General features: G+C 56.4%; 15 protein-coding genes across 21 annotated transcripts; 8 read left to right on the forward strand and 7 right to left on the reverse strand.

Moving 5' to 3' along the window:
• Nucleotides 1–38,296: 38,296 nt before the first annotated feature.
• Nucleotides 38,297–161,646, forward strand: SKAP1 (src kinase associated phosphoprotein 1). The gene is made up of 13 exons (XM_080359849.1): nt 38,297–38,393; nt 43,610–43,715; nt 51,216–51,241; nt 61,483–61,599; nt 138,290–138,370; nt 139,221–139,304; nt 140,597–140,721; nt 141,440–141,503; nt 141,814–141,975; nt 145,069–145,131; nt 149,921–150,033; nt 161,257–161,372; nt 161,518–161,646. Exons 1-12 carry the CDS (start codon nt 38,360–38,362, stop codon nt 161,356–161,358), a joined length of 1,077 nt encoding a protein of 358 aa, XP_080215975.1. The 5' UTR covers nt 38,297–38,359; the 3' UTR covers nt 161,359–161,372; nt 161,518–161,646.
• Nucleotides 161,647–163,551: 1,905 nt separating this feature from the next.
• On the reverse strand, nt 163,552–168,635 carry SNX11 (sorting nexin 11). 2 transcript variants are annotated; one of them, XM_080359930.1, is made up of 7 exons: nt 168,561–168,635; nt 165,978–166,026; nt 165,739–165,825; nt 165,328–165,428; nt 165,009–165,107; nt 164,614–164,823; nt 163,552–164,529 (listed from the first exon to the last, which is right to left on the reverse strand). In XM_080359930.1, exons 2-7 carry the CDS (start codon nt 165,996–165,998, stop codon nt 164,388–164,390), a joined length of 660 nt encoding a protein of 219 aa, XP_080216056.1. In that variant the 5' UTR covers nt 165,999–166,026; nt 168,561–168,635; the 3' UTR covers nt 163,552–164,387. The 2 variants fall into 2 exon arrangements, with proteins under 2 accessions (XP_080216056.1, XP_080216055.1); XM_080359929.1 differs by lacking the exon at nt 168,561–168,635 and having other exon boundaries at nt 165,978–166,169.
• A 262-nt stretch (nt 168,636–168,897) lies between these two features.
• CBX1 (chromobox 1) lies at nt 168,898–175,212 on the forward strand. Of its 2 annotated transcripts, none has more exons than XM_080360003.1 (5): nt 168,898–169,033; nt 172,915–173,087; nt 173,470–173,647; nt 174,301–174,395; nt 174,874–175,212. In XM_080360003.1, the coding sequence occupies exons 2-5, from the start codon at nt 172,948–172,950 to the stop codon at nt 175,016–175,018; spliced, it is 558 nt and encodes a 185-aa protein (XP_080216129.1). In that variant the 5' UTR covers nt 168,898–169,033; nt 172,915–172,947; the 3' UTR covers nt 175,019–175,212. The 2 variants fall into 2 exon arrangements, with proteins under 2 accessions (XP_080216129.1, XP_080216128.1); XM_080360002.1 differs by having other exon boundaries at nt 168,912–169,033; nt 172,912–173,087.
• A 2,823-nt stretch (nt 175,213–178,035) lies between these two features.
• Nucleotides 178,036–187,674, reverse strand: NFE2L1 (NFE2 like bZIP transcription factor 1). The gene is given in 8 exon segments (XM_080359681.1): nt 178,036–180,945; nt 181,194–181,355; nt 181,647–181,736; nt 182,133–182,348; nt 185,863–186,104; nt 186,107–186,373; nt 186,792–187,301; nt 187,645–187,674. Coding segments are annotated over 6 exon segments (2,295 nt in total). The 5' UTR covers nt 186,372–186,373; nt 186,792–187,301; nt 187,645–187,674; the 3' UTR covers nt 178,036–179,625.
• Nucleotides 187,675–189,033: 1,359 nt separating this feature from the next.
• On the forward strand, nt 189,034–192,686 carry COPZ2 (COPI coat complex subunit zeta 2; the record flags this gene model as incomplete). The annotated part of the gene is made up of 8 exons (XM_080359731.1): nt 189,034–189,420; nt 191,142–191,210; nt 191,419–191,500; nt 191,602–191,693; nt 191,822–191,877; nt 192,079–192,156; nt 192,459–192,510; nt 192,591–192,686. The coding sequence occupies 8 exons, from the start codon at nt 189,034–189,036 to the stop codon at nt 192,684–192,686; spliced, it is 912 nt and encodes a 303-aa protein (XP_080215857.1).
• A 6,176-nt stretch (nt 192,687–198,862) lies between these two features.
• On the reverse strand, nt 198,863–202,684 carry CDK5RAP3 (CDK5 regulatory subunit associated protein 3). Its single transcript, XM_080359783.1, has 14 exons — nt 202,648–202,684; nt 202,510–202,567; nt 202,084–202,215; nt 201,793–201,893; nt 201,663–201,711; nt 201,260–201,438; nt 200,912–201,048; nt 200,684–200,828; nt 200,478–200,594; nt 200,305–200,377; nt 199,647–199,735; nt 199,346–199,551; nt 199,046–199,217; nt 198,863–198,970 (listed from the first exon to the last, which is right to left on the reverse strand). Exons 1-14 carry the CDS (start codon nt 202,651–202,653, stop codon nt 198,905–198,907), a joined length of 1,530 nt encoding a protein of 509 aa, XP_080215909.1. The 5' UTR covers nt 202,654–202,684; the 3' UTR covers nt 198,863–198,904.
• Nucleotides 202,685–204,387: 1,703 nt separating this feature from the next.
• PRR15L (proline rich 15 like) lies at nt 204,388–204,681 on the forward strand (the record flags this gene model as incomplete). Its single annotated transcript, XM_080360037.1, has 1 exon — nt 204,388–204,681. One exon carries the CDS (start codon nt 204,388–204,390, stop codon nt 204,679–204,681), a length of 294 nt encoding a protein of 97 aa, XP_080216163.1.
• Nucleotides 204,682–205,675: 994 nt separating this feature from the next.
• PNPO (pyridoxamine 5'-phosphate oxidase) lies at nt 205,676–208,198 on the reverse strand. Of its 2 annotated transcripts, none has more exons than XM_080359623.1 (7): nt 208,108–208,198; nt 207,661–207,785; nt 207,486–207,585; nt 207,270–207,323; nt 206,603–206,731; nt 206,438–206,508; nt 205,676–206,358 (listed from the first exon to the last, which is right to left on the reverse strand). In XM_080359623.1, exons 1-7 carry the CDS (start codon nt 208,150–208,152, stop codon nt 206,193–206,195), a joined length of 690 nt encoding a protein of 229 aa, XP_080215749.1. In that variant the 5' UTR covers nt 208,153–208,198; the 3' UTR covers nt 205,676–206,192. The 2 variants fall into 2 exon arrangements, with proteins under 2 accessions (XP_080215749.1, XP_080215750.1); XM_080359624.1 differs by having other exon boundaries at nt 208,114–208,197.
• A 417-nt stretch (nt 208,199–208,615) lies between these two features.
• SP2 (Sp2 transcription factor) lies at nt 208,616–216,797 on the reverse strand. Of its 4 annotated transcripts, XM_080359852.1 has the most exons (8): nt 216,365–216,714; nt 215,761–215,891; nt 214,672–214,747; nt 213,399–214,319; nt 212,597–212,891; nt 210,582–210,756; nt 210,310–210,503; nt 208,616–209,372 (listed from the first exon to the last, which is right to left on the reverse strand). In XM_080359852.1, exons 3-8 carry the CDS (start codon nt 214,732–214,734, stop codon nt 209,272–209,274), a joined length of 1,749 nt encoding a protein of 582 aa, XP_080215978.1. In that variant the 5' UTR covers nt 214,735–214,747; nt 215,761–215,891; nt 216,365–216,714; the 3' UTR covers nt 208,616–209,271. The 4 variants fall into 4 exon arrangements, with proteins under 4 accessions (XP_080215978.1, XP_080215977.1, XP_080215976.1 ...); XM_080359851.1 differs by lacking the exons at nt 215,761–215,891; nt 216,365–216,714 and adding an exon at nt 216,729–216,797; XM_080359850.1 differs by lacking the exon at nt 215,761–215,891 and having other exon boundaries at nt 216,365–216,713.
• Nucleotides 216,798–227,753: 10,956 nt separating this feature from the next.
• On the forward strand, nt 227,754–228,845 carry SP6 (Sp6 transcription factor; the record flags this gene model as incomplete). The annotated part of the gene is made up of 1 exon (XM_080359876.1): nt 227,754–228,845. One exon carries the CDS (start codon nt 227,754–227,756, stop codon nt 228,843–228,845), a length of 1,092 nt encoding a protein of 363 aa, XP_080216002.1.
• A 3,922-nt stretch (nt 228,846–232,767) lies between these two features.
• SCRN2 (secernin 2) lies at nt 232,768–234,581 on the forward strand (the record flags this gene model as incomplete). Its single annotated transcript, XM_080359894.1, has 7 exons — nt 232,768–232,938; nt 233,024–233,205; nt 233,286–233,485; nt 233,565–233,780; nt 233,900–234,065; nt 234,143–234,320; nt 234,423–234,581. 7 exons carry the CDS (start codon nt 232,768–232,770, stop codon nt 234,579–234,581), a joined length of 1,272 nt encoding a protein of 423 aa, XP_080216020.1.
• Nucleotides 234,582–234,796: 215 nt separating this feature from the next.
• Nucleotides 234,797–236,833, reverse strand: LRRC46 (leucine rich repeat containing 46; the record flags this gene model as incomplete). The annotated part of the gene is made up of 8 exons (XM_080359732.1): nt 234,797–235,155; nt 235,257–235,405; nt 235,686–235,755; nt 235,869–235,978; nt 236,074–236,120; nt 236,366–236,474; nt 236,565–236,637; nt 236,725–236,833. The coding sequence occupies 8 exons, from the start codon at nt 236,831–236,833 to the stop codon at nt 234,797–234,799; spliced, it is 1,026 nt and encodes a 341-aa protein (XP_080215858.1).
• A 361-nt stretch (nt 236,834–237,194) lies between these two features.
• On the forward strand, nt 237,195–239,178 carry MRPL10 (mitochondrial ribosomal protein L10). The gene is made up of 5 exons (XM_080359919.1): nt 237,195–237,289; nt 237,443–237,612; nt 237,940–238,104; nt 238,212–238,356; nt 238,602–239,178. Exons 1-5 carry the CDS (start codon nt 237,253–237,255, stop codon nt 238,850–238,852), a joined length of 768 nt encoding a protein of 255 aa, XP_080216045.1. The 5' UTR covers nt 237,195–237,252; the 3' UTR covers nt 238,853–239,178.
• A 1,569-nt stretch (nt 239,179–240,747) lies between these two features.
• OSBPL7 (oxysterol binding protein like 7) lies at nt 240,748–246,630 on the forward strand (the record flags this gene model as incomplete). Its single annotated transcript, XM_080359733.1, has 22 exons — nt 240,748–240,840; nt 241,031–241,153; nt 241,295–241,348; nt 241,453–241,566; nt 241,653–241,760; nt 241,854–241,974; nt 242,059–242,162; nt 242,250–242,342; nt 242,453–242,582; nt 242,688–242,812; nt 243,002–243,082; nt 243,158–243,289; nt 243,773–243,863; nt 243,937–244,214; nt 244,507–244,644; nt 244,720–244,783; nt 244,856–244,934; nt 245,016–245,160; nt 245,765–245,906; nt 245,993–246,119; nt 246,196–246,318; nt 246,516–246,630. 22 exons carry the CDS (start codon nt 240,748–240,750, stop codon nt 246,622–246,624), a joined length of 2,574 nt encoding a protein of 857 aa, XP_080215859.1. The 3' UTR covers nt 246,625–246,630.
• Nucleotides 246,631–247,443: 813 nt separating this feature from the next.
• Nucleotides 247,444–255,414, reverse strand: TBX21 (T-box transcription factor 21; the record flags this gene model as incomplete). The annotated part of the gene is made up of 6 exons (XM_080360004.1): nt 247,444–248,083; nt 248,183–248,244; nt 248,962–249,120; nt 249,192–249,313; nt 249,397–249,551; nt 254,957–255,414. 6 exons carry the CDS (start codon nt 255,412–255,414, stop codon nt 247,444–247,446), a joined length of 1,596 nt encoding a protein of 531 aa, XP_080216130.1.
• Nucleotides 255,415–265,234: the final 9,820 nt, after the last annotated feature.

A 265,234-nucleotide genomic window follows, 5' to 3' on the forward strand; every position in this document is an offset into this window, starting at 1 on the left:
TTGACATTAATACATTTTTAGGTGTCACTAAAATCCCTGGAGAACCGGTGGGAAGAGCTGCAGCTGTGGGAAGTGCTGGGTAAGAGCAGCAGCCCTCAGAATCCCACTGAGCGAGAGACCTTGCACACCCCCAGCCCTTCCGCATCCCTGGGGACTAGTTATACACAATGTATTTCACTTATATTTGTATTAAATGTGTAGTATATTTGTTTTTCAGGACTGATGCTGCATAGGTCACCTGGATTTAAGTCAGGGACCTTCGATCTGCTGTCTCATGTCTGACCCCAGCTATAATGCTCCTGGCTCACTGCACTCGAAGGGCCACCCCACGGTGCTGTCCCCTTGCTCACCCCTCTGCCCCTCAGCCATTCACTTCCACCAACACAGATATTTCAGCACCGATTGGCTTCAGGGTTTCTTTAGCCTCTCAGGCAGGTGAAATGAGGTCTGGGGCAAAGGGCTCGGGTGGAAGGAACAATTGCAGAAGTGAGTGTACAAAATGTTTCCTTGCTCTTTGGAGGCCTCACCTATCCTTTCAGTTTACACCGGTCTGACAGCTCCATTTCAATCCCAGCCTTCACATGGACTTGTTCAATATTTACTCAGGCTGATGGGTTTGCTCAGAACTTGCCTCCGTCAGCCTTACTCTGTCGGGTTCCCTTCCCCTCGGGCCCAGGTTCACACAAAGTTCAGCCTGAAATGAATTCACCCAAAGATGGGCCCAGCTTGGCCTGAGGAGCAGAGCTGGGGTCAAGCCTGGGTCTCTGCACCCCAGCCAGCCCTGGCGAAGGGCAGCGCTCAGTGCTCCCGGCCAGGAGCCTGCTTTGAAAAATTATTTGGGGTTAAAAAAGAAAAAGCATTGGGCAGGGAGGACACAGCAAGAAAGGCAGGAGCTGCTTTTCAGTGCAGAGAGCACAGGTCAGCCCTTCCGGGAGGGTGGAGAGTTCATGGCCGTTTACTCTGCCCAGGGGGCCTGTGTGACAAGGTACAATCCTGCAAACTCGGTACAACCATCAAAACTGCGGCGGGAGGCAGAAAGTGATATATATATTTATAAAATGTATTAATATCAAGTATAAAATGCACACATATTAAATAATATAGAAATCGATATTTTTCTATATAAAAGTATATCTGATGGCAAGGGATTAACACCTAAAACGAGCAGAATCAAGACCGATTTGTTTTTGCCTAAAGCCATGACAGAGGAGATGGCTTTAGGTAACAGTAAACTGAAATCTGCCTCAGCAACAGTAACAAAAGGGTTTTCTGAAAGCTTTTTGTCAGAAGAGCAAACCAAAATTTGACGCAAAACAGAAATATTGCAAAGATGCTTATTGCAAAACGTGTTCCCATTAAAAAGAAAAAAGACAGAACCACGAGGCAAGTCCAAAGTGGCTCCAAAGGAAATAACATGGGGTTGATACCCAGGACAGCTCTGGAGCCGACACTGGGGGTGACTGAGGGAACACAGGGTGGTGGGGACGGTCGCAGGGACCTGAGATGACTCAGGGATATGGTGGGAGCTGAATCAGCCTCTGTCTGGGGTGCTGGGTCTCTGGTAAAGTGACTTTCATTTTGGGCACCCGCTGTCTGTCTGGGGCTTGGCAAAAAGTCTGTGAGTCTGTGAGCCTACAGCCCTTCCACACAGGATTGCCGAACAACTGGGCGCCAAGTGTCCCTTAAAGCCAGACACGAGGAAGGCGAGCACCATTTTAGTGGCCATAAAGCTAATCCGATGAGATTTAATGGATTTGTTAATAGCTATAAAATTTTGGAGGTTATCACAGTCCCTGTTGATTGAACAACCTGGCGAGGTGGCAAAACACAGGAATAAAAGAAAAAGGGGAGGGTAGGGAACCTCCCACGATTCTCCCCATCTTTCCCCCAGAATTTAGCTCAGTGGAAATATCACCTCGTGGAAATCTTACCTCAGTCTGTCTTCATTTAATTTCTTTCTTCATCCATCAGCTCTGTCCGAACCATTTTCTTTGCATTTTGCTGTCCCAGTTCAGCAGTTGGTGCCAGGAGTCCCCAGTCGCTTTTTGTCCCACGTCTTTACACACTTGTCACTTCAGCCAGGCAGGGGCTACAGGAGGGAAGAGCAAGAACCCAGCGTTACCGATAGCGAACAGCACCCACTCACTTCAGCCAGAGCAGCTGGCACTGCAGAAAGCGGCCAACTAAACCATCTCTTGTCTGGAAACCAAGTCTCTCTAACTTATGCCAGGAGTTCAAAGAGTCCCTGTTCTTGCCAAGCTAAAAGATCAAAACCACCACCAAAAAGCCTTTTCCAAAGAATTTCCATAATTTAGGTGAGAATAATTTCCCTCAAACAAAAAAGTCGCTTTTAACCTCAGTTATACTATTAAGTCTTGGACAAAGGAAGGATTTTTTTTTGTAGTTACTATTACAAAATATTTCTCTGTATGAGTTACTCTGAACATAAAACATCTGAAAATGTTGGCGTTGCTGGCGTGAAAAGGAGCAATACTTGAAAGCCAGTTCTCAGTTTGAATCCCTTTTTCTTCATGAGTATGTCAAATGGGCCCAGATTTACTGTGCTTCAGCATCCCACACAGCACGGAAACACTGGGCCTAACTCCTTTATTACAGAAAAGGATATGAGAAAAATGCCCTCTCAATGACACTTTAATTGTGTTTCCTACGGAAGGACTCGAGATAGTTCACATTTAAATGCCGATTGACAGAGTGAAGAAAATACAGCTCCTTCTAGCAGCCGCAGATTTTTTAAGGCTCTCATATTTCAAAGGCGACGCTGAGTCTTCTTGATAAACCACTCCAGCGTGTGCAAACAAAGTGGTTTTGGAGCAAGGCTGTGGAAGGCAGAGCTCCCCGCAAGGGACCCGCTGAGGAGCTGCGGGAGCCGGGTCCCCCTTTCCCTTCCCTTCCCTTCCCTTCCCTTCCCTTCCCTTCCCTTCCCTTCCCTTCCCTTCCCTTCCCTTCCCTTCCCTTCCCTTCCCTTCCCTTCCCTTCCCTTCCCTTCCCTTCCCTTCCCTTCCCTTCCCTTCCCTTCCCTTCCCTTCCCCTCCCTTCCCTTCCCTTCCCTTCCCTTCCCCATGTCGGAACACCGAGAGAGGGGGAAAGGGGCAAGTCCTTCCCTTAGCATCACTGATACCCATTTCCATAGTGGTTTCCAAAGGATCAATCATTTCCCCATCCCGGGGGAAGCGGATGAGTTTACTGTCTTCCAGATCCTTTTTTTCCCAGCCACTCTCCCCTTTAATGTATTATCCCCCCTGAGCTGAATGGTAAAAAATTGTTATTTTCATGCATTAGAAAGAGTCTTAAATTGTTCTTCAATAAAAGATCAAAAGTCACGGCAGCATTTGTCTACCATAATTATTTTTGGAGTGGATCTTGTAAAGAAAAAGAAGTTTATGAGAATCATTCTCCACTTTCCCTTTGTCCATTTGCTCCGTGAAAGCTCTCTTCTCTTTATTATTAATGGATTTGGCGAAGGTTTTCCTGCAGTTTGGAGGAATATGCTAGCAAATGAAAGCATCTCATTGATGGATGAGGAGCTGGGCTTTAAATCAGTCCCTACTGATACAAATTATTTTAATATGCCCCTTTTATGATTTATTTCAAATTTATGAAGTAGCGAGCTATGTTGTAAGACTTGATTATGGAGGCTGGTTGCCTACAGAGTTACAGAGTCTTCTAGGGGAGCTTTTTTTGAATGGCTTGTTACCATTTCAGTACATTCTCAAGTGCGTATCAAGGAAAAGGAAATCTTTCCCCTTGCCCCATACCCTGTCTCTCCTCCACGAGAGGAAATGGACAGTGCTGCGAAAATCCACAGGTATTTTAGTGCGCTTAATATTGTTTCTGCTGCTCCACCCAAAAAACCCCACAGATAACACAATCCAAATACAAACCCTTGTTTTTTTCTCAAGCTAACGAGGGGAAGGAGGCAGGGAAAGGCTGAGATAAGGATTTGTGTTGTGTGCAGCGTTTCCTGGGAGGGTGTGAAGGGGACGGGCACCAGAGGCACCAGGGCTGGCTGGGCTGTCCCCAGTGCCTTTGCCATTTGCTGTGTGTCCTGCAGCTGGAACAGCTGGCAGGGCGGTGACATTGCTCAGGTGAGCTGGACCAGACCCCTCACTGCTCTGAGGCCATTCCCGGCCGCTGGAGTGGGCTGGGCTGGCTGTGTGCAGGGAGGTTTGGGCAGCGCCGAGGGCAGGAACCGCAGCTCACAGGCAGTGCCAGCCCCAGCGCGCCCCCCCTGCAGCCCTCCAGTGACAGGCACAACAGGGGGGTTATTAAGGACCTGAATTTTTGCAATGTCTTTGACCTGCTGTGTTAAGCGCTGTCCGGTCACACATGAAATACAGCAAGAGCCCTGTTTTTACTGGCCTGCACTTTTCTGTCATCATCAGCACTGGATATAAATCAAGTGCACAGTCTTGGCTATGAAAGGTATGACTGGAACCTCATCTGGCTTGCTTAACCGTCTCTGTGCCAGGGCCTGGGTACCCTGTTGCGCTGGACTGTGGTTCAGATGAAGCACATTATAGTCACTGTTTTTGGTGGTCACCATCTCTCAGTGAGGAGAAACATAGAAGTGGATAAGTCACCAAACTAATGCATTTGATGCATGCAAAGTATCTGCTCAGCATCTGAGTGCTTCTTGGGGTCTGTCTCTGCAAGATCGGAGTATTTTAGATCATTATCAACATCTTTTCAGCAGCTTAACAGTCTAAATGTTGTTCCTTCTGAAGACCTTTGTGCCACCTCAAAACTCAATTAATAATATTGGCCTTGTAGGAGCTACTTGAACACAAAACCAACACGGCGATCAGAGGTCAACAGCGTCAAGCGCAAACTGCTGGTGTTTCTGGCAGTGAATTCAGAGCTGCGTGTCCCCTCATGGTTTCCTCTTTCTTGTTCACTAAATGCAGAGTTTGGGAGGTGCCTGAGGGGAACGAGCCCCTGTGTGCACTCAGCAGGTGGGAATGGGGGGAAGCCTCACTCTGCCCAGGCTCGGGGAATGGGATCCAGTGTCAGTGGTTCACTTCATCTCCAGTCTGTGCTTGGCAGCATCACTTGCCATGAGTTTTGCTTATTTGTTTGTTTCTTTATTTTTTTACAGCAAAACTGCACTTCTGCTTGGCCTTAGATCTGCTGAACTCATTTTATGCAACATCAGAGGAAGGTTATTCTCAATATCTCCCAGCTTGGTGAAAGTCAAGCAGCAGCATGAGCTTCCCTCACTTTCCCACTCTCAGATATGTCCGACATTGCTACATTTCTACTTTTTGGCTCAATCTTCTGAGGTGTGGCCACATTACTGTGTAAAGGGGGTGGGGAGAAGCATTCCAAGGACATTTACTCACTGGCTTATTTAAAACATCAAAAACATGGGTTTTTTTTTAGTCTGTTCATCTCCTGTAAGAGCAAATGGGCAGAGATAGTTGCAAAACTTCTCCTGATATTACTGTCAAAGGATTTTAATAAAAAATAATGTTACACATGCAAAGTGTCCCAGCAAGATAAAAATTCTCCTTGATCTGCTGATAGGAGGGAATCCAGGAGAGTGGCAGATCAAAGGGAGAACAAAGGCCAAACCTCCGAATAACAAAGGCAGTTACGGCTTCTCCAGCACTCCGCAAAGTTACATCTCCTTCCTATGTTCTTTGGGACAAAAGATTTCCTACAGTAAATAATTTCCAGAAATGCAGTGTTTCAAGTGGCACAATAATCCAAGGAACTTGGGGAAAAGGAGAGGGATTGCATTTCAAAATGTTTCTTAGAGTCTCCACATCTTTCAATTTCTTATCAGTTTTGAAATACAAGGCACGAAGTCTCTAGCACCATTGGGACCAAAAGGTTATCAGCATGTAAATACCTGAACTGGAAAGACATGTTTGAGAAAGAACAGATAACATTTTAAACATACTTATAGCCTGCATCCTTCCAGCTTTTACCCCATTTTCACCTGAACTTTCACAGGTAAAGGTGCACTTTTAATAACCCGGCAGATAAAAAAAGGGTTTATCTCGGATTAAGAGCAATAGAACCAGCACTGTGACCACTTCTATTATTTACTTTTTGTTAGAAAGTGACAGCCAGCTCTTTCTTTTAATAAAGAGTTTTTAAACCTGCATCTGGGAATGTGGAAGCACTGAGCCAATGGTACCAGGGCAACCCACGTAACAGGGTTTCACTGTATCTCTGACAAACAAGGACATTCAGGCAGAAGATGTGAATGTGGTTTTCTCTTTCCTGCACAGGGGCAAAAACAGAAAGAAAATCCAGGATTCAGACCAATGCAAAACTGGGCACCATAGTAATTTATTTTTTCCAGTCAGCTTCATTGTATGTCTCATAAATCTCCTGTTTAAAACAGATTACAAGTTAGTGTTTTATCTCTGGTATGTGCTACCCCATGTTTTCCCCACTCAGAGCGTATTAGCCTCACACAGGTGGGGAGAAAGCAAAATAAACATTATCAAACAAGGGCATCAAATATTTAGTGTAGAGGTTTCTGAGTGCTTCAGGATGAGTGGGACTGTTTAGATATCAGATGTTCTCCTGCCAGGTCAAACGAACCACTGCTGAGTAATGGCGAAGTTCCCCCAGCCACCTTTGGCCACCAGTGCATTATCACCCCTGCCCTTTAACTTTCCGTCCAGGGTAAGAATCGCTTTCTTAATCCAGCATCTCAGCCTAGAGCTGTTTCACCCGAGACAGGAGATTGTTTACAGAAGGTGCCGGCTCCCTCCCCTCCACCTGGTTTGTGTCTGGCCCACACTGTTAGGGCTGAGGGCAATACATCATTTCTCCCGGCCGGTTTCCCGGCTGCCGCGGTGCTGTGCTGGCTGATAAGCTGCTCTGCCGGGCTGGGTGAGCAGCACACGAGCTGTGCTCTGCCTGATACCCCCGTGCGCAGAGCGCTGCAGGACACAGGCTGCAGCTGCCAGGGGCCAACAGCAGTTTATGCAGAAGGGTCAAGTGGTTCTTGTGTTCAAGGGACCAGGAGATATTAAATAGGGGGCGCTTTTTTTTTTTTCTTTAGAAGTTTTTTTTTTAAATTAAGAGAGAATGGTGGGAAATATTCATGTCTTGAGGCTGATTGAAATGCTGGTGCAGCCCTTCTAGAGGGTGTCCTTTGCTTTTTCAAGGCTTAGGGTTTCAAAAGCAAATGGGTAAGCATGTGGCTCCAGTTTTTAATATGGACACTGTTAGAAGCAATCCAAGTAAGAAACACCATCCCTATCTGATAATACAGAAAAGAGGGGAGAGAGGGGAAATGTTCAGAGTTTTGTAAAGTTTATGGACCTTCATGCTGAGGGGTATAAACTAACCTCTAATGGGTGGGTGTGAGGCAGAAAGTGTCCTAGTGGGGAGGTGATTTGCTAATTGCATTTGCAGAGGTTTCTTGTACCTCCCAGTACAGCAGCTGGTGCTGTGTGTCCTGGAGAGACTGTAAATCCTGCACATCACTTCAGACAAGATCTTTGCTCATCCACCATTGTGAAAACATCGAACATGCAGGTCACATAGAAAGGATAAGGGAACAGAGAACCAGGCTCAGTGACTTTAAAATGGTCTATTTTAAATCACACACGCCTGCTTCTCTCATCATATTGATTTCCCTTTTCTCAACAAGTGCTCTTGGCTGCTGAGAAGCTGGCTGAGGCTTCGAAACCTCTGAGTAACTAATACAGTGTGTCAGTTTGTGTCATTTCGTAGAGAGAAAAATGGCAAATCAGGAAAGCAAGCCCAGACCGTTTGCTTAGCTTGAAAAAAAGAAGCTGTGTCAGTAGGATGACAAACATGGGCATCTTTCTATCCCAAAAACGCATGCTCATCTTGTTCATAAAGACTGACCAGCAGATTTCAGCAGAGGGACTCATCTCTGCTAAATTCGGATGGTCGCGGTGTGCATGTTTTCATGCAGTGCAGCCACCCAGACTGTGGAGCTGCTGGAGGGCAACAGGCGCTTTGCCTGTGTGGTTCAGGCGGACTCTGGCTCAGGAAATGAGCTGAGCCTCCCAAGTGCCCACTGCCCTGGAGTTGTTCTGCACAAAGCACAAAGTGCCAGCTCAGAGACACACACCTACCCTGGGTGCGATGACTCACCTGCAGTACTATTCATATTCCTCCCTGTATGATGTACCAGTCTGCCTAAGGCAATATTTTAAAAGTTGCTCATAAGGCTTTAAATATTCTGTTTTTTCCTGCATAGAGTTTTGGATGAAAAGGGAGACTTTCCCTTAGAGTTGGGTTGGTTTTCTGTCCACCACCAAAGCATTTGTAAGGAGGAGCAGCATCTCCCAGCAAAAGGCAGCTCCAGATCTGGGTGTGTGCCTCTGGAAGTCTCCCCCTTTCCACACGAGCATCACAGCATGCTGACAACATGGAGAATTTGTTTTCTGAACACCTGATTTTGCAGACAAGATGCAGATAAACAGCAACAGCTCCTCTTAATGAACACAGCAGCATCTCCAGATAAACTGTCACCACTTATGTCGTGCCCAGCTTCACTATCACCAGAGGAGGAAACGCCTTTAAGCTTGTAAAAACACATTCCCCTCTTCCCAAAGCTAGAAACCATGGGAGTAGTTCTCTACAATGATTTTTGAACAAAGTAGAGATGAAGAGGCTGCTTCCACCTAATCTACCGATGTGCGAACAGAATGCACAATGCTGTGAATTATTACAGTTTCTGGAAGTGTAGGTTGGCTCTGAGATCGGCCAAGCAGTTTCCAGTTCCTGGCGTGCAACCCCTGGCACTCCTGGACATCAGACTGTACGTCAGCGGGTGGTGTTGGAAGTTTACTGTTGTGAGTATCTGCAAAGAGAACCGTTGTGCCCCAAGTGAGTCAGACATTTTAAAATCAATCCACAGAAGTCAGAGAGCAGCGTATGTAAAAATGGGCTTGAACCACTGCCTCGGTGCCAGAAAGGACAGGAGAGGGTTGAAAGTATCGTGCATCTCACATCCTCCTGCTTCATAATCTCAGCGCTTGACGCTGCTGCTGTTGCAGCTGTTGCTTCAGCACAGATCAAAGGGGAAGAAGAAAATCCCAAACCTGGTCTTTGGGTGATGGAGTTGTGCTGTCCTGCAAACCAGGAAACATTCTGGACTAAACACCTTTTTGCTCTTCTGTACGTGAACATAAGGTCCTGACTCAGGATAACAGCTTCTAGATGGAATCACCGCCCTCAGGAGCAGTCAGGATAACCAGGACTCTGGAGACAGAGCCTGTGGCTGTCACGGGGCTATTGGTGAAAGAATTTGACATTTATAGCAGACTTATACAGATAAGTTAATATCAGGAATGTTGGGCTACAAACAAGAAAGCTAAGCTAGCTGTATTTATAATCCTCATCTGCCTGGGGAGACCAGTAGCCTGATTTTCATTCCTGCTAAGATCCCTTTACATAAGTTGCTTTCACACATACTTTAGAGACCCTTTTTTCCAAACCAGAGAATTGTAAAGGCAGTTCAATGTAAATGAGAATCAGGCCATCAGTACGAACACTCTCCATGTCTGCAAATGTTTGCCAAGCTTCAGTCCCCCTATAACATCTGCTGAGGAGAAAAAATTCGTGAGCCTCAGCAGTTAAGGGTTTGGGGTTTTTTAAAAGCCACATCAAGGTCCTGTTGAGCTTTGTGGTGGCTGTTAAGCTTATTGCCAATGAGTGCATTTCTTTGGACAACATCACAAGGAAATGTGAAATGGAGCAGAGATTAAAGCACGGGTGGATTTTGAAAAATGTAGAGCCTGGTTTAATGCAACCAGGTGGAGATTGTCCAGTGCTCGGAGCTTTTCTAGGCCCCTTTGTTAAACATCTCAGTCTTTCCACTTCTTTGAAAAGAAACTTTTCCTCATTATTCTCTGTGGTTTACAAGAGGTCGGTGGAGCTAGGCCAATATATCCCAGTTCACAATCTAGCTAATTTAAGTGCGGTTGTCTCAGCAATGTTGTGACACGCACCTGAGATTCATGCAGTTTTATGGCCTCTGAAGATCCGTCTAAAAGCTACGAATACCTTTGTTAGTCATTTGTCTCCTCTTTACATGATTTCCTACTCATTCTGTTTCTTCCTTTTGTCTCTGCTTCATTTATGTTGGTCTGTGGCCAGAACTCCTGGCTCTTCCATTCATGGCTAAATTTAGATGCCCAGAAAAACACACTTGAAAGAGAAGGAACATGCTGCACAGCCACGGCATGTTTCCCACCCATCTAGAAAGAAACCTGGTGTCATCCTCTGCTGTAAGAATAATGTTTAGTCTGTAATTCAGTTCCAAAACGAAAGAACAACTCCATCTCTTCAGATTGTACAACCTTAGAATCTGGGATCCTAAATTTCAACCACCACAGATTTTGTCAGTGCTTTTCTAAGAATCCAAAGGCCTCAGTCATGTTTTGTACCGTACCCCACCCTCGCACACGGACAAAATGTGGTTCCAGGGCTGGCAGGAGGTGGGAGAACAGCCCAGAGCCTTGCCAAGCGAGTCCACTGTGGGAGTTCAAGTGCTGCTCAGTTCTGGCTGCAGAGGCTGCGGGGCTGTCAGCAGCCTGGCGGCAGGAATCTCGCCCGGCTCTGCACAAAGGGGACGTTGGGTCCTTGGCACTAACAGCCCTGGGAGCCCTGCAGGAATCACAGCAACTCAGCCAATGACAAAGAACACCAGCGACTCTCTGGGTGTGCTGACTGAGACAGCGAAAAGAGGCATTACATGAAATGAGAAAAATGTCCGTTGTGGCAGCTGAGGATGTGTTGGTCCGTCTGCTGTGTGGCTCTGTCCTTTGCTAATTCGCAGTGAGAGCGAGTTCTAGCGGCTTTGATTTAGAAACTGCAGTGGGGCAATCGGCTGGGGTTTTGAACACCCTGAGTCTTTCAAGGATGAAGTCATTTCCCCGCCTCTCTCCCCAAATGCGGTTATTTCTCTGGAGGATTTTTCCCTTTGGTTATACCATCTTTCCAAAGTTGGGACTAAAAAAAAAAGCAAGGAAAAAAAGCAGGAGACATTTCAGAGGTGAAACTGGCCAGCTGGCAGTTGATTTATGAAGTGCTGAAAAGCATCTTCGGAGCTGTCATTTATCTTAAAGCTCTCAGCCTAAATAAACAAGGAGCCCCCCTTCCTAATTATAGTTACAGTAGAAACAACCCCAAGGCATAAGAGCTGGCACTGGACAGCAGCACCCTGAGCCATCCAGCCCACAGATGCACCCTTGTGGATCACCCAGCAGCCTGACCCTTCTCTCCCTCGCCTTCCAAAGGGAAACCAAATCTAAAGCAACAGGGAAACCAAATCAAAAGCAACAGAGCCATCTCAGTCCTGCTGAGGAACTGCAGATCCACAGCATGCTGACAAGGAAAACTTGCCCCGTCACTACTATCAGACGCTACTCAAACCGAAAAGTGCTCCCCATGACTTTGTTTTTAATATTGACGGATGCTGCATTTTTTCCTGGGTTTCGCTCCATTTACCAGGGAGGGTATCTTACCCTCCTGGTTCAGCTAAGGAAGGAAAATAAGTCTTCTGTAATTGCTGGTAGTCCTGTAGGGTTTGGGCTCTGGTTTAGCTTTCCATCACACTGAAGTCTGCACTGAAGGGCAGAAAACAACGCATTAGTGAAGCTACATTGGGAGTAAAAATATTTGACAGCATGACTTCAGCCTCTTCGAGCAGCTGCATATGTCTCTGTTCCTGCTCAGTTCGAAGGCATTCTTATCCCTGTCTCTCAGATCTGCTTTCATGGAGAGCAAGAGCAGCCTTTTCTCCCCCCTATCTTTCTCTACACCCAACATCCCACCCTGTAATCTCAGTTTCTCCAAACTGCATGAGATTAAACACTTTTGTCTATCAGCATTGCTAAGACCCTCCATACCTTTGATCAATTTATAGCCCTTCTTTGTACCTTCTCCAGAATTTGTAAATCAGATAAATCCTCATATCTAACAGATAAGTGAGTGAGTCCAGATGCACCAGGCTCACCCAGAAAGCACAGGAGATAATGTTGGGGATTCCACATGCACGAAATCTGGATCCTTGTCTAGTGGAAGATACCAGTGTTTTGGGACTTGTTAACTGTTGTTTTTTAAACACAGCGTCCTGTATCAGATTATTTTTGACCAAAAGATACAATTGCATATCTGATGGAAAAATAAAGGGAAGAGGAGAAAAGAGACAGACATGAGAATGAGGAATGGGAGGTATTTTGTGGAGATAGCATGAATTGAAGTTGTCACTCTTCTGAGAGGGATTTATTGCACAACTTGCTTCAGAATGCATGGAACTCTGTAAATACTGAATTGCACCTGCTCATTGGGGGTGCAAAAATGTGAAAGATAGAGAGAAAGGAAAGGGAAGGGAAAAGAAAAAGAAAGCAATGAAGACTAATAGGGAAAATTCTATTCTGCAAAGTCATTCTGGACTTTTTTGATTGCTTCCGTCTGTTACTGTTTTTGCACCAATTCAGCCTACCTATTACTGCTTACAGGAACAGAAAGAACTGCATCTCTTCACCCAGAAGAAACAGAAGGAGGGAATTATCCTGGGCTCAATTGAGACTGCAGCCAGCAGAAATCTGTGTCTGTTTTTTCCTCCAGCTGCGAGCCATCTGTAGTTATCCCTATTTTTTTTTTATCTGTAATAAACTGATAGCTCCAAGGGGTGAGCACACTGCAAGGCAGAGAAACAGATTTCCAGGTTGCCATCAAGAAGTGGTTCAAACGGCTCCAATGAGAAAGGAGGAAGCTGCTCCTCACAGCCATCACACCAAGTCAGCCGGCAATGAGGCAGCGACTCGTCATCTCCTGGCGGCATCTGAGCTGTGGGGAGGGACAGGAAAATAGGCTGCGTGGACCTGGGCTCTAAAGCTCGTGGGAAGGGGAAAGTCCCAGCTCAGCTTGCAGCCAGGTTCTCGTTCATGCAGTGCAAAGGGACTGGAGACGTCAGGTGGAGCCAACTGTCCCGCAGTCCCGTGCGCCAGCAGATAGTCTGAGGTCAGCTCTTTGGGAGTGCCCTGCAGATCTCGCAGGCTGAGGAAAGCTGGCCTAGCAGATGGTGGGCTGCACAGAAAGCATGCGAGTCACAGCTGCTCTCAAGCCCATCCTTCAGTCCCAGAAGAGATGAAGCCACTTCTGCCTCACCTTATCACCAAATACCTTGTAAAAATGGAGAATGCTGAGGCTGCAAGTCCCCCTTTGCACTACACCTCGCATTGCCACAGTCCGCTGTGCAGCACGCTGATCCAGCGGCAATTTAAATCTGCATCACGCAGGTGTAAACCAGGCTACTTCAGCTTTGCTTTGGTACCTGGAAGCAACGACACGGAGAGGGATGCGACACTGCTCCAAGGGGTGGCCATCCTCCAATACGGGCACTATTTTTCAAGGGAATGCCAAACATTTCTGAACCCGAAACCCCAACAGTTTCCCTTGAGATCAAATGGTTGCTGAGCATTTGCAGGAGGCTGAGTCAGTAACTTTGTGAAATCACTAACGTCAAGTGCTCCTGTGTTGACAGGCAGAGGAACAGCGGTTTATGGTCTTCCTTGTTCACCAAAAGAAAGCTTATCTCTGATCCTATAGGCACTCTGAACAAATGCAAGGCCTTTCTGGGGGAGATGTGTGTGTTGTGTTAATTGCATATTTTACTGAGATGAAAGGTCTCAGCATCTCTCAGAAACTTCCTCTGCTTCCTTTTGTTCTCTAGAAGCCTCATTTTTCCCTCCTAATATTTATTCATGAGGATTTTTGCTTTCAGAAGCTTTAGAGCAGCTGCTCCTGGTCTGATGGAATTCACTCAGCAGCAGAGATATCTTTTCATCTGTTCAGCGCAGCCAGCTTTGCCATCGACAAGCATCTGCTTCTCTGGACAGGACTCCAGCTTCAGCACCATTAATATGCATTTTATGGAGTGCAATGGAACACATGTGCAATCTGCAGGCAAAAGCGCCGCACAGTTTTGCACATATGCACACCTGCGTGCACAGGGCATCTTGTCAAGCCAAGATCTTGGTCTTCATGAGATTGACAGGGATTCATGAACCGCAGTGACGTGATTTGGTATATCTATGCATATATCCTGATATCCATATTTGGACTTTTGACTTTTTTGGTATGCGTTACAACTGGCCAAGTTTATCTTTGGTGTCACTCTGAAGTTCAGATTTTTAAAGTCATTAGTCTGGTTGTGAGTTGACTTTTGATGACTCAATCCCAGAGAATGGAAACAGGCTTCAGTTTCATCATGGCAAAGCAAAAAGTGTAAGTTTCTGGTAACCTGTAAGTTTCTTACAAGAAGGGACAGACTAGAAGTTCTATTGTCATGCCAGTATTAGTAATGCAATAGGAGAAGATTTCACCTTCTGTGCTGTTGTGCTCATTTCAGCACATACCGCTGAATTCATCTATACATTGCAGATGTACAGCTCATTTTGAACACACAAAACATCTGGTCTCATGGGCACATCTGGCAGCTGGAGGACCAACCACCTGCTATGCAAAGTGGCAGCTGCATGTGGGGAATGGGGATGTACAGCTCAAAGGGGAGCAAGTGCACACGTAACCTGAGGATGGACTCAGGGGCAGTATGTGCCATCGAAAACCTCACGGCTCGCTGGAGTTGGAAGCACAGCTCCTGAGCTCAAGTACGCATCACTGTTGTAATTTCCCCACACATCAGATCTCCTAATTGAAAGCAGCCAAAGTTAGAACATTCAGAGCTAGCAAATAAAGCAGGGAAAGGGAAAGGGAAAGGGAAAGGGAAAGGGAAAGGGAAAGGGAAAGGGAAAGGGAAAGGGAAAGGAAAAATACAAGGTAAAAAAAAAGAAAAAGAAAAAAACCCAAGGGTAAGACTGAAACATATGGAACAGGTTCTGCTCTGGGGCAGAGTTAATTCACAGAGCTGAGTGAAACTGTTGTAATTGCTTCATCCTCCTCCCACATTCCCCATTAACTTCAAAAGAGGAACCTCTAGGTAATAACTGGAGTGGGATGACTGTATCAGTTGCACCTTTCAGAAACACAGCCCCCTGATGTCTCTGTGATTAAGTTTCCTCTCAGCTACTAAAGCGAAATAAAATCTCCCCGGCCTCCCCAGCCCCGGAAATTTTGAGATCCTCAGGTGAGTCACACTGTGGAAGTCTGAATCACTACTTAATTGCTTCATTATTTCATTAGAGAATTTCAGTGGAGTTTGGAGAACTAGGCTGGGGGGTCCCCAGACCCCTGCCAGCATGGAGATATCCCCTCGGGAAACCTAGAGCTCTGCAACAACCACCTCCAGAAGGAAAGCTGTGGAGCTGCGGGGCTCACACTGGGGCAACAGCCAGAGGCGCTGCCTCGCCTGCCAGCCCGTCCATCTGGATGTGTCAGAGAGCACTGGGGAGCCACCGAGCCAGAGACAGATGCCGTGAACAGGGAGCAATGTTTCACTGGTCTGTCAACATGTCATTAGGCTCTCACGAGGGAATATAGAGCAGAGGGGTGTGGGAAGGAGGGGGGACATGGCCAGGGGAGGCAGAACGAGAGAGAAAGAGGGGCAGAGAAAATGACAGAGTATTGGAGAGATGGAGAGGTTGGTGCCAATGCCATGTAAATCACTGCCAAGGGGAGAGCTCCATCAAACACGAGGCCAGTACTATAAATCAGACCATAATTAGGTGCAAAGAGAAAGCTTTAACATCCTCATCAAATTGATTAATACATCTCGTGGCTCAGGACAGATGTAGATGGTGTTTATGAACAACTGCAAAGCAGCCAAGGCTGTGTCTGGGGCAGGAGGAAGAGGGGCTGGAGGGAGCAGTGGTGGCTTTGAACACACCAGGTCTCCTTTGTCACCACAATCTCCTGGGCAAGGGCTGAGGGTGTCCCTGCCGCTCCGCTCACTCGCCTGTGAGCCTGGTGGAAATGCAGTAGTTAATGCTCGCACAGCATGAGAGCAATGAAAAGCCTTTATTTTAGGGGATGCTAAGGAGCATCTTCTCATTGATTTTGGTGCAATTTAGTTTAGATCATTAATACGGTTACAGGTAGTCTTGGTTGAAGAGAATTAAGAGCAAGCTGCTGGCTACAAGAAATCAGAGAGAAGAAAGGACAGAAGATGAGACATCTGAACTCTCCTCACATTCGACTCAGAAAATCTATCACTGAGTTGTTGGTGCTCATATATGTTCATAATCACAACCAAACAAAGATAAGATGGACAGCAGGTGGATGCAAATAGATGGGAGAGCCTGAGGAAATGGTGAGACAATGCTGGTCAGGGCAGTCAGGCCACAATGTCAGCGTGCTCGCTGCCCAATGCTGTCAAACGAGCGTGCAGAGCGCACAGGTGAGGTGGGCAAAAGTGCGCGGTGCAAACCATTCGTCACGCAGCCCTACAACTTAGTGTTATTCGTCACTTCTAGGTGTGTGTGCAGCACAGCGCCTGGCCAGGGCAACTGAGCATGGGGCAGGAGGAACAGCTCTGTGGAGGGAAAGTTGCAACAGAACCTCAAATCTGCAGCTTTTCTGCTCATTTGGCTGCAATAAATACTGCAATGTCCAGCTCTTGCAGACTGCTTTGGGTCACTTTGGCTAGAAAACCTTTCATAAAGGAGGTCAGCATTACTCTTGCCTTTTTAGCAAGTGGAGAGACTGAGGCACAGAGAAAGAAAGTGACTTGCTTGCCCACTGTCCGCCAGCAGGTCAGGGACAGAAGCTGGAGCAGGGCCCGACTCTTTGGAGCCCCCTTCCCGCTCCCCTTTCCCCCCAGCCCATACTGCCTGGTGTTCAGAGACTATTCTGGGGTGCTGAGACCCCTCAGCTTTCACTCTGCCTTGCCAGCAGGGATCCCCTGCTCCTGCTGGGACGGCCAGGGGAAAGGCTGGGATTTGCGGGTGAAGTGTCTATGCTAGAGTGACAAGATACTTAACCCCTCAGCCCTGAAAAGTTACAGACGTGATGTGTTGTGCATGTGTCAGCAAATAATTCAGAGGTGAAGGGGTTACAAGAAACCCAGCTCCCCCAGATCCCTCCCTTTGAGAAGATACAGGGTGACTTGATTCCTGTTCCAAAACACTGCTGGCCTTAAGCCCCATAACAAGCTGCAGTGGCTGTTTCATAGGATATACTAAAACATTTTAAAACCCCTGAAAGCAAACTTCCATAGAAATAGCACGAGCCTTATTAACTGTCAAGAAGCACCCAGGAAAAGAACTCTTTATAGACAGGTTTTACCCACCACCAGTTCTGAGGACCTTTAACCTCTCTGTATTAATCCTGGCAGACAAAGACCTTGCCCATGCGTCATTACGGCAGAAGGATGAGGCCCCGATAGACACAACTTCAGGCTCCAAAAGTCGCTCCCCGTGCTCCCCAAAAGCCCACAGACTGCAGGGATCCCCGCAGCAGCCACCAGCCCCAAGGGCTGAGCCACCAAAGGGACTTTGTCATCCTCTGTCTGCCTTGGAGAAGAGTTTGGGAGAGAAATACAAGTCTTAGCAATTATTCCACCTCGTACTGCCACCCACACAATGGTATGAGCAAGAGAAATACTGAAAACACTTGGCTTTTAAACTTAAGAAGTCTTCAGATTAAGAAGATGCTGCTCCATTTGGAGCTCGCTTGCTCATTCTCTGCTTTTCTGCTGGAATTAAGTATTCTCAAAACACAGGAAACACTAAAAAAGCAAAATATCCTTTTCAGCTGAGAAATCTCTCCCATCCACTCAGGCTCCCTGCCCGCACTGAAGGATAAACATCTAATCCTTAGTTAGAGCAGTCATCCTCGCTGCAGAAAATAAATGCTTCCAAGGAGGAATAAATCAATGGAAATTAGCAAAGCTCAGAGTAAAAAATCCATGGCCTGCCAGTGTGATACCCGAGACAACATTTTTTTGCATGATTTAATGTCGTATAATTACAGATATCAGTTCCCATTTTTTAATTGATTCTTTCCTTCCACTTATTAAAGTTTCTTAAAGCTGAACCTGCTCTTCTCGTAGTCAGTGGCAAAAGGCTTTTAATGTAACAAGGGCAGAATCTGTCCACACTGTATACTGGACAGGGATAGTTTTTCCTCCTGTATTTCCCAGTGCTCGTTGTAGCAGAGACACTTTCTAATGGGGGTTCTTAGGTACTACTGTGATACATTCAAATGGCTATACTTTTTTAACATGTACATGTGCACTTAATGAAAAACAGCCTGTAAACATTATGGCCTGGTTCCTTTCATGCTTGGGGAAATATTGAACAACTCTTTATAGTCTGTAGAATTGCATTGGTAAAATAAGAGAATCAAACCTTAAGGTGTCAGGTACACTGTTGGCTGACTGCAGGATTCACTATCCTTTGCCATGGGAGTTTTGCTTGAAATTAGGTCTAAATGAGAAATTTAGGACTTAACTCTATGTGTATTCATACAGGATGATATAAAATCTACTTTTCAGGAATCAGATCTGGTTTTCTCACTTTTATCCCGATTTTACTTGAGTTACTTTTGATTTCCAATTTGTGAAGATAAAAAAGATCTGGGATTTAGAAACAACCTCCTTGAAGTGCAGCTTTGAAGTTGCTGCTGAATAAACTCTCCCACAGAGCAGACACTGAAGCTTCGTTTCTGTCTCAGTTGTTGTATCGAATTGGACATTGAAGCTTATGACATTTCCCAGGTAAACTGACTTTGCCACTAACAGTTTTCAAACTTCATAATGAACAAAATCATGTGTCTGTTCCCCTATCCCTCAACTCTGACTTCACTACAGAGTTTTCAGTGAAATTACTCCTTGTTTACACCACATGAAGTTACAGGCAGGATGAAAGAATTGCTTAGAAGAAGAGAGGGAGTGTTTGGATGTGAATCACGGGAGGGAATCTGCTGTCTCCCATCGGCCTGTCCTGCAGAGCTCTGGGTGCAGCTGGTGGGCAGCTCTTGAGCTGCTGGGGATCAGCATCACTTCGCTGGCTCCAGCAGAACTTCAGTCCCTCATCTGAAGGCTGTACCTGCTCTGAGACCACAGCACAGCAGACTCTGCCAATGCCTTCAAGTTCCAGAGGCACAAATCGTCCTCAGAAAGCCCAAAAGGTGACTAGCAATGTCCTGTTTGCCCAAGACACAACTCCTGAGAAATACAGGAGTTTAAACGTTCAAAAAGTGGGTGAAAAGATTCCTCTGGTGCTTTGGAGAGTAAAGTCCAGCAAGCAAGGGCCCCACTGTGGACTGTGCCCCAGCTGGAGTGACAGCACAACAGACAAGCCACTTTGTGTATCCTTCAGCCCTGTCACCGAACACTTTATTGATGAGTAAGGGCCATTCTTAAGGCCTCTGCTCCAGCCCCTTCCTCTGGCTCAGGCCCCATTGTGGGTCCAGCCCAGGGAACAGTTCACGAACCCTGATAAGCAAAAAGGAAAAAAAAAGAGCCTGTTTGTAGTATAGGGAGAAGCTATTGCCAGTGGTTTACTCGAGGAAGGCAAATGTGCATCATGTACAACGAGCCAGAGACATGACCTTCAAGATCAAAGTACATGTTCAGCGATGGAACAGTTCTGGTATCTGTAAATATTTACGTGATCGAAACAGAAAACTTGGTCCTGCAAAGTGCTACCAGTCCTCAGTTTTTGTCTGAACCCCTGCTCCTGAATTCAACACTATTCAGTATTTTTATTAATAATTCAGGCAATGGAACAGAGTGTATGTGCAGATGATTTCAAGATGGGGAAGCGGGACAGAGCTGCAAGCTCTTCAGAGAGGAGGGTTGAGTTCAGAAAGGGCAATAATCTGAAAGGAGCAAGATAATAAAAATGAGTGCTAAATTCCAAACTTGTGAAGGAATAATCAACCACACAAATGTGAGCTGGGAAATAAGTGCCAAGAAAGCAGTTTCGCAGGAAAAGATCTGCGATGATCATTGAGCCAAAACTGAAGAGGCATGAACAGAATGAAGCTGGCCTGCGTAAAAGGGATGTCAGATTTAAGATACACAAAAACCCCTAACAAGGGCCTCATCTGGCCCAGTTTTGGACACCACAAGAGAAGAGTCTAGAGGGAGAGTAACAAAATAATTTCAGATCTAGAAAACATGACCTACATGAAGAGACCAGAAGTAGTGGCTGCGTGTAGAGAGGGGACTGGGGGGAGATTTATCCATCTTCAAGCATGTTAAAAGCTGCCACAAAAAGGAAGGTAATAAACCATGCTCCATGTTCACTGGGAGTTTGACAAGGGGTAATGAGTTTAAACTGCACCAAGGGAGGTTTGGATTAGGCATTAGGGAAAACTTTCTGCAGTAAGGATGGTGCAGCACAAGCATGTTCTGCCTGAGAGGGCCGTGGGATCCTCATCACCAGACATTTTGAAACCTAAGAAAAGTTAAATGTCTGACTGACATAACTGGTCCCACTTTTGAAGGAGAGATTGGCTGATATGGCTCTATCTTCCATGTTTCCACAACTGTGTCTTCCGACTGCCCTTAAAATACAGAAATGAAAATGTACCTAAGCACAAACAAAGCAACATAAACTCTGCCTGTTGTAAAAGCAGACAATACCGAGGCACTGAATTTTCCAGTGAAACTTTCAACAGTCATTTGCTTAATGTTTCTCTCACGCCCAGGTAATAAAAGCAGAGCAATTCCTTCAGCAGCTCCAAAGCAGGCACCCTCACCCATGTGGTGCTCTCTTCAGTTTCCCCCTACTACCAAATCTCATTGACTTAAACAATAATAAATCAAAGAGAACGGCTGCAGCTCATACAACACAGGCAAAATCACAAGCCTCTAACCTTCACCTTCAAGATTTCCCTACAAGGGTTTCAACATCTGGAGCCCATTCAGCTTGAAGTGATGACAATTTCCAATAAGCGTTAATGGCGGATCCTGCCCAGTCTATACTCTACGACTATAACTCAGTCTGTCTGTCCATCTGTCAGGGTTTATGACAGCCAGAGCTCACACACACAGGAACAAACTACAGCTACAGATTTCTTAATGAGCACATAATGAAGTCAACCTGCTTCATTTTTTTCAGCTCTGCTGATCATTTCCACCAAGCAGACTTTGCTCCACCAGCTCTTGGTGCCAGGAGCGCATCAGGCTGTGGATGAGCTGGTGGGAGCAAAAAGCCATAAATGGGAATCTTTGGAACGCGAGGCTCTCGTGCTTTTCCACAGACAGCTCCCAAGCCCATGGAAACCACCAGGATGACTTTTGCTTCTTTTGGATCAGTCCCACAAGAAGGGGAACAAATGAAATTCCCCCAAAAGTGCAGGCAGAGCTGGCAACAGCACTCACCAAACAGCGCTGCTCCCTGTTGCTGCGTCTCGTGCTGCCTGACCCGTGAAGTCCCTCATCGCCTTCTCTGTGCTGGGTCCAGAGGGAAATTTCGGCATAGGGCAAGCTGCCCATGGCTCCTCTCTCCTCAGGCTGTGGCCATGTTGTTCCTGTGCTGCAGGGACCCTCTAGAATCCCAGGGCCTGGCCACGGCGGGTGCCACAGTCGGCATCACCTCAGGGCTGGCGTTTCCTCGGAGCCTTCGTGGCCTCAGAGTCTGCGTCACCTCAGAGTCTGCAGCTCCTCAGAGTTTGTGTCTCCTCAGAGTTTGTGTCTCCTCAGAGTTGTTGTCACCTCAGAGTCTGTGTCACCTCAGAGGCTGCATCACCTCAGAGTTTGTGTCTCCTCAGAGCCCGTCACCTCACAGCCTGGATCATGTCACAGCCTGGATCACCTCATGGCCTGGATCTCCTCACAGCGTGGAACCCCTCACACCCTTGATCCCCTCAGTCTGGATCCCCTCACAGACTGGATCCCCTCAGCCTGGATCCCCTCACAGCCTTGATCCCCTCACAGCCTGGATCTCCTCACGGACTGGATCCCCTCACAGCCTGGATCCCCTCAGCCTGGATCCCCTCACAGCCTGGATCCCCTCACAGCCTGGATCTCCTCACAGACTGGATCCCCTCACAGACTGGATCCCCTCACGGACTGGATCTCCCCACAGACTGGATCCCCTCACAGACTGGATCCCCTCACAGCCTAGATCTCCTCACAGTCTGGATCTCCTCATGGACCGGATCTCCTCATGGCTTGGATCTAATCACAGCCTGGATCTCCTCATGGACTGGATCTCCTCACGGACTGGATCTCCTCACAGCCTGGATCTCCTCACGGACTGGATCTCCTCACGGACTGGATCTCCTCACAGCCTGGATCTACTCACAGACTGGATCTCCTCACGGACTGGATCTCACGGACTGGATCTCCTCACGGCTTGGATCTAATCACAGCCTGGATCTCCTCACTTGATCACCTCACGGACTGGATCTCCTCACAGCCTGGATCCCCTCACGGACTGGATCTCCTCACGGACTGGATCTCCTCACGGCTTGGATCTAATCACAGCCTGGATCCCCTCACAGCCTGGATCCCCTCACAGCCTGCGCGGCTCAGGAAAGCTCTACAGCAGAGGAGAGAGTTTCCACCATCCTCGGAGCCTTCACCCTTCTTCTTTGGGGAAGTTTTCACCCAGGTTTTGTTTGGAGTTTGAATGTGATCCCGTTCATTCAACACACCACCCACTCAGCCTGATCTGTGCCTGTCAGACTAACCGGGAAAGTTTACTCTGATCTTGGCGGTCTAGGACTAAAATAGCGGGCACTAAATCTGTTCTGATTGGGCTTAAAACCATTTAAAAGTTCCCTGGCAGACTGAGAATCTGTCAAATTATTTTCTCCAAGAAAAAAAATAAAGAACATAGGGTTCCAACTGCAAATTTATACTTTGTTTTGGTGAAGATAGTTTTTTTTTTCCGTTTATTAAATAAAATTAAAAGAAATCTGAAAACTGAAAGAAATAACTCCCTCTGGATGGGAAGTCCTGAGGGTAGGACTGGGAAATGCCGCCAGCAGCCGCAGTTTGCAAGAGCTGCTGCCATAGAACTGGCTGTAACCTGAGGGACAAAACCCAGAGAGCCCCCCTGTTCCTGCAGTGGATCTGTGTAACGCTTCTCTCATTCCATTCTCTTTTTATTCTGATTGCAGACAGAAGAGGTCTGGAGCATCCTGCGGGAATCCCTCTGCCCACCTAACCAGGTAGGGAAGGCTGCTCATCTGCCCTAAGCCTGGCTGGCAGGTGCAGCAGAGCAAGGCTTTCTGCTTCCCAATTTAACTCACAGCACCTGAGCTGAGGAGTTCAATGGGAGTTTCTTTCCTGCCCAGTTAAGATGACAAATTGGTACATGAGTGTTTAATGAAAGATGCTGGAAATGTCCGTGAAGATCAGAAAAATCACCTCTTGGAATTGACAGGCAGGCCATCTGCATTCCTGCGTTCCTATTAATTCCCTAACAATAAACGACAGGAGAGCCTAGAGGGTTAAAAGCTTAATTCAATCTCCTAGATTCCTTCCAGGGGCCTGTCTGCATATAGAATGAGAAAAGCATTTATAAAACTGTTATTTGCACACTAGATTTTTCATATGGCTCCACGCACCAGGTATCAATCACGCCCCTCTCAGCCGTGGTGTCACCATGCATCACACAGCCCGCGGAGACTGATGATGCGCCGCCTGTGACATCTGCCACACAGATTGATGACATCACACCCACCGCACGCCACGTGACCGTTGCCGCGGCTCACATGGCCACGTTTGACCTGATTCAAGGTTTAATAACACCCTTCCCAAACTCTGATACTGAATCTGGGCCATTTTATTTACTCAATTATAAACGAACTGACTCACATTTTGGGGAAGTTCAGAGCCAGCTTAGGATTTTATTTCACTGTCTTCACACTGATCATTGTTTCAGGGTAATTTCCATCGGTAAAATGGCAATCCTCTTAGTCACGTGCTCTACAATCTCTATATGGATCAGGTCTTGATGGGAGCTTAATTAAAACAACAGTCAAGTTCATTCTGTTGCACACTGAGCTTTGAGGAAGCCTCAGACACAGATTTTCTTCATGCTTCAGTGAAAGATGACAGTGTCTGTTCTCTTTGTTGCGTGTTTATCTGTTCTACTGAAATAGTAAATTCACAGGAAGCTGAATTGCTAAAAATGCCTTGTACTGCCCATTCAGCTCTCCTTTCCTTGCTGTATTACACACAGACGCATGCACACATCTCTGCCTCTGGGAACACTTAGACCTGGTCCTACTTACAGGCTACAGTTCCCAATAAGAACCGAGCTCTAATTTTAATATGAGAAATGACTTTTTCACTTTCTTCTACCATTGCTTATCAGTTTTACTTTCCCACAGCTTGGACCAATGGCCATTAAAGTCAGTGTGATCCCTCCATAGGCTCCTGCGGGTGCTGGTATATGGTCAGAAAATACCCATGAACTTTCAAAGTTCAGGTGGTTGTTCCCCTAATTACATGATGATCTTATGAAGGGAGCTTTTATCTGTGTGTGAAAGCTATTCTTCAGTGAAGTAAGGTGCAAATGTGAAGCCTGGCTGGGATAATTCATGTACAGACAAGCCCTTATGCGGTGGCATTAATTTCTGAGAAGGAGTGTTACAAGCATTGATCCTGCAGGCTCTTCTTGGACAGAGGAGAGAAGATTAATACTAAACCATCTTGCCTCCCAGGGCTGGCCTTTAAAAAAGCACTTGCTGGTAGCATTAGGGATAAATACTTAAACCATGGTAAAACCTTTTATCCATTGCTTTATTAGTCAAACTGTCCCTCATGAGCAGGGAGCTTCAGCAGAAACCTGAGCACTTGGTTACTTGGGGAAAGATGGATGGAAGGAATCTGCATACTTTAAATATTCAGCCGGCTGTAACGTGGTAGAGCTGCTGCTCGGGAGGCTGGTTTGTGCTCCGACTCAGTTTGCTGACTGCAATTTTACTAGTGTTACAATACAAGAAACAGGGATGGGGCTGTTCCTCTAAATAGAGAGTCCCCATACGTTTCTGCCCTTCTGAAACTCCCAGTTATGTTTTGTTCTGTGTGTGCATGTGTGTATGTGTGTTCAGGCTGCTTTCACTGCAGGAATCAGAAAAGGTACTGCAAACCCAGAGGAGCGAGCTCTTATCTCGAGCGAAGGTTGTGTGAGGGTGAGGATAGCTGGTTTGTAGCTCTACAGCTTTTCAGCACTTCAAGTGCTGCTCCTGAGTAAGTTTTCTCAGCTGCTCTGCCACTGCAGCTCATTCACTGAAGGTTTAGAGAACCCTGAGCTGCTGTTTCTCCAGCAAGTTGAGGTAACACACAGCTGTGCGTTTGAAAGCAAGCCTGGGAGGTGAGCACTGGCCTGAGGGCTGCCTCCCCACATTCAGTCCCTTTTCCTAAAGTGCAATCTCAGATAGTTTCTAAGCTGTGATTGGCATATGGGAATACAGAAATCAGCTTCATAAAGCCCCGTGCTAACTAACACTTCCCACTGGTGAGGAAGATGGATGATATCCCGTAGTGTTAACATGTGGAAAGTGCTAATATTTCACTTGATTGTTCAGTCTGTAGGAAGGTGAGACATAGGCCCAGAGCTTCCCACTCATGGGCATCTTGAATAAAGCTTTTCTTAAATTATTTCCATTGGAACTAATTCTCCTGCCCCTTTTGTCAGTGGCCCATCCATCTCTTGTTGCAGCTCTGCACACTTAGGGCAAAAATGTTGGCTTGGAAGCAGATTCATAATTATAGAGAGAGAAAGAAGAAAGATCTGAAAGGAGAGAAGTTATATCAGAAAATAAGGATGACGTGAAAGCAAAGGAAGGGCAGCTTTATGTAAATTCTGGGTGAGAAGTAAGGCCAGGTGACTAAGACTAATTCTTGAGGGAATGAAGAGACAGAAAATGCAAGGGAACTGGTGTCGGCAGGATTGGAATGAACATTGCCAGCTGGCAAGAGGCTGAGGATACGGTTTGGCTCTAGCAGGGTTGACACACACACCTTTCTCTGCACAGCTCTGGGAAAGCAGCTTTGGCTCACACTATCTTTGGTATTTTAGCACTGTTGGTCTCACGCAGCTCTGTGAGGGATCTGTTTCTGACCCTGAACATCCACTGCCTTTCCATTATCAGCCTTCTCCCACAGCCGTTCCAGTTCATCTCAATCTTGATTCCCAACGCAGTTGTCATTGCAAGACTTGGGTTCCCCCGGGCTCCGCAGACGATGCCAAGCACAGTGAATTGTGCTGAACAGAGCAGCAAGTTCTGCTTATTTTTTATGATTTGGACAAATGTCTGCTAGAGATTGGTGACCACAACAGCTGTTTTTGGAGCCAGCACTGCTCAGAACAGCACCTCTCCTAAACCTTCTCTAGGCTGTAGGGATCTCACTTGATGCTTCATGGGATTTATTCACCATCCTTTCCAGGTACAAAAATAGGAAGGTGGCAGTAGGAGGGAAATAAAAGGGGAAATCAGTTCTGAAGCGGTTAATTTTACTGGCTCCAAAATTGATAAGCAGTGGTACGTCAGCCTGAAATGAACTTGCCTTGTTCACTGGGGTTCTAAGACAGCGGAACTCAATCAGCAACGGGCCACATGGTTCAAAGCCGCAATTCATCCCACCGCGCCTCTGAAAAATGGGAGGTGACAGTTCATTTTGCCAGTGACAGTCTGTCGGTCTCGCTCACTGCTTCTCCCGTCGATTGCACTGCTGAGGTGAAGTGTGAGCTCCGAGACACCCTTGCTTTATATTCCACTCAGCTGAACAGGACAATCTGAGGATCAAAGGTGGAAAAAACCTCCCCTAGCCCAACCCTATCCACTTCTATTTCTCCCTCCTTACTTTCAAAAGGCTTTTACAAGCCAGATCTCAATAGCCCAGGAGAGCCCTACTCCTCCTGCTGGTTTCACCTCACTCTTGGGTTAACAGTTGTCCCAAGCATGTGTGCCTCTCACCACCGACACCGAGGTGTGCACAGAGCAATCCGCATGACAGGCAATGCAGGACTGCTGCTCTGAAATACTGAACCTGCTGCACACAACGAGACAGGATAACATTCCAGGTGCTGGGTTCTCTGAGACGCACGGGATCCTGGCAGAATTTCCATTCCCTGTTCATGCGCGATGAGGAGGCAGATGAAGCAAAAAAGATAATAGAGATGACAGGCAGAGAGATTTCTGGTCCTGAGCTTTGTCTTTAGCAACCGATTAGTTCCTCTTGAAGAGCACTTGCAGGAATGTACTCAGCAAATTCCCTCCTGAGCACAGTGATGGCACTTTGGAAGGACTGGCACTGCATGAAGGAATAAGGAATGGGCTGGTACCTGCTGCTGGTGCAAGGGAAGCATGAAATGCCGCTTAGGACACTTGCTCACATGCTGAAAATCTTGCATGCTTTCAGAGCATTCTCTCAGCCAAAGATCCAAAGGCATGATTTCCAGGACTCCGTGCATGCTACGTTAGCTGCCCAGTCAAATATGGGTTTGACTACATGTGAAAGCTAATCTGAAATTAAAGGCTATAAAGCTAGAGCGGAATGGCAATTTTGGATGAACTCTGAATGAACAAGTCCTTTAGTTCTCCTTCCCCAGTAGCTGTCAAACCTGCTGCTGTTGTGTTGCTCTGTGGATCTGAGGGCATCCAGGGACTGATCTGAATGCATGTGGCTCCTGCTAGAGAGAAGCTTTTAACTGCTCTTCACTGCAAATGCACAAATACACAGGAGAGAAAGCAGTAATTGCTATTTGACTTCCAAAGTCATCTGTGCAAACTGTTGACTTAGAAAATGGAGAACTCCAATACTATTACAGGCCGAGCTTAAAATATTCTTGGCTTAACTTAATAAGAGAGGAGAAGCCTGTAATTAAAGCTTATTAAACACTGTGCATCACTAAAACAGTTTGACACATGCAGCTGCTTTTATCTTTGAAGATGGGAACTATTCAGTTCTTATGCATCTTAGAAGCAGATAAACTGAGGCTTGCAATGCAAGACAGATATATAGCCAGAAAAAGAAAGATAAGGAAATAAGTAAAGCTGAGAACTGTTGGAAATACTTAACCTGTGGCACAGTCAGTAAATAGCCAGTTTCTGTATATGTCATAAATAGCCAGAAATTCTGTGTCTCATGGAATATAACCTCAGCCCAGACCCTATGAACACTCAGCATAAGCCCTTGTAAATCTTCAGTACACTCAGGCAAGTCCCACAAAGCTCCTCAGCAGCACATTTCATAAGAAACGCTCCTGCCCTGCTGAAGAGTTCCCTGACTCAGACAGCAGCGGGGACGCTGTTCTCCTGTATTGCTCTTGGCATGTCTGCGCTGTGGACACAGGCACATTACACTGCGATACCCGTGTATCAGACGGAGGAGGAATGAGCCACCTGATAGATGTGGAGTGGAGGGGACCAAGCTGCGCCTCCAACCTTCCCCCTGCACAGGCAGCCAGCGTGGGACGGGGACAGAAACGAGAGAAGGTGGCAGGCAGCTGAAATGATAGGAATGGACTTTTGCAAATCCCAGCTGGAATTGCTCTGTCGCTGCTTAAAAATTAAGGTGAGATGGCAGGTGTGCAGGAGGACCAGCAATAGGCAGTGCCATCCTGGAGATAACAGGTTGTCTGTCAATGTGAGCAGCTTATGTACATGTTGGACCACAGAGCTCCCACTAACGGAGAAATTAAAGCTGTCTCCACACAGCAGTCCCAGTGCTCTGATTACATTTACAGAGGTTGTGACCTGCATCCTGTCACCATGGAAACCTCTCCTGCTGCCGATGTACAGCCAGGTTGTTTCTGTGGGTGGCTGATATTTAAAGGTAGAGGCGATGGCGCTGTAATATCAAAAGCAAGGGCACCAAGTTTACAAGCAGCCGAGTGGCAAAATTCATTTCACTCCCTTTGGCACCTTGTAATCTCGACTGGCAATTCTGAGAGATGCTGAGAAGAAAGAAGAAGAGGATGAGAACAAGAAAAGAGGGAAGAGGGGGAAGAAAGAAAATTCACTTATCCTTATAAAGCAATTTTCCTGTATAGAGAAGGGAATTTGTGTATTAAACTCATTATGAAACAGCACTTTTCTGGATCCCTCAAAATAGCTTTCCTCTTCCATTCACCCCTCCCAAAACAGGCTTTGCACCCAGCCCATGTCTCTCCCACGGCAAATATACTCTTTGTCCCAGTCTGTCTTGATGCAAGATGATATTTTGTCTTCTATGTCTCTGTCTTCTGTATATTTGGAACTGAATGTACCCTTGGTACAATCCCCTGCCATCCTGTGAGCTCAGGGATGTTGCTGTGCAGATGGGTGGGGTCCTCGGTCCCTGGCTGTGTGACAAACGAGACTTCCTGCAGCACCGGGCTCTGTGTCTCTGCCGTTCCACCTTCTCGTTAGCTAACTTGCTGTGTGTGCAGCGCACATGGATGGGAGCGGAATCTGCAGCGTGTTGCTGTGCGAGGGGAGTCCCCAGCGGCACTGTTATAATGCAAACACCAGCACAGAACGAGCATGAGCAGCAGGACTCGGGCCAGGACGATGCTCAGCACGGAGATGGCTGACAGTGGAGCTGACTACGATGTCAGCTTCTCACACAGGCGACAGACACTACCTGACAGGCAACTACTTAGCTTCCAATTTTCTCTGGTATAAAACTATTCTGTTAAGCAATGGAAGGCAGTGCAATGAAGGTAAATAAAACTGACACAGGACCCAGGCGCTGCTCTCTCGCTGCTCCTCGCGCAGACGTGATTCTCTGATCATTTGTTGGAAGACAGAGGAGAGCTGGGAGCTGGGGACTCGCTGGTGGGGGCAGGATGAAAGAAGATAAACTACAGGAGAAGAGCACTTGTGGTGATAAGGGCAGGTGGCTGGGAACCAGAGCAGTGCCCCACAGAATGGGAAGTTTGTAGCTAAAGCATTCACTAGGAGCTGAGTTGCTTCAGTTCCAGGTTCCTCCGTGGTTGTCTGTGTGATTCCAGGTGGGTCAGATTGAGCTTCCTCTCCCTGAACATCAGTTCTGCAAGTTCACATTGTGGGTAGTTGTCCTCCATAGACAGCAGGGAGCAAGAGCTGGAGATGTACATCTTAACATATATGGTACATAGAAAAGAACCATCATGGTTACCATTGAATCAGCATGAGGGAGTGTCACGGATTTACCTAGCCAGAAGGCTGGGATAAAATGTGAGCAAGAAACAGAGTGATCCATACAGGGCACTCTGTGGTATGAGGAGGCAGGAGCGCTGGCAGGGAGCTGGACAGGATGGGACCAGCGTGTGCAGCTGAATTTTCCACTAAACTTTCATCCCTTCACCTCTTAAGGTCCTAACTCTTTGTTTCCCCCTCTTGTCGGCTGCTTCACCCATTGACTGTAAACTCTCGGGGGTATCTCTGAGCCCCGCTTCCCTGTCTCAGCAGAAACCTGCACTATGAAAAGATTCAACAAAGCTATCATAGTACAAAGAATAAGAGTTTGCATACCAGCTCCGGAGCCCCTGGAGCCCAGCTCAGTGTCACAGATCCATTGTTCAGGCACCACAAGAGTGATCGCTGTGAGTTCTGCAGACAGAGGATGCAGAGCCATGACTAAGAGATCAGTTGGTTCAGGAGGAGGTGAGAAAGAAAAGGCATCAGCTGGAATCCCAGATCAGCTTGCTCTGGGTTGGATATGTGACCTTTGTAATGCTTTGATTTGAAATTGTAAACCCTTGTAATCCTGGTGGATTACAGCTCCATAGCCTTTAATATGTGCATCCCCCAAAGCCATGCAAATGCAGAGCAGGAGAGAATGGGACAGCACATCCCTACCCATGAAGGGCACTTCTCCACTGCCCTCTCTTTCACCTTGAATGATCGCCCTTTGCTCTGGGGTAGAAGTGGAGAAACAGAGAGTGGAGGTTAAAAGCAGGGGGTTGCAGAAGTTTAGAGAAGCACAATGCAAAGTAGCAGATAATTACACCAGAGCAGATAAGAGAAAAGTAGAGAAGGAAAGGAGATTTTCAGACTTAGTGGGATAATTGGGCACTTAACTGGCTAAAGATCTGTGGTGTGAATAACCACTCCAAAAGGCACACACCATTGTTTATACTAATCAGTGACTCAACAGAAAGGCCAAACTTTTCACCCAAGTTGCCACCATCCCTTTTTGAGCTGAAACAGGGGCAGCAGAGAGGGACGGGCACTGCCTGGAGCTGCGTGGAGGTGAGAAGGGGATGAAGGAGAGGAAGCCCTGCTCTAGGAGTGATGCGCTGAAGCCGCTTTTAGGATACTCAGGTTTGATTCCAAGCTCTTCTGCAGACTTTGCCCCAGTCCCTGGAGCAGGCTGGGTCCAGGCAATGAGCTATAATGTTTATCTGGGTGGTCCTGCTGCAGCAGAGGCTGCTGCTTCTCTGGTCTGGTTGCTACATTCCCATGGGGAACTCCGTTACCTTTCCTGAGGTCTGCTGTGTAATTTCACCCACAAACACTTAGCAGGACGCAGGTCAGATCTGCAGGACTGCCAGATGGCTGGAGCCACGGCATGGAGAACATGTTTGTGCACTGGAAATGTTCTGAAATCCACGCATGAAGAGCGTAAGAGCATTAGGGCTGTTAGTTCCAACATGTCTTTGGGGTTTCACCTTCAGAGCAGCTCTGTCGTGTCTGAATGCGTCCTTGCATAAGAGTGTTTACAGCATCTGGCAGAAGGGGGCAACATAATAACAGTTGCACATATGTTTGGGGCATTTTTCAAGCCGAATTTTCTTGCATCTGCAAGTTCTATCCTTTAATATCATACTGAATGAACTGTAGTAACACTTTGCATTTATAAACTGTAGCATCATTCTTTGGAAGATCTCAAAGCAGTTTACAAACACTCATTGATTGCTTGACAAGCATGAAACGGAAGGGTAACTGTTTTACAAAGTGACGGGAATGATAGAATAAGCTCTTGAATTTAGGGAATACTTCTGCCTTCCAGTTCTTTTAGCAGATAAGATCGCCGACTAATGGTAGTCATTTTTGTGTTTAATTAATAATGTAATGCTTCCAATATCCAAGCTCGCAGATAATGGGCTTGTAATACAGCCTAACATGCCTCCCTTATCATTAAGTTTAACTGTCACACTAAATACCAGATTGTCATGCAGCCTTGTCAGTTTTTCTTTCTTTCTCGTGAGTGTGGAACAAGAGCAGCTGTGGGGAAGGAGAGGCTGGAGAGCTGAGATGATGCAGTGTGGCACTAAAAAACCCTTGAGGGACAAAAATCACGGCTTATTCACCATCCCAGCTCTGAAGGAACAGCAAGGCAGGGAACACTCGCAGCCAGCCCCTGCTGTTGTGTCCATCACATTGCAGGGCTGCTTCTCACACTGACTGGATTTATTTTTGCTATTTCTTAAATGCAAAAAGGAATGATTTTTTTTCTTCCAAGAAAAATGTTTATTACCTGGAATGGAACGTGTTTCAACTTACAAATATTGTTACGCTGCACATTACGTTGGACATAAACCCAGTACTCCATGTGATGGTTTACAAGGGCCCCGCGTTCCCCTTTTCCACCCTCGGCTGTTTCTCCAGCTTGTGCTGTGGCCCCTGAGGACAAACTCTCTTTGCCAAAAGGGGCTGAGCCGCACAGGGATGCAGCCTGACAACCAACCCTGGTCACAGAGCCGGGAACATCCAAGTTCCTGCTTCCGTGCAGCAGAACAGCCGGAGTCCCCAGGCAAAAGGCTTCGGATGAATATTTTGGTCTTAAGTCAAACTAGTTTGCTTTTTAAATTTCTACCAAAATAATCAGTTTCTTCAGGAAATGATTTCTGACCGAACCTATCGCTGTGCTGCTTGCGGTGCTGAGTTCCATTCCCCAGGCCTCTGGCTCTCATTTTTCTTCATGAAGATTTATAGTAATTTCTCCCATATCACTGATTTCTTCATAAGAGAAAAGATCACTTCAGGGACCTACTTCTGTCTCCAGCTACCCTGTTTAACACCTTCAAATATTCCTATTTATGAACTAACATCTGGGTCAGTCTACATAGCATAGTTTGAAAGCCATTAAGACAGATGCCTGCATTTCATTAAGCGGGATTTGATAAGGTGGGTAGGGTTACAGGGCAAGATTACTATGGGAATTCAGTGAGTTTAAACCTTCACTCCAGTTAATAAAATCAAACAATACATCATAAAAGTGTCTGGAAATTGGCTCAATAATTGAAATAGAACTGTATGATGGATGGAGATTTATGGATGTTAATGCAAAAGCAGGGCTGCATTAGAACATCACATCTGAGTCTCTTCTGAATCCAGACCCTTGAGCCCAAATCTGTCTTTTGTGCTGGTTTCAGGTAGGAGATTAGAACGGCTGGTCCAGTTTTAATCTGAAACATCACTGAACTGTGCATGACAATCTCAGGACCATCAAGGGTGATAATGTGACTGGTGTTCACACAGAGGTCTCTGAACTGGTTTTATACTGGGCTGTGGCCCACCACCTTCCACAGCCGCCTAGACACACTGTGTTATTATTGTCCTGAATAGTCATATCAGGGTTCAATTGAGCCACCAGCCACCCAACAGTTTTTCATCTCTCATCTTCACTGTGAACGGAAAGATTCAAGGAGTTCTCATGCCACGTCCTTTGTGTCCACCAAGACTCTTCATCAGGAGTGTTCTCTCCTTCCTCAATCCTCTCCTTTCCCAATCCTCTCTTTCCCAGGACATATGGACTTTTGTCCTAAATCTGTGCTGTCTCTCCAGAGCAGCCGGGGAGCTCTCCCTCCTCTATGGATCTATGGACTATGGATCCCCCTCAGCTCCATCCTTCTCCTCAGCCTCGATGGCAGCCCTTGGTCCTCGCTCTTCATAGGAAGTGTCCCCTCTGCAGCCTTAATGAAGTGTGTGGCAGTCCTCCTCATTAAGACTCAGTGTTGTCAATACAAGAGTCATTAAAGTAGTTTGATGAGGATTGGGAGAAAGAGAAGAGGTGCTACAGCGCATCTACAGGGCAAAGGGCAGCTCCATCACACATTGTAACCCAACAGCGAAGGATCAATATCACCTTCGCATTAAACTGCAGCCCATCCGTCAGCCCGAGGAGCAGCAGCCTCCACAGGAGCTCAGCTCACCGCTCACTTCTGGCTTCCTATCATTCCAACCCTTCCCTATACAAGTGTCCCTCCCTTCCTGCTGCTGGCCAGCTTTAGAAATGCTGTCTCAGAGCTGTGTCCTTCTTAGGACCCCAGTGGTGTTACCCATTCCCCATGTCTAGCTGCAGGATCTCAAGCTTGCTGAGAAGGTGCTGGGGGGAGATGCCTCCTCTGTGTTGTCACCTTGTGACATGTTGAGACTTGGAGCCTCCTCCCTCCATCCCTCCCGGCCCACAGCTGCTCCCACTCTGCCCTCCCGCTCCTGGGCGCAGGCACAGGGCTCTGTTGGGACAACCCAACACCAGGTCAGGCACCAACATGCTGGGTTATTTTCCCTGGGTCTTCTCTTGAGATGTTCTTGTGTTTCTCTTTTGTACTTCACCTCATCCGGTGAGAGCACAAACTCTTTCAGGAGTTCATGTGTGCTAGTGGAACATTTTGGTGGGGTCCTACTGTGACTAATGTGTTGGCATGATGAAATACAGTTACTATAGGTTCACAGTTCCTCTAATAAATGCAGCTCAACACACCTGCTTGCTTCTGAGAAGCCTTCACAGCAGAGCAAATGCAGCATGTCTGGAAGGTAAATGAATGCAGAGTCTGGTAGTTTAAGCCAGGAGCAAGGTCCAGTCATTTAGTGTTGCTTTGGGACCAGATCTGTTTACCATAACTCAGAGCTGCTGTCATATTTTTGTTTCTCTTTGGCTTCAGAAACTGATGAACAGTAACCTGCAAGCCCTTGTGAAGCAGAGGTGCAGAATCGAATTATGAAGACAACAGAAGACCACATAGCTTTAAAAAAGGAAAGAGGTTTCAGGAGGATTTTAACCAACCTTTAAGTGAATGACTTAGTCACACAAAAAGATACACGAGCTGTTGGACAATGGAAATGACATAAGCGTGTAAACTCTGGGATTAGAGCAGAGCATTAGCATGGCGTAGCTGATTAGTAAACCAGGAGACATTATTCAAGCAGTCAGGTGCATTACCAGATTGGAAAGTTGCCTTTTTTCTGAGTTGTTGGTCACTGTCAGAGGCAGCAAATGACACCCAGTGGTCCAACAATTTGCCCTGGAATGGCAGGAGCTGTGATACAGAAATGGATGGACTAGCATGTGCTCTGAAAAAGCGAGAATTAGAGGCTGCTCTGAATTGGCAGGAGCTACAGTACCGGGAAGGGAGGACAAAAGGGCAAGTCAGTGCGCTATCCAGGGCTATCGAGCAAGATGAATAAAGGGGCTGGAAATGTACTTTCGATGCTGCAGCCCCAGACTAGGTGAACAAATCACCTGATCCAGTTTAATGAAGCCTATGATCCACCACCTCCTTTGTGCAATGGGTGTCCCAGGGTCAGCGTGTGCCCGCACGAGCATGCACACATCCTTATCTTATCTAATTACTAGAAGTTTCAGATTAATTTTAGTGCAGCTGCTTGAAAGGGCTGTTATCAGCCAGGGCTTTGTGGTTTAACCTTGTTACCCTTTTGTTGTTAACCTTTCGGAATGGCAGCCGGGGGAAGGTTGAGATCCTGATGTGCAGGAGGAGCAGGGAGGGGGAACACGGGGACTGGTGAGTCTGCGCCCCCCGTTTTGTACGTTGGGCCCCAGGCTGTGTGACAATCAGCTGGCTGCTCACCCCCCTGACAGCCCGGTACCAGCCACATCGAGCAGCCAGCGCCGGGACACGGCTCCTGCCAACCTCTCCAGATCCTTTGATATTTCCGACAGCGCAGCGAAGGGCTCTGACTCTCACATTTTACCTTGCATCGCTCAGCTCCTCTAAGGCTGCTCTGCTTTGTTTCCATAGCTACACCCAATCGCATCTGGCTTCCTGTGAAATTGGATTTCAAAGCAAGACAAGCCTTCAAAGGAATTTGTCCATTTAACAGAATATCATTAGGAGAGAGCCTGTCTGCTGAACTTGGGACCTAAAATGATTAAGGTGGGGCTTTTATCATGTAGGGAGGCAGCTCTGCATCTAGAGCCCATAAAGCTTGATGCTACACACCAATGATGCAGTGGAAGGTGCCAGTCCCTGCCAGGGTCCTCCATCTCCTACTAAACTAAATTTGTAACCTATTCACATATTCAAAAATGAAAGTGGAAAGGAAAAAGGCAAGAAAAAAATGGTTATTTGCCTGGGAATCAGTCTGCAGCTGCATGGGTTGAGTGGGAGGCTTGGCTCCATGCTAAGGCTTCGGGTAGTAGCACCTATGTCCCCATGGCAGCTGAGGCTCTGTGCCTCAGTATTCCTCCGTAAAATGGATTTAATAACAACAACAGCTGCTGCACAGTCTACCTGGTCTTAACAAAATCTTCCTGTGGGGCCTGAGGGGACGTTCAAGGTGCTGGGCCCTGTCTCCAGCTGGCAGAACCACAGGATGATGTGTGGTGCAGGCACAGCCCAGGTGAAACGGTGCCACCCTCCACATGGGGTCTGTTTGCAGTGCTCTACCATGACCTCAGGATCTACAGCAAAAGACCAACCATCACAACTGCAATACATCTCAGAACTGGAGCAGAAAAGATCTAGAGCTTTACTGGTGCTGTAAACACTGCACCAGCAGGAAACTCGTTTGATGAAATCCCCATATGCTCTTATGCAGTGATCACACCCAAGGCAGCAAAGGAAAGCAAACCCGCACAAAACACTTGCAAAACAAGTCACTGCTAGTTTGACAAGAGGAAAACTTTTTTCCAGACCCTAAATATGATACATCGGTTTAGTTATTGGGCAAGATTCACTGACCAGGTATCTTTTAGTTCACTCTTTACCACACTGTCCTTTCAGACTACTATGTGAGCTACAGAAATGCAGAGAACGTGTGAGATGACCCTTTTCTTTGCAGCTGCATGAACACTACTTCTTTCGAGATATGCATTGATCAGATTTTATTGATCTTCCTGGCATATCTGAAGGCAGTTTCTTCCATCTAGGGGACCCAGTTCATTCCTTTATAAAGTAATTTTTAAAGTTAGTCTCAGCGAGCAGCAGCTGCTTTTTATTTGTAGTCAACTGACTAGGATTTCTACACATAAGTGTTTAAATATTTATCCCTAAACACCTCTAGGTGAGAACACATATACAGATCCATCTACTGTACACATCCACCTCCACGCACTACCATTTCTTGCATACAATCAGAACCACTCAAATGTGTCAGGAGCTGCAGGCAGTCAATAGAGATTCATGGTTTGCTCCCATAGGAGACCCAGTTTTCTGACTCCTGACTCACTAAACCCTGTCTGAGTGGGAGCTATGATGGGCACGACTGCCGCCGTGTGTGTGCACGTCCTGCATAAGACCCTCTGGCCTCTGCCCCTGTACTGTCCTTTGTGTCATCTCCAACATCTGCTGTGTTGGGAAAATATAACTAAAGATCACATGGCAGGCACAAAATACTAGAAAAGCAAAAGCGGTGAGCACATTTGGAATAACCTTTTCTATGTTCTATAATGAGAAGTATTTGATACCAGGATACTGCAAAGTAAGGACTGGATCCTCTACAGTTAACCTATGGGAAATCTTGAACTGGTCTTTGGAATCGTTGATGAGCTTCAGATAAAGACGACTGTCTTTGGATTTGTCAGTACTGAGCCTAAAATTTGGGAATGCAAGAATGAAAAATAGTTGTGGTATCCTCATAGTCAGCTTGAGTTAATTCATTTATATAGGAGAGGAGCAGATGCGGGGCTGTGGGTTAATCTAATGCAATGCCATTTTTGTTTTGTAGAGTGCCGTTTACATTTATTGCCTGTCATAAAGAAAGTTAAAGCGCACGGCCCTGTTATTTGTCTGGGCAAGCCATAGAAATATGGACGGCTATTAGAATCTAAGCCCCTTCCTATGCAGGATGCAGGAAGAGGGGAAGTTTTATTGCAGAACGTTCAAGCACCGCTCTCTTCCCCTGCACATCGGAGGCAGCCTGCCTTGGCCTGGAACAGACCCAGTCCCCGGCTCCTGTTGTGCTGGGAACAGGCACCAGAGGTTCAATCAGTGGCCTCACAGAGCTCATGGCTCTGCCCACAGGTGCACTGAATTGCATGTTAACAAAGGAGATGCACAACTAAGTGCCACCTGGCTACAAATCCAGCACAGGTGTGTGGGTTCTGCTGTTGCTGGGGTGGATGTGGCACTTTGCAGCTTGTTGGCTGGAGCTCAGGAGTGTGGAGGAGCTCGGTGTCGGGAGCTGGGCATCCCGCCGCTTGCATGAGGAGGGGTGAGTTGGGCAGGATGAGGCATCTGAGCAGAGCCCAGCAGTTCCTGCTGCCTCCCTAGAGTGTCCCCGCCCCTGCTTCCTTTCTCACTGTCCCTGCCCCGGGGGACGGGAGCAGCAGCAGGAGGCTTGATCCTGTGCAAAGGAGGTGGCAGGTGTCATGATCCCAGAGGAGATCCAGAGACTCCTGGAAGGTAACCACAAAATCCTCCTTCCTCCCCTTCTGCTCAATGGGGGAAAGCTGCTGTAGTTGCAGGGGAAGAAACCGAAAGGCTCTTTGTATCTCCCTCTACTGAGCCAGAGAGGCGAGAGGAAGGATGTGGGAGCTGCTTCTTGTCTAAGGCTGGTTTTGGGGTCCTCAGGTTGACCTGGTGAGAGAGCAGCAGAAGTGAGTCCCTGCCTGGGTCAGGGTGGGAAGCTCTGCTGCTCCAGGCTCTGAGGTGAAGGGAGTGTGTGCAGGGTTGAGGGGTGTCCTTTGGCCCGGCCCAAAACTATCCCACTGTGTGGAACTGCTGGTGAGCACGGCTGGGGGCGATGGGGTGGGGACAAGGGGTCGCAGGAGCTGGTGTGCTGCAGTGAGCCCTGGGCAGTCATTTGTGGTGTCTCTGGGCTTCAGATGTTGTGCAAGTGTTGTATGTCGCACTCGGGGTGCAGTGAACAAACCTGCTGTGTGGGGGTGCAGCCTCAGGAAAGCTTCACCCCCCCTGAAAATGGGGGTGCAGCTGGGAGCAGTGCTGGTTGCAAAGCCCACTTGTGCTTGAGAACGGGAACGTGATCTTCTGAGGTCTCGGTACCTCCGAGAGCGAGCAGGGCGCTGCAGTGCACTGGGAGATGGCAGGAGGCTTCTGAAGCTGCTTTTTGTGAATTTTTCACAATCTTAAACTGCAACACCTCCAGTCATTGGAGTGGTGGGCGAGCCAAGCAGAAATGATCTAAACTCTTCTATCAAAATATGCTTCACAAACATAACTGGGTTCTGTACAGACCTTTGCAATCATTGCAGCCCCGTGGTGTGGGAAGGCAAGCTCTGGCCGGAGAAGGGCCATGCGGAGGTGCCCGTGCTGTGCTCTCTCTCAGCGTTGCAGGCTGTGCTGTGGTGTCCCCACCACGTCCTGTGCAGGTGTGGGTGCTGGGAAGGACCGTTAGCATCTCCGCTCACCACGGGCGCTTGTGCTGGGGCTGGGTGACCTTTAGTTTCCTGTTGTGACAGCTCCTGGCAGCGCCGAGCACCGTCCCTTCCCTCTGAGACACGGGATGGCTGCCCGTCCGGGGCTCCGCAGCCCCCGAGCCCGTCAGAGCTCTCTTCCAAATGCTTTGTGTCTTCCCCCAGATGTAGGTGTAAATTTTCTCCTCTGTTTTTTAATCATGGGGCCTTCAGTGAAGTTCACCCTTTCACATTTTTGATGTGCAGCACTTTATTGTTCGGTGCTGACACTTTTGTAAACAACTCATTTCTGCACCTGCCACCTTCCTTTAAGTTGGATTATTTTCTTGTTAGCTGACTGTTTTTAATTGAAGGCTTCAGATCTCCTTCGAAAGCACAGCCTTTGTTTGCTGACAAGTACAGCAGGCTATGAATGGAGATTAATTGCATGTCACATACCTCTGTATCAAACTTGCTGTGTCTTAACAATCTGTGCAGTGTTGAGGCCTTCCCATGGCTGAGGAGCTTTCTAGCTATGCAGGCTGGAGATGAAGGAGCTTAAGCTATTGCGGTGTTTGCAAACTGCATTACTATAAGGATTCTTACATTTAAAAAAGAATTACCAATAGAGGAGGAAATGTGTACTGATGTACAGGCGATAACTTCTGCTTCCTTGCGTGAGGTCTGGTCTGTAGTGCAGGACAGTGTACATGCAGTCAAAGGCTTGCTGGGAACAGTCGTGTCATTATCACATTAGACATCTCTGAGATTGCAGTGGTTTAAAACCAACACAATGTAGCTATTCTGTCTACATTGCAATCCTGCAACACTTACAAATGCTTGTTATTTTCTGTTTATGAGTAGAAGTGGTTGCAACAATTATATTACTTTTAAGTTCCACTTTGCAAATAAGCAATGCAAGTTTCATTGACACGATGTTGTCAGTTAATTGCACAGAGTTTCACTTTTGGCTCAGCCAGGTCCCTTTTAGAAGTACTTTTGCTTAAGGGTATTTCATGTTTGTTCAGCACAAATTTCTTCTGAAGGCTGAAACAGTTGTTCTATAAAATGTGATACATCTCTGACAAACCCAGGGCTTCTGGTTTTGTTTGAAGAAGCAAAGGCAGCCTGGCAGTGTGATTACCTTCCCTTTCCTGCCTCGCTCCATCCTCCGCTTTCAGGTGCTGGCTCTGGAAAGCCCTTGTTGCTGCAGTTTGGGCAGCAGGAGGGGATGGAGCAGGTGCCACCCATGGAGCCTATGCCGGCACCTGCACAGCCCAACCGAAACCAAACAGTAAACCGCTCTGTTTGTGAGAGCTGCTAAGCCATGGTCAGCATTGACGCAGCATCACGAGTAGCTCCAGAATCTAAATATCAGGGAACTGGGGTTGAGACCTGGAAGATGTTCTCAGTTCCCCCGTTGCACAGGGGATGATGTCCCGTTCAGTGTGTTGCAGGAGGATGGATGACAATTGCTTCAGGTCTCAAGGTTTTTTTCTGACTCAGCCCTGCAAAAGCAGGAAGGCTCCTCTGAAAAATGTTGTTTCACAATTAACCCATCCATTCTTGAGCTTGCAGAAAAGTCAAGAAACGCTGTGTGTGATCGTTCACAGCTTTTATTTTGGCAAGCAGGACAGGGGATGACACAACTGGCTTTCCAAACCCGGGGCTGCCTTGAGACGCATCTCGTACATATTAATGTAGTCTCACAGAAGCTCAAGGTATCTGTATTCTGTGTCGATAGGTGTCCTTAACTTTTTCAAGCTCACTTTTGCAGGCGGCTGGGTGATGGAGTGCGGGAGGGTTGGTTGGCTGGTTGGCTCAGCATTATCTTGCATGGCTGTAGCGCAGTGATTCTGTGGGGCCGGTTCCTCTGTGCACAGTGTGGGATTCCTGCTGGCAGCTTCTGATGTCAGAGAAGAGAGGAAAAAAGTGAATGTGTGTGTGCGCGGAGAGAATACACATGGCACCTTAATACCTTTCAGCTCTGCTTGTTGAGTGCTGATTAACTCCTGGAATTTAGTGCTGCCATTAAAAGGTTATTTACTACCCGGACTTCAGTGGCTGTGACATAATTCTCATGATGCTGTGCATCTCCTGCAGGATTAAAGTGGATAACTGCAATTGCCTCTACAAACTCCCCTGAAACACTTGATGAAATCTCAACTCTTTTTTTTTCCCTGCTCTTACCTTTTTAGCAGCAGGAAATGAAAAGGAGAGTCCTGTAAACTTTCAGAGTGGATCACAGAGAGCAATCTATAAACATCAAGAATATAATGTTACCGACAAGCAGTAAAACTAACATTAGGGTGATTTACTCTAGAGCTGCTTACATATTGCTCTTCCTGATCCACTCGTAGAGTTTATGGTTAGGCTTTCTTTTTCATTTCCTGGTGCTATAAACATCGGGGCTGGCTCTGCGAGCAGCTCTGCCTGCTCTGCAGAACTGACCCTCGTTCTGCTATAACTTATCCAGCAGCTGATCTGTGCTGACATCCCAGTAAGTAAATACCATATTAGAGCTAATTGCATACTCATGGAGCTAATCTATGCTTAAAAACACCAGAAGGATGCAACTGGTATTTGCACAAGTTCTGGGAGCAGTTTTGTTTCTCTTGCTTGTTCTTTCAGTGGGGAAAAGCAGCCTGGATGGCATTTCTCTTGCTGACCCATTTCTACTGTGTTGGTTTTATGCTGGTTTGTATATAATAAATTGTCCCCTTAGCCTCATCTGTTCTTAGGCAGTAAGCTCCTTGGAGCAAGATTTGTGCTCAGATATATGTACTTGGATGCTTCCTATGGAATTTGAGAGTGGTGTAAGCCACAGCATCGTCATAAACTGGTTTTGTAGCTTAGATGTACAATTAAAACTGAGGAGAGGTGTACTGAAAATGAAACTTAGTTTAGGATTACAGGATTGGCCTGGGATTTCAAAAGCTTCACTCAGCTGCTCTGGTAAAGCCTTCATGGTAGCCCAGGCAGGCCAGCTAGGGCTGAATTCCTGTTAACAGCAGTAAGTTGATATGAGCAGGTATTTTGGCCTGACACCTCTGTGCTCCTGGAGCTCCCAAACCACTGCTGGGTGTGGGTCTGGAGCAACACTCAGCCCTCGGCTGCGCTCCCCTCCAGCTCCTTCGAGATGCTCTTCACTTTAAGCAGTTTTGGTTGATTTTCTTCACCCTCAAGCTCTAAGTCTTTCTCGAATGTGTCGTGAACAGGCAACAAAAAGAAATGAGGGCTCATGATTTTAACAGGAAAAGGTGTTAATTTCTCTTGTGGCATTTTGATCTTGAGCTGTGCTTGCAAGCGGAGGAGCTGTGCAGGTTCCTGGGGGCAGTTATACAGCGCTGGCTTCTGGACCCGCAGCTGGAGCAGAAGGAGCTCAAAGTCTTGCAAGCAGGATATTAAACTGCCATTAGTGCCACAGTATGGGGTGCGAGTTAAAGGTTGGAGAGGCCTGTGGATGTCCAACACCACAGCACGGAAGCCAGTCTCAGTGAGGGGAAATGCGCAGCAAAGCTGCTCAAGTACAAGATTCATATCCTCCTATACAGTGCACGTGTGACTGGAACTGGTTTGTTTTCTATGAGGTTTGGTTTTGAGGTTTCTGGTAAAGAACATAAATATTGACGCAAATAGAAGACAATCCTTTAATCTCGCAGTCCAGGTTAAATTTCTGCAGGTTTCTGCCTGGGGTGCAGCATGTTGGTGGTGACCCTGCAGAGCCTGCGTGTGACACACGGGGTGTGGGCTGGTGGTTCGGTGCTTGTCCTCTACCAGGAGGTGAAAACCACATGTTGGGGCCTCCTTCAAGTGTCAGAGGGTACCTTGTGCTGGCATTTAAGAAGTGCTTTGCATCCTCCTCCAAATGGGATGACCTCTTCTGTGTCCTTATTTAATGCCAAAAGCCTTTCACAGAGGCAGATTTTTAGGGTTTGGGGTGGCGTGGAGTTGCACTTCAGACCAATGGATTTATCCATGTTTCACCTTCCTCTTCCCTTTTTCTGTTTGGTGGTTTCTTTGCAGTTGCTTGTTTGCCTTATACCAACTGGAGGGGAGTTCTGCAATCACATGTAATATTTAGATCCTCTTCTACCCGCAATCAGTTCAATGTCTTAACTTCTCCAAATGAAGTCATCAGACTGACTTGTGCTTCCAGATCAGACTGCTTGGTATGGCACCTCCAGGGCCTCCCCATGTGCAGCCAGGGCCAGGTTCCTTAGCCAAGAACAGATTTGTTTTAACCAATAATTCTCTCTTTCCCAGATGCTGAAATTTATCTGGCGGATGGACTGCAGAATGAAACCTTGAGTGCGAAAGCCAGGGAGCAGAGGGATGCGATTCTCTTCGGCTTTCGGCAAGTCAGAGCCAGGTTTGTGTTTGCGTTCTTTTCTAATTAAAGTGTTTCAGAACAGTGTCATGACTTGGGATACCATGCATTGTATTACACTAGCTGACCAGTGCTTTGGAAGCTAATGGACATTGAGGGCTTGGTATAATGTGCAGGTGCGCTGCACATCGGCTTGTGCGTTCTCCTGTTTAACCAGTTATGTGGCTGTCTGCAAGGCTGTCATTATTTGTGTTTGGAATTCTTGTGTTGCAAAGTAAGAAAAATGATTCCTTGGGCTGTGTCTGTGCAGCTCTGTGCATACAGGTCTCTGATTCTGCCCTGTTCTTCTTGCTCTCTTGTGCTAGAGAGAACGTTGTGGAAAAAATCCACCACTTGATCCTTAGGCAGGTGGGTAAATCAATACAGTGAGCAAAGATTCACGCTGCTGGCTTGCTGTTGAAAGTATCTATTTCATGAGTGGCTTCTGGAGTTGGATAGAGTAAAAAGCAATGAAGAGAACCTCCCGAGTTAACACTCAGGCCTGAACTGGATTCCAAACTCTCATGTCCTTGGGACTGTTCATAAGAACATGAGCTACATGGTCTGGATATGTGAGTGAAAGAAATAAAGGTGGTTCTGTTGTGCTAGGGGAAAATCGAGGAACACAAACAGAAAAAAGGTTGCTGGAGGCTTAAATGAAACTTTGAGCCTAAGCTGGATTATAGTTTTGGCTAGAAACCTGATCCAGGGCTTGCTGTTAATGCTCTAGTTATCAGATATGAGTTGTGTCACTTGAAGTTAAGACCTAACAATAAAACTCAGGGTGGCTGGCTGATCTAAGCATCCAGTTTAAATAAAACTGCTGTCGAGTCCTGAGAAGCAGAGAATTTTATCCTTCGGAAGGGCACAGCCAGACTCTATTCCCTGCAGTCCCACTGAAGAACTTTGCAAGATGCCCTGCTGTATCTTAATCGATCTTTCCTGCTGGCTAATTAAGCATCAGTTTTACTCAGCAGCTCGGGACTCCATAATTATCAGCCTGGGTTGCCCTGAATAATTGAAACGAGCTGAATGCAGAAGATGGAAGCCTTTGGAAAACGGGGCTGGAGCGCATGTAGTGGAGGAACGGGGGGTGTGTAGCAGGGCCCTGTGATATTGCAGAAGAAAGGACCTGATGACGTGTTTGTAACAGATTGCTGTGGTGTCTCTGAAAAAATCCCGCTCATTGGCAGGAATTACTCTGGGATGGAAAGAGTTAAGTAAGTAGAATTCTGAACCTGAAGTATTCAGACATCAACTCAAGCTTTTTTTTTCAACTGTCCTGAGAATATGCAACTTTAAAAGTGATAGCCCTTTATCTTCATATAATGCATTTTTAATGAATTAAAACCAGCATGGAACTCCGTGAATGTGTGAGTCAAACTTGGAAGCACGGCTTGTTGGTGCTGGTGAGCTGCTGGAGCACTGGGAGACGCTGCTCGGACCCCAGGGCTGTGGGTGGCTTTGGTGACTTGGGCCTTTAAGGGTCTCGGGGTGAATGTTGCTGCTGTCACGAGAACCCAACCTTGACTCTTTCTCAGCCTAAAAACACAATCTGGGACAAAGATTTCAATACAAAGTGATCTCAGACAAGAAGGAAATGGGGTGAAGCAGCCTCTGCATCGGGGCTGTTACGTTCCTCATGGATGCTCTGGTTTGCCTGTGGGTCTCAGTCCTGTTGCTTATTGAAATAAATTGCAGGTACTTCAGGAGGGGAAAGTGAGGCCCTGGAGCAAAGCCTCAGAGCACTGCTGATTTCCTGCGTGTGTTTTATTGCTCAGTGGCATTTGGAAAGGGTGAGCAGAACAGAGGATACAGATGTCCTTGTTCTGACCTGCGCCATTAAGGCAATGATTTGTGGTGGGGGATTACTGTAACGATGACTGTATCTTTTTATTTGAAAGGATCTGAGCGGGTCTTGCTCTTGGGGATGAGGCGCAGGTTTGTCTCTTCGGGAGCTTCCTGTGGTTTTGTGGCGGGTGTTCAGGAAACGATCAGCCATGGTCCTCGGAGGCGCCTCCTCCCCAAGCAGCCCCGCGTTCCACCTCTGCGGGTGACGCGCAGCGCGCCGTGTAGGGTTTCGTTATTCAGGTTCATAACAGACATAAGTAAACTGCTCAACTACTGGGGAGAGACACATGTGTCTCCGAAAGGGACGAGCTTCATCCAGTATGATTATCCTGAGCCAGGCTCAATAACTGCTTGTGTAACTTGGCTGTCAGGTCTTTATATCGCTGCTCTCCCCATGGCCTCATAATGTCTCCCCCCAGGAGGTTTGCTGATGACTGTAATGTGAACAAGTGGTTGGGCTTTATGTCTCCACGTGCTACCTGGGAGGATATATTGTTCCTGTCTCTGTTGAGCAGTGTGGTAGGTAGGGACTGGCCTGTGTTTGCAGGGTGTATTTTTTCCCAGGCAGTTGGGGTGTTTTTGAGGAGCTGTGTTGGGGTGTTGCAGGCGGTGGCTGTGGGGAGGTGTCACTGTATGCTTGACTTATGAACCCCTGGACCATTTTACTTTCAGAATTCATTTGGTTATTTAAAGTGCACTGTTGTGTTGGAACAGTTATTTTTTTTCCCTCCCTACTAAGACCCTATGCCACTTTCTAATATCTTGTATATAAATCCTGGCCTGGCAATTCTTTCCTGCTCATCTCTTTGGTCTTGTTGCTAACCTTTTTTAATGCTTTCCCTGATTGCTCCGCATAGTGCTCAGCACAGCGAGCCCCGGAAGGTGCTGGGTCCCCAGGAACATCCGTGTGAGGGATGAGGGTCTCACAGTGTGGTAGCTCATATAGTTCCTGTGTCCTGACCGTGGGCTGGGGACTCTTTTCTAGTCCTGAGCAGGATGTGTATTTGTGATGCTTAAAAAGCAGCTCTTGTCTGGGGGAGGATGTGGTGCCGGGGGAGAGTTTTGCTTGACTCCCCAAAGTCCCAAAGGTTGTCGGCGGCTTCTGTTTCAGGTCCCTTGGTGCCAAGGGTTTGGCTGCAGTAGCTCCCGACACCCGGGGGAACAGGACCCACTCAGGAACACAAGCCCATTCTTGTCCTTTGGCAAGAGCAGTAGCCAACAAAAAGTCTCCTTGCTGTTAAATGACCTCACCTCAGCATTTCGACATTTCTAGAGCAGTGAGAATGGCAGGGGGTGAGATGGGGAGAATGGGATTTATTTAAAAATATGGAGATAAATCGTTCCTCCCTCTCCTTGGAGTCAGCTAGTCATTTAAACTCCCTGTTGGAAGGCAAGTTCGCATTGATGGAAACAAATTCTTGGTATTTTTTTCCCCCTGAGGTGAAATGTAATAGCGCTACAAGGAGAGCGAGGCAGACCTGTTGTATATCAAAGCAGAAATGAAAAGAAAAGGGCTTAATTATTATCAAGTTTCTCACATGCACCCAAAAGAGGGTGGGTTGACCCCAAATGGAAGCGTGTGACACCCTCCAGTTTGGGCGTCAAATCCCATTGAGCTGCTCCAGTGAGAGGTTCATGCACGCTCTCACAAACCAGTGAGCTACTGGATTTACTGGTTTATGGGTGTAGCTGAACTGTAGGCAGCTCAACACCAGGAGAACTTTGCCTAATAATTGGGTCGAACTTGATCCTTTCTGTGGCAAGGTATTAGAATAGGATTGTGAAAGATTCACTAATGGAAATGCATTCAAAATCGTGTGTAAAGCAGTGCGTTTGGCCTGTTTTAATAAACTTCTAACCATATTAACTACATTTATTGCTTCAATTTTCAACCTTATTTTAAAGTTTTAAGACTGAAATGAAAGAAAATGCAATTTCAGGGTAATTTTGCTTCATTAGTGTAAATGCACTGCCTGTAATTCCTACCAATATTAAACTCATTATGCTGAATAACGTGCGATACCAAGATAAAAAGGAATTTAAGAATGACCTGATGGGCAGATAATTGAGCTGAGCACATTAATGCCAGGGCTGGACTGTAGCTCCAGCACATTGTCCTTAATTAGGCAAAGTGCTGTTCTCCTCCTCGTTCTTCAGAGGGCTGGAATTTATTTGCTCAGCAAGGAAATGATCTTGCTGAGCGGGATTTCATTCACACTTACTTTGGCCATTAAATACAGATTCGTTCTGCAAAAAATAAAAGCAAGTCCCTGTCACTTCAGAGGTATCGAGTGGGTTTTTGATTTGTATTTTCTGCCCTAGAAGTGAGCTCCCCAAGCTGTTTTATCCTCTGGGTGGGGGACATTGGGGTGTGTGCTGGTACAAATTGGGGCACCAATTGGATTCAGCCGTTATATCCTACCTGCGTCCCTACCTGTGCTGGCCGTGGCTGTTCCCCTGCCAGTAATGCAGTTTGGTGCCTTCTGGCTTGGCCTCCTTTCAGTAATTTGCATCATTTTCCATTCCAGCTGATGAAATTACCTCTGTTTCCCCATCCATTTCCTGGTGAATGCATTGTTAATCTGAAACCTGAGGACTGTAAATGATTGAAACTGTGTAACCAGAGTCTTTGCATAGCTGCTGCTGCTGCTTCTGGAACATTTAACCGAGAAATGCATTTGAAGTGGTTTCTAACCAGCTCTGCTAATGGTGAGCTCCCCAATCCCATTTTAGTATTACTTTTTCCTGCTTGAAATCTTGTACAGCATTGATTTTTCAAACATTTTTTTGAAAACATTAAAAACCAACAAATACTGTGCACCAAACAAATTACACTGTCTTGAAATATCCAATTTAATAACATCTGTGGTGATATTAGCATTCTTAATTGGACAGGAAAATACAGGAAATTTGATTGAAACCTGACTTTATTTTATGGTTCCTGCTGAAATGGAGTCTGAGAGGAAAGTGGGGTTTAAGATTTTATAGACATTAGAGCTGCAAAGGGACCATTATAACCATCCAGTTTGGCCCTCTGTATAATTCGGACCGTAAGATTCCAGACAGTGGTTCTTGTTCTCAGCCCCAGATGGGTCTGGTTTGACCCCTCCAGCAAACCCGAACGGGTGTGTTTATCACGGGTAACGTTTTACTGGATTTCTGTGTGTTGATGGGATGCGACATCACCATTTCCAGCAAAGCTGTTTGCTTGTTGCGAGTGCGGAACCTCAAAGGCCAAATGCAGCCATGAGAAACACTTGTGTTTTCAGCAGAACAAACCTGTTGCTTCTTCCTGCCTGGCCCAGAATCCGCACCCAGGAGGCGAGAGAGGTGGGTGGTTCGTCACAAACCACGAGGGAGAAATACTTGTAGTATGTATTTAGTTGAAGCATTGGCAGGGTACCCCTTGGCTTTGGCTCTGTAGTGGAAATCTGATATTTTTGGGTTAGTTCCTCACTTTACATATTGGATCCAAATTCTCAGTGGATTCCTTTGTGAGCTCATTTGGCTGAAATTAGTGAATTGACAAGTGTTTTCCTCATGTCCCTCCTCTCTCTCAAGGCCTGATGGAGATGGGACCTTCCTATTTGGCTGAAAACTCTGCTGTGTTTTGCCTTAACCGACGCTGTTCTTGGTGGATCCCACCCGTAGCTATGGGTTCAGGGTAAACTCCTACAAAGCTGAAGAACGAAGCGTGTAACTGCCTGTTACCCGCGGATAGGGTGTGTTAAAGGTGTAACACGCTTGTCAGTTGGTCCTGTCTTAACTGGGAAGCAAAATCATAATTGGCCTCAAGCTGCGCACTTTGGAGAATGGCCCCACGTGGCTCGTGTGCTGCTGTTCCGCTCTGTGCAGAAACAGGCGCCGCTCTCACCTGGATGTGCTTGAACCAGCCCCTTTGCTCCCCAGGCTGTTGCAATAGAAATGGGCATTTTGCCTAAATAATTGCATTGCTTGGGTAATGCAGGGACAACAACAAAAACCTCGGGTCAGCTCTGAAAATCATGGAAATCGAAGTTGGTGAGTAGCTAAAGCTGAAGTTACCTGCAGGACGGGCTGGGGGAACAGATGCCAAAAGTCTCGTTTCTGCTCATCCTGACTTAGACACCTCCAAAACATCAGGAAGAAAAAAAACTCTGTAAGTGAACATACTGAAAATACCGCAGCGGTGTCTGTGGGTGCCTTTTAAGCTCTCAAGATACGTAATTTATTCAAGATTTTCCTGCAGTCAGTGGCAGATGAAGGAATTAGATCATTACTCTTTTATCTTCCGTAGGAACAAGACCATCTTCCTCCCACTCCCGATTAAATTTTAAACTAACTTTCATTCTCTGTTTAAGCCTTTCCAGAGTGAAAATGATCAAAGCATGAGATTAAAGACACATCCTGATCTGATGAGATTAGAATTTTTAACTGTTTCCTTATGCTTTAAAAAAAACCCCAAAGCAGCTTTTTGATATTTCCCTCCCCCTTTAAATTTGATCAGAGCGAGGCGAACATGGGCTTGCTGGTCCAGTAGGAAATGGAACTCAATTTTACATTTTTTTAAACCATTTTACTGTATTAAAAATGACAGAGGTTAGAAACAAAGCTCTTATACTTTTATTGAACTGGAATGAGAAGTGACAGAAAATCATTTTGGTCCTAGTGCAGTAAATGTTATCACTAAAACATGTTCAGGGGAGATTAGGACGGTCTCTCAAGCACAAGAGACAAAAGTTCACAAAACAAGGAGTGATTTTTCTGTCCTTGTCTTGCAGTCTGTTCAGGAGACAAAAGTATTTCAGCTCTGGGGGTGCTGGACTTGGGGTGAGAGGAACTCAGGTCTTGCAGAGCCCAGGGAGGGAGATTCTCAAATCAAGCCTTGAATAACGTTTGAATTCTCCAAGGAAGCGTTAAGTAATAGTTAATGCTGGTTGGAAACAAAAGGATGGAGCTGCTCTGCTGGTCCCTCTGCCCTTGGGCTGCTGGTGTCGCTTCTCTGGGCTTCAGAGATAAGACGTGGCTGCCACAGGACGGGAAGGGGCTGGTGGTGACAACGGGGACGGCCGCCCCAGCAGCCCCGCGGCTCCTCCCGTTTCCCACAGCTGGGATCTGTCACCGAGCCCCTTCACCCAGCAAAGTTTCCTCTATCTGCACACACATTCTATTTTCTTTGTCCAAAGCAAGCAAGTCAAATAAATATTATGCCCTTAATCGGAATTCTGTTGTTGTTTTCTAATTAATCTGTGTCAGTAGCTTGAATGTTTGTGTTAAATCATTTTCTTTGTGAAAGCTTTTAATGAGGAATCAAATTGATTGGATTTTTACGTACTGGATTCTTGCCACTAGTGCCTATAGACCAACCCGCTGTCGCACGTCTTGCCTGTGAACGGGTCACTTTGTGGCTTATCCCCAATCTTGGATCTGCTTCTAAAACTCACCAGTGCTGTTCCCTTATTGACTCATGTCAACCCAAGATGTGCTCGAAGTGCGGGACTCCTCGTTCTTCTTGGGGCTTCTTGCACTAAATGCATAGTGACCGTTCGTTGGGTTCCTGGCGGCAGTTCTGACACGATTCTCCCAGCTGTAACTTATTCATCAGGGTGGAATAAATCATGAAGAAAATAATGTATGCTCATGCCTGTCTCTTTGTTTGTTTTGCTCTTTTAGGTACCACTTGGAGTGTGTGTCCCGAGGTGAGTACGAGCTGGGGAAGAAGGGGCGAGTTCTTCCTGTGCTGAGCCCAGGGAGCAGGGAGGGTTGGATGTGTCTGGTGGTTTTGATGCTAAGTCAACAAGGAGAAGAACTTAGACTGAATATATAGTTGTGAGTGGAGGTTCTTAGGGTTGGAAAAGGGTAAAGTTGTGGTGAGGGCCATAGCAGGAGCTGGGGTTAGTGTTCTGAATAGCAGAAACCCTTTTCTACTTACCCTAGAGAGCAAATAATACAAAACCGTCTGGTGCTGATGTAAATGTATTATCTTGGATTAGCCCAGGAAATTTTCCTGCAAAACTTCTGTCTGCAGAAAAAGCTTAAAGTCCAGAAAGGGCCGAATGTTCCCATGGGCTGTTGGTAGGAGTGGACTGCTGGGGAACCTGCCGCAAGTTTCCTCCAGTCTCATTGCTGCACGTTAACCCGGACTTGAAACTGGATCAACCTCCAGGTGTAGACAAATGGCCAGGCTGTAAACTCCTCAGGACCGTGACCATCTCTCATTGTGTCTGTTAACAAGCTGGGAGATTCTGATTGTGACTTTGATCTTCATTTCTCCAATAATACGGGTGATGATTTAAACTTTCCAGGGTGCCTGCGGGTCACAAGCCATGTCAGTGGGTACTTCTGCATATTTGGGCAATTGATCTTTGCTCAGAGCTGACCCGGGGCTCCTTTGGCTCTGTGGGATTGCTGGAGCTCAGCTCCCATTCCTCACTGCAGGCAAGGCCTGGTCTTCAGTGGCTTTGGCCCTTTTCCTTCAATAATGGTTGCGATACATGAGCACAGGCTGAAGGATCTGCCGGTGTTCAAACAAGACGGGAGCTGGGGCTGTAATAAAAACCCTTGTGAGTGTTCCAACTCAGCTAATCCTTCATTTACTCCAGGAATAAATTCCAGTATGTTCCTCCTCGATCAGGCCCCACTTCCAGCACAGACATGGCAGAAATGCAGCAGCAGCGCAATTCCCACTAGAACAGTGTTATCGCATTTTAATATGAGCCTCGGTGCAGCCTCGGTGCTTCTAATTGCTTTCAAACCATTGTTTTCATGCGTTTGGTTGATGAACCCAGCATCTGGCATCATTTGAGAAAGTACAACAGACAGCTGTGTTCAAAATTAAAAGAAAAAGAGAGTGAGAGAGGAGCAGAACACATAAAAGGGCTTAAAATTAGGGTTTTTTTTGTTAATTTTGGAAGTTCATACAATATAAAGGGTGGAGGAGGGATGCTTCTGTTCTTCTCAAATAGTCTTTATTCTTGTATGGAGATGGAAGCCTGGGTAACATTAGGAAGATCCATTTGTAGAACCGTGTATAGATACGTGAATGAAGTGCCTTGCTCAAACGCCTGCTTGGAATTACTGTACAAGCGTTTGGGTCTTCAGGTATGTCCATATGTACAAATGTGCTCCTAAGTCACTTTGAGAACTAATACTATTCAGAAAAGAAATTTAGTAAGAAAGCAGGACAAGTTGGGAATGAAAACATGGGCTTGACCATTGCCTGGAGAGCCTCAGCCCCGGGGACGGTCCTGTGCTGCGGGTGGAAGGGTAATGGGGAGAACTTGGTGCATGCCAGGTGAAAAAGAACTGGGGAACCACACTGTGGGGCTTGGTTTTATACAAAAAAACCAACCTCATGTGCCTGGACATGTTGGTAAGAGCACTGCAAACCCCAGCGAGAATGAGCTGCACCCCAGTGCATTGATAACAGGCTGTGGCCGAGGAAAAGGGGGTTTCTTGGCAGTAAACAGCTTTTCTGGAGGGGATTAGCAGGACTTGGGGGCACGTCTGCTGGAGGCTGGGAAGCTCCTCAACTCAGAGCTGCGCGGGAACCCCCGAAAGCCAAAACCTCGGGGATTCCAGCTGGCCCAACCTCTTGGTTTCCACTAGTGCCTGGAATTAATACAAGGGATTTGATATCTCCCAGCAAGCAGAAATGTATGTGAAACAGGAGCACAGGTCTCACCTTGAGGGTGAGTTGAATATTCCAGTGCAGTTTTGGGAAGGTGTAACTGAAACAGGAATTCAGGTATTGCCTTGAGGTGGGTTGGAAATACTCGTGTGGTTTTGGGAAGGTGGAAGCGAACGGAGCAGCAGCCGCAGGCTGAGCTGCTGGACCCGGTTCACCCACACGCAGTGATGGTGATGGCTGGAGGCTGTTCCTGCAGAGCCTTTTTGCCTTGTTCCTTAGGTGCTCTTTGAACAGAGCCCCGGAGTGACTCATATTTCCCTTTGGAGGAGGCCTGGCTGCCTTTGCGAAACATTTTATACACTTAATATATTTTATACATGCATGCCATTGCTGTCTTGCAGCAACCTCCCCTTTGTGGAAAGAGAGCCGAGGAAAGTTGGCAAAGAAAATCTGGAGAGGACCTGAGTCAGTCTCAGCCCATCCCCACGTTCCTTTCCACTGTTTCTGCCTCTGAATTCAGCACAGGGGAAACATTCTGCAGCAGCTTTGGTTGGGAGAGCCGGCTGCTTGGAGGACGGTGGGGAACGCAGCCATGGGAGGAGGAAGGGTTAAAGAAGATGCATGTATAGCTAGATAAGAGTTGTGGGTCAGGCTGGAAGTTTGGCTTTGCTGGAATATTTTTCCTATGTGCTGCGTGTTTTCTGCATAGCTCGTCAAAATATGCATAAGTAGTCAAAATGTGAGAGTGAGGATTGTTGTTCCTGTTTGTTAAATTTAGGAAAACCGAGGCTCAAGAAATGTGTTGAAGGTAGCAGAGCATCTACCGGTGTGCCCAGGAACTGGATCCAGATTTGGTGCTTTTCCCAGCTCTGTGCTCAGCCCCAAAAAATGGCACCTCCTGAAGCAGGAGGAATAAATCCAGATGTACAGCAGGGTGAGGGCCAAGCTGGGCTAAAACACAACTTAAAAACCGGGAGCCTTCATGTTCTGTAAAAGGATTAAGTAACAATGCGGAAAGTCTTAGTGGGCCCCTTATCTGCTGGTGCGCACTGTTGGGACGGAGCGTGGGTGCGGGTGCAGACACCCCAGGGGCACCAGCACCCTGGGCCGGCGGTTGTGGCTGTGCACAGCGTGGGTATGGACCCAGGAACACCTCTAGTTTTCTGTTGTTAAATGGCATCATACAATGGCCTGGAGCATTAGATTTCTGAAGGAGCTTTTCTATGTCAAGTCCCAAATCTATTGAACTGAAGCGGAGCTGGATGGGAGACGGAACTGTGCGTTTCCCCAACCCGCTGCTCCCTGCTATTGCATATTTGCTTCGTGTAGTTATGACAAGTACAAGTAGCAAATCATTAAAGCAGCAAAGCCACCATCTTTACTGTAAAGATCCCCTTTGAAGCTGAGGCAGAGTGTTCCTGAATTAATGGAGTGCACAGTGATTTTACTAAGTTGTATTTATAAAAACCCCTCTTTGCGTTCATGCCAAGAGTCTCCAGCTCAGTGGTAAGCAGGGTTCAGACACAGAAACCTAGCCTAGATTTATGATGTGTTTGAAAATGCAAGGGAAAAAATATCGAATTGACAATATTTGTAACATACTGTTAAAATATCTGTTCTAGCGCCATGCGTGGAATTCCTTCGCTTTATAAACACGAGCGCCAGCTACAACCCTGGAAATGTCATAACACCTAAAGACAGAAAGAAAACAAGAAAACTTTTGTTAGGATGCCTTGTAAAGTCCAAGAAGTGTTTGGGTGGTGTGTGGAACAGAGAGTTAATTAATGAAAAATAAAATATACACAAAGGCATATGTTCTTGAGCTTAAAAAACAGCAAAGCTGTAACATCAACACTTGTGACAGGTCCCTTTATCAGCAGTGGAGCTTTGCTTCCTGCGCTTCTCTGTGGGTGTTGTGTTCTGGGTGCACTAATCTGTGCAGAGACACAGTATGTTTTGCACTGCAATCCCTCCCGTTCCGTAGCTTTGCAGACTGAGCAGCCGCACAGCTTTGCATTTACACAGATTTATCAATTATTCTGCTACCTGAGGTATTATGCAAGAATTTTGGAGGCAAGTAACAATTATAGGAGCAAACAGAACACTCTGTTTGGGAAAGTGTCATAGGTAGGAGGCAAACGTCTGCGCTCCGACTGTATGGAGGTGGATTTGCGTTGTTATTTACATATATACACAGAAAAGTCAAGATGTATGTGTAACTTTGAAACTGCTGCTGTTGCATTTTGAGTGTTCAAAGCGGAAAGCAGCCTCCCTGCCTTATTGTGAAGCTTTAAAATCTTTTAAATACTGGGAGTCCAAGGCTTTTTAAAATTTGGTTCACTGTTATCAGTCTTTACTTGGAGTCGGGAAATGGAGAACCTGCAGGATTTATAATAGCACTGAAAGACCAGATAACAACAACTAGCAGCTCGGGTGGGTTATCCTGCAGTCAATGTCAAAATACCATGGCGTTGATTGAGAAGAATTAACTTGATGAGGAGGGCTTTTGAACTGTCTTAAAACCAGCCCATTGATTTAAAACTTGTTCCGAACTTGAGGGAATTTTCCTGGTTTGGATCACCAGGTGCTTCTCGGAAATCCTGACTTTGTTAATCAAAGTGTACGAGTTACAGAGTCACCCACGGTCCTTTGAAACCCATCCCAATTGGAGCACCTTGGGGCAGAGCTTGTCCCCTTGGGTCCCACCTCAGCGTCCCCTGTTGTGTCCTGTGCCTCCCTCCCCAGGGCAGCCCTGAGCACACCAGACTCTTCAGAATAAAGCAATGCACCATAAAAAGGGAGGTATAAAAATGTCAGTAAAGATGCTAAATATACAGCAGTTTGGGGAGCCCCAGTAAGTTAAATATTAATGAGTTCTATTGCTCTCACTTTGGTCAGTTAATAAAATACTCTAATTATTAGATTGTCTAAATTGCCTGATGTGCAGCTTTGGAGATAGACAGCCTTCTCAAATGAACCCACTGTGTTTTCTGGACTTGTTCGTGTAATAGGAATGTGCTGCAGCTTTCTTTTTATAAAGAAATCTCTGGGGTTATTGTAATGTGCACAGATGAACAGGCAGCCCCAGCATTGCTCTGTGCTCATGCACAACACAAGAACGTTCAAGAAATTGCCCTGCTGGGGATTGAGCACCAGAGTGTTGCCATCGACCATCGCCTGGGCTTTCTCACAGCCGTAACAGACCCTCTGCTCCACAGACATGGGGGAAAGGATGTGAATTCTCTAGTTTGGCCATTAAGATGTTTTGGAGCCCTTAGGAAAAGGAGTGTCCTGGTGTCACCCTGGGGGCCTCACCGGGGAGAGGAAATCGGGCCCCTCAGCACCCACAGCCCCGCTCAGGGACCCCGATGGGTCAAATCTGGAATCCTGAGTCCCTCTCCCAGCTCTCCACACAGGGATTCTGCATTGCTTTGGTCTGCAGAGCAGTAACCCCATCTGAATTTTCTCCGAAACAGTGATTCTGCCCTTTAGTCAGGCTCCATCCTGCCACCCAACTGTAAAACCATCCTTTGCATTATCGTAATGCTTAATGGGCATCTCCCCCAGTCCCTGGAGTGCCCGTCGCTCTGCTGAACGCTCCTGTCTTTGCATTCACTTATGTTCTGTTAACAGTGAGAACTGCTGCAGATACGGGCAAGACAGCCTCCTTGTGTCTTGTCGCTGGAACATGCTTGCTGAACTCAGCTCCCTCCTGCCTCAGCACTGCTTAGTCCTGGTTCTCTTGGAAGGGTTTTGGCTAAGAAAATACCCTGGAGGTACTGTCACTGCAATGGATGGGACTTAAAACTATTTGGCCTGTAGTCTCCTCTGTGGTACCAATGATGCTGATGTCTGGCTTCCCAGACACTGTTGTGTTGTGTTCCTAGCAGAGCTGGTGCCTCAGTAGATGAACCAAAATGCAGATTAGTGGTCTTCCTCTGCCTCAGTGTCCCATCCTTTAAATGAGGACCTTTTCAGAGAGGCTCGGGAGGAATAATTTATTAGTGGACAGAAATACAAACTGTTAGTAGCTTTAGGCTGGTTTTGCTCCCATTGGATGGGCTTTGTATTTCACTGACGTGTTACGGGGTCATAAAAGAAAGAATAAATCTTGTTTACTTGTTTACATCCCGTGGGAATCTTGTGCTGCGCTGGGTTTCAGGCTTGTTCTGAGTGAGGCTGAAATGTGCTGGGAGCCCCATCAGGGGCAGAATGTGGGACCCGCTGCTGAAAAGGCACCAAGGACTGCGAGAGGAGATGGGGGGAGAAGGGAAATGGGAGAGGGCAACTCAGCTGGAAGGACATGGGGCTGGACAACACCGAGTGGTGGGAGAGATGCAGCATCACCTCACCAGTTGCTTCATGCCCCCACAGCTTTGGGGGGTTATTTGGGACCCCCCCCCCAGGTCATTGGCTATTTGGATTGGTGAGGCGCTTTGCTATCTGCCAGAAGTCGTCTTTCGGGCAAGGCTTGCAAGTTGAAAACCCCTTGATGGTGATTTGTGGGGTGGCCTTGCTGGTGTGCGAGCAGGAGCAGGTCCTGCAGCCCCGGCCCCCGTTCCCTGCAGCTGCAGGTCCTGCACCGCAGCCGATGCTGCGCGCTGCAGCCCGACCTGCTGGGCACAGGGGATCACTGCAGCACACCGGCCTCTGCGCAACAGCTTCCCGCTTCCTAGTTGCTTTTTAACGTAAGTGGCGTTTTTAGTGGACCATTAATTTGCTTTACTACACGCAATTAGCAAAAACTGGATACTGAGTGAACAAAATTAGGCTTGGACTGGATTCCCTTGTCAGCCAGCCAAGAACTGTTTGGGTCGACGTTTCTAAAACAACGATAAATCGTCTCCTCCTGTGGACCAGGAGCTCCCTCGCTTTGCTTTGGCCCCGTTGCCGTCAGGCAGCCCCGTCCCGCTGGTAAAGGCAGCAGAGCCAGCGGCGGGTCCTGCTCTCACCGTGGCCTCAGCAGCCAGGAACACAGTTATTTTCCTTCTGTGTATCACCTCCACGTCCAAGAAAACATTCATTAAGTGGGATAAACACTTTGAGATCTGCAGATAATAATTTCCTCTTGTAGTTTGTTAATAACACCAGTGCTGTTTGTACAGCCTGCGGAGGACAGACGGACATGTGTGCGTATCAAACTGATGTGCGGCAGAAAACATGGGATTTTCAGGCAAATATATTGTTATTACCCAGGCACGAACACTCCAGGAAAGTCAATAGGCTGTACAAAGAAGCTGCAGAAAATCTGCATCCACCAAAACCTCAGCTATTCACATATTAATCACAGGGGCTAACCACACAGATCCAAATGGGCGCTTAGGAGCCCATGAAGCCTTTAAGGCATTCAAAAAAGAAACATCATACATTTTCTAGCACATAAATGTGTTTAAAAAGGTATATAATTTATAATAGCAATGTTGACAGAGCTTTAACTACATTACTAAAGCTAAACTATAATATATTTACATGTGAGCAGTACTTACTGTGTGGGTGCGTCTCTGTTGATGTGTTTCCATGTGATTCTCCATAATTTCAGGCAGTGATTGTAGTGAGGGATATTAAACCATAGTATTGATAATACTTTTACAGCTCTGCTTTGGGAAATGCATTACTGCTAAATTAGTCCCTGAAAATCGAGAGATATTAACACTGTCGAGCATGAAGGCAGATGGGATTTGGATCAGAGACCTTTATTTGTAGTATGATTCTGAGGAGTCATTACTTTAAAGCAGGAACTTTGTTTCCTTGACTATTAACTCGAGTTGGGGATTTTACTTCCGCCTTGGCATGAATGAGCTCATCATAAAAGCGTAAATGGAACTCGCTCGCTATTGATTTTTCTTATGCTCTAAAAAGATGCTTAATGAAACTCTGGGTACCCAGATAAAGACCTTCACTGAATGCAAACGAAGCTTAATTGCAGTTCCCTTAACAAGCTACTGGCGATGATATTTTTTCCACCACAAAGCCCTTTCACCTATTCCGATTGTTTCTCTTCCTGTGTGTGCCAGGATGCATTCATTCACCTCTTTTTCCCCTTCCCCCCGCCACGACTGTAGGTTAGAGGAAGGAAAACTTTGCGGGTTTGCACCGTATCTGTGTTAATTACACCGAGAGCTCCTATTTCTGCTTCTGCACAAGGAACTTTCTGCAGAGAATGTCAGAGCTGAATAGATGGCATCGCTTCATTGTTCTCCCTGTGCTGCAGCTCTGGTGAGGCGAGCAAGGCGGATTTAGCACCCATGGGGCAGCCAGACAGAGCCCAGGGAGCCCTCGATGAGCTGGGAGCCTGAGACACCTCGTGCTCTTCCCCTTAGAGTCCATTTGTCTGTTGTTCGTGCTCCAAAGAGCGATAAGTTGGGGCATTTTGCTGAGGGTTTGTGTAGGAAGATAGAGCAGCTTTGCGTCAGGTGCAGAGTAATTATTTGCCGGGGTTCTGTGCTGTTTGGTTTTTATTCCCTGTGTTTTCATTAAAAGCTAATGAGTTTTTTCTTCATTCAGAACAATAGCCTGGCCCCTGACAAGTTGGGGGGTGTTTTTTCTGCTTGGACTCAACTGGCTGTTGCTGCTCCATAAACTTTATGGAGAAGTGGATTAAAGCACGAAAAGTTCTCGTCATGCAAATCCAAATGGAAAGGCGGTCGGATGATTTGCTTTAAGTAACTATGTCCACAGAGCTTTCGTGGATCTTTTTTGTTACTGGAACTATAAGTAGTATTTGAAAATACTCCTAATGCTAAACTGGACAACAAGACAGCAAGAACCAATCATAGTGACAACCCCTGGTGTGAGATTTCACACCTGGGAATTATTCTGCCAAAACATAGACCTGTGGTTTGATTCTCCCCCATGGCTGGTGTGGCCACTGACGTCTTCTTGCAAGTAACTTTCTTGATCAGGCCCTTGGTTTTGTTCCAAACAGTTTAGTGCAGCCGTGGCCCCGGCGCTGCCTCCTGCAATCAGAAACAGTTTGCTCGTTACCGCAATAATCCTGCACCTGTATCTCGTTATGCAGGACCACCTGTTACCTTGGTGTTCGTTTGAAACGCCAGGTTTAATACGGTGCAGTTTGGGTGGAAGAAAAGGTTCTTTTCAAAGGGCTGAACGGGCTTCTGGAAAGCGTCTTACCAGGCTGGCATCCTTGCATGGCACAATCAACACCACTTTTCCTGCTGCACTGAGCTCCTGCCATTTGGTAGCAGCTTTTTAGAGCTTTTCTTTATTGGCCAGTGTCTGATCCCGCAGGAGGGATCACATCCTGCCCTTGCTGCTTGGCATGGGAGATTAGTCATTGCTGATGCTAAATGATACACTCCCAAAAGGAGAAGAAGTGGAAAATAAACCACATCCAAAATATTGTGTCCTGCCTTTCTGCAGCTGGAGACTTGATGGTGTCTCTGCTGTGTTTCTGGGTGGGAGGGCGAGCGTTAAACCCTCCGTTCCAGGCCACGCTGCCCTTTCAGCAGCACCCGATTTCAACTACAGGGCACAGCTCTTCTGTTTGCTGAGATAAACCTCGGGTTTAGTGTGTGAACACAATTAACATCAGCTGAAAACTCACCTTTCTTGCTGTTTGTTGTGTGTTGAATGAGTAAGCAGCTGTCTTTACCTCTGTTATCAGCAGCCTCGGCTGTGTGTGTTCAGGAAATGGAAGGGAAAAGCTTGAAAGGCCACTTTTTCGCTTTGTTTGAGTAGTATTTTCTTCTACAGGTAGGCTGGCTGCGCTCCATTTATATTAAAGTCTGATATTAACATCTGTCACTGTAGTACCTAAGTGCCTTCTGCATAAAATCCAATATCAGTAGCAAATTCCCTCGCAAAATGTCTGCTCACAGAAAACCTCAATGCAGCATCAACTATGGGGAGGTAATTGTTCCTGCTATCACTTTGTTAATTTGTATGTGACTGCCTGTCATAAGGAGTAGTTTTTTTCCCCAATCACTCTTCAATTAAGGATCTCAAAGCTCTTTCCTAAAACCCAGGAAGAGTCTTCACCCTAGTGAAGCAGGTAACCTAGCGTTCTATTCCACAGATGGAGGATTTTTGCAGGGGTCACATACCGATGGTAAGAACAAGGAATTGACATAGTTTTAGTGGTTTGGCCCCAGCAATGGTATTTGCACCCTCGTCTGGTGTGACGTCTGTGCTGCCTTGGCCTCGAGTGATGAATCTGGCCTTAAACCCATAAAAGTGGTTTGGGTTTTGTAGAGAACTCCAGGGGAAGGTGGGACCCAGGAGGAACCGAGTCTCACGGTGTAGGCAGCAAGATGTGAGCTCTTCACTGAGATCAGGCTCTTCTCTTTCCAGGAGAGGATCAGCACGATGCTGGCATGGGCCAGGACAGTTCTGATGAGAACCAGAGCTGGAGCGTGGCGCCTTCCGTGGCATCCGAGGCGTCGCTTCCGTCAGACTTCCAGGATGATGGTAAGTCACTGCTTTGGGAAGTCCTTGAGTGGAGAAGACAGAAAGGTAAGTGTGATCTAGCACAACTTCCTTGTTGTCTTTCATCCATCTCATAACACTGCAAGGACGTTTTGGCTTTTTGTTGGCTGGTAGCTGTTTTGTCAGTGACTAGAAAATGTTACAGTGATCCTGAATTTAATTTAGTATTGCTGAAGTTAAATGTATTTGTTGATGGTCTTGGGACAAACTGGAGTTGGTTGGTGCTGAGCGGTGGATGGGACTTGGCTCTGAGGCCAAGGGCTCTTTTCAAAGCATTAAATGTCAGACGGGGGCTTTCTGGGCTAAGGGTTTCTGTGATGCTCACGTCCACTTGTCAGTGGCGGTTTAGGAGTGATGGATTTGCAAGATGCTGTTGCAGTTGAACCTGCAGAGCTGAGATGGTTCTGATCTTCTCAGGGGTTATCTCTGGGCCCTAGCGAAGGCTCGACTGCTTTGGTCTCAGATTCTCAATCTCTCACTTCCCACAGATCTTGTTTCTTCCTCCTCTTCTGCTTCACTTGCACTTTCCCCCATGCTTTCTTACCCCTCCTTGTCCTTCCTTTTTGATTTTCTCTGCTTCCGTCCCTCCTCTTCTCCACCTTTCTCTGCTCAGTGTGCTCTTTCATGTCTACTCCTACTCTTGCTAGGAATCGGTAGCCATCAGTCAAGAATACAAAGAAAGAAGGATTTATTTGGGACGAGGCCATAAGAGCTGATGTGCACCACAGTTACCAGGCATATCTGCTGTATGTGTTGATTCGAGCTATAAAATAAATGGCTTCGTTTAGACTGATTAGAGACAAGGTTAGTCTGATAGATAGCGAGTAATTGCAGCATGAAAAGAGGTGTGGAGTTTAGGTTTGGTTGTTTTAAATAATCTGTGTGCTCAGATACGATGCACTTACGCAGAGTGCGGATGGAGAACGTGTGACAAGGATAATGGATGTTGGCCTAAATGGGACATGAAAGGCCGCTGAAGACCTCGCGCTTGGCCTCGCCAGGCGAGCAATGTCTTTATGAAGTCTAAGGTTTCTCCTGGCGTGTTTATTAAGCTTGTCTAAGGAGGTATTTGCTTTGCTAACTCTGAGTGGTGGTTTTTGGCAGCTCTGCGGGGCAGAGTTTGACAGGACGCTCGCAAGGTATGCAAACACTTGGCACCACTGGAAGTTTTCAGACGCAGATGAGATGCCAGGCTCGATGGAAGGATGCCCAAGTGGCTCAATGGCGAGGAGGCTGATGATATAGAAAAACTACATACTATAAAAAGGAGGGGAAAAAGTTGGCATTGAGAGCAGCTCCATTAAAGTGAGGTGTTAACTCTTGGAAGCTGGCGAGAGTGCTGAATTAACAGCAAGTCACAGACTACATGTGTTCGTTCTGGATGGAAGCTGAACGATGTTGGCTGATCGGATGCAGGCCGCTGGTAGTCTGAAACTAGAAGGGGAAAAAAGGAAAAGAGATTAAATTGCTGCTTTCAAGAAGTAAATGAAGCTAAATTTTGAACAGACTTTTCCTGGCTTGCCCTGACTTCTCGTGGGAATCGGAGAAGCTTCCGAGTTGTCTCTGGAGGGAGCAGGAGGGCCGGGGCGGGTTGGGATGACTCTACTCAATGAGGCATGGCCCGCGCTGGAGGATCGTCCCTAATGAGTGATTAAGGAGCTAATGTTTGTACAGCGCTGGGAGGCTGGGAAGCACTGGGGAAGTGCTAAGTACTCTTATAATGATAAGTATTTCTTAGGAGACACTTCCCACGTAATGTACTCTGCTCGGAACACTTGAAGACTTTTCCAAAATGTTTTGTTTTTTAAACTGGTAGATCAGTTAATTTGCTGGTATTTGTTCATTCACTGTTACTGAAGCACAAGGTAGATGTCACCATGTCCTGAGGGGTGGGAGTTGTGTGTCTTTAGTATTTAGCTTTATCAGTGGGGTTTCCCCGCGGCTCCTCAGCCATGAGCCAGAGGAGTCACTTGGCGTCACAGCGAGATCACGGCCATGTCGCAACAACACAAGGGCCGATATATTCTGTTTGTATTACACAGGTGTCAGTCAGCACGGGGAAGGTGATGGGGATGTACTTTATGGGTTCTGTTAGGCATGGGCCCCGAGGTAAGAAATCTCGCCTCTGACCTCCAAGGTTTTTCCATCATGTCAACAGAGAACTTTGGCCAAACATACTGACAGTTGGGCAGTTCTGCGGGGTGGGTTGTGTTTGGGGTTTTTAAATGTAAGTTTTGAGTATCTTATACTCGAATCCTTTAGCAAAAATTCCCTTTGCTTTATAAAAATGTGCTAAAAATGGCTTTTCTCTTAAAAGGTGTGGAGGGTGGCAGATGAAGTGGCACCTCACTGTGTCCCAGTGGCTTGGGGACAGAGGGACAGACACAACGCTGAGGGCTGGGGGGGTTAGAAACTGTAAAGAGGTGTCTGCTCTGTAATCCAGCTCCGGGTACTTGAACCTATTTGCAGTCTGGACAGGGGATGCCCGTTGCTGGGATGGGGTCCTAGGGGGTGCCAAGATGGGGAGTCCCGGGGTTGCCGGGATGGGGGGTCCCAGGTTTGCCCGTTGCCGGGATGGGGGCTCCGGCGGGTGCCCGTTGCCGGGATGGGGGGGTCCTAGGGGTGCCCGTTGCCGGGATGGGGGGTCCCGGGGGTGCCCGTTGCCGGGATGGGGTCCCGGGGGTGCCCGTTGCCGGGCTGCGGGAGCGGCGGCGACAGCGGAGTTCTGCAGCGCCCCCGTGTGGCGCAGGGGGAGCTGGAACCCGCGTGGGCTCCTTGGACTTTTCTTGTTACTTTTGATTAAAAACCACAACGAACAAACAAAACAACAACACCCCCCTCACCCTCACCCCCCCAACCTCCAAAACAGGTGTTTTCGGCAATTTCTTCTTCCTGCTCTTCCCACTGCGGGTGCCCCGACAGCTCGATGTGGGCTTGGGTTAAGCCCCTGTGTCGATTCAGTAACAGCAAATCTCTGCTTTTCAAAGCCCAAAGCGGCAGTGGTGGTTTTCTCCTGCTGCGCGGGACGATCTGCGCTGGGTTGGCCCACGGCCCTCAGCCTGTGCTGGGGCCCAAAGGAGCCACTTGCCCAAATGCTGCTGAATTTCAGGTGCAAAACCAAAGCGCGTCAAATAAAATGCAGACTAAGAACCTGTTTCAGAAATGCTGAGTATCACCAATGGTCTGTATAGATCAAACCCTGAATGACCACAGATGCCTCTTACGCTGGAGTTGAAAGCTTGACGTTTTTCTTTTCAAAAACCATTAGAAGCAATTATCTCTGTCTCCCTGATGTCCAGAAATGTCTTTTGTTGCTTTTGATGGAGTTATTATAAACTTAGTGTTCATGTATTTTCAGCCTCCCGAAGCAGCGCAGGCAGCCCCGGGGGACGGTTTGGCCAGGGTGCGATTGCTGCTGAAGGTTTCTCCCCAGCCGTTCCCTTTCTGATCTCGGGCATCGCCCCAACGAGCCCGGGGAGCAAGAGGTTAAAACACGGGTCAGTTATGTCTCCCGATTCCTTCCCCTGCCGTGGAGCAGGTCTGACCAGCTCAGTGTGAGCTTTGCCAAGGGGAGGAGAACAGGCACTAATCCATGTTTAAGAAAACAACATGTTTTCTATAAAAATATCTACTCATACTGTGTGACGGTTTGTAAAGAAATCAGAATCCCTTAAAGCTGCACAGCTCATGTTCTTTGATTTATCGGTTTCTGAATGGAAATGCACCATAACATTAGCGCTTTCAAGCCCAGTGTGATAATGTCTCTGGCATTGTGCAAATAAGTTCCTGGAACGGTGCTCTGGCTGGTCAAAAGGTTTGGCTATATTTTATACAGAGCAACTCGGTTCACCTCTATATTAAGGATTATTTGTTCGGGGTGGAGAGGAGGAGGGTGGGTTGCTCGCTGGCTGCCAGCAATAGATGCATAAATTACATAGGAGAGCTCAGAGCTTTGTGGAGAACGAGCAGCGGTGAGAGTCACACCACCAAGATTTTCAGCTTTCATTTAAAACAAACAAACGGAAAAATCCCCAACCCAAAGTGGCTTCGTGTTCCCGTTTGGGATTTTCCAGCTGCAGCAAATTGTAGCACGAGTGATCGCTGCAGAAATCCTGCGCGACTGTGACCGTGGGTCCCGCCAGACGGGGACGAGGAGCCACAGGCGCTAGTCTGGGGGGGCCACCCCGGTTCTGTGGGTTCTGTGGGTGCCAGTTCAGGCTCAAAGTCCCCTTTCCTCAAGGGGAGACTTTTGGGAGCTGGTCGGAGAGGCTGTTGTGGTGCTCAGGGTGTCTGGAGGAGCGGGTGGCTGCAAGTGCCTTCTGTGTTGTTTGGCGTCCCCTCGTACCCCATAAAAGCAGATTTTCTCTATAAAGAATTGAATCGAAACACATCGGTGCTGACTGACGGGACTGGACGGCGGGTGCCTGCGGATGCTCAGCCCAGATCTCTTGGGAATGTCCTGTCTGGTGGTTCCTTAGCACTCTTTTGGGACACAATCCTGATGCAAACCAGATTGGGCCCCAAAATGTTGTGGTCCAGCCTATCCCTTAAGCTCCCACATCAGAACAGGATGCAGTTTCATGGTGGTTATTTGCAATCGAGGACAGTCAACCTCAGGATTCGAGCATTGGCTTTAAAGGCATGAGTTGCTTTTACACGAAATAATGTGTTTGTGATTTGGTCTTTGGGTGTTCCGGGCCTTGGTTTGTGGTTTGGAAGGGGATTTCTGCCCAACCATTGGGACGTTTGTTTGTTTTTTAAGCTGTGATCCTCAAGTAATTCCTTGATAGCAAGAGCTCTTAAGAAAAGCAAAAATGTTATGAAACATGTGGTGTAAAATCTCAGCAGTTTGCTGGGCCTGTGGGGCCCCAGACAGGAGTTATAGCTCAAGTCGCTTAGAAGTCATAGGCTTAGAAATGCCAATAACTTATTAATACGGCTTTTCTAAAGCAAAAATCCTGCCTTCTTCGCCGATTCCCTACGGGGGAAAAACCATAATTAAAGTTTCTTTGTATTGCTTTATAAGTGCAGGATCAGATGAACAGATTTATTTTCTGTACCTTGAGGACAGTGTTTAACGACAAGGTGTTATCTGGATTCTTTTAGTAAGCGGTTCAACAACAGCGAGCGTGAAAACAGGGGGCACGGGCTGGTGGGCACAGCTCAGAATTCATTGCAGAGGAGGATGCCCTGAGCCTGTCGAGGATTTCGGTGCATGGGGGCTTGGTTTGTGGGGTCAATGTTGTGGTTCCGTGGTCCCGGGTGGGTGGCAGCTATTGGAGCTGGGATGGAGCTTCCTCTCATGGCAAATTTCATGTTCCTCATGTCAAACACACGGGAATGATCAATGCGCACGTGAGGGTGGCGCGGAGGGCTGGGATAACTCACACACCCACCTCCTAAAGGCCTTTTTATTCATGAGTATGTAAATCCGAGGCATAAACGCTTTGTGTCTCTATGTTCTCCCCAGCAGAGGGATCAATATGCAGGGAATGTAAGTTAACACAGTGGCAGGGTGGAACTTCATCACAGCGTCTCTTCTACCCTTTCTTAAAATAAAGTGATTCTAGTTTCCTGAATTAACGGGCGTCTGAGTCTTATCACTGACCTGCAAGGGGTTTTCCATGTGGGGGTGGTAGGGGCGGGTGTTGGTTTGGGATGGGGTCGGTGTCCCCAAGGATGTCACCATGGCCTGGGAAAGCGTGTTGTGCACCGGCAGTGACGGGGTGACTGCACACCCAGAACCAACAGCCTGTCACCAAATACCTGCATAGGAGGATAGAAAACTTGGTGGGACTTAACAGGAGCAGTGCAAAGAGGTGCTCTAGGTTATGCAATTGAAGACTGTGGGGGTTATAGCAGAGATACGGGTTTGAGTTTTTTGGTATTAGGATTTTGAGTGTACTCTTCCTCTGCTCGAACAACAAGAGGACTTGTCTGAAAACAGGGTCAGCTCCTCATTTCTCTGTGGGACACGTTTGTGTGGCAGCTCGAGGATAAAGATGGAAACCAAACGGGTGCTTTCCTGTGTACGGAGCCGCTGGGTCCCCAAACACCAGCACCGCCTGCTCCATGGAACCACGTGTGGGGACAGCCCAGGTTTTACCTGGGCTTGCCCGAGCAATCTCAAAACACTAACAAGTCCTGAAAGACAAAATTCCCAGCGGAGGGAAACAGTTTAGACAGCAAGAAAAGCCCCCGCTATATATGAGTTAGCACAGGCTAAACTGTTACTGACTCCATTCTGACTTAAGTCTGTGCTTAAACGTGCGGTTCAATGTGAGCCACAGGGAATACATTAAATTATTGCTCAGGTTATGTAGTGCTGAAAATGGCTGTGTGCAAAAACAAAGCCACTGTCCTGAAGAATTTAATTTAAAGACTGGTTATAATAAATTCTAAAGTGAAATGTGTGAAAGGACAACTGGAGGGAAGAAAAAGCTTGCTTTTTCTTTTAATTTATTTCATTTCTCCTTTAAATGTAAAGAGTCAAGTGTAACTCCATTCAGCGAGCTCCTCCCTAGAGCTGTTGTACCTGCGGTGGGTTTACTCGAGCAAAGAGGCTCCATCGGATGTTCTGTCATTGTCATTTTGCACGAAGGCACTTTAGTGTGTGCGCACACGTGTGTTTTAAAGAGTCGCTTTGTTTGAGGCTCACAGTGATGAACTACTTCTTAAAACAAGTTAAACTTTTATTGTTTAACCCTCGGAGAGATGTGGCAGTTGAAAGCGATTGGGTGTCCAGATTGATTTTTGGTGTTGCCGAGCGGCTCGTACCTGCGCGGCGGGGGCAGCGCCGGGGGCGCCGAGCGGACGCGGCGACTTGTGCTAATCCAGTGTCACGGGAAGAGCAGCCGAAACAATCGGCATCATCCTTCACCCTGATAATGCCTTCTCGCCAACTAATAGCTCCTTGTTCATCAAGGAAACGAATGTGTGCGGAGGTGACACGCTCTTCACCCACCGCTCTTTGTTCGAGGGTCCTCCAGACTGATTGTATCAGCTCCAGCACTGACAAATATCCCCCCAAACTTTAACACTATGTAAAATTGAGTTATAGGGTTTTAAGGTTAGACTCTTCTGGCTGAAGGTTGATTGTCTCCGAGAGATAAAGGAATCAGTGCTCAACAATAACAAAATCTTTGCCATAGGATAATGCCTGTTATTGAGCTCACAGCTCTCTTTATTTGGTTACAAAGCTTCACCCCTATTTTTTTCCCTGCACTCACGGGTTGAAGTGGGAGCTGCTGTTTGAAATTGCTGCTGTTTCTCTCTCCACCCTCAGCCTGTGCTTGAACAAACTCTGGCAGACAGATCGATGGCCCATCACCCGGGGCCGTGTCTCTGCAGCTTTTAACCCAGTTGCCCTCGCAGTGGCACCGTCCCAGCGCAGAGCAGAGCGAAGGTGCTGCTGGAGAAACCCAAAGGGCTTACTGGGCAAATCAAAGAATAAGAGACCATTTTTGTACATTTACAGTAAGATTCATCCACTGGAGTGGAGGAAATAACTCCCCTTGAGCTGGGGCTGGTGTGGAGGGCAAGTGGCCTGAGCCAAGCCTGGTGAGGAGCCGGTGGCATTGGTGACAATCACAGCTCGGCGCCTCAGAGCCCCAAACACCTTATGCAGATTCTCTGGCCAAATTACTATTTTGCATTTAGTGATGAGACTCGGCCATCTGCCGTAAGTGGAAACGGTCTGGCACCGCTCTGCAGAGCACCAAAGCATTAACAGAAATGGTAGAATCTGAGGGAAGAAATAGGAAGGTTATTTTAACTTTAAATTGACGGCATCCAGCGCTGAGACCGTGCGGTGCTGAGGGCACCAAGCGCCAGCCAAGTGAGGTGCCTGGGGGGACTGCGTGGGGTGCACAGACCCAGACCGCGGAACGCTGAGCGGAATGGAGCCCCTGGGCTCTCTGAACTGCTTCCAAACCCCGGGGCGCTCTGCCTGTCCTGATAAACACCTGATGCATGAGGTGCGTGCAGAGGACGGGCGTGATACGGATGAACGTTCCTCGAGGATCTGGAGCGGGCAGGCGGTTGGTGTCAGTCTTTGCAAATATATATGGGGTGGTGCTCTCCCCAACCCCCAGCTCGTATCTCTGCTTCACCCACTTTTAGTTGCCTAAAAAGCCAGAACTCTGCTGTCTCCTGAGGCTGCAGGAGAGGAGCTGTCAGCTCCCCCCTCATTTCTGCTCCCTGAGACCTCGCTGCTGTCCGGGTGCTGCAGGGCAGGGCTGGTCCCTTTGGGGAGCTGTGGGGCAGGGGGTGGGTTCCCAGGTCCTCCGATCTCAGAGGGAAACGCTTTCCACCCCATTCCCCATGCACCCTTCCTGTGGCCAGTGGATCGGGTGGGAGTTGCCAAGATTCTGGGGTTCAATCTGTGTCCATGTCGCATCATTGCTGGAAGAAGCTCCTGTCACCCTGGGTCCCTCACCCCTGTGCACCATGCAGCCAATTATGTCACAAATTCTTATTTTCTCCCTTTTTGTTCCATAACATTCCTTGGTGCTGGATGTGCTTTTTTTGTTCCCCTAGTTTATTCTTTAGCAGGATGAATCCAATTTTGTTATTCTATCCATATTCCTAACCTCTCTGTGTCCCCTACTATTATTTCCTCTGCTTTCACTTGATATTTGCATTACCACCTAATTTAGTATCTTCCTGCTCATTGAATTAATGGACTGTTTACTTGCCTTAGATAAAACGGGGACTAATACCCGGCAGTACCCTAACACAGACGCTTCTCCCCTACGTGACAGAAAGTCATTTATCACCAGCTTTTGTCTGTGGCCCTTGGGCCAATTTTCAGCCTGTGACGATTGCTTCTATCCAAGCTGAGGTAAATTAATTTTTTCAGTGAGATTTGCTGTGGCACCACATCAAACGCTCAGTAAAGTCTCTAGATATATTGCATCTTCCACATTACCCTTCGTCTGCTAATTTTGCAGCTTGATCAGAAAGGCTGACCGTATATGCCTGAGGTCATTCGCTCTTTACAAACCAGGGGCTGCTTGTTGCTAAGAAGGCAATTATTGTCTGGGTGCTCATAGAGTCATTTAGTCCCTTTTTGATTTTGTTTTTAATCTGTCCTGTTATTTTATGAGCGTGACATTAAATTTGCCAGAGCATTTTTCAGCTTCACCTTGCGTTGTATTTTTAAACTTTGGTGCTACCTTTGGTTATTGCTCTCCCTATATTTCTCAGTCCTCTGCTATAAAGAGAAGGAATGGGTTTGCTAAGCTTGGGAAGGTTGTTATCGTCATTCCCGCATGGTGACACGCGGATGGAGATGGGCAGGAAAGAAAGCACAAACTTTTAGGATGGAAAACTAACCAGCCCTACCAGGGGAAAGCAAGGCCGGACAATATTGCTATTTGAATATTCTCTTTCCCTTCATTTCTTTGATATGAGAACTTGCTGCAGATCAAAACGCTCTGAGAGGAGGAGGGCAATAGTGTGGATCGTGGTGACTTTGGGGCGCAGTTCCTTGGTTTGTTGCCGGTGTGTCCTGGTGACCAGCATCACTTTCCTCCCGCTGAGCCCCAGGTTGGGCTGTGTGAGCCGGGGCAGCGGCACAGGCCCCGATGTTGCACAAACCGCCATAAAACAGCTATAGCTCCGCTGCCTCCAGAGCCCCCGGCCCTCCTGGGCACCCCAGGATGCTAAATCTGTGGGTTCAGGCTTGGGGCAGGTGGTAGGATTTGCTCCTTTAATCTTCAGCGTCTATTTATTACAGTGGAGCTCCAGGGCATCCGAGCATGGCCTTTCTCGCCAAGACACCATAACAAATGGCTGCGCTACGTCCGCGGCACAGAGCCGGGCTTTGCGCACCACCTATCTGCACACTCCGGTGCTGGCTCTGCTGCTCCTTTTGTTGTGGTGCTGATTGAACTAGAGAGGGAGCAGGGAGGGATTTGAATGCAAAGAGCAGCTCGGGTTGAGCATCCACACCTGCCCTCCCCTGGCCGGTTTGTCATGGGGGGGCCGCTCACCTTGTGCACAGCACCGGCACTCAGAGTCACCCTTTTCCCTTTGTTTACTCTTAGCTATTGAACCCTTTTGCAATCGCTAATTATTTTTCAATTGCCCAAGACAAATGGGAAGGTTAGGGAGGTGCCATTTCTCAGTGACTCTGCCTGTCAATGGCTGCGACCCTTTATTAATGTTGGAGCTGGTTCTGTTAGATTTTTCTTCTTGGTTTTAAAGAATAAGAGGGAAATACCTTGAATTGCAGAGGTACCAATAATCTAAGTCTTTCACTGTCTCTCAATGCTGTCAGAAATTAGCAGGTAAGAGCACTGGTGGGGAGTTCCATCCTCTCATTGCAACTTTATTAAGGTAGCAACTGCTCTCAGAGAGGGTGGAGATCCACAGTAACCTCAGCCTGGTACAAGAAGGTACAACGGTCTCGTCCCATCTCTGGAAGATGGTTCAATCCTTCTTGCAGTGATATTTTGTGGTACCCCCTCAGTACCAAAGCTATTCTGCAGGAACTTAGAGTTCTCAACAGTCTGCGGTTCAAACAGGGAGACGGAGCAGATAAAGGATGACAAGGGGGTGATGTGACCCCAACACACCAGATGTCAGAGCTAAAGTCAGGTTAGGGTCAGCCCAGTGCCCTCCAACTTTCCGTTCCAGTTTGGGAGGGTGAATGAGGGTACGAATAACCTCTGTGGGCTGTGCCCATGGATCCGGGTTTGCTGTGCCAGAAACACTGATTCTTGGCAGCTGAGTGACCTTGGCTCGTAGGCCAGGTGCTCCTTGCTTGGTTTGGAGGAACAGGGGACAGTGCGGCCACCCAGAGCCCAGTTCTTTGTGCTTAAATTCCCAACACAACCACCTCGCTGGGAGTTACAGGGAACAGGGGCTTCAATCTCCGTGCCAGAATTCCCATTCCCTGGCAAAGCTTTCAATGTGGGGTGGCACTTCGGGGGGGTCCGAGGCTGCTCCCTGAGCCCATGGGGTTGTCATGGGTGAAGGGCACACGCCGGGCACTTCCATGGGCGACGGTTCTCGGCAGCCTTTTGCAGAGCTGAATCTCCTGGTTCCCTATTGAATGGGGAAAAAAACAACCCAATCTGTGCTTTTCAACATGAGATGTATTTTGCAGCCTGTCTCCAGGCAGCTTGAAACCCAAAGGGCATCGCCGAACGCGCCAGCAACAAAATAGCAACTGGGGGGAGGGAACAGGAGGACAGAGGAAGATGGAAAACCTCCTATACAATAATTAGAATAAAATTGGGGTATCAAGAATACAGGGGTCAGCTTCTGTTCACACCAATATGGCTTTCACCTTGTAGAGAAAGGCCTGCACCAGGTAATTAGGTCAAGTCAATGATTATATATCTTTAAGCGAAGTGGAAGGGACTGTAATTGTGATGAAATTTGTTTGAAGAGGGAAAGCATGGGGAATTTTGTTTAAAGGTAACGAGTTCAAAGGGTAAATGAAGTTCAAGGTTCAGTTCCTGTTCACTCCTAACAAAAAAAAAAACACCCACGCACACCAAGCAGCCAATATTTCTATCAGACGAGTTGCTTTATCTTTTGGGGAAGGGAATGGGATCATATCCCTGTAGGAAAACTGGAATTAAAACAGTGACAGCTCTTTAATGGGGCTTTCTTTCTTCAGGAGCCAACACAAGGGTAAACCCTGGGTAATGGGCTTTTTTCCTCCTTGGTTTATTCTGCCCTTCGGAGAGCGGCACATGCAGCCACCTTGCATGCAAATGGGTGACATCCCGAGGAGGGCCCTGCCTGTGAAATGCAAATACCCACTTTGTGCACGGGAACTTCTCAAAGGCAGCTGGGCCACGAACGGCGGGGAAAACTGCCCGTCTTGGGGGATTTAATAGCATCGCAACCTCCCATTAATGTTTTAGGTGGAACAAAAGTGTGTTCCCATTCACGCTTCTGAAATAGTCTGGTTTTCTCCCAGTAAATGTGTGAGTTCTGTTGATGCCAGTGGGTGTCCTGGGTTGATGGGAGGGCAGGAGCAACAGCATCGCTGTGTGACTGTGGAAGCTGGGCTGGCGCGGGCACTGGCCATGGGGCGGTGGGGGTGATGATGGTGCCGGTTTTCTTTCCCTAAGGGTTTAATCATGGGACAGGAGGCTCATTCTGAGCACAAAATAATGTTGTTTGACCTCATCTTGAAAGTAAACTGCAGAAGTTTAGTGCTTCGCTCACCTGAAGGGGAACAGTACCGAAGCAGCTCCCCAGGAACCCTCTAAAACAGAGATGGGGCAAATCCCAAAGCATCACATGTGGTCGTGAAGCTCCTGGGAACTTGGTGTGTGATCCGGCTGGATCACTCTACTGAGCCCCACTCCAAACAGAGCCCACCCTGCTGAACCCCGCTCCAAACAGAGCCCACCCTGCTGAACCCCGCTCTAGGGCCTGCCATACTGAACCCCACTCCAAACAGCCTCATCCTGCTGAATCCTGCTCCAAACAGAGCCCACCCTGCTGAACCCCGCTCCAAACAGAGCCTACCCTGCTGAACCCCGCTCCAAACAGCCTGCCCTACTGAACCCCGCTCCAAACAGAGCCTGCCCTACTGAACCCCGCTCCAAACAGAGCCCACCCTGCTGAACCCCGCTCCAAACAGCCTCATCCTGCTGAACCCCGCTCCAAACAGAGCCCACTCTGCTGAACCCCGCTCCAAACAGAGCCTGCCATACTGAACCCCACTCCAAACAGAGCCCACCCTGCTGAACCCCACTCCAAACAGAGCCCACTCTGCTGAACCCTGCTCCAAACAGCCTCATCCTGTTGAACCCCACTCCAAACAGAGCCTGCCCTACTGAACCCCACTCCAAACATTTCCACCCGGCAAAATTTAGTAGAAGTTCAAGGAACAACATTGCACCGATATTAATGACCTCGAAGGGCACGCAGAGTTCAGAGTTCACCTTCTGTTTGCACCGCTGAGCCTTCGCTCGCTTTTCCTATTGCACCCGTCCTATCTTCCCTATAAACCTGATGTCATCGATCGCTGTTAAGATCTGTTAGATGACATTTCAATCTGGTTTAGGTTTGGTGTGTGGTGTCTTTTTGTCTTTTTTTTTTGTGCCCGGAGAAATGCACCGTGGTTTTGTGTGGGTAATGGAGGGTGAGGGGTGGCGTTGGGGTGGCGTGTCCGCGGGGAGCAGGGTGCTCTCGTGAGCAGTTCAAGGTTCACTCTTTGTTTGCGCGCAATAAAAACTCTTCAGTTATCAGGTATTTAAACCCAAATCAGCAGTTCCATATCCGTAACCTGAGCTAAGTGTTCCTCCATCTAATGGCCGTGCGGCTGTCGTTTGCAGCGAGTTGGGTGACACTCGATTTGTACTCGGTGACGGGAACAGATGGGTCTTCATTGTGAAAACCCGCCTGTATGCAAATGTGAACGGAGTTTCACCCGCGCCCGCGCCTGACCTGACCACGTACAGGCATTTACCAGCGCTGCGCCGGGGGGGCGGCCAAGGGCGATAAAAAATGGCACTCGGATAGTACCAGCGGCAGGTCAAGTTTACCATCCGTCTTCCAGCAGGACCGAGATGGCAACACAAGTTATTTAGTTTCGGTGTTGATGTTGGTTGCAATAAGCTCCATCATTTCACCTGTTTATGAACCCAACCTCGGGCCGGTTTCTCCGCGAAAGAGCAAATGAAGGCGGGCGAGCGGCTCCTTGTTTGTGCGGGTGGAGGAAGGTCCTGCTCTCTGCTGGGGCTGCTTTTGCTTTTATTCCGTCCTTCTCCTTCCCTCCTCTTTGTATTTTGAGGTTTTGTTTATTTCTTCAGAAGAAACAGAAACCCGTCTGTGCCAAAATGGGCTTTTTTATTATTTAAAAATTGAGAAAAATGATAATTGATGCCAGAATAAACAAGCAGCATTTTAGGCATCAGTTAACAGTTTTGCATGTACACAGGCAGTATACAATATATAATAAATCTTACCATTTAAATGTGCAACCCTTCATTAGAGTGAAAATATGAACAGCTGTAATCGCACATTTACACTGGCGACAGAGAAAAATCTGGTTACACTTGTAATTTTTCACGCTGATGAAGAACCGGGAGCAGGTTCGAGCAGCGATTCTGGAGCGGGGTGGAATTTTCCCGGTGCAGCCCCTCTGCTCGCCCCCCGCCGCCTCTCCCACCGCAGCCGGAGTGCAGCAAATTAGCGCCTTTTGCTCCCAGCAACGCTCCAGGTTTATATTATTCTCTGGCTCACCAGAAAAGGAGGTTTCTCATGGCAGTTGCAGAGCCCTCCTGGCTGCGCCTCCCGCGGGACCGGCCCCCCGACCCGCGCCGATCAATGTCCCCGATGTCCCCGGGACGTTGTTGTGCGGGGACACTGGGGCTGCTGGGGAGGACACGCTGCCTACAAATAGAGCAAAAGCTTCTTGCTGCAGTAAATCTTTCTCACAACATCTCGGGAGAGGAGGGGGCCGGGGGGGGCAAGCGCTGCCTTTGGTTTGATTTCTTTTAAATGGTGGAAATGGCCGTTTTGCAGAACCGGAGCCTGAAACGCCGCAGCCGTGACCATTGCAAAGCATCTCAAAATATCCCTGTCTTGTTTTTATAGTTTATTGTTCCTTCTGTGATTTAAAAAATAATATATATATACATATATACATCTAATTTTTTTAGCCAGTTGAGCCTCTGCTCAAATGATCATGAATAGAAATGAACGGCCAGAATCGGAGCTGGTATTTGTCCAGTCGGCGCTTGTCAGAACTGACAGGGATGATGAAATTAAGGCACTTTGTACATATCGAGAAATTGAGGGCTTCTGAAATGGTTTTATTCCCTCGTTTTTAGTCATTGAAAAGTGGGTAGATCATTAATTTCCTGTCCTGGAATAAGGAACTGCCTTGGCCGTGCCGAAGGTTTTGTCCGTACATTTGTAACGCGAACACCGCGCGCTGCTCTCCCAGCCCATTGCCATTTGACCTGATATTCTTACCTTAATGCACCCAGGTCTTTATTAAACCATCACTTAGGCATTACTTGTATGGACCGCGGGTCACGGGCAAAACTCCCAGCAAAGTCACAATAATTACTAAATAAAACTGAATAAAGACTTGAGGATTTGGCCCCTTCTTTGTGACCTTGAAATTGGTCTCCGAGGAAATTCTGGCAGGTGAAGAGAATTAGATTTATATTTTGATATATGAAATTCTGGTCATCCGACTCCAACAGAAAACTGACTGTAGGTTTGTTCAAATTTATGGAGTTTACTAAAGAATTTGTAAATGATTTTTTTCATTATTTTCTGGAGGAAGAAAAACTAAAGATGGTTATTAGAAAATTATCGGTCGTCTGAAAGTGTAATTCTCAGCACTGAAAGCACCCTAAGAGACACTGGTTTAAAAGCAAAACAAAAGAAGTGAAAACACCTTTATTTTAAGTAATTTGATTCTATTAAATGCTGCCTTACCAAAATGCACTTAACAGCTTGCTGGTGATCTGCCTGATTAAAGGGGCTTTTTATAAGTCATGCTATTTTATTTAAAACCCATAAATTCTTGGGAAGCTGGAAGGTGCGGCTGTACTTAGTACAGATGAGCATCCTTTGGAAAATAACTGTGATGTTCGTCCCGAGCGCAGCGGGTTCTCACTATTGCCCAGGACCCCAGCACCCATTAGGGTGGGACTGTTCTCATTAAACGAGTTACAGAACCAGGCTGGCCGATGCTCCCGAAAAGGCTGCAATGTGTTTCCAGTACGCCCCGATGTTGTGATTTCAGCCTCACCCCGTTGGTCTCAGCCCCTCCCTGGGGGTCGCGGGGACCCGGCCCAGTCCAGGCAGCACCAGCTCTTAGTGTCTGTGGGGCTGGGGGATCAGATCCAGCCCCCCAGGAAAGGGGCAGCCTGCAGTCCCTGCAGTCCCTGCAGTCCCTACAGTCTCTGCAGTCCCTACAGTTCCTGCAGTCCTTACAGTCTCTGCCTCGCTCTTCTTTCCCCCCCATCTTGCCTCTTTTTTTACTCCCCCTAAAAAACCCACCTTAGGTGAGTTAATCAAGGAAAAACAAATTATTTGACTGTTTTTTTTTTTCTGCTGTGCAGCCACAGGAAACCTTTTCTCTCCAGCATTTTTATTTTTAAATAATATTCCATCTTATTATTCCCTCCCCCCTTTTTATTATTTCTGCAAAGCAGCAAAAGGCAGTTATGGGGCAGTTTTGTGTGCAGACTTGGGTAGCACTGATGCTCGGCTGTAGTGGGGGGTCTCGGGTACCACCGCTCGTGGTCCTGATGCAGTTCGGGAAGCGGGGAAGGGGACCAGGAGCCTGGGAAGGGGATCAGAAGCCATGAAGGGGTCCGGGGAGGGGACCAGGAGCCGGGAAAGGGGATCAGAAGCCGGGAAGGGGTCCGGGGAGGGGACCAGGAGCCGGGGAAGGGGTCCGGGGAGGGGACCAGGAGCCGGGGAAGGGGACCAGGAGCCATCTCGTGGCCAGGAGCCGCAGCCGCCCCGCTCGGCTCCGAGGGTGGGACCTCAAGGAAGAGGCGAAAACGGGGAGTGGGGGGGGGAACCACGTTCAAATATAAATCAAACCCATCAGTCACCCGGAATCCGGAGAAAGTGGCACAGGATATAAATAGAGGCTATAACTGCGGTGACAAGCAGGGCTGCAGTTGTAAATACTCATTATCTTTCTTAATATGACACCGTGTGGATTGGGAGAGCTCTGGAAATTACAAAGAGGGGAAAAAGAATTAAAAGCGGGAGAAGGGGAATCTAGCATTTTTAAACATAAAACCTCTGTCCTGCTTTTCTGTAAGACGATATGTATTTCTATATATTATTAATATATATTAACTTAGCACCCAGTCTCCTCCCCAAAGCTGAGCGAGAGCCCCAAAGACATCTGTTTGCATACATTGTGTGTCAGGCAACATCAGATCTGAATAGAATTTATCTAAATTTTATATGCATGGCTTGATGTAAATTGAAATAAATTGTACAGCATACTCTGCGTGGACATATTGGTTTTTCCTTCGCTGCTTGAACTTTTAACCTCGGGGTTTGAGCCGGTCACACGCTGACCCGTCTGAACTCTGCTGGTAGAGCCAAGTCTGGAGGGGTTGACCTTGCAGCCATGGCAACCCCAGAGCCAGGCCGGGCCCCCCCGGCCCTCACACCCGAGAAACTGCTGCTGTTTGCAGCGCTCCATCTCGGGCACTTCTTGCAAACATGCACAAAAGTTGGGGTTTTACCCCCTCCTCTCAGCTTGCCCTGAAAAGCTGGTCCATGCTTGTGCAGGACCGCGGGGAAGGGGGCGGCGCTGGGCGGCAGGATGGGTCCTGCTGCTTTCCACCTCTCCAGCAGGCCTTGGTTTCCCCAGGAGTCTCACAGCAATGATGTTTTGGGGCTTATTTATTATTTTTTAACAGCTTTGAGCGGTGCAGGCGATGAATGTTGGGTAGTTGTTCTGCGATGGCTGTTGCTGCCGTCCCTGGCCCATGGGGGAGCGGCGGTGCCCCAGCACTTTGGTGCGAGCGCAGCTGCGATGGGACCTCTGGGCTGATGGGCGGTTTGGTGGCCGGTAGCTCAGCATCCTGGTGGATTTTGGAGACCGGCATTCAACCGCAGCTTGTCGTGCTGAGGAGGGTCCGATTGCTGGTTTTGTGGTGCTGACAAAGTGAATATTACCTGGAAAGACAATCTCTCCGCGTTCAGGTGTTTCCCTTGGTCCCTCTGGTGAGCCCCCATCTCCGTGTGTCTCAGCAGAGATCTTGATTCAGTGTTTTGGAACTTGAGAAATGCCAACATTTGCTGTTGAAATTATTTTGAAAAGAATTATGCGGTCTCTTCCTCTCTAAGCTCCAGAATAGAACATGATTTGCCATCAGTACCACATGCTAAGCATGTGCTTAATTGCTTTCCCCAGTTTGGGTGTCTAAAGGGCCTGATTGCAACTTCCAAAGACCTCGGGACAGCTGTGAAAATACTCACTTGCTCCGAACAATGAAAATACAAATACTAATGGCATTATCCACTCGGCCAAAGGCCTTGGGGCTAATGCTGAGCAGGCTCACAAGAGATTTTGTGGCCGTGGTGAAGTGGGGCTGCTCCCCCAGCCCTGGGGGTGCCGGGCAATGGGACCTGGGTCTCTGTGCGGCTCTTGGGATGGAGCAAATGGGACCAAGATGTTCTGGAGCTCCAAGGATGGGAATTCAGGAGCAGAGTGTCTGTTGTTACTTTTTACATGATTCTGCATCACCTGCTGAGAATCTCTTTGCATCTTCCTTCTGCATCACATTTGTTCACCTGTGGACACGGTGCCATAAGGTTTTAAAGCTTCCCAGTGTCTGAAATACACTGGGGACCTCGGGTGGAAAGTGCCATAGCAGATCCAGGCTTTATTTACTTCTTTTCCCCACCTGGGCCACATTGTGAAGTTCCAGTGGTGTGTGGTGTCTTCCAGACAACAGAACTTACTGATAATTTATTTAATATATGTGGCATTAAAAAAAAAAATCCCTGCTTCTAGCTAACTGAGAGTAAGTCATATTTCATCATTACAAAGCAATAAGCAGGCTATAGATCCCTGTTTATGGCCTATTTTATCAGTATGACTTCGTTGTCTTATTTTTAGAAATTGTTGTTATAACCCTATTATTATAACTTAATAGATATAGGGCTGTAACCGTAATGTAAAACAACTTTTGCAAATCAGCCGCGATCTGTGTGACTGAGACCTTTTGGAGGCAGAGAGCGCAGCGAGGGGCTGCCGGTCCCTGCCTGGGGTTTGTCACCGCGTGGGGCCGGCAGAGCCGCTGCAAACACACAGCACACACCAAACTGGCAATAAAATGAACCAAAGCCCATAACAGCCTTGCAATATTCATTGATCTCATATCTGTTGCAAACAAAAGCATGCAGAAAAGCACAAACATTCTCAGTGAGGCACAGGGGCTTCGAGGTTTCTGTAGGAAATGTGGGATGCAAGAAAATCAGGAGCAACGTTGTGTGAATGCGGGTGGCTCCCAGAGCCCCTGCCTGTTGGTTCTTGTCCTTTACCTTTACAGCTGGAGATACGACAGCTGAGAAACAAGCAGCAGGCATAGAACCAACCCAGCAATTAATGTTATAGCTCCACATTGGTAAAATTTGGTTTTTAAAGTTATTTGCTTTGCCCAATGTATTTTTAATGCACTGAAATGTCATAATACGGGCATAACGATGCTAGGAAGCTATTGTAAAGCTGGCTGGGATGTGGATTGTAAAGTGCTAGGACTGTGCTGCGAAAACTCGCTTTGTAGACTGTTGACACCAAGAAAATCCTTTTCTGCTTCCATCTCAGCTGGCTCGGGGTCTAAAATGTGCTCTTAGCAAGGGCTGGAGCGCTGGGAATGGGCTCAGTCCTACGTGACCTCCTTCTAACAAGTGTCGGACCACGTTAGACTCTTTCTCTTGTGCACAAGTGTCGCTGCCTCTGGTTTGTGAGAAGAGAAGCTGTGCTGCGAGGATCTGGTTTCGGGAGATCCTCAAGGTCAAGAGGAGGATGCTGAAGGTGGGATCTGTCTCCAGAGCGCAACAGTGTGTTACTGAGGCTCCCCGGGCATTTCTTTTGATAGCTTGCCTACTTACAGCTCGATATTCCATTGTCAAAGGGCTGGAGGTTTGGGGGTTGCTCAGCAGTTGTACTCTGGAATACACCCCAGCTCACTCTTCCCAGAGGGTCTCGGGAAAACCCAATAAAACTGGGTATTCAGAGGCCATAGAATGAGAAGTTTGGGCAGCGGGCCTTTCGAGTCTTGCAAATAATGGTTGGTGTGGCAGCGGGTGGGACGGTGGCTCTGGCAGCCCAAGCACAAAACACGTTGGTCCTGGCACCGTGCGGGTAGGACATGAATTAGGATTCTGTCCTTATTGTCAGCGTGGGGATGGGGGAGCGGGGCGGGGGGAGGGAGCCGGAGCTCTGCATCATTTTCTGTGCTGTTTGCAAACCCCTCTGAATAGTGAAAAACAATGCGATTAATTTTCTCTAGCGCAATCATGCATAGATTTAATAAGCATCCAAAGGTAGGATCCATCTGTAAAGTACGCACTGCATGCTAAATTACTTCTCTTCTGCAATTTTTTTTTCTTTCCAAACCTTAATTAATTGAAGAAAAAAAAATTGTTTATTAAAGTGGGAACAGGCTAGGCTCTGTCTCTGCATCTCTGGTTCAAAAGTTCATACAATTCCCTGAAGGCTCATCTGTGTGTGTGTGTTTGCAATTGGGTGTGTGTGCGCACATCTCTCTCACTCCCAGACTCACTTGCTCTTTGCTAAGAGACAGATGCCCAGAAAGGTGCTGTACTTTAAACAAAGGTTACTTTTCCTTTTTCATCTTCCCCTGGAAGAATTCTAACTCGGTAGCGCCCTTCCTCCCCTGCCCCCTGCTTGTCCTTTATCCCCTTTGGCTCAGGAAAGCAAAGACACTTCCAGCGCAGAGCTTAAAACAGCATAAGTGAATAACCAGGGGTGAGGGATGGAGGGCAGGAAGTGGATTCCACAGGTGGATCTGTGGTTGGAAGCGCCCATGGGTGTGTGAGAGCGAGAAGTGAATGGGGAGGTCCTGGGGCTGGAGCAGGGCCTGGGGTGCGGGGCACAAACCCCCATGGGGAGCAGAGCTGGGCTGGGTGAGGACAGCAGAAGGGAATGGCTGCACACCCGCCATCCCTGGCATCTCTGCTCGCTGCTGCCTGGTCCCCGGTCCCTGCTGCCTCCCTGGCTCCCACTGCCCACCCCGGTCTGCGTGGCCTCCCCAGGTGCCGTGTCCGGTGCAGCTGGTTCTGCTGGCTCAGCTCCTTGTGCCTTCCCAAACTGCTCCTGCAGCCGCCGTTCTGCAATGTCACCCTGCGCCAACCGCCCTGCCGCCCTCTCGCTTCTCCACACCTCCATTTGCCATCCTTTCCCCGCATCTTCTCTGTCTTGTCCCCTTGCAGGGGTGGAGCACTGTGGGCTGTGGAGCTTGGGCTGGGCTGGTTCGCTCTGCCCCCTGAGAGCTGGGGGCGCTGGGCTGGTCCAGCTGACGTGCAAAGTGCCATCACAAGGTGCAGCCCCTGAGCACCCGTCCCAGCGCCCGTGTCTGCGCTCTGCACCGCCGGTACTTCCATGGTACCACCAAACCCTTGTGCTCAGGACAAAAGCTCCGTCCCCCCTCGGACCCCGGGCAGGGTGCAGGTTGGAGGTGGGTAGAGCTCAGAGGGTCCCAGCGCTGGGGGAGGTGACGGCTGCAGGGACTTGAGGACACGAAGGCTGGGAGGGGAAAACCAAAAGAAGACGCAGAGCTATGTTGGGAGGAGGAGAAGGGCCCTCAGTCCGGCTGTGTGATGGTGGCAGAGGTGGAAGGGGAGGTGGACCCGTCCCCTGCTGTGCCGGGTCCCCAAGCAGGTTGGGTGCTCACGGGTTCTTCCTAATGCAGCAACGGCTGCCGCAGCTTCTCCAGCTCCACCACGGGAACGAAGGGCCCTTCCCAGAAGAGTGGGGGCTCCATCAGCTTCCCGTAACCCTGGTGACAGTTTCAGATGAAGCCACTGAAGTGCTCCGTATATTTAGACTGTAAACAGAAAGCAAATACACTTTATTTTTTTTTAAATAGCTATATCCAGCCATGTGGGTGAAGTAGCACAAACGGTTTACCCGATGCAGTTAAATTTATGCTCAGTCAGAAGAGATTTTTCAGGTTTGGATTTCCACGTCTGATCTGTTTCAAGTTCTGTTTATCGTGGGAGCCCTTTAATTTGAAATAATGGCACGATTTTTATTTTATTATTTTCATGTTGACAGTTGGCCAAGGACTCAGAACCACACACCACAGATGGCAAGTGTAATGTTGTCTTGGATTAGACAAGTCCTCCAAAATAAAAATTGCAGCTGGATTTTATAAGCCACCTGGATGAGTGATTTGAGAGCAGAGGAATGGACTATTCCACTTTTCCGATAAATTGAAAAGAATTTGCAAAATAATTGCCACCTGGGTAGCAGAATTGAGCTGTGCATATGTCTGTGCTCAGTAGCATCTTTATAACCGTTCACTCGAAATCCCCCTCAAACTGGTGCTGAGTTCCCCTGAAAACCAGGCGCTCACTGCAATCCCAAGCATTCCGAAACCCGTGAGATTTTGTATTTAAATGCTCTTTCCTCCCTCGGATTCAAGTTTCCTGCTCTTTCCCACAAACGAGGGGATGAGGAATTTGGGAGGAGTGTGAACTGAAAGTTGAGAATCTCCTGCGATTGTATTACTCCAGTTGTTGGGATTCCTGGAATATTCCAAATACAACATCTCCAAAAAATTCACAAGAGTTCCTTGTCCTGTTTGGAAAGGTCACACATCCAGCAGCGGAGGAAACGCAGCGGTTTGCCCTTGGAAACCTCCAGCAAAACCTTCAAGGGTCTGCAGAATGTGGAGCTGAGGAGCGGAGTGGCATGGGAAGAGAAGGGAATTGTTTTTCTTAATTTTAATTAGCGCTTGGAATGACGACACCGCATCGCGTGAACATGCTGGGCACCTAGGATGTGCACAATACACTCAGGACCTGCCGCTCTCACCCCAAATCTCTTCTAAAGAGAGACCCCCTTTGGTGCCGCTGCCGCGTCCCCTGGGCGGGACATGGCCAGACCCCCCTTAATGTCCCCTCCTGTCCCCCAGCGGCTTGTGGGGACCAACCTCCCTTCACCGCCGTGTCTGGGCCAAGCTGGGGGGGCTAGAAATGGCTGGTGAAGAAAAGGGGGTGATGGGAGAAGGGGGAAACCTGTGGCGGCCGGTGGCTGTAATCAGCCGGCTGCTGTCTATTCCTCAGAATAATAGCGCAGCGATGGAGTCGGGGTTCAACCAGAGGTTATCTTTCCCAGGTACCATCTCGCCCAACGAGAATTTGATTTTTTTCTATAGGACTTTACTCCATTAGATTAATGAAATTTCAATGAGAGCCTGGCGCCCCCTGAAGCTTTGTTAACAAAACAAATGGGGATTCTGGAGGTGTGACAGCTTGCGAGGAGAGTTACGAGAAGGTGAATACATCCTCGCAATCCACTCAGCCTGCAACACATTGATCTCTATTTAAAGCACCAATCGGATTTTTGTTAATTATAAATGATTGATCTGCCGTTTTCCCCACTCCCGTCCGTGTGCTCCCCCCTCCCCGAGCCCCCCCCGACTTGTAACTTCTTTGCATGCTGCATGTGGAGCGGTTTTGTTTCAGAGACAGCCCTGGAAGGCAAATTGCAGCAGCACCCAATGGCAGTGCTCTGTCTTTACTGTTGCTGTCAGCACTTTCATTGCAAACCCCACGTTTTTCATGGTTTATCAGCTGAACGGTAAAATTAACTCCACGCCGGGTGTATTTTACAGGTTAAAAAAAAATTCTTTCGAAACAAACTAAGGTGGAGTAATTAAAGTCGGGAAAATACATTTGGCTTCTTCCAGGTTCCCAGTTGAAAGCTGTAGGAGCTGGGAAATTGAGCCGCTATTCTTAAATCACCATCTAAAGCTGAGGTTTTATGGGGGTCACAGCGACGTGTGATCCCAGCCCGGCTGGAGATGGGGGTCCAGCCCACTCTGGGTTCAGCCCTTGAGGTGCTGGGTGACGTCTCCTTTGGCTCTGGTTTCATTCCGGTAAAGTTGCTCCGGATTTGAGCAAAGCCCAAGAAGGCAGACCCGACTCTGACTGCTTCTGCAATACATTTATCCGACTGCTAATGCTTTCAAAAAGCTGCGGGGTTCTTGGTTGGCCCCAGAGCTGCCCAGTCTGATGCTCGGGAGTGCTGGAAGTGCTCACCAGGTCTCCCCAGTGCTCACCAGGGCTGATCAGGGCTCTCCAGGGCTCCCCAGTGCTCACCAGGGCTGACCAGGGCTCCCCAGGGCTCCCCAGTGCTCACTAGGGCTCTCCAGTGCTCCCCAGGGCTCCCCAGGGCTCCCTGGTGGCCCAGGAGCTGCGTGGTCCTTCAGAGCTGCTCTGGTGCCTCCCCAGTGACCATAAGAAACTTGTGCAGCTTTACAAATCCAGCTGATCTTTTGAGGAGCTGGTTCCAGTTCCAGGACACTACAAGTGTGGGGAATTGTTAATCTCCAAATCACCTCTGTTAATGGTTTTTATTTCTGCCATGGCTTTCTGGGGTTGATTGCTGGGAGTGAGGAGGAGGATGGTTGTGGTTCACGTTCTCTTTTCTCTGCTGGTTCCTTCTAAGGATGAGGCTCAATGTGCAAGAACCCTTGGAAGGCACCACCATCTGAGCCAGGACCTGCTTGAGTTCCTGTTAGGGTCAGTCTGGTAAGCTGTTGGGTTTGCTTGACTCTTCTCAGCTGCTTTAAAAACCAAAAGCAAACCAACCAAACCAACCCCCAATGACAAGAAGAGGGGAAGCGATGCTGCTGTGGCCTTTATTCTGGAGAATCTGTCCCAAACCCTGTTGCCTCCCCACACCTCGCGATGCTCAGTGTCTGCAGAGCTTGACAGAACCCACCACCCCAAACAGCGAGTGGCACCACTCGCCTTTACAAAAGGTGGACGAAAAATGGGTAACTTGAATTAATGCGGCAACGTTTACCATAACGCTGATATAGATGGTGGAAGGTGTCATTAAAGATGTCCCCCATGAGATACTTAGTGGAGGAGAGTCTAAATGAAACGTGCTGGGTTTATTAGCAATGCTCAGGTAAGAACTGCAGTGAGTGCGCTGGTTTGGGTTCCTCCTGTTTCCCAGGGGCTCCGCGCAGGGTCCTGTCCAGGAGCAGCTCTGGGTTCAGCTCCACCAGCTCCATTCCAGGGCCGGGTGACGTGTCCAGCTTGAAGAAAAGACACCCAAAGTGTTTGACATTTATTTCTGTAATTAGGAACTAAATTCTGCCTCTACTGATGATGATAAAAAGGTATTTAATGGTCTGCTCTCCCTCGGAAGGCAGCAGAGGAGCTTTTTAAAGGGCTCCAGAAATCAAAAGGAAAAAGAAATACGTGTATTCTGCACAAATGTGCTCCAGCTGTCTCAGATGTTTCGGTATTGAGCTCTGATCAGCACCGATGTCGGCAAACAGATGATTGTGCTGAATTACCAAATATCTGGGATTTCAAATGTAAAACTGAGTTGATTTTAAAAGATATTTAATTCTTTTCCTGTTGTCTTTTTGAATAGCCTAACTAATGATTTTCATTAGCGGGGTTGTAATTTATGTGATCCCAGTGGGCTCTACCAAGGTTAAATAATTTAAAGAAATAAAACCCTGATCTGATGTAATATAGCTAATGAAGTATATTAGATACTTTGTGCCGGTGCCGTGCGAAATAGATCTCTGAAGCAAAACAGCAGACACAAATCTCAACATAAATATCCAAATGCAGCAAGATGCTGCAAATTTTTAAAGATATGCCATAAACCGAGATGAACGCAGGGACGCGGGCCCCGTTCTCCTGAATTACAAAGGGATATCATGGGATTGCAAGCGCCGCTCACATAAATAAAAAATCAATTCTTAATGATGAGGCAGGCTTGTTTTAGCGCATTACCCAGGTTAAATGGGAGCACGTGGAAACAGCGAGTCCTATAAGGCTGGCGGGATCATTGTGTATTAATATGATTTAGAGCGCTGCGCACCGCGATGGAATAATTGTTGTGCTATCTCTGCAGGCAGCTGGCGGCGGAACCAGCGCCGCGCTCCCAGGTGTTCTGCACCCCAACCCCATCCTGACCCGCTCTGCTGAGGAGACGCGTTTGCCAGCTCAGCCCCAACTTAGTCCCTCTCTCTCGTTTGCTTGGTTTGGGGTTTAATTGAAATACATTTTTTTAATTAAAAATAAATAATCTCTGCTACAAACGCTTCCTAGAAAACTTAGGGAGCGTGGATTTTGCCCGTGCCGGGTAGCGCGGTGAATACAGACAGAACTCGCTGCTGCCCGGGTTTGTTTCACACATTTATGGTGACAGATGTTTGAAAAGTCCTTTCAGCTGAAGAGCTTTGGACTTTCCTTCCTTCCTTTACAAAAATAAAAGAGGTGAACGTTCAAAAACTCAGGGAATTGAACACTAAGAAATCAGGACTTAAAATCATCGGTTAATATTAGTAACAGCGAATCATCAGTTAATATTAGCGAATCATCAGTTAATATTAGTAACAGCGAATTTTAGCTAGGTTTAGGCGGGTTAGACTTTGCATTGCGTGGCTTTTGTTTTAATAGATTGTAACATTGCTGATTTGTTTTTTCTTCTGGGCTTTTGAAACACATGGTGCTTTACAGATGGGGTTGTGAAGGAGTTCTTTTATTTCTCTTATTCATTATCTCTCTTTCTGTGCCCCAAACCATTTGGCCGTGGTGCCTGAGAACAGCCGCTCTGGGGTGACCCAATATTGCCCGGCCACACCATGCGGGTGTTTCACACCTTTCCATGTTTGCTACAGGTACAAAACATTGACATTCAGCTACTGAGCTCTGCTCTGGGTATGTAACTCCGCTATTCCTGGTTCAGCTGAAACACCCGTATTTATTATAACTGTTGTATTTATCATAAGTGTCCTCAGGACACCTGTGGCAGGGAGCGGGTCTCCCACGTACAGAGGATGTATGTGCTCCGTGCACCCACAGGGTGGATTTTATCCTTCTGGAAGGCGGGTTGTGAGGAAGGAGCCGCTTCCCTGGCGGTTCATCTATGGATCGATACAACCTGGAGCGCAGCACGGGGAGCTGGCGCTGCCCGCTCCGGCCACATTTCCATCAGCGCTCTGTCCATCCCTGTTTGCCTGGGCTGTGCCGATGTTGGGTCCGCAGCGGCTGTGCCGGGCGGTGCTGCCGAGCGGCGTTGCTGCCGAGCGCGGTGACCCTGGGCAGCGGGGCCATTGTTCCCGGCTGGAGCGGCTGTCAGGGTGAAATATGGGCAGAGCCGCCGCTTCCCTGGCGGAGGGGAACAGGAAAAAACAACGGCAGCCTGGGAGGAAAGCAAAGTCCCTTTTAAAAATACTGTTTACATCTTTGCTTACTTGTAGATCATTTTTTCCCTGCATGTCTGAGAAGGTTTTGTTGAATCCCATCCTTTGGCTGAAGGGCGGAAGAAAAATCCCGGCGCTCAGGAAGGGCCGTTGTTGTTTTTTGCTCCTTTCTTTAGAGAAGGGAACGGTTCTTAGGGATCTCTTAAAGATGCTTGTGTGTGCTCCACAATGAGCTCCTACTTAGCACTAATTCATACCCTCCTCCTAGTATTTCTCTTCATTAGATGAACAGATCCTCAGCTGTTGTAAATTGTCATAACTTCATTATGGGGCTTGGGCAATCGACACCAGCTGAAGATGTGCCTGGGAGAGCTTTGCCCGGAGGGGAAGGCACAATTCTGCGCGTGGCACTTTGACCCTGGCTTTACAGATGGCCCGGGTGCCTGGGATGTGTCACCCCGTTTGCCTCGTATGTCACTGAACTTCAGCAGGGGGACACGACGAAAGGCGTTCGCTCTTCACTTTGAATTTCCAAGTGTTTTCCCTTTTGTTTCGCTATCACCAGAGGATGTTTTGTCTCTTATCCTTGTGTTTAAAGAAAAGGAGCTTGTGGTGAAGTGGTTTTGAGGGTGATGGTTAGAGGAAGACAAGAGTGTTGTGACCCCGCCGCCTCGGCGTGGGGGTAAACTGAGGCACGGAGCAGCCCGACCAGGGACACGGAGCCAAAGCAAACTGCTCCCTGCTCTGAGCTGCTCCTCAAGTTCTAGTATTTCATCCTCTTTAAAGGGATTACCTGGATTGTTCTTTTAATTGCACGTTGAAGGTGTTTAATAAGGCGTTTTCTCCCCCAGCACAGCCTGGTCCTCCTCAGCAGAGCAGCTCCGAGTTCTGCGGCCTCAATTGCAGCAAAATATTTAAGCATATGCTTAAAGCAGCCTTTACTTAACAAATTAAGTCAGCGGGGCTTAACCATGTGTGTAAGTACTTTTTGAATGGGGATTGTCTTTTGAAAGAGTCAGAGCCTCCGTGTATTAAAGCTCCGTCTGCACGCTCCGTCCCGTTCTAACAGACACAAGGCGCTGGTACCGCAACACCGCACCTTGTACCAACACGAACCAGATCCGTTCTGCTCTAACCACACTCACTTTAGAACTATGTGCTAAGATAATTATTGTAATCCAGCTCGGACAAATCACAGCGGGGGTTAGAGCTCCAAAAAGCCATTTCTGGACGGAAGTTTCTCCCGGGCCAGGTTTCCCTGACAGATGAGATGCGTGTGAAATGAGACCCCGTGTCTGTTGGGAAGGCGGCAGCGGCTCCGCAGCAGCTCCCGGCCCACGGCCCCGGGAAAACGCACCGAAAGAAGCAGCAGGTTTCTGTTTTAAAGCTTCCAAAGGCAAGATAGAACAATCGTTTAAACAATTCTCCCTTGGTCTTTCTATTTTTCCTAAACCCATCAGTCCAAAGCCCCGAAATAGTTTTGTTTGGTTTGAAGTCTCTCCAAAGCATTTGTGCGATTCAGCCGCTTGACTCTTCTGCACGTCTCCCCCTTTCGCACTGATTACACCTCTCCGTGTGCTCAAGGGGAGGAAACTACTGTTAATTTCAATGAAATTAACTTGCATTGTTGTTTTGTTGCTCAGTAATAATTTTTACGGGGTGCCCCAGGGGCCGCTCCGTTCCCCACTAGAAGATGTCACCGTCTCTGGGATACAGTATTGCTGTTCAGCTTGGCTTCTCATTTCTGTTGCCTGGAGCTGTGCTGCTCTCAGGAAACCGCATCATATAAATCGAGGCATCTCTGGGCATTGTATATGCATATATAATTTATCTTTTTTTTTTTTTTTTTTAATATTTTATGTATACTTTTAAAAGCTGCGCATTGCTATTGTATTTTTCTCACCTCCAATTATTTCCGGAGGTGCCCAAGGGCCAAATTGAACCTGGCTTTGCTCTGCAGCCGGGCTGCAGCGAGCGGGGTTGCGCCGGTACCGCCGAGCAGAGAATTCGCCCCACAATGGCCGTTTAGCTACGGAACAGCGTGGGTTATTTTCCAGAGGAACTTGGCAACGTTGCACGACAGTGTTGAGCGAGGGAGGAAAAAGATGCTTGGTGGCGGTGGACAGGACCTAGAAGAGGATCCGAGCGCAGCATCTGGCCTAGCAACGGATTCTGCGTGCGCAAATTATCTTTATGTCTCTGTCCCCACCTGCAAAATGAGGTTCATTATCTTCTGTTTAAAATATAATCTCCTCTGAATACAGACAGCCTTTTTCAACGTGTACATAAAACACCCTGCGTGATAGGGCCCTGATCTCTGCAGGGACCGCTCCTTCCATACTGATGTTATTTATATATGGGAGTTTTTATAAGACATTTGAAGGACTCTGGAGAATAACCGTCCTTTTGTGCGGCACCTGATATTGCATTTTCTGTCACGCAGCACGGTGACAGTCCCAGGGTTCCCGTGGGCAGAGCCACCAAGGTCTCTGCTTCGGCTCCGCAGGGAACGGTCCTATCAGCAGGAACGGAGCAAATCCTCGCAGAGCGATTCAGCCAGGGTGCGGGTGCAAGGCGGCGCTGAACAACCCTGAACGGACACGTCTGATTGAGCGAGCGCCTGGCCAGACGTCTGAACGCTATTTCTAAACACCTTCGTCTCCAGGGGTGCTGTTCCCGGGTGCTCCTAAATCAGCGTGAAGTGCTGACGTGTGCGGGTGCTCTGGAAGGATGGGCTTTGTGTGCAAAGGGACAGAAAGCACAACTGTGTGCGGGGAGACGCAGCTGGTTTGGAAGTGGTTTGGTATCAGATGGCAGAGTTTCCAGGCGAGGTGAACTGTCCTGTAACCACATCTGATGCGGTGCCCGGGTGTGAGGTGAACTGTTCTGTAACCACATCTGATGTGGTGCCCGGCCACAAGGTGAACTGTCCTGTAACCACATCCAATGCGGTGTCTGGGCACGAGGTGAACTGTCCTGTAACCACATCTGATGTGGTGCCCAGGCACAAGGTGAACTGTCCTGTAACCACATCCAATGCGGTGCCCGGGCACGAGGTGAACTGTCCTGTAACTACATATGATGTGGTGCCCGGGTGTGAGGTGAACTGTCCTATAACCACATCCAATGCGGTGCCTGGGCACAAGGTGAACTGTCCTGTAACCACATCCAATGCGGTGCCTGGGCACAAGGTGAACTGTCCTGTAACTACATCTGATGCGGTGCCTGGGCACAAGGTGAACTGTCCTGTAACCACATCTGATGCGGTGCCCGGGTGTGAGGTGAACTGTCCTGTAACCACATCTGATGCGGTGCCTGGGCACGAGGTGAACTGTCCTGTAACTACATCTAATGCGGTACCCTGGTGTGAGGTGAACTGTCCTATAACCACATCCGATGCGGTGCCTGGGCACGAGGTGAACTGTCCTGTAACCACATCCGATGCAGTGCCTGGGCACGAGGTGAACTGTCCTGTAACCACATCTGATGTGGCGCCCGGGCCGGCGGGGGCTGCGGCGCCTCACAGGGCTCACAGCTGCTAATCCAGGCTGGAAAACTCTTTGGTGTTTGCATTGCACTTTATCGTGCCCCTCAGAAATCTTTTAGTCAGGAAAAAAAAGGACAACTTAGCTGAATCTTCAGCAGTGTTTCTGAAAGAGCAGTGGTTGCCTTTCCTTCATGGGGGGAGGATAACGACAGCGTTTTTACTGCGGTTCCGAGGGCTCGGGGGTGACTGGCAGATCGCGCGGGCTGTGGAGCTGGTTCTTGTTCTCTATAAAAGGTCATGCAGCTCCCTCTGTATAAACAGATTGCAAATATTTAGTTAAAGTGGGAATGCTTGTGAAGAAGCGACTGGATGTTTTTCGTTTCTCTTGTCCTGCAGGGTGTGTGTGTATCTGGTCTCTACAGATGGGGCTGTAAACATTTGGCAGACTTGTCTTCTTGTAGGGAAACAGTTGATGCGATGGCTGCGAGTCAGTCACCTGCCCCACACAGGCTGGGAATTCAGGAGCCAGACAGGTGTGTCTGGCCCAGGGAGATGTGTTTATGGAACATGTTTAGCTTCATGCACTTATCCTGCAAAGGATGCCCAAATATATTCCTCTCCCAGTGAGAACCGGTCGCAGAAGCGTGTTGTGTTTTAGTGCGGTATTGCTGGCTGGGGGCCCCAGGACGTGACTGGTGCTTGTCCCATCTTTGAGCATGGGCATTCTGATGTGCTTGTGAGACCCGAATTCCCCAAACGAACAGAAAATCCCAGTTCCCATCTAATGCGCTCCCAGCAGAGGACACTTCGTTCTGGGTCCCTGGTACGAGCAAGGGCAGCTCCTGCCGCAGACTGTGCCCTGCTCCTCTCCTGCTTTTCCCAAAGATGTTTAGTGAGATGGTTTTCATGAGACAAGACCCTCTCTTTTTGTTCTAATATCTTTCCATCCGTGCTGCCCGCAGCCGGGGAGCAGAGCCGGGGGCTCCGCGCCATGCGCGGGGCAATGGGGCTGCGCTGCCAGCGCCGACGTTTGAGCCCAGTGCCCCAGTTCCAGTCTGGTGCTGGCCCCAGCGGACCGTGCTTCCCAGCGCTGGGCTGGAGCTGCCCATGCGAGGCCGTGCCGAATTCCAGCCCTGATGGATCGCTTTGCTCCCAGCAGCACCGCACGCACTCGGGCAGAGCACGGGTGACTGCGCTTGTGGAAACTTTCTCCAGCTGGAGCAGCTCTACAGCAATCTGTAAATATATTCTGGGTAATGTTTAAAGGTGCCCGCCTGGCACTGTTAATTATTAATCCGGCTGTATTTCTTTGTTTCGGCAGTTTATACCAACTGCAAGGGCTCCGAGCCGCAGGTGTGCGGCGCTGGGGCAGCTGAAAAATGTGGCACTGAGCTGTGGTGACATTCCTGTCCCCGCCGGGTCACTCCGTGCCCTAGTTCCTTGCACTGGTTGCCTTGCAGGTATTTGTACCTGGGGAGGTCAAACCAGCAGGAATGTTCTCTGCACCCTCTGCTTCCTGCCAGCAACTCGCTGCTTTAATTTTTGCTTTTATCCAGGTTTCCAAATAGGGGGTGAAGTTCATCACTCGCCCCACCTGCCGGAGTGGTGCTGATTCCACACTCAGGTTTTTTACCTGTTGCAGACAGATTTAACAGTTGTTTTAAATGATTTAATCTCTTACAGTTTCTATGGAATCCTGTGTGTGAGAGCAAAGAGGCAGCGAGTAAACACCTTGGTTTGGCAGAGGCGTTCAGGTTTTGTTTTCAAATGGCAAATGAAGAAGTTTGGGTTGGGGAACTGGCGGGACGGAGAGACATTATTTCTGGTTGTGGTCCTTGACCCAGACTCGCATGTTGCATGAGTTTTGGTATTTTGTTTTTTAAAACTCCAGAACTTTTTAATTAACATAAAACTTGAAAAGCTGCCACTTCCTTTTGCAGTAAAACTCGCTGCTGCTTTTTTTTTTTAAAGAAGGGAAATGGATCTTTCTGGCAAATAGTTCATAGCGTGGATTAATCTTTGTATTAAAAGCAGCAGAGGTAAATGGCCAGATGTTTCATTTCCAAACAGGTCACAGTGCAAGAGCAGTGAAGTTCTTCATGTGAAGTGCCGCGGCGTGCGAGTGCGGCCGCTGCCCGCCCGCGACAGCTGCATCGATCCAATCCGGAGCTGTTACCGCCGCCTGGATCAATGAGCAGCAACGCAAAAAGTCACTTAGTGCCCATGACACAGGCTGCGTCGCTAGGACCTACCGTGTCAAGGAGCCTGGTTTTATTAACTCTGTAATTACCTGTTAAGCCAAATTGGCCAATTTTATTGCACATTTTCTCCTACCTGGGCGGGGACCTTTGCCTCCCTATTAGAGCCCTGGGCATCCCCTCATTTTTCTCCGCTTCCTCGGGGGTCCGGTGCGTTATCCACATCCCCAAGCTGGGAGCGCGATGAGTCGAGCGCCCGCCGTCCTGCTTGGAGCCGAGCGTCCCACCGCACCCCAGGCTCACGGTGCTGTCTGTGGGGGGTCCCAGCATGCGATGCAGCCCAGACCGCTGCCTCAGGATGGGGTTCAAGCAAAGCTGGGTGACAGGAGAGAGGGACTTTTGTAAGAAGCTGCTTACAGGGTCTTCTCCGTGCTCTTCTCCTTGAGAGCCCAGAGAACGGGATAGGAACCTCCTCTGCGGAACAACATTGGCACATTTTGGTGACAGGCTTCCAAGTCTGGTTATATAATTATTTACACATTCCTTTTAACATCTTGTTTTCTTCCATTCCTGAGGAAGAGGATGCTGAGGAGGGAGTCTGAGGGTGATGGGCTCCCAGCCCCGCGCTCCGGGGACGTTAATGGCTGCAAAGTGCTCGGCGGCTCCAGTGGCGCCCTGGGCAGTAATGGAGAGCAGGGAATTCACGGAGAGAGTCGTGATATTGGGTAGCTCACTAATCCCTGCTATTAGCTGTCCCAGCGGGGCCGGTTCCTGGGTCTAGGGGGGTGTCCGCTGACGTAGCCTTGGAAACGACGGTTCTCGAGGCGGGGCAGGTTGTTGTGTAAAAGGGACTGTTTAAGAAATCCATCCAGGGGAATTCACTAGCTTATTATCAAGTATAGCATCCAGAAAATCAGATATTTTTATCGCTAATCTGTGCTTTGGGCATTTGAGAGGACAGAGGAGCTGCAGGCCTGATGTCATTTATGGATGAGCTAATTCTTGCTGTGCCGAAATTAGATGTTAAAGTAGTCCCGGCTTATACCCAGCATGCATGCAGGATTCCTGTTACGGAGCCAGCTGTGCAGATAGAAAACCTGGGAGCCCAGAATTAAATTTCTCGTTCAGACTCGAGAGATTGGGCCAAGATCCTGTAAACAGCCTCCTCCACGCAGGGCAGCCTGCAGACGGACTGAGCGCTTGATCTTTCCTTGGCTGCTCTGGCCTGGCAGAAACCCAAAACACAGACCCAGTGATGCTGAGAAAACCTTGTTAGGGACCTTCCCAGCTCCCTCAGTGCCCCCCCTGCCATGAGCAGGGACATCTTCACCAGCTCATGGTGCTCAGAGCCCCGTCCAGCCTGGCCTGGGATGTCTCCAGGGATGGTTCAGCCACCACCTCTCTGGGTACCTGGGCCAGGCTCTCACCACCCGCAGGGACAACAATTCCATCCTTCCATCTGTCTGTGATCTCAGCTTTGTCACTAACGTCACTTAGTGACTGTACGGGAGCCAGGGGCTCTAGCAGAGATCGCTTTAACTCGCAATGAGGATCTATTTGCCATGGCGCACAGCTGGGGTGCAAAAACAAGCAGGTGGGCAATCATGGGGATGAAGTTGTCCCTTGGAGAGCCGGGGGAGAAAGGCACATGTCAACCTCCGCTGCTGATGAGGTGGCTTCTCATGAGCAATGCCGACTCCGTCAAGAAGAGTTCATTGCTCTGAACACCACAGAGTTACTGAGGGACTCGCTTTGCTGAGCTGCGGGGGGATGGGGTCCCTGGCTGTCCCTGCAGCGCAGCCTGTGGGAGCACCGAGCCGACCGCTGCACACCCACCCACTGCTGCACACCCACCCACCGCTGCACACCCACCCAGCACTGCACATCCACCCATTGCTGCACATCCACCCAGCGCTGCACACCCACCCAGCGCTGCACACCCACCCACTGCTGCACACCCACCCACTGCTGCACATCCACCCACCGCTGCACACCCACCCAGCGCTGCACATCTACCCAGCGCTGCACACCCACCCAGCGCTGCACACCCACCCACTGCTGCACACCCACCCAGCGCTGCACACCCACTCAGCGCTGCACACCCACCCAGCGCTGCACACCCACCCACTTCTGCACACCCACCCACTGCTGCACACCCACCCAGCGCTGCACACCTACCCAGCGCTGCACACCCACCCAGCGCTGCACACCCACCCAGCGCTGCACACCCACCCACTGCTGCACACCCACCCAGCGCTGCACACCCACCCAGCGCTGCACACCCACCCATTGCTGCACATCTACCCAGCGCTGCACACCCACCCACCGCTGCACACCCACCCAGCGCTGCACACCCACCCAGCGCTGCACACCCACCCACTGCTGCACACCCACCCAGCGCTGCACACCCACCCACTGCTGCACACCCACCCACTGCTGCACACCCACCCAGCGCTGCACACCCACCCAGTGCCCACCCGCGAGTGTTTACTCTGCGCGTGTCTGAGCGCTGCCGGGGTCGCTGCCGCTGACCCAGGGGCCGCTCCATCCAGCACGAACGTCAAGAGACTGACACACATAAAAAATTAACAAACTCCCGTTTACCTCCGGGCTGTTCCTTCTCTCAGAGATACGACGAGCAGGCAAGAGCACCAGGGGCAAAACACCAGGACGATGTCCAGGGCCCAACCCGGGGTGTGCGCTCCTTAGGAAAGAAGAAAACTTGTTTAAAGAGCTCCTGCCCTTAATGGTGGGATAAGGTTTTTATATGTTTTAATCAAGCACAGCTGTGCTTTGCTGGAGAGCAGTCTGGAAATTAAGGAGCAATGCAATAAAGCTCTGAGCAAGGGTGAGGCCCCAGCCGAGCGGTGCTGTGCTGCTTTGCAGGGCTTGGCCCTGACTCTGCTTTCCCTGGGGTTTAGTTCCTGCCTCCAAGAGCTCGGCCTTGCTGGGCAGCCCCACCTTAGGGTGTCCCTGGCGTCTTTTTACCCCTCGGGGTGTCTCATCCCACCTGCCCAGCGCTGCTGGAGGTTGCTGCCAGCTTGCACACAGGCTCTTCTGTAGGATTTATAACCTATAACCTCACCCAAGCACTAAGGGACCCATTTTCCAGCCCTTGGAGGTGCACCCCACACCCCCCCAGCAGAGCTAGCTGGGGGCTGGGACCCCAGCGGCATCGTCGGTGGGAGTGGGAACAAGTGCTTTGTTTCTCTGGGGCTGTGGCACCCATGCCTGGCTCCCACGCTGAGTGTTCCCTCCCTTCCCGCAGCTGTGGGTTTAATGGGTCTCCTCCTGCACACGGGGGGCTGGGGGGGAAGGTTTCAGCAGGGCTGGGTTTGTCGAGTGCTCTCAATGGTCTGTAACGTGCAAGCAAATCTCAGCTATAATGTAAAGCGTAATAAGCAGTTTGCAGGCTATGAATCTGCAATTAAAACAGTTATAGTTAATTTAAATAGTAGAAAATGAGGTTGATTTAATGCTTATTGATTTGGTAATGGGCACTGGCTGCATGTGACCAACCGACTCTGGGTCACAGCGGCTCTCGTAAAACCTCCGCGCTCTTCTTTCCAGTTTATTTACCCCCACACCCGCCTCCTCTGCCCCTTTTCCCCCACAGATCCCCCCTCCCCAAAATGAAACCCATCCCATAATTAGGCCCGTGACCCATCATTGCCAGGCAGAGAGTGCTCCCCAGCCCCCAGTGCTTCCCATCCAGCCCCATCACCAACAGGGCCGGTCCTGCTGGAAAGCCCTTCCTTGCGCAGAAACGGTGGCGCAGACCCCCAAGCCAACAGCAGTGCTAAAAATGACCATGTTCGACATTAAAGCGGTGTGTTTTTAATTAAAATTGATTTTGGACTAAGTCCCTAACTAATGTTTCTAATGGCTGCCATTTTTTTTTCTTTCCTGATTGCAAAAACTTGAAGTTTAAAAGCAAAGAAGGAGGAGGGAGCGCGGGGCGACTGGAAAGGGAAGGAGTGAGGCTGAGCTGGGCAAGCAGCTGCTCTGGATTCCCTGTGCCAGAGCCTGGGGGACAGCAAAGCTCAGCTTTGCGCCTTGGCCACGCTCACCCCCCTGCCCAAAGCTCCCACGTCCCCTTAGTGCCGGGTTTCCAGTGAGTGGAAGAGATTTGTTTAATTGTGCGAGCTGGAGTATCAAACCCACAGATCTGATGTTACAATGTTATTTCTCTTTTTATTAATTAATTTTTGGCTGAGTCTTTATCAGGATGCTTTTAATTACCAGCCCTTAGTACAACGTTAATCCTGTGAATGCATTGAAGTTAATTCTTGGGTTATTATGTGTTTTAGCCTACGGGAGCTAAAGCTCGGTTGTAATTTGTTAATCAAAGTTGGGAGTTCTCTAAGATGCCTACGAGTGTTGGATCCTCACTCGCAGGTAATTTGGAGTTGGATTCTGCGCCATAAAGAGCAATTCTAGTCCTGTTCAAATGAAGCCAGGGGATGTTTTCTGCCCTCTCAGGTGTGCTGAGCCCCAGCGGAGCCAGCGGCACCCCCAGCCTGCAAGGACGGCTTTGTGGGTGCCGGCGTTTGTTTTGAAATGTTACTCATCTAAATGAAGCGGAAAACCAGGAATTTCAGGAGTGTGGCCAAATGTATCTGAATGTCAATCCTTGTTCCTTGGGCTCTCCAGGGTTTGTGGGGAGGTGTGAGGGAAATCCCCAGGCTACGGGATGGCGTGGCAAAGAGTTGAAGCCAACACGTCTTTATTTTGCCCTTTTCCTCCTTTATTTTAAGCCAGTTTTAAACTTCAGGCCAGTTGTTGAATACCCTTGGTTTGTGCCTGTGGGCTCCCAACTCAGGCTGTGGATTTCTCTGCAGTTTATGGCCCCATAGATATTTGGCTGATTGCTGGAAGGCGTATGGACCCCGCAGGGGCTGGGGCTGGAAATGTGCCCCCCGGGCTGGAGCGGCCCCCGAGATCTTCAGCCACTAACTCCCTGTTCAGCAGGCTCCCCAAAGAACCGAGGCCGCTGTTGTTTCCATCCAAGTGGAACTGCAGCCCCCACCCGGCTCATCATTCGCCTAAAATCCCCCCGGCTGCAGTTTACCCGGAATCGCTGCAATCGGGCAACTCTCTGTTCTCAGCTTGTCCCTCAGCGGTACCAGCAGCATCTTCTTGTCCCCACGGCTGCGTCGGTTCTGCCAACGGCTGAACGGGGACAGGGATGAGCTGAGATGGATAAACCCTCCTGGGGGAAGGTGGGGAATAAAGGGACACATTATTTTCTTAACCACCACAAAGTAACTTCTGAGTATAATTGAGCTTAAGTTGCTGTGGATCTGTGCGGGTCTGAGTCAGTCTAAACTTGCTGCTAATGCCTCGTTCATTTTGCTTGAACTAAATCCTGCGCCTGGGCACAAAGAGTTAATTTTTGAGAAGGAGGAAATATGCCATACTGCAAACTTGGATAAAGCAGAAAAGATGCAGATGGGTCGGTCTTGCAGGAGGCATTCTGGAGACAGGCCAGCTGCATTTTCCACATGCCGGAGGAGTCAGCGTGCGGACAGATGGGACTCGGGGTCACCCCAGCAAAGCCCCGTGCCAAGGTTCCCGTGTCGGAGCGCTGGCCACGCTGGGGGTCAGACGGCTCTGCTGTCTGGCCCCCGCGCCAGGGCAAACAAACAGCCTGCAGAACGGCAGCGATGCGGGAAGCAGCTCTAAAAAAATAACGACAGGCCCCTGCAAGGTTTTCCTGGACGTAGAGCAGGCTGGAGGTGTCCGAAATTTCTCTCTGCCTCCTGTTAAGAGTTTAAACGCTCCCTGTGTTCTCGGTCTTCACAAAACACGCTGCGGGGGGAGCGGGGCTCAGCCGGCCCCTCCGAGCGCAATTGCTCTCCCAGCGTAGGAAAAACGGGGCGAGTGTTCGTGTTTCAGACACAGCCGCTTTCTGAGCTTAGATCTCCAGCAATGAGAAAGTTCAGAGGCTTTGGCCCCCACGGTGCTGCTGCTGCCCGGCCAGGGCTTGTGAGACAGACTTGGGGTTCGTGAGATGCACTCGGGGTTTATGAGTCAGACTTGAGGTTTGTGAGTTGGACTCAGTGTTCGTGAGATGGGCTTGGGGTTTGTGAGATGGACTCAGGGTTCATGAGATGGACTCGGGGTTCATGAGACAGACTTGGGGTTTGTGAGATGCACTCGGGGTTCGTGACACAGACTTGGGGTTTGTGAGTTGGACTCGAGGTTTGTGAGATGGACTCAGGGTTCGTGACACAGACTCAGGGTTTGTGAGATGGACTCGGGGTTCATGAGATGCACTCGGGGTTTGTGAGATGCACTTGGGGTTCGTGAGATGGACTCGGGGTTTGTGAGTTGGACTCAGGGTTCGTGAGATGGACTCAGGGTTTGTGAGTTGGACTCGGGGTTTGTGAGATGTGCTCGGGGTTCGTGAGACGCACTCGAGGTTCGTGAGATGTACTCGGGGTTCATGAGATGGACTTGGGATTTGTGAGTTGGACCTGAGTTTTGTGAGATGCACTCAGGGTTCGTGAGATGGACTCGGGGTTCTTGACACAGACTTGGGGTTTATGAGATGGACTCGAGGTTCATGAGATGCACTCGGGGTTTGTGAGATGCACTCGGGGTTTGTGAGATGCACTCAGGTTTCGTGAGATGGACTCGGGGTTCACGACACAGACTCGGGGTTCGTGAGATAGACTTGGGGTTTGTGAGTTGGACCTGAGTTTTGTGAGATGCACTCAGGGTTCGTGAGATGGACTCGGGGTTCTTGACACAGACTTCGGGTTTATGAGATGGACTCGGGGTTCATGAGATGCACTCGGGGTTTGTGAGATGGACTCAGGGTTCTTGACACAGACTCGGGGTTTGTGAGTTGCACTCAGGGTTTGTGAGACAGACTCGGGGTTTGTGAGATGGACTCGGGGTTTGTGAGACAGACTCAGGGTTTGTGAGACAGACTCGGGGTTTGTGAGACAGACTCAGGGTTTGTGAGACAGACTCGGGGTTTGTGAGACAGACTCAGGGTTTGTGAGATGTGCTCGGGGTTCGGCACCCAGTGCCGCTGGGGAACATGAAGCAGACGTTTCCTGCTGAGCCCCGCGTGGCGTGCCGGCCGGCGGGGAGGCAGCGGTGCCGGGACAGGCAGGGCTCTGCCTCCGCAGCCCCGCTCAGGGACATGAAAACCTTGTTTCTTTTTCCTCTCGTGTTGTGGCTTTGGCATCTGTATTTATTTACCCATTTTATTTTTAGATGGAATGAATCATCTCTTTGGGGCAGGGGGCAGAAAATCCCTCTCTCTTTCCACACTGCTCCTTCCAGCTCAAAGCGTACTTTGTTGGTTTGTATTAATTTTGCCAGCAGAATTCAGTGTCTTTTAAAGCTACTGGTTCAGGCAGAGTGAATGTGTATAATAACAGTGTATTTGTAGACATTTATGAGTTTTATTCTCTTCCACCTGGTAGTATTGGAGGACTTAATAGATGTTCTTTGTGATAAACCTGATGGAGGACAATTAATTATTCTCCTCATTTTTCAGTTGGGGAAACCGAGGCAGCGCAGGCACTGGAGGTTTGTTCTCAGTCTTTCATTAGGTGACAGAAAAATGGAGATACCATAGAAATTCTGGTTCTGTTGAGATAAAGCACCTCTGGATATCCACAGAGCCCCGATTGTACCTAAACCTCCTGGCCCAGATCTCATTACAGTGGGTGGAAAAGCCTCTCGTCAGCTGCAGGCTCAGGCCGCGGTTAGGAGGTTAAAAACCAGCAAGACTCTCGTTTCCCTAACCTTTGTGCTGCTTAATTTTGCTCTGGATTAATGGGTTGTTCTGGTCTATTAGCAGCAGGGCTCGTTCACTCTTACCTCGTTTTGCTTGGAATAATAAGACCAAAAAATTATGGCTCAGCAGAAGAGAGGGGGGTAAATAAAAGGAATTGAGATTTCACGTCCTCTGGTAGAAGAGCACGGAGCAGCACGGCTGCTCCCAAATGGTTCATTTGGGCTAGAAAACAAACAAACAAACCTAAAAACAACAACCCCCCAGCATCAGGAAACACAAAGATGGAGAGATTCGCCTCTTCCTTTTGTTGCAGGGCCGGGATCACGGGCTCCCAACGCTGCGGTTCCCTCGGGCTTGGGGCAAATCTGGGGGGTTTCGGGGCTCTTTGTGAAAGCCGAGCTGTCACTGTCCTTCCCCGAACGAGCCCCCGGCCCCGGGGCCATCGCCCAGCGGGCAGGGTCATGGCTGGTTTAGATGGCGCTCGCTCTCCCCGCGAAGCCGCGCGGCGATGTCTGCGTTTCGGGGAAAGAATGTGTGTTAAAAGGGCTAATGGTGCGACTGTCCATCAGGCCGGGCAGCCCTCGAGGTCATCGGGCGGTCAAAACCAAATCATTCCAGGCTGTTGGCGGTGCTGGCGGCGTGGAGTTCACTGCCTCGCCGCGCTGCCAGCGCCGGCCCTGGCCTTTCATTAGTATTTTTAGGAGGACGTGGGGAGAGCAACGTTTTCTCCTTAGCAACTGTATTTGCATAGTGTCGCCTTTGCAGCGGGGCTGCGAGGGTCTGAAGCGCACGCAGTGTTCATCTCTGCTTTAGAAAGAAAGCAAATTGAACCTCCCTGGATCCCGCGCTGATGAATAGACAGAGGGACGGATTCGGAACGCGGGGGGAGCTGGGGAAGGTTTGCACTTGTGTGCGTGGAGGGAACATTTGCTGCAGAGAAAGTGTTTCTATGGGCAGTGTCAACACGAGGGAAAATGCTCCGTTGTCGTTGTCGGATGGGGCAGACATCTGATCCCAGATTTGGGAAAGGAGGTGGATTCGGGGGCTGCTTGATTTGGAATTAGGATGGAAAAAACCTCTGCTTTCTGTGTCCCGGGTGGTGCTGCGGAGGTTTCTGCGTGGCCGCCGTTGCCCTCTGCCGACAGCGGCCGCGGTGGAGCCGGCGCGGGACGCGGCTCGTCCTGGGCTGGAGGTGCCGGACTCACCCGGGGCCACGGGCAGATCTTGCGCCTGGTAGCAGTTCTGCAGTGCCCAGTTCTGCTACGTTTCAACCCCTGGCTCTGGTTAATGATGTGTATATTTGAAAATCACCCCTACTAAAGGCTGGTTTAAGTTAACAAAACTGCAGTGAGAGGGACATCGCAACTTCTCCTGACTCCAGTTTCAAGTTCTTGGGCTAAATTGTTTTCCTTTGGGCAGAGAAGAGGCATTAACTGGAGGAACTGGAAGATGCCCAAGACGCAAGCTGAAGATAACACTCCAGCTCTGCCAGTGCCTCTTCAAGCACCTCACAAGGCTTTCCTCTCGGGGTCAAAACCTCCCTTTCCTGCTCAGTTCCAAATCAGACCATTCTTTTGCTCTATTCTTAAATACTTCCTTAAAAAACTCCTCCTGCCTCTGCACCTTATCTTTATGGCATTACCACTTTATTCCTTACATTGTTTCCCAGATAAGGCGGCGTGCCCGAGGCTGGGAGCCGGTTCCGTCCTTTAGCCCGTCCTTTAAGTCTGGTAATTGCACAGGGACACCCCTTGGCAGCAAAGGCTTTGGGTAAACTGTAAGTTCATCGCTGTGTTCAATTGATTCTTTAAAATTTATGCTTAATTACAAAATGGATTAGAATATAGCACGACCTCTTCTTGTAAAAGGCATTGCATTAGTTATGATTAAAATTGAATGACTGACTACGCTGGAATTAGATAGAAGAAAGTCCCAGAGTGGTAATCATAATGCTTGGTCTCCTCTGGTGCCTTATGTGTGTTCAAGGGGTATTTTGTGGACTTTTAGAATGTCCTTCCAGAGCGCTATGTAAATAGAAATTGTCCCTAATCTCCTGTGAATTGGGTAATTCTGTGTCCCATGCGGAGCCCGAAGCCGGAGCAGCTCCCAGCTCTGCTCCAGGTCACGAGGAGCCCGAGCACCGACCTTGTGGCCACGGTCACCTGCCCTTCTCCTCCCCATGGAATTCGAACCGTAACACATTCGCTGCCTCCTGCTGCCCTTTGTGAGCTGGGGCAGTTGCGCCCCCCTTGCGTTTTTAATATCACCCTGTCCCATGTCCTGGTGCCACAAGACAGCCCACTGGAAGAGGACATGGACCAGAAAGGGCAGGTTGTCGTAATACTCATCACCAACGGGTGATGGTGGCAGAAGATGAGGTGCCACCATTCTCACTCAATCCATAGCTGCCCAGGGAGACCTTTCCTGTGCTGTTTGGATTGAAGGCCACTTTGCAGCTTGATTTCAATCTGCATTCTGCCCCCTCCGCCAGCTGCAAATGCCACAACGTCCTGTTATCCCATCAGCAGTTTCTCGTCTTGATATTTAAAATGATGCTGACTGTCAAACAGGGCAACCATCACTGTCTGCTCAAGGTTGCACTTTGTCTTCCAGACTCTCCAACGTTTTACTGGGACCTTGCTATTTTGGGAAGGGCACAGGAATGGTGGGCAACTAAAAGATGCTTAATCAGCTGTTCGCCAAAATGTTGTTGAAAACATTAGTTTGGAGCTCACTTCTAATGACACAGGGAAAGATGCGAAGCTGATGGGCTCCATCACGGCGAGCCGGGCAGTACTGCAAGCACACACATTTACTTATGCCTTAAAATGACAGCAATAGTTGAGATTTCTGGTTTCTTTTTGGACTCTACTGGTGAGTTTGAGACAGGATTAGAAGATATTTTGATGACATTCATAGTTCCTGTTCCTATTCTCCCTTTTCGGAGGAGTAACTTGTTAATGTTGCTGCTGTTTTGATGTGCGCTGGCAGGAGCTGCTAAACATAGGGGAAAATTCCCGACCAAAGAGCCTGAGCTGTGGAAAACTGGCTCATCCACCTTTTCCCAGTCTAAAAAGACAAGTAGATTTGTTATATTTCTGCACCGCTGCGTTATTATAATAGGATGCTTAGTTCTGTGGTTCCTGGTTTTCCTTCCTCTCCTCAATCCCCATCCCACCGCGGCGCTATTGCTTTTTCCAAGGTCTAGTACAGCAGATTTGGGACCATTGGGTCAGACTCGTCCCCACCGTCTCCTGGCGGCTCCGCGCTGCTCGTCCCGCCGGCTGGGGCTCCGGAGCGGGCGGCAGAGCCAGCGGTTCTTGGTCTCAACAGAGTCATTCTGAGCAAATGACTTTGCCTCACTTTCTCTGTCCCTGAAATGGGATTAACGCCATTTAGCCATCTCGTATAAAGCACCAGGAAAGCTGTGCGTAAAGCCCCATCCAGGAGCACACACTGTGTAATCCCCGGGCTGCCGCTTTGGCTGCTCTAACAGATTGGCACTGGGAACCCATTTCTCTCAAAACCATCAACCTGTCATTCTTTGCCCATTTGGCAAATCCTGGACGTTGTCTTGCTCCAGAGAAACCCAACTGGGTTTGCTCGGAAACGTTGCCTCTTGCCACCCATTTTGGGATGCAAATATGTAACGAGCTCCCAGCGACTCTTCAATCCTGCCCTCCCTTGTCAGCCGCAGGTTCCACTAATTAAAAAAATGAGTGAAGTTGCTTTCCAGATAATGGAGGTGGCTCTGTTATTCTTCCTTTAACACTTGTTCTTCTCCTCGCGCGGTGGTTATTATCCGAGCGGTATATCTCTCCCCTCTGTCAGTCCATTTACCTGTCTCTCTTGTCCTCGGTGACAGATCTATGTTGTCAAGTGTGTCCTCGTGCTCCCTCCAGTTTCCAGTCCGACGTCCACTGGTCTATTCAATTAGGCTGAATTGGGAGTATAATTTACTGACCCCTCTCTCTCCTTAGCAGGTAAACTAGAAAATCATATACATGCATCTCCCGCACTCGCTGACCTTGGAAGGCAAATTTAAGAGGATTTATTGTTGTCAGCTGCAGGCAAATATTGAAAACGTTACATTTTGTCTGAAGGGGGACGCCGTGATGTTTGCGCGTGTGCATTGTTTAATAACATTTCACTTAACTCACTGTGATTAATTCAATTGATATTAATTACGTTGCAATATAGGAGCAGAGCCCGTAATACTTTTTCATATGGGCTTCCACCAATGAATCATTTTCCATGTGGCGTTTGCTAATGGGCCCTTTTTAAAACATTACCCGACAGTTCTAGCGGGGGAAGCTGATCTGCACAGAGATGGGCAGCGCTCGCAACCTCCTGCCACGCACCCGCTCTACTTCTCATGTTTTAGGGAACGATTGTCCACATCTTCATATCCATCACTTTATTCGAATGGTAAAAAAAACCCAGCAGATCTAATTTCCTTTCTTTGACTCTCTTTATTAGGATATTGCTTATATCTCGTGTCCCTGCAGACTGATATTTTATTAGCTGTTAACAATGATCTGATAGAGGGAAAGAAGTTAACGTTTCGAGATGTTATTTATTTTGGTGTGTTTGTTCCTGGGTGAGGATTATTCTCCCCCCTCCTCTCACCGCTTTGGACATTTCCAGCTGAGCAGCCTCGTCGGGAAATGTCGCCACTGCCACCTGCTTGTGGAGCCGGGACTGACACGCCAGGGATGCGGGACAAGGGATGCGGGACGAGGGATGCAGGATGAGGGATGCAGGATGAGAGATGCAGCATGAGGGATGCAGGATGAGGGATGCGGGACAAGGGATGTGGGACGAGGGATGCAGGACGAGGGATGCGGGACGAGGGATGCGGGACGAGGGATGCAGGATGAGGGATGCAGGATGAGGGATGTGGGATGAGGGATGCGGGACAAGGGATGCAGGATGAGGGATGCAGGACGAGGGATGAGGGATGCGGGACAAGGGATGCAGGATGAGGGATGTGGGACAAGGGTTGCGGGACGAGGGATGCAGGACGAGGGATGCAGGATGAGGGATGCGGGACGAGGGATGCAGGACGAGGGATGCGGGATGCAGGATTTGGGGTTCATCACGCAGGACTTAGGATGTGGGATTCAGGGTGTGGGATGCAGGATTTGGTACTCATGAAGCAGGGGTCAGGGTGCAGGCTGGATTTGGGGTGCGGGATTCGGGATGTGGGGCCGGGCTGTGGATACCGCACCCAGTTTCTTAGCTGGGGGAAGTCAATGTTTTTAATTGTTAACAGACATTTAAAAACTCCTCCAGGATATGGATTTATAAACACCTGCCCAATTATAATGTTAATTTTATTCCTTGCTTCCCCAAGCCCACCTACTATTCCCCCAGTATCACAGCAGACTATAATTTTTTATTATTAGTTAGATACTCAACATCGGGCCACGGTTTGATATATACGTCCACATTCATATATCACCTCGCTCCCAGACAGCTCGTTTCTTGCTCGTACTGACGTCAATGGGAATTTTGCCATTGACTTAAATGGGAGAAGGATCAAACCCAGATGATTCAGTGACGGGCTGACAAAACAAGGAGGTGTGGGGAGCAGCGACCGTAACACAGGCCGGGGTGACGCGGGGCCCAGCAACAGCCCCCAACTTCTCCACATCTATTATACCGTTGCATAGAATAAATGACTCATCATATAGAAGAAAATAGTCTCGAGGGATTTGCTTCTTGTGGGCATCGCAGCAAAGTAGATTTTAAGAATAATGATGAATGAATGGATTTTAGTCTTAAAAAAAGAAAGGAATATGCAAACCCAGGTTTCTGCAGGGCTGGGGATGGAGCCCTCCCCAGAAATGCCTCTCCCTTCTGTTATTTATAATGCCACAGTTTTCCCAGTTAACAGTTTAAATGAAGGGGCCGTTTCTTAAATGCTTTATTCATATTATACAGCGATTACCAGCTATAGCCATATTCCTTAATAACCTGTTATAAAGCATGTTATAAAATCCATTAGTGATGATGCTCGGAAAAGCTGTTAGAAAGCATAATGCACGGTAATCAGGGCTGTGCAAAAGTGACAAAAATGTTTGTCGTTTCATGCCGGGGTTTATATAAGAGCTAAATAATTTATTTTGTGATCAAGGCATTTTGGGTTGATTTTTTTTTGTTTCAAGGAGTGTTTTCAAAAAGTCCCTTTTTACCATGAAAAATAAGCCCATTTCAGCTGCTTAAATATTCTGGGTTTGATTAAAATAAAGACTTTTTCCTCTCTCTCTCTCACATAAGTTCCTTTGAGAATAAATACATAAATAAAAGAAACTTCTTTCCCACTTTCAGATTTTTGCATAAGGGGATTTGGGGGTAAGATCATCCTGTGCAAAATGGAGCCGTTTTTCCCAAGGCTGAAGTACCTGTGCTTCAGGTGCTCGCTGTGCTGGGCGGGATGAGCAGCACGGGGATGTAAATGAGCTCTTTATGGATTTAATACCCGGCTTTGCGGCACGGACGCCCCGCTTGCTGTTTCAGTTTCATTTCAGCGCCTCTGTTGCATCCCCAGCAGCGTTTGCAGGTTGATGGAGACCCGCTGAATGTGCAGGAGGGGACAGCGAAGCAGCACCCGCTCCCCAGAGCGAGACCCTCCTGCTCTGGCTTCTTGTCTGATAGCAACTCAGGGCTAAAAATGTGTGGGAGCCGCTCTCTGCCAGAGCAGAAAAACCTGAAATAGGGGAAATATTGTGAGAGAATGAGCAGTCCAGGGGCTGGCGTGAAGAAAACATAGGAACAAGACGCAGGACTCAAAGCAGCGCTTGCAGAAGAGCCGTCAGTCTGAACCAGCACACTTTAGGCTTGGTTTATGATCCCTTCTCGGTTTTCCTCTCTCCTGCTTTCCCGATGGCAGCTCATTGGCCTCTGTGTTGGAGGATGCTGCCGAGCAGATGGGGACGGGGATTATCTGTGGCAAACAGGCTCCAGATTTGCTCTCTGTGTATATATAGTACGTGCGGGGATTGCGCGAAGCGAGCGCCCCGGCGTCCCCGCACAGCCTGGGGATGCAGATCGGCTTTTATTGTGTATGCAAATCCGAGGGTCGCTCGGAAGCGGCGTCTCAAATCAAACCCTTGGCAAAGGGGTGCGTTAGCAGGGCTGGGAGGGCGACCAGGTTGCCGCGTGTGTTGGTGCGTCCCGGCACATTCGCCTCTTGCCTGGTTGGTTTTAAATCTCTTTTGTACAGTTTAGACTCAGCTCTGCTGTTGCTGTTACACAAGTGTAAATCTGTAGCAACACCGGTGAAGTAAACAGCAATACTCTGGATTCAGTCCTTGTTTTTAAATGAACAAATAAGGGCTTCAACTCTCTGAACAACAGTTTTAAAAATGTTTAAAATTGATGTTTGTGTGGAACAGTTATGGAAGAAAAGAGCCCTTGGGGTGCTGCATGGAGTGCGGGAGCATCGGGTACCAGGAACGGCAGAAAGGTGCTTTATGTACTTGGAAATCAAGTCCAGTACTTCAATGAGCTTTTCATGGAGATCTGAGCTCTTTACTTTGACATAATGTCATGTAAAGAAAGTAGCAGTGGCTTAAGTTTTCTTCTCACCACCCTAATGAAGCTAAATCCTGTATAGTTCTTCCTCCTGTTCTCAAATGAAAAGCTGTTCACTCTTCCCCCGTTACTCCCTCCACTGGGGTATCTCACATCCTGATGTCAAATAAGCCCTGGGCTTTTGGGAGCGAAGGTGAGGGGAGTTCTCTGTTTTACCTTCTTGTCTTGCAGCTGACAGTGAGAACTTTGCTCCCAACAGCACCAATAAACCCCAGGGAATGTCTGGTAACTCCAGGGAACGCGCACGCTTTTGGTGCCCAGTGTTACAGTAAAATTCTCTCTCCTCTGGTTTTCCCGCTGCAGCGTATGGTTGGGGGTGCTAGAAATGCAGCTCCATCGCCTTCCAGCTGCGGTTGGACACGACGGGGCTTTGGTACGGAAAGAGAACGGCCGGGGGAACAAGAGGCCGCTAGATCTCAGCCTCAGCTTTTGCAGGTTGAGATGGTGTTGCCCTGTGGGGGAAAATCACTGTTATCTCACCCTTCCCTCCCAGCCGGGTCACTGGTCCCCATCCCAACGCGTCCCGCTGGCTTTGGGAGCGTCTGCACGTCCCGGGGCCGCGGAGCTGGTCCCTGCGCCTCGGCTTGTCTGCTGCCAGAGACAAAGAAACCGCAGCCAGCACGGTTATTTAAAAGGAGCTGTAATATGTTACTGTTATGGGTCATTGCGGGGTTTTTTTATACTGATATTACCATTATTATCCTCTCCAGCCGTAAAAATTGATTGGTGAGATGAGCAGCCTGCGATACTGTGATTCCAGCTGCGGGACTGAGTCTCTCCACCCAGGTGGAGCAGAGGGATGGGGACAGAGCGGCCCGGCTCCCTTTCTGAGGGCCCCCCTATTTCTATACGTTGTTCACGTCCATACAATTAGCCCCGGGTTGGCAGCACCTAGCGCCAAGGTTTGCACGGGTGAAGCTCTTTCGAAGGGCTCTGGGAAGGTGACGCGGGTCCTGCGAAGATGCTGTAACACAGGTTGGGAATTGGAGCTGGGAGCTGGTTACCTGGTGCAGAACCCCTGGGTTCTGCGGGTCAGGACGGCAGGAGCGTGTTTGCAAGAAATGAGGCTGAAAGTGGATTTTGGGAAGCAAAAGGGATGAAAATTGTGAGCAGAGCTGCCCACACACCAATGACTTAAAATAAGGAATAAATAGGGGTACGCAGATTGCTGCCACAGCCCCAGCGCCATCTACCAGGGCTGGAAATGCTGCCCGACCCTTCTCCAGTTACGGCGGTGGAGTTCAGCCAGGGTACGCCAGCTGATGGGCCGCCCTCCTCTGTGTATAATCATTCATCGAATGAGATCCAGGCAAGTTTAGATTAAAGCCATGGGTACACAAATGGGTCAACATGAGGCATTTCAGCCTGTCCTGCTTTTTAAAGCTGTATCCACACAATGCAACCCCTTGAAAGCAATCTAACCCCGCCAGTGACACATCTAAACCCTTGAGGGATGAGGCCTGAATTTGTCACGTTTTTTCTGCTCGGTTCTCACGTTGCCACGTGGCAAATGTGCTCCGGGCGCTGCTTTCAGCTGCACAGGATGGAGCTGGAGGGACGGGGACGGTGGGCACGGGCTGGTCCTCAAGTGCGGAGCAGAGACCGTACAGCAAGAGATAACACAGGCTGGATGGTCCCCTGTCTGGGTGTTCCCTTGTCTGGGTGTTCCCTTGTCTGGGTGTTCTCTGTTCGGGATGTTCCCTATTCGGGATGTTCTAGACATGGAAGCAAAAGGATCAGCTCTGCTGCCCCCTGCCCAAACCTCCTTTCTTTCTGTCTTAAGCTCACTTTTTGCAATGCAAATAATAGTGCCATCCATGCAAAAATGTTTCTTGATCTTCATGGCAGTGACCAGAACTCACTATTAAGGTTAAAAATAAAAGGTGATTTTACCCATTCAAACCTGGGCTTGAATCCTACAAGGAAATTTCAAATTTCAACACCTCTAGAGGTGCTGAGGACAATGAATTAATTGTTTTCAGGACTGGGTTGTAATATTTCTAACCTGCCGTATGAGTCAAAACGGTACCAGAATGTGCAGCAATCACGACTCAAACAGGAGACGGGTGTCGTGGCCAAACATGCAAAACCTGCTTATTATGTCATGAGGTTTGCATGGATTTGAAAAATGTGCCGTGCCAAAACCTCCACACGTTCTCCCGCTTTGCAAAAATAAATAAAATAAACGGGGAAAACCTCAGGGAAAAATTTCTGACAGTCCCTGAGTGCTGCTGGGAGACGGCGGCTAGTTAGGAAATATTGCCGTGTCAGTCTGATTTCATTTATACAATTTATTTTATTGAGAAATATTGGCTAAAATACATTTCCAAAACAAATGTTATGACTTCCCATCCTCGGCGAGCGAGGTGCCTGGATTTCTCATCAGCTGAGCGTGGATCCTGCGCGAGGCGGGATGGATCGCAGGTGGCGCGGAGAGCGAGGAGAGGGGACGGGAGAGCGGTGCAGTGACAGCGGGGCAGTTCCAGGAGGATCGTGCCGTGACTGATCGGAGCGTTGTTATTAATATTGCCACCAAGGGCCATAATGTCGAGTGCTGAGATGGGAAGCGCCGCCACTGGCGCGGGGGACACCAGGGATGAATTTCCATTAGGAGGAATCGCTTTGTTTCCACCCCCTGGCAGCCCAGGGGACACGAGTGGTGCCACCTGGGCTGGGGGACACGGTGGCTCCTGCCGCCCCAACACGAGACACCGGCCTCTGCGCTCCGCACCTTCCCTGGGCTTCGCAGGAGCATCTGGGGCTTCCTGAGCTCCACATGGAGAATTTTGGGCTGTGTTCTGCTGGAAACCACTCATCCCATGCTCTGCTGGGATGTGCTCAGCTCCTCCCTAGCGCAGAATGTCAGAGCGTCCCGCTATGAGAGCTTGGAGCCCATTTGATTACAACCATCAGCACTGCTTGTTTTGAATCACACACACACAGCCTGGCCTGGGGAGCTGCTTGGGATGCTTGCTTATTTTTACTGTTCTGGCTTCCCCAAATTCTTTGTGCCTTTGCTTTGTTTTACTGAGTTCGGTGGCATCTTGGCAATCAGGTTCACTTAAATCAGACACACAAAGAATTATATCGATATATGTATTATTATATATCGAGGTCTCTGGAAAAAGGCAACGGCCACATCGCGGACTCCTGTGGTTGGGAGGGGGTTGTGATAATCCCTGCTAATATTTGGCTTGTTTCCTATTTCAGCCTTACAAAACCCCACAACATATCCCTATGGCAGCGTTGCTCTGATGGGCAGAACCGTATGGGCTCGAAAGGGAACACTTAATTACGTGCTTAACTCTGTGCATGAAATTAGATGGGAATTGGTCAGTACTTTCAATTTCTTCGTGCAACAGGGTTTAAAGCAGGTGCAGGCAGAGCTGCCTCTTTACCAGTAAATGCTTTATTGCTCCAGACAACGGGAGCTGCTGGTGCTGGGGATCCAGGTGCTGCTGTTGACCAGAATGTGCCCCAAATAATGCAGCGTTTGGGGGGGGTGATGGGCTCACAGGGGTGAGTTTACCCCTGCAAAATGAGCCATGGCAGCGCAAACCCCTTCTTGCCCGGAGTAAATCACAATGAGGCACAAACCGGAGCCCCCGGTGCATCAGTCAAACCCGGAGAAATGGGAAGACATCAAATAATTTAAATAAAAGTATGCAAACCATACTGAAACCTTGATTAATTCATTACAACCGGTGGACTCTGTTCTGCTCTCAATTAACACGTGCAGCCCCACTGAAATTAATGGGGTTGCACGTGTGCGCGGGCAGAAATTGGTGCGATAGGTTTATTACCGGTAAATGACAATTAATAGTGGTTCTCCTTTTATGTTTTCTATTATAGGCTATTAATATTTCCAGTCCTTGGAATCGCTGCCACGGCAGCAGTTATGAATTAGGAGCTGGGGGAACCCCCTTATTTTTTCTCCCTGAAAGAAGTTTCTGTTACCAAAAGTTTGCCTAGTGTTATTTTTATAGCCGAGAGAGAGAGAATTTACAGGGAGCTGAAATCATTGAAGCTAATTAGCTGAATGGCCCTATTATTTATCCAGGGACACGTAGTACAATAATTGCTATTGCAGGTTTGAAGCATCTCAGGGATATTAATTCCAGAGCTTTCATGTCATCTCAGTACAGTAAAACTTCCTAATGGCACCCTGAAGGTGCATAATCTCATTTTAAAACTACTTTTTCTTCTTTTTTTCTGAGGGAACTGGCAGAATCTCCTTCCATAAAAGCTGAAAAAGGGGAAGAACTCATAATATTTTCCTCATAAGAAAGCAGTTATATTTTCTTATTATTTTTTCCACTCGCTGACCTTTCTTGCTTCCCGATGATGGCTCTGCCAGGGCACTTCATCAAAAGTTTCCCTCCACTCGCATTTGGTGCGGCGGGCGGCGCGGCGGTGACGGTGCTGGGGGACCTGTCCCCATGGGGACCAGCACACACCCCACGTCTCCATGGGAAGGGCCTGTGGGGGCCAGTGCTGTGGAACATGTGGGGTTCACCTTCCCCCGGGGGGCAGCCCAGGAGAATTGGGGGTGACCTGGCCCAGGGACAGCGTGGGGAGCTCAGGGGTTCGCTGATAATGCTGAAGGACAAAGTTCGGGGCGCTGGAGCAGTTGGAGTTCTGCGCCGTTCTGTGCTGGGTGCGGTGGGAGGTGTTTTCTTGCTAACAGAGACATCTCACCTGTGTACCAGAATGAAACGGGGTGAGTCCCGGCCCCCCAGCAGTTGTGATGGGCAGTGAGGATGGGACCCGCACCAAAGTCCTCTTGGAACCTGGTTGGACTCTTCCAAAGGTGCCTGTTCCCAAAGAGAGGGGGTGGCGGTGCCGGTTTTGGGGTCACAGCCGCTCCAGGATGGGGTGCCCAGGAGATGTGGGTCATTGCATCCGCGTCCTGGGCTGACACCAACCTGGAAAGCCCAGTTTTGAACCAGCCGGTGTCGGCCATAGAAACCTTGATGGGCCTTTAATTAGAACCGTGAGAACGCCGCCGCTTTCACTTTAATTTAGCTTGATTTAAATGACACTCGTGGGCCAGATGAACCCAAGTCACTGGAGCTACACCAATTTACACCAGCTGAGGATTTGGCAGTAAAGTGGGGGGATGAAGGTGATTCCCTGTACTTTGTTTTAACCCAACAATCTTTACAGCCATCCATTAAGGAGCTCCACCAGGCATTTCTCCTTTTGCAGAAGAGGTTTCAGCGGAAGAAATAAAGCTGCGAAGATTCAGTTTTCACTTTGTTTCTCGTAAAGACAGTCAGACTCCAACATAAACAACAATTTACACCCAGCATTTATTCTGGAAATTACAGTATCGTGCGGCTAACGCACACAGATAAATAATGTTTTATGGGATTCTGTGGAATCCTTTCAGGGTAGCGGATGTTTAGTGGAGTTGGAAGACTTAGCAAAGGGAGAGCTCCAGCTCTAGCTGTTCATCCTGGAAAACACAAACGGGGTCCCACAATTAAATAGGTAAAAATCAGTTCCTCCATGTTTACGCTCTTTGCTTTAAAAAACACCTTTAAGGGGACAAGCACTCAAACCTTCCCAAGCAGAGAGAGTTGCTGTTGTTGTTTTTCCAGCTTATGGTGGGAAAAAGTGGTCAGAGCTCCCGAATGCTCTGAAAAAGGTGTTTATTTATTGATCCCTGTTGTGTCTGAGTTGACCCACACAGATGGGTGACCCTTCCAGGCACCACCCGCCCAGGTGTGTAAAACACAGTGAAATATGGCTGGATGGAAAAAATCTGTCATGTTTGTAGCCGACTCGATGCCAAAGGGAGTCAGAATGGGCAATTTCGGTGTAATCCCCTGGTGTGCCCATGGGCGGGAGCTCCCACGGCTCCCAGCCCAAGGGGAGCTGGGGCACGTCTGAGGCCGGAGAGAAGGGCCGTTAAATGCCACGTTGTGAGATGCAAACGCTCCTCAGACCCTTCCAACGCGCCACATCCTTGTGCAAACGGCTGATGTGCTTGAGGAGGCGGCTCGCGGGGTTTCGCGTCCCACGCCGGCTGCAACGGGGGAGTGTTGGTAGCACAGCGTTCTCCCTTCCAGCCAGGACGCCTCCCAAACACACCGCTCAGAAAAGCAAAGGTCAGGGTCCGGTGTAATAAAACAGCCCAGAGCATCCATGCCCCGGGCAGGATGAAGCAACGTTTAGTAAACTGTTTGAACAAGAGTCCACTTGTCCTAATTAATGTCAGCCTGTCACTATTATTATTAGTTAGGGAGTTTTAACTGCTTTGCCCAGAATTTGTTCCTCGAAGCGCAGTCTCTCCCATCCCAGGGCAGCTTTGTTGCGCAGGATCGCCTCCCAAATACCAGCGGGGTCTAAAGCGCCGTCGTTTCGTGAAGCTGCTCGTGGAGGCCGAATGTGTCCGGATGTACTCGGGCTGGATCGAGAAGGTGACAGTTCTCCCATTCTGCTCCACAGAGCATTAATTACCAAACCTACATGTGGCTTTTCCAGTATAGAGCTGTGGAACATCAGGTCTTCGAAACAGACACATCTCTCTCTGGTTCTGCCAAAACAGCAAACCCAGGTCTCACGGGAGGTCCTTGCTGCCATTGCAACGCCAAATGAGCAGCATGGAAATGGATGTGCCAGCTCCCGTCAGACCCGTAGCCCACCCCGTGCAGTAGCCCATGGCCACTAGTGACCAGCACCAGCTGCTTTGGAGGGTCACAAGAAAAGCCCTGTAATGGACAGTGATGGAATGAGTTGCCTATATTTAGAAATTCCCTTCTCACCCTCAGTGCTTTACGACTCGAAGCATAAAGGTTTATAGTCCTTAACTTTTATTTTGCCTAATGAAGCTGCAGATGTTCGTGCTATTCGTGTCAATATCTAACCCGGGTGTGTGCAGGTAAACAGGAGGGAACATTAATCCTCACCATGTCGCCTGTGATTGAGATACACTAATTGGGGGTGCCCGGCTCTGTGGGTGATTTCAATTTTGGCCACATCAGACCTGCTGGTGGTTCCTCCTGGTCCTGGACATCTCACAGGGGAACTTCATAAACCCCTGTATGAGATAAGAGTGGGTTTATCTCCTTTTTGCTCTCAAATCCCGTTTCCATTTCCTCCTTACCCTCTGCTTTCCGCTCTGCTGTTGGGTAAAACGAACCTCGAGAGGAAGGGAACCGGCGTCCCAGCTGCGAGAGACGGAGCGAGAGGCATTTACAACCTGACAGCGAGATAAAGATGGATCTGAAGCCTCGGTGGCTGTTAGCGAGGGGAGGAGAAAGCGTTTATGGCCCCATCTGCCGGCGTTTCAATAGGATGGGACCGGCTTTATGGCAGGAGCCTCCAGTGCTGCTTCCTTCCATCTGGGGACGAGGACCCGATTTCAAGCTGCTCCCGGTGGTCCCGCTGTTTGTCCCGGGGCTGGGGCAGGAAGGGAGGGACCCGGGGGGTATCAGTGATCTCCTCAGTGATCAACGATATCCGCAGTGCTCAGTGACATCCCAGAGCAAACAGCAGCACCTTGCTGCGCTCAGACCTGCAGCAGCCAAAGCTGTTCCTGGTGCGGGAGACCCTAAATCAGGCTGGGCGAGCACCAGCCTCCTCTTGCTTTCTCTAATAACGGGGAAAAATTACAGTCGTTTCCCCGTTAGGACAGAGCACCTCACATCGAAGATTATCAAGCACTTTACAGTAGAGGTTAACTGGTGTTATTCCTGTTTTGCAGCCGGAGAAAATTGATAGTTGGAGAGGTAAAATGGTGTTTTCGGGGTCAGCGAAGAGCCGGGAGCAGCGTTTGCTGCACTTCGCTGGGATCCAGCACCAGGCACCGAGCCCTCGTGCACGGGTTCGTTTGGGTGCCAAATTGGCTCTGATTCTAATTTGCACCCCAAATAGCTGGGGTTTGCCTTTATTTTCGGCAAAAGCTCGCTGAGAAGAAGCCGGCCGAGTTTCTCCGAGCAGGTGGTCTCTGCGCTCAGCTCCAGGACTCCACAACAGCTTCCACAAATATTTGCTCCACAATACGACAAGGTGCCAAAAGAGACCCAGAGCAGCAAGAAAATCTTTGGGAAAAACAATTATAACACACCTGCCATATTTTTTTTTCCTCCAGTAACCATAGCAATAATCTTTTGGTATCTTGGGTTTACGAGGCAGCTCTCGAAAGCCTTGGAAATTGCAAGCGGATGAATCCTGCCGGGTGCTGAGCGGGTCCTGGAGGGGAGGGCACTTGAGCATCTTGCAGGAGCAGAGCCCTGAATGGTTTTAAACCACGTAACCTCCCACCCCGGCAAACTCCTGGTGCGTGCGAGCGTGCGAGCGCTGCCCTCCCTTGAAGTGGTTAACTCAGCTGTGAAGCCTTCTATCAGCCGTAATAGCTTCAAGGTGGGGAATAAAAAATGGAGAGTGTTTAAATTGTTAATGGGTTTCATGTTCTTGTCACTGTTGAGGGTTTGTTCCCTTTTATAAACTCATAGTTTTTGGTTGACATTGCTTTTATGTGAGCCATCAGCCGGTTGGTGATGGTGTTCCTGTGTTAGACCATTACTGCCGGATTGTATTTGCAGTAAAGAAAGAGAATGGAGGCCGTAAATCTACAGCCAGAGATTTAGGGCTCTGTTTCCCTGCAGTTTAGGTCCATGTGCTCGCGAAGTCCATTCTCCTCGGCAGAATTACGCCCCTCAGAACGCTCCGCGCTGACGGACGGTGCTCGGAGCCACGGAGGGGACGGGGACGCGCACCCGGAGAGGGTGATGGTTTTATTCTGCTCAGCCTCCAGCTTCCATCAGAAAGGGGGAGGCGAGATGAGGACAATCACCACGGGCAGGGCAGATCCTGCTCTGGCTCAGGACAGGCTGCGCTGTGCCTTAACCCTTGGGCTCTGCGCTTCGGGCTGCTCGGCGCACCCAGCACAGAGGTGGCCGCTGCCCTGAGGATGTGCCAGGAACAAGTGCTGTCCCCGCGGTGTCCCTGGCAGCCCCAGGTGGGGAAACACCACCGCACTGAATCGCATCCCCACGGACCTCATGTCTTTCTTCTCACCGGCTCTCCAGTGATGAACATTTTGCACCAGGAATTGTCTGGGTGGTAAATTGGGGAGCTGAACCCGTGTTTGCCCGTTAAGGGTGTTGGATGATCACGAGCTGTTGGTCCACACTGAGCCTCAAATCTGGGCCTTAAAAGACCTTATTTTCCCATGGCTGGGACTGGTTCCTCCCCACCCGAGTTACTGGTCCTGGTGCCCCAGCCCAGGACAGGGTGGTTTTGCTCTGAGGGGCAACGGGGGCTCCTGTGGGCAGAGCAGGGCCAGAATTCCCTGCACTCGCTGCCCTCTGTGTGTGTGTATGCGCATACATATATACATATATGCATATATATATTATCATAAGTGAGGGCTGAGCACATTACTCAAACCTCAGCTTTTCCCTCAAGTCCGTTGTTTACAGAGACAATGCCTGTCCCTAGGGCTCACTCCCATAAAACCTTATTATCATATATTCCAGGGCATAAACTTGAGACGTCAGCCCCGCGCGCTGCTGCCGAGCGCAGGCGGCCTCGTTTTGTCTTCCATTTTCTGCTGGTTTTATTCTCGCTGCTGCAGGTTTTATTTTTGGTAGGATATTTGATCTGCACGCTGATGCACTTCTTACTCTTCTAAAAAGACGGGAAATCCTGGGAGACTGTTAATGGACCCTGAATACCTTTATCTGGAGCCTGTGAAAGGTTTTAATACCACGCAGGCAGCACCATCCCCAAACCTGCCTTCCCAACCCGTGCACTCGGCTGCTGGCCGCGCCGGTGAATCGGTGACGGGGATGATGCCGGGACCTCCGGGTGTCACCTGTCACCAGGCCAGGCTTTGCTGCCATAAACCACCGTGGATCGCCAAAAAGCGAGAGCGCTGCCCCGTTCCACCCGCCCTGTGAACGCTGCTGCGGTCGGTCACTGAGCGAGGCCATTTCCATCCTCCCCGTCGCGTCCCTGTCCCCAGCGCGGGGCCGCTCGCTGCTGCGTTCGAGCTGCTGGGGACCAGGTTTCATAGATGTGTTTTCTGAGGACTCTCCTGCACCACTTGTCCCCTCCCCTCTGCAGTGACACCTCAAGCCGTGCGGAAGTGGCTCTGCCAGCCTCTCGCCTCTCTCTCCAAGGCCAATCCAGCATTATAATACAGTACCACCAAAAAGGCACCTCCTTTTACTCCCCCCACCGTTTCATTCTTTTTTTTCCCTCTTTTTCTTTTCTTAATTCACTGTCTAGTGAGTTTCTGATTGACTCAAAGACCAATTAAAGTAAAATTTAATGGGAGAATAGATTAACTCCCTGAGGTTCCCCTGCCATCCATCACATTTTTATAGCAGGAGCTGTGAAGAAGCTCATAACTTCATGCTGTGAATGTGATAATAAAGAGGGCACGGCGAGGATTCCGATTTACTGCCGGGCTGATGTGCACCGGGATGGGATTTAGTGCCCCAGTCCCGTCCTCCTTTGATTTGGACGGAGGTCACCGGATCCAGGCCCAGCAGCGTCTCTCGGTGCTGGATGCTGGGACAGGCGGTTGGATCCTGCGCGGCCGAGGAACCGGCTCTGCCATCGCGGGATCCATCTCATCTCGGTTGCTAATAGTGACAGGTTGGAAATGAGGGGGGGTCTGGGGGGCTTTGCACCCCCCTGCCTGCACCGCTGCCCTGGAGTCCCCAGAGATGTGCGTGTGACGCTGTCCCTCGCCATCGAGCCAGGCGCCAGCAGTGGCAGGGACGTGGTGACAGGATAAGTGACATGCCCAAGGCCACGCAGGACATGGGTGGCATTGCGGCCGCGGGAACCTGGTGTGACCCCGCTGCTCTGTGGCGCTGGGGCTGCCAGGGGACGTGTTTCCTCAGCCGAGGGTCAGGAGCAACGTGAGGATTACAAAGACGTGTGTATCCTTTGGGATGGATTATAAAGGGGCTGTGGGGGGAGAGCGAGAGGGCAGAGGCAGGAAAAGATGCATCTCCCCTGGTGGGTTTCGGTGAAAGGGTCTGTGTGTGCAGCAGCGATGAACTGAAGGAGAGGGAGAATTTATCTGGAAATAATAGAAACTATTTGTTGGATTTTCTAGGCTGAAGATCTGGAGTTAATCATTATTCCGTGAAACCCTGAATGATGTTTCTCGCAGCTTTCCTACATACATAGTGTTCCGGTGGGAGTGCTCCGAACGGTATTTTGTCAGGCGCTATCAGCAGTATTGAGCCAACCTGAGCACCCGATTATTAATCCTTTTCTCCCGGTGACGTGACGGCAATCGATGGCTGAACAAGCTATTGAAACTGCAGCAATCAACTGGGCTCCGGTTCATCCAATGGGATCCCGACTCGGGGCCTGGCAGGAAGAGGGAATTTTAGGCAGGGCTGAGCTTGGTCCGAGCTGCTGTGCCCGCGGTGCTGGGCCTGCTGTGGACACCGCGTGTGGGAGCGGGAGCCACGTCCTGCCTGCTGGTACGAGGATTTAAGATGTTGCAACACCCTGTATTTCACCTGCATTAATGCTGTTAATTAATTACAGGCAGCAGCGCGTCTTGTTGCCTCAGATGAGTTAAAATAAGCGATTTTTGCACTTTTACGTGCAAAGGATCCTGTTACACGCACATGCATGAAAACACGTGTGTGTGTGCGTGTGTATGCGCACGCTGGGGCTGTTCCTGCTGTGAGGTTTCTCCATGGGAAGCTGCGTTTCCCCTCCTGCTGTTGAGGTGTGTGGGGACGCGGTGGCCGTGGGGGGGGCAGAGCCATCTGCTGGTGGCAGGAACATGGGGACTCATGCAGGTGAATGTCACTGGTCACCTCAGTCCTCGAGGGGACGACGGGAGGGCAGAGCCTGGGGAAGAGCCCATTTCATGACGCAGTGGCCGGGCTGTGGCCGTTGCCTCCCACCAACAGCGTGAAAAACCGAGCTGAGAGGTACGACAGTGCCAGCCCAACAGAGTCGTGGAGCCGGGAGCAAGGAGGGCCCTTGGTTTCGGGATTTTCTGAGAGCCTCTGCACCAGCTCAGCCCTACGCAATCACCGTGGTGTTCAAAACTGGCTCCTCTTGCGCCCGTGACCCACCCCAGGATGCTGGGGCGGGAGAGGGGGCTGGAAGAGCCACTGGGTCTCACCCCATGTTGCCGAGAGATACTCGATGCTCAGAGAGAAGGGGAAACCTCAGAGATCCCCGGGGTTTGCTCCCAGAGCTGCTGCAGCGTGGTCCTGCGCGGCTGCCGGGGCTCTGCGGTGCAGCCGGAGCTCTGGGCTGGAGCTGGGCACGATGCTGGGTGACCGATGCTGGGTGAGCGCCCGCAGTCCCCCCCGGTGCCCAGCCCAGCCCAGCACCCCCCTGTGGGGCACAGACCAAGTGGGGAGGGCCATGGTGGCTGTCAGCCCCCGCCAGCGCTCGCTAATCAGGTTGGCCGGGAAGGTGGGTGGGTGATGGATGGGCTGCGGCCCCGGCCCAGCCCGGCGTGTGCGGAGACACTCCCTGACCAGCAGCTGCTGCGCTGGTGCCTTGTTAAGGGTCTCTCTCGGTGACATCAGCCATACATCAACCTGGCTGATGCCTTTGATTATTTGGACAGCTCTTGGCATGATGAATCGTTGGGATTGATCTGTCTTTTCTTCGCGTTCGCTCCTTGCCCTGTCTCTCCCAACTCTCTCTGCTCTTCAACTACAAATCCTTTAGAGGTTAGCGCCTTCCAGGGCATCCCGCTGCAGCAGCTCCGGCGCCTAAAACGTGGTGCTGAGGAGTCTATTTGCTGTGATATAATAAAGAGAGGCTGAGGTGGGGTGGCAGGGAAGGGCAGGTAGCACCGAGCTGGCCCTGGGGTTAAGTGACAGCCGGGGGGACAGCTCCATCAATGTATTGCCGCTTGGTGATAAACATCGCATGACTGCTTTGAGAAGGGGCGAGAAACGAGTGTGTCTCAACTAACCCTGATGCTGTTGCAGCCCGGGGAGGCTAAAGCACAAAATGCTTTTGGGAACCTTTCCCCTCCTCCCTGCGTAGCAGTAATTACCCCTTGCAGCTCGTGCTAATTGCTGGATGTGTGTTTGTGGCTCGTTAGGATGCTGCACTGGTGGGTCTGGTGATGGCGTGTGTGTGGTCACCGTCCTGCATCTCCCTGTCGCATCTTCTCCCGGGCTGTGGTCCAGCTGCTGTCCCAGCAGCCCTGTGACCAACCGGCGTGTTACCTGAGCTGCAGCACTGTGGGGGTGTCGTGGGGTCCCCGGGGTCCCCGCACTGGAGCGTCTCCCCTGCCCATTGCTGCAAAGCTGCGCTTCTCTGGGGCCGGGAGCCGCACAAACATGGCTCTTTTCTACTTTCCTTGCCGGGTGCTGGGAAGCGGCTCCCCGGGCACACAGGGCTGAGCAGCCGGCACGGGCTGTCTCTTTGCATCGCTTTGAACTCTTATCTGTGGCGTCTCCTGATTTTCACTGGAGCAGACGGCTGAGCCCCATGCGGGTCCTGATAACCTTTCTCTCGTTCATTAAGGGCCCACTTAGTGCTCTGCGGGACTGAAGAGAGACAGTCTGGAGGAGAGCGGCAGCACAGGGCTTTTAGCCTGGGTAATGCAAAACTTCATCAATAATCCTCCAAATGCAAACCCAGAACTTCAATACAACCCTAGAGCTCCCCAAACTACCCCCAAGGACAGACAAACCTGCAAGGTTAGGACAGAGCGTCCCCTCGTGAGTTGTTGTGCTTGGGGAGGGTCAGTTTGCCCAGCAGCACGGGCAGATTAACTCTTTGGGGCAAGGACCACGTGCTGGGGTGATGGATGAGATGTTCTTTCCTCGCTCCCAACCGCTGCTGGTGCTGCGGGTGTGCTGGTGGCAATGGCCCGAATGGCCCGTCACCAGCAGCCCACGGCGTGGCAGGGAGACGGCCACGAGACCCCAGGGACTCGGTTCAGCAGCTCAGCCCCGGGACACAGAGCTGGTGCAAGTGGGTGAGGCAGCCGCAGGGTCCCATTGCCCTCCCGGTGCCGCTGCGGCAGGTGTGACCCCCAGGGGTCCCAACACCCCCCTGGCTGGGGGACTCAGGACCCACCGACCCCCCCTCTCGAGTGGCTTGTTCTGATTTTCAGCCCAGAGGGAGCTGAGCCAGAAGCAGAGAGGAGGGAAACACCCCTTAAAAATTGTCTAGGTAATGGAAACAACCTTAAACTATCATATTTCAAGCATAACGCCATAATAAAAGTAACAGGATAATGATTTTTTTCAGTCCAGATATTAGAGGCCCAGATATTGATTGGTTGTTTCCCTTGTCGTTCTCGCCTCTGATGGAACTGCATTTTTTGACAGAGAGTGCAATAAAATGTACAGTTTCCAATTTGAGAGCCCTATAAATGTCATCTCTACATGCACGGTTACAAATTCTTCATGATGTTCCTCTCCCTCCCCTCGACGCCAAGAGGGTCCTGGGGGACGCAGGAACACACACCAGCTCCTTCCCGGAGGAGAAAGTTTGCGGTGAACCCGTCCCAGCCCCATAAAGATGAACAGACGCTCAGTTCCCGGGGGAGAGCTCTCTTGGGGTTGGAAGGACCGAGGTTACGGAGTTAATATATCTTGTAGTTTTCAGATTTATAGATTCTGGGGCAAATTATCAAGCTTGCCGCAGCCCCTGGTTGTTTGGAGTTGAGCTGTCAGGAGCTTCCAGTTTGACTCCACTGCTTGGAATTGTATTTTGAATGTTTTTCCTGCCACAACTTGGTACTTTCTGGGCAAAGGTCTGAAGAAAAGCTGAAAATTTACAGGGGTGTCAAGGGACAAATGCAGGGTAGTGGCATATGAAGGCTCATGAGTAACACGGTGTATGAAGATACGCGAGCCCTTTTTGCTCTGCACTCATATTTTTGGGGGTTCGGTTTGTTTAATGGCTCGACCGTCTGCCCTGTTTGGGGCAGAGAGGTGGGATTTTCAAAGGAGGCTGAAGAAGCGAGTGCTCGCATTGCTGGAGATAAGGTATCTCCTGCCCAGATAAGCCCTTTGCATCTTCCCTGGGGAGGTTTGGGGAGGACACAGCCTGAGCGCTCCAACATTTTGGGGTCAGCTTGGGGGCTCCGTGCACCCCGGCTGTGGGCACACGGGACTGGATGCTGCCCCACGGGCCGGTCCTGTGGGGCCAGGCTGCCCCGTGCTGCCGCGCTCCCCCCGAGGCTGGTATTCCCCTTTTTAAGCTTGATTTTAGACCCCTGAACAACCCCAGAGCTGGAGAAAGAGGCCAGTTGCAGGTGTCTCAAGTGAAGGAGCCAAAAGCAGGGAAAAGCAGAGCAGCCTGATGAATGTGCTGCTCCTCCGCTGCAAAAATAACAATAATCAGTTTTATATAAATCTCTTTTCCACAAAGAGACTTGAAAGCACCAGCAGCATCCCCAAGGTGCAGGGGGTACCCCGGTATGGGTAATGAGGGCAGTCACCTTCCATGAGATACGCTCGCGCTGTGACCTTCCGTTAGGTTTAATGCAACCTTTTTATTTCTTTCCAATAACTCTCCAATCAGTCAGCACTCTGCCAGGTTTCCTCTAACCTCAGATCACAGTCTCATAACCGGTTTTGGGGCTTTTATTGGTCTCCGAGGTAGCCAGAGCCATTAAGCTCAGTGTTTTGATTTGATGAGAGACGTTTCAAGGGTCTCAGTGTCTCTCCCACCTTTGCCGAAAGATTTCAGCCCTGTCCCTACGCCAGGAGTTGGGATTGCAGAGCCCAGCTCTGCTGTTCCTCAGCTCCAGCCTTAGTACTAAAGGGATGCAGAGCTAGCACTGAGAATTTACCTTTTCCTCCCCATTTCCATAGAGCAAGTTACATGCGGTTAGTGCCAAACCCCAAATTGGAGCCTTTCCCCAGTGGGTGCTGGAGGTTGGGTTAAGGTCCCAATGTCACCCCTGGGTCCCAAGCCCCTGAGCCAGCCTGGATTTGTAGCCAAGGACACATCTGATTAACCACATTTGGTGCTTTTTATAATAAACTCCTGATCTATAGCGTCCTGGATTTATCGCTTGGTGGGTATCTGAGCTGTAATAAGAAGCAGCTTCTTTTTTGGACCCAGCATTCTTTATACAACCCTGTCACTTTCTTATATTTCCAGAGGTGGGATACAGCCAACCTGATCAATACTTTATTTTATGTCCTTTTACCAATAATTTTTTTAATCATAGTGTGTTTCTCTCATCCCCCACCTTTGGGTAAATAATTACAGCCAAGCAGTGCCGCGTTCAGCACTTTTTAGCCAAGTGTGCAGAGGAAAAGCGATGAAGTCAGGAGAGGGAGGGCAGGAGCTGGGCCCCGCGCGCCCCGGCGTCCCGGTCACAGCAGGGACAGGGATGGGACAGGCCAGCTGCCCCAAACCTGCGGCAAAGTGTCCTTCCCAACCGGCCGGGGGTCACCGGAGCCCCCTGAGCCCCGGGGACAGGGACGGGATGGGGGACACTGCCACCCTGCCAGCCGTCCCATGTCCCCGGCTGGGGTGACGGTGGGTGAGGGGACATGGGACCAGGGGAGGCTGAAAGGTCTGACCCGTCCTGCCCAGTCTGACCTGTACGACACCAGAGCCCAGTTTTACCCCCGGGTCTTGTTTCAGTCCCTCTTTGACCCTGCCCAAGGGTATTTCCTTGCCAGTCACCTCCTCTCTAGGCTTTTTTTTTAGGATAAAACCCTCCATGGTTGGGACCAAAGGCTCTGAAAGCTGTTTTCCCAGGTGATAGAACAGCCCCTCATCTTCCAGCATCTTTGTGCTCCTGGGCATCACCCCCAAGGACGGGGGGTCCCCAGGGCAGGGGGGACCAGCACAGCCCCTCTCTGAGGGGACAGAGCGGGCAGAGGGTGTCCCTTGTCCCCTGTCCCTTGTCCCTTGTCCGCTGTCCCTTGTCCCCTGTCCCCTGCACCGCGATGCTCTCGGCTCCCAGCTCCAATCCTGGGCTTCTGCTGCTGCCTTGTGGCGAAGCCCCGGAACGGCACGATCCCCCCCGGCTCCCCAGCCCAGCCCGGGCAGGCGGCCCCCGCCCCGGGGACCCGCAGCACCCCCAGGGGCCGGGGCAGGGCGGGGGGGGCGCACCCGGCCGGGGTTCCCCGGCTCCCCCCGTGCTTCACCCCGGCCATCCCTGCGCTGACCTTTGCCGGGGCCTTTATAAGTCAAAGTGGGATTTGTGTCTGGGAGCCCTTCCCGGAGACCGTAAATATGCCAGAGCAGTGATGGAAACGCTCCATTTTAGTCGTATGTGTTTTTAAAGACCCCAAATGTAACCCTGACATCAAGACGGGAATTCATGGGATATTTATGGTGTAAAGCTTTTTTTTCTCCCTTCCTCTTCCCCCTGACTTCAGTGCCGTCGCTGCTCAGGATTAAACTGACCCCCACAGTGATAACGCCCCTTTCTGCTCCCCAAATTTGGGGGTGTTGCCTGGGCTGCCCGTCTCCTGGGCTGGCCCGGGTGTCCCCTCCCTGCAGGGGACAAGGTGAAAGGGTGGCCGGGCTGGGGGAGCCCCGCTGGGCTCCGGGCTCCTGTCTGGAGGGGAAGGATGGTTTCACATGTCTCAGCCACGCTAATCCTGTTTATACATCGCCGGGTGACGCTTCGTCCCCTCAGTGTGACACCGGTGATTCATATTTGGCTGGTGAACCTCCCCAACCCTCAACTCCGCTGGCGTCTGCAGGGAGAAGGCGATGGAGCTGGCCAGGGCTGCGATGGGCTCTGGCTCAGCGTCCCGCGGGTGGCGGTGATGGTGGGGACAGTGGCGCTGGTGGCCAGGGCTGGGTCCCCAGGTGCCCCGTGTCAGCGCTGGGCGCAGGGACCCCCCCCGCCCTCCCGCTCGCTCCGGGGCTGCAGGGTGAAAGCTGAAAGTTGAAGAGTCCAAAACCATCAACCCCTGGCTCTCAGCTTGTGATGGGAAATGAAAATATTTGGATAAGCCTCGATATGGAGCTGCTGCTATTTACAAACCTTGATCCTGTGGCCTGCACATCAAAAGGGCTCCTTTTATAAAGCGCTCTCTGCTCTCCCCGCTCTGTTTTCAGGCTGTCAAGGGCATTATTTGATGTTCCTCTTTTGTTTGTTTACATTAATTAAGATGGGCAAATCCATCACTGTGACTTTCTCCCTCGGCGGCGGGGCCGGGGCACACGCCTGCCGCAGGTGTTCGGCGGGTTCTGTTGGGCGGGTGATAAAACACACATTTGTTCTCCAGGTCGTGTGGACAGACTGACACTTTCCCCGATAAAAACGCACCCTCCCACCCCCAGCCCCGACACCCACCCCGCCCCACGGTGACAAATGATTTTCTTATCTGGAACAAGGAAAAGCAGTGGCCAAGTTTCATCTCCGCTTCCCGCTCGGATGCCGGGGGCAGCGGGGTGATGCCACCGCGCTCGGCGCTGCCCGACGCGCCGCCACGGCCGCGGATGGAAGGACAGCGTGTCCCCGGCTCTGTGCACCAGCGCCCGTGCCAACTGCACGAGACGCTGAGTTTCCCCGCCGCTTCGCCCCATTGCGGAGCTGCCCCAGGTGTGTCGTGTCCCCCGGCATCTCCAGCTTTGCCCAGCAGGGTTTGCCACCGCCCTGCCGTGGGGTTGTGCCTCAGGGGATGCTTTGCCATCCCAGGTGTCCAAAAAGTGTGCTTTTGGGCATGGTTTAAATGAGCAAAGCCCAAGGCTGGGCCCGGCTCTCAGCCTTGGGACGGGTTTGCAAGGGGAAGGTTGTGCAGCAGAAACTTCAGTCCGATCAGTGGACAGACAAGAGGCAGCGTGGGCTGATGAATTTTGCGTGGGACAGGGGTGTTTTGCCAGCGGTTTCCCTCGTGTTGCACAGAAAGTTGTCTGGACCGCAGGTGGGTGCTGCTCAGGGCTGCCCAGCGCTTGCTCCCACCCGCGATGCTTTACCATTGCAGTTCAGTGCTCCCGAAAACTTGTCCCACCTTTAGCATTTCCCAGCTGCCTCCCTTGAACACGCATCCTTAATTTTGTGTTAAATACTCTAGTTTCCTAGAAATGGCTTTGCAGAGATAGACCACGCTGATACTTGGATTGTAGGGCCCGGAGCCTTTCCAAGAGGAAGCAGCTTGCTCTTTTTCCCCGTTCTTTTTTTTTGTTTGAAGGAGGTAACCGGCACTTCATTTATCTGTGGGTTTGTTATGACTCTGGGCTAACAGATACCACACTTAGCAAACTCTCACTCTTCCCTAATGGAAGATACTTTAATCTAATTGCCCCGTATCACCCAACACCGGAGCCCGAGCATCCTCCTCCCCGAGCTCTCCTCGTGGCCACGGCCCCATTTCCAGTCCCCGCATGGCTCCGTGCCCGGCACCGCGGGGCTGGGAGGACTCACAGACACCGACTGCCTCGTGTCAGCCTCGCCTGGGTGTGCCAGACCCCGGAAAGAGCCGGGGAGCGGGAAACGAAATTAGAACCCAGCGGACGGGAGGTGGAAGTTGCTGGAATAACGGCCATGGGCTGGGAAAAATGAGGTGTGAGCTCCCGGTTCCGCTGGCCGCAACGAGCTCTGGCTCTTCGCAGCGCAGGGGGGCGGAAGGATGATGCTCCATTTGGGGGTCCCCACAGGACGCACCCCGGAACCCGGCCCTGCCCGGCCCGAGGACAGAGCCGATGGGAGGGATTGAAAAACCCACACTTATTTCCTTGGAAAATGAGGCTTTAAGAGAATTGTTGAGACTTCGAAATAAACACAAACTCCCGAAACTTGTTGCTCTCCAAAGTCTTAAGCAAGTCCCGTTAGTCCCAGGATTTCTGGAAGGTCCTAAACCAGATTTAACGCCACAGAGGCGCAGGGAGAAGTTTTCTCCGATTTGATTTACTGCAGCAGTTTAGTTCACGTTCTCATGCAGAGCCAGAAACTGGGAGAGACAACCTCTGGTTTTGTTCCAAATTTAGCAGAGGAGACGAGGTTTGGGAGGATGAGATGCACCAACTGGAAGGATGTGATAAGCAGGAACCTTCAACTCCATCCCATCACATCTGATAATACTTCCTTTGTTAAATAAATCACCTTGAAATTTCGTAGGATTTAATTTTTTTCCCCTCATAGATCCATCAATTTAAAAGTAAATTTATTTTACCAATAAAACTCCAAACATTGCTTTTGTATATTTATATTTGAATTTCCGTCTCAGGCCATATAATGTTTTGCATTGGCTGTGAATAAAAGTTAATAATCACTTCCTAAACCCCACAGCTTGCACCATTTTGTCACATAATACAAAATTTAAGTACCCAAATAAATGTTCGTTAAGCTACATAATGACCTAAATATTTTTTGGCATAGAAATAGTGTGTTCTGCTGGTTAACCAAGAGAAGCGTTAAATTGACCATAACTTTATCAACGTGTTTTAACAGTTACCAGCTTTCCTTGAGAAAGTGAATAAAGAGTACAAATGCAAAACAACATTAAAATGGACTATTTCAATCAAAAAGTCTTGCTCGATGATTTAAATCATCATGAAAATTGACGGTTTCAATCATGTTGAGTTAAATCAGCCCGCCCAGGGCTCCGGTTCCCGCGTCTCTGCCGGCACGGCCGCCACCCAGAAAGCGCTTTCATCACTCGGGCTCCTGCCCGCGGGAGCCCGGGACTTTAAAATGAAACATCTTTGTCGCAGAGCAGCGCAAAGCGGATCCGCTAACGAGCTCCAGACGCTCGGGAGCTGTGGAATCCAGCTCCGTGTTGGGAATGGCGGAGGCACCCGGAACGGCGGTTGTTCCGTTCACCTGCTGCCAAACGGGTGCCCTGCGTGCTCCACAGGGGGAAAATCACAGAACCCCAGATGTCAGGGGGTGGAAGGGACCTGGAAAGCTCATCCAGTGCAATCCCCCCATGGAGCAGGAACACCCAGATGAGGTTACACAGGAAGGTGTCCAGGCGGGTTGGAATGTCTGCACAGAAGGAGACTCCACAACCCCCCTGGGCAGCCTGGGCCAGGCTCTGACACCCTCACCCCAACAAGTTTCTTCTCATATTTAAGTGGAACCTCCTGTGTTCCAGTTTGCACCCATTGCCCCTTGTCCTGTCCCTGGTTGTCACCAGCAGAGCCTGGCTCCATCCTCCTGACACTCCCCCTTTCCATATTGATCCCCATGAATGAGTCTCCCCTCAGTGTCCTCTTGTCCAGCTCCAGAGCCCCAGCTCCCTCAGCCTTTCCTCACACGGGAGATGCTCCACTCCCTGCAGCATCTTTGTTGCCCTCCTCCTGGTTGCTCTCCTGTCTTGTGAAGCACCTGGTGCCTCCTCCCAAGGGGGGTCCTGATCTGTTTAGATGAGGTTGATGCATCAGAAAATGCAGGAAATCTGGAGGAAAAAGCCCCAAACCTGCTGCAGATCCCCATGGATCTGTGTGGAGCAGACAGCACCGTGTCCCATGGGGCCGGTGGGACCCTGACGTGTCGGCTCCGGGAAAAGAAGCCGTCAAACATCGCTTGTATTTCCATGAGGGTTTGCTGGCGGTTTGGTTTTTTTCTAAACAATATATCTGTATCCAGATTGGCAGTTGCTCTAGCACATTCATTTTGCAGAAAGGCCTCCCTAAATGGGAAAAGGATAATTTATACTGACATAAAGCACCTTTATTTGGATATAACTATCTACATTAAGGAGGTTGGATTGCTCTCGCCATATCAGGATGGTGTAGTTGAAGCTCTATTACTCGGATATAAGCTATTCCTGGCTCTGCTCCTGATTTATTGGGCTGGCACAGCTAGGCTGGGTGTGTCTAGATTCATGTTGTGTTGATATCAGAAAATCAACGTTTCTTTCGTAATCCAAGGTATGTGATGTAAATCAAGAGGGCTCCAGGGAAGGCAGGGGCATTTTATCAGTGAAAAACGAGAGCAGAAGTGAGCCCAAGGGGAGGATTTACCCGAGAATATGCTTTTATCATTTTACGACCTGTTGATTTTACTTTTCTAACAATTACTCAGAAGTAGGAAGCAAGGAAAAAATAGACCTGAGCCCAGATGAAAGGGAAGTGGGAGAACCAGGCTGCTCGTTTGAAATGCGAGAGTTTAATGAATACGGGAAGGGCGGTTTCCTCCCCCTCGCCCCCTCCAGCCCCGGCAGGACCTTCCTCATCCTCGCTGGAGTCACGGCCACGAGGCGGCGATTTCCAGTGCCAAACGTGGCACTGTGTTAAACCAGCGCCATGGAATTCAGTTTGGTTTAATGAGACGCAGGCCTAACCCACAGCCATGCTGCCCATCGGCGGTGTCCCCGTCCCCAGGGGTGTCCCCATCCCTGCGGCGTGTCGCTGCGAGGCCACCGGAGCCCCTGCCGAGGAACCACCACCGAGATGCCTTTTGAAACAAGACAACCCAGTAGCTCCATGGTAAACAGCAGTTGGGACTAATTACCTGCAAAATTTGCTTTTAAAGAGCGGTGCTGGGTTGGAATGGTGGAATAATGATCCCGCTTAGCGCTGCGCTGGGGTTTAAGTCTTGGGAAGTGCAAACGGCAGCTACCGGAGCTGTCGGCAGCCAAGTGATTGGGGGCTGTCCGCGGTCCAGGGAAACGCTGCTAAATACACCTCAAATGAGCCAATCTCATTCCCCAAGACTTCTTGTCAGCTTCTTGACTTGCTGTGGCTCAGGTCACCAAGGATGTGCTGCCAGACTGGCTGGCACGTGGGAGAAATAAACCCATTGTCACTGGGGAGCAGCTCCCACCAGCTTTCTGGGCTGGTTTTATTCTTTCTCTGGGATACACACGCTCACCTGGAGCTCAACAGGATGGCTCCTTCTCACCCCTTCCACGAGCAACCCCACCGACCTCTTCATTATGTGTCCGTACCGGGATCGCAGCAGTCTGGGTTTGCACCAGGCTGGGAAGGACGAGGCGGTAGGTTTGGGCTGCGGATTTGATTTTGCGGTGCCCATCCTGCTCCCCTGCCCGCATCCCCCTTCCCGCCCCACACACACACATCGGGGGCGCAAGGGAAGGTTGTTCTTCATGTGAAACACAGCTCTGCAGTTACAGGAGAGAAACCGAGTAGCAATGAAAACCCTCAGGGAAATCATTTAATATTTCCAGCCTTCTCACATGGGTTCTTGACACTCGGGTCTGCGGAGGGGAAAAGCTGATTTATGCCGTCAGTCGTCGGGCGATGCGGAGGTGGGGTCAGGCATCCCTCATCTCTTCCCCAGCACTCGCGGATCCCTTGGGCAAGGTGGAATCAAAGCATTTCAAATGGTAGAGGTCACAAGAGTGACACTGTAAGAGGTAAAAGAGCACAGCCTCCTGCCTCCTATGGAACGGCTGACACCTATATATCTTCATATTGCCATTGTTTCCGCTTGAAAAATTGCACGTCGTTTGTTTTACTTTTTCCTAACCCTCCTCTCTCCTTAAATCCTCTCGATTTTCCGCAGTGATCTATAGGAATCATTTGTGTCAAGGCTGGCGATTATGTGGTACAGAATTTTTATAGGAATCAGGGGCCTAAGCCGGGCTTTAGCCAACAGGTGTCTGGTCTTTTGGCAGCCTGTGAATTAAACCCAGGTGTGTTCTGGGCCGGGCCCAGCGGCTCTTGGGTGCAATGTTGAGGTGCTGGGTGGCTGAGCGCGGCCAGGGGGACAGTGGGATGGCAAACAGGATGGGTTTGGACCCTCAGACCCCACATGGATGGGTCAGACGGTCCCACGAGGGACCAGCTGCCCTCACCATCCTCCCCACACCCCTCAATGTGGTTCGGCCATCAGGCTTGGCTTTCTCAAGTGGTGCCGGGACATCCGCGAGAGCCAAATATTTGGCCGAGTACCCTCCAGGTGGGCTGTTGTCTGCACAGCTGCCCAGATGTTATTACTTATCCATCGGCTTCTCTGCGGACCGCCGCGCAGGGCTGGGCGAGGGTTGGCTATTGTCGGAGCGCACATTTCAGCAGCGTTTACATAAACCCATCGGACTGCGCGTCTCGTGAACTTTCCCGTTCCATCCGTCTGCGCCGAGGCACCCGTGGAAGGAAATGGATGAGGCCTTCAGAGCCTCGCCAGCGCCCGGAAAATGAGCCAGTCCGGCTAACGAGGAGTGGTGGCCGGGGGAGCACACATGAGTGGTCCGCTGGGCACGGAAGGAAAGCTGAGCTTAATGAAGTCCCTGTGCCCGTGTCCCTGCGCGTGGACAGGAAAGGACGGGTGGTTTATAACTGTTTATTGGAGTTAATGGTAATAAATTCCTCACTTGTGATGCATTAACTTTAATGTTTTCATTACGTGATGATTTAGGTTTTCCCTTTTCACGTTGTAAATCATGTTGTCCCGGTAGCACAGCAGGTCGAATGTCTGACATAATGTTATGTTTGGGGGAGAGAAATAACAGGGGAATGAATTACACAGAGGATATATTTATATATTTCATACATTGGGCTTCATTTTTGTGGAGGACTTGAAGAAATGGAGTCCTGGGGAAGCCGGGGCCAGACGGACAGACAGACAGACCCGCCTGAGCAGGGATGCGCGAGATGCGGCTGCGAAGGGCCCGTTTCCATGGCAACTGCCCAAATCCACTCGGTGCCGAGGGGGTTTCTTTTGCCCTCCCTCTTTGCTGAGTGTGAGCCCTTGGCTAATGAGCTGTGCAAATAGATATTGAGATTTAGTGGGTTTTATTTTGCAATTATAGACTTAGTGATTTGGAAGGAAACTTTTGGGCCAAAGGCTCTGCCTCCTCTTTGAATTTTCTTGATTTTTTTTCTTCTTCCTTTGGCAAAGTTGGTTGAACTTCAAACTTGCTGTTAAATTTTCCAGCTAGAATTAAAAAAATAAAACACCAATAAAAGTGAGAGGCTTTTTTCCACCTTCTCGGGCTAAATCCCAGCCCAACGTACAGTCAGCTCTTTGCCATTGACTGTCTCTTGTTTGCTTATCCATCATAAAACCCACAGTCGTGGACTCCTCCACAAAAACAACAATGAATCCAACACTAACTCGGCGTCTAATAAAGCTCCATCTGTATGGCCCCTGTTTATTTGTGTTCGGTCATTAATTGTGGTCCACCGAGGACGCTGGGGCGGTGCGGTGAACTGGGCACCGTTCAGCCCCCGGTGAGAATCGTGGTTTACTTGAGCGGCTCCCATGGATTTGGGGTTTGCTCCTGGCTGTCAGCACTTGTGAACCGCTGCCTGCGACCAGTTAATCTTAGTCCGTGCCTTCAATACTGGTCTATACTGGTGCGTACAAGAGCACATTCAGCAGTTTCCACCCAACCCCAGGGCTACTCGGGGTCGGGATTTTGGAAGGGCTCTGGGTTGGGTGTCTTGGAGCATCCGAGAGCTCCCGGACCTGAGGACGACGGATCCCGAAGCTGAGCGCAGGGCTATTTCAGTTGATAATTTCCCCTCGATGATATGTTGCCATTGATTTTTAGCCGCCTCCTGCTTGCTGACCAGCTCTCAATCTAGGTAGTTATCCCAAGGTGGATGCCTACACTCCGAATTTTGCTTACTAGCCTCTTCTGAAAAGTCAAGCTGAAGCCCAAATAAATCTTCTCTGCTGTGCCTTGCCTTTTCTTCATCTACTTTCTTATTTTCCTGCTCAAAAAAATGCAATAAAATTAGCCTGGCACAAGATGTATTTCATGTGATCCATGCTGACAATTGTTTAGTTCCCCATTCTCTTGAAAACAGTTGCTCATTTTGTCCCCGTCGTTATAAATGATCCCCGGACATTTCCAAGGCGCTGGAAGGTTCGGCAGCGTTCCCGGGGCTTGAACAACTCGGGGGACCGAGGGGACGGAGGGTCCAGGGCCACCTGGGCCACAGGCTGTGACCTGGGGTGGGGGGACAAGCGTCAGGGACCCAAGGGACCGTGGGGACGGATGGTGGCTCCTGTCCCAACCATGGGGATGGAGCTTTGGTTAACCCAGGTGGAGGTTGGGTGCTCTGCACTCGTATGGGTCATGATGGGAGAAGCAGAGATGCTTTCAGGATCCTCTTGATCTTAGAAAAAGGGAACGGTTTCAATACGCGGAGCATTATTCTGCCACCAGAGACAGAAAGGAGTGTGGCTGCAAACAGCCCCGTGGTTTTGCACGTATGAAACTGGTGTTTGAATAGACCCCACATGCCGCCGGGCAGTGGCCATTGGGGCCACCAGCCCCTGCAGCCCGTCCTGGCCCCATTCCTGCACAGACTTGGGTGGCGGGGGAGATTTCCAAAAGCTTTCAGCATTTCCTGAGCTGGACTCGCTTTGAAGGCGGCAGGAGGGGTTGTTTTTCTCTTTCTGACTGTTTTTATTCTCATTAGCTTCAATGGAAAAAGAGCGCAGCCAGCACGGAGGGCTTTGGGAAATCACAGCCCATCGTGCTCGCCTTTGAAATGCAGTTGGGTGTTCCCTGCAAAGTCCCCGGGAGCAGAATCTGCTCTTGGCACATTTGAGCCTGGTGAATAAATGGGAGGACGGGGAATTAGCTGTAACCGTCGTGCCCCCACGCTCCGTCCCTTTGAAGCGCGGGTTGATGTGACAGCGTGGGCACCGACGCGGCCCCCGGGCGTCTTTGGCTGCGGCTCCAGTGACATTTTGTGCAGCTGGTGTGTGTGACTCAGACACCGACGGGGCCAGAGCTGAAATCCAGAGGTCCTTGAGGACACGGTGAGGATGGGGCTGAACATTCACGGTGCTCAGCAGCCAAACTCCTAGAAACTTTGCCCAGAAGGTGCCGTTTGGTGAGCGAAGGCAGCAGCTCGGTGGGTGACCTGCGCTCACCCTGAGAGGAACCTTCTGCAGCACCCGGGGGATGCAAATCACAGGAGGGGTTGAGGTGCAATAAAAAGGGAAAGGAAGGAGTTGGTGACACTGGGCAGCGCTGCCGGTACCAGTTGTGGGATGGGGGAGACACCAAGACCCTCCAAACCCAGTCGCACCAAGAGGGACCGCGTGTCTCAGAGAGCACAGATGTCTCTCTCACATTAATTTAAGGCCTTTCCTTTCTCTGTTTTTATACACAGTGAATGGCCATTAGTGGTTGGAACAGATGAGCTGGTGACATGCTGGCTTTTCCATCCCTTGGAGCCCTGGAAGACGTCGCGAGCTATGATTTACCTGGGCCAGATAAACCCCTCAGAGCCCAGAGACCCGCCTGGGGCTGGGCTCCCTCACCTCTCTGCGTCTTCTGGGTGTCCATTAGGATGGCTGAAAGAAACCAAAACCCCCAGGGACTGGCTTTGCAGGTTAATTCAGCTGTTTGCTGCAGGCAAAGGCCATCTGGATTGTTGTTAGGGACAGGATGGGGACATGGCAGGGACGGGGACACCCCACGTAGCCCCAGCCCCACTCAGCATCACTGGCAGATTTGATCTCCCCGGGTCCCGTTCGCGGGGCTGCGTTAGGGTCACAGCTGCCGCCTCTGTGTCACAGCCTGTGAAACTTCACATTTCCAGAGCCTCGTGCAATCGAATCAGCCTCACAACCCCTCCTTAATCGTATTAGTCTGTCTGAGCAGCCACTGAGCATTTAAGACGGGCGTCCCCTTTCATGTGGATTTTCCTGGGAAACTGAGGCACAGCGTCCCTTGCAGAGCAGGAGAGATTTGGGATGCCCTGGGAGATCCTGGGCTCCCGGGCCACAAATCACCTTAATCGCAGGATCTGCTAATGTGCAAAATCAATCTCAAAGAGGGAGAAGCACAATCGAGCAGGTCCTGGGGTCCTGCCTGCTCGCGGGCACCAAGAAATGATGGCGAAGAGGGAAGATGTGGGGCTGGAAGGGGCCGTTGCTGGCTCCCATTCTGTCCCTGCTCTTTCCCCGCTTTGTGGTGTTGAAAGGTGCTTGCACCCCCCAAATATCTCTTGCCAACTGAGGAATGGGTGGAAACCACGACCTGAGGATGAGCGGGGTGGCCGGACACGTCCCTGCGTTGGCTCAACCGGCACGCTGCCGGTTTTCGGGGGGGACGGGGGCAGAGGGAAGCCCCATGCTGCTAATGTACTGAAAGTAAATGAAATTAAATAAGCGAAGCAGCACTCGCAGCTCCTGCCTTCCCCCCTGGGTAATTCAATTCGAGCGCTCGCGCTGATGGGATCTCGCCGGGGCTGCCTCCGTCACCCCGCTGGGGCCTGGATTCTTAACGTCTAAATAAAAGTTTCACTCAAGCATTTGTTATTCTCCTGCCAGCGGGATCGGCGAGCTGGCGTTGGGCACATTAATGTAATATTCATACTCGCAGGGTCTGCCTGTGCATCCGGCAGCACCGTCCCGTTTTCATCATTATAAATGTCCCATAAAGTGACATTTAGATTTGCATTAGCAAAACGGGTCAAGGCTTGGATTTGAGACAACAATGTGCTTGTTTACAAGTCAGATGCTCCATGTCATCTGAGAAAACCCTGAGCACGTTTGTGCTGTCACCTGTGCGGGAGGACGGGCGGCAGGTCGGTGCCCCAGGAGGTGACAGCGTGGGGACATTGGCTCTTCAAGGGGTTGAGTCGCGTGTTGGGGAGACACGGTGACAAAAGGAGAGAAGATCTTGCGACCTGGCACTCTGGGAAGCTCTTCACCCTGAGAAAGGTGCCGAGGTGGGCACGGGGGAGCTGGTTAGTGCCATTTCATTAGGTGCTTTTTCTCGTGCTTAGGACAAGTTGTGATGGCAGGAGCTGAGCACCCAGCTGGGGGACGTCCTGGCCCTGACGCTTTGGGGATGGACCATGATTTTCACCTCTACTGCAGAGAAAGGGGCTGAAAATGTGCTGGGGGGTTGTGCAAATGGGAAATCCCAAAGCTTTGCTTTGCTTTGCTCTGTAGGGTTGGAAGAAATCACCCCAAGACCTGTTCGAGACTCAGGGAATGTGTTGAAGCAGGGATATCTGGAGAAGAGGTCTCGAGGTAAGGCCGACTGAGCGCACCACAACAAAAGCTTTCAGAATGCAAGATTTCAGATCAAGAACAAGCAGGAAAACACATATTTTCTGCAGATTTGGCTGTAGGCACCTGCAGAACCTCTCAGACCTTTCTTAGGCACCGCACACACAGGGACGGCACAGCCTGTGCTTCTTCTCTTTTGCAGATCATCAAACTGCACAAAGATTAAAACCCAGAAATTGAATTAAGCAACAGCCCAGTCCTCTAAGGCAAGATGTGCCCTTCTAACGAGCAATACCTAATGGGGATAAAATCCTGGTGAAGACAAGGTAGTTCGTAGCATCACACACATTAGCGAGTTGAGATAAGGCCTATGAGTCAGCCTCAGGTTTATCTTGATTTTACTGACTCTTGTGAAAGCTACAAATTATTTCCCCATCACTCAGATTTTATCTTGATTTATTCACTGTATGACAGGCGGTGTGAGGCAAGAACAGCCCCTTTTTCCTCATGAGCTCTAGAACTGGCCCTGTGCATGTTTTATCTTGTTCCAATTACCGAGCAAAAGACATTTGCTTAAGCCTCAGTTAGGGAGATTCAACCCAAAGCCATGTTCCCTCCCATTGAGCAGGACTAAGGGTCTCAGCAGCTCAGCCCAGCTCAACTAAGCTCAGCCCAGCCTTGTAGGACAGGCTGGTTCTCCTTTGCTTGGTTGAGGTTTTGTATCCAAATTTGCTCGCCTGAATCTCTGCCAGAAATCTGCAGGGGTTTGTTGGGAAAACATCCTTCTTTCCCCTAAATATCCTCCTGAAGCATACAATGGAAGAACACAAACTCATATTTTGTTGCTCCTCTGTTGTCCTTTTCTTTCTAGAGCACAGCTTCTTTGGGTCGGAGTGGCAGAAGCGGTGGTGTGTCCTCAACAGAAGGACCTTTTGCTACTACGCCAATGAGAAAAGTAAGTGGTGAGGGATGTGCTGTGGGTCCCCGGGCTCTGGACAGGCCTGAGGACGGGTTAATTAATATCTGACAAGAGACAAGCGTAGCCCACGGTGCGGCTGTAATTCCCTGTCGAGGCACAAGATGCAGGTTCTCCTCGAAAGGTCCCCCAAACACCTTTGTAGGCATGGAACAAGAGAAGAGAGCGCAGGAACAAAGCTGTGTGTAAATAAAAACATGTACCGAGTTTTCCATTAACCATCAGCTGGGCTTCAGCCCTCTCGGTGACTGTATATAATCCGTGTGTCAGTGTATATAAATATTTTGCAGTCATGCTCCATCAGGTACGTATAAACAGACAGCTAATATCTCAGACAGAGTTTGGCGTGATTAGATATATGGCCTTCCCCTGCTCCACCTATCCAGAAACATGATGTGAAAGCAGCTTATAAAACACACATGTAAACCCTTGGTTTGTAGTGACCAGCCTGCAGTTAGGACAGGATTAAACTCCAGTGGGTCTGTGTTCTTCTCACACATCCTTTGGCTGAGGATCTTGAGCTCTTTTGGGTTCCAAACAAGCTTCCCCCCCGGCATTCCGTGGGGAATGAGCAGCTGTCGTCTTCCAAACGAAGACAAGAGAGTCAAGCAAACCTGTTATCCATGGGCTGAAATCCTTCTATAGGGCCTGACCTCACCCCTGGACCTTTTGTAAGAATCTGCAAATCCAAAAAAAAGTTCAGAGCCTCCCTGAATCGTACTCCCACGCTTCCCCAACAAGATTCATAAGGAAATAACGAGCTGGGGTAAATAAAGCTGCTCAGATGCCTGCGGGGAGGTTCCCTCTCTGGCCCCGCTGACACCAGCCATGCGTGCGCATCGGCGAGATCTGTCGGCCAATTCTCAAAGGCCCCACTAAGTATTTCTTCCTGTACGCCAGCCCGTTAATTCCTTACCAGCAGAATAATCATTGATATCATATTTCCCCGAGTACACGGTGGTCTCTGCTTCATTACAACCAGCTCATCTCGTGCAACCTCCTGACCCCGCAACCTTCCGCTGGCTGTGGGCAGCCTCCTGGGGCTGGAAGGGGCATCCTCTTAACTGTGTCTTGATGAAGATTTTATAATGTTCCCTTTGGATTTCCGGGGAGCGGACGTGCTTAGACTGATGGGTTCTTTCTGGCCATTTCCCACTGATGTGTGGTGTTTCTCGGTCTCCCTGCATGGGTGACAGACACCTGCACCAGCAGTACTGTGAGCTTGAGAAAAAGGTGCAAACCCCACATTTAGCGCATTTTTCTTCTTCTAGGCAAGCAACCTAAAGGCACCTTCTCCATCGAGAACTATAGCGCCCGCCTGGCTTTCCATCTCCGCAAAGACTCTCGAAAAAGATGCTGTTTCGAGTTAACCTGCCCTGGCAAACGCACCTATGAGGTAGGAACTGGGGGAAGAACTGGTTTGAGCACTCAGTTCAAAAGCATGTGCTGCTGGGCCTAGGTGCAGGGTCAGGGAGGCTGTGAACCTCCAACCCCCCCCTGAACAAACCGAGCAGCACTGCAGAAGGTGCCGCTGCTGCTTCTTGGTGGGTCATCTCACCATGGACCTTCCCTTGGCACAAGAGCAACCCTGGGCTCTCTTAGCACTTGTGGGGCATGAAGATTAAGTGAGAACATGGATTAGAAGCAGTAGAGGATTAGGTTTGGAAAGCCCATTTTTAAACAAGCAGTTCAGAAGCAGGTTAAATTTAACCTTCCAGTGTTTTGGGCATCCAGGGAGGAGCCTAAAAACTAGTGTAATGAAAAACCTGGCCCAATCCACAAAGCGTGCACGAGAGCCTTCCTGAGCTTCAGGGAGATTTTGGATATAGATAGAGTCTTGGTTCAGAGTCAGTATAATATATTCAGTGGGGATCGTGGTTTTCATCTGAATTATTTTAATGAATTGGGCTTGACAACCTTCCTCTGGGATAGTCTAGCTTAGTTCCGCTGCAGTTTCCCTGTTTGGAATAGGGAGAAAAAGAAGCAAAATGGTGTTCCCAAAGTCACAGGGCAGGGAATGGCAGATCAGGATCTCCATCCCCTATTCCAGCCTCAATCTTTTTCCTCTTCCTACATCCAAGAACCAGCTCAATAACGGGTGACCCTCTCTCCAGTTCACAGCCCCAAGCCCCGCAGAGGCTGAAGACTGGGTGGACCAGATCCAGTTCCTCCTGAAGGGTGAGTCGGCAGCTTGGCCTAAGCCGAGGGCAGAGCTGTTTGAGCAGATTCTGCCTTTGTTCCCTGGCATTTGCCATCCTTCCATGGGCTTTTCCTTTGGTTCAGCCTGTTCTGAGCTTCCATCCCATTTTCTTCACACCAGCGGCTCATGGGTTGAGCAAGGGGACAGTTCACTCCCTGCAAGGTCCACAGTGAGCACTAAGTGCAGCGCACAGGCTTTGTCACTTGATTTCAACCCACTGAAAGCAGCAACATCCAGCCGGTAGGTGGATTTGCTCTTTCTCACCACACTTTTGCTCTCTCCTGCCAGACCTGAGCTCCCTCACCATCCCATGCGATGAGGATGAAGAAGGACCCTACAATGACGTGGACAGTTTGGACTCTGCCAACACAGCATCCCACAATACCACCCTGAATCAGGATGAGCCCAGTGCTGGGATGGAAGATGATGACATCTACGAGGTTTTACCAGGTGAGTGACCAAATAAGCAGGTTAAAACCTGAACCATCCCCTGCAAACGTGGCAGGAGACCTCGGTCACATCACACACTGATGGAAGTGAACATCCAGGGCTCTGCTGAGTGTAACCAACCCATAACTCAAAGGTTTGACCCCATTTCTTCATTCAGCCTGGCTGATGGACCACAAGAGCAAAGCTTTTCTGTTCTGCTGAGGCGGGGGTTTGCCAGTCAGGTGGGGTGGCTTTTAGAGGTTGTGCTCCGTTCAGCTCCAGTAATATTAAGTTTGAGAGTGGAATCTCTGGGCTGTGTTACCTGGAAAATCAGACTTTAGATGATGAAAATGCTCCCTTCTGGGCATGCAGTCATGGCCGTAACACAATTACAGGCCTTCCAAGAGATGATAAAATAACTGCATTAAAGACCATCGCTTGTTCACTAAGGGTGCACGAGGGCTGGAGGCAGCACGGCAGCGGCTGCCGGTTAAAGGAGCCGGGAGCATCTTCCTGGCACAGAACCAAACAGCCTGCGAGGGTGACACAGTCTGCAACGTTTCTTACTGTTAGAGCAGAAATCACGGCGTGACACGTCCCAGGGCTTGGTCAATGGGTCACCTGCGCCTTATTCAAACCCGTGTGCCGTTCTGCTTCTGCATGGCCCTTTGCACCCCCAGGACCCCCCAGCGAGCGCAGGGAAAGTCGTGGTCCAAGCTGGGGGGTCCCCTGGACCCGGCTGCTGCAGTCGTGTCCCGAGTGAAAACAGAGAGCCAGAGGTAGAGAAAAAAAGGGAAAGAGGGGGGAGATGAAGAGATAATTTCCTCAGCAAGTCATCGTCGTTAATGAAGTTTTACAAAAACAGATACAACCAAGGAAAAATAAAATTTCACAGGTGATAAATTTTTCCAATTTCCCTGGCAGAATTCGATAGGATTGTTAAATTAAGAGTGAAGGTGTCTGTTAGGAAGCAACGAGCAGTGATGGGTAATTTTATAGAGTGGAAAATTGAATCAAATTGCTACATTAAAACACAGCTCCTCTGAGATTGTGCCCAACGCCCAGGCTGCTCCGGCGCAGCGCTGGGGAGCACGGGCTGGGGCGCACGGGGGGCTCCGCACCCCTCGTGTGGGTGCCCAGGGCTGCCCACGGGGTGCAAAGGGCATTTCCCTAAGGTGGTGTGGCCCAAACTGTGATGCTCTGCACAGGGGGAAGCAGCACAGCCCCTGGGAGATGCATTTTTCAGCGTTTCTCTCCGATTCCTCACTATAAAACGCAGGTATTGGGTGAGATGAGACAGCCAGGCCCTAGGAAGGCAGCACATCGCTCCAGACGCGGCTCGGAGCAGCACCTGGTGCAACAGGCTGCGGTGCGCATGGAGCTTGTGCGTCCCCACCTCCCCATTCGTTCATTGAGCAGCTCAGGACCCCCAGTGGTGCCGCACACCCCAGGGTTTGTGCCGTCCCCACAGCCCGGCAGCGCCAGCCTCCAGGCGCAGGATTCGTGCAGCTTTGCTCATCCTGGATCCCAGCAGCAGCGTTTCCTCCCCGACACGTGTTTTCCTGCTGCGGCGTCCCCAGGAGCGCGTGTGCGTGCGGGAAGGGCGCTGGGCAGGGGTTTCCTGAGGACACCCGGCTCGGGATGGAGCGGTGCCCGCGGGACACACAGACACGAGGGGGTGGCTCTGGGGAGTCTCTAGTGCAGGTGTCACCCCAGCGGTGGGTGCCCTGCGTTGGAGGATGCTCAGGGGTTTTCATGGCACCTGGCTGCTGGTTTTGCACCCTCCATCTCCCACTGAGGTGGGATTAGGGAGTTTGGTGCCGTTGGTTGAAGTACAGAGGAATCCAGAGGTGAGGGTTTGGGGCACGGGAATGATGGGAGAGAGTGGCGTTCCAGATACATTTACCTTCTCTTTTACAAATGCAAAGAGCAGGCAAAAAGCCACTTTCAATAATTTATTTTAAAATCAATGCTAATGAGATTCTGTCTCGTCAGTGGCCGAGTTTTACAATAAAGTCTGATTTATTTAGAAAAGATCTTCGGTGCCGCTTCCCGGCTAATGGGGGAGCAGCCGCAGTGACCCCCCAGCTTGGGATGCAATTTGTGATCGGGCGCGGAGCTCTGACCTGGTTTGCATTGATCAGCGGCGGGCGGGAGCGGCGGCGGGGCCGGGGCCGCGGCCTCGGGAGCTGCCGAGTGGCTGCAGCACTTGGCTGCCCTGCGACCAGCGGCCGCGGGACCCGCAGGAGCCGCGGCCACAGTTGCCGTTGGCTCTGCCGAAAGGTGACAGCAAAGCCATGGCCCCAGAGATGCGACAGGGACAGCTCTGCACTGGGCTCAGTCATGCCGGGGCTCCCCAACAGCCGTGCAGGACGTGCCAATGAGCGATGTGCCTGAGCATTGGCTTTCCAAAGCGTTTTGGAATTGAGTTTTCTTTCTATTACTTTATTAGGTTGCTTGTAGTCCTCACGGGAGCAGCTGATGTGGGTGCTGTGCACCAGCACCAGAGCTGCACAGCCAGATGGGTTGTACCTGGTGTTAAATACTCTTATTCAAACCTATTTGTGTGTAGATCCTTGCACCCATCAATCACTCACCATTTTCACAGGGCTTCCCTGTGACTTCCAGCCCCTCCATCCTTAACCTTTTCCACTGTTATCGTTCCATGTTATTTTCTCGCATCCTCCTTCCCCCTCCTCGGCCGTGCCAGCCTGCCTGTCCCCGCTCCCCTTTCTCCTTCTTAATTTCTGCCTCTGCCCCCATCCTTCCCCGCATTTCTCTCCTGGCATTTCTCCTCAGCATCTCATTTCTCCGGGCTGCAAGTCCTGCACAGGAAGCGTCTCTTCCTATAGGGCACTCGGCAAAGTGCTGCCTAAATTTATGAGGCTATAATAAGTGATTTGTTTTTACCAGTGTTAACAACAATTCATATTTTTATGCACCGCGTTTTAAAATATTATCTGTGACTTCCTCCCTTCCACTCTTCACAATTAAGCCGGGAATTTATTATTCTGACAGTCGGATGCTCTCGCAGCCCTCTGCCTGCCAGGGCTTTGGTGCAGCAGCGCCGCTCCTGGCCCTTCCCCTGACTTCTCTGCTCTTTTCCCCTCCCAGATGAGGAGCTGGACCCCCTCTCGGCACAGGACAGCGAGGATGCCGGGAGCAGCCAGACACGCGGTAAGAGCCCACCCTGCCGGGCCAGCCCAAAGGTTGGGGGTCTGAGTCCAGCCTGGGGTGCGGGTGGTGATGGAGGGTGGGAGAGGCCCCAGGAGCAGATTCATGGGTGACAGAGACTCTGCAGCTGGTGAAGTTCAGGTAATTTGGGTTTGGGGAGCTCTCCCCATCTTCTCCACACTATGGGCACAGGGGATGCGTCTTCCTGGACCAGAGCGGGCAGCAGGCATGGCCACAGTGAACTGAGCGAACCAGCCATCCCAGTGTGTCCCGGGGGGCCAGGGAGAGGAGCTGGGGCAGAATAACCCAGGGAGAGGGCAGGAAGCCGCCGCGGCCCAGAGGAAGCTGCCGCAGGGAGGGATCTGGGCGCGGGGAGCCGGAAGGACGCGGCACCGTCACCTCAGGAACCTGCACCGCCCGCCCGCAGCGGCCAGGGCCCCCACCCCTGCTTTTTCCTCAAGGACCCGCACCGCGGGACGGGAGCGGAAGGTCTGTTTCCTCCCTGGTGCCACCTGCTTCTCTTTCCATCGCCGCTTCCTCCCCGGAGCAGGAAAGCGACACTTGTGTCGGAGCAGCCGGGGCTGGAGCGGCCGGGGGTTTCCTGCCAGCCCTGGCTCTGCCGCGGGGAACACGCGCCCTCCCGGCACAGCCGGCTCGGGAGAGCTTCCCGCACCCTCCTCCCGCTCCGGTGCTGCCCAGCTTGTGGGGTCCGCTGGTTGGGTGATGGAGAGCGGAGGATTCGGTGTTGGGTGCAGTGGGTGGCGAGTGGTTGAAGCAGCGTCACGCACACCTGTGCTCTCCCAAACCCACGAGCAGCCCAAGTGTTGCTCAGCTGCTTTATCCCACCCACAGTCTGAGAGCCCCTGCACCCAGCATCCCGCTGTCTCTGGAAAGCGTGATGCAGCGATTCCCTTTGGCCAACACCGAACCCCCTTGGGTGTTTGTCCCCAGCCCAGGAGGGTGCCCGGTCCTGTTTCAACCCAAATCTTGGTGGCAGAGACAAAGGGCGAGTCCCGGCTGCTCGCAGGGACTGGAGCAAGCGGGTGTTTCGCTGCTCCTCATGCTTTTGCGGAGCTTGTTTCCCTCTCCTTGACACGGCGACTTCTTTGCCCACCGGAGCACATGGCAGCTGCAGCCGGTACCGGCTCCCAGAGCTCAGGACAAACATCCCGAGCTTCATAAACCGCTCTGTGGTCCTAAAGCGGCGCTGGCCGTTTGTCCATGGAGACGCCTGGGCGCCGGGAGAGGACAGCAGAAGGCGCTGGGACGTGCACAAACACACGGCCGGGTTACTTTGCCTTTCGGAACCGCCCCGCAGGAGCGGGCGGCAGCGGAGCAGCTCCCGGTGGGTGTGCGGCTGGCGGGGGCGGCGGGCGCAGAGCGGGGTCGTGACAAACCCGCACCCCAAGGCCACCCTGAGGATTTTGGCTCTCGCCTGTCACAGCCCTGCCAGCCACTTAAGCACCCTGCTCGTACTCATTAGCATCTGCCTGGCGGTTGTAATTGTTGTTAATGGTTATAACTGGTTTAGTTATTAGCATTGTCATGATTGCTTGAAGTCCTGTGTCTATTTTTACACTAAATAATATATTAGACTCTTGCTTCTGCAGTGCTGGGCTGCACTTCAAGAGGGAAAGGTTATCGCGGCGCCGGGGACCGCAGTCCTCGTGCCTTTTGCCGTGGTAATTTGTGCTCCTGTCCAACTGGACCAAGGGTGACAAAGCGGTGCCGCGAGTCCTTGAGCAGAGGCCAGGCTGCGGGGAGGGAGGGAACGGGCCATTTCTTAATTATATCACACGGCCAAAGTGCCAGATGAGCATTTGGCTAATGGAAAACTATTGTTTCTAATTTCGAAGAACCACAAGGATGTGATGATGCTGGAGCGGCCCAGCAAATCCAGCTGAGAGCTTCAGGCTGCTCCTGCCAAGACACCCATTTGCTTCACTCAAGGCTGCTTAATCCCGGCTTTCTGTGCCGGACGGACTCTGAGCTCACCGGCCACATAGAAACCCAGCAAAATTCCTCTAGTTACAAAACAGGAAAGTCTGGCAGCCTCCTGCCCCAGTCCCTGCACTTAGCATGGCAGGAGGTTTCACCCAGCGTGAGCGCGGTGCTGAAAAGCCCTGAGCTGCAGACAGTTGTCAGTAGGTTTCAGCATCAACAGGCGTCTGAAGCAACGCGCCCAAAGCGCAGGGGTGGGGGCAGATCGTGCGTCTCCCACAGCCCCCGCTCGGGGCTGCTCGGGCTGCAGCGGAAAGCGATGCGCTTGTCACATTTGGCTGGTTTTCTTAATGACCCCAAGGCCCATAAACATGGGAACAGGCTCTCGTCCCACTTACATCAGTGTAAATCAGCCGCGCTGAAATCACGGCTCTGCCCTGAACGCGGGTTTAAATGTCTGGATGGGACATTAGGGCTTTTATTAAAAAACAAAACAAAACAAAACAATCCTCTTCTGTAACAGGGAGCGGAATTAAGTCAGGGTAACACCCGAGTCCTGTGGTGCCTTGTCTGGATCCGCATCCCACCCAGCCCGGAGCCGCAGGTCGGGAGGATCAGGGATGTTCTCCATCCCATGGGGAGGCTGCAGGGATATTCTCCCTTGCCCGGCCTCATCTTTAAGTGCTGAAATAGGAGCCAGGATCCCTTTTCTGCAAACAGTCTTAATTTTAACAAGCCGGCACAAACATCGTTGCTGCTGTTGAAGCTGTGGCGAGGCGCAGAGCCCAGCCCCGCGGTCAGCGGGACGCATCCTGCTGTCCGCTGCGGTTAATCCCGACCTTTCGCCGGCAGCGCTGGGGGTGAGACCTTCCATCCCAGCATCCGATGGGGCTGGAAGAAACCACCCCAGCTTTTGGGAGCACAGACCTTCCCGTGGGCTGGAAAACGTTCTCCCTTTGCATTCGCAGAGTGTCGCGTCCAGGCTCACACACACGGTTCCTGCAAGATCTCTGTTTTACCGACAGCTGGTATTTTTGATGCCACCAGAGATGCTTTTCCCCAGCCTGGTCTCACAGGGGACACCAGCAGGTTGCTGCCACCATAGCGGCTCGCTCTCCGCACCGCGGTGTTGTCCTCACACCCTCCCGGAATGACCTTTTGCGTTAATTACACAATTCACTGGTTCCTACCAGGCTGTTCCTTTGCCTCGGCCTCCTGCCCAGTGCCACACACCCTGATGTTTCCATCTCCGGTTCACAACCTCTGGTTCCTGCACTTAGCACGAGCTTAAATAACTCAGTAGCTCCTACTCCTCCTATTCCCTTCCCAATCTTTTCCTCTCCACTCTGTGCTCCCCCTTTAATACTTTCCAAAGGATGCAGACCTACTCTTTTTTTTCCCAGCCTTTCTATTTAAGTTCCCCAAGTCCCTGAGTCATTCCAGTTGCTCCCTGCTGTGCCATTATCCATCTCTGTAATGTCCTTTTTCATATTTAGGTGATCAAATCTGGGCACAGCACTCCAGATGCACCCTTATCGCTCGGTCCCTTATACCATATTAGAAACATTTCCTCCAACATGTGCTCAATATTTTCTATTTATGCTTTCTGGGCTTGGTTCAGCGTGTGGCAGAGCGGCACAGAGCACTGGTACAGCCCCAGCGCTCGAGTCCCCCCCTGCAAAACGTGGTTATATTGGGTTTAATTAGCCATGGGGGTCACATCACGGAGGCGGCCGTGTCGTGACATCTGGATTCACCCCCACGTCGGTGCTGGTGCCACCAGAGCCGCCTCCTGCTGACATCCTTGCTCCAGGAGCATGTTTGAACATGTGTGCTCAAAAACTGGAAATCTGGGGCTTTGGGGGTGGTTTTTCACTGCTGTGAAGGATCTGTTGGATGTGCTGGGACAAAGTAGGCAGAGCAGCCGTGGTGCTTCTGTCCCATGGGGACCCTCCTGCCGCGGCGGCTCTGCTCCCCGGGCTTGTGTCTGGGCTGGGAAATGCCATTCTGATACGGCAAGGGTGGAAATGGTTCATTCTGGAAACGCTGCTGTGACTTCTTCCAGAAAACCCGCGCGCACCGTTAGCCCGGGACGCTCGCCAGCGCCAGCACCGTTTGCCAACACTCTCGTCAACCCAAACCCGCGGCTTTCAGCAAACTGATCATTTGCCTCCCCCGCGCAAAAATAAAGTGGGAAGAAAAGCGTTTGCCGGCTCACATGTTCCCTTTGCAATGCAGACTGTGATCACACCTCAGACCCGCAGGCTGAGCGAGACCTGAGCCACCAGGCTGCATCGTGACAAGGAGCTTTGGGACCTTCTCTGACCTGCTCCATCAGCTGCAATCAGCTTCTTTAATTCGTAAATAAACGTGGTTGCGACCTTCCGGAGCAGCCTCCCAAAGCCCCCGTGCAAATATCCCTGGTAATTAACCGTGCTGCTCTTCCGTGGCCTCTGGTGTGGCCGTCACCCTGGTGGGGACATGTCCCCTTATGACCAGGTCACTGATCCCCACCTTGGGGACAGTTGGTTTGAGCCTGAGAAGGAGTTGACTTGGGAAAGAGCGACGGCACCTTCAGCTCCCTTTGTGCTTTGTAGTAAAGAGCTTTAATCCAGGGTTTTCTGAAACGTTTTTCAGTGTGTTTTTATGTATTTACTGCTCGCTTTTGCGTTTATTTATTGACCAGCCCCTTTTTCTTGCAGCGCGTCTTGGCCTCTAATTGAACCGCGTAACGAATAACCTCCCTTTCCCCAACATATACAAGCCCCCCTCCCCCAAAAACCTCACCCCACAACCTCAACATATCCCCATAGCATTCCCGGCCACCCTGACCTCTCTTATTTGTTCCCAGCGTGTCCCCAGCGAGATTATTCCAATTACTACCAAGGCGTGTGGGACTGCAGCAGCGAGTATCCCGACGAGCTCTCCTTCCACCGCGGAGACCTCATCTACATCCTCAGCAAGGTAAGAGCGTCGCCCCACATTCATTAACAAGGAGCTGGAGCTCAAGTGCAAGGTCAAGAGTTGATGAAACTGGTAAAAATCAAGGTGCAGAGTTCAATTTGCAATTTAGTGGAGGGGGGAGCGGGATGCCGGGGTCCGGTTCCTGCGCGGACGCGCAGGAACCGGACCCCGGCATCCCGCTCCCCCCTCCGTGATTGCCCCATCAATGCCCCAAAGCAAGATTATTTAATTTTTATTATTGTTTTTTCCACACTAATGGAGTTTGTACGTGCTGTTGCTCGGGTATTACAGGGGTAATTGAGTTGTTCAGCCGGGTGTGACCAAGACTCCCTTCGGCAAGAGCACGCAGGTGAATAAATTACAGGTTCGCATTAGCGGGGGCAAGAACGAAGCCATCGGTGCCTGTGACCATGTCTGTCCCCACGGGGCTCTGTCCTGATCCCAACCGGTCTCTACCAGAGCAGGGTGGCCCTGGCTGACAGCAATGAACTTGAGTTGTGTTTTATGGGCGGTGTTTTACAACACGGTTTGCACCCCAATATGGTACAGGAGCAGCGATGCACTTGGCGGGGGGTTACATTTTCTCAACGGTGTTTTGCGATGCACTTTGTACCCCGAGAGGGTACGTGAACGGTGATGAATTTTGGGGGTTGCGTTTTGTGGGCGGTGGTTTTGCGACGCGCTTTGCACCCTGACGCGGTGCACGAACAGCGATGAACTTGGGGGTTTGTGTTTTCTCGAGGGTGTTTCACAACCTGTTTTGCACCCCAATATGACATGGAAACAGCGATGAACTTGGTGGGGGGCTGCGTTCTGTTGGTTGTGTTGTGCAAGTGCACCCGAAGTGCAGGGGTACAGACATTTGGAGATGAAGAGCAGCCCCAAGTCTCAAGCTTGTTAAAGACCAAGGCCAAGTTTTGTAGCCGAGAAAAAGACCCAGATTGAGCTTTGCACCCAGGTAGCAGCCACACGATGTCCCCAGGGTGGACACGGGTGACCAGACGCTGCGGTGATGGGCGGGAGAGCGGTGGTGGCAGCACCAACCATCCCTTGGAGGTTTGTCCGTCCATCAGAGCGCTCGTGGGGGTGACACCGGGGTGACCCATGACCGTCCCTGGGGGTGACACCCGCAGTCCTCAGTGCCCACAGTGCTGCCGGTGCCTCGGTGCATCCCACCGATGGCCAAGTGGGTGGGGTGTCCCCCCCGCGCCAGCTCGGGGCCGCAGCTTGGAGTCACGGCAGGGTTTTTGCTCTCTTCAGTGGCTCCAGATTGCGACTCTTGTGCCGGCTTCCTCACACGTAACCGATCGGTCCTGAGAGCTTTTCCCCCGTAAATTACTTTGTGCGACGGATGCTCGCGGCCGCCGCAGAACGGAGGCGGCGCGGTGCCGGGGGGAAAGGAGGGAGGCGATGAGGAGTTGGGGGGGGGAAAGGTGTTTGAAAAGCCTGTTCACTCAGCTGCATTTTAATTTCCTTTTCAATCTTGTCCCAATTAATTTCGCAGAATTAATCTCACAGAAGCAAACTCGGCAGCGCCGAGGCTGCCGTTCCAGCGGCGCGGTCGCTCTGTCTGAACATGAAATAGGAGCTCATATAAAAATCCATCTGGTGTGTGAAACACACGCCGGCTGCCGCACGGGTCCTGCTTGACATTTCCACCATGGGCAGCGGGGTCAGCGGACATTGCGGTGGGGGGCACGCGGTGGGTGCTGCATTGCGGGGTGCCCGGGGCCAGGGCAGCGTTGTCACCCCCTGCACCCCCCTGGGAGCGGCCCCTCCGCTGCCATGTCCAGGATACGCCACCCTCAAGAGCTTTTCTTGTCATGTCATCCCCTAGATTTGGGCAGGAGGCTCCTTGTTGCCCCCCCAGTGCCACCAGCGCTTTGTTGGCCCCGGTGACATGGGGATCATGGTGCCAGGGGGTCCCAGACGGAGCTGGCCAAGCTGCAGAGCCTGTGCCCCCCTCAGCACCCCCAAACACGCTGCCCTCTGCTGCAGCCCAGCCAGGCTCATACATGGGGGATCAATTTGGGGAGGGGGAAGCAGCAACCCCAGCAAAACCCCCAGCGCCGTGTCCCTATCCACAGCACCGGCTCCTTGTCCCCTGGCTGAGTGATTTGTACGTTATGATAATTATTTGAATGCAGCGAGACTTCCTATTTTAAGTGGGCTTAGTTGGATGTGACAAGCCGGCCATAAAACCGGATAAGTTAATTCTCTCAATTGCTTCCAATGAAAGGGGGGGAGTGGAAAGGGGGGGGGACAGGTTCCCACACCCCGAACCTCCAGCGAAAGGCGTGTGGTGACATCTAGTGGCATTTTGCTTGGATTTGGGGCCATCTCGCTGGTGGGGAGAGGCCATGGGGGTGGCCGCAGCCCCCCCATGCACTGACCCTACTGGGCGATGGAGCCGATGTGTAACGAGCTGGGTCGGGGCTCAGCGTGCAGCTGCACCCCGGGGTCTCCGGGGGGGTGGGCAGCGCGGATGGGCCCCCGGGGCTGCGCCGCGTTCGGCTCCCATTAATAACCCCTCTGGGAGGGACGGGGACGGGACGGCGGGGTCAGCTGGAAGGCAACGGTCACCCACCGGTCAAATTCAAGCGAGGGCCATCCTTCCCCCCGCGCCCCCCCGGCGGGAGCCAATCGTCCAGAACAAGCCCCTGGCAGCCTCATTCCTCCCAGGTAATTTTTATAAATGAGGGGACACCCATCGCAGGAGAGGACAAAAGAGTGGCCGAGCGCTGGGGACGCTGCGCCCGCACGGCCCCGATGCTGCGCCCCAAATTTCAGCCCATCCGTGGGGACCCACCCGCCTGTCCCCAACGTTGTGTCCCAAATACCGCCCCAACCCCGCTGTTTTCACCCCACAGCGGCCACCGTGCCAGCTCCCAATGTGCCCCCCACCCCTGAACCTCTCCCGGGCTGGCACGTGGTAAATCGGGGGGGTTTAAGGCATACCCTGAGCATTTATTTTGCACTGAAATTTATAATAAATGCTGTTAAAGACTTTGGCGTTGACAGAGGTAATAATAAATTCACTGTTAAAGACAGTAGTTTAATTCCTTATACCCTCCAATACTGCGCAGAATAAACTATATTCATCACTGAGTAATTTTTTACCACATAAATCTTTAAAACTAACCGTTGTAGGCTGTTGAGGCTGAAATATTGTGAATTTATTAGATATGCCCATGTAGTATTGGATTCAGAGGTTTCCATTCGAATATATTACAGGGGAAATTTGTGTCTTTAAGTGTGACAATCCTGCCATTTTCCAAAGGCAGCGTTAGGAGCGGCAGCTCCTCCAGAGTCAACTCTGCCTTGATTAGACAGAGATTTAGTAAGGAGCCCCTCGCCGATGTGCCGGGGAGCGGGGGTGACATTGCCCGCGATGCCCCGTTTCAAATGGGTGGCAAAAATGAACAAACAAACAAACAAAACCCAAGCTTTTTGTTTCTTGTGTTAACAAACGCCCGACGATTCCCCAGTTTATTTTGTAAATGGAAGTGGAAATTTCACTTGGGGTTGCGGTGACAGGAATTATTAAAGCGGAGCCTCGTCGTTAAACCCGTCCCTCCCCGGCCATAACTTTCCCTGGCTGCCGTCGTTTTATGGATCTACATATTCCATCCATACATACGGGTGCGGGCGGTGGATGGATGCGAGTCGTTTTTGTTTGGGAGGTGGTTAATCGGCGATAGATGGAACAAGAGGAGACCTGAGCGGGGAAACTATTGCAAATCTATTGCAAAATGGATGAGGAAGGTTTGCAATCCGGCTTGGATTTGCCCAGAGGTGCGAGGCAGCTCCTCCGCCGCCCTCGTAACCGGCGGTTTTGGTTTGTCTGAGCCCGTGGAGCTGCGGTTCCGCGCAGGCATCCTTGTTTCCTTTGCTAATGTCAAACACCAGCAGACTGGAGAAATCTTTGTTCGTTAGAGAGAGACGGAGATAATTATAAAACCATCTCTCGGTTCATGAGGCGCGGGTAACATTTAAACCAATTGATGTGGTAACATTTAAAGCAGTTATATTGCAAAATGTCACGTACGGTCTAGTTTCATTAGAGACGAGTTAATAGATGGATGGAATTGAAACTCCCAGACCTAGGCGTGAAGTTTCCCTTTGCCATAACTCAGCCTCTCCGGCCACCGTGTCCATCCAAGGGCCGAATTCCCAAAGGTCTCAAACTTCCAGCACTTCGTTCTCCCTGCAGTTAAAATCACGGACAAGACAGAAATCCCAGGGTTGGGAAAGGGGGTTCAGGGAGCGGAGCATAACGGTACCGCACACAATTAATATTCACATGCTCATTAGTGCTCTGCTCCACCTGCGGGTGCTCACAAGCCACCGACGTTCCGCACTCGCTTCTGCACCGTCTCGCCTTTTCTCCTTTTTTTTTCCCCTTTTCCAAGCTGCTCCATCTGTAAATGAACAAACATCTTGATTTTATAGCCTTTTGCTTTGTAGCACGGAGGGGAAGGGGGGGGGGGAAGTAGTGAAATGCCTAAGTAAGACTTTAATTCCAAATTCATTTACTCTATAGCGATGAAGTTGTCACAAACCATAATGCAGTATTTAATTAAAATAACAGAAGTGTATCTAGATATGTCCTGGGGTAGCTATCACCAAATTATAGCCTGCGCTACCCGGGTTGTATTTATGAAACGGCGGCGGCTGAGGTGCAGCTGAGCGGATGCGAAGGAGGAAACGTTTCAGGCATCGTTCTGGCGACGGCTGCGGCTCTGCCGCCCCTGCTGCCCTTCCTGCGCCGCTTCCCGCGCCTCTGGCACCCTTGGAGCGATTTCAGCTGCATGGCGGGGTCTGGGGGGCCTGGCTGTGGCTCCTGCTCCCAAACTGGGGTGTCTGGGGGGTGGGACAGGGGCTGGGGCAGAGGGGACACCCACCCGTCCCAGCCGCACAGCAGTGGGTTCACCCACCCCGGGGGTCCCTCGCCCCCTCCCCATGGCCCTCGCAGCGATCTCAGGGGGAAGATGGGTGGTTTAGGGTCATCAGGAGCATAAATCCTTCTGGAGGAACGAAGCCGTGACTGTGGTGCTGGCGGGTGTTGGGCTTTGGGGAGCGGGTGTGAAGAAAACGGGTGTTTGTGCGAGTTCCCAGTGAATTCACGGAGCCGTCGCCTTGACCATGTCCCCTCGGCTGTCCCCTCGTCCCCTCTGCCACCCCCGCTCCAGCCCAGCCAAAGAGTTATGAACGAAGGGGACATAAATAATTGCGGTGACCTTTGCAGGAAAGCGGCCCTGGGGGTTACTGCGTGAGGATATTTTGATGATACCCATGGTGTAATCAGCCCTGGCTGCTCCCATCACACCCTCCGGCCCCCGCTCGCAGCTCGGGGACTGGGGACGGACGGTTCGATGGTTCCTCGCACACGCGTGTGCACACACACACACACACACGTGTCCGCAATTATCTCCAGCCCTCTTCACAGGTCACAGGCAGAGTTTAACTCAGATGGCTGCTCATTTTCATCAGGCGTGAGCGTTCAGGACTTTAAAGGCGAAAATAATTGGCTGCAGAACAAATTTAGGAAATGGAGTGTGCGATAAAGCAAATAAAAATCTCTCCCTTCTTTTTTTCCCCCTTCCCGGTGGCAGGAGGGCGAGAGGGCAGGGAGAGGTGGGAAGAGAACACGCCTCATCTTATTTTACCTCCCTTGCAACTTTGCCATTAAAGTTGCACCTACAGCTAGGAAGTTTGTCCGTGAAAAATGGTCATTTTGTTTCCCCTGCTCAAAGCACGTTATTAAAATGCTAATTTAAAAGAAAAAGGAGTTAAATATCTAGCAATGGTGCAGTCTAATTGCAGCCATAATGAGCTCTCTAAATGTGAGTGCCCCTGACACACAGAGAGCATAAACAGCCAGCAAACACATCATTAGTGCTCGCGTTCATTTATTCTGCCGACCTGACGATGACCCCGCGGAGGGTCGGGAAGGAGCAGGTGGATCCGGCTGCGCGGCCCCCGGGGATGCGGGAGCGGAGCCGGCACGGCTGCCATGGCAACGCGGGGATGCTGCCCCGGCCCCCGGCCCGGCCCGCGGCCCCACCGCAACCCGCAACGCACCCCGGGCTCACACCCCCCACATCCTGCACTCCACTCTAAACACACCCCTAGGGCTCATACCCCACACAACTGCACCCCCTGCACCCGCACCCCACTCTAAACGCACCCCTAGGGCTCACACCCCCCACAAGCGCACCCCCCACATCCTGCACCCCACTCTAAACGCACCCCTAGGGCTCACACCCCCCACAAGCGCACCCCCCACATCCTGCACCCCACTCTAAACACACCCCTAGGGCTCACACTCCCCACAAGCGCACCCCCGACGTACTGCACCCCACAACGCACCCCCGGGCTCACACCCCCCACATCCTGCACCCCACTCTAAACACACCCCTAGGGCTCACACCCCCCACAAGCGCACCCCCCACATCCTGCACCCAACTCTAAACACACCCCTAGGGCTCATACCCCCCACAACTGCACCCCCTGCATCCCGCACCCCACTGTAAACACATCCCCGGGCTCACACCCCCCACAACCGCACCCCCTGTAAATGCACCCCTGCGCTCACACTCCCCACAACCGCACCCCCTGCATCCTGCACCCCACTGTAAATACACCCCTAGGGCTCACACCCCCCACAACCGCACCCCCTGTAAATGCACCTCCATGCTCACACCCCCCACAACCGCACTCCCCGCATCCCGCACCCCACTGTGAACACATCCCCAGGGCTCACACCCCCCATAACTGTGCCCCCCACATCCTGCACCCCCCGGCAACCAGCCCCCCTGCGACCGCACCCCCACAACCGCACCCCCTGCAACCCGCATGCCCCTTGGACCCCGAGCAACTCCCAGCCCCCCACACTCAAATCACTAGAATCACAGAATGGTTTTGGTTGGAGGGACCTTCCCAGCCCCCCCAGTGCCCCCCTGCCATGAGCAGGGACATCTTCACCAGCTCAGGGTGCTCAGAGCCCCGTCCAGCCTGGCCTGGGATGTCTCCAGGGATGGTTCAGCCACCACCTCTCTGGGTACCCGGGCCAGGCTCTCACCACCCTCAGGGCCAACAATTTCCTTATATCCAGCCTGAATATCCTCTCCTTTAGTTTAAAACCATCACTGCTTGTCCTGTCGCGTCAAGCCCTGCTCAAAACTCTGTCCCCATCCTTTTTATCAGCCCCTTTAAAAGCCACAAGGATCAGTCTTGGTGCCATAGGGAAACTGAGGCAGAGAAGGGTGATGCGCCTGAGCTGGAGCATCTTGGCCATAGGTCACTGCTGTGCCAGGGCGGGGGGACCCAGGAGTGCTTGGCCCATCCAGCCCCCCTGGGGTGTCCCCTCCCTGAGCATCTGCACCCGTTTTGCACATGGAGCTCAGAGCAGGATGGAGCCTCCGGAGAGAGGAATAACAGCAGCCGCACATGAAAGCGAGCGGCCGAGGAAGGAGATTAATAAAAGCGATTCTTTGGAAATGATTTTTGCTCCATTCCAGCCTGTTTGCTTCTAAACAGCCTCGCTAATCGCCTCCCAGCAACAGCACAATAACTTCCCTCTTATTTTCCCCCCTCCTCTTTTTCTTTCTCCTCTCTCCTGCCTGTCCGAGGGGCACAGGAACACCATCCCTGGGAAATATTTTAAAATAAAAAATATCCCAGCCGACACCCCCGTCCCTCACCCTCCCTTCCCTGCACCCCCCTTCTCCCGTGCACTCTCGATGAACCTGTGATATTGTAGCAATGGCCCTTGAAGTGCAGTGGGGAGGTGATTTAGGAGAATATTAAAGGCAATGTGGAGATTCGAAGGCGCCTCTCTCAGGGAGATCTGGAGAAATACGCAGCACAGATGGGCTGAGCAGATTAAACATTTCCGTCACATTGTTTTCAAATTGTGTTTGCGGTGCCTGAGGGTTGGTACTGCGGTCAGAGCCGCGCGGAGCCGGGAGCCGCGCGCTTGGTGGAATAAATATTAATACGGCAGTTTCGCACGGGCTCCCGATCCCATCAGCGCCGCGGATCCGATGCTGCCGCCGCTATTGTCCCCCAGCACAGCCCCAGCTGCACGGGTACCCGGCAGCGCCGTCTGTCTGCCCCGGCTTGTGTCCCCTCTGCTGTCCCCCCGCTGCCGTGTCCTCCCCGGGGCGCCCAAAGGGACAATGTCCCTCCCGCCCCAGCCGTGGTGACACCCCAAGCTGGGTCACGGCACCGTGGTGTGCTCGGGGTTGGCTTGTCCTCCTCGCCGCGGTCCGCAGTGCCACCTCTCTCGGTGGGTTGGTGGGTGGTTGTTTTCGGTGAGAAATGGCCAACGGGCTAAATGCTGAATTGGCTCTGGCCGCTGTCCCCGCGGGCAGCCTGGGGACTCGTCTCAGGAGGAGCTGCAGCGGTGTCCTCACCACACCTGCCCATGTGCTGCCCCGGGGCCTGGGGGACATTTCTGCAGGGTCTTCCCAGCTGGACCGTCACCTTCCTCTCCCCCAGCCCCTGGTACCGCTCACTCTGAGCCCCTCGTCTCCAGTGGCTTCTTCCTCCCGGGCTGGGACACAGACACCCCATAGGATGGGACCCCCATGGGATGGGACACCCAGACCCTGCTGGGGTGGGACACCATGGACACTGAAGGTGACGCTGGAGCAGGTGCTGCAGACGGGACAAGGGGAGGGAGCGATGCCCCAGCTGCTTGTCCTCAGCTCCTTGAGAATTGAATCATTAGAAGCATGTGGGAGTCGTTTATTTTTGTAGGGATTTACCCTACAAAAGAGCAGCATGGGGGGGACCACAGGCTGAAGCAAAGGGTGAGCATCACCCGAATTCCTCCTCTGTGTGCTCTGTGGGTGATGATCCAAGAAAACAGCGTTCCCAGCTGCATCCTGCAGCTACCGCAGGCTCTGAATCCCCCAAGGACAGGTAGCCTCTCCATTTCTGAGCTTGCTGCGGCTATGAGCTGGTTTTTGAGGTAAATAGATGTATGGCTGACCCGGTATAAAATTCCCCGGTGTCAGCCGACCCCTCGCACGCCCGCGATACCTCATCTATGAATTAGATCCCTCCATTTTCCTAACAATAATGTATGACACACAAGCACTAATAATGGGGCCGAGCAATCATAAACCGATAAGTCCCTGACTGATTGGCTTTTCCTTCGGCATCCATCAAAGCGTCATTGATCTTCTGTGCGAAGGGGGGTGATTAATGGCCTTCCCCGAGCCCGACGGGCTTGTTTACGAGGGCTGGCGGAGCAGCGCGGTGGCGAGGAGGGTTGGGGAGTAAATATCACCCCCGCGGCAGCCGGTGCGGGGAAAGAGCCGGGGCGGGAGGGCTGTCGGATGGGACGCTTTGATCCCATGGAGGTGGGAAAGATGTGGCTGCACATTGAGGGTCCCACGAGGCGCGGATGCTGGAGGAGCCGTGGTGCGGAGCAGGGACAGGAGCGGGGTTGTGGTTGTCATCGTGTTTCCTTTTCCCCCCTTCTCCTTCTCACTGGAGACAAGCAGCATAAAGCCTTTTATGGCTCCGTGCACCAACCCGCCGTAAAAGCCCCGATTGTGGGCGATTATGGGAATGGGCGTCTGCTCCGGCTTCGCTTGGCACCGGCATCTCGGGAGTGGAATGTGGAGAGGCTTCGAGGGGTTTTCTTCCTTCTGGGAGGAAATCTCAGCATTTTGGGGGGTAATGAGGCCATCTTGGCCATGTAGAGGATGGGTGGATGGGGAGGTGGCTATTGGGGGTGGAATGAGCCCCATGACCTGCCAGCCTGGAAAGGGCACTGGGTTCCAGTTCCCCAGCCTCCACTCTGCCAGGGTACCCAGGGGCTCCCAGTGCAGCACCAGCACCCCTGGGTGCTGCCTCCATGGGCTCCCGCTGGAGGTTGAGCAGGTGGAGGGAGCAGAACATCCCGCTCCCCTCTCCCGGTGCTGCCCGGGGCCCCCCGACCTCGCTGGAACAATTATCTTCCCAATTAGTGGGTTTCCAGTCCCTTCTGTAAAGTCTCAGCTAAATTACTTCCCCCCGCCCTCCCTCAACAATCCAGTCCAGGCAGGTACTGAGCACAGAGGCCCCATTAGTGTGTAATTAGGTAGATTCCAGCAGAACCGTCCTCCTCCTCCTCCTCGTCCCCCTCCAAACGCCGGTACCACGCGTCAGCCCGTTAGCGAGATGGAAATTAGCACCTCCAGACGGGAGCAGAGTTCACCCTGCACTGGGCTCTGCCTCGCTGTGCCAGTGCTCTCCTCGTTTTAATAGTTTAATAAAAATTAGCATAATTAACGAACATCTGTATGATCCAGAGTGGTGCAATTTGGCACTTGGAAACGAGGACTTAAACATTATTGCCGGGAGTTTAATGTTGTTTTAATTCTTTTTGGCACCGCGCGGTGAAATAAACGCTCGGTGCCGCGAGTTCTCGGCTGGCTCTCATTTGCATTCGCCTCCCTTTGATGATGAGCAATCGTGGGCTACCCGGCAATTCATCAAAGCAGAAATTATTTTAAAATACCTCATAGTATGGGGCTGCAGCCGAGTGGGGGGAGCGGGGTCCCCATAGTGCCCGGGGTGCAGCTCGGCCCCTCTCCCCGCGGGTCTCCAGCTTACAGCAAATAAACCCCAATTCTTTCCTTCTGGTTTTGCAGCTGGATTTTAACTCCTTGCACACGGGGACTCTCGCAAGCAAAGCCCTTTCCCCACCGGGATAAGCTGGGGACACACTGAACCCCCCAGCCAGGCTGAACCCCCCAGCCAGGCTGAACCCCCCACCTTTAACTCCTCCTTTAAAAAGAAAATGATCTAATTTGGTGGCCAACTTGCGTTAACTCCTCCTCTCGAACGCATGGAGCGGTGGAGGTTTTCTCTCTTATTATTTGCCTCCAATATCTGTGGTCAAGGGGAAATCAGAGATAAATTTGGGGGGGGGGTAACTTGCCATGATGCACCTGGATGGGCCCTGGGCCATCCCAGGTTTGTCTGTCACTAAAGTTCCCCAAAACATCAAGGTGTGAACTAAATGTGGAGTTTCCAAGCAAGCCCCAAACCCTGTCCCAGGGAGTAAGGGAGGACGGGAGGGTTTGCAAGGGGGCAGGTGGGACGGGGTGGTTTTCTGGTGGGACGTTGGGGGCTGCTCTCTGCAGATCCAGGTGCCAAAGGGACCTGAGCCGCGTCCCCTGTCCCAGCGCTGACGCCGTGTCCCCCGCTGTGTGTCCCCAGGAGTACAACGTGTACGGCTGGTGGGTCGGGGAGCTCGACAGCACCGTGGGGATCGTCCCCAGGGATTACTTGGCACCTGCTTACGAGCTGGAGGAGCGATGAGCAGCGCGGCCCCGGTGAGAGCTGGCACCCGCTGGGGAGGGGGCGGGAGGTGGGCGCTGGGGCGGCTGCGGTCCTGGGGTGCCCCAGCATCGCCGGGGGGCCCAGCCTTGAGCACCGGCTTTGGCTCCATCTCCCGGCCTCTGTTTTACACGGGAGCAGGTGAACCCGGGTGCTCCTCTGTCCCTGACCGTGCTGAGACACCAGTGACACCGGCCCCCGCACCAGCCCCCCAGCTACGGGCACCCACCGCAGGAAGAGCCCCATGTCCCATTCCGTGTCCCACCGCCCGGCCGTGCCCAGGGGGGTGGCAGCCCCCAATAAAACCATTTTCCTCTCCGTGTTTGGCTGCTCCAGACTTCATTGCCGCTCTGGAGCTGGGTGCTGCCCCCGCCACTGCAGCCCCCCAGATCTGAGCACCCCCAGAGCTCCCCCACCCGGTCCAGCCACAGCCCAGCCTATGGCTGAGGATTAAATCAGCGTATCCTACTCCTCCTCCCGCACTTGGCTGAGGAGCCACTAGATGGTGGTAAGAACCTGCTGGCTGCAGCCGGCCCGGGGGGGCCCAACCCCCTGGGTGCCCCTGAGCAGCCCCCAGCACCCCCAGCCCTGGCCGGTGCCAAACCGGGAGCACCACCCGCGGGGTGAGCCCCAGCAGTGGGGAATGGCTGCTCCCTCGCACAGCTGGACAGATGTTTGGCAGCCGAGCACAACTGGGGAGGCCCCCCCAGGGCCCCAGAGGCTTGGGGGGGGCTGTGGGGAAGCAGCCGAACCTGTCCCGGTGCCCATCGCCTTGGTGCCCCCTCTGGCTTTGGGGTGCAAGGGTAGTTTGGGGTGCACAGAGCTCAGCTTGGCCTGGCACAAGCCTGGCTCAAATCCCTCTGGTGATGGGGGGGGGGGCTGGGATCTGTGCACCCACAGAGAGAATCGCCCCCCCATCTCCATTTCCCCATCCACGAGTATCTCACAAGCACTAGCTCATTTGGGGGCAGCTGTGGGGCCCGTGTCTGTCCCTCCAGCACCGATCCCGGGAGAGATAAATTTTGGGGGGCTGGTTTTGCCCCCTGGGGGTGGGATGCGCTGTTGGGGATCCCGGCCCCCCCCCAGGCAGCCAGGCGTTTTTGCTGGCAGGTGGTGGGAGGAGGGAGATGTGCCCACTGTGTCCTGGCCCCACGCAGGTGACGGGGTTGTGGCTCCATGCCCAGAGCTGAGTCACCGTGACCCCCCCACACGCCGCTCGCCTGCAGCCTGAGCCAGCCCCGTGTGACAGAGGGGACAGTCACCCCCAGGGCCATTTCCCCCAGCCTCTGCAGCAAAGCCCAGTGCAGTGCCCCCCAGGTGGGGGTCTGGCTGCAGCCCTGGGGGACATGGATGCTCTGCTCCTCTGTGTCCCGCCCCATGGCCAGATCTGCCTCTGAGTCACTGTTTTCCCGACAGCTTTGCAAAGCTGATCAGCGCCTCTAAAGACAATCTCTGCCAGGCTCTGACCCGCCGCCAGCAGCGGGGCCGAGGGGGAGGTCGGGCACTGTGGGCGGGAGGGGGGCACAGCCGAACCCCCCTCCAAGAGCAGCTCATTGCATGGCACCGAGCGAAGGCCAGGGCGGTGCCAGGCTGAGCTGGTGGGGAGAACAGCACTGGGGGCCTGGGGGAGGATACAGCCCAGCCGTGGGCGAGGACACGCGTGGGCGCAGCAGCGGGTCCTGGGCACAGCTGGGCTCACAGCTGCACCGTTTGGAGCCGCACACTCATGAATACGTATGAATATGCATGAGGGGGGGCAGCCAATGGCAGCGGCGCTCCAGCGCGCCGGCAGCTGCCAGCCTTTGCCATGAACTTCTCTTGACATTTCGGATGCGCCTCGATGGGTTTCCAGCCCTCCCGCCCCCTCCCCGATGGGTCCTGACCCCTGCATGGGTCCTGGACCCCCCTCAGGCAGACCGAGCACCGCAAAACTCGCTTCAGGGCCAAGGTGGGACCCCCTGCCCTGCCTGTCCCCTGCCGCCCCCATGCTGGGTGCCCCTGGGGACCTCTGCGCTGGTTCCAGCAGCTCCAGCCCCACAGCCAGAGGTGCAACAACCCTTTTTTCCCCAAAAGCCATTTCTCTGCAATTAGCTGGGCCCCCACTCAGCTCCCTCCGCCCCCGCAGCGAGGACGCGCGTCGCCAGCGACCAGTCGAGTCTCTTCTTCTACTTCATTTTTATTTCGAGTTAGAGCACGTCGGCTTTGCCGTCACCAGTGCCGAGGAGGGGGGAAAAGGTGCGGGAGAGCGCAAGGAGCGGCACCGGGAGCAACCGGCACTGCCAGACACCGACCCCGTGGCAGCGCCGCGCTCCTGCTCTCGGAGCAAACGAGACCCCCCCGGCCCCCCATGCAGGGCAATGGGTGCACTGGGAAGCAACCCATCACCTCAAAAGGGCTGGGGAGAAAAACTGTCCCCCCTCTCCTGTGCTCCCCAGGGAAGCTCGTTCCCATCCGTCCCAGCTGTGGGATGAGTTGTGCCAGGAGGCCCCAGCTGTGGGATCTGCCCCCCCACGTGTGGGCTCCACGCAGCTGAGACCCCCCCGCCAGGAGCTGTACAATGCACCTGGTACTGGGGAAATGCAGCCTCCCCTGCCTGCAGCAGCAAGGGGGACACTAAAGGGACATGCTGAGCAGTGGCCAGCCCTTGCTCCACCGTGCTGGAGGTGCCACCATCCCCCCCGGGCTGGGGACACAGCGCTGCGCCGGCACTGCCGCCCAGTCCAGCCCCGCTGCTGCTGCTGCAGAGAGCAAAGGCCACGGGAACGACAAACACGGGTTTCACTAACTGCTAGATCCCTTCTCCAAAGAGGAGAGTGACACGAACACGCTGCCTGGGACATGGGGACAGGCGAGAGTCAGCAGGGAGAGAGCATGTGAGCCCCAGACACCGCAGAGCCAGGGACACGGCTGTGCTCCCAGCGCAGCCCCAGTCCCACCAGCCTGGACAGCAGTGGTCCCTCTTCCAGCGAGGCCTGCGGGTGCTAGGGAGGGCAGGCGATGTCCCCAGAGCGTCACTGCGGCTCCCGCTGCCCGCCCGGGGGCTCCGCGGGCTCCTCCGGACTGTCCGAGTGCGCGTCATCCATCCCGAAGTCGCTCCAGTGCGGGAAGGTCTGGAGGCAGCTCAGCCCCTGCGGGTTCCCCGGGCCGGCGCAGCTGAAACGAGAGGACGGGTCAGAGCGGAGATGGGACCCGGGGACAGCGCGGGACCCCAGCCCCGTCCTTCCCCGCCGGCGTTACCCGGGGCGCGGGTCCCGCAGCAGCAGCGCGGGGCGGCTCTGCTCCTCCTGCGCCCAGCCGCAGTTGGACATGGCGTAGTGCAGGATGGCATCGGTCACTGTCCGCGAGCCCTGGCCCTGCACGCACGCCTCGATCTCGGGCACCGAGAGCTGGCTCTGCAGGAAAAGGTGCAGGCGGCTGTCGGAGAGAAGGACGACGTTCTGCACCACCCTGCGCAGGGAGAGAGGAGGAGGAGTGAGGCCGGAGCACGCTGAGCTCTGCCCTGCTGGCGGCTCGTGTGTCCCGCGCCGCCACAGACAGCCCCATGGCCACCTCACAGCCACATCTCAGCACAACGCGAGCAGCGTGTCCTCTCCCCCCACCCAGTGCTCAGCATCCGCAGGAGCTTCACTCACTTCTCCAGGAACTGCTGCAGCCCCTGTCTCCGCTTCTCGACGAACTCATCCGTGCTGCCCACAAAGAAGGTGGATTTCCCGGGCAGCTCCGGGACGGGCCTGCAGGCACAGGGCAGAGGGGGCGGCTCAGGGGCAGCGCCAGAGCTTGGGGACACCGCGGCAGCAGCAACCAGGACCCCACTTTGCGCAGACCTGGGTCCCAGGAGCTCAGAGACCCCGTGTCGGTGTCTGGGGTTTCTGCCCACGTCTGTTCCCAGTTCACGTGGGTCTCACAGGGAATGGGAAGCAGCGCCTGGCAGGGAGCACGGGGCACACTTACACCAAGCCAGCGTTCTTCTGCAGCTGCCGCCTCAGCCACACGAACTCACGGTATCGGCGCCGCACGCATGAAGTCTTGGCAGTAAAGGCCTTGCTGTTGGTCTGCAAAATAACCCACCATGGAAATAATCCAGGGGATTGAGGGGCAGCAAGGGAGAGGAGGGCAGGATCCCGCCTGAGCTGTGATGAAGGGATCCCCGTAACCTGCTGGGCTTTGGGGAGCTGAAAGTGCAGAGAAAACTTCTCCAGGGGAGAAGCTGGGTCTCAGATCTTCACAGAGACAGCGCAGAGGGGGAAATGGGGCTGCTGGGGGCTGTCACGGCTCCTTCCATCCCTGCTCAGCACGGCCAGACAGGGCTGGACCGCTGCTCCCGTACGGCACGACCGCAGCTCATCCCGCTCCCCAACTCACGTGCAGGAAGATCTTATAGTCCACATAGGAGTTCCAGGAGCCCTCGTTCTGCACGCGGGGGTCCTGGACACGCACCGTGGTCAGCTCCTGTGGCACAAGCAGCGCCTGAGCGCCCATCCCCGCCTGCCCCATGGACCCTGCCCGGCGCTCAGCACCCCCACCCTCAACACAGCGCTCAGAGACCCACACCCCAGGCAGGATGGGGCAAACGGACAGACCCCCATCAGAAAGGTTCTTACTTCCTCTTGGTTCTCCAACATCCTAGAGCCAGAGCCCAGCGGGAAACATCTGTACAGAGAGAAGAGGATTTAGTAAGACTTTGCTGCACCATTACGTGCTCCTACAGTAATTCCCGTTGTGCAACCACGCCATGGACACGGTGCCAGGGCTTGGGGGGAAGGGGACAGCGAGATAAACCCCCCTACACCAATAAAACACATAGTCCAGGCAGGGAAACCCCTCAGAGTCCCCGGGACACAGACACAGACCAGGAATATTCATCAGAGGGAGCTGCAAGACCAAGTGTGTCCTATCTCTGGGTTTCACCTCCTCCGTGGGATTATTTGCAGAGGTTTTGAAGCCTCTGGGATGAACCAAGAGCACAGGACGTCCCGTCCCAGCGCCCGAGGGACACGGCTCCCCACGGCAGAGCCAAGCGACGCGTCACCTGTCCCCGCTCCTGGAGTTTTGCCTTTTAGGCCACGAGAGCTGCCAAGTGCCAGGCAGCGCTGGAAACCCGGCCTGTGTTTATAAGCTCAGATGTGAAGCGAAGCGCTGCTGGAGACAGAGCTAATTTTAGCTGGCACAAGGGGAGGGGTTGAGCCATAAACGGCGCTTTAAAAATCCGGCTTCACCGGTTTGAGGGTATTTTCTGCCAAACTTCAGCCACCCAATTCCACCTGGAGAGCATGGAAAGCGTTAAAAGAAGCGGAGAGGAGTTTTGGGATAGACAGCGAGAGATCCAGGCCCTGCTCCCAGCACCACAGCTCCCGCTGGGTCAGGCCACTGCTGCTTCCAATTGGAGCTTCAAGGGGAAGGGCGAGGGGAACATCCCAAATAAACCCCTCCACGCTTTCGCACACGTGATTCCTCCCCTGGGGAGGGAGGGGAGAGAAGGAACAGGACGTGACACGGGTCGCTTTGCTCAGCCCCGATCCTCCCCCGCGCTGGGGGCTCCCAGCCACAGCCCGTTCAGCACCAGCACTTCACCATCGTGTTCCTCGCCCCTCCGGGGACGCTGCTGCCGTCCCCTCTGTTGCTTTTACAGCTCCTGGCTCTGCACAACAGCTCTGCCGGGATCAAAAATGCAGGAGGGAGAAGAGGGAGACTGAGAAACTGCCTAATGGAACAGCAGAGGGTTGCCAGGAACAGGAATTTAATTTCCCAGGGTGCTCGAAGAGCAGAGATGGCTCTGGACAGCCAGGGAGGAGGAGAACGGGCTGCGGGGAAACCGAGACCAGAGCCCGAGCATCTTTCACCTGCGCTTCCATCCAGAGCCGTACCGAGAAACGCATAATCCCATTTCCGCTTTATTTGGCGTTAATTGATCTCATCTTGACAAATCAACTTAAACCCAGCGGAGAAGGCAGCTCTGAATTAGCTTTAAGCAGTTACGCCAAATCCTCTTGCAGGGCTTTTGCTTAAAGCTTCGGTTTAAGAGGCCCTGGGGTACGTGGTTTGGTTTCACCTTCCTCCCGTTTGCACTGCGGTGTTCCCAGGGCTGTCGCTGTGTCCCGGATGGAAGGATGCGGTGCAGCGGCACCGGGATGTCCCGTGTCCGCCTTCTCGGAGCCTCACGCTGCTCACCCGCCCGGGACACGCGGGTTTGGGCGCTGGAGGAGCTGCAGACGCGCTCCCACCGGGGACCGGGCAGATTTGCCTCCCCATGCCCTGTGCTGATGGGGGAGGCAACAGTTTTACCTCGTCTGCTGCCTTTGACCCTCTTTGCTCACTCGGACACGTCCTTAGCAGCGTCTCAACCCCTCGGCACAGTATCACAGTATGTTTGGGATTGGAAGGGACCTCAAAAGCTCATCCAGTCCAATCCCCCCATGGAGCAGGAACGCCCAGGTGAGGTCGCACAGGAACATGTCCAGGTGGGTTGGAATGTCTGCAGAGAAGGAGACTCCACAGCCCCCCTGGGCAGCCTGGGCACGGCAGGACCTGCGCTGAACGCTGAACGTTCCCGTGATAGTTAAACCAGCCCCAGGCCGAGCTTTGCCAACGCTGAACGTTCCCTCCCCGGCACACACCCGTGATAGTTAAACCAGCCCCAGGCCGAGCTTTGCCGCCCGTCACCGCTGCGGGTGACTCGGGGCGCACACGGGAATCGGGGCTTGAGGAACAACGGCAGCGACCCCGTTGGCTTCTGCTCTTGCTCGCCGGGCCCGGGCTGAGCTGCCTCCGCCGGCTCCGGGCGGGCTCGGAGGTTGTTTCCCCCCCAAAGCCCCAGGGACACCCCCGATCGGGGCCTCCCCGGGGGCTGCCCTCCCCGTGAATGCCACCGCCATCGTGTCACCGCGCTCCGGAGCCACCCGCGGCCCCGCAGCACCGGGGCTGGGCCCGGGACAGGCCCCGCAGCAGCCGCCAGCGCTCCGGGGGCCGGGGCCGCTCCCTGGCAGCCGGTCCGGCCCGGTCCGGTCCCCGCGGGTCGGCCCCGCCGCGGCGGGAAGGCCCAGCCCGGCCCCGCCGCCCCGGGCAGGCCCCGGATCTCCCGCCAGGGCCCAGCGCTGCCCCCCGGGGATCCCCCGCCCGCCTCCGCGGGGGCTCCGCACCGAGAGACCCCAACCCCGAACAGCGCCCCCCGCCCAGGGCCCCCTCACCTCCTCCTGTAGGCCGCGGCCCCTTTAAGCAGCGCGGCGGCGCGGAGGCCTCACGGAGGTAGGCGGTGCTTCCTCTTCCGGCGCGGGGCACGCTGGGAGTTGTAGTCGCCCCGGGCAGCGGGCGCGGCCTGAGCGCTTCAGCTCCGCGCGGCCTCCCGGGGGTCCCACCGGACCCGCCGCCGCGCGGCCCACACCGGAGCGGCGCGTCTGAGCCCAACCGGGAGAATCGCGCCGGGGCGGGCTGGCGGCGGCAGCGGAGCGGAGGACTACAACTCCCAGCGTGCCCCGCGGCGGGAGGACTACGAGCCCCAGCGTGCCCCGCGGCGCGCGGCGCATGCGCGGAGCGGGCGGCGGGCAGCGGGGCTGGCCGGGCTCTTTTGTTCGAGGGAGGCGGACGGAGCGCGGCCAGGCCCGGGCGGCACCCGACCCCGCAGGCCCCTTCCCCTCGGGAACCGTTGGCGGGGCTGTGCAAGGTGAGCGGGGGCGGCGGGGGGCGGCGCTGGGCGGGACTGGGGGGGGTCGCTGCGGGAGGTGGCGCTGAGGGCGGTGAGGCCGCGGGCGGGGGGATGGGATGGGGTGGGATGGGGTAGGGGGGTTAGTGGGGGTGTTATGGGTGTTTGGGGTGGGGGGCGTGTTGCGGGGGGGGCGCTGGGAAAAGCGGCATTGGGGGGGATGTGCTGGCAGGACCGGGCCCCCCAAAGGGGCCGCGGGGCGGGGGGGGTGAAGCTGCGGACAAATCTGGGCCCCGCGGCCCCTGGGGGTCGGGAGGGCTGAGGTCGGGGCGGGCTGGGGGGCCTTGGGCAGAGGGGGAAGAGGGGGCTGGGGGGGCTGGGGCGTGAGGGGAGAGCGGGGGGAGCGGCCAGAGCGGGGACCCCGCTGGGGGGGCGGCATTTGGATGGTTTAAAAAGGCGCTGGTGGAGCCCCCGGGGGGAGGAGCATCCGCGAGCGGAGAGGGGACGAGTGACGAGTTTTGGCGGGGAGAATGAGCGGGAAGCGGCTCCGCGGGCTGGAGGGCGGGGGGGGCTCCCCTGGGGACACCCCGGCGGGGCACAGGGGCTGATCCCTTTGGAGGCAGCAAGCGCCTGTGTTGTCCCTATAAACCCAGAGATCGAAGCATAAAAGGGATCTCTGGCTGAACAATTCCAGGTTCTATCTTTGAAATATTTTTATTAATGTAAAAATAAATAAGTATCCCTTGCGCACGTGAGCGGAAAGTGCCCGTGATGGGTCGTTGCAGCCACCCGTCCCCACCAGGTTTGCGACCAGGGTCTGGTTTCCTATTAGCGCTCGAGGTCCTGGTGATGAAAACGATGAGAAACAGATGTGGCTGCGCCGCCCCCACTCAGAAATAAGGCGAAAAAGGGTCTGTGAGCGCTGGCAAACGGCTTCTGGGCACAGGGCACCGGGGACGTGTCCCCAAGGCAGTCCCGGTGTCCCCAGCGGTGAGGGCTGCAGGGGAGATGCTGCGGGGCCATTCCAGGCGTCCTGCAGCACTCGGGGCAATGTTTTCCCGTCTTTATACAAAAGGGAGAAGAACATAAATCCCCGCTCTGACTCCACCGGTGTTTATCTGATCTGGAGGAGATCAGAAGTTGCGTCCGCTTTCACATAATAAACTCCAAATTCCTGTCTGCAGGACGGGATTTCTTACTCCTGGTTCTCTTTCTGTGCTGGGGGGTGACGTTCCTCCTGCTGCGTGTGCGTTTCTCATAAACCCAGAGGTGCCTTCGCTCGCCGATTGTGAATTTTAACTGGAAATGATGTGGCCGGGGCTTGAAGGTTGTGGCTTTTCTTTAGTTTGGTTTCCATTCAAGGGCTTGAGTTTTCACTCCAGCTTTGCAGAGATGTTTTCTGCAGTTTCTGGAGAGTGGAAGCCTTACCGTGCTTGTTCCCACTTCAAAAGAGCGGTGCCTGCTGCCTGTCCCTGGCACGTGTCGGGTAAACTTGGCGTCTTTGAAGAGACGGGTGATCCCAGCCAAGTCTGGGAAAGGCAGGAGGAGGAAATGTTTTAAGTTTAAAAACTCATTAAAGCTGAGCTGAACTGTTAATCCTTTAAGATGCTGCTAATGGAGCTGGTCTGGGCTCAGATTAAACCTCTGGGTCTCCACTTTTTTATTTTTCTTAGGCTGTTCTTCCTTTAATTGTTAAACTTTCTCCTCCCAAGTGTCCCGGCCAGGCTGGGTGTATTTTCATTTCTCCGGTAGCGGTTTCACCCCGGGGTGCTGTTCCCCGGATCTCTCGGCACCGGCTTCGCTCTGATCCGCAGCACAACGTGCGGCCAGCGCCGGCTCCTGCCCCAAGACCTTGGGGTTTTGTCCGCGTCTTCGTGCTGGGTTCTGTCTCCTGGCCTTTCACCGGAGTCGGGATTCTTTCCAAGCGCTGTCAGTGTGTCCTGGCTCCTGCTCTCTGCCGCACACCAGGAGTTGTTCTGTCGGTCTCTGTTCTGCTTTCCCCTCCACAAAGGGGTTCAGCTTTCAGCAGAGATCTCGGCACCCAGAGGGGGCAGGGGGTGGTGGGTGCTGCAGTGTTAGTGCCTCTGGGTGGGGCTCTTGTAGGCGGGGCAAATGGGGGTGGGGTTGCCAGGGGTGTGGCTGTTGTGGGCGGGGCTGCCGGGGTGTGGCTGTTTTGGGCAGGGCCAGTTGTGGGTGGGGCTGTTGTAGGTGGGGCTGTTGAGGTGTGGCTGTTGTGGGTCGGGCTCCTGGGGGCAGGACTGTTGTGGGTGTGGCTGTTGTGGGTGGGACTCCTGGGGGCAGGGCTGTTGTGGGTGTGGCTGTTGGGGTGTGGCTGTTGTGGGTAGGGCTGTTGTGGGTGTGGCTGTTGGGGTGTGGCTGTTGGGGTGTGGCTGTTGGGGTGTGGCTGTTGGGGTGTGGCTGTTGTGGGTGGGGCTCCTGGGGGCAGGGCTGTTGTGGGTGGGGCTGCCGGGGGTGTGGCTGTTGTGGGTGGGGCTGCCGGGGGTGTGGCTGCCTCCCCTTGGCGCTGCTGGATGTCCCCCCCTTGGCAGCCCCTTCCCCAAAGAGCTCCTGGCTCAGGGTTTTGTCTCCTCCACCAGCACAATGAACCGAGGGCTCCGCTGCGCCGTGTCCCTCGGCTCCTTCTCTCCCTTTCATCCCCACAGCCCCGTCCCGCAGCCCAACTCTGGTTTTAGCTGTTCCCCTCTGAGCCCGGCCCAGCCAGACTCAGCCCTTGGGCTCTTTGATCCTTATGAAGCAGCTCGAGCAGCCCCGTGACCCAGCTGAGCACCTCTGGGTGCCTCAAAAACAACCCTGTCTCCAGGCCATGACCACAGTGCTCTCAACTCAAACCATGTGGCTGCTGCTGACCAGAAACCTCCGCAAAGCGAGGGGCACCCCAGATCTCACCCCCAGCCCATCCCGGAGTTTATGTGCTGGTTATTTGAGGTGGTGACAGCACCTTCTTGAGCATCTCCTCTGCCATGTTGTGCTCGGCTCCGGCCCCTTCTCCGGAGACTGGCGGGGGTACAGGGCTGGTTTTAGGCAGGCGAGGGTACAGGGCTGGTTTTAGGCAGACCAGGTTGCCAGCTCTGCCTCTGGCTCTGTGATGGTGCAGCTGCTTCTCGGAGATAAGAAACAGGAGATTTGGAACCTCTTTGGTTGGACTAAACCAGCGCATCCTGTTCCGGGCGCTGGGCTGGCGGTGCAGGCGTGTTTGGAGCTGAGTTTGGGGACTGGAGGGATCTGTATTTTTCTTGAACCTCAGGAACAATCCCGGATCTGCCCGGCTGCAGAGCTTTCCCTGCTCCGAGCGGGGTTTTGGCGGGGGTGTGGGGCCTCTCTGTGGTTTTTGGCTCTCTGAAGTGTTCCGTTCCGTGTGTTGGCAGCGCCGCTCCCCTCTGCAGCCTCCCCGGCGGGACCGGGGAGCGGAGCTGTGCTGAGGGCCACCCCGTCCCCAAGGGCCACCCCGTCCCCAAGGGCCACCCCGTCCCCGCCGTGCCGCGGGTTTAGGGCCGGTACCCCTGGCTGTGTCGGGCCAGGGCGTTCCCCAAATCCTGCGTCACTTCTCCCACTGCCCAGTGAGCGCTGGGGGTGCGCAGGGCTTTTTGGCTCTTTGAACAGATAATCATCCCTGAGTGTGCGTCCATGTGAATGTGGGGAGCGCGCTATCAAGGACTGTGACTTATATTTACCTTAGATTAACTATTTATTAACTTCTCCTTAATATTAGCGGTGCGCTGTCTCCCTGGCCCATCCTGGCCCATCTCTTCATGCATTCCCTGCTCTGCACGTACCTGTTTTCTCCAAAACAGCGTTTTCCTGCGCGTCCAGCGTGTTCGCTGCCTGGCAGAGGCAAACCCGACCTTGACACAAACCTCTGGTTCTCTCTCCTTTTTTAGCAGCGTCGCCCATAAGCTGAAAAACTGGCCAGCACAATGGGAAAAAAACAGAACAAGAAGAAAGTGGAAGAGGTCTTAGAGGAAGAGGAGGAGGAGTATGTGGTGGAGAAGGTCCTGGATCGACGAGTGGTGAAGGGCAAAGTGGAGTATCTGCTGAAGTGGAAAGGCTTCTCAGAGTAAGTGGGTACTGGGGGCTCCAACACGAGCATCTCGGCTGCTTTTGGCTCCCAAAGACCCTCCAGGTGGGTGGCTCAGCCTCCCCGAGCCACTGCGCAGTGCCCTGGGGGGGCTTCCCCCCCTTTAACCTGGTGTGAGACAAACAGCTGGAGAAAATGAATTCTATTTGTGTCCTGAGAAGGGAGATAAACCACCCTGCCCTCTGGCATCGCCGCCTGGACCAGGGCCCCTTTTCCAGGGGGAGGTCACACATCCAAACTGCTGCTTCTCCCCCATGGCCTCACCCACTGTTCAGGGTGTTTCTCAGCAGGGAAAGCTGTAGCAAAACCCCCCCGTGTGTGTAACGTGTGTGTAAAACTCCGCTGTCACCTTTGCTTGCAGCGAAGACAACACCTGGGAGCCGGAGGAGAACCTGGACTGCCCAGACCTCATCGCTGAGTTCCTGCAGTCCCAGAAAACCGCGCACGAGAGCGAGAAGTCCGAGGGGAGCAAGCGCAAAGCGGAGTCAGACACGGAGGACAAGGGGGAGGAGAGCAAACCAAAGAAGAAGAAGGAGGAGGTGAGTTGCGGGGGGTTCTGCACTGGCCTCCCCACCTCTGCGTGTGCCGCGGTGTCGGGAGCTCCAAAACCTCGGTCAGGCTGTTCTCCCACGCTGGGGGGAATGATCGCGCTTCAGTGAGAACCCGGCTGGTGAAAAGCCGTAGACCCAGAGCTGGGTCTAAGCTGGGCCTCTCAGCAAGTCCAGAACCAGACCTAAACAGAAAGGCCAGTTCTTGAACCACAAGGGTAGAGAGCACCAGGGTCTCCTGAAGAACCGCACGGAGGGGAAAGAGGATTCAGGAGCTGCCTTGGAAAAGGGGGTGGAGGCGGAGCAGAGTGTTCTGCTTGGGGAGCGAGGCTGCTGAAAAGCCCCACAGTCTGATTTGCAGCCCGGGTGCTGCTGAGCCTTGACCAGCACCAGAGTTTGAGCAGCAGGGCTGTGGAAATGGGGTCCTGCACCTGCAGCACCGCAGGGTGCTCTGCCCGCTGCCGGAGCTGCCTCGTGCCCTGGGATATGGCACCTGGGGGTGCTTCTCAGCGCCCCGCTGGCCTTTATCACCTTAGTCCAAACATCAGACACACGGAACCTTTCTGAACAGCCACCGGTGTGTCCCGGTGACCGCAGACAGGACCGTCCTGTCATCCTAAAACTGGCAATCTGTCCATTCTCAGTTGGAGAAACCGCGAGGTTTCGCCCGAGGGTTTGAGCCGGAGCGAATCATCGGCGCCACGGATTCCAGCGGGGAGCTGATGTTCCTGATGAAGTGGTGAGTCTGGCTTCGCGGCTGCCGCTTCTTCTCTTGCTCCGCGCCGGGGTGAACGTGGGTGCGAAACCAGCAGGCAGGGCCCTTGGGATCGTGTGGCGTTCGGATGTCGAGCCATTTGCTTTTGCAGCAGCTTTGATTTCCAAGTCTCCTTCTCTGGGGACGTTCCAAACCTGCGTGGATCCTGCTCTGGTGACCCAGCTCGAGCAGGGGCTGGGCCGGGTGATCTCCAGAGGTCCCTCCAACCCCAAACATTTGGTGATTCTCTCCCTGTCCCCAACACCCCAGAGCTGAACTCACGCCTCAGTTTCTCCTGCGCTCACCCACTGCTGCTCCTGCTCCAGAGCCCCTCGGGAAGGGGCTGTTTGCATCCCCCAGGCAGCTCAGGGATGCTATTTACCCACTGATTCTTCTGTTTTCTCTGGTCTCCGTTTCTCCGCGTCCCCCCGCACCCCTAACTCGCACCCCGCTCTGCCCGCAGGAAGAACTCTGACGAAGCCGACCTGGTCCCTGCCAAGGAGGCCAACATCAAGTGCCCGCAGGTGGTGATCTCCTTCTACGAGGAGCGGTTGACATGGCATTCCTACCCCTCGGAGGACGATGACAAGAAAGAGGACAAGAACTAACCCCCCCGCGCCCGCTCTGACCGGCCTCGGCGTGGAGGTGGAACTGTGGGCGCGAGAGGCGGCTGCGCGGGGTGCGGAGCGGCCGGCGGGGACGATGCCCTTTGGAGAGACCCCTTTGGCGTCTGCGCCCGCGGCTGCTCTGCTGCTTCTGCAGCCCCGCGCCGGGGACGATCCCAAGCAGCCCAGCTCGGCTGGGGGGGGGCGGGAGGGGGGTTGTTGGGGGGGTGGAAATTGGGGTGTTTGTTTCGACTGTGGATTTGCAGCTGGCGGGGGAGGCAGCAAAGCCCCTTCATGAAGGACTCGCTGGGGGGTGCGGGTGGATGCTGCTTGTTCTTTAAGGGCCATCTCAGCAACCGCAGCCTCTTCCCCATAGTGGTAACTCTGCATTTTCACAGCGTAGCATGTGTGTAGTTTTGGGGGGGTTGTTTTGGGGTTGTTTTTTTTTTGTTGTTGTTGGGTTTGTTTTGTTCGATTTTGTTTTCTTTTGCTATTTCCTAGTGTATCAGTTTGGGGGGGGTGGGATGTGGGGGTATCGGTCTCTTGTTTAATTGAGGAGGGAGGGCGATGAGGTCTGGTGACCACGTTCCGGATCATTTCCAGATCTTTTTTTAGAACCTGAATTCAGAAAAGAAAAATAGGAGGAAAAAAAAATAGGAAGGGAAAATAAAAAGAGCCCAGTATTGATGGGGACAGGGACACTGACACGCGGCTGGGGCGGTGACTGTCCCCACGCCAGAGCCACGCGCCTCCATAGCCCACGGGCACTTTTGGGGGTGGGTGGGGGGTGACTTGTGAAAATGCAGCTTTGTGATTGCCGGATCCTGACATCGCATTGTACGGGGGGAGCCACGGGGACCCTTTAATCGTCTTTTACCTTCTGTCCGTGACAAGGTGCTATTTCTCAAAATTGGGGGGGGGGGGGGGGGAGAAGGTCAGACCCGTGACCACTTGTTCCTTTTCTCACCTTAATCCGAGTGTCCGACCAGCAGCGCTGGGAACCCTTTGGTCGTGGGAGGAAATCAGCAGCAGCACAAAACTCAACTCCGTGTTCTCCCACGACGAGCGGTTTGTTTGCGGGGGCCCAGACGTGGTGCTGGAGCCGCATGTGTCACCCTGAACCTTCTGAAGCTTTGTTTTTTTTAATCAGATTTATTACAAATACTGAACTATTTAATGTCTGGAGTCTTGAGCGCACCAGACTCCCGGCAGCTCCGTGTAGGGTGGTATGTATCTAGACTTGCATTGTACAAACCTTTTTGTTTGTTTTTTTTTTTTTTTTAAAGCATGTGTTTAGGTTTCTGTGAAAACGTTGTTTAAATGTAAAGTACGTGTTTGGATTTTAACTTCACACCAAGCTCTGTCAGTTTTTTGTCTCAATAAAATTTTAGATTTATAATGCTGATCTTTTTCTTCCCCACCTTGCTCCTTCCTCAGCCCGTTGTGCGCGAGACGCGGGACGCAGAGCGGGGCCGGAGGAGTTCGGCCGCTTCCCGCCGCGCCGGGGGCTCCGGAGCGGCCGCCGGAGGGTTCTGGTTTGTGCCGAATTCCATCCGGAGGAGAGAAGTGTCCTACAGGTCAGTGGCTGGAGGTCCCGGTCCAGTCTCGCCCCTGGACCCGTTGCGATTTGGGACTTGGATGCTGCCGGAGCCGGGAGCGCGTGTGTCCCACCGATCCGGCACCCGGGTGGGTAAGTGGCTTTTACTTCAGTTCTCTGGACGTCGGACGGACTTGGTCAGTTTGCGTTTCCCGGTGGGTTGTTGAAGCTCTGGTGATGGGCTGAGGACGGAGATGACCTCACGCGCGGCTTGGTGTGGGTGGCCTTGGGGACAGCCACAAGCAGGGAGGTTTTGGGGCTGTTCAGGGGTGATGGGGTCTGCCCTGCCCCAGCAGCAGCCAAACCCTATTAATCACTGGAGGTGGAAGGGGGAGCATCCACCTACTGGACCATTGGGAGCTGCGGTTCCCGGGGGCTCGGAGGCCAGCGGTGGTAGCGGGATCTGGGGGACACTCATTGCTCCATCCCAGTGTGTGACTGTGGCTCCGAGGGTTCCGGCGCCGGGTCTGGGACAGGTTGTCACTGGTGGTGGCATCATGTGAGCGGGATGGCTCACCGCGCAAGAAACCGGGGGAAAAAGCTGTAGAGAAAGGCACCTATAGCTACAAAATATAGAGAGATGATCCAGCGCCGAGCTGCAGCAAAGGATCCCAAAGCGCCGCTTCTAGGCACAGCTGCGCAGCACCGGCCGCGGCTCCGGCTGCCGCATCCGCTCCCAGGAGCCGTTCTCCAGCCCTGGTTTGTTCACCAGGCTGCCTGTGGCACCTTCTGCAGCGCTCGGGTCCCGCCTGGCCCAGTTTGGAGCTGTTTGGCAGCAGCTCAGGCCTGGCAAAGTCAGAGCCTGCCCTTGAGCCGAGTTTTGCTGAGCCCAGCCTGGGGAATGGGGCTGCTAAGCCGGGGTGGAGCCGGGTCTGCAGCGCCCGGTGTGAATCCACTGGTGATGGAAAGAACTTGGATCCGTCACCAAAACTGCAGCCAAAACCCGTGGGGAGGGGAGGAGAGGCCGGCGGTGCTGGGGGGGTGTCAGCCCAGCCCAGCCCCACACTGAGCCTGGCCCAGCCCCACACTGAGCCCGGCCCAGCCCTGGCCTTTGAACAGCGGCAGCTTTGGCCGAGGGACCCAGGACTCGCTTCACGCAGCTGCAACTTTAAGCAGAACCACACTTTTTTCCTCGGCGTTCTTTAAGAAGATGATACTGTTGTGAAATAAGGATATTAAAACCAAAAAGGGCGGCTGAGCCGGCGCTGAGCGTTTGAGCCTTTGAGCGTTTCCTACAACCCAGGAGCTTCTCGTTTTCCTCCCTCCGAGGCCGGGACCACAGCGACTCCATCGCTGGATACAAACCCACCCTGCTCCAAGCTCCGCAGAAGAAAACCAGGAGCTACGGTGGTGGAGAAGGACTCACCAGAGGCCGTTTCGTTTCCCCGACGCGCTTAATCTTTAACTAAAATAAAATAAATCCACGAAACAAATGCTCGTACAGTGAATAAGCCGTTTTATTTTTGTCCTGTGCTCACACAATCTCTCTTCTTTCCCTGACAGGTCACAGATCATTAAAATAAGGTTTCTAAGAGGAAAAAAAAATAATAATTTAAAACATCCACGCAGGGCTCCCTTCCAACCTCCCCACACCCACGTCACCACTTGTGCTTCGTCTCGCGCGTCAGTAAAGCCGCTGGATCTGAGTCCGGGGGTCCCAAGGGGGTCTCGGTGAGTTTGTCTCGCGCTGTTGGGGCCACAGGGACCCCACTGATCCCCCCGGATCCCGCACGGCCCCTCTGGGCAGCTCCCTCCTGCGTTCCAGTTTCCTTCCCTTGAGTTCCCACCCCACATGCTCCCTCCGGCCTCACCCCACGTCACGTGCACAGGACGGGCTTGGAAAAGCCTTTTTTTTTCTTTAATTTTATCTCTTTTTAAGCCTTTTGAGTTGCTGGTAAAGTCGGTTGGCTCCCAGCTGTGCTATATTGTACATACAGCTCTAGGATGGTCGCCCTGACGGGGACCGACAGTGATCAAGGCACTACCCCCACCCCCCTCCGGAAAACAAAGGAATCAATCAGACCAACACCTGGGGACAGAAGAGAATCCTATAATGTGATCACATGGTTACACGGAATCTTTATGGCAAAGAGAACATTTAGCAGCTCTGAGGGTTTGGGCTTCTCCCTTGTACTCAACACAAGCACGCTAAGACCCTACAGGGAAAAAACGGGGCTGAAGCCCTAAACAAAAATAACCTAAACCTGAAAAATCCAAGCGCGGTTCAGAACCAGGAATGCTACCAGCTCGCTGCTCCGCGTGCCCCCGCTCCCTTGTGCTGTTTGCGGAGCGGGGTCGGTGGCAGTGACGTCCTCCGAGCGGCGGGGACACGTGTGGCACCGGCTCCGTTAACCCCCCCCAGCTCCAGAACCTTCCCTCCCAAACTCCTAAAGCTCTCGCTGGGACAGGGACTGATCCCCCCCTCCCCAGACTGGAAAGGGTTAATGGAATTCACACCCACTTGTGTTTCCACGCGTGCACCGGTCTGATCTAGGGAAGGATGGTGGTTAATCTGGAATTAAGTCGGGTCGAATCACACACACACCGATGTCAAAACCGGTTTCAGGGAGAACGAAAAGAAAAGGGGGGAGGGAAAAAAAAAATAAAGAGAAAAAAATAAAACAACTACCTGAAATCACAGAACTTTGGAAGTTCAGAAAAACGTCTCTCCTATAACTTGAAGTTCGTTTGCTTAAACCTCTTTTCTTACTGAAAGCCAGTTCCTAACAGTAGTTTTTCCAGCTGTGCCCGTGTCCCCGCGCGGTGGCAGCTCCCTGTCCTGCGCCCACGGTCCGGGCTGCGCGGGGGCCGCTCTCCGACCCCCGCCCCGGGGAAGCCGCAGCTCTCCCGGCCCCGACCGGCAGCAGTTCGCCTCGGTTTGTGGTATTGTTTGTGGTTTTGAGAAGATATATCGGGTAAGAAGGCATGAAAGTTCCTCCAAAGTACTTCCAGGCTCAGCCCTTCCGCAGTTCTCCCTCGCGCGGGTGTCCCGCTCCTCCGGCCGCGCGTCCCCTCACTTCCTCCGGTCCTTCTGTTTGCGTTCCTGCCGCCGCGACTGCTGCTCGGCCACGGCGCGGGGTATCAAGATGACGCTGCCGTCGCTGGCGTACTGCAGCGCGTACTGGCTGGGGGAGTAGGGCCGCCCGTTCTCGTCCCGCAGGCGCCCGAACACTTCTTGGTAAAGATTCTGCACCTTTTGCTTCATCTGGCGGATGGATTTGAGAAACTCCACCTTCTCCCTGAGCAGTTTGGACTTGTCGCGCTGCAAGTCCTCGACGTCGCGTTCCAGGTTGAGGATGGTGTCCAGCTTCCTCTTGCGGCAGTTCTGCGCTGCCATCTTGTTCTTGCCGCGCCGGCGGATGTCGCGGATCAGGCTGAGCTGGGCCTCGCTGAGCTGGTACTTGGACAGGAGCTCGTTGAACTCCTCCACGGGCAGGTTGATGATCTTGTCGTTGGTGAACGGGATCTTCATGGCCCTGGCGCGGTGCTCGTCCCGGCTCATCTGCTTGTCCAGGAACTCGGACGGTTTCTCCTTGCCGCTCTTCTTGCCGGCGCTGGGGGGTTTGGGCTCCTCGGGGTCCCCCGGGGCCATGTTGTACGTGTGGTTGTGGCCGACGTGCTCCAGGTAGGGCAGGTACTGCAGCTGCGAGGGCTCCTGGAAGCTCATGCGGCAGAACTTGCTGTACTCTGGCTGGTAGCCAACCGCCCCTTCCGCCTCTTCGAAGTCCACGTTTTCCGAGTCCGAGCTGTAGCCGACAGCTCCTTCCTCGGAAAACGAGGAGGAGGAAGAAGACGAGGAGGACGAGGACGATGAGGACGAGGCTTCCGAGCTGCTCAGCGAAGCGGGACTGTGGCCGGAATCCAGCGAGAGCCCCGAGTCGGAGTCAAACTCCTCCTCGAGCTGCGAGGCCTGCACGGGGTTGAACCCCTCCTCGATGGCCAGGTCCATCAGGCTGATCTCGTCCAGCATGGCCTCGTCCAGCAGCCCGCCCAGCGGGTCAGGCAGCTCGGGGCCGCCCGTCTCGTTGCCGGTGCCGTTCAGCTGCGGCGGGAAGAAGATCCCGCTCAGGTTGGTGGCGCCGAAGGTGGCGTTGAGGCCGGTGGAGTTGTCCGGCACCAGCTGGAGCAGGGCCGAGCTGCCGGCCATGGACGGGCTCTCGATCTCGGCGCCGAAGAGGGGGAAATCCTGCGAGCAGCCCCCCAGCGAGGCCTGATGCAGGCTGACGTTCTGGTTGATGGGGGTGCCAGGGGCCAGGCTGTAGTTGGAAGCCAGCAGGTCTCCGCTCGTGCCGTTGTACAGGGTTTCGGCGGTCGTGTTGTTCACTTCCATCGCCTGGAAGAGACGAGAAACAGCTGGGTCAGGGAGCCGCGCTCCAGCCCTGCAGAAGAAGAAGAGCCAGGACGATGCTTCCAGATCCTGCGGAAGCCGCTCTCGGGTGGCCCAACAGCATCTGCAGGCTGGGACAAAACCACCAGCCTCGAACCACCACAACCATCCGTGAACCGAGCGTTCGGCACAACCCCCAAACCAAAATCTGCCTTGGAGGGGCAAACGCCGTCCCCACGCCCCCCGGAGCTCACCTGCATCTCCATGATGGACATGAGGTCCTGCCACTGCTGCTCCAGGTCGAAGGGCGACTCGGTGTCGGCGAGGAGGGGCGGCAGGAGGGCGCCGGGGGCGCCCGCGGAGCCGCTGTCACCGGGCACGGCCTCGCTCAGGGGGGACACGTCCGCGGGCGGGAACTGCCGGCGGGAGGGGAGTCAGTGCGGCCACCCCGCTGCCCCTCCGCCCCCCTCCGCCTTTGTTCAAAGCAAACTGGGCGCAGTTATTCCTCCACAGTTCACTGTGAACTAATTAGAAGCTAAGCCAGAAGTCTTTAATTAATTGTGACCACCCCCCCGCACACACACACACCGCCGGTTTCGCAGGCACGACGCCCGGAGCCTCCTTAAGCAGGTTAACCCAATTTACTGCCGGTTCTGCAGTCTGGGTTAGGGGTACGAGACACAGCAGCCGTCGCCCCATCCGCTCACCTCCGGGTTGTCCCCGAACGGGAAGGTGGCCTCCAGCAGCCTAAGGCACTCCTCCAGCGACAGGGCTGTCTGATCCTCCGCGCCGGGCGCCTGCCGGAAAACACGAGCAGCCGTAGCCGCGGGATGAGGGAGGCGGCGACGAGAAACCAGCTCCTTGCAGCAAGGGCTTCGTCACAGCGCAGCCAAAAAGAGCCAGAGGCCCCACCCAGTCCCTCGCAGGCTCCGTCAGAGCAGCCCCCGGGCGCCGCGGGGAAGCGAGGGGACCCTGCCTGGCACCCCAAAGCGCACCGAGGAGCGGCCGCCCCCCGTCCCAGCGCCACGGTGACGGTGACACGGCCGTTCCCGCTGCCCGCGGGCAACCGGCGCCTTCCCAGCGTCAAACCCCCTCGTCCAGCCGGGCAAACCCTCCTCCTGCGGGTCCCCGGTGAAAGCCACACGTGACGCCGCTCGCGGCCCCCCCCGCGCCGCAGACCCCGGGGCCGTTACCTGCGCAGGGAAACTCTCCCCGGTCTCTCCATCCACTAGCAGGTTCCTGTCCAGGATCTGGTTCCCTCCACTCCTCCAGCCGTCCCCGCGCTCCCTCCCATCGCTCAGCTCTTTGTCCACTTCGCTCTCCTTCTGCCGGTGGCTGTAGTCAAAAATCTCTCGCCCAGCGCCGAGATCAATATCCTGTCTCCACAGGATGTCAATCAAATCGATGTCCTGAAAGACACACCGGATTTTCCTTCAGCCCCGGGCCCGGGGTCCCCACCCCCCGGCCCCTCCCAAGGGCCCCCCCAAGCCCGACCCGCACCCGCGGGGCTCCCGGCCGCTCCGCCCGGGGGGGTCCCCGGCTCTGCGGGTGCTGCATGGCGGCTGCGGCCGGTTGTCCCCTCCCCGCCGCCCATGGCCGCCCGCCCGCCCGCCGCCGGGAGAGGCGGCTGGGGCCGCCCGGGCCCGTGTCGCGGCGGGGGCTGCGCCGGGGCCGCCTTTTGCATCAGCCCGTGGTGCCATCCCGGCCATTTGCATAAGGGGTGGGGTGCGCGGGCAGGAAAATCCCCGCATTTCCACCCACCTGATGCAACTTGAGCCGCCGCCGGCGCCCGGGCTCCCCGCAGCCCCCCCTCCCCCGGCACCCCCGCCGCCCCCCGCGCCGCCGGCCCCCGCCCGGCTGCCCCCGGTACCTTTCTCATGGCCCCAGCTGCCGCCCGGGCCGCGGCGCGCACCGATCATGGTCCCCGGGGCAGCGGGGGGGGCGGGCTGGCCGGGGCGCGGCGCCGCGCACGCATCGTCGGCCGGGGCGGCTGGGGGAGCCGCGCTCCGCCCCACCGGCCACAGGTGCCCCGCGGCCCCGCTGCGGCGGCAGGAGCCGCCTCCCCCGGTGCAGCGGCTGCGGCGCCCCCCGCTCGGCTGGGCCGGGCTAGGCTGGGCCGGGCTCGGCTGGGCTCGGCTCCCGCCGCCCTGCCCGGGCCGGGCTGCGGCGGCCCCGCCCGCCCCTCCCCCCGTTACCTTGGCTGCGGCGGCCGCCAAGCCCCGCCCCCCCCGCCGGGATGCGGCGGCGCCGCGGGGCCACGCCCCCTCCGCCGCCGGGCCGCCGAGCCCCGCCCCTCACCCGGGCGGCGGCCGCGGCCAATCCGCGCCACCGCCAGCCCGCCGCCCCGACCAATCCGCGCCGGCGGGAGCCACGGCCTCGGCCAATGGGAAGCGGAGGAGCGGCCGCGCGGCGCCCACCGGGCCGCTCCCCGCCCTGGCGCAGCGGAGCCGCCCCCCCCCCCCCCCCCCCCGGCCTCGCCCTGCACCGGGGGGGCCCGTCCGGGCCCGGCTGAGCCCCCGGGGAACGCAAGGCCGGGGTGACCTTGGCTCCGTCCCCCGGGACCCCCGCCCCGCAGCGGCCGCTCCCCCCGCCTCCCCATGCAGCCCCCGCTTGCTCCTCACTCGCAAACCCACCCTCCCGCACCGGGCACGGTTCTCCCGGGAAGCTGAAGCAGCGAGGCCAAGTGTAAGGGGATCCCCCCCCGGCCCCGGTGCGGCGCCCCGGGCCAAGACTGAGCACCGGCAGCTCATCACATGTCTGGCGACCGCGTATTTTTATCCTCGTGTTGTGGAAACGGCACCGGGCGGTGGAGCCGCCCGCCCTCCCCACCCCCAATGCTGCAGAGCAGCGTCCGGGGCCCAGCCCGAGCCTCGTCCTTCGGATAATGAGCAAAAGAACTGGAAAAATATAGAATAATTCCTCATTTTGGATGGTCCCCAAGGTGGCGGCTGCACCCCCTGCGCCCCAGGGCGAGCTCCGGCTCCTAAAATTATTAATAACAGCCGTATTCCCCCAGCAAGGTCGCGCCGGGAGTGCAAGATTTTAACTCCCAGAAGTGGGAAAAAAAGAGGCAAAGCCCGACCCTAAAGCTGTCTGCAAATTATCCCCGTCCGCTAACGAACGGGGCGGGGGGGACGGAGCCTGCAGGTGCTTCCAGAGGCGGCTGCGGCGGGAGCTGCGGCTCCTGCGGCGTTCCCAGCATGGATACAGCCAAAAATACAAGAAACCCCCCCAAAAAGATAAACCCACCCCCCTGGGGTAACGCTTTGAAAGCAAACTGGGTGCTTTGAAGCGTCACAGCAGCAGCAAGAGGGGTCGTGGCGGCCCCGGGGTGGGGGTGGAAGGGAGATGTGTGTGACAGCGGTGACAAGGTGACGTGTGACACGGGCAGACGGGGATTCCTGGCGCTGTGCCCCCTACTGAACATCGCACCTCGTGGGCGCAATAACACCCGCCCCTCCTGTCCAAAGCAGGGCTTTTGGGGGGGAAAGATGGGAAATAGGGACGTGCGGAAGCGCACGGACACCTGGAGAGCCGGGATCGGGGACGGCGCAGCCCCAGATCCCCCAGCGCGGGGGGAGCGTTTCCCACCCGGGGGTTTCACCCCCTGCACGTCCAGCCCAGCTGGGCGGGTTTGCAGCGACAGCATCTCCAGCAGGACTGTGTTTGAAGCAGAAATAAAGAGGCCTCTGAAAAACAGCATTAGTGGCCTCTGGCCACCCAAATCTGCAGCGTTTCACACCAAAATCTGCTCTGTCCCAGGCTGGAAAGGCTCCCAGGCCCCACACCCTCCGCTGATACCACCAGACTCAGGGACGGGCAGCAAAGTCTCCAGGGGCTGGACGTGACCTTGTATGAGGCATTTCACCAAATCCTCGCCGTTCCCAAGATGGGGAGCGACCCCTCGCAATTATCAGCCAAAAAGCCAAATTTGACAACGTTTTCCTCATGTTCCGTGACGCTCAGAGCAAAACTCCCCTCACCGACACCTCCAAGGGCACCGTTGCAGAACCCAAGTGGGGTTTTGGCTCTTTCAGAGGTACCACATCCCCGCGGGCACGGCCGAGGCACCGTCCCGCTGCTCGGGCACCAACACCGGGCCCGGAACCACCGTCACCTTTGTCTCCCGGGCGTGCACGCGTTCACGCCGCTCCCCTCGGCCCGTTCCACATGACAAAAGCCTCAGGCATCCGCGACAGCTGCCCGCCCCTCGCTGCGGGGACAGGGGTGGCAGCGGCCGAATTCGGCTCTTTCCGTGCCCAGACGCCTCAGCGGCTCACCCGAAAAACAATTTACGAGACGCGAGAGTGACGCTGGAAGGAGCCGACGTTGCGCATCGGCACTAACGTCCCCCCCGGCGTGGCCGGGGAGACGCCGAACGTGTCGTGACAAAGAGAGCGGTGCCAAAAAGGAACAAGAGCGGCGGCTCCCGGGGCCCTGCATTGCCATCACAGCCGCCCAAAAGGTTGTGCATGTGCAGGGAAAATCAAGCTGCTTTCCAGTTCACCTCTCCCCGCCTGCCTGCGATGAAAACCCGGCAATAAACATCTCTGCTGGAGCCGCTCCAGAGCCCAGGAACCAACCGCCCGCTTGGCCCCGCAGACGAGCCTGTTACCCAACGCCCGGCTGTTTCCCAGCCTCCTCTTACTGGTTTCACAACACCGAATTACACGCACAGGTTGAAAGGCTGACCCCAACCCCCTCCCCCTCTTCTCGCTATGACTTTCAGACCAATAATAAAGCAAACAAAAAGGAAAAACCACCCCACACATAGCCCTGGAGCCTCTAACCGAACCATCATTTAGCATTAGACCGTTCCCAAGCCCAAGCGCTAAACGTGCAGAGTCCCACTCCCCCGGACGGATCCCGGAGGGTAAGCGCTCCCTTTCCCCCCCGCCACAGGCAAAAGAATCTCCTGCCTACCTCCTTGGTCAGATCCCCGTTCACCGGCGCAGCCACCGCTCCCAAATCTTCCAGTTCTTCCCCAAAGCCTTGCTCGTCCCCGCTCTCCCTCACGCCGCTGTCGGGGCTGCTCCCATCCTGCAATCCGCCGCCGTTCTCGAGGGCGATGCCGGCGCTGGGCTGGCTGCCGGGGACGGAGCCCTCGGGGTCTCTGTGCACCAGCCACGCGTTGACCTCGGTGCTGGGGACCTGAAACCTGTCAGGGCCCTCACCTGGTTGAGCAGCCTGCGGGCGGTGAAGTAATAGTCCAGGTCTACGCTTTTTGGGTGGATGCCATAGCCGTCCAAGGTGTTGCGCAGGTTGTGAAACTGGGTCTGGGTGTAAGCAGAGCTCTGGCCAAGAATGATCTCCCGGAGAGGGGGGAGCTGTGAGTTCAGGTAGGTGTCCACGTCCACGCGAACGCCGATCAAGCTGAGGAGAATGGTGAACTGGATGAGGCCTTCAGTGAAGTACTTCTTCAGAGAAAGCATTTCTGGCAGAGAAGAAAAGAAAACGGGTGGAGGGTTTGAGGATTAAACAGAAAAAAACCCAAACAAAAAAACGGCGTCAGATGAATTCTCCACACAACAGGTTGGTTGGGTTTGTCTTTCCTCTGCCCCACTTTCAAACAAACATAATAAAGCAATGACTTCAGAGTTCAGGTTATCGCTAAACAACAGGATAAAAGTCTAAAGAATGCTCAGGACTTCGGGTTCAGGAGGGCTTTGCTTTCCTTTTCAATATCTGGAACCCACTGGTCAGCCAGCAGAGTGTAAGTCAAGATTTAAAACTCGAGAAGCAACAAACCCTCCCCAGACGACACAGCCTCCGCCCCCTCCTGCCCTTTCCTCTTCTTCAGAACTGTTTTGGAACACAAACCACGCGGCTACGTAAAAATCCATGTGACTCACTGTCCGAAAACTCCACATACAGCAGGTTGCTCTGGCCCCCCCGACTCCTCACGCTGCAGGACGGGGTCTGACCCCCCGACCACCGGCGGCTCCTTCCTCCTCTGCTCTGCCCGGCTTCTCGGAGGAGCCTTTTACGAGTCAAAGGTCCTGATCATGGGAAGGTCCGACGACTCCCCCGCTTCTGGCTGGAGTTTCATCAGCAGCTGAAACACAACCGGAGAGCAAAGGCGATAACGCGCGGGCGAGGCACCACCCTGGGAGCCGCCACCCGCCCCACGGCGCCTTCCCCACGCGTGGGGGACCCGAAAAGCCGAGCGAGCGTTGCCTGAAAGGCCGATTTTCCTGGGACAAGCCGGGCAGGCACAGAGACACACGTGGTTACCTTGGGTGACAATACTGTCCATACTTCCCCTCCCTGAGCTATTCTTAGGCCGGTGCGTCAACTTCCCCTCTCTCTGAAGGAATCCGCCTCCGACTCCCTTTCACTCCTTAGCCCAGTTTCCAGCGGCTCTACAAAAACCCGTCAGGGGCTTTTCCACGGGCACCAAAACAACCCCGGCCGGGGAAGCCCCGGGCTCGCCCCTCCCGCCGCGGCCGCGGCCCGACCTTCCCGGGCCGCCCCCAGCCCGCCGCGGGGCGGCTCCCGCTGCCCGGGAGGAGCCGCCAGGCCCCGGCGCTGCCCGTTCTGCGGGCGCTGGGGCTCCCGGCGCTGCCGATCGGGTCCATGTGCCACCGCCCCCCGCGCTCCCGCCCCGGGCCCTTTAAGACCCCCCCGCGCCTCGTGACCCGCCCCCCCGCGCGGCCTCGCCGTCCCCTCAGCGCCGCCCGCCCCTCGGCCCGGCCCGGCGCGCACCCCCCGCGCCGCCGCCGCCGCCGCCGGCCCCTCCGCCCGCCGCTCCGCGCCGCCGCCCGCCGCTACCCGCTCGCCGCCGCCGCTCGGTGTCGGTCCCGGCCCCGCCGCCGCCGCCGGTCCCGCTCCCGCTCCCCACCCTGGCCAACCACCTCCCCCCTCCCGCCTCGCGCGGCGGCGCCGCCAATCGGCGCCCGGAAAAGGGAGGCGGGACGAAGCGGCGGCCCAATGGGAGGCGGCGGTGAGGTGTTGCTCCCGCCCCCGCCGCCGCTCGGATAGGCAGGCTGGGCGGCCAATCGGCGCGCGGGCAGCGCCGCTGGACCTCGTGCTTGGCCCGGCGGTGGCGCGCTGGGCCAATCAGAGAGGAGAATCCATTCAACGCGCCCCGCCCCCCTCAGAGATTGAGTGACAAGGCGTCAGCCCAATGGAACGCGAGATCCCCGCCGAGCGACAGCGGCAGCTCCCAATGAGACGACGCCCAGGAGCCAGCCGTCCGTCTGGGCGCTTGACTGGCAGCGGCGCGCACCAATCCCCGCAGCGCCGGGACACCGCCCCGGGGCTGTTGCCATGGCAGCGGGTGCCCCATGCCCAGCGCAGGGCGAGGCTGGGCCGCCATGGCGGAGCCTCCATCGCCCCACAGACCCCAGTCCCCCAAGGCACTGCCCGCCGCCCTCGCACGTCCCCGTCCCATACACACACGGGGCGCCGCCGCAGCCACCTGCAGCCGGAAGGGCTGAGCAAAGCCGGAGCTTCGCCCCGGTCCCCCATGAGTCAGGCTCGCCCTGCGCTTTCCCTCCTCCATCGCTCCAGCCCTGCGTTAATTCACAGTCTTTAATTCCGCGCCGCCCGGTCGGCACGGCCGCGCTCGCCACACCCCGGGGCTGGGCTGGCGAAGCTGCCGGAGGCGCCGGTGGCTGCGGCACAAAGGGACCCCCAGCCCCGCGCCGCCGGAGCCGCGGGGAGACCCGGCGGGGGCGCTGGGAGCGGGACGGGGGTCCCGCCGCACTGAGCTGCCCACGGGCCACCCGCCAGCCCAGTCGCCCCACGAGCGCCACTGCTTGTCATAGGGGGTCCCATGGGCACGTTTGAGTTTGACCTGAAAGGAGGTTGGAGCATGGAGGGGGGTTGTTGTTCTGCTCCCCAGGAACAAGCGCCAGGAGCAGAGGAAACGGCCTCAAGTTGCGCCATGGGGGGTTGAGGTTGGATTTAGGAACAATTTCTTCCCCAAAGGGCTGTGGGGCATTGGAACAGGCTGCCCAGGGCAGTGCTGGAGTCACCATCCCTGGAGGGGTTTAAAGGTGTTTAGACGAGGTTCTCGGGGGCACGGGTTAGTGCTGGAGGTGGGTTAGATAATGGTTGGACTCCATGATCCTCAGGGTCTCTTCCAGCTGAATGGCCGAGCAACCGCGTTCTCGACCTTCGATGCCTTTTGAGAGAGAAACCAGCTGGCAGAGGGGACATCAACGCTGCAGCTCAGCCCAAACACCTCCCCGCGTGCCCGAGGACCTGAGCAGGTTGTTTTTCCCTTCCCCGGCGATCGGCACGGGCTTCCTGCCCAAATCAGCGCTGGTGCCCGCGGGGCGAGGGGCCCGGCAGCTGCGAGTGCGGGCAGCACCAGCCCTGCCTGCGATTCCTGCCGCGCCGCAGCTGCCAAAACCAGACACCTTCTTCCCTGCCCTAGAAACTCGCCGGGATAAACAGGATGCCAGAGACAATAGTTCATCTGGAAAGAAAAAAAAGAGGTGGGAAACGAGCGTGGGCTCCCACACCTCGCAGCGGGTGAGGTTTCCCGGCGGGGTGTCTGCCCAGCGCCGCAGGAGGAGCAGAGCACCCCCTATTTATTTTCACGGCAAGGACCAAGCTCTCTGCGCAGCCAAGGGATGGGGGACACGCTGCGCGTCCCCCCAAACCCGGAGAGCCCCGAGGCTGCGAGTGGGAGGCCCCAGAGCACCCCGGCATGGCCGGGGGAGCCTGGCAGCACCCAGACCCCAGCGATTTTGGGTCACGGGCTCGCTCTGCCCCGGCGGCTCCATCTCGCTCATCTGGAAAACAAACCACGAGACACCCACGAAACGCGGGGTGCGGCCCCAGCCCATGGCGTGCCGCAACCCGCAGTTTGCCGAGGAAACGGCGGCGGCCCCGGCGAGCCCACGGGCACGGCCCCGTTGCCACAGAGGGTCCCCCTCTGTGAATTTGGGGGTGCGGCGTTATTCGGGTGCTATTCAAGCACCGTCTCCCCCTTTCCCCCCCCTGCACCCCACGGGGAAAACGGGCGAACGGGAGCGTCCTAAAAGCCTCTCACCACGCTCCGTGGGGCCGTGGGCAGCCACCCGCCAGCAACCCGAGCCGGGCTGCCCCAGGGGGGTTATTTTTAGTGTGTCCCCGACACCGCGGGGCTATTTGCAGCGCTGGCAGGCGGCCCCGGCGCTGCACCCTGCGAGGGCAGGCAAAAGCCTTTCGGGGCTTTCCGTACCGACCCCCCGGCAGAACCCACAGCTTGGCAGGACCCCCCTTCACCTCCCCTGGTCACCCGGGGGGGAGTGACCCCAAATTAAAGGCAGCAAAGGTTGGGTGTCCCCCCCCACACCCCACTGCTGAGTGTTCCTCCCCGCCAGGGGCTCCCCCTGAACCCCATAATTTGGGGGTGCACGAGGGTCCCAGCCTCCATTCCCCTCCCGGGTCAGTGCTTTCCCAAACGAGGTGCCTGGGTGTTGGGGGGGGGGCATTGGGGAGAACAGCCCCCACGGCCACGCGTGTCCCCCCACTCCCCACAGCAGCACACGGGTGTGGGACCCCACCCGCGGACCCCCCCCCCGTTCCTTCTCCTGCCGGTCCCGGTGGGGCCGGAGCCCGGGGGGGTTCGGGGCCGGGGCGGAGCGGGCGGGGGGGGCGGGCACGGCAGCGCGGGGGGGCCGGGGAGCCATGGAGCCCGCGGGGGCCGGTGCGGCCGGGACGGGGACCGGGGCGGGGACGGGGGTCCCCGGCCCCACCGGGAACTTCGTGCGGCCGCGGCGGGACGGGGGGGGAAATAAACGGGGAGGAGAAATTGGGGAAAAACATGAGGGGGGGAAACGCGGGGGAGAAAAAACGGGAGGGGGGAAATCACGGGAAAAACACGGGGGAAAACGGGAGGGACGGGGAGACCGGGGGGTGATGGGGATAAATGTCGGGGAGCCGGGGGGGGGCAGTGGGGGGAAGGGGCTGGTGGTGGGAGTGGGACAGAGTGGGGGGAACAGGGTGAGACTGAGGGAGCTGGGAGACAAGGGTGGGAGGAACGGGGGGGGACAGGGGGAGGAATGGGAAGAAGAGGGGAAATGAGGAAATTTTGGGGGAACAGGGAGAAACGGGGGGGACAGGGAGCAAAGGGGGTGGGGGAGCAAAGAGTGTCCCCAAAACCTGGACTTGAGGGGACCCCAAGGGAGGGAATGCAGGGGATCCCAGGGTGGGGGGGGGGGGCTCTGGCCCCTGCCGCAGGGCTGAGCCCCCGGCCCTCTCCCCAGGAGCCGTCGCTGTTCACGGTGAAGGCGCTGCTCATCCTGGACAGCCGCGGCCAGCGCCTCCTGGCCAAGGTGCAGCCCGGCCCCCTGCCTCAGTTTCCCCAGGGCACACTGCCCAGGGCGCACCCCAGCTCAGGCATCTCCCCCCGCTAAGCTGCGGGATCTCAGGGGGGTCCTGGTGCTGACCTTGGGGGGTCCCAGTGGGGGTTTTTGGGGACCCCAACACCCCCCGCCCCACGCTGGGGTTGTGCTGCCAGTGCTGACCCCCATATCCCCCCAGTATTACGATGAGACCTTCCCCACAGCCAAGGAGCAGGCGGCCTTCGAGAGGAGCATCTTCAGCCAGAGCCAGCGGGCGGGGGGTGAGTGGGGGGTCCCGCTCAGGAATTTAATGCTGTGGGGGCACCAGGCTTGGAGCAGTGTCCCCTCTGGCACAATCCCGAGTCCCTATGTCACCTGTCAGGTGAGATCGCCTGCCTGGAAGGACTCACAGTTGTCTACAGGAGCAGCGTTGACCTCTTCTTCTATGTGGTGGGGGGCTGCCAGGAGAATGAGGTAGGTGTGGGGGGCAGCCCCACTGATACCCCCACTGACACCCCCATGGACACCGCAATGGACACCCCCATGGACACTCCCACTGACACCCCCATGGACACCCCCACGGACACCCCGTTCTCCCGCAGCTGATGCTCCTGGCCGTGCTCACCTGTCTCCTTGACACCCTCAGCCACCTCCTGCGGTGAGTCCAGCCCCAAACCCACCTGCTTCGGGTGGGGAAACTGAGGCAGGGCACAGGGAGATCGCGTGAGACCCCTGTCCCCAAGCACCCCGCGTGGGACAGGGCCGGTGCTGCTTTGGGATATGGGGGTCTGGGTCCCAGCACCTTGCACAGGACCCCAGCCCATGACTGTGACCAGGTGTGGTGACGTCCTACCTGTAGGAAGGAGGTGGAGAAGCGCTGGCTGCTGGACAACATGGAGAGGACATTCCTGGTGGTGGACGAGATCGTGGACAGGGGGTGAGCTCCTGCTTGGTGGGGGGCGGGAAGCAGCACACAGCATTGCAGGGACAGGGTGTCGCGTTTTCCCCCGGGGTGCTGGGGAGGGTCAGGCACTGTTTCTGGGTGCCGAGGAGGAGCCGGGCACTCCGGTCTGCCAACATTGCAGCAGCTCTTCCTCAAGCCTTCATCCCAGGGCAATGCATAGGGAGGGAAACTGAGGCACAGGGCAGCGATGCCCAGGGGGGTGCAGCCAGGATGAGGCGGGAGCTGTGCCTGGGGGGAACCTACTGGGTTGGTGCCAGCACCGCGCTGCTCCGCAGGGTGATCCTGGAGAGCGACCCCCAGCAAGTGATCCAGCGGCTGAGCCTGCAGGTGAGTGCGGCCACCCCGTCCCACGACCTTCCTCACCTTCCTCTGCCTCTCCCACCTCCTCTGCCTCTCTCCCTCACCAGATCCCAGAGCCAGCACCGTACGGCTTCGTCCTCTTCGACTACCTGGCAGGCAGCTCAGAGCGCAGGGACACGGGGGACGCTGGTGGCCGCAAATAGGCAGCACCAAGGAGGTGCAACCCCCCCGTGCCAAAATTAAGCACTAGCAAAGGAGAAGGTTCACAGTTCTTGCTCTCTCCCCGACAGAACCAGCCACAAATAAAGTTTTCCTCCCTGTTTCGGTGTTGAGTTTCTGTCCACTGTGCCAGGGTAGGGGGGTCCCCGTGGGCACTTCACCCACCAGGCTCTGGGGGCTCTTGGGTGCGTGTTCCTTGGAGGCAGAGTGATATTTATGGGTTTTTCTGTTAATCCCCGCCCTCTACAGTTTCATCATTTGCAGACAGCGCAGATCAGTGAGGACAGGCACAGGGTGTTCTGGGGCTGGTGGGAAGCTGCAGAACCCCACAGCTGGGGTGCGGGTCTGGGCGAAGCGGAGAGGAGCCCCCACCCTCTTCTTGGTCTCGGGTGACTGCAGCTGGGCACCCAAACACCACCCACGAGTGGGTGCCCGTGGGTGGGACAGTGGTGGTGCTTGCACCCACAGGTGGGCACGGTCTGCCCTGCCACGGTCACGCTGCACCAGCCTATGGACCCCCCCACCCTACAGACCGTCCCCAGCCCGGGGTTCCCCCACCCCAGCCCGGGACCGCCGCCGCCTCTTGCGCGACGCTCCCTGACGCCGCGGCCGCAGAGCGGCTCTTGCGCGACGCTCCCTAGCGGGGCCCGCCTCCCACGATGGCCACGCCCCTTATACCATACATGGTCACTCCCTGGCCGTCTTGGCCCCGCCCCTCCGGTATGCCACGCCCTCTCCCGGATGCCACGCCCCCTCCCGGACTGCGCATTCGCGATCCTGCAGCGCCACCTGCTGGCGCTCGAGTGGGAGCGATTGGGACCCCCGCACCGGGAGCCCCCGCCCTGTGTCAACCCCCCCTCAGCCCAGAACCCCCCTCCCCGGGACCCTCCACTCCGGGACAGCCCTGGATCCGCCCCCCTGAACCCTCCCAGAGATCCCCGAAATCCTGGGGCTCCTCCTCTTGGGGACTCCCCCAGTTCTAGCGAGCTCGCCCATCACAGAGGCTCCTCCCCGCTGGGAACCCCCCATTCTCGGGGCGCCCCTGTTGTGGGACACTCACCCCCCCGAGCCCCCACCCCCTCTTGAGACCCCACCCATACTTCCCACCACCCTGGGCCCCCCCAGGACAGCTCAACCCGGGACCACCCTCAATGCGCCCCTTTTTCCCCACCCCTCCTGGCTGCCCCGCAAACCCCCTCCCCGCCTTTCCCGCACCCTGCAGCAACCTGGACCCCAAAGGTGCATGTCCCCCCCCAAAACACGAGTGACACCTCAAAGTCTTTCCCACACGTCCCGCCCCCCCGGGACCCCTCCCTGCCCAGCTCAGCTGCAGGGGCGTCCCTGGGGGGCTCCGGGGGGGCGGCGCCCCGGGCAGACATTGATGGATGGTCTCGGCCCGGCCCGGGACCCCCCCGGAGCGGCGGGCAGGGGGAGCAGCTGGCAGAGCCGCCTGCGTCCCCCGGGGGGGCCGTGCAGATGTCCCTGCAGCCGGGACCCCCCCAGCAACTTTCTGTTCCCCCCCCGCCAGCCGCCCACCCAGTCCCCAAAGCCCCTTCGCTCCCCTGGGCTGAGAGGGGGCTTGTGTCCCCATGTCCTCAAGGAGGGGACAGTCCCAGCTGTCCCCCGTCCTGGATCTGCCCCCCAACAATGGGCCACAAAGGGCAGCGCTCGGTGGGGACCCCCCTCCGTCCAGAAGTGCGGCTGGTGGGGCAGGGGGTGCAGGGACCCCCAGCCCTAGGGACCAACCCCCCCAAACCAGAGGTGCCCAGAGCTTGGGCACCCCAGACAGGGTCAGAAGGGCCTGGGCACGAAACTCACCCCAAAACCCACCCAGGCCCCCATCTGCTCCCCACGGGTGGCCGGGCTGGGGGGCTGTGTGTCCCCAGCTGCCCCTTGGGGTGGGAACCCCGGGTGTCTCCCCACACACCCCGGGCAGCCCCAGTGCAGGAGCAGAGAACAAAGAGGAGGAGGAGGAGGAGCGCGAAGGCCCCGCAGCCCCCGGCCATGACAGCTGGTGCCCCCCAAGTGACACGGGGACAAAGGTGCCACGACAGGCGATGGGCCCTGGGACAAAGGGGCTTTGGTCCCTGGGGACCACAGGGGTGGGGGGCCCTGAGCTGTCACTCAGGGGGAGTGAGGGGGACAGAGCACATGGGGACCAACCGGACCAGGGGGAAGACAGGGCTGGGGGCCACCAGCCCCCTGTCCCTGCTGGCCGGACCCCAGCACCCCAAAGCTCTGCCAGCCCCACACAACCCCCCCATAGCCACGTCACCCCCAAACTCACCCTCACCCCAGTGCCGGGAGACCCCAAAATGTGCAGCTGTTCCCTGCCCCCGCGCCCCAAATCCCTGCGGGACTGGGTCCAGAGCACCCCCAAAACATGTCACCCCCAAACCATGTCACCCCCAATCCCGTGTCACCCTGCACTCAGGTCAGCCCATCCCCTTCGCTCCATCCCCACCCTGGCTGGGACCCCGAGTCCATGGGGGTGTCTGGGGTGCAGGGTACCGGCGGGGGGTGACAGCCGTGCCGGGGGGTAACAGCCATGCCGGGGAGTGACAGCCGTGCCGGGTGCGGCGGCACCGGGCGGGGAGGGGGATTCATTAGCGGGGGGGGAAGAGGTGGTTCCAGCGGCCGCCTTGATTGATGGTCCGGGCTCCATCTTGTCACCGGGTTTTGTCTCCCGGCCGGGGGAGAGAAAGGGAACGAGGAAGGAAAAAAAGCCCCCGGGGCGGGGGGGCCGCAGGGGCTGGGGTGCCCAGGGAGGGGCCCCTCGCCTGTCCCCGGGCTGTCGCGGTGATGGATGGCCCGGCCGGGGCGGCCGCGGCACCGCAGCATCCTCAGCATCCTCAGCGGGAGGGACACAGAGCCGGGGAGCCCCCTTCTCTGGGGTTGGGGGGGCATGGGCAGCCCCAGAGATCGTGCGGGGACTGCACGCCCTGGCATGGGGGGCAGCCCCCTCCCTCTGGCCACACAATGAGCCCCCGTCCCCCAAAACCCCCCCGGCTGAGCCCCCCAGCTCATCACCCCCGGGGGTGTTGCTGGACGGGGGGGTGGCTGCACACTCAGCGCCTGGTCTGCTCCCCAAAACTAAACCTTGAGGATTTTCCCCTCGACTCTTCTCTATTTTCACCCCCTGCCCTGGCTCTGGAGGAGCCCCCAAGCACCCAGACCCCCCCAGGTGGCTCGGGGGGGGCCGCAGGCCGGCGCTCCCCCTGCACGAAGCTGTCACCCCCAGCCCCTGGTGACACATTCGTCCCCGGGTGCGCGGGGGCATCTGTCGCCCCGTTACGTTTTGTTTTAACGAGATTTAGAGCCCGTTAAGCAGCTGCAGCGTCTGCCTGCAGGAAAGTGCAGGCAGAGCCGGGGGGGGCGGGCGGGAGAGGGGGCAGGAGGTACCAGCCCCAGCCCCTCTGCCCTGCCCAACCCCTGGAGACATTGGAGACGGCTTCTGCTCCCTAAAAATTGGCTGAGAGAGGACTGGGAGAGGGGAGAGAGGGATGCAGGAAAGGATGCAGGGATGGAGGGAGGGACAAAGGGATGGAGGGACAGAGGGACGGCGGGGACGGATGAAGGGATGCAGGGATGGATGGATGGATGGATGGATGGACAGGGGGGTGCACGGGGCAGCCAAGGGCACCGGGGCTGGCTGGCACAGGGGACAGCCATGGGGATGGTTGGGGACAGCACGGGGAGGGGGAACTGGCCCCCCAGCTGGTGCGGCCGGAGCCGGCTCTGCTGCGCCTGGCAGCTAATTGAGTGAAATGGCTGTCAGGGATGTAATTAAAGGGGAGCGCGAGCGGTGGGGCAGGCCGCAAACAGATGGAAGGGCCCTTAATTGGTAATTAAATTCCTCCCTGGCAGGTGAGATGGAGCAGCAGCCGGGGGGGGGGGGGGATGACACAGCCGGGGGGCTGGGGGTCCCTGTCCCCAGCTCTGCCTCATCCCTTTGTCTGCTGATTTCTGGAGAAAACCCAGTGCTGAGCGCCCCCCCGGAGCCACAGTCCCCCCCTTCCACAGCCCATCAGCTGATGACAGTCACCCAGTGTGGGGGGGACAGTCGGACAGGGGCCCGCAGGGAGCCCCAGCATTTTGGGGCGCTCCGTGCCTGGGAATGCAGGTTCTCATGTCCCCCTGAGTCCTGCGGTCCCCTCACCCCCCCCACGACCTCCCCGTCCCCATCCCAACGGACAGGGACACCGGGGTGCAGGCAGGGATGGGCGGGGGGGCTGGAGACCCACGCAAGGACCTGCTGCCTTCGCCCCCCCCACCCCGAACCCCGATACTGAGTCGCCCAGACAAAAAGGGGTGTTTAATTTTTCTGTCATTGTGTCCCGGTAAACCGCCGATAACGGGAACAGCGACCGGCAGCGCCGCCCGGTATTTCCCGCACGATGGGACGCGGGGGGGGGACACACGAGGCGACATTAAAAACGGTCCCGCGCTCCCACCCTAACGAAGCCCCGAACGCGGGGGACCCCCCCCGGTACATCCCAGCGGGTGAGGGGGGCGGGGGAGGCACCGCCGCCCTCCTCATCTCCCCCCGACTCATTTAATTCCCCATCAAAGCCCCCGCGGCGCTGCCCCCCCCCGGCAGCCGTGACCCCCGGCGGGGGCTCCGGGCTCTGCCGTGACCCGCGGGGGGGCCGGGGTCAGGGCCGGGGGGCGGCCCCACGGCGTGGGGGCGTTAGTTCCAGCGGATAAAGGCGGTTTATGGCCGGGCCCCCCCCCCGCACCGGCTGCTCCCTCGCCGCTCGCTGTGGCGACAATGGCGCTGGTGACCCGGCGGCTGCAGGATGGGGAGCCCCCGGCCCCCCAGCATCCACTAGCCCCCGGTGGGGCCCCTCCGCCGCTCCCAGCTCCATCCCCGGGTTACAGACACCGGTTAATTAGCCCGTTAATCACCATTAGTGGGGTAATGAGGGGCTCCCCGAAGCCGGGGCGTCTCTCTGTGACCTTCACTCGTGTCACCACCGTGGCGGTGGTGGCCCAGTGGTGGCCACATGTCGCCCAGCGCAGCTGGCACCGTGCGGGAGGGGAACGGGAGGGACCGCGGGGGGCAACACCCCCGCGATGGGCCCGGGGATCTGCCCCATGGGCCGGGGGGGACAGGGACGGGGTCCCACAGAGTCCCGCGCCTTGCTCGGGAGACAACCGGTGCCAGACCCCCCACCGCACCCCCACGGGAGACGGGATCCCCCCGGCCCAAGGGGGCAAGAGCCCCCCCAGCCCCACAGCCAGACCCCACGGGGCTAAGACCCCTCAGACCCACTGGGGACAGGGGTCCCCATGTCCCACGGCCACCCGCGCTGGGGACAGACCCCGCTACTGCGCCCCCGGCCCCGCAGCGACGAGACCCCCCCGGGGCGGGGGGGGGGGGGGGGGAACACAGCCGGGCCCGACCAATGAGTGAGTGGAACGTCAAAGGGGGGTGGGACAAAATAAGCACAGACACCAATGGCCTGTCGGAGAGGGTGTGGCCAATGCATGACGTCAGTGGGTGTGGCGGGCCCCGCCCAAAAGATTCGGGGGGGGGGCTCCAGCCACGCCCAGCCCAGTATGTCCCAGTACAGCCCAGTACGGCCCGGCTGACGGGAATGGATGGGGGCGGCGGTGCGGGGGGGGGGTGATTAATGGGGACCATCGCTCACTGTCCGGCGGGGACGGGGGGGCCCCCCCAGCGCGGCGATAACGAGCGGCAGGAATAATGAGCGGTGTCACTCCACTTTTCATGGTGATGGAAAGTCATTACCGGCGTCACCGGCGGCGACAAGCGGCCATGAATCAACTGCTCTGCTATGAAATTAAAATCGAATCGCCCACCCCCCCGTCACCCCACTGCAATCCCCCCCCCCCACGCCGACAAGGGCTTTTGGCCCTGGGGGGTGGCTCTGTCTACCAGCAGGGAGACCCCCCCGGCGAGGGCCACCCCAAGGACAAGGGTCCCTTGTCCCCAGGGTCACCCTGCAGCCCCCCAGGGATCAGCACAGAGCTGGTTCTGGGGCTCCTTAACCTCCCCCCCCCAGAAGTCAAACCCTGCACAGAACAGCGAGATCGAGTGGGGGTAGAACTTTGCCTTTATTCAACACCATCCACCCCCCAGCGAGGCCACAGCACCGCTACCAGCACCCCAGGGCTGTACATAGGGAGGGGAAATGGGGGGCAGGACCCCCTGTGGGTGCCAGTTCTGGGGGGGGGCTCACAGAGAAACCCCCATCAGGTTCACCGGCCGGCCACCGTAGCGCTTGGAGATGTCCTCCTCGATCTGCACAACAAAGCTAGGAGTCAGGGGGTGTGAGGGGCCAAGGGGGGCCCTGGGGGGGGTCCAACCCCCCCTTACCAGCTTCTGCAGCTCCTTGGTCTTCTCCAGCAGCTGGTCGAGCTGCGGCTCCAGCGTCCCCTGCTCGGCCAGGGCCTCGCGCCGCTTCTGCCCCATGGCCGCCCCCTTGGCCAGCAGCAGCTCCGCCTGCCGCAGCCGCTGCCGCAGCCCCTCGCTCACCCGCTCCACATACCTGCAGGGGGTCTCTGTCACCCCCATTGTCACCTTAGTGTCACCCCCAACCCCAGGACACCCCCCCATAGGGCCCCACGCTTCCCCTCCAGCCCTGACCCCCCATTTTTGCGCCCCCCGAGCGAGGACCTGGGGGAGGCGAGGATGATGAAGAGGTGCTGCAGGCTGCGGGCGCAGAGCCGGCCCAGCAGCGCCCGGGTGCTGGCCAGGAGGGCGCCCACACGGGCGCTGGTCTGGCCCTGCAGCGCAGGGGGGGCCAGTTGGAACTGGCTGACGGCCACCACGTCGGCCTCCTCCTCCATCTCCGCCAGGCGCTGGGATAGGAACAGCTCCAGCTGCGGGGACAGGGCAGGGGACGCTCCGGAACGGCCGCTGGGGCAGCGGGATGGCGGCAGAGCCGCTCCAGCCCCGGCTGCTGTGTTGGACCCACCTCCATGAGCTCGTCGATGAACTGGCTGCGTGTCTCGGTGTGTTCCAGCAGCGTCAGGGCGTCCGAGCCGCAGGCGACCCCCTCGGGCACTGGGGATGAGTTGGGGGGTCAGCAGGGCCAGGGGGGACCTGCACGGCTCAGACAGTCTGGTTGTACCCCCCAACCACCCCCTCCCGCTCAGGGGGCTCAGCATCACCCCATGGTGCCATTTCGGGGGGTCCCCAATGGGCTCTTCACAGAATCACCGCATAGTTTGGGTTGGGACCTTCCCAGCACCCCCGTTGCCCCCCCTGCCATGAGCAGGGACATCGTCACCAGCTCAGGGTGCTCAGACCCTGTCCAGCCTGGCCTGGGATGTCTCAGGGATGGTTCAGCCACCACCTCTCTGGGTACCCAGGCCAGGCTCTCACCATCCTCAGGGACAATTTCATTATATTCAGCCTGAATCTCCCTCCTTTAGTCTTAACCATCACCCCTTGTCCTGTCACAACAAGCCCTGCTCAAAAGTCTGTCCCCATCTTTCTTATAAGCCCCTTTTAAGTACTTTGTGCCCAGTCGGGGTGACCGGGGCCACTGCAGGCAGGGAGGGGGTGGCACAGGCAGGTGGGTGCAGCCTGTCACCCACTGGGACCCCCCGTCCCCTCTCGGCCGCGCTCACCCTCGGTACCGGCGTCCAGCACCGTGATCTGCACCTCCTCATTTTCCCCATCTCCCCAGTCGATGGTGTCGTCCTGCTGCGAAAAAAAAGGGCACCCTGTGAGATGGGGGGGGCCGGGACACCCCCATGTCCCCAGCCTGGTCCCCAGCCCCCGGGACCACACAGTCACACACCTGGGGACTGGGCTCCACTGTGATCCCCCAGTCGATCTCCTCGCCGGGGGCTCCCCCGTCAGCAGCGGCACCATCGCCCCCGGCGCTGGGCTCCAGCGTGAAGTCCCCCCAGTCGATCTGTGGCAAGAAGGACAACGGATCCCCCCAAAAATCCAGGGACAAGCAGCCAAACCCCACCCAGCACGGCCCCCCAGCCCCAGCCGTACCACATCGTCCTTCGGCTGCTCCGGCTGCTCCTGCAGCTCCGGCCGCTCCACGCGCAGCGGCTGCAGCCCCGTCCGCCACTCGTACACGGTCGTGTTGCCCCTGGCCCCGATGTGCCGCACCAGGGGCACCACCCGCTCCGAGGGGCTGGCAGGGGACAGCAGAGCATGGGGACCCCCGTGCGTGGGGAGCGGGGACCTGGGGGTCTATCCCCGCGCCCCCACACCCACCTCTCACACACAAACTCCACGCAGGCCTGGTACAGCTCGATGGCCTCGCCGAGCGCGCTGGCGCCCGTCCCGATCTCCGACAGCAGCGACGGCAGGTCCTTCACCAGGGCCAGCAGCTCCTGGCGCACGTTGTCACCCTGAGGACACGGCAGGGATGTGTCAGGGCAGGGACACCGGCAGCTAAACACTCCCTGGGGCGGCACAGCTCGCAGAGCTGGATGTGGGCAGGATGGGGACAGCGGCGTGTGGGGTCACCCTACACCCCCCCAGCCCCTCCCGCTGTAATGTGGCACTGTGGGGACATCAGAGGGGACACAGGGTCTCAGCTGCACCCCTGTTGGGACTCACGGCGATGCCGTACTGCTTGCAGGAGGCGGAGAAGCGCTCGCGCAGCTCGGCCGCCCGCAGCTGGCACTCCTCCTCGCGGCGCGCGAAGTCCCGCTGCGCCTGCTGGCACCCGCGGATCCGCTTCCGCAGCGACGGGATCTCGTAGCTGATGCTGCGCACCAGGAGGCTGGCGAGCTCGGCTGCGGGAGGGGGCTCAGAGCTCAAGCCAGACCCCCCACGAGACCCTCGGGGTGCCTTGGGCACCTCGGCTGCTGTTTCAGCCACAGGGCAGAGCCAGCTCGGGGTCCCCGCCCCGGTGGGATGTGGCACATCCTGCCCCTCTCCCTGCCCGCCCCATCCTCACCCCAATTTTGGGACCGAAAGCCGCCCCCCCTGGCCCCTCCAGGGCTCCTTGCAGCCTCACCCAGGTAGGTGTTCTCCTTCTCGTAGAGGGACACGATCTCCTGCCAGTCCTGGGGACGGGGACAGTGAGGGTGGGGAGGCTGCGAACACTCCGGCCGCCCCCCCAGGACCCCCACCCCATCCATCCTCACCTTCATGCGCTGGGACGAGTAACGTCCAAAGAGGTTTTTGCTGGAGGCCTCAGTGCCCTTGAGGATCTCCACGATGCGCAGGCAGTGGAAATAGTGCAGGTCTGCGGCAGGGAGGGGGACATATGGCCACTGGGGTGTCACCGGGGGGGTCACCGGTACCACCAGCTCACCCCAGTGCCACCGATTCGCCATGTCCCTTGGGGAGGTTCTCAGAACCAAACCCTGGGGATCAGGCTCCCGGTGTGACCCCAGCTGCCCGTGTCCCAGCTCTCCGGGCCCCCCCTCACTCACAGGCGCCCGCCAGCAGCTGCTTGATCTCTGGGTGCTCCGGCATGTCCCCCATGGCCGCGTCGATCCTGCGGCGGATGTCCTGCGCGCGGCTCTGCCATCGCAGGCTGCAGTGTCTCCTGTCCACCAGCCAGTCTGACGGGGGGACACGGAGGGAAAGTGGGGGGTCAGGGGTGGCCCCCTTGGGGGTCCCCGTCCCCACCGAACAGAGGGACAAACGGGGGCTGGAGGGGACTGGGGGGGTCACCCCGCTGGTGACAACACCCCACGGCACCCGGTGGGGTGGCGCTGGGGCCGGTGACAAAGGTGACAAAGGTGACAAAGGTGACAAAGCCCCCGGGGCAGAGGGACACGAGTGACGGTGCCACCTCCGCCCGCCATTCCCAGGGGGGCTCTTGCACGGGGGTGCCCGGGCCGGGGGGGCCGTACCCAGGAGTTTGCCGGTCTGAATGTCGATGGGCACGTTCTGGATGTCCTGGGGAGGGACCTGCGGGGACAGGGACGTGGCGGGAGCGGCGGGACCGAGTCGGGGCTCCCGCAACCCCACCGCCCGGGCCCCGTCCCCACCTGCATGCCGCCCGCCACCGCTGCGCTTCCGCCTTCTACCGCCCCGCCCCGCCTCAGCCAATCCCCGGGCACAGCCACCGCCAGTCACCCAATCAAAACGCGCTCCGTCCAACGAATCCCGCCTTCTTGCGAATCAGAAAGGAGCGATGTGCTGGCAGCGCCACGTGCCGGCGCTTCGATTGGCTGGAAGGACGCAGGGGGAGGAGCCGCCGCCGTCCAATCGGAACGGGCTGAGGGGCGGGAACGGGCTGAGGGGCGGGAACCGGGAGGGGGTGCCGCGCACGCATGCGCAGTGCAGCGGATCTGGGGGGCTTCCGATCCCTATCCGGGGTACCCCGGGTGTCCCATCGAGAACTGGGATCCCCTGCGGACCCACCCGCGGGGACCAGCCGCCCCGGGTACCCCCTGAGCGGGGGGCAGCCGCTTCCACCCCCCGGGGCCGTCACCTCCCGGGGGGGTCACGCAGGTGCCACCAGCCCCGAGCCAGCGCGTCCCCGTGGGCACCGTCCTGGCGTGGGGACGAGGTGGCGGCTCCTCCTCCGGCCCCCACAGCATCACCCCGTCCCTGGGGCCGGCGGCCGTGGGGCAGCGTGCGGACAGCGTGGGGACCGCGTGGGGACCGCGGGTGCCCGCGGTGCAGGAGCCGCTCCCGCCGCCCCGATCCCGCCGGAGCCGCCGGTGCCACGACCTGCCCTGGAGGGCGGTGACCTCGGCCGGTGACACCGGGTCCCGCGGGTCCCGCCGCGCTGGGGCTCAGCCCCGGGTTCCCCCGTCATGAATATTCACCGAGCACTGGCCCGGCCCCGTGTTTGCTCACCGAGGGTTTGGCCGCGGGTTCACCTTGACGGGAGCGCCCACGGCAGCCGCAGGTACGCGGCACCTGCCCCGGAGCTCCCGAGACCCCCAGGAACCCCCTGGACCCCCAGGAAACCCCGGGACCCCCAGGCTGGGTGGCCACAGGTACAGGGTCCTGTGGTGGGGAGCGAGACCTGGTGTCACCGCCACGGTTTGGTGACCTGGCGTTGGGACAAGGAGGGGACAGGTGGTGGCACGGTGAGGGTGGGGGACACAGCAAACCAGCGCAGGGGGCCCCCAGCCGCCTTCTCTAGGGTGGTGGCGCAAGTCTTGGTGTCCCTGTCCCCTTTGTCTCGCACCTGAAAGCGACGCCGGTGGCACCACCCGGGAGGAGCTGGGTCTGTGGGGACCGTCAGGGCTGAGTGACATGGGACACAGAGATGGGAGGGGGTCGGGATGGGAGGGATCCCCCCATGGTCACTGCTGGGTGCATTCAGGACCCGCTGTCCCTGTCCATGCCCAAGGCCACCACCCCCACTCCGGGGCCACCATCCCTTTCCCGGATCACCGGGGTCCCCTTGATGTCCCTACCAGAAGAAACCCCCGACCTGGGGGGCAGCAGAGACCCCCCGTGGGGACCCCAACACCTCCCGGCTCCCACCTGCCTCCCAGTTCCTGTTCCTGGTTGTTACTGGGTGCCCTCCCTGCCCCGCTACCCATGGCTGATCCGGCACCTCCCGGCGGTGCCGCAGCCTTTGCCCCGGGCTCACCAGCGCCCAACATCCCCCCCGGGGATCTGGGTGTTCCCATCCTGGGTGCCCCCCACAGCCCCCAAATGGTCCCCACTGGATTGTCACCCGGTGCCCCTTGTCCGTCCGCACTGGCGGGGCCAAGGGACCCCTCAGCGTGTCGGTGACCCCGTCGCGGTTGCAGGGCGCGGTGGCGATGGCCGAGAGCCACGGCTGGTGGAAGCTGACGTTCCTGCGGAAGCGCCGGTCGGTGCCCGCCGTGCTGTACGAGAGCCCCGACAGCCACGGCGCCGCGGACACGGCCGCGGACACCGCCGAGGGGGGGCCCCCCGGCTACGCCGCCCGCCTGGAGAAGATCGTGGACAAGAGCACCAAGGGCAAACACGTCAAGGTGTCCAACTCGGGGCGCTTCAAGGAGAAGAAGAAGGTGCGGGCGACGCTGGCCGAGCACCCCAACCTGTGCGGCGCCGGCGAGCAGGAGGACAAATGACCCATCGACACCCCCTGCGCCCCCCCCGGGGCTGCCGGACCTTGGAGAAGGGGCTCTGAATGGAGTTTATTTTGGGGAGAAGCCAGGACGCTGTTTAATCGTAGCCCCCCCAGGGCAGGGGGAGCACTGGGGAGCGGGTCCCCCTTGCAATGACCGGTTTGTACTGAGGTGAGGATGCTCAGCCCCGCTTGGTCACGGCGCCGTGTACCCCAGCCTGACCCCCCTGGGGGTGACACTGGGACAGGGGCTGGAGCGACCCCGGGGGGGAAACGGGGTCTTTGGGCAGCTCTCACCACGGCTGCTAATTAACTGTTGTTAATAAACCAAGGCTGGAGGCAAAGGCAGCTCAGGGACCCCGGGGGACACAGTGCCAGCCCCCACCAACACAGGGGACCCCTGGCATCGCGGGAGGGACGCGGGGGTGGCGTCCCCAGTGCCACCAGCCCGGGGTGTCCCAGTGTCCCCCCAGCGCAGGGTGCGGCCGTGGCCCAGCCGCCACTTCCCTGCTCTGACAAAAGCCGCACGGTGCCAAGTGCCGGAGTCCAGGAACCCGGTGCCAGGGCCCCCCCCGGCCCCCGCCCTGTTTGCTCACAACCTGCTCTTTGTCCCGGGCTGGCAGCGCCGGAGGATCCTGACGGGGGGGACGCGGGGACAGGAGCTTCTGTGGCAGCCGGTGCCTGTTGGCTCCTCTGTGCCCATCGCGGTGACATCTGTGCCCCGGGGTGGGGGGACACCTGGCTGTGCCACCACCCCCAGCCCCTTCCCGGGACACCCACCTGTCACCCTGCGCTGTCCCCTTGAGGTGACACCCACCTGCCCCACCACGGTGGCTGTTGTCAAGGGATGAGACCGAGGCCACCGAGTGAGCATGTGACAGTGGCACGAGGTGTGTGACACCCCCCACGGCCACCTAACTCAGCTCCCCCCATCCCGGGGACAACGGTCCGGCCCCAAACCCCTCAATATTAACCCAAACCCACCGCACGCTCCGCGCTGATCGGGATTTATTCTTTCCAAGCTCAGGTAGCAGGGGGGACACGGGGAGCGGCGCCACCGACCCCCAAAGGAGCGGGCTGAGGGTCGGGGTGCGACCAGCCACGGGTGACACGGTGGTGACAATAAAGCTGCAATTCAATAAGTTATCGCAGGGAAGGGTGGCACTTGGGTTATTGCACAGACCAGCACGTCGAACGGTTCCGGCTCAAACACGACACAGCGGGACATGGGTGGGGGGTGCTGGGGTCCTTGATTACTCCATAGTCATTAACATGATTAATTAAGCACGAGCAGCACTGGGAGCCATCACTCCCCATGTGCAGATGGTCCATGGGACCCCCAAGGGAGCAGCGGGGGGAGCTGAGGGTCCTTGGGGCTGGACCAGGACCCCTCCAGCACCCCCGGAGCTCAGTGTGTGTTGGGAGGGGGACACAGCGAGGCCACCCCGTCCCCCGAGGGTCACAAGGGACAGGCTTTGGCACAAGGGACGCTCCCGATCGGTGGCACCGGTGGCCTCACGGGGCCAAGCGCTCGAAGACCCACTCGCCCTCCCCACGGTGCGTCATGTCCCCCGGGGGGGCCGCGCCGTCCCGCAGGCGCCGGAACACGATGCGGTCGTGCAGGCGGTTGGTTTGGCCCTGCCAGAACTCCACCACCTCGGGCTGCACGATATAACCCCCCCTGGGTACAGAAACACGCGGGGTCAGCGGGGGGGACACCCACCCACGGGTGGGCAGCGCCCGCAGCCCCCCGGGCTCACCAGTACGGCGGCTTCGGCACCGCGGTGTCCCGGTACCGCTCCTCCAGCTCCGTGTTCTTCTGCCTTAAATACTGCGGGGATGGGAGATGATGGTGAGTGTGGGGGGTGACACACAGGGGTGGGGATGCGGGGACACGCGGGACGGGGACACGGGGACACGCTCACCTGGCGGTCGGGGATGACGGTGCTCTGCTGGCTCACCACGGCCCCGATCTGGCTGCTCCTGGGGCGCGAGTGGAAATATCGCTCCGATTCCTCCTCCGGCAGCCGCCGCACCGAGCCCTCGATCCGCACCTGGGACCCGCACCCGGGGTTGGGGGCTCCTCCTCAAGGAACTGCTCCCCATTCCCTTGGCTTTTCCACCCCAAAATGTAGACACCCCCCACCCCATCCCATCCCACCCCATCCCATCCCACCCCACCCCATCCCATCCCACCCCATCCCAGGGGTTGGGACCCAGTGAGCGTGACCCCCACCCAAACGTGACCCCACCCAAACGTGACCCTCACCCAAATGTGACCCCACTCAAACGTGACCCCCACCCAAACGTGACCCTCACCCAAACGTGACCCCACCCAAACGTGACCCCCACCCAAACGTGACCCCACCCAAACGTGATCCCCACCCAAACGTGAGCCCCGCCCAAATGTGAGCCCCGCCCAAACGTGACCCCCGCCCAAACATGACCCTCACCCAAACGTGACCCCCACCCAAACGTGACCCCCACCCAAATGTGAGCCCCATCCCATGCAGGAGCAGCTGCTGCCTGACACGGTCCCCAGGGTTGGACCAGGGTCCCTCTGCCCCCCCCATCCCCGGGACACCGACTCACCTGTCGGTGGAGGGGCTCCCAGTAAAAGACGAGCGAAGCGAAGGGGTTGGAGTCCTGGGGGGCGGGAGAGCGAGGACAGAGCTGTCACCAAACCGCTTCGAAAATCACAAAAACCCCACATTTTGCGGCGGCGGAGCCTCGACCCAACCCGGGGCTGCAAAGGGGCTGGGAAGCTGCTGCTCCCCATGGGGACCCCCCGGGACCCCCGTCCCTCACCAGCTCCTTGCCCTTGCGGCTCTCGTGGTTGGTGAAGAAGCGGAACCCGTCCTGGCCGAAGCCCTTCAGCAGCACCATGCGGGCCGAGGGCTTCCCGTCCCTGCGGGGGAAGGCGGTGACAGGGGTGTCCCCCGCCATGGTGGCCAGAGACCCCCCGTGTCCCCCCCGGGCTCACCTGGTGCAGGTGGCCAAGCACATGGCGTTGGGCTCCCCGATGTCCGGACACCCCGCGGCCTCCTGGAACCAGACCCCGAACTGCTGGATGGGGTCACGGGAGGCCAAGTGCTGCTCCTCGAAGGCCTGGGGGGGACACGGGGGACACTGTGAAGGGGGGAACAGCCTTTGGGGGGTCACAGCGGGGTCAAGGGCACGGCCAGTGCAGGGTGACCTCAGCACTGCGGGTGCAATGAGGAGCGGGGGCACCCCGGGCTTTGGGGGCACAGCCAGCAGGATGGGGGTGTCACCCCAGCCCTTGGGGACAGCCGGGGGTGTCACCGCAGCGCCGGCATCACCACCAGCAGGATGGGGGTGTCACCCCAGCCCTTGGGGACAGCGGGGGGCCACCCCAGCCCCAGAACACAGGCAGGGGGCCCCCTTGACCCCCGACCCCGCCCGGTCCCACCTCCACGTCCCCCCGGTAGCTCTTTCGCAGCGGCCCCAGGTCCATCGCGGCGGCGGCGACAGGACCCGGCGGAGCCAAACCGCGCGGCCACCCTAGGGGCGGGGCGAATCGCGGCCACGCCTCCCCCTAACAGCCAATTGGAAGCGGCTAAGCGCGCTCCCGCAAGGAGGGGGTGTGGAGCGCTGGCAGCCGATTGGAGGGGCTGAGTGGGCGGGACGCCGACACCCGGAAGTGGTGTCAAGGCTGTAAACAGGCACATGGAGGGGCTCTTAAAGGGACAGCGACACCGGAGGCGGGAGCGGGGGCCGGGAGGGGCGGGGGACAGGGACGAGAAGGCGGGGCAATGAGGGGACAGGGACCTGGGGACCAGGCCAGCCAGATTTACCTCCGGCGACTCAATTTATTCTGCAAATAAACCTCCCGGCTGGGTCCGAACCAGCCGAGCGGTTACAGGGAACAAAGTCGAAAGCAAAGATAATCAAGTCACAAAATGCAGAAAACAACCTCGGGCAGTTACAACTAAAAAATAAAGTGGATTTGTTTAATTTAAAAGCTCAAAAATAACACGCCATATGTTGGTTTTTTTTTCCTTTTAAACACGTAGTAAACACAAAAGCGATATAATCTATGATACAATGTACACTGTACACGGGGCGGGGAATGGGGCCGCAGCCCCAAAATTCTGAAAGGAAACGCCACATCACTTCGAAATGGGAAAGCGGGGAGGGAGAAATCAGGGAGAAATAAAACGCGGGGAGAAAAGGGGGCGAGGGGATGGGCGGCGTTTTTAAGGAAAATTAAATAAAGACGAAGAAAAGCAACTCGGAGCGGGGGCGTAAGGCAACGATCTCATAGAAAAAGGGACTTTCCAAAGGGGCGATATCGGTATTTATAGCTATTTATAGACTTTAAATATAAAGTAGGAATGTGCTGCGGAGCTTCTCCCGGCCCGGAACGCACCGTCCCCTCCCCGGCTGTTTGACGTGTCACCGGGCTCGGGGACCCGCGGGGACGCTCGGTCCCTCGCGCCCTTCACAAGGGGCTGGTTCTGCTCGGGGGGCTCCAGCGGTGTCACAAGACGGGCAGGATGTCCCCTCTCCGCGGTGGGGACGCTGGTGTCCCGGCAGGGTAACTGTCCACGTGGTCGGGAGCCGTGGGGCGGCCCTACAAGTTCTTGGTGACCAGGTGGGTTTTGTAGTGCTTGGTGAGGTGGTCGCTGCGCATGAAGCGTTTCTGGCACTGCGCGCACTCGAAGCGCTTGTCACCTGCGGGGGACAGCGGGGTCAGCAGGCGGCAGCCGGCGTGTCACTGCCCTGGTGACACCATCACCCGCCCACTGGTGTCCCTGTGCTCCTAAAACCAGCCAGAACAGGACAGCGGGGACCTCCAGGGTGGCAGTGACACCCCGTGGCAGGTCCCCTTTGCCCCAGCCCCTCTCGGTGACACTTTTGTCCCCAGCATCACTCAAGGCTGCAGAGACCCCCCACACACTCTCCAGTCCCTCCCAGTAACCCCAGCAAATCGCAGGGACAAGGCACACTGGCCCATGATCATCCCAGTCAGCGGTTTGGGGGGGTTCAGGACCCCGCGAAGGCTGTGTTGCAATCTGGGGCCAAATCACGATTTGGGGGCTGCGTCACAATTTGGGGGCTGAATCGTCATTTGGGGGGTGGGTTATGATTTAGTGGCCCAGTCATGATTTATGGGCTGGGTTGCGATTCAGGGGCCACATTGCGATTTGGGGACTGGGTCACAACTCAAGGGCAGGGTCACGATTTAGGGGCTGGGTCACGATTCTGGGGCCGTGATGCAATTCGGGGGGCAGGTTGGAATTTGAGGGCCCTGTTGCGATTTATCAAGGACCAGGTCACAATTCAGGGGCTGGGTCACGATTTGGGGACTGAATTGTCATTTGGGGGCTGGGTTACGATTTAGTGGCCGGGTCACGATTTAGGGGCTGGGTTGCGATTCAGGGGCCACATTGCGATTTGGGGACTGGGTCACAAACCAAGGGCAGGGTCATGATTTAGGGGCTGCATCACGATTCTGGGGCTGTGTTGCAATTTGGGGGGGCAGGTTGCAATTTGAGGGCCCTGTTGTGATTTATCAAGGACCGGGTCGCGATTCGGGGTCCCTGTCGCGATTCGGGGGCCCTGTCGCGATTCGGGGGCCCTGTCGCGACGCGTGGCCGAGGCCGCAGACCTGTGTGCGTGCGCGCGTGCCGCTGCAGCTCGTCGCTGCGCGTGAAGCGCTTCCCGCAGAGCACCCAGTTGCAGACAAAGGGCCGTTCCCCCGTGTGCAGGCGCACGTGGGCGCGCAGCAGCGACGTCTTGCGGAACGTCCTCCCGCACTCGGGGATGTGACAAATGTGCTTCTTCTTCCCCGGGTCCCCCGGCCTGGCGAGAAAAGCCACCATTAAGGCTCGGGGATGGGTGGGGGTGACACGGGGTGGCCCTGTGCCCCTCGGCGCTCACCGCTTGTCCCCGTCCTTGCAGTTGGGGCAGGTACACGCCATCCGCCGCCGCTTCTCCCCCGGCTGCAGCTCGCCAGCCAGCGCTTGCTCCATCTGCAGCTGGATCTGCGTGGGGCTCAGCCCGCTGATGGTCACGTTGTTGCCGGATACATTCTGCACCGTCAGCTGCTGCTGCCCTGGGGGGGGGAATTAAAAGGAGGGGTGGTCAGGTTCTGACCCTCTGTGTCCATGCTGCTCATGCCAGTCCTGTCGAAACCCTGCAGAGGTGGCTGCGGGGAGGGGACACCCTGAGGCTCGACCCCCCAGCCCCACATGCAGCACCACCCCGGCCCCCTCGCCACCTCGTGCTGGTCCCCACGTGGGGCCGGTAAGTCCCTTTTTTCTGAATATACTGTGCGGTTTTTCAAAGTTTTCGGTTTGACCCTTCGGGGTGGGGAAAACGACCAAAGAGGAAACAAAAAAGAAACTTTGAAAAAACGTGCAATATATTGATCAAAAAAACGGGACTTACCCCGGGGGGCCCTACGGGCTGCTCCATGCGCGGGCGCTCACTGCGGCGGCGGCCGCGCCGGGGGCTGGAAAGAAGAAGACGGCATCAGCGAGCGGGATCGCTGCTCTGCGGGCAGCGAGGAGGAGGAGGAGCGGGATGTGGCGGTGAGGAAGGGGCGAGCGCAGAGTGGGGGGATGCGACTGGGGGCGTGGGAGGAGCGCATGCGCTGCTGCGAAGCCACAGGTCAAGACAGCCCTTTGGTGGCACTGAGGGACGTGTGGCCACTGGCACGTCCCGGCTGAGCCCCGACTCAACTCATTTCAGCCCCGGGCAGCAGCCAGCAGGTCCTACCGGTCCCGTTCGGCACCCCCAGCCCGGCGCGGGCAGCGGCGCAGGCGGCAGCAACATCTGCCTGCGGCATCTCGCGGCTGCTCCCACATTTACAGGCAGAGCAGCAATTAAAACCCCCGTGAAAGCCTCCCCGGCGAGGCGGGCGGCCGCTGCGGAGCGCAAAACCGCGCCGGGCCGGGGTGTTTGTGCTGACGGCATTTAGCGAAGCGAGAGAGAACAGCTTCTGACTGCAAATCCCAGCTGGGGCTCCTGCCGAGGGAGAAACCGCCACGCGGCAGCAGGTCTGTCTGGATCGGGGAGCAGATAAAGCTCCCGCAGACACCTCGGCTCGCTGGTGGCACCGGGACGGGGCTGGGGACGGTTTGTCACGCAGGCAGTGAGGGTGGAGCGGCTGCTGGGACGTGTCCCTCCTGGCAGTGGGGACAGACATGCTGCAGGGCTGTCTGCGGCTCCCAGACCACTGCAGCCACTGGCCAGCGCCACGTCTGGGGATTTTTGGCTTAAGACACTTGTCCCAGGGAGGTGATGGGCTGGGCTCACTCCCCGGGAGTGCTGATCCCTCACTGGGGCTTGGAGGAGCACGGAGCCTGTGCATGTGTGATCGCACGTCTCCTGACTTGGCTACTGGGAGCCCAAACCAGTGGCCATTGCACCCCATGGACGCTGGGAGATGTCCCAGCCCCACAACTGGGCTGTGGGATCTGCAGAAGGGAAAAGCACAGCGCAGCACATCCCTCTGCCCCGCCGCGTCCAGCTCTACAGAAAAGAGTGGAAATGGCCTCAAGTTGTGCCAGTGGAGGTCGAGGTTAGAAATTTGGGGTAATTTCTTCCCTAAAGGGCTGTGGGGCATTGGAACAGGCTGCCCAGGGCAGTAGTGGAGACACCATCCCTGGAGGGCTGGACAGACAGACATGAGGTTCTCAGGGATACGGGTCAGTGCCAGAGGTGGGGGAACAGTTGGATTTGATGGTCTTAAGGGTCTTTTCCAACCTCAATGATTCTCTGATTTCACAGTCAGCAACACTCAGCCTCAAGGTCTCAGGGATCTGTTGACAAACCTGCAACATCGCTGCCACAAAAACCTGTTGCGAGCAGGGCCAGAGGGATTTTGTCCCCAAATCAGTGACCTGCCCGTGTCCCGCTGTCCCCCCTGCCGCAGAGCGGGACGCGCTCACCTCCGCTGTTGGTGATGGTGACGGGGACGCCCTGGACCTGCACCCCGTTGATGTTGATGGTCTGCATGGCCTGCGCTGCCGCCGCCAGCTGCGCCGCGTTCAGGCTGATGATGCCCCCAGCAGGGGCGATTTTTGGCAGGGGACGTTCCTTGCGTGTGGGCGGTTTCCTGCCCCCGCTCCCGACGCTGCGGGACACGGGGCTGCTGCAAGAGGTTCCCGACGGAGCCACCGTCATGGCCGGGGCTTCCTGGAGCAGCACAGTCTGCAGCTCCCCCGACAGCGTTTTGAAGTAGAGCTGGCAGGAGGAGAGAAGAGGAGTGAGTCCCCTCCGGCGCCATCGTCACCCCCACTACACACCCCAGGGATCTGAGACAAGCCACGGAGCAGGAGAAGCTGCCCGAGCATCTACAGAGCCTTTGTGGCCTCCTGAGACAAAGCCAGGTCTTGACGCCTGGTTCCCAAAGGTGACATTAAGACTGTGCCGCTCCCCACGTCCCTCTGTCCCCTAGAGCTCCTGAGTGGGCTGGCACGTTCCAGCCAAGCTGGTGGCACAGCTCGCAAGGCCAGTGCGCCCCCACAAGTCCTGTAAAAGCAGGTGACTGGCAAGAGAGACTTAACAGAGCTCTGCGGAGAGAAGAGCTGCACTCCCAACCCTTCTTAGACATCGGAGAATCCGCATGAGCAATGCCTAAACTGGACGCCAAGCTGAAGATGTTCAGCAGCTCCTAAAACCCTTTGGCTTTGTAAAGCCTGGGTCAGAGCTGGGAGGAGAAACAGGGCAGAGGGATCTGGCAGGAGGTACCTGCGTGGGAATGGGTTCTGTCGTCTGGATCTGGAAGTTCTGAGAGGATTTTTGGGGGACGGTGGGGAGGGTGGCGGAGGCGGCCTGGACAACGCGCAGGGCCTGCTGCGGGATCTGCACCACCTGCGGCTCCTGCTTGGGCTGCAGCACCTGCAGCTGCTGCAGCACGGCCGGCTGCCCCGCGCCCTGCACGATCAGCAGGTTTCCGCCCGCCTGGATGATGTTCTCCGCCGTTGTCTCGATCAACACTGTCTCCACCTGCTCGGCCACCGCCACCGCCTGGGCAGGCGACAAGCTTTTCTTCCGAGTCTTTTTGCCGGGTTTCGAAGGGCTCTCGGCGAGGACCTGAGCCTGCGTGCCCGGCTCGCCGGCGTTCACCAGATTATTCATGGGCAGGGTCAGCGTCACGTTGCTGCCGCCGGGGAACTTGACCACGTTGCTCCGCACTGGAGACGCTCCACCCTTGTGCACCGGAGCCGGTTTGATGGGTACGGGCTTGTGAGAGGAGGAGGAAGGGGTGAGGATGGCTTGATTCGTGCCTGGAATAATCTGGATCTTGTTTGGCTGGACCTGGATGGTCTGTCCGCCCTGGAGCTGCGGCACGGCCTGGTACTGGATGCTGGCGGACGAGCGGGTGCCCTTGTTGATGACAGTCGGGTTCTGGATGGCAAAAACCAGCTGCCCCCCGGGGTAGGAGGTGCCGACCTGAGAGCCCTGGATCTGGAAGAGGTTCCCTTTCGATGACAGGATCCCAAAACTGTTCTTCCCGGAGCCCAGGGGGAGCGGAGCGGGTTTGATGGGGACCAGTTTGCGAGGCGTCGGCTGGGGAGGGGCAGGAGGAGTCACGGCGGCTTCCACAGCAGGGGGACCGATTTTGCTACACGTGGCCGCGAGGAGGGCGAGGGGAGACGGTTGGGAGTCCTGCGGAGCCAGAGGGAGACAGGTTAGAGACAGGGGCTTACGCCAAAGCTCTGGAGATCATGTCAGCGAAGGAACGAGTCCACACTACTGAAAGCAACTGGCTCCACGCCAATGAGACACCCCTTAATATTATTTTCAGCAGGGCCTGTTGCGATACAAGCGGTGATGGTTTTAAACTAAAGGAAGGGAGATTCAGGCCGGATATAAGGAAATTTTTGATGCTGAGGGTGGTGAGAGCCTGGCCCAGGTTGGCCAGAGAGGTGGTAGATGAACCATCCCTGGAGACATCCCAGGCCAGGCTGGACGGGGCTCTGGGTGCAGATGTCCCTCTGTCCCACGTCCCCAAGCTCACCTGGGCGGAGGAGGCGGCCGGCTGCAGGTACTCGCTGGGGCTGACGGCGGCCGTGGCGGCCATGCTGTCCCTCGAGCTGCGGGAGGAAGCAGAGAGACGGGGCAGTGAGACCGGGAACCGAGCCCACGGCTCCTCGCTGTGCGCAGGACACCGTCAGCGAGCGGGGACGGCGCAGGAGGCGCAGGCATTGCTGGCCAGTGCAAAAACGCATCGTCGGGTCTCAGTACAGCTCCAAGTGGGGAGGAAAGTCCTCCAGGTAATGCGAATGCATATATAAAACCCGAGGTGACACCCTCAGCTCCCCGCAAGCCAGGCGCCTCCTGCCTGGGAATGCAAAGGCTTTTGCCAAACAAAAAGCTGCCAAGAAAGTGATTGGGACACGGGCCAAGTCACCAAGGAGCCCGCTTGCCAAAGCTCCGCAAAGGCTCTTTCACAGTGACCGTGCACATAAACTCCCGGGAAGAGCCAGGGCAGCGTCCCCGGCACCTGCATTGTGTGGAAAAAGCTTTTCTGCCCAAAAAGCCGGGAGCTGGTGCAGCTGCACGTCCCCTTCCAGCTGAGGATTAACAGCCCCCGCTGCAAACGAGAGCAAGGCTGAGCTGGCCAGAGAGAGGGACACACACCAGGAGAGGCGTCACGAGCCCCAACAAATAAATAACGCCCAGGGGACAAGGCCGGTGTCACCGCAGTTAGGGTGTGAACCCCCTGTGAGTTTCTCCCTTGTACAATTCACACCTGAGTCCAGCAGCGACAGTTTCGCCTCCACAAAACCATCACCTGCTCAGCGTTCTGCGCTTCTTCTCACCCCGGGAAGGGTTTGCTGAGCAGTTCAGGCCCCGTTTGTCCTTCTGCAAACGCTCAGACCAGCATCAAGAGGAGGAGGACTCCCTCTTTAGGTAATTAAAGCAAATTGATTCATATAAGTCAAGTTTCTCTGGCCACCTCCTCTTCCTCCACTTGTCACAAGTGCAGATTTGCACAAAAAACATCTGCCTACAGACTGGAAACATCTCCTCACCCCCTGCCTTTTTTGGGGAGGGCGAACATGATCCGAACTTGTCAGCGCTCGGTTTAAGCCAATGGACACACCTGACCCAAGTCACTGTAGTTTTAATTAGCGCCTTGAGCGTGAAGGTGAATCAGAGTCCCCTAAAATCCATTAAAGACCTCGGCAACTGCGGAAAAATACGCTCGGGACTATGAGGCGAAGCACAGTCACCCTGGAAAAAACACACCGAGGGCAGCAGTTTGTTCAGCAGGGCCAGGAAGGCAGGAGCTCAAACACCTGCGGATTCACAGATCAACAGCAGGAAAACAAGCGACGTCTTAGAATAAACCGGCTGGGATTTCTGTTGTTGCTGCTTCAGGTGCTGGTCTGACTCCGGTGACAGCGCAGGCGCTGCAGCCGCTCGCCAACATCGGTTTGTTTTCTCCTTCCCTGATGCTAGGTGGGGAATTCCCCACTGTTCTGGCTGAGTTTGAAGAGAAGCGGCCAAAATAAGGCGAAAAAGGACCGCACCGCCGTGCTACCGAGGCTGCCCGGGCGGCCCGTCCGTGCCTCCCCGCTGCACCCCCCGCCCGGGCCGGCTCCCCGGAGCCAGCCCAAATCCCTCCCCACACCCCAGAGCTCACACCGGGGCGGGCTGGAGCCCCTTCCCCACGCAGCCCCCCCCAAACCCGCAGCGGCACCCACCTCCCCAGCGCCGGGGCAGCTTCTCGTACAACCCGCTCACAGCATCATCCCGCCCCGAGGGCCCCCCCGGGGGTCGCCCCGCCGGGCACCCTCGGGAGCGCGGGGAGACCCCGGAGGGGCCTCCAGCACCGCCCGGGCACCCCCGGCCCGCCCGGCCGGCCCTCCCGGCGGCGGTCCCCGGGGAGGCGGGCCGAGGCGGCGGGCCCGCCCCTGACCGGGCCCCGGCCCCGGAAGCGCCGCCCGGCTGTCGGGGAGGGCGGGCCGGGGAGGCCGCACGCCCCTTCCGGGCCCGACGCCACCGGTGCTGACGCCCCCCCGCGCCGCCTCCCCCGCTCCGGCGCTGCCGCCGCGACCCCGCACACACCGGCCGGAGCGGCGGCGGCGGCTCCGACTCCCTCACGGCGCCATCTTCCTCCTCCGGGGCCGCCCGGGCACCGCCCTGGATGACCCGCCCCTCGGCGGCCTCTTCACCAATCCGCATCCGGCTTGCTGGCGCTCGGGCCAACAGACGGCGAAATTCTTGCTCGCTGGCCAATCCGCCGCGGCTTGCAGTTTGATGGGCAGCTCCGCCGAGCAATAGGACTCGTGATGGAGTGACAGCTCCCCCAATGGACCCGGATCTCCGAGGTGACGGACGGAAGCGGAGACCCAATGGGAGGGCAGATCTCTGACTGACAGCGCGGCTAGCTAATGGGAACAAGCCCAATCGGTCGACTTCCGCTGATTGATTGACAAGTCTTCGGTGCGGGGGAGGTTGACTTCCTCGTGGGCGGGAGCCACCCAAAATCCGCCTCTCGGTTGGTGGAGGCTACTTGATTGACAAGCAGAGAATACAATCGAAGACGGGAGGCAGCCGAACTCCGCTCGTGATTGGCCACCCGCCTGTGTGTGGGCGGGGCGTCCGAAACGTTGACACCTGATGACGGCAGCGGGGTCGGGGAGTCCCGGGGATCCCCGCGGGGGTCCCGGGTCCGCTCGCAGCCATCGGAACGGCCGCTCCTGGGACCCCCGGGCCGGGACCGCCCGATCCTCTGGGCAGGGCCCAGCAGCTGCGAGGCCGGGGGTGTCTCCGGCGCTGCCCCCCCCGCCCCGTCACCGCCCCCTCGTGGCGCCCAAACACGCGTGGGGCGCCCCCCCCCCCCGACCCCCGGCGTGCGGGGGTGAAAACCGTGGGGGCGGTGGCCTGAGGGAACCGCAAACCTGGTGGCACCAACACCCCCCCCGCTCCCGAGGGACCCCAAGCCCCCTGCAATGGGGGTTCCCCGCGGTGTGGGGTCCCCAGTCCCCGCGCAGGGTCCCGGTTGTCCCCCCCCCGCCCTCCTCCCGCAGCCCAGGGCGCACCAGCCGCCCCGGCCCCGGCCCGGGGGGGTCCCCGCGTGTCCCGGTGCCAGAGCCCGGGGTGCCCAGCTGGCTCCAGCCCCCCCGCCGGGCCCAGCACCTCCCACTGGAGCCAAATAATTGCTCGGTGCTTTGTTGTGCAGTGTCTGTGGCCCCGGGGCCTCCATTTGTGGGAACTTGCTGTGGCGAGAGCCTCCCTTTTAATTACCCCCCCTCCCCACGCTCCTGCTTACTCACCGCCTGGCACCGCCACCCACGAGCCCCCCGGCCCTGTGCGGGGGTCCCGGAGGCACATCTCGGGTGCTGGGTGGGCACCCGCACGCCTGGGTCCTTGTTCCCCAATATGGGGGGGGGCGCAGGCGGAAGGGGAGGGTCGGGGCTGTGTGCCCGGGGAGGTCCCATGGGTGGGGGCCACCCACGGCCACCTCCGCGACCCGGCTCGTAAAGCCACCACAGCCACCAACGCTCCCAGCGTCGTCCTCCACGTGTTGGCGACACGGGGACACCCACGTGTGGGACGGTGTCACCCACCCTGTACCCCATTTCTGACCCGGCACCCCGGGAGCGGGACCCCACAGCCCAGCACGGCTGGAGGACACCCTGGGGTCCCCATTTGCTGAGGGGACAGTGGTGTGGGGGTCCCCGCGGGCTCGCTGCGGAGCCGGCTGCACCCCCGCCGTGCCGGGGGACCCGTGGTGGCCCCGCGGGGAGACCCCGGGCGGGTGGCGGTGGCGAGAGGCCACGGTGCCCACGGGGACAGCGCTTGGCCGGGCGCCCACGCGGCCTCGGCTCCGCTCCAGCTGCTGGAGCAAGTCCCAGCCTGCCGCTCCCTGCCTCAGTTTCCCCAGGCGGGCAGTGACGCCGGCTTTCGGCTCTGAGCCTGGTGCGGACGCGAGTGCGGGCACGATTGCTGTCACCGTCCCTGGGGAAGGGACATCCCCAGGGCCACGGCTCTCTGCAGTGGGGTGGGGACATGGGGACAAGGGGCTGTGTGATGAGACGGGACGGGGACACAGGGACAAGGGTCTGTGCAGCGAGGCAAGGCACACAAACCTGGGTTGGCACAGCATGGCTGGAATGGGGACAAAGGGACACAGGTCCATGCAGTGAGGTTGAGACAGAGCCACAGAGGCACAGATGTGCACAGCGAGCCAGGGGACAGGGACACAGAGGGTGGCACGGCAAGGCTGGGCTGGGGACCTGGGGATATAGGGACATGGGGACAAGAGGACATGGGGACACAGGCCCACGCAGCAGGGCTGTGTGTCCCGTCCCCGGTGCAGCTGCATGTCCTTGTCCCCAGTGTATCTGTGTGTCCCATCGCTGGTGCAGCCATGTGTCACTGTCCTTGGTGCAGCTCAGTGTCCCATCCCCAGTGCATCCACATGTTCCTGTCCCCAATGCATCTGTGTGTCCCATCCCTGGTGCATCCACATGTCCCTGTCCCCAATGCATCTGTGTGTCGCATCCCCGGTGCATCCATATGTTCCTGTCCCCAGTGCATCTGTGTGTCCCATCCCCGGTGCATCCGTATGTCCCTGTCCCCAGTGCATCTGTGTGTCCCATCCCCGGTGCATCCACATGTCCCTGTCCCCAGTGCATCTGTGTGTCCCATCCCTGGTGCATCCACATGTCCCTGTCCCCAATGCATCTGTGTGTCCCATCCCCGGTGCATCCACATGTCCCTGTCCCCAATGCATCTGTGTGTCCCATCCCCGGTGCATCCACATGTCCCTGTCCCCAATGCATCTGTGTGTCCCATCCCTGGTGCATCCACATGTCCCTGTCCCCAGTGCATCTGTGTGTCGCATCCCCTGTGCATCCACATGTCCCTGTCCCCAGTGCATCTGTGTGTCCCGTCCCCAGTGCATCCACATGTCCCTGTCCCCAATGCATCTGTGTGTCCCATCCCTGGTGCATCCATATGTCCCTGTCCCCAATGCATGTGTGTCCCATCCCTGGTGCATGCACATGTCCTATCCTCTGTGCAGCTGCACGTCCTTGTCCCCAGCGCACCTGTGTGTCCCACCCCTACTGCAGCCACCTGTCCCATCCCCAGCCATGCGTCCCCGTCCCCAGTGCACCCCACTGTCCCCAATGCACAATGCTGTCCCCACCACCGTGCCGGGCAGGTTTCCCCACACGCAATCCCTGCCAGCCGGGCTGGTTGGGTACAGATAAGCAGCGAGATTACACGGGACTAATTAAAACCTGTCTTTAAAAAACTCTCTGCCGAGCCCTCAGCTCCCTCACCGCGGCGCAGAGCTCGAGTCCCGACGGTAATTCCCGCTCCCGGTAAGAAGCGCTCCCTCGGGGCACGGCACGACCTGGCACGGGAGCCCCGTCGCGATAATCCCGATAGAGATCTCTGCCGGGCCTGGGGACAAGGCGGAGAGCCCCGTGCCAGGCGTCGTGCCCCCCGGGGACGCAGCGGTCGCTGCGTCCCCGGGGGGCACGACGCCTGGCATGGGGCTGCACCCTCGTCCCCATGATGGCACGGTTTGGGGTTGGGAATGGGACTGCGTCAGCCAAGGGTGCATGGGGCTGTGATGTCCCTATGGGGACTGGGACCACCCATGGGGACTGGGACACCCTAGGGGGACTGGGACATCCCTATGGGGCCTGGGATACACCCATGGGGCTGTGACACCCCTATGGGGACTGTGATGGCATTATGGGGAGTGTGACATCCTTATGGGGACTGTGAAACCCCCATGGGGCTAGGACACCTTTATGGGGACTGTGATACCATTATGGGGAGTGTGACACCCCTATGGGGATTGTGACACCCCTACAGGGATGGCGACATCCCTGTGGGGACTGTGACCACCCTTATGGGGCTTGTGATGCCCCCATGGGGCTGTGACACCCCTATGGGGACTGTGATACCATTATGGGGAGTGTGACGTCCTTATGGGGACTGCGACACCCGGATGGGACTGTGACACCCCTATGGGGCCTGTGACACCCCTGTGAGGACTGTGACCACCCTTATGGGGCTTGTGATACCCCCATGGGGCTGTGACACCCCTATGGGGACTGTGATACCATTATAGGGAGTGTGACACCCCTATGGGGACTGTCATACCCTTATGGGGACTGTGACCACCCTTATGGGGTTTGTGATACCCGCATGGGGCTCTGACATCCCTGTGGGGACTGTGATACCCCTATGAGGACTGTGACATCCCTGTGGGGACTGCGACACCCCCATGGGACTGTGACAACCCTATGGGGACTGTGACACCCCATGGGGACTGTAACCACCCCATGGGGCTGTGAGCATCCAGGGCCACCCCAGTCCCTGTCCCACTTGGCACTGTCCCCACCGCGCCAGCCCTGACCGGCTTGGGGTCCCCCCCAGCTGCTCCCTGCAGGGGTTTCCGTGTCATCCCAGCGTCACCCCCCTGGGGGTGTCTGGGTGCAGGGCCAGGGGCAGCACCCCCAAAACCTCTGGGGAGTATCCGGGTGCTTCGGTTCTCCCCGTCTGAGGCCCCGCGGCCGAACCCCAAGGGCTGGGGCAGCCCAGACGGCGCAGCCCCGTGGCACCCGCCACAGACCCCCCCGGGCACCCCCCTCTCGGGCACCCCGCCCCCGCGGAGCCCGGCCACCCACACGCGTGGGTGGGAGCTCCCAGGCAGCGGGTGTGCGCACACACACGCACGCAGCTGTGCACACGCGCAGGGAGCTGGAGCAGCATGGGGGGGTGGACACCCCCCGCACACGTGGGCACACGCGTGGACGTGACGCCCGTGCACCAACACACATGTACATGCGTGCACACGCGTGCAGCAGCACTGCACACTCATGCAGATGCACGCAGCAGCACTGCACACACATGTACATACATGTACACACATGCATGCACACGCATGCACATGCATGCACACACATGCACATCCACGCACACGCATGCAGAAGCACTGCACATACATGCATACATATGCACATGCACGCAGCAGCTCTGCACGCATATGCACACGCATGCACATGCATGTATGCACATGCACGCAGCAGCAATGCACACCCATGCACACACCTTCAGCAGCACCGCACATACATGCACATGCATGCAGCAGCACCGCACACACATGTACATGCATGCGCACGCATGCACATACATGCACATGCATACATGCAGCAGCACTACACACGCACGCACACAGGTGCACATGGATGCACATACATGCACACACCTGCACACACACAGACGCACACACCTGCACACACACACACACAGACGCACACACCTGCGCACACACCTGCACACCCATGCACACACCTGCACACACACACACCTGCACACGCCTCCAGCACCCAGCTGGCCCCGCTCCCCACCCCCGACACCAATTAGTGCGATGGCAGCGCAGGAAATTGCCGGCGCTCCCCACGCCAGGAGCCGTTTGAAGTGTCCTGCCCCGGGGCGGGGAGGGGACGGGGCTGTCCCTCTGTCCCCAGCATCCTTCCAGGGCCTGGGGGGACACCCCTCCTCCTCCGCCCCTCCAGCCCCCTCTCCTCCTCCATCGCTCTGTCCCTCCATCCCTCTGCCCACCCATCCATCCCTCCTCCTCCCACTCCTATTTCCCTCTGGGGACAGGGGTGTCCCCAACCCCCATGTCAGGAGCACCGACCCCTCTTGTTCCCACCCCAGCTCCGTGCGGGACCCAGGACCCCCCGGCTGGCCCTTGGTGCCCCCCAAAGCAGCTGGAGGGGCTCCTGCTGCCAGAGCACTCGAGAGGGATTGGAGACATTCGCCTCTCTCCTTGTAATTTATGCAAATGGGCTCTGTAATTAGCTGTAATTTCAAGGCACAGCTCGGGGTTTCAGACGCTCTGTGGTGAGGAGGAGATGCCCCCTCGAATCCTCCGTCATTGGCATGATTTCCTCCCTGTGTGTCCCAGCCAGGGCTCCAGCTCCGTTCCATGTGGCTCCAGGAGCCCCCAGTCCCCACTGTCCCCACAGCCCCGTGTCACCTCCCCATCCAGCCACAGGCTCTCAGCCCCCACTGCCCCTGGCTGCTCCTTTCCCCTCACCCCCAGAGCCGTTTTGGGGGATCCAAGGGGGGCCTTGGGGCCAGGCACTGGCGGTGTGAGCAGCCCGGGGCCTCCCCAGGTCCTTGTCTTTGTCCCTGTCCCCAGAGGAGGCACGCGGTGTCCCCCGTCCTCCTGCCCTGCAGTCCCTCCATGGCCACGGCACCTGGGACCCCCAGCCAAGGATGGGAAAGGGACACTGGGGGGACCCTGCTCACTATGGTGGCACAGACGGGATGGGGACTGGGATCAGGCTGGGGACTGGGATCAGGATGGGGACTAGGATCAGGATGGGGATTGGGATCAGGCTGGGTACTGGGATCAGGATGGGGATTGGGATCAGGATGGGGACTGGGATCAGGCTGGGGACTGGGATCAGGCTGGAGATTGGGATCAGGATGGGGACTGGGATCAGGATGGGGATCGGTCTCACTGGTGCCCGGAGCTGCACACTCAGTTTGCAAACGGCTCCCTGCCCCTCAGAGCTGCTGGTGGCTGCGACATGGTGCTGAGGAACCCAGGGCCACCACCCCAGCATGGCCAGTGCTGGGACACCCCTGAGCTGCAGCATCCCCGCTCCCACAGCCACGGGAATGGCCCCCAGCACCCCTCAGGAAGATGTGGGGGGCAGAAACAGCAAGACCCTGGGGCTGGGGTCCCCCTGCAGCCCCCATGTGCCCCACAGAGCACTTGCGCACCAGAGCGCACGTTCATCACCATCTATTTACAGCCAAGTCCCCATCTGCAGCTCGCCGTGCCGCCTGCCCCTGTTTCTCCCGGTGTCCCTCTCCCAGTGTCCCCATCCCGGTGCCCGTCTGAGCTGTGGGGCCACCCTCACCCCACAGACAGCCGCGTTTCGGCGGCAGTTGTGGAGCCATCCCTGGGATGATGAAAACCAGGAGAGTTCTCCCCAGGGCGAAGGAGTTCCCCGTGCCCTCCGCCCGGCCGGGCGCTTGGCAAGCGTGCCGAGGAGATGTGGGCTCCCACGCGCCGGCACGCCGGGCCCGGTTGGCGGGGCTCGCGGTGCTGCCGGACGAGGTCCGGGCTCTGTGGAGGCACCAGCACCTTTTCTCGTGGGCTTTGGAGTGGGGTCGGCTTCCCCAGGGCCACAAGAGTCCCCATGGATTGTGGCCACCAACAGCCAGCCCTGCACTGGCCTGGGGATTTTGGTTGTGGAAACGAGGACACGACGCCTTGGTGATTAAGTGGCTCCTCTGGCTGCGGCGCTGCCGCCTGGTAGTTCCTGGGGCTTCTCCCTCCTGGCAGCCGCGGTCATGGGGGGACAGGAGCTGGGAGGGTCTGACACACCCCAGCTGAGTGAGGACGGGCTCAGCCGGGACCTCCTGGACCCTTTTGGGGTGTCCTGAATGCATCTGGGTCACGGTGGATCCCAGCATCCTGCTCTGTGGGTCCAGCTCTGGCCCCAAAACTTGTCCTCTGCACCTGTCCCTGTCCCATTCTCCCCATGGGATGGGGTTGAGCAGCAACGGGGGTGCAGCGAGCCCCCCACCTGGACAGGTGACATCCCTGGGGGCAGGAGCAGAGGCCACCTCCGGGTGCCACCCCTGGGTGTGGGGACAGCCGGCGGGGCTCGGCGGGGTGCCGAGGGGTCCCCGGGGGGGTTTGGCAGGAGGGTGGCAGGAGGAGGGCGGCCACGGGCGCGGGCGGGAGGCGGCTGTTTCTTTCTTCTTTAATTACCCCCCTGTTTGCGGTGTCTGCTGCGAACTTCCCGTCCCCTCCCTCCCCTTTCATGCGCCGGATCCTGAGCCCGGGACCAGGCTCCTGTCAAGCGGCGGGGCTGAGGCTCTGCCTCCAAGGGTTAAAATCACCTGGGCCGGGGAGGGTGGAGCTGGGACGGTGGGGAGGAGGGAAGAGCCGGGAGCCGGGCTGGGACCCAGCCATTCCTGCTCGCCCGGCCCAGTGGGTGTCCCGGTCCCTGGGGAGCCGCACGGGTCCCTCGGGGTCCCCTCGGGAGCCAGCGCCCACGCCACGCCGATGAGGACGGAGCCACCGGGAACTCGCCACCGCTAGACCCGTACGTACCCCCGGCGGTGCCCGCTCCCGGAGCCCCGACGGCCGGAGCGGCGGGAGGGTGGGCGGCGCCGGGGACCCCCGGGAGGGACCCCTGGCCGGGTCAGGGAGCTGCGACCGCCCCGACCGGCGGCTGGGAACGTGCTGCTGGCGGCTCCACCGGCCCGGCCCTGCCCAGCCCCGGCAAGTCTTTGCTTGCCACCCCGCCGTGTCCACTGGCCACCGAGCCCCGGGGCTCCCGGCCTCTTTGCCTTTCGCGACGCGCTGCCCTCACCCCCCGTTTACAGCGGGAATCCCCCTCCCCAGGGGCTGGGCCCCCCGCGACGCCCCTCAGGGACCCCACGCCGGTTTCAAGCCCGAGTGCGGGGATGTGGGGATGCGAGACAGGGGGCTGGGCGGCTTGGGCCGCCCCGCGTCGCCACCGGTGTTGTCCCCCCCTTCAAAGCCCGGGGAGTTTCGCTCGAGCCCCGGGGAGCGTTGCTGTGGGCTTGGCGGTGGGGCGAGCGCGGCGAGTCGGCGGCGTCGCCCTGGACCCACAGCATCGCCCCAAACCCACGGCATCACCTCCCAACCCACGGCATCCCCCCCAAACCCACGGCAACCCCCAAACGCGCAGCACCGGCGCCGACCGCCGTTCCCGACCCACCCGTCGGGGCTGCCCGCGCCCGGTCGGGCCGGAGCCGAGGCCGGGGCCGAGGGCAGCGCTGCCCGCCCAGCCCCGCCGCGGGGCGAGGCACCGGCTGGGCTGGGACTCGGGCAGAGCCGCCTCTGCCCAGCCTGGACCGTGACTCACGGGGACGCATCACTCGCCGGTGCCTCAGTTTCCCTGCGGTGAAATGGCCAACGCGTCGCCATCGAGCCCCGCCAGGGTGGGGGGGGGACGGGACGCTGGGGGATTTTTTTGTCGTCATCCCCGGATGGAAAAACGCCCCAGGAGTCCCCACGCGTGGCTGGGCAGGGTCATGGGGAGGGGGTGCCCCTCCCAGTGCCCCCCAACGCAGTGCTGGTCCCTGTTCCCGGGCTGTAGAGCTGGACGGGGTGCAGGTGGCGTGACCCGGCTGTGCGCGGTGAGGACACGGTTGGGGACTTGGTCCCAGTGGCACCCCCGAGCTGGGGGGGATGTTTGGGAGCGGGGCGCACTGGGAGAGCCACAGCCATCGCTGCCCGCCGTGGTGTGGCCGTGCCGCGTCTGCGTCAGGTGGGACCTGCCGGGACCCCATGGAGGGTCCCTGCTCCTCCTTTGGGACTGGGGGGCTGGGGAACATCCCTGTGATGTTGCCTCCATCCCCAGATCTGGGGAGCCCTGTGCAGTGCTGGCTGCCACCGCATAGCCCCACCAAGAGCCATCATGGTGGGGTTTCATGGTCGTGGCTCAAATTTGACATGTGAAGGGGTCTAGGGAGGCTCAGGATACTGGGGACCAGTGCTGGGTTGGGAGCCATGACCCCCGCCTCGGTACCAGCTGTCACCTGTCCTGCTGGCATCCCCAGGAGGCAGAGACAGTCCCAAAGAGACAACCCTGAAATTGGTGCCAACCCCCTCCCAGGGTTGGAGTGGGCACAGCTGAGTCCTCCCCGAGGAGCAGCACCCCAAAACCTGCTCACGTTGCTGGTCCTGGGGGGCTCGTCCCACCCATGACCACCCCAGCACCAGCTCGAGGCTAAACCCCCCAGGTGTTGGTATTGGGGGTGGAGGTTGATCCTATTGGGGGGTTTTGGCACTCCCCAACTCCTACCCCACACCTTAGGGTCCCCCTGCCCTCCCTGGTGCCACCTGGCAGGAGAAAACAGAGTCCCCGTGTAAATGGGAGGGGGTCTTCATCATTAGGCACCCCCTCACTGCCCCAGGCTCATAGTGCTGGGGATCGGAGGCTCTGGGCCTCTGGCCCCTTTGTGCAGGGGATCCCCCACCCTAAAAGCTTCAGCACACCCCGGGTGTCTCTCTGGGGGTCTCTCCCATTCGCTGAGGGTGTCTGGGAGAGGCTGACGGTGGCAGGAGGGGACAGCGGGGGTCTGCGGGGAGGAGGGTCTCAGCCGCCCCCCACCGCGGCGCCAGTGGGAAGTCGGGGGGCGGGAGCCGGTGGCGGCAGGTGGATTTCAACACCGGGGTGGGGCCCGTCCCCAGTGGGGTTTGCAAAGCTCCCGGTGAGTCACGGCCGCCGTGCCGGGGAGGCAGCAGGTGCCTGGGGGGCCGGGGGTGCAGCGGGTGCCCCGGGGGGCCGGGGCTGCGGGCGCAGGCAGCCCAGAGATCGGCTTCAAAGGGCTGCCGGTGGCTCGGCCCCGGGCTCCGCTGCCTCCCCGAGCCCATCCCGCTCCTCTGCCAGCCCGAGGGTGCAGCCCCCCCGGGGTGTGTTTTCCTCCTGGGGGCTCCCTGCTTGGGGCAGGAGCAGAGACGGGAACGATGGTTTCCCAGCCTGGCTGGGGCGTGGGAGAACCAGCGTGACCTTGTGGGTGCTGTGTCCCCCACTGTGATTATGACAGGGGCTTGGAGGCGACACCCGTGTCCCCTTGGGGACTCTTGCTGTGTTGGAGGGACACAGATGGGGAGGTGACAAGGCAGATGTTGGTGGCTTCCTTAGATTTTGGAATTAGACACTGACTCCGTTGGGCCACAGATGTGACCTACTGGCACCAGGTCCACAGGGGTGGGTGCTATGGGGTGTCCCCTGCCTGGCACCACCGACCTGGTGTCACCGTGGGCTGCAGAGCAGAGAAACCACCTTGGCGGGGCAGGGATGTCCCCCAAATCGCGGGTGACAGGGTGATGGGTGCTGAGGACGCTGTCACTTGTGCCACAGTGGGACCGTGTTGGCGTGGGGTGGAAATCGGTTCCGGTACCGTTACCGGTGCCAAACCCCTCCCTGTGCCGGGGGGGACAGGGGCAGTGGGGTTCGGAGGTGTGACCCCCCTCTTCTCACAGCTCTTCTCTCCCCGCTCGCCCCTCCTTGGCCCCGCAGGTCTGTCTGCGCCTCCGCCCCGCGCCGCTCGGCAATGCTGACAGCGGTCTGCGGCTCCCTGGGGACCCAGCCCTCCGACGCACCCCGCGCCTCCCCGGCCCCCCTGGACCTGCAGCCGCTCCAGCCCTTCCAGCCCCACGGCAGCACCGCGGCGGGTGCCGCCGACTTCGCCTCCCCACTGCCCCCCCCGGAGCTGCCGCTGGCGGGTCCCGACGCCACCTTCGCCACCCCCGGCACCTACGAGCCCCATGGCCCCCCGCGGTTAGACCTGCCCGCCGACGGCCCCGCTGGCGCCTACACCAAGCTGCTGCCGGCCCCCCCGGACATGGCGCATCCCTACGAGCCTTGGTTTCGGCCCCCGCACCCCGGCCCCCCCGGCGAAGAGGGAGGCGTCAACTGGTGGGACCTCCATGGCGGAGCCAGCTGGATGGAGCTGCCCCCCGGGCAGGGTGGGGGGCTGCAGGTGCCTGGGCACCCCGGGCTGCCGCCGGCCCTGGGGGGGTACGGCGGGGGGGAGCACCAGCTCTGCGCCCCCCCCGCCCACCTGCTGCCCCCCCCCACCCAGCACCTGCTGGGAGCAGAGGGGGCGAAAGCGCTGGAGGGCCCCCCCGAGCCGCGGGGGCCGGAGGCGGAGGGCGGCGGGCGGCCCAAGGGGGCCCGTCGTGCGGTTCCGCGGGGCGGGGGGCAGGCGGCGTGTCGCTGCCCCAACTGCCAGGAGGCGGAGAGGGGGGGTCCCTGCCCGGATGGGGTGAAGCGCAAGCACCTGCACAACTGCCACATCCCGGGCTGCGGGAAGGCGTACGCCAAGACGTCCCACCTGAAAGCCCACCTGCGCTGGCACAGCGGGGACCGGCCCTTCGTCTGCAACTGGCTGTTCTGCGGCAAGCGCTTCACCCGCTCCGACGAGCTGCAGCGGCACCTCCAGACCCACACGGGCGCCAAGAAGTTCTCCTGCCCCGTCTGCGGCCGCGTCTTCATGCGCAGCGACCACCTGGGCAAGCACATGAAGACGCACGACGGGGGCAAGGATGGGGGCGAACCCGAGGGCAAGGGCGCCGGGGACCCGTCGGCCGGCAAGGGAGGCAAGAGAGAGCCCGAGGGGGGGAACGCCGCCCCCACAAACTGAGATGCTGAGCCCCGGGGGGGGCGCGGATGGAGGCGGGGAGGACCCTGGGCGGGGGCACCCTTCGGGGCCGGTCTCTGAAGGGTGTCGGGGTGGGGGGCACAGGGCTGGCACCTTGTGCTCAACACCTTGTGCTCAAAGTGAGGGGGGGACACACACACGCGTGCGGGGGCCGGTTGGGGAGCGCCGGAGCTGCCCCGCGGCGGTTTCACTTGTCCCGCTCCCGCTCTCCCGCCCCGGTCCTCCCCCCGCCATCCTCCCCCGGCTTCCCAAATCGTTTTTTTCGGGAGGCTGCTGGCAGCGGCGGGGCTGGTTGGGAGAAACATCAATGGGCGCCGAAGGAGCCGGCGCTGCCCAGGCACGTCCAGCCCTGGAGGGGAGGAAGGAGAGGGAGAGAGGAGAAACCCGGGAGCCTTCGCTCGGGGAGGGCGGCCGCAGCCCCCCGGTCCCCTCCCTGTGCCCCCCCCCAAACCCTTGGCGTCCGGGCTCGGCACTCCCCGTGACAGCCACACTTTTTCGGCACCCATGAGGTTTTGGCACCCCCAGGGGTGCACACAGGAGCCTGGGGGTGCCCATGCCCCCCCCTGCCCTGGCTGGGGATGCTGGGCTGGTGGGGGTCCCACATCCCCTGGCGCCCTGCTTTGGCTGCGGGTTTGGGTGCACAAACCCCTTTTTTGGCCCAAACCGAGGCTAAATTGGGGAAAAAAATAAACCCTTCTTGCTGGGGGGGCCGTGGGGGCCGCGGCGGGCGCGTGGTGCGGCGGCGGGCGGTTGCCCAAGCGCACACCTGCAGCTTTCCCACACCCAGCGCCGCGGCCCCGGGCGGGGGCAGAGAGAGCCGGGACGGCCGCATTCCTCCGGCCTGGCACGGCCGCGCCGCCCCGCGACCCCCGCCTGCCCCCCCGGCACCCGCCGCCGCGGGGGATCCCCTGGGCATGCCTGGCTCCTGGGGACCCCCTTGGGGACGGCGGCTATCCCCCTGTGCGTGCTGCAGGTCCCTTGGGGACCCCGTATCTCCAGGGGATCCCAGCTGTCCCCCCCGTGCATGCTGCCTGTCCCCCCAAAGCCGACCCTCCCCGGGATCCTGTATCTCCAGGGGACCTGTTGTCTCCCCGTGCATGCTGCCTGTCCCCCCGGGGACCCCATAGCCGTCCCTTCCCAGGTCTCTGGATTTCCTGGGGACACCCCAGGACATCCGCTACCAGGGACCCCGTATCTTTCCTTCCCTGGGGCCACCCCCACTTCCCCGAGGGGACCCCATATCTGTCCTTCCCCTTGGCTAACAGTCCACAAAAATGCTTGTTTTTTGGACCCCCCCGGGGGTCTTATCCCCCCGGTTTTGATAGAACCCCTTGGACACAGAAGGAGACGCTGAACCTGGGACCGGGGGGGTGTTAGGGGGCAATAGTGGGGCTGGGTGGGATGGGGCTCACAGGCTGCTCGGGGCAGCTGGGGCTCCCCGGCTCTGCCCCCTAGCCAGCACCAGTTCACACCAGCTGGGAATCTGGGTAGGGGGGAGATTTGGGGGGGGGGGCTGATATCTCAGCATGAGACCCTCCTGGGGGCTCTGGGGGGCCCGTGCCTGGGGCTGTGGGGGCTGCCCGGGCTCGGAGCACCCCAGGGTCTGGGGGGAAGGGGGTGGAGGTGAAGTGGAGTGGGGTCTGTGCCCAGAGGGCACCCCGAGACCTTTGCTTTTGATTGTTTTATTATTATTATTATTATTATTAATTATTATTATTATTAATTATTATTATTATTTTATTAAGGTGAAGCCAGGCTTTGCCACTCAGGCAGAGTGGGCATCTCAGCTGTGGCCACAGGCCTTTTGGATGGGGAGGGGGCCAGCACCCCTCACAGGGTCCCATCCCTGTCCCCATCCTTGTCTCCGTCCCCGTCCCCATCCTTGTCTCTGGCCCCATTGGTGCGGGAGGGCTGATGGCAGCCCCGCTGTGCCATGGGGCTGGGGATGAGCTGTGGGGCTGGAGGAACCCAGCACGAGGTGAAGTCTCACTGGGGGGGTCCACGAGGACCTGTCCCCAGCCGCAGCACAGCCACCACCGTCCCTCCGCAGGACTCGGGTGACCTGGGCTGCCCGCAGCTCTCGAAGGACGTCCCCGACTCCAGCATTTGCCTTTTCCAGCACAAAATTCCCCCTTGGTGTCCCCAGGTGAGATGTTGTCTCCCGAGGGGACCCCAGAGCGCTCAGGACCCTCCCCAGGGTGCCACAGCATCGCACTGGTGGCCCAAAAGATTTTGGTAGCTCAGTCCGGCTCTGGCAGCAACTGGGGGTTCTGGTGCGTCGGGGTCCCCTGTGCTGCAGCCACCGGGGCAGGTTTAGGGGGGTCCCACCGGGGGGACACCCCAAAGGTGGGCTGGCGGGGGAAACACTGAGCAAAGGGTCCCGTGGTGATACCGGGGCCGGGGGCTCAGCCTCACCGAGCTGCCCCCCGCCCCGCTCAGCACTGGGGGGCTGCGAGGAGAGGCCGCAGGTGTGCTCTGCCCCCGCACCGCCGGGGGCCCTGCCTGCCGCGATGGGGCAACGGAGGCTGTAAAACCGGGTGGGGAAGGACGGAGCCCGGCTCCCACCCGCCGAAACCAGTCCAGCCTGCTGCGGCGTGGGGATCCCGGTCCCGCGCCCCGAACCGCCGCGGCTCCCACCCCCGAGCCGCCCCCCCGGGGCAGGGAGGAACCGGCCCGGCCAGAGGCCCCGGGTGTCCCCCACACCGAGACACGACGGGGGCGGCTGCGGGGGGTGAAGGGGAGCGGGAGAACCCCGGGAGCGGGGTGGCCCCGGGGGTGCTGCGGCTGGGGGCGAGGGGTGTCCCCCCCGCCCCGGCGAGGGGAGCGTTTGTGCTGTGAAGAGGCTGCAGGGCTGTGGGTTGGGGTTTTGTACCGGAATAAACTCCGCGTGTTTTCCACGCTCCGGCTCTCCGGCTCTGTCTCTGGCAAAGGACCCAGGCGTTCGGCGCCCCGATCCCCACCCATCGCTGCAGAGGGACCCAGGCGTCCGGCGCTCCGACCCCCACCCTTGTGCCTCCAGTGCTGCTCGGGATGGGGGTGCAGGAGGATGCCGTGCTGGTGGGGGTTGACCCGGGTGGGGACCAGTTGAGTGACCCGGGGGGGGCGCATCCTGCACCCCTCCAGCCCGGCTTCGCACGCCGGGGTGCGCCGGGTGGGTGCCCAGGGTGTCCCCCCGCAGGCGGGCGCTGCCCGGCAGGTCTGCCCGCATACCGCGGGGTGGGCGTGCCCACGGAGAGCTGCCCACGGGGGCTCTGCCCCACGGGACCTCTCGGCTCATACCCGGGTGCCCCATCCCTGCCCCATGGGGACGGGGGGGAGCTGGGACGCCAATCCGCGGGCTCCTCTGGGCTCCGGTCCCCCGGCGCCCCACGGCGGTGCCGGTGCCGGTCCCGCCCGCTGCCGCTGTGCGGCCTCCGGCCACGGGGCGCCGCCGTCGCCCGGACGGGGCGGGACGGGAGGGCGGGACCGGGCGGCGGCGGCAGCAGCGGCAGGTTCGTGGGGGCGGCGGGTGCCGGGGGTCCCGGGAAGGGGTTTCGTGCGGGGGTCCCGGTTACCGGGGCGGTGCGGGTGCGGGTCCCGTCCGCGGTCGGTGCGGAGGGTCCCGGTTACCGGGGCGGTGCGGGTGCGGGTCCCGTCCGCGGTCGGTGCGGGGGGTCTCGGTTACCGAGGCGGTGCGGGCGGGCGCCTCCGGTCGGTACAGAGCTGGGGGGTTCCGGGGCAGGAGGTACCCCCAGGGATGGGGTCCCTGATGTAGACCCAGGTCCAGGGACCACATCATCCCCCTCTAAAACCCCCTGCGTCCCCAGGGCTGCCAGCCCCACAGGGACCCTGGGAACACATCCAGGGCAGGGACAAGGGGGTGACATCCCCCTGGGTGCCCCCCCATCCCCTCGCTGGGTTTAGGATGGCGGGGCAGGATCTCGTGCCCTCATCCTGCGACTGCTTTGTGGCGCTGCCGCCGCACACCGCCGTGCCCGCCGTCATCTTCGGCAAGAATGCCGACCGCCCGCGCCACGAGGTCCAGGAGGTCGTCTATGTCCCCGCTGCCACCCACCATCCCGGGGACAAAGTCCAGGTGAGATCACGATGGGGCCAGGGTGGCCGCAGGGGACAGTGTGCTGAGCGTGCCAGGTCTCAGCCTCACTCTGTCCCCCCTGCAGTGCACATACCTGGAGATTGAGCAGGTGGAGAGGACGCACGCGGTGGTGCTGAGCCGCCCCGCCTGGCTGTGGGGTGCTGAGATGGGCGCTAACGAGCACGGTGTCTGCGTGGGCAACGAGGGCGTCTGGACCCGCGAGCCCGTGGGGAAGGACGAGGCGCTGCTGGGGATGGACCTGGTGAGGTGAGGACCGTGTCGTGTGTGTCCCCTCGCTCCCACACTGTCCCCCAACGCTGGGTGACGCGGCGCTGCCGGCGCGGCAGGCTGGGCTTGGAGCGCGGCAGCTCTGCCCGGGAGGCCGTGGAGGTGATCACGGCGTTGCTGGAGCGCTATGGCCAAGGCGGGAGCTGCAAGGAGGAGCCGGTGCCCTTCGTCTACCACAACACCTTCCTGCTGGCCGACCGCACCGAGGCCTGGGTGCTGGAGACGGCCGGGCGGTACTGGGCAGCCCAGCAGATCCGAGGTGCGCGGGGGCTGGTTGTGCTGAGAGGACGGGGAGCCCTGTGCCCCCCACCCAGCCTGAGCACCCTTCGCTTTTGCAGAGGGCAGCCGCAACATCTCCAACCAGCTGAGCATCGGGAGGGAGATCACGGCCGAGCACGCGGGGCTGCGGCAGCGCGCGCGCAGCCAGGGCTGGTGGAGCGGGGACGGCGAGTTCAGCTTCGCCGAGGCTTTCTCCCTGACCGACCAACCCCCTCGCATGGAGGCTGCCAAAGCCCGCTACCGCGCCGGCCAGGAGCTGCTGCGCCAGCACGCAGGTGGGGACGGGGACACAGACAGGGACAGGGGATGGGGATGCCCGCCCCCGGCTCACCCCGCCATCCCCACGCTCCCCGGGGTGCTGATGCTGGTGACATGGCTATCCCTTCCCCGCCAGGTCACATCACGGCGGAGACGCTCATGGCCATCTTGCGGGACAAGGACAGCGGGATCTGCGTGGACTCGGAGGGGTTCCGCACGGCGGGCAGCATGGTGTCCGTGCTGCCCCGTGACCCCGCCGTGCCCTGCGTCCACTTCCTCACGGCCACCCCCGACCCCTCCAGGTGAGGACAGCCCCGCTGCGGGGGTGACAGGGACGCGGCAGAGCCGGTGCCAGGTCCCCATGGCTCCTCTCCGGCAGGTCCGTCTTCAAGCCCTTCGTCTTCGCCCCCGGGCTCAAGCCCGCGCCGCAGGTGATATCTCCCACCTTCCGCGACGACCCCGCCAAGCAGATCCCGCGGTTCCGCAGTGTGGTGGATCGGCGCCACCAGCTCTACCGGCACCATCAGGCGGCGCTGGAGCTGATGGAGAGGGACGAGGTACCACAGACCCCTCCCCAGCCGCTGCCGCGGGATCCCCGGTGGTGTGGGACGCCGTCAAAGTCCCCAAGGGTGCCCGGTCTGAGCAATCCTCCCAACCAGGAGCGGGGCCAGAAGCTGCTGGAGACGCTGCAGGAGCTGGAGAAGCAGGGGCTGGAGGGGATGAAGGCGCTGCTGGGGGGCACGGTGACCCCCCACCCCGAGGAGCTGGCCGACCTCTTCTTCGACTGCGTGGAGGCAGAGATGAAGTTCTACACATAAGCTCCCCACCCTGACTTGCCCCGGAGGAATCGGCGCTTTGGAGAGGTGGCCACGGCCCGAAATGCGAGCGTGAGGGGAAGGAGAGGGACGTGGAGCAGGACTTGGGGTCCTGCACCCCTGTGTGTCTTTTCCCACCACAGGCCAGAGCAGCCGGTGCCCCCCAGGGCTGGGAGCCCTGTGTCAGACAGACAGACTGATGTAGGAATAAAAAAGCTTTAATCGCACCCGTGCAGTGCCGTGTTGGTGCAGGAGATCGGGGGTAAATGCCTGTTTCTTGGTCCTTTGGTGCGATTTTCCTCCTCCGGAGCCTTGGTGCGGGGCTGCCCGTGGTCGTGCCGCCTGCTGGGTGCTGGCAGGGGTGGCAGCTGTGTCCCCGGCTTCGCGTGGGGACGCAGCTGAGCCCTCGCGGGGGCCGCGGTGCAGGCGCCTCCCTCTTCCCCGGGGCTCAGCAGCACAGCCCGACGCTCCCGCAGCGTCTCCAGCTCCTCCAGCCGGGCCCGGTGCTCACTCAGGGCTTCCCGGCGCCGCCGCCGCGAGCGCCCGGCCAGTTCCTGCTGCAGGTCCGCAAAGAAATCTGCAGGGAGAGAGTTACAGGAGATCTGGCACAGCCACCCGAGAGCCCTGTCACCCTTGGGGACGGAGGGACCCGAGCATGTCCTACGTCAGTCTGGGCACCTTTGTCTACGGTGAAAGGGCTGCTCGGCTCAGAGAGCAATTTGTCATCTTCGTCCTCGCTGCAGGAGGAGCCTCCTTCCTCCTCTTCCTCGCGGACGGGCTGGTTGTCCAGCTGCAGCAGGTGGGGCAGGGCCCCCAGCACCCGCTCTCTGCAAGCACCCAAGGCAGAGCAGATGTTCCTCTGTCACTGGGAACACTTTGCGAGGGCACTGAACCCCCTGGCACCGTGTTCCCCCAGCACCGCACCCCCAGCACTGCTCCGTGCCACCGACTGAGGCAGAAAGTCACATTTCTGGGGATTGGGTGGGGGGGTCAGGCTGTATTTGTTATCTGGGGGGGGGGGGGGGGCTGTACCCTGCTGAGGGGCTTATGTGATTCGGGGGGCTCTCTCTCTCCCTCTGCTCCCCCTCACATGCCCCCCCGACCCACCTGTATCCATGCTGGTGGGTGCATCCGTTCCCCGTTAAGTCGAGGAGCCAGAGGCTGCGGGGCAGCTTGTCTGTAGAGATCAGAGAAAGCAGAAAAAGCTGCCGAGATGGGACCTGACCCCCCCTCCACCAAACCCCCTCTGTCCTTCCCTTTCCTGCCTGTAGCCCCGTCTCTGCATCCCACCTGGGTCCAGCGTCTGGATCTGGTTGTGGGACAAGTTGAGGACGCGCAGGTGTCGCAGGGGCTGCAGGTTCTCCACCCTGCGGATGCGGTTGCCGGCCAGGGAGAGGAACCTGCAGAGCACGGGGGCGTGAGGGGGGGACCCCACTGCTCCTCGAGGCGCAGGAGGGAGCCCCGCTCTCCCCTCAGGGGCAGGAGCTGCCCATACCGCAGGTTGGGGAAACAGCCCAGATTCTCAATCTTCTCAATTTGGTTCTGAAAAGAGAAAAGGGGGTGACATGTTTTCCCGAGTTTGGGAGCACCTTGGGTTTGCTCCAAGCTGTGATGTCCCAGCACTGCCACGGGAGCTTCACGGAGGGGGTACAGGGCTGTGACAACACGGGGGACCTGGTAGAGTCCAGCGGGACCCCAAGGCTCCTCGTGTGAGTTTGAAAACCAGCAGATGCCAGCGTGAGGCAGAGCTGCGGGTGTTTGCGGGACTGGTCACCGCCGTGTCTTACCCCCTGCAGGTAGAGGCTGCGGATCTCCCGCAGGCTCCAGAGCCTCCCGATAGCACAGATGTTCTCCCGGTCCAAGAGGAGGGTCGGGGGGGACGGCAGCTCGATGGACCTGGAGGAAGGGGGGTGCTCGGGGTGTCCCTTGTGCACAGAGACCCCCGGCAGGCTGGGCGATGGGGGTGGGCTCTGTGCGCACCCTCACCGGCTCTCGGGGTGCGGGGGCTTCCTCGTGTTGATGAGGCTGTTGGTGAGAGTCAGCCCTGGGGATTCACAACCTGTGGGGAACCTGGAGTGATGGGGGGTCCACCTCCCCAAACCCCCCCAGGCTGACACAGGAGCAGCCCCTGCAATGGCTCACTCACCCCCAAGGGTCTCCTGCTGCCCAGCCGTGCCGGGGGGGTGCTGGCCTGGCTCCACATCCCTTCCTTGGGCCGTGAGGTGGGTGTCTGGGGGAGGCTGTGCTGGCCCCATCGCTCTCTGTGCAGGACAGGGTGCTGAGGCGATGGGGGACAGGAACCTGTGGGCCGAGGGGGTGGCTGGGGACAGGACTGCGGGGCTGGGGGGGCTCTGTGAGGGGACCTCCAGGTGGGGCACAGAGACCCCGGCGCTGGAGGGGACCATGGGGCTGGGACCCCCGGGCTGGGGGTCACAGAGACCCCCGGGCAGGGTCACCGGGACCAGCCTCCGGGGGTGGGAGACACAGGGACCCCCGGATCGGGACCGGAGGGTTCCCGGGTTCCGGCGGGAGCGCAGGCCGCAGCGTGCCCGTTGCTAGGAGACGGGCAGCGCCGGAAGGGGCGGGGCGCCTGTCTCCCCTGACAGCGCCGCGCGTCCTCTCCGCGCATGCGCAGCGCCGGTCCGCCCGTCTTCCCACAAGCCTCTGCGCAAAGATGGCGGCGCTGAGGAGCGTCGCGCCGTGGCGGGGGGGTGAGCGGCTCCGGACCGGGGCTGGGCCGCCCCGCGGGGCTCGGGACAGCGGGGACGGGGGCCTGGCGGGGGGGGGCGTGTGTGCGGCCCGGCCCGGCCTGGCGTCCCCGAGGCGCCGGCGCTGAGCGCGGCCCGCGGGCCCCCTCTCCGCAGGCTGGCTGCCCGCCCTGCAGCTCGTCCGCCACGGCTCCAAGGCCGTGACCCGGCACTGGAAGGCCATGCACTTCCAGCGCCAGAAGCTCATGGCCGTCACCGAGTACCTGGCCCCGCGGCCGGCCGTCCCGCCGCGCTGCCTGGGCCCCAGGAGGGAAGCTCCCCAGGAGGTAATTTCCAGGTGTGGGGGCTCGTTGTCCGGGGAGAACGGGGGGTTTGGGCACCCCGTGGGTGTGCTCGGCTGCGGGGGTTTAACACGGGGGCCGCAGACCCCCGGGAGCGCCCTGCCCGCCTTGGGGTGTGTGAGGGCTCTGCGGGGTGTTTGCTGCCCCTTTTCATCATGTTCTTTGGGGCTGGGAGATGCCCCAGTTGTTAGTGAAACGCTGGAAACCGGGTGAGTCCTGATCCGTGGCAGAGGGTCCGTTGCAGGGTCCGATCTGGGGGGGCAGCAGCCGTTGTCCGTCCCCGTCGGCCCCATCGCTGCTCCCTCCCCACAGGACAATGGTTACGCGCAGCTCCTGCGGCGGCAGGTGGAGGAGGCGTTCCGGGACAATCGTATGATCGCCATCTGCCAGTACAACTCCATGCCCGACGAGGACTTGGTGCTGATGAGGCACTACCTCCGAAAGCACAACATTGAGGTCAAGTTTGTCCTGAACGAGGTAGGGACAGAGCTGCCGGGGCGGAACCCCGTGTGGTTGTCGGGTGGGGATGGCGGATGAGAGCCGGGACGGGTGAAAAGCTGCGTTTTGAGAGCTGTCCCCCCCAGATTGTCAGACCCGTGCTGTCCCAGTCTAAGTACAAGAATCTCCTCCCTCTCTTCGTGGCGCGTAACATCCTGCTGGTGAGCCCTGAGGCGAAGGTGAGGGAGATGCTGCGGGTGCTGAAGGGAGTTCCGCAGGTCAACCTCCTCGGTAAGAGCCTTCCCTGCGTCCCCGTCTGTTTGGGGCTCCTGTCCATTGCTGGGGAAGGTCCTCCCTTGTGCAGGGCCCACGCTGATGGGGCTGCATCTGCAGGATTGTTGTCGTGTCCAGTAAAACGAGAGAGTGGGCGGGAAAGGGTTTGCAGGAGTGCCCCTTTCTTTAGCGCCAGTGGAAGATGAAATGGCGCTGGGTTTGGCGCCTCATCTCCTGCTCTCAGCTCTTCTCCTCTCTCCCAGGCGCCTGCATCGACGACACCATCCTGAGCAGGCAGGGTGTGGAGAATTTCGCTAAGCTGCCCCCGCTGGAAGCCGCTCAGGGCCAGACGGTGGGTGCGCTGGAGCTCCTGCCCTCCCAAACCTCCTCCCTGCTCCAGCGCGGCTCCGCACACCTCACGGCTCTCCTGGACCAGCACATCCACCGGCTGCAGACCGGGGAGACGGGGAGCACGGCCGAGCCCTCACCTGCACAGAGCTCGGGGGCTCATTGACACTGGACCCCCATCCCTGGGGTTGGCCGGGAGTCGGTTCTGTCACTGGCTGCGCTCAGGGGGGTCAGGGATCGGATATCTGGCACCGGGTTGGACTGAGGGTCCTGCAGCGTCACTGTTTAGGGACACTAACCTTTCCTCTCCGCACCGATGGCACTGGGAGTGTCCCAGCTGCGTTCTGGGTGCTGTGGGGTTGCAGGTGGAGGTCGTGGGGAGGGGGCAGAGCGGACGGGGACCCACGGCAGTGCTGGCGGGGGGGACACCAGAGGCTGTGAGCCCCCCATGCCCTCTGGAATGAGAACAGTGCGGGGCAGCCCGGCAGCGTCACCGAGCTGCATCTGCGGGATCGTTTTCTTGTCCATTAAAGATGGTGGAGATACCGGAGGCCTTGTCTTTGATTTGGGGGGTGGGCTGGGGGGTTCCTGCCCCTAACTGTTGGGGGGGGTGGAACTGGGCGTGGCTTCGGGGCTCTCCTGGCACAGAGTGGGGCTGGGGGGTGGGTGAGGGATGTCCCGGGGGTGCTAAAGTGCAGTCTGGGGAGTGGGTCCTGGGACCCCCGTGGGGTGGTGCTGCTCCCGGTGTGCCCCACCCGGGCTGGGCAGAGCTCGGGGCTTGGCCCGTGTCCCCTGGGGGGCGGCTTGGGGAGGGGCAGCAGCCTGGTCGAGACCCTGTTGCGGGAGAGGAGCCGCCCCCGGTACCGCCTCCGCCCGTGCCCGGGCCGGGGGAGGGTCGGGCTGGGCGCGGGGGGTCCCGGTGCTCCGTGCTGGCGGTTCCGGTCCTCCACGGTGCAGGGGGCAGAGCCGAGCGGCTCCGGCGCCTCCTTCCGTGTTCCGGTTCCTGCAGCTGCCGGCCGGGATGCGACCGGCCCCGGCTCCGCGCCCGCCGCCCGCCCAGGTGAGCACCGGGGACCCGAACCGGGGGCGGCACCGGCCCCGCGCCCCCTGCCAAGGTCCCGCCGCCCCCGGAGCCGGACCCGGCTCCTGCGCGCTGCGCCGGGGGTGACACTTGCCGGGGGACACGGCGGGGAATTGGCCCCACGCAGGGGAGCACCGGGCTGCGGGGGTCGTGCCCGATGTTGTGCCCTGTCCGGGCTCTGCCCCCCCGCGCTGGGGGCTGCGGACAGAGGGGGCGGCTGGGGCGACCCCCAAACCCCGCTGCCGGGCCAGGGGTCGGTGCTGTCCCCCGGCAGCGCCCGGGGGTCCCCTAGCTGGGCAGGGCGGGGGACCGGGCTGCGCTTACCGGGGCCGGCGGTACCGGGACTTGGCCGCTGTCCCCTGGTTGTCCCAGGACGCTGGGGACAGCGGGTACCCTGTTGGGGCAGCGCTATGGGGTGGGGAGCTTCCCCGTGCCTCAGTTTCTCCCTCCTGTAATTGAGAGGAGCAAAGGGAACACCCGGGCCAGGTCGGGGTTTTGGGGGGCATGTCCTGGCTCGAGGGTGCCGGGGTCTCTGTACCCCGTGTCACCCTCCCAGCTGTGCCCGCCACGGGAGTGTCACTTGTCACCGAGTCTGTGGGTGATGGGGCAGGAGTGGGTCCGGACTCTGGACCCGGCGTGCGGTCGAGGGATGGGCGTTGGAGCCGAGATAAGGCTGGGTGGGTCAAAGGCTCCACCTTGCGCGGAAGCTTCTGGGTCCCGGACGAAGTCACGTGCGAGGTGTCCCACTCCCAGGGACAGGAGGGTCCCCCACCCCTTGTCCCCACAGGGAAGGGCTGGGGGTGTCTGGCCGGGCAGGAAAGCTGTGGGCAGGGGGGTGATGCCCACCCTGGGCTCCTTGATGTGACACCCCCTCCCCGCAGCGGCTCCCACTGTGACAGCTGAGCTCGGACCTCCAGCTCCACAGCACGGACGGGACGGGGGGCTTGGCCGCCCCGCTCAGCCCCCCCCGCTCGCCGGCCATGGGCAGCCACGAGAAGGACCCGTCCTCTCCGAAAAGGGCCCTGTCCCGCTCCAACAGCACCGTGTCTTCCAAGCACAGCAGCGTCCAGCAGGTTAGGGGACTCCAGGCTGGGGGGGTCAGCAGGTGGTGCCCCCAGGCTGGACTGGGGGTGCTGTGAGGCCCCGAGGGGGCTTCAGCCCACTTTAAGAAGGTGTCCCCTGGGGAATACCAAGTGTCCCTGCCCGGGGACAAGGTGGGGAGCACCCCTGGTGACAAGGGACCCCCACGCTGACCCCTGGCAGGGCTCGGAGAGCTGGGAGGTGCTGGAGGAGCCGCGGGCGGGGGGCAGCCCAGGCCGGGAGGTGCGGCGGCACGAGGGCTACCTGCTCAAGAAGAGGAAATGGCCCCTGAAGGGCTGGCACAAGGTAACGGGGCAGCTGGCGCTGGGTGTCCCCTGGCCACCTCTGGGTGCTGTCCCCAGCCCTGGGGTGATTTGGGCCCCTGGAGAGGGGTGCTGCATTGCCCAGGCTCTGCTCCCCAAAACAATCATCCCTCTCTGTCCCCAGAGGTACTTTGTGCTGGAAAACGGCATCTTGAAATATGCCACCACGCGCCAGGACGTGAGTGTGGGGACACGCTGCATCTGTGCAGCCCCTGAGGGCTGGGGGACACCCTCAGGAAGGGGGGGCTCTTCCCCCTGACATGTGTCCCCGGGACCCCCCAGGTCCTCAAGGGCAAACTGCACGGATCTATTGATGTCCGTCAGTCTGTCATGTCCATCAACAAGAAGGCGCAGCGGGTGGACCTGGACACGGAGGAGAACATCTACCACCTCAAGGTGCTGGGGGGGCTGCAGCCAAGACCAGGGGCTTTAGGACCCCCCCACCTGTGTCCCTCCCACCCCAGCTCACCCCTGTCCCACAGATCAAGTCCCCGGAGCTCTTTGCCAGCTGGGTGAGCAGCCTCTGTTCCCATCACCAGGGCGAGGGGCCCAGGGGGGGCCCCGCGGGGAGGACCCCCCCCAACGCGCAGGTGGGTGGCACCTCGGGGTGGCGATGTGAGGCAGCGCCTGGGCACAGGGCTCCCCATGACCGCCCTGGGGGTGTCCCTGGTCCCCCGCTGCAGGGCCCGTGGATGCGGATCCTGCCCTCAGGCAGCGCCCCTGCCCTGTCCGCCCTGACCAGCCCCCAGGACAAGGTGGACGCGTGGCTGAAGGACAGCGAGGGGCTGGAGCGCTGCTCGGCCGGTGAGCAGGGCGGGAGGGGACGTGTGGGGCGGGGGGGCTCCCCTGTCCCCCCTCGCTGACCAGGCTCGCTCTGTGCTGCTGCAGAGCTGTCGGAGTGCCAGGCGAAGCTGCAGGAGCTGACGGCCATGCTGCATAGCCTAGAGGCCCTGCACCGCATCCCCTCGGCCCCCCTCATCTCCAGCAGCCAAGTGAGCGGGGTGGTGGGGGCACGGGGCTGAGCATCGAACCCCCTTTCTGGGGAGGGTCCGGCTCCAGCCCCCTCCTCTCATTTTCAGCCCTCGGCCGCCACGGAGAGGCCAAAGAAGGGCAGGAGAACCACCAAGATTTGGTGCACCCAGAGCTTTGCAAAGGATGACACCATCGGCAGGGTGAGGGTGGGTGGGCGGGTGTCCCACTGAGCTCTGCTGCCACTAGCTGAGCCACTGCCCCCGGACAGAGCCCCCCGGGGCCCCACTGACCCCCGTGTCCCCCCCACAAGGTGGGCCGCCTGCATGGCTCCGTCCCCAACCTCTCGCGCTACCTGGAGCCATCCCAGAGCCAGCTGCCCTTCAGCCTGCCCCCCGAGTACAGCCAGCTGCAGCGGAGCTTCTGGGTCCTGGCGCAGAAAGGTGGGATCAGGCGGGGGGCTGAGCCCCACCGGGGGTCCCAGTGGCGGCAGGGCGGGTTCTGGGGGTCATGCCGCAGCCCCAGCACCTGCCCGTGTCTCCTGGCAGTGCATGGCTCGCTCAGCAGCGTGGTGGCCGCGCTGACGGCCGAGAGGGCCCGTCTGGAGGAGATGCGGCAGGCGCTGGACCGGCGGCACTCAGCACCGCGCCCCGGTGGTGCCGGCAGTGCCAGGGTGAGGAATCCTGGGGGGTCCGGGCAGGGTCCTGGTGGAGCCTCCAGGGGGTTGTTGCTGCTGGGTGCAGTGAGTTGTCAGGTCTCAGCCTGGTGCTGGGTGCCCAGGCAGCTGCAGGGTGACCTCCCCTCCCCATTGGGATGGACGGGACATACTGGGGGGTTCAGCTCAGCCCCCCCACCTCTGCAGGCTGCCCTGCGGCGCTTCCACTCCCTCTCCGTCTCCTCTGACACCACTCTGGACTCCTTTGCCTCGCTGCACCCCGACGAGGTGAGGGGGAGGCAGGATGGGTGGGGGTCTGGGCCCCCCCCGGGCGGGGGGCTGAGGCGGTTGGTGTCCCCGCAGCCGGACGCGCTGCCAGCCAAGGGCCGCGAGCAGCAGCTCTCCAACCGCAGCATCGTCTCGCTGGCCGACTCGCACACCGAGTTCTTCGACGCCTGCGAGGTTCTCCTGTCCGCCAGCTCCTCCGAGAACGAGGTGGGGCGGGGCTTCGGGGGGGGGGCATCGCAAGGGGATGGGGCTCTGCAACCCCCCCCCCCCGCTGTCCCTGTTCAGCTGTTTCTGGGGTTTCATCTCTCACTTTTCTCTCCCCCGCCCTCTCACCATTAGTTGACCCGAAAGCTACCCCCGCTGCCCTCCATGTCCCCCCCGGTCCCCATATCCCCGGCAGCCCCCCGTAGCCTCCAGCCTGGGGGTCTCTGCAGTCTCTGAGCCCGGCAGCGGGGGCCGGGTGCTGCCGGTGCGCCCCCCCCGCCCCTGCTCCCCCATCCTGCAGCCCCACCGGTACCCACCACCCCCTCCCCATCCTGCCCCCGCCCAGCCCATCCCAGGTACCCGAGTCTCGTCCCATCCTCCCGGGGGGTCTCTGCCTGTTACAACCCCTCCTGTCCCCCCCACTCTGGGGTAACGCCCCCGCCCCGGGACCCCCGAAGCCGCCGACGGTTCCCTGCGCCCTCCCAGCCCTCGGACGACGAGTCGTGCATCAGCGAAGCCACCACCAGCGTCTGCGAGGACGCGGCGGAGCCGGGCGGGCCGGGCCGCCCCCCGACAGGTACAGGGAGGGGACACCGGCGAGGGGACCGGGGGGGGACCGCGGCTCCGCCCAACCGCCCGCTGCCCGGCAGGAGCGGAGGGTGCGGGGATGCCCGTGGAGCCGCCGCCGCTGGAGCTACCGGGGCCGGACCCGCAGCGGCGGAGCCGCCTGCCCGCCCCCCCCGCGCCCCCGGGGGACGTGAGCCTGTGGGGGCTGCTGCGGAGCAGCGTGGGGAAGGACCTGTCACGCGTGGCGCTGCCCGTGCAGCTCAACGAGCCGCTCAACACGCTCCAGCGGCTCTGCGAGGAGCTGGAGTACAGCGGGCTGCTGGACCGCGCCAGCCGCGCCCGCGACCCCCGCCAGCGCCTGGTGAGACGGAGGTCGGGGACACGGGGGTCTCCTGGAACATGTGGGCGCGGGGGGCGGAGGCGGACACGAGGGTCAGCATCAGCACCGGGCGTGGGCGAGGAACGCAAGACAGAGCGAAACTACGCCCGCTGGAGGGAGGGGCGGAGAGTTACCCCGCCCCGAGGGGGCGGAACTGTGTTTTACCACGCCCCGAGGGGGCGGAGCGCGGCGGTACCACGCCCCCGAAGGGCGGAGCGAGGTCAAACCACGCCCCCAGAGCGCGGTGGCAACGGTGACAGGTGTGCGGTCACAGGTGTACGTGGCCGCCTTTGCCGTGTCCGCCTACGCCTCCACCTACTACCGGGCGGGCAGCAAACCCTTCAACCCGGTGCTGGGCGAGACCTACGAGTGCGTGCGGCCCGACCGCGGGTTCCGCTTCATCAGCGAGCAGGTGGGGACGGGGACTGGGACGGGGAGGGGGACGGAGCGGGACGGGGCGGTGGCACGTCCCTCTTCCTTCCGCCAGGTCTGCCACCACCCTCCCATCTCCGCCTGCCACGCTGAGTCTGACAACTTCATCTTCTGGCAAGGTGGGTGCCCAGGGGGTGTTGGGGACTCGAGAGGTGTCATCAGGAGGTCTCACCTCCTCCCACGCCCCCCAGACATGAGGTGGAAGAACAAATTCTGGGGCAAATCCCTGGAGATTGTCCCCGTGGGCACCGTCAACGTCCAGCTGCCCAGGTGAGAGCCCGGCAGGTGACCTCCCCCACTGCGGTGTCCCCCTGTCTGTCCCCCCCCAGTGACACGCTGCGCTGCCCACAGGACCGGGGACCACTTTGAGTGGAACAAGGTGACCACGTGCATCCACAACGTCCTCAGCGGGCCCCGCTGGATCGAGCACTACGGGGAGGTGCTGATCCGCAACACCCGCGACGCCTCCTACCACTGCAAGATCACCTTCTGCAAGGTGCGCCACCACACCCTGCCCCGCCCTGCCACACCCTGCCCCGCCCCGCCACACCCTGCCCTGCCACACCCTGCCCCACCTCGCCACACCCTGCCCTGCCACACCCTGCCCCGCCCTGCCACACTCTGCCCTGCCACACCCTGCCCCGCCCTCCCCTGCCACTCCCTGCCCCACCCTGCCCTGGCCCCACCTCTCCCTGCCCCCAGCCCCTCCCTGGCTCCACCCTTTAGCCTCTGGGCTCCGCCCATCCCATAGCTCCACCCTCCCATGTGCCCAACTCCACCCCTTTGTGCATCAGCCCTGCCTGGCCCCGCCCCTTCAGGTGTGGCCCCGCCCCTTCACCCACATATCATCTAAATGCTGTTGTTGCCCCGCCCCTTCCCTGACCCCACCCTTTTCAATGGCCCCGCCCCTCACTTGTGCCCCCGCCCTTTCCAAATAGCCCCACCCTTTTCTCAGTGGCCCCACCCCTCACTTAGGGCCCCACCCTTTCCCAGTGACCACACCCTCTCCCGATGGCCCCGCCCCTCACTCAGGCCCCCCCCGCCTTCCCCACGGCCCCGCCCCAGCCCCGCCCGCTCCGCCCAGCCCCCTGTGGCCGCAGGCGCGGTACTGGGGCGCGGGGGCCAACGAGGTGCAGGGCGCCGTGCTGAGCCGCAGCGGGGCAGTGGTGGAGCGCCTGGCCGGCAAGTGGCATGAGGGGCTGCACCGCGGGCCCCCCCCGGGACAGTGCATCTGGAGAGCCAGTAAGGACCCGGGGCGGGTAGGGGGGGCTACGCTGGGGGGAAAACCCCAAGCTGAGATCTCAGCACTGTGCCCCCCCACCCCACAGACCCCATGCCCCACGACCATGAGAGGAATTATGGCTTCACCCAGTTTGCGCTGGAGCTGAACGAGCTGACACCCGAGCTGCGGCGGGTCCTGCCCTCCACCGACACCCGCCTGCGCCCCGACCAGCGGTCAGCAGCGCCCCGGCACCGTGGGGGGGGCGCCGAGGCTGCCCAGCTCGGTGCAGCGATGTGTCCCCCCCAACAGGTACCTGGAGGAAGGCAACGTGCCCGCGGCTGAGACGCAAAAGCGCCAGATCGAGCAGCTGCAGCGGGACCGGCGACGGGTGATGGAGGAGAATAACATCACGCACCAGGCTCGCTTCTTCAGGTCTGGTGGGGGGGCTGGGGGGGGTCCCGGGACTGGTGTATGGTGTGACGGATGGGACACAGCGGTCCTGGGGCTGACATTGGGGTGATGGTTGGGGACCTTGTGGCTCAGAGGGATGCGGGGCTTTCAGGGAATGGGGGAGACCCCCTGGGGGTGTCGATGGCCCCCCCCAGCTGTGTGTCCCCTCCCCCGTGCAGGCGGCTGACGGACTCCAGCGGCAAAGAGTCGTGGGTCACCAACAACACCTACTGGAAGCTGCGCCTGGACCCCGGCTTTGCCCACCTGGACAGCGCGGTGCTCTGGTAGCGACCCCCCCGCGGGGCGCTGCGCCCCCCCCACCTCATCACAGCAGAGACACCCAGCAGTGGGGCTGGTCCTCTCCGCACTGGGGGTGCAGCCCCCACCCCTCAGGTGTTTTGCTGGTGTTTAAGCAAAACTGTGATATAAAAGTGGGGGGCACAGGGAGTGTCCCCCTCCTACCCCAGGGCAGAGCCTCGGGCTGGCTGGGGTGCTTGGAGATGGGCTGGCAGTGCCCCCCTGGCCCTGGGGACACAGGACCCTGGCTGACCCTGTGGGGGCAGCGGGGGGGCCTGGGGTGCCCGCGGGCGGGCAGACCCCTTGCCCCCCTGCAAACTGTGCACTGCTCTAATAAAGGCTACAGGGAGCTGGGGAGTGCAGAGAGCTTCCTTCTCCCCCCTCCCAGCCCAGGATGCCTGGGTCCCCCCAGGGAAGTGGGGGACATGAGTCCCTTAAACCCCCCCATGCCTCAATTTCCCTCCCGCACGCACAGAGCAGAACGGAGCCCCACAGTGTCCCTTTTATTGCAAGATATGCTGCTGCCCCTGGCCCCACGCCAGGCACGGGGGGGGCTCAATAAATACTTCAGCGTTAACCCCCCCACCCCTTAAAAACCACTGGTGACAAAAAAAATGCTCTGTCCCCACCCCCATCCCTTCCCAGTCACCCCTGTGGCCCCACTGGGGTGGCACCGGGGGCTCATTGTCTGGCTGCAGCCCACCCCCGGCCACTCAAGTCTTCCCAGGATATGGGTGGGGGCACACAAAGGACCAGCTCCCATTGCCTCGGGGTGCCGGGGGGAGGGGTGTCTGAGCCCCCCAGCGCAGCTCAGTTGCCGTAGAAGCCGTAGTAGCCGCCATCAGCGCCCAGGTCCTTGTCGTAGATGTCCCCGTTTCGGGGGGGGGGCGAGCTCTCGGCGCTGGAGGGGTACGGGGACACCCGCCGCCGCTTGCACTCGTACAGCCCCGAGTCCGAGGAGTCCCCCGAAAGCGTGGGGGGCGGTTCGGGGGGGGCCCAGCCCTCCGCCTCCTTCCCCTTTTCCTCCCGGGGCTCCCGGTACCAGCCCAGCGCCCCGGCGCTGCCCTTGGGGCCGAACTGCCCGGGGCTCCAGCCGCCCCCGAACCCCCCCGGGCCCTCGGGGTAGTAGGGCAGGGAGGGGTGGGGGGCGAAGGGTTTCACCCCATAGGGCACTAGTTTGCCCCCCCCGTACCCCACCTCGTAGCCGCCGTACTCCAGCGCCCCGGGGGCGGGGGGCTGCTGGGGGGTGAAGTACCAGCGCGGGGGGTCCTTGGGGGGCAGGGGCAGCGGAGCCCCCCGCTCTGCCCCCGCGAAGAAGCGACCGGGGGGAGGCAGCGAGTACTGCTCGGGCAGGAAGGGCTGGAAGCAGGGGGCGGGCAGGAGCTGCTGGCACCCGGCACTGTCCGGCGGGGATGGCGTGAGGCGGTCGCCCTCCGAGGCCGTGTACATCCTGGGGGGGGGGGGGGACAGGGTGAGATTGGGGGGGGGGCAATGCCCTCCTGCAGCGGGGGTGGGGGGGACGGCAGAGGAAGGGTGCGGGGACACTCACGAGTCAAAGTTGTCGCGGAAGCCTTTGGCGAAGGGGTTGTGGTCGATCTTCAGCTGGGTGATCTAGGGGGGGACACATGGGGATGGGGGGGGCTGCTGCCAGCCTGCCCCTGCTTAGGGGATGCAGGGGTCACTGGGGGGCTACTGGGGGGACTACGGGGATGCTGAGGGGATACAGGGGTTACTGGTGGGACTACGGGGATGCTGAGGGGATACAGGAGTTACTGCGGGGGTATTGGGATGCTGAAGGGATGCAGGGGTTTACTGGGGGGGCTACTGGGATGCTTAGGGGATGGAGGGGTTTACTGGGGGGGGCTACTGGGATGCTTAGGGGATGGAGGGGTTTACTGGGGGGGCTAGTGGGATGTTTAGATGCAGGGGTTTACTAGGGGGGTTACTGGGATGCTTAGGGGATGGAGGGGTTTACTGGGGGGGCTACTGGGATGCTTAGATGCAGGGGTTTACTGGGGGGCTACTGGGATGCTGAGGGGATGCAGGAGTTTACTGGGGGGCTACTGGGATGCTGAGGGGATGCAGGGGAGGGTACCAGGGGTTGTGGAGATGCTGCAGACGGGGGGTGTTGGTGGCAGGGAGGGGTGCTGGGGTGATGCCAGTAGGGTGACGCTGGCACTGAGGACCTCAGGGGGCTGTTGGGCAGCATTGCTGTGATGACACTGGGCTGTATCAGAGTTTCTGTGGGCCTGGGGGGGTGCTGGTGCTCCTGTGCTGCTGGGGGGCTGTTTGAGGGAGGAAACTCAGGCTCTGGGGACCGGTACTCACGTCGGCGTTCTGGTAGGCTGTGACGGCGATGAACTGGGTCTCGGGGAATGCGAAGGTGTGGGTGTGCGGGGAGGGGTGCGTCTCCTCGCCCTCGCCCTCCTTCACCTCCGTCACATGCAGCCGCGGCTGGTACTTGTGCAGCGACTGCAGCACGATCATCTGGGGGGGCAGAGGGAGGTCGGGGGCACGTGGGGACACGGCGCAGCCCGGCGGGGTAGCCGGACCCTTACCTGGCCCACGTTGTTGGCTGCGCCCTTGTTGTTGGTGAGCTTCAGCTTCCCAAAGGAAACCTCTTGCCGCATCCAGTGCGCTCCCGTGTTGGGCGAGTCGGGGTGCAGGTAGAGGCGGTTCCCTAGAGGGGGGGACAGCAAGGATGGGGTTACCCCCCAGCCCCGGCATAGCGAGGAGGATGAGGAAGGGGATGGGAGGCCGTACCTGGCATGTTGCCCTCGGCTTTGCCGCACTGCACCCACTTGCCGCCCTGGTAGCGCCAGTGGTGCTGGTCCACCAGCACCACATCCACGCAGACGCTGTAGTGCGCCACGGGGTTGAGCCCCGAGAGGCTGAAGCTGAGGAATGGGAACATGCGCCTGGGGAGGGGACAGAGGCGCAGACACTGTCACCCCCCCCGCTCACCCCCAGCGCAAGGGCCTGCAGGGGGGGAAGCTCTGCCTTGTAGAGCAGGGATGGGGAAACTGAGGCACAGTGATGCCCTGACCCCCCCAGTGCCCGGCGGGGTGCCCGTGGTGAGGTGACTGACCCCGGCAGCTGGGGGATGCTCTCGGGGCTGATTCCCCCCCCCCGGCATCTTCCTCCCTCTCCCTGAGCACCTTCCGGATCGGAAACCAACACCGCTGCTATTTCGGGCTGGGCACCAGCCTGCGCCAAGGGCAGGAAGGGGACAGGATGGGACAGCCGGGGGGGACCCTGGGGCTGCAGCTGCCACCCCCCCGAGGGCTGCTCCCCACTGCCCCCCACTCCCGGGGGGGACCCCAAATCCCAGCCAAGCGTTGGGAGATAAAACCCTCCTCCCGCTCAGAGTTCAGTCCCCACTTTTCCATCACCAGCCCCAGTAGTCCCAGTAGCCAGACTGGGATCACAGCCGGGGTGGCCGGTTCAGCCCCCCCCAGCAGAGTTCAGCTCTTCGACTACGGCATTTTGGCACCCGCTGAGTTCTGGATTTTGGAAACCAGCCTCAGCAGCGCTGTCCCCACTGCCCGGCCACCCCATTAGCATCACCCACATCAACGAGCCATCATCAGGGAGCAGGACAGACCCCCCCAGGCAGACTGACATGGGGGGCACAGGGGGCCCCCATCTCCCTCTCGGCTCTGCCTGGGTGCGATACATGTGTGGCAATGGGGGACTCATCCTGACCACCCCCGAAAGGAGGGCTGGGGGTGCTGAGACCCCACATATCCCCGGTCCCCTCCCTCCCCTGAGCTGTGCTGCTTCCCGTGTGCCGGTACCGGGTGGGCGAGGGTGGGGGGCGGCCGGCAGCAGGGAGAGGCGCTGGTTTCACCCCCCTTCCCCATTTCCTCGAAGCACCGGCATTTCTTGTAAAACAGGTGCTGGGGCTTCTCCGAAAGGTCCCTGGCAAACCTCACCTGGGTGAGGGGTCCCGTGTGGGGCTGGGGGGGGTTTCCTCCTCCCCCCGTGGCAGAAGGGAAGGTGTGGGTCTGGTTTTGGGTTGGGATGGGGGGCTGCCCCCCGAGCCGCCCTGCAGAGACCGGTGGGCTCATGGCAGGGATGCAGGATGCAGCAAGGGGGCTGCTGCAGCAGGGACCGGCGGAGCCCCCGCGGCCACCATCCTGCCCTGAGCACGGTGAGGGGTTGGGGACGCACAGCCCTGGGTGTGGGGCAGGAGATGGGGGATCGGCCGCATCACCAGGGCCGAGGAGCAGTGGAAAGAGCACACACAGCCCGCGCTGACTCAAAATTGCCCTTGCGAGAGAGCGGGGAAAAGAAAAAGAAAGCAGAGCTCACGGCGAGGAGCCGCACGTGTGCTCCCCGGGGACGGATGGACAGCAGCACCGAGCGTACCCCGAGCACCGCGGTACCCCAGGGACCACCCAAACCCCATCCCACCACCAGTGTGCCAAAAGCGAGCGGCCCCCGAGGGTCACATCCCCTCCGGAGCGCGCAAGACGTGGCCGTGCCAAGGGCCACGGCAGTTCCTGCCACCGACACAAACTGCAGCCACATCAAAGGGCAGCAGCGAGGGGCTGCGCTGCCCCCGAGCCCCCCCAGGTGCCAAAACCCTCACCCACACTGGCTCCCAGCACAGCGGTGAACCGGGGCGAGCAGCCAGGCTGGGTGCTGCACCAGCCCTGAGCTGCTGCAAGGAGCAAAGAGGAAGAAAACAGCTTTTTTCTGGGGTTTTTTTTTGTTGCTTTTTGGGGTTTTTTTTTGCACCTCGCTTGCTCCGCCACCGCCGGCTCCCCGAGCCTCGAGCTGCTGGCGGAGCAGAGAAAGAGCCGCAGCTCACACGCTGCCGCGGTGCAAACCGCAGGGCTCGGCCGGGGCACGGCAGGGCGGGGGGTACGACCCGAAACCCTGCACACTTCGTGTTTATTTTTAAACCCCCCGGTGCTGGAGCTCCTGGGGCTGCTGCTCGGGCAGGACTCGGTTCCCTTGGGTTTGGCCCCTGCGGTTTGGGAGGTGCTGTGGTGGGGGGCAGGATGTCCCAACCAACTCACCCACACCTCTAGTGTCCCCCGCTTTGCACGTTTGTTTCTGGAGGTCTGGAAGCGGCCCCCAGCTCTTGCCCTGAGGTTTGTCCCTGCGTGAACCCCTTGAATTGGGAGGCTGGGGGCAAAATGGGCTGTGTGGCCATGGGGCAGGCAAGCCAGGGGACACAGGGCACTGGGGACACACCGGCACGTCCAGGGGACACGGATGTCAAGAGGACACGGGGTGATGTGGAACCCTGGGGACACCGGGGTCAAGGGAACAGAGGGAGCAGAGGGTCAGGGTGAACCCAGGTGAAAGGGAAATACGGAGCCCAGGAGCACAAACCCCCCCAGCAAGGGGAGCCCCCCTTGTCCTGTACCCTCCCTGCACCCCAGCAGCGCAGCGGGGGCGCTGCCAGCTTCCTGAGCCGCCTCCTCTCCCAGTACAACCCAGTGCAACCCAGTCGCATCTGCCACAAGAACCACGGCCCGTGGGAGATCGGCGCAGCCCCCGTTGCGCTCCACCCGTCCCCTGCCCCCATGGCACAGCTGCATGGCACAGCTGTATGGCACAGCTGCTCGGCGTGGCACGGTGACACTGCATGGCTGCATGGCACGGCATGGCACAGTGGTGTGGTGCTTCGCAGCTGCGTCACACAGCTGCATGGTTGCATGGCGCGGCTGCTCGGCACAGCATAGGCACGTGGCACAGCTACATGGCGGCACAGCACTGTGGCACTGGGTCCTCCTTGTCACCGCAGCCCAGCCAAACCATCCCCAAGTCCCCTCAAAAGGGCAGAGTGCTTCCTTGTGCTCCCCCAAATGCAGGGCCACCCCCTGCACCATCAAGCCAAAGCCAACCCTCATGTTAGCCAAATTCAAAACCAATCCTTGTCTCCCCAGCGTCCCCCCCAAAGGCAACACTAGCCCTTGTGTCCCCAAATGCAAAGCCGGCCCTTGTACCCCCAAGTGCACGGATTGCCCCCGAAAGGCAAAGCCAGCCCTGGCTTTGCAGCAGAAAGCCATGGGGCAGGAATTCCCCGGGCCCTTCGCAGCCGGGGCCACGGCGAGTCCTTGGGGGTTTCCACAGGAATCCTGCCCTGGCTGAGCCCAAGAGCTGCAGGGGATGGACGAGGGATGGGGACCTGCGTGGGAAACCGGCAGGAAATTAGTTTTGCGGGGTACGAGTGGGTGTGGGATGGCACAAAATCGCGTGGGATGGTGTGTCAGAGAGGCAGGGAAGGTGCCGGGGGTGTAAATCCCACTACCCGACCAGGTTCACCTCAGTGCCATCACGTCCCACCCAACCTCAGCTCCTCTCCATGGGGATGCATCCCAGGGACGCGGACAAGGAGGCGCCAGTGCCACCATGCAAGACGGGGCACCCACACCAGCGGGATGGGACATGTCCCCTGCCCCAGAGCCCCCCAGCCCCATGGGTGCCTGTTTTGGGGCACACACCCCCTGCTTTGGGTTTTTCCTGTGTCTCAGCAAGCGCTGCAGCCCGGCCCTGCACGTGGATTTTTGCAAAAGCAGCCCAGAGTCGGGGGAAACGGATGTTTTGTGGCTCCGAGTTTGACATCTCCCCGGTTTGGGTTTGCCATGAGCCCCCCAGCAGAGAGCGCATCCCCCCCACACCCCAGCCCCACTGCAGAACCATCACGGTGGGGATGGGGCTAGAAAGAGAACCCGAAAAATTGCCCGGCTTCAGGCTGGGAGCTGGCGGTAGAGCCCAGACGAGCTGCGGGGCGGAGAGGACGGGATCTCGGGGACACCCCAATTTCCAGACCCTCAGCACCAGATCCTGAGCCACCCTGATGCTGCGGGGGTGGGCTCTGCCCCGACACCCACCACAGCAGCTGGGGGAAGAGAGGAGGGACGCGATGGGGTGAATTTCAGCGTGTTCCGGTAGGACTTGAATGTTCAAAGGTGACAAACAGCCATCTGGGGGCCCCAACATCCCCGCCACCCCCTGGGCCGATGCTGGGGACTTGTCACCCCATTGGTGCCGGTTTTCTGCCGAGCGGCCCCGAGGCCGGTGGGGGGAGCGAGCCTGGGAACAGTCGTGGCAAACCAAGCGGCTTTAACGCGTTTAGACTTCCACCACATTAAGCAGGTTGGTCTCAGCATCGAAGTGACACCGTCTGTCTCAGGCAGGGAGGGGAGCGGGCACGGAGCATCGCTGCCGGCAGTGGGCAGAAAGAGACCCCCCTGGGCAGGGGGCTGGCGGTGTGGAGGGGGGGGGTCACTGCAGTGGGAGGGGCTGGGGGGTCTCTGCTGGTTACCCGGTGTGGGGCCAAAGGACGGGCTCAGGGGGGGTACCAGCATTTCAGGCTCCCCTTGCTCCAAGTTAGGGCGGCTCAAGGCCCCCCCAGGCCTGTATCGCACCCTCTAGACCCTGCAAGCGGGGGTGTTGGCAGTGGTGGGGTGCACTTTAGCTCCCCCATTTCACCCCCAGCTCCAGGACCCCCAGCCTGTGAACACCCCAGGCAGGAGGTGGCACAGAGGGGACAGCAGGTGCCCGGCCACCACGTCAACAATGGCTGTTTTGGCACCCAGGATGTTTCCGAAACGCTCCCCCTTCCCCAAGCACATCAAGGGCACCCGGCCTCTGCCTGCCCCACAGAGTAAGGCGGGGGATTTCCATCCCGGGGGGGACAGCAAGTAGAGGGGGTGTCCCCCACCCACCCGCTGTGCTCCGGGGACCCTCCTGCACCCCAGCCAGCGCTGGGCTCTCACTACTTGTTGCGGCGCTGAGCTCTGGATCCGGCCTGGATAAACACTGCCTCAGCCCCCCCAGCACCATGTCCACTGGCTTCCTGGCACAACAAACCCCGCCTGGAGCTCCAGACCCCCCCTCTCCCACCCTGACATGGGTGGGGGCACCCCCAGACCCCCTTCTCCTTCCAGTAAGCCTCAGCAACCCTAAAAAATGAGACCTAAGGGGTTGGGTCTGCTTCACTCCTGCACTTTTTTCCTTTGCTCACACAGAAAGATGTCACCCCCAAACCCACAGGGACCTTTTCTTGCACACACACCCCACCTTGCATAGGCAGATGGGGACCCCCAGCCCCACAAACACCCCCACCCAGCACCTCCAGCCCTTTGAGAAGACGAGACAGGAACCTTCAGCCCCTCATCGTGCCAGCCACCCCGTCCCATTCCGCAGCCCCCCAGCCTGTCCCGCACCCTTCTCTGCACCCCAGCATCCCCGTATCCGCATCCCTGACCGCACCGAACCCCCACCGACGCCTGCGCAGGTCCCGGTATCGCTGCCTCTATCTGTCCCAGTGCCCCCCACCCCGGTAACCCCCACGGCTCACCTGCCCTGCTTGGTGATGATCATCTCGGTCTGGTGCTTGTGGAACTTGGCCCAGAGCGGGTAGTTGTTGAGCATCACCTGCACCTTCCCGGCCGCCCGGTACCCGGGGAGGGCGCAGAGTGGCCCGGAGCGGGGGCACAGCGGGGCGGCCCCCCCAGTGTAAGCGCCCTCCGCACCCGCGTACAGCTCCGCGCCCGCGTAACCCTCCACCGCGTAACCCTCCACCGGGGCGGCGGCGGGAGGCGGCGGCGCCCGGTAAGGCGGGCACGGTCCCACGAACCGGTTGCCGAAGGTACCGGGAGCACCGTAGGGCAGCGGGGGGGCTCCCGGCTCCGGTCCTCCCCCATCACCGTAATAAGCGGCGGCGTCCCGGGGGCCCGGCGGCTCCTTGGCGAAGCTGGGGGTGCCGCTGAGCATGGGGGCGGCGGGGCGGGGGGTGCCCGGCTCCAGCGCGCCCATGGACGGGCGGGGGGCACCGGCCCCGCTCAGCCACTCATGGGGGGGCCCCACCGGTGGCCCCGGGACCCGGAGCCCGGGAGCGTTTCAGCGGCGCCCGCCTCGCCGGGCTCCCGCCGCCCCCTCCATGCCCGGCGGCCCCGCGGGACGGGGGGGCGAGCCGGGGTAGCCCGGGGAAAGCCAAGGGGAGGAGGGGGGGCGAAAAAACAAACCTGAAAAAATTATAATAAAAAACCCCAAACACCTGGAAAAACCCCAAAAGTGCCGTTGAAGGGGTGTCCCCGCCCTGCCCCTCTGTTACCGGAGCTGCTGCCGGTGCCCTCACACGTTCCACCGGCCCGGCCCCGTGGCTCCGCGCCTCTTATCCAAAGAAGCAGCTCCGAGCCGGGAGCTCCGCCCACCCCCCCCGCGGAGGCGGCCCCCACCGGGCGGGCCGGGGGCGGGACACGCGGGGCCCGGACACGCGGGGATGCGGGAGGGGATGTGGGACACGGGGGACAGGGAGCGTGGGAGGAGATGGGGAACACGTGGAGACACGGGGAGCTGGGGGGTGGGGAGGTGGGGGGGGGTGGGGGACACGGGAAGGGACAGGGACACTACGAGGAGACACAGAGAGTGACCAAGGGGACAATGGAGAGCCCACACTCCTGGGTGCCCGACATTTTGGGTCCCCCCTGCACATTCTGGTGTCACAGCACACACAGGAGGTGGCTCGGGCTGGGGGCTCGTCCCCTTCTGGGCCACCTTCCCCTTCTGGCAGGTTTGGGGTGCTCCGAGTCCTCTGGGCACAAGCTGTGCTCCCCCAGTGCCCCCCCAGGGCCAGGTCTCCCCAACACCTGCCCTTGACCCCGCTGTGCCAGGGGAAGTCCCCGTGTCCCCTGGAGCCATCACGATGGCATTTTGCTCTGGAGGGGCCACTTCCCTTGGCAGCATCCCCAGCCCAGCGCCCGTCAATACTTTCCATTCCCAGTGGGGCAGTGCCACGGGAGGGTGGGGGACGGCTGGGTGCCACCCTGCACGAAAGGACGAGTGACACCGCCACCGGCCTGTGTGTCCCCTTCCTGGGGTCCGGGTTCAGCCCCTGGGTGCAGGGATGTGCCCGAGTGTCCCCGCGCCTGTGGGTCACCTCTGGGGCTGGGAGGGTGCGAGGGGTGGGGGGACAAAGGAGCATGTGTGGGTCTCTACCAAACCCACATCCTCTGGGACTGGTGGCCCTCGGGGGTGGCAGGTGACAGCGCTGGCGGGGGACAGTGGGAGCAGATGGATGGGGACAGAGATGGGGACAGATCTGCAGGAGGAAATGCGGAGTTAAGGATGTACAGGGTGGGGGTCGCAGCCAGGCCGTGTGGGGTGGCTGGACGGGACCCCCACGTCCCCACGGTGTGTCACCTCGCGGGGGTCTGGCAGGGAGTGTGTATTGGCACGTCAGACACAGCTTAGCAGCCATTCGGGCCTTTCAGTGGGGAATTGTTCCGAGGGGTCTCGGGCTGCCACCTCTATGCAAAGCCCCCTGCTGACCCCCCGGCTCCCTGACAGCTCCTCCGGCCCCTCACCCCCGGGACTCACCCCCCCAGGTACCCCCAGGCCACCCCCTCCCAACCCGTTGGGCAGGAACCCCCCCCACACCTGCCCAAGAGAGAAAACCAAGGAAAACAAGGAAATTTCCAGCCTTTATTTTCTAGGATGAAAAATAAAGGCTGGAGGGGGGTAAGGGTTGGGGGGGAAAGATTCATTAAGGTGTGGGGGGGAAGCAAGTGCTGCAGCACATGTGCTCCCTGACGTCACGATGTGCTAATTCATTCCTGTTATACCATCGCCGGCGAGGATAAATTCACAGGGACACCCCCCGCTGCGAGATTAGCTGTGCTGGCCACCCAGACGGGTGTGGGGCTCACGAGCATCCCCACTGTGCCCACGCTGGGGACCTGCCACCGCTGGGGACCTGCCACCGCTGTCCTGTGTCCCCCTCAGCCCTGGGGGTCCTGGGTGGTGGTGACAGCGGGGCCCATTGGGGCAGGGGAAGGAGCGCGGCTCTATCCTCAGGATGTCACGTCCTTGAGTGTTCCCTCCCCAAGGTAAAGTGACACCGGGGACACTGCCCTCCCTGGGAGACACAGCGGGATTCCTGGGGCGACGGTTGTCACAAGTGTCCCTGCGCAGGGAGGACTCGCTCAAGGCCAGGAGGGACAGGAGAGCTGGGAGCCTTGTCCTGACCGTCACCTCGAACAGCCTCTGATGGCCCCGTGCGACGGGGACACTCCGGGGCATCCTCAGCCGGGAATTCAGGTTTTGTCCCTCTGATGCAACATCCTTTCGGATGGGATGGTCTCTGTGCCAAGCGGCTTGAGCTCCATGGAGAGGGAGCACCGAGATTTGGGGTCCAAACCTCGATGCAGCGAGGCAGCAGCACCTGCAGGGTTTCCTGGAGGGCAGGAGACCTGGGACCATTTTGGGGCCACATTCGAGCCCCTCAGCTGCCCCTCTGCAGACGGCTGATGCAACACAGCGCTTTGCACAGCCTGGACATGGGTCAATCTGAACCCAGGACCAAATCCCCATCAGGGGCAGCGGGCAGGAGCAAGACCCCATTAGGGTGCCAGACCCCATCAGGGTGCCAGACCCCATCGAGGTGCCAGACCCCATCAGGGTGCCAGCCCATGGCCCGCTGTCCCCAAGCCCCGCTGTCCCCACGCCCCGCTGTCCCCACGCCACCCTCCAGCCCAGCCCCCAGGCGGGTGCTGGCGCTGCTACAGGGATTTTGCTCTTCCATCAGGAATTTGCTCACTGGGGACCGAGGGGAAACTTGGGGGTTATTTTCTTAGTCAATGGCATCGTTCCTGTTTTCATTATTAAAACGAACGCGAAGGCACCGGGCACCCACAGGGGCTAAATTTGGTCTCAGGGAAAACCAAAAATACTCCCCCCCACCCCGGAGGAATTTGCATCTCGCTGCTGCTCGAAGGCAGCGGGTTGCTGAGAAGCTCGGGGAGGCATAAACGCAAACCGCAGCGCGGCTGGGCCACCATGGCCACCTGCCCCCACCCCAGGGACCCCAAGCCTGGCTTGGGGACACATCCTGCACGCGGTTCCCCCAGCACTGGGAAAGAGGGGAGCGGGGAGTGGGGGGCACAGCCAGCGCCGAGCACCCCAAACCATCCTGACCGGCACCGCGAGGATGCTCAGCACCTTCTGCCATTGGAAAGGGAGCACTCATAGGTGCTGGGGGTGGGTGCTGAACCTTCCCCAGCGCCACCAGGGCCAGGTCAGGGCCAGGTGGGGGTGACACGTCGGTGGCAGCTCCGGGGGGGGTCAGTGGCTGAGCGGGGGGGCTGACCAGACGGCTCCTTAATCTCGGGGAAGGAAGCAGCTCTGGTTACGGAGCTGCCCTCGGTGTAAAAGGAGAGCGACAGGAAGAAAAGTCATTAACATCGTTCCAGTCGCTGCCATCCAAAACCCACCTGGTGCCCCCTGCGCCCCCCACGCCCCCGCCACTGCCGCCACCGCGCTCCCGGGGGTCCGGCCGAGGGACCCCCCGTGCCCATCCCTGGGGTGGTCCCACTCGAAGCCCCAGTGCCCGGAGTCCCGGTGCTCCCGCCTGCGGGACAGATCCTGCCCCCCCGGCCACCGAATCGCAGCTTCAGTCCCTCCTCCTCCTCCTCCTCCTCTTCCTCACCCTGCCCGTGGGAGCCGGTCGGGGGGGGCACAGGGCAGCTGCCCACCCCAGCCCTAAGCGGGTGCCACCATGTCCAGGGTGTCACCATATCCAGGGTGTCACCGTGTCCAGGGTGTCACAGTGTCCAGGGTGCCACCGTCCCCCCATGCATGGGGTGGGGGAGCATCGATGAGTGTGACACTGTGCAAGTGTGGGAGGGGGCCACTGTGTGTGTGTGTGTGTGCAAGGGGGCAGGGGTGTGAGAGGGTGCCAGTGTGTGCACGGGTGTGCAAGGGGGCTGGTGTGGGTGTGCATGGGTGTGCAAGGGAGCTGGGGTGTGTGTGGGGGTGTGGATGGGTGTGCAAGGGGCTGTGGAATTGTGCAAAGGAGCCATTGTGTGCACAGGGACCGCTGTGGATGTGCAAGGCAGCCAGCCGTGCGTGTGCAAGGATGTCTGCACAGGAGGCCCATGGTGTGTATGTGCAGCACGGGGGGGTGTGCGAGGGCCCCCCCTCCAGCGCCCGCTGGGCCGGGGGGACTCCATGTCACCCCCCGCCAGCTCCGCAGCCCCTCGGCCCCTCCTGTACCAGGCGATTTGCTTCAGCGGGAGCCGGATCCTCGGTGAGAAGCCGCAGCTCCCTGGGGAGCGCCAGGGGGGCTGCAGCCCCTGTCTGGCCGGTTTAGTGTGACGGGGGCGCGCGGGGCTCCGGGCTGGGGCCCCCGGCCCTTCCTCTTCGTCAGCGGGAGGCGAAGGCCGGGGAGTGATGTGCATTGACCGGGCGGGGGGGACGGCGGGCGAGACACGGGCTACAGCTTCTGACAACGTGCGGCCCCCCCGGGCACACGTGTGTGCGGGATCGCTCGCCCTGCCGCCGCGGCCCTCCCCACATCTGGCTCCTGTGGGCTCAGTGGCACCGGTGACATGGGGACACGAGGGGGCCAGAGCCCTTTGGGGTGAGGCTGAGGATGCTCCAGCCCAGCAGAAGAGGTGGTGGTGGCCAATCCTGCCCCATGGGGGCCAGTCCTGCCCCTTTGGGTCTCATCCTGTCCCTCAGGGTCCTGTCTTGACCCGTTGGGTGCCATCCCGTGCTATCAAGTCCCATTCCATCCTATTGAGTCCAGTCCTGTCCCACCAGGTCCCATTCTGTCCCAGTAGGTCCCATTCTGTCCTATCAGGTCCCATCATGTCCCACCGGGTCCCATCCTGTCCCACCAGGTCCCACGCAGTCCCACGGGGTTCCACGCGGCTCTGGAGGGCCCGATCCTGCTCTGGGGGGTGGTGGGGGCTGGGGGAGGCAGCCGGAGGCAGGACAGCGTTGGGGACGGACACTCGCCGCGTGCCAAACGGCGGAGCCATGAGTTAAAAATACCCACGACGGAAGTGGAGGTGTCGGCACCGGCTGCTCCGGGCTGGGGGGACCATACTCGGGTGTCCCGGTCCCCACTGAGGACCCTCCTCCCCAACACCGCGACCCCGTCAAAGTGGGTGGTAGCACCGGCTGGGGGGTCCCCGTGACACAGAGCTGGGGTCCCCAAAATCCTGGGCAGGAGGAGCATCACCAACCCCCTCCCACCGCCACCACGGGCCTGCGGGAAATGCAAAGTGACAAATGACGCCCCGCGCGCGTTAATTGATGTGACGCGGGGCTGACACCGCGGTCGCACCCGGAGCCGGCGCAGGAAGAGAATAAACAAAAAATAATAATAAAGATAGTAATAAAGATAGTAGAAATGATAGTAATAATAATAATAATAATAATAATAATAATATCTAATCAGATGTCAGAAATAGGTCAAGGGAAGGAGCCGGAGCCGGGTTCATTTCAGCTGCCGGTTACAAAGAGCCGCCCGCGGGTCCAGCTGTTGCGGGTCCAGCTGTTGCAGTGCGAACCTGAACCATGGTGGGGGGAGCTGAAAATGGGGGAGGGGTTTGCTGGGGGTGGATGGGGCAGGGATGTGCTGCCCGCACCGTGTGTCTCTGTGGGGCGATGGGACCCCAGCCCCAAATGCCACCCACCCAAAGCCCAGCTCCTCTGCAGCGCCAGGGCTCGGCGGCAGCCCAGGGTGCTCCCGCTGGCACAGGTGCCAGATTTGTCCCCAAAATGTTGCTTTCCCAGCCTCAAGCTGCCCCACAGGTGTCAGAGGGTTTAAGGGACCCCCAGGTGTCCCATGGGGGGACAGGGCAGGTTGCAGCAGGGACCGCTGGGCTGTGGGGGTGGCCTGGGGTGGCCTCGCGGTGGCCGTGACCGCTGTCCTGGTGAGTCACAGGGAGTTCAGGCTGCCGCTGGGGGGTGACAATGGCCCCTGGGCACCTGCCTGGTGCTGGATTTCGGGCTACCGGCCAGCGCGAGGCCATCAGCGGGTTGTGGCCGTCGCAGTCCCATGTGTCCCCATGGCTGCAGCTCCCTGGGGACACGTCTGCCACGGGGCCACCGCCATGGCCAGTCACCACCACGCTGTCCCCGAGGGCCACGCAGGGGCCAGGGGACATGTTTTCTGTCCCTCCGCTGCATGCCGAGTGCTCCCTGCATCACAGCGCATCACCCCCTGCATCCCCCCACATCCCACTCCAGTGACAACTGGGGACAGGGGGTGTCAGGGCACAGGGGGGTGCGGAGGGGGGGGTGTCTTCCACTAAACCCACCCCCCCCATTGGATGCTCGATCTGGGTGACCCCGAGTTTAACCCCACTTACGGCGCCAGCAGACGCTGCCCCCGACGCAGATGGGTTGTGACAGCCGAGAAGTCCCCCCCGGCGGGCGCTGGCGAGGCGCTGGCCGTGACGGGGGGGGCGCGAGGCCCTTGTCATGGCGCGTTGGCTCTGTCACCTCCCCGCAGCGAGACGGCGGGTCCCGCGCGCGGGGCCGGGGCGGCCTGTGGGTCCCCGGGGGGCCCGGTGGCACTTGTCTCTCCGCAGCATCCGTGATGGCGCTGGGCACATGGCAGCCGGGGCTGCGCGTCCCCCCCCCGCTGTCATTTGAGGCCACAGCCCCCCTGATGGCTGGAAGAGGGGGGGTCACCGCGGATGGATGCTAAAGAACCCATGCCATCGTGGGGATGAGGAAGGATGCTGAGGTGGCTTGGCTAGGAGGGGACATGCCACATCCTCCCCGGGGCGGGAGGGTTGGCAAGAGGTCCCTGGGGACCGCGGGAACCACTGTGGCCCCCCCGAGGCTGTAGGGAGCGGGGCCGGGGAGGGCGAAGCACGTGCGAAAACCTTCTGTCTGTCCAGGAAGAGCATCTGCCAAAGGTTAGGCAGCTGCTGCTGAGACACGTGTGGGACAGGGACCAGCGGCCGGGGACCCAAGCTGGCCAGGGAGCGACGGGCAGCTGCTGCCAGAGCCGGGCACCCCAGGGAGATGTGGGCACCCGGAGTGATGCAGGGACCAGGCACCCCAGGGTGATGCTGGCACCGGGTACCCAGCTGGACGCAGCACCCAGGGTGATGTGGGCACACAGGGTGATGGTGGCACTGGGTACCCAGCCGGGATGTAGCACCCAGGGTGATGTGGGCACCCAGGGTGATGGTGACACCGGGTACCCAGCTGGGATGCAGCACCCAGGGTGATGGTCACACTGGGTACCCAGCCGGGATGCAGCACCCAGGGTGATAGTGACACCGGGTACCCAGCTGGGATGCAGCACCCAGGTTGATGGTGACACTGGGTACCCAGTTGGAACGCAGCACCCAGGGTGACGATGACACCGGGTACCCAGCCAGGATGCAGCACCCAGGGTGATGGTGACACCGGGTACCCAGCCAGGATGCAGCACCCAGGGTGATGGTGACAGCGGGTACCCAGCCGGGATGCAGCACCCAGGGTGATGTGGGCACCCCAGGATGCTGTGGGCACCCCAGGACAATGCAGGCACTGCTGGAAAGGGGCTGAGCTGAGAAGCCAAAGCGCAGCCGCCCCGAGTCCTTTGCAGAAAACATGGGCTGAGACCCGAGGCCAGTTGTGTCACCTATGCCTATGGGGCCGGGGGGCTTGTCCCCAGGGCTGTGGGCGCAGCCCCCCGCCGGGCAGCCCCTCCGTTTCTTATAAATGCCTCTGGAGACACTCGCCCCATGACATGGCAAGTCTGGGGCTTGTGGTTGAACCCCAGGGCTCCGGCTTTGACTCACACCGGATCTGCGGCACCGAGGGGCCTTTCGGGCGCCCACGGCTGGAAAGAAACGCTCACCCGGGCAGGAGCGCCGGGTGCTTCCTCGCAGCGCCGTTTCCTATAAACTGCGACGGAGGGGAGCCGGGGACCGGCTGTCATCGTTGTCCCCAAACCAAGTCCATTGGAACCCTCCAGTTCGGTTTGAGGGGATCATTTTGTGCACACAGGTGATCCCCCCGACTCCCTTCAGCGAGCAGAGTCGAAAGTAGCAAGAAACACCCAGGGCAAGACACCAGCACAACCCTTAGGAGCCAGCAGAGAATCCCTCTCAGGACACAGAGCTGGGGACACCAGTCTGGCTGTCACTGCTGTCCCCACCGTTTGGGGTGGCCCCAGCCCCGGTCCCCGTCCCCTGCCCCAGCTGCAAGAGAAAGCGGGACCCGAGCAGCGAGAATCACTTCATTTTTCCCCTAAATGATAGAAACGCTGAGAAAAGAAAAGAAAACCCCGAAAGCCTGCTGGAAAAAGAAACCTTTCGACCAGCCCAAAATAAGAGGGGGTTTTTGCCAGGAAAAAAAAAAAAAGAACAACAAAAAGAAAACAAAAGAAAGAAGAAAGTTGCATAGGAAACGGTGAAGTGTGACCCGCTGCGAAGCCGAGCAGGCGCAGGGCACAGGGACACTGTCCCTTGTCACTGCAGCTGACACAGCCAGATGCCCAGCCCTGCCGAGACCCCCCGGCCCCAAAGTGGGGCCTCGAGACCCCACTCTGGCCACGGCCATTGCTTTGTCGCTGTCCCCAGATGCTGCTGTGGGGCGCGATGCCTGTTGGGGGGGACGCTCCTGGCCATCCGGACCCTGTCCCCGAACCTTGGGGACACGTCCTCCCCAGCACCCTTGGGGCAGGGCAGCCGTGGGGATGCTCTGGGGTGGGTTTGGGGACAAGGACTGCAGGGTGGGACACACACACGGGTGACGTCTCCGCACCCTGAGCCCCGCACAGTGGTCAGACACTCCTGGGGTGCAGCAGCACCCCCAGTTCAGCCCTGGGGGGTGTGAGGGCGAGACCAAAACCACAGCCCAGCGCTGCGGTTGGCAGCTCCTCCGGCGAGGTGCCGGCGAGGCGGCAGCAGCCGGGGGGGTCGGAGGAAATGGGGCCGCACCCCCCCGGGCAGCCCCGCTTGCCCTGTGCCGGGCGGTGCAGCCACAGTGGGGGGGTGAGGGAAACTGAGGCACGGGGTGTGGGTGGCGTCGGTGGGACCGGTCCCTCTCGCAGTGGGGGTGTCTCAGGGTTTCCCCATGCGGAGTGGGAACAGCAGGGGGTGCAGGGGGGGTGCAGGGGGGGTGCAGGGTGTGATGTGCTGCATCCTAATCATGGGATGTGGGAGCTGCAGCAAGCCCCGTGTCCCCTGCAAGCACGGGCACCCCCAAACCTTCGTCCCCCCCCCAGCATCATGCACAGGCAGAAGAGGGGAGGGCAGCCCACAGGCAGCAGCCTTGCATGCAAATGCCCCAAACTTGGGGTGTGGGGACCCCCAAAGTCACATGAGCATCATGCACACGGGATGGGGACACATCTCCCCATGGGTGACACATCTCCCCATGGGTGACACGTCCCAGCTCCTCCTGCAAGGCCCAAGAGTTGGAGAGGGGCTGGTGTTTTGGGGGTGTCCCAGGGGTCGCTGGGGAGCCCAGGAACCTGCTGACTCAGCGGCTGCCGCCCCCGGGGGACGCGGAGCTGAGTCGGCGGCGGGATGAGTGATGACACCTGCGTTTGACATTTATCACGTGATTTCAAAAAAAGAGATGGGAGCTGGGGGGGCAGTGGGTGGCAGGACAGGGTGGGGTCCCGCCCCCCCCATCCCAGTGCATTTCCAGTCCAAACTAGGGGAGGAGTCCCCTGGACACCCCCACTGCTGTGGATTTGGCCTCATCCCCGCCTGGGTGCAACTCCCCCAGATTTGTTGGTTTTGAGACCCCTCCCCACAGCATCGTGTCCCCATGGGGGTCACCGTGTCCCCCTCAGCTCCACCCAGCGCCCCCGGGGGGTGCTGAGCCCAGCCCG

Source organism: Nesoenas mayeri (assembly GCF_963082525.1).
Source record: "Nesoenas mayeri genome assembly, chromosome: 26".
In the NCBI taxonomy this organism is placed as follows: domain Eukaryota; kingdom Metazoa; phylum Chordata; class Aves; order Columbiformes; family Columbidae; genus Nesoenas; species Nesoenas mayeri.

Coding starts and splice junctions, on each gene's coding strand:
- SKAP1 (XM_080359849.1), top strand. CDS start 38,360: ATGATCCCAGAGGAGATCCAGAGACTCCTGGAAG. Junction 61,600..138,289: donor GTCAGACTTCCAGGATGATG/GTAAGTCACTGC, acceptor TTTGCTCTGTAG/GGTTGGAAGAAATCACCCCA. Junction 140,722..141,439: donor CTGGCAAACGCACCTATGAG/GTAGGAACTGGG, acceptor CCCTCTCTCCAG/TTCACAGCCCCAAGCCCCGC.
- SNX11 (XM_080359930.1), bottom strand. CDS start 165,998: ATGTTGGAGAACCAAGAGGAA. Junction 165,826..165,977: donor TGTTGGAGAACCAAGAGGAA/GTAAGAACCTTT, acceptor CTTGTGCCACAG/GAGCTGACCACGGTGCGTGT. Junction 164,824..165,008: donor CTGCAGCAGTTCCTGGAGAA/GTGAGTGAAGCT, acceptor CTCCCTGCGCAG/GGTGGTGCAGAACGTCGTCC.
- CBX1 (XM_080360003.1), top strand. CDS start 172,948: ATGGGAAAAAAACAGAACAAGAAGAAAGTGGAAGAGGTCTTAGAGGAA. Junction 173,088..173,469: donor AAGTGGAAAGGCTTCTCAGA/GTAAGTGGGTAC, acceptor CTTTGCTTGCAG/CGAAGACAACACCTGGGAGC. Junction 173,648..174,300: donor CAAAGAAGAAGAAGGAGGAG/GTGAGTTGCGGG, acceptor GTCCATTCTCAG/TTGGAGAAACCGCGAGGTTT.
- CDK5RAP3 (XM_080359783.1), bottom strand. Junction 201,712..201,792: donor ACTCGTCCCAGCGCATGAAG/GTGAGGATGGAT, acceptor CCCCGTCCCCAG/GACTGGCAGGAGATCGTGTC. Junction 201,439..201,662: donor GAAGGAGAACACCTACCTGG/GTGAGGCTGCAA, acceptor CCCCTCCCGCAG/CCGAGCTCGCCAGCCTCCTG.
- PNPO (XM_080359623.1), bottom strand. CDS start 208,152: ATGGACCTGGGGCCGCTGCGAAAGAGCTACCGGGGGGACGTGGAG. Junction 206,509..206,602: donor CCGTCATCCCCGACCGCCAG/GTGAGCGTGTCC, acceptor CCATCCCCGCAG/TATTTAAGGCAGAAGAACAC. Junction 206,359..206,437: donor GTGCCGAAGCCGCCGTACTG/GTGAGCCCGGGG, acceptor TTCTGTACCCAG/GGGGGGTTATATCGTGCAGC.
- SP2 (XM_080359851.1), bottom strand. CDS start 214,734: ATGGCCGCCACGGCCGCCGTCAGCCCCAGCGAGTACCTGCAGCCGGCC. Junction 210,757..212,596: donor CACCATCACCAACAGCGGAG/GTGAGCGCGTCC, acceptor TCCCCCCCCCAG/GGCAGCAGCAGCTGACGGTG. Junction 210,504..210,581: donor TGCAAGGACGGGGACAAGCG/GTGAGCGCCGAG, acceptor TTTTCTCGCCAG/GCCGGGGGACCCGGGGAAGA.
- MRPL10 (XM_080359919.1), top strand. CDS start 237,253: ATGGCGGCGCTGAGGAGCGTCGCGCCGTGGCGGGGGG. Junction 237,613..237,939: donor GGAGGGAAGCTCCCCAGGAG/GTAATTTCCAGG, acceptor CCCTCCCCACAG/GACAATGGTTACGCGCAGCT. Junction 238,357..238,601: donor TCCGCAGGTCAACCTCCTCG/GTAAGAGCCTTC, acceptor CCTCTCTCCCAG/GCGCCTGCATCGACGACACC.